Source organism: Taudactylus pleione, unplaced genomic scaffold, assembly GCF_031769625.1.
Source record: "Taudactylus pleione unplaced genomic scaffold, aTauple2 ptg000212l, whole genome shotgun sequence".
NCBI classification, from domain to species: Eukaryota; Metazoa; Chordata; class Amphibia; order Anura; family Myobatrachidae; genus Taudactylus; species Taudactylus pleione.
Genome location: NW_028284614.1, coordinates 8807140 through 9095497, shown reverse-complemented (window position 1 = coordinate 9095497; position 288358 = coordinate 8807140). Strand labels below are relative to the sequence as shown.

General features: G+C 46.5%; 1 protein-coding gene across 7 annotated transcripts; it reads left to right on the top strand.

Annotated features, from left to right (window-relative positions):
* Positions 1–119507: 119507 nt before the first annotated feature.
* PRR5 (proline rich 5) lies at positions 119508–280706 on the top strand. 7 transcript variants are annotated; one of them, XM_088478306.1, is made up of 11 exons: positions 119508–119700; positions 179901–180018; positions 197026–197068; positions 197215–197724; positions 238359–238439; positions 258060–258108; positions 258386–258443; positions 260402–260493; positions 261560–261700; positions 277020–277158; positions 280046–280706. In XM_088478306.1, exons 4-11 carry the CDS (start codon positions 197573–197575, stop codon positions 280588–280590), a joined length of 1257 nt encoding a protein of 418 aa, XP_088334432.1. In that variant the 5' UTR covers positions 119508–119700; positions 179901–180018; positions 197026–197068; positions 197215–197572; the 3' UTR covers positions 280591–280706. The 7 variants fall into 7 exon arrangements, with proteins under 7 accessions (XP_088334432.1, XP_088334435.1, XP_088334430.1 ...); XM_088478309.1 differs by lacking the exon at positions 197026–197068 and having other exon boundaries at positions 197611–197724; XM_088478304.1 differs by having other exon boundaries at positions 197026–197724.
* The last annotated feature ends 7652 nt before the right edge of the window (positions 280707–288358 follow it).

The window sequence follows — 288358 nt, the reverse complement described above, 5'->3', positions numbered from 1 at the left end:
CTCTCTGCCCGCTTCCCGCAGCCAACCATGTACATGCGGGAGCACTATAATAGTACTGGCCCGGGGGACATATGGAACCCTGCCCCCCAGCCCAACCCGCCCCTGGGAGGAGATGTACTAAGCCTTGGAGAGAGATAACGTGGAGAGAGTTAAAGTACAAACCAATCAGCTCCTAACTGTCATGTTACAGGCTGTGTTTTAAAAATGACAGGAGCTGATTGGTTGGTACTGTACTTGATTTCTCTCCACGGCTTAGTACATAGACTCCTGTATCTGTAATACACAGCGCCTGAATTCTCCATCCTTAGACAGAATTTCTAGACAGCAAGCCTGAGACTTCTGAGACCATAATAAACAGCGGAGAACTAAAGCCAACCTAGAAAACATCATATTTATGATTTCCACAGTGTCCCTGGAAGAATCTATCACTCTGTGCACATAATTATTATCTTGTAAACATAACCCTTTGCATCAGCCCTAATCTGCCTCCTTAGGCTCTCTCAGTACAGCAGTGAAATAATTCCTTGGCAAACCAGCCGACCACTCAGACACTGCCAAGGGCCTATGGCGAATCCGCACAAGCTGGAGTCAGTACTGTCTGCTCCAGTGAACCAAACGCGCTCAGCGGGTGTATGTTTGTGAGGAGGGGGGAATATTCTGCAATACAATCAACTTTCGCTGCCTGCGACTAAACCTGGGGACAGAGAGACACACAAGCCAAAAGTTTCAAAACATCCTTTAACTTTTCCTGTGCTGGCTAATACTATTCGCCTGTAGTTGATCCTTAGAATGCAGTAATAATAATAATAATAATAATAATAATAATAATAATAATAAATAAGGGTCTGTTTCACAGTGTAATCTACCGATAACAAATATTGCAGCAATTGATGAGTAAAAAAAAGTTCCATTAAATCAATCAGTAAAGGGCAGCTCATGTTACAGTGAAAGCCTTAAAATTCATATACATGACCAAAACGACTTACATGCCAGCCTATATTGGCCCATGGCACCACAAGAGTCACATGTTCATATATCCACATGCCATCATGAAAGCCACATGCTAACAAACAGTGTACAGCCCTCACTACCAGACAAACGGGGTTGAGGCTGCTGTGAGGCCCATAGGTGAGGGAGGCCCAGTTGAGTTTCCACACTCAGAGGTCAATTGGTGTCGTTACGCCAGAAAGAAGAGCAGAGTGTGTTGCTCCAGGAGGCTGAAGCCTATGGGGCCCAGCCATGCACTGCTCCACCACTCTCTTGCACTGCCATTGGTTAATACAATTTATCTGTAGCAAACTGACTGGCTGGAATTCCCTACAGGAAAGGCATCCATAGTGTTGGAACCAATAGCAGCACTAAAGTTATGTGTAAGAGCAGAGGCTTCCACTGAGCATGCCCCACTCCGGCGCAGTGATGTCACAATTATGCCTCTGTTTTGGAGGCACTGGGCCCTCGCATGCTAAGGAGAGGCCTCTGCTCTCCTAAGGCTGCATTGGCATCTCCCGGCCCTCGATGACATTTTGCTCTAGCCCCCAGTGTTTGTTAAACTCATATTGTTGACTTCCTAATGTCTGTGTGTATATCTCCTTCATGACACCCACCACCCTAAAGAATGTTGGATGGGTCCGGCCACTTCCTGACCTATGGGAAGTGCATAACCCTAACCATCCCTCCTAGAGCCTAACCCTCCAGTAAGTGCCTAACCGTACCTTCTAGTGCCTAACCCTCTGAGAAGTGCCTAACCCTAACCATCGGGTTAAGTGCCTAACCCTAGCCGCCCCTCCTAAAGCCTAACCCTAATCCTCCAGTAAGTACCTAAACATATTAAACAAACCAAAAAATCATGTGTTGACCATTTTTGAGTTGACCATTTCAATGTCAAACTTTTGACTCTGTAGAACTTTTGTACCTGTCTATCTTCATCCATGTTGGCCTTTTGTGTGTTGACTTTTTGTACCTGTCAACTTTTTGTCCCTGTACCTTTTGACTGTCTACCATATGGTGTCTATCTAGACAAGAATATTAAAGCAACCCAATTCCCACTATATTGGTTATTGCAGGGGAATATTTATGCATATTAAAAAAGCTACGATGACTCAAGATTAGGTTCTAAATTATCGTTGTGCTTTGGTTTTGATTTTGGAAAAACCACTTTCAAGTGTTTGGTTTTGAATTTCTTAAGAAATGTATAAAAACAACTAAAATCATGTAACTTGGACATGTTTTTGTTCCTATAGTATTAATAACATCAATAACATTAATTTCCAGTAAATTTTGACCACCTCACAGCACCTGAAATCACGGGGGAGAAAAATGCAATTCAAAATACCCAAGATCCGGTTTCTATACCCAAGATTCCGAACTTGGTGAAAAGACCCAAGTTCGGACTTGGTTCTACTCAGAACTCCAAGTAATCCAAACCTGGGACTCAGTTTGACTCAGAACCCCAAAGTTCAGGTATGTTAGTTTTTTTTAGCAAAACCGTTGCGCTCCTAATACCCTGTTATATAGAAAACATCTTACTAATTACAGCAATACCTAATAATCTGGAGAAAGAATGACTTTTGATTGATTTGCTTTGTAGCCCCACTCTCAGTTTCACAATTATTCAGTATAGACGTGATTGGTAAAATCCTATAAACTGAACATAGGGCCTGATTCAGAGCCGGACGCTATTTGCGCTCGCTTGTCCAGAAAAAGGGGGTGGCTATTTAAATTTACCGTTCGCTCTTTGCGGTCTGTTGACGCCTCTATGTCTGAACAAGCGAACAAAACATGCGAACGTAATTTTGAAAAAAACGCCCCCTGGCCGCACGCATCATACGTCATGTCCGCTATTTATTAGATTAATCGAGTACATCGGACGGCGTATGAACTGCTCGCTATTCTTGTGGTTGGTTTTTCCTACCACAATCATGCGAGCAGTTCTAACTATAAAACAACCAAGTGACGTGATCGATGACGCTGCTTTAGTAATTATGCACACCCTTAAAACGCCCGTTTTGACCTTTAGGCACGCCTGCGTTCTGATCTCCACTCCCCGTTTTCAAGCACCTTCCCCTGTTACCACCCACAAACGCCTCATTCTGTCACTCAAAATAGCAGGCATTCGCTTTTTAGCGAGCACACAATTTTCGGCCACACTGACTGGTTCGCGCATACGTATTAAAATCCGTATGCATGCGCAGTTGTGCGAACATCGGTCGGAACGAACGGGCGGCCGCTTACGAGCGGCTCTGAATCAGGCCCTTAGTCTGAGAAAAGCGATACAATTTGCTTCACACCATTGGGCCTAAAGATCTCTGCAGAGCAGGGAATAATGCAACAATCCTGGCATTTCAGTTCCGGGGAGACTTCAGAGTGTTCCAATTAGGGATGAGCGGGTTCGGTTCCCTGAGAACCGAACCCACCCGAACTTCGGGGATCCGGGGCGATCCGAGCCCAAGCTCGGATCTCCCTGTCTGCCACGGATCCCTCTCCCGAGGCAAAACCTCGAGATCTGCTGTCGGATCTCGAGGTTTTGCCTCGAGCGGCCATTTTTAAAAAAATGCCTTTGCCTTTAATGGGCAAAGTGCTGATTGGCTGACAGAGCCGTCTGTCACGGCTCTCAGCCAATCAGCATTATGGTGCTCATTTGCATGTAGCACGGACTCGTGAGATCCGTGCTACATGCATCTGTGTGACTGACAGTGACACAGAGCACAGATGGGTCAGTGAGACCCGTCTGTGCTGCTGTGTATTTCAATGACACAGATGCACGCACGGACCAGGAGATCCGTGCTACTTGCACCTGTGTCATTGACACAGAGCACTGACGGGTCCGTGAGACCCGTCTGTGCTGTTGTGGTAAAAAAAAAAAAAAAAACCTGTGTAAAAAAAGAAAAAAATGGCGTGCCCCCCCCCCCAAAAAAAGAGCAACCAGCCCCGGGCATTAGTGACCCAGTGCTGGGTGTGCTTAAATACAGGGGACAAACGACGTAGGGGTCCCCTGTACTTAAGCACAACCAGCACCGGGCTAGTCAGAACCAGCGCTGGTTGCCAAAATACGGGGGACAAACGACGTAGGGGTCCCCCGTATTCTGCGCAACCAGCTCTGGGCTCTGATCCAGTCCTGGTTCTGGAAATACAGGGGAAAAAAATTAGTAGGGTTCCCCTGTATGTTCCAGAACCAGCACTGGACTTTTTCTAGCGGGGGGCTGATGCCACAGCCAGGGGAGCACTTTCACCGGGCCCCCCAGCCGCAGCATCAGCCCTGACCGCTAGTCAGCCTAGGCCGGGGATCCCTGGAGAGCTGGGGACCCCCCCAATAAAGGGGTCACCCTCTCCAGGGCACCCCAGGCCCAGGCTGATAGCCCGGGGCTATCCCCGCCACCCCTGGTGGCGGTGGGTGGCGGGTTGATTGTGTGGTGTGGTGTAAATAATGAATATCAAACATTGTCTTTACAAGTAGAACTGCAAGTCCCAGCAAGCCTGCCCCGCATGCTGGTACTTGGAGAACCACAAGTACCAGCATGCAGGGCATTAAGGGCCCACTAGTACCTGTAGTTCACCTGTAAAAAAATGTTTAAAAAAAACACAGGACACACACTTACCGTGACAGTATAAGTTTATTAAACATACATACACACACACACACATGTACACATACTCACCTATGTAACCTGTAGCATCGGTCCACTTGTCCGGTAAAGTATCCATAGGGGACCTGTGAAAAAAAACATACTCACCATCTCCTATGCGAGGTTCTGTCCTCTTCGTTCCAAAGTAGGCATCCCCGGACTTGGCAAAAAAAAAAAACGAAAACGCGATCCACGAACTTAGTACCGTTCTATAGAACGGTACTTCCCGAATGAGAGCTTAGCGGCGGGGTATCACCATGGAAACCCCGCTGCTAAGCATTCATTGGCTGAGAGAGGTCATCTCCCGTCTCTCAGCCAATGAACGGCTCCCTCCATTGTAGTCAATGGTGGGAGCCGCAAGGTTATTAAAGTTTACCCTGCGGCTCCCACCATTGACTACAATGGAGGGAGCCGTTCATTGGCTGAGAGACGGGAGATGACCTCTCTCAGCCAATGAACGCTTAGCAGCGGGGTTTCCATGGTGATACCCCGCCGCTAAGCTCTCATTCGGGAAGTACCGTTCTATAGAACGGTACTAAGTTCGTGGATCGCGTTTTCGTTTTTTTTTTTGCCAAGTCCGGGGATGCCTACTTTGGAACGAAGAGGACAGAACCTCGCATAGGAGATGGTGAGTATGTTTTTTTTCACAGGTCCCCTATGGATACTTTACCGGACAAGTGGACCGATGCTACAGGTTACATAGGTGAGTATGTGTACATGTGTGTGTGTGTGTGTATGTATGTTTAATAAACTTATACTGTCACGGTAAGTGTGTGTCCTGTGTTTTTTTAAACATTTTTTTTACAGGTGAACTACAGGTACTAGTGGGCCCTTAATGCCCTGCATGCTGGTACTTGTGGTTCTCCAAGTACCAGCATGCGGGGCAGGCTAGCTGGGACTTGCAGTTCTACTTGTAAAGACAATGTTTGATATTCTTTATTTACACCACACCACACAATCAACCCGCCACCCACCGCCACCAGGGGTGGCGGGGATAGCCCCGGGCTATCAGCCTGGGCCTGGGGTGCCCTGGAGAGGGTGACCCCTTTATTGGGGGGGTCCCCAGCTCTCCAGGGATCCCCGGCCTGGGCTGACTAGCGGTCAGGGCTGATGCTGCGGCTGGGGGGCCTGGTGAAAGGGCTCCCCTGGCTGTGGCATCAGCCCCCCGCTAGAAAAAGTCCAGTGCTGTTTCTGGAACATACAGGGGAACCCTACTAATTTTTTTCCCCTGTATTTCCAGAACCAGGACCGGATCAGAGCCCAGAGCTGGTTGCGCAGAATATGGGGGACCCCTACGTCGTTTGTCCCCCGTATTTTGGCAACCAGCGCTGGTTCTGACTAGTACAGGATCTGTATCACTATAGAGTTCCCAGCGTGTTTCCTGAGGTAGTTCTGTCAGTTCAGCCAATACAGCCCTGGAAAATACAGTTGCCAATTTTGAATCCTTTATAAAGTTAATGGTAATTTATTGATTTTGCACTGACTGTCTGAGTCATCCCATTTAATTACTGTATCTCTGCAGGCAGCTACAGTTTCCTTAACCACTTTGTGCACTGTCCAGTACTACATTAATTGGCGGAAGCTGTACCCTCTCTTACGCCAGTCAGATAATACATTAACTCCTTGAGCATGTCAGGATTTAACTAGCACCCCCAATATCCTCTGCCGAGCACATTCCAAAGTTAATAGTTACAAAAGAAATTCATTAAGGGGGGTTATTTAACTACGTAACCAATAGCAACCAATCAATAATTAGCTTTCTTTTTTTTAAGCAAGTTAAACAATGAAAACAAATGTTTGATTAGTTTCTATGGGTCATTGCGCACAGGGCTGCCGACAGGTCTGCCGGGCATAGGTACAGGGAGGCCCCCTCCTTACAAAAAATAAAAAAAATTAACATGGCGCGCTGCACAGGGATTGCTGGTGTCCGAGGGATAGGGGTACAATCACCATCCCGCGCACATAACGGAGGGAGAGAGAGGACTGACTGCTGTTGCAGCAATTCATCATTGCTCCGGTGCGGGGAATGCTGCTCCGAAAAAGCAGCTGTCCCCGCAGTTACTAGCGTACTAGCGTCTTCGCATCCATGGAACGCCTTCCCATAGGAAGGAGCGGGGATCGGAGAACAGGTGCCATCTGAAGAAGTTCTCACAAGCAAACTCCGAAAAACTTTCACTTTTCGGAGTTTGCCGAATATCAGGTGGTCCATTTAGGACCACTGATGATGAATGGCCCGGTAACCTCAATATACGTTTCCGCATGGTTACCGGGCCATTTATCGTTTGATGAATAGGCACCTTAGACAATTTTTTGTTTATAATCATTCTCACTTGTAACTTCCTTTTTTTCCCCCGGCATACCTACTGGTGGCACTGCGGGTGGTCGGCCATTCAGAAACAGGGGCTGGGCTTAGCGGTATTGATTCCTACTTATCCAAACACTCTAAATGTCGCTAAATAGCGTTATGAATCGCACAAGAAATAATTTCTCTCCAGACTTTGATTGTGGTTCCAAAGCACAAAAAGATATTATTCACCAAAAAGCAGATAGTTACACGTTGTGATCTAAATACAATTAGTGCAAACAAATTATACAATCACAAGGTATAGTCGATACATATATATTACAGGGTGTGCAGTCCAGAAATCTTTCCCATATACTCCATTTAATGTGCTTTATTGCACACCTGAGGGAAAGGAGACGCTCTCAGTCTGGATTAGCACCCCTACCTTATTGGTTTAAAAGCGTGGAGTCTGGTATAGTATATGCACACTGGTATTAGGCACAATTCTAGGTAAGTCCTACAAGTTATATACTGTAGTGCAACTTCGGTTCATTTTTGGGGCGTGGGTCCCCCTGGATTGCCTTTGTTGATCTGTTTCAGGGCACCGCATTATAACACATTTTTCTTTTATAACACATTTTAACCCTTCACTGTTTGTTTATAATATATGTACTTCACTTTTTTATTTTCATTCTTTATATGCAGCTGTGGCTGCTCTTAACTATCTCTTTTACACTGCACTTTTCTTACTATGGCGGTGCCCTGGGGCGGCTTAGCTGGGCCAGTTTGGGGGTGTCCTCTGGATTTGAATCCTAGTACGTTAGGGACCTACCCTAAAGAGGTTACCTGGATGTGGTGGGTAGGCCCATAACCTTGGCCAAGATTATGCTAAAAACCTCTATTGATTGCAACATTTTATTGTATTTATATATTATCAATAATTTGGAGTTGTGCACCTGAGATTTGTCTGTTTTTGTGCCTGCAATTAGTCTCATCAGGTAGCACCTCCCATTATATATATATTACAGGGTGTGCAGTCAAGAAATCTTTCCCATATAGTCGATACATACGCAAGCGCACCGGTCCCAGTTACAGTCATCAATCCAGAGATCTGTGGTCATCCTAGAGAATGGCTACTGACTGGGACCAGGACACAGGCTATATACCCTAACAGATCATGATAACAACAATGTAGACAGACAAACATAATTCCATTGGTTCTTGCTCTTGGTCTTTGTAGTACACTGTAGTTCATAGGACAGTTCACTAGGGGTATGTCCCAATTCTCCAGATTACATTGTATTTCTTTAATTGATTTAAATTAGATAGAGACACTACATTACAGTGTATACATTCTAACCAATAATTTCCTATATTCCATAACCATCGAACGCAAGATGCGACTCCCTCGCTGATAGGTTCAGATATCTGGAAATAAAAAGTGTGTCAGTTTAGTACCAAACATGTCAGGTTTATCATGTTGTATACCATAAATATTAAATACATGCATTTTACACCATAATTAATAACTTTAATATAAACCATAATGTGCAGGAACCTTTTATGAGTGCGTGTATATTTTTGATTATATGTAAGTATGCGTTGTGTGTTTTCATACAGCGGAAAAAGGTGCGCTGTGTGTTTCTATTTATAATTGCAACTGTATATCTATGTGTGCACGCATTGTGGATAACCATGTGATCGTTTAAGTGTATATATATATTAGGGGTGAGCGGGTTCGGATTTCTGAAATCCGAACCCCCCCGAGCCCCCCCGATCCAAGTCCGATCCGAATCAGGCTCGACTTTTCCCGCCTGACTCGGATCTGAAATCGAGGCAAAACGTCATCATCCCGCCTTCCGAGTCTCGCGGGTTTTGGATCCTATATAAGGTACCCGCGTCGGCGCCATTTTCTCACTCGGCTGTGGACAGTGAAGAGGGAGGGTGGGAGTTAGGGCTGGCTGGGCTGTGTAGTGTAGTGTAGTGTAGTGCTGCTGTTGTCCACTACTTCAAAGTCCATAGGGGCTGGCTGTGTTGTGCTGTGCTGCTGTTGTTAATAGGGGCTGTGTCCACTACTTCAAAGTCCATAGGGGCTGGCTGGACTGTGTTGTGCAGTCAGTTCTCCATAGGGGCTGTGTCCACTCCAAAGTCCTGTGCAGTGTCCCAGTCCTAAAGGGGTGCTGTAGTGTTGTCCAGGGGGTGCTCTGTCCATCAGGGGTGCTCCCCCCAAGTGCTAAAAAAATTATATATTTTCTGTGTTTGTGAATTGTGTGCGCAGTAGCCGCACGTGCATCAACAAAGTAGTGCCAAGCGTGCGCCTGTGTCATAAGTAAAGGGCCGGCTGGCTTGACCGTTAAGGGTGCTGTAACCCCCGAAAGTACACTACAGTCCAAACCAAAAAAAAAAATATTTTCTGTGTTTGTGAATTGTGTGCGCAGTAGCCGCACGTGCATCAACAAAGTAGCGCCAAGCGTGCGCCTGTGTCATAAGTAAAGGGCCGGCTGGCTTGACCGTTAAAGGGTGCTGTAACCCCCAAAGTACACTCCAGTCCAAACCAAAAAAAAAATTATTTTCTGTGTTTGTGAATTGTGTGCGCAGTAGCCGCACGTGCATCAACAAAGTAGTGCCAAGCGTGCGCCTGTGTCATAAGTAAAGGGCCGGCTGGCTTGACCGTTAAGGGTGCTGTAACCCCCGAAAGTACACTCCAGTCCAAACCAAAAAAAAAATTATTTTCTGTGTTTGTGAATTGTGTGCGCAGTAGCCGCACGTGCATCAACAAAGTAGTGCCAAGCGTGCGCCTGTGTCATAAGTAAAGGGCCGGCTGGCTTGACCGTTAAGGGTGCTGTAACCCCCGAAAGTACACTCCAGTCCAAACCAAAAAAAAAATTATTTTCTGTGTTTGTGAATTGTGTGCGCAGTAGCCGCACGTGCATCAACAAAGTAGTGCCAAGCGTGCGCCTGTGTCATAAGTAAAGGGCCGGCTGGCTTGACCGTTAAAGGGTGCTGTAACCCCCAAAGTACACTCCAGTCCAAACCAAAAAAAAAATTATTTTCTGTGTTTGTGAATTGTGTGCGCAGTAGCCGCACGTGCATCAACAAAGTAGTGCCAAGCGTGCGCCTGTGTCATAAGTAAAGGGCCGGCTGGCTTGACCGTTAAAGGGTTCTGTAACCCCCAAAGTACACTCCAAACCAAAAAAATATATATTTTCTGTGTTTGTGACTTGTGTGCACTGTGGCTGCACGTGCATCAACAAAGGAGCAGCGCCAAGCGTGCGCCTGTGTCCCATAAGTAAAGAGCCGGCTGGCTCATTTCTTAAAGGGTGGTGTAACCCACAAAGTGCACTATTCTCCAGCAAAAATAAAAAAATATTTTCTGTGTTTGTGTGCGCTTTAGCCGCACGTATATATATCAATATAACATAAATGGAGGACCAAACTTTCTCCGATAAAAATAAAATAGGGAAAGATCAAGAACCACTTCCTCCTAGTGCTGTTGCTGCTGCTGGGAGTTGTTCATCATCCCAGAGAGGAAGTAGGAACATCACTACTTTTACTAAACAATTGACCCTCCAACAGTCCCTAGCGATGAGGATGAAGTACGACAGCAGTCATCCTGAAGCAAAACGTATAACTGAGGCCTTGACTGCTATGTTGGTGTTAGACGTGCGTCCGGTATCCGACATTAGTGCAGTGGGATTTAGACAATTGATGGAGGTAGTGTGTCCTCGGTTCCAAATCCCGTCTAGATTCCACCTGCATCCTCAAAGCAGCAGCGACAAGCGTGCGTCTGTCTGTTAAAGGGTGGTGACACCCTCAAAGTGTTCTACACAAACAATTAAAATATTGTTCTTTTTTTTTCGGTCTTTGTGAAATGTGTGGGCTGTAGCCGCACCTGCATCCTTAAAGCAGCAGCGACAAGCGTGCGTCTGTCTGTTAAAGGGTGGTGTAACTCTCAAAGTGCTCCAAAAAATAAAAAACTATTTTTTTAATGTGTTTGTGACTTGTGTGCGATGTAGCCGCACTTGCATCCTCAAAGCAGCAGCGACAAGCGTGCGTCTGTCTGTTAAAGGGTGGTGACACCCTCAAAGTGTGCTACACAAACAATAAAAATATTCTTCTTCTTTTTTCTGTCTTTGTGAATTGTGTGGGCTGTAGCCGCACCTGCATCCTTAATGCAGCAGCGACAAGCGTGCGTCTGTCTGTTAAAGGGTGGTGACACCCTCAAAGTGTGCTACACAAACAATTAAAATATTGTTCTTTTTTTTTTGGTCTTTGTGAAATGTGTGGGCTGTAGCCGCACCTGCATCCTTAAAGCAGCAGCGACAAGCGTGCGTCTGTCTGTTAAAGGGTGGTGTAACTCTCAAAGTGCTCCACAAAATAAAAAACTATTTTTTTAATGTGTTTGTGACTTGTGTGCGATGTAGCCGCACTTGCATCCTCAAAGCAGCAGCGACAAGCGTGCATCTGTCTGTTAAAGGGTGGTGACACCCTCAAAGTGTGCTACACAAACAATAAAAATATTCTTCTTCTTTTTTCTGTCTTTGTGAATTGTGTGGGCTGTAGCCGCACCTGCATCCTTAATGCAGCAGCGACAAGCGTGCGTCTGTCTGTTAAAGGGTGGTGACACCCTCAAAGTGTGCTACACAAACAATTAAAATATTGTTCTTTTTTTTTTGGTCTTTGTGAAATGTGTGGGCTGTAGCCGCACCTGCATCCTCAAAGCAGCAGCGACAAGCGTGCGTCTGTCTGTTAAAGGGTGGTGACACCCTCAAAGTGTGCTACACAAACAATAAAAATATTCTTCTTCTTTTTTCTGTCTTTGTGAATTGTGTGGGCTGTAGCCGCACCTGCATCCTTAAAGCAGCAGCGACAAGCGTGCGTCTGTCTGTTAAAGGGTGGTGACACCCTCAAAGTGTGCTACACAAACAATTAAAATATTGTTCTTTTTTTTTTGGTCTTTGTGAAATGTGTGGGCTGTAGCCGCACCTGCATCCTTAAAGCAGCAGCGACAAGCGTGCGTCTGTCTGTTAAAGGGTGGTGACACCCTCAAAGTGTGCTACACAAACAATAAAAATATTCTTCTTCTTTTTTCTGTCTTTGTGAATTGTGTGGGCTGTAGCCGCACTTGCATCCTCAAAGCAGCAGCGACAAGCGTGCGTCTGTCTGTTAAAGGGTGGTGTAACCCTCAAAGTGTGCTACACAAACAATAAAAATATTCTTCTTCTTTTTTCTGTCTTTGTGAATTGTGTGGGCTGTAGCCGCACTTGAATCCTCAAAGCAGCAGCGACAAGCGTGCGTCTGTCTGTTAAAGGATTACATCGGTGACAGCATCCAAGTAGGCATGTCAGACAGTCCGTACCTGTACTGGCAGGAAAAAGAAGCAATTTGGAGGTCCCTGTACAAACTGGCTCTATTTTACCTGAGTTGCCCCCCCTCCAGTGTGTACTCCGAAAGAGTGTTTAGTGCAGCCGGGAACCTTGTCAGCGAAAGGCGTAGGAGGTTGCTTCCACAAAATGTGGAGAAGATGATGTTCATAAAATGAATTATCAACTCTTCCAGGGAGACCAGCCTCCAGAACGTACAGAGGGACCTGTGGTTCCAGCAGGGACGAATTAATACTCTGTGAGGATGAGGATGTACACACTGAAGAGGGTGAGGAATCGGTGGATGAGGAGGATGAGGATGACATCTTGCCTCCGTAGAGCCAGTTTGTGCAGGGACAGATAAATTGCCAGCTTGTTTTGTGGGGGCCCAAACGAACCAATCATTTCAGCCACAGTTGTGTGGCAGACCCTGGCGCTGAAATGATTGGTTTGTTAAAGTGTGCATGTCCTGTTTATACAACATAAGGGTGGGTGGGAGGGCCCAAGGACAATTCCATCTTGCACTTCTTTTTTTTCTTTGCATTATGTACAGTTTGGGGCCTAGTTTTTCAATGCCATCCTGTCTGCCACTGCAGTTTCACGCCTAGATGGGTCACGTGTTTGTGCCGCCCACTCGTGTCGCTTAGCATAGTCATCCAGCTACCTCGGTGCAACCTTTTGGACATAAAAACACTATTGTGAGGTGTGAGGTATTCAGAATAGACTGGAAATGAGTGGAAATTAAGGTTATTGAGGTTAATAATAGCATAGGAGCAGAAAAACCTACAAATTCTGTGATTTTAGCTGTTTTTATGCTTTTTTTAAAAAAAATACAGATCCAAAACACAAAACCCAGAACCCAAAACACGGAAGGGTGGTTTTGGCAAAACCAATCCAGATCCAAAACACGAAGAAAGATCCAGATCCAAAACCAAAACACAAAACACGAAAAGTGGCCGGTGCACACCCCTAATATATATATATATGTACATACATATATATGCATACACACACACACACACATATATATATATATATATATACATATATATATATATATATACATATACAAACACACACACATTCACACATATATATCCTCAAACTGGTCATTATTTATTTTACTTCTGCTTGGACTAAAGGAATGACAGACAATGGGGTTTTGTCCTGTTCATGGATGGAGCAAGCCTTGGAAAACAATCTGATAATAAAAGGCTCCCCTAAATACATCAGCATTGGATATTTGTTAACAATAGCTACACGTCTGGCAATTGTTTATTAATCTACATTTAGGACACTTCAATTGTGCATATCAGTGTCTGGGTTATATTTCAATTGCCACAGACATACTGTGTATATATTTGAAGTAAAACTCACAGTATCTTTGTGTATTCTTGATTATTTGTCACAGACATGTCTACAAGACAAGTCTGTCATCACTGAATATATGAAGTCTTTAAATATATATATTTATATGTGTATCCATGCGTATGGGGTATGATAGGGTTTTAAACAGTATGCAGTGGTAGTGCGATCGCATGATGCTAATAATAGCATATTAGCATTACACACCATGGTTTCATGCTGACGACGCAAGATGGCGTCGTCAGAGGCAACCTAAACTGGCGTCGCTCGATATTAATTTTAAGATCTGGTCTCAGCCAATCATCTGGCTTCGACAGTGGCTACTAGGGGCGGAGCTAAGCTCCATCCCATCAACTAAAAAACAAATAAAACATCGGGTCTCACATGGCCATCAATGGCAGAGAACCACTGGATCTCTGCCGTCGATGACAAAACTGGTTGTTAACGATCGATGGTCAATCGATGGGCTGATGAGGCAAGAAGTGTTGTGACCACAGTAATAAAGATAGTTCATTGCCATGCATCCACTGTTAAACACAGTATAACTAGGAGAAACACTTAACAACGTCGGGACCCACCAGGAAGGGTGCTAGACCCCGGACAAGGTAAGCAATTTCGGTACAACGCATGATAGTCACTTGATGGCAGAGGGAGTGGGAGGAAAAGGGAGAATGTCATAGTTCAGACAGTTGTTCCAAAGCCTCTCTGCTCACTACATCATGTGACTGTGGTTGCCATAGTAGTCATTTAATTAAGGGATCATATTTCATGTCTTTTCAGTAAGGTTTTATAAAAGACAGAATTGTTTTTGTTTTATTCAGAACTGAAAAAAAAAACACAAATGTTCAGTACATACAAAAGTAATAGATAAAGAGCTGGATACCCAGTATTTAATTTGAATAACAAAATAAACTCATATTTACCTCCTGTTTGGGGCATTTTCTCCCAGCATTTTGCGAGCTGACATTAAAGGCAGTTAATATTTATCTTCCCCAAACCCCAGCAGAATATCAACCAACTTGTCCTGCGCTTCCCCTGAGTCACAAGATTCCTGGCTTGTAAACAGCCCCCGGCACATCGCCTGCCTACATCATGGGCTTTGCAGTCGCCGCTACAGATTGTTATGCAGAATTCATGTTGCTTAGTATTATGCCGCAGCAGCTTCGCTTTGGAGAAAATATGTGTTTGATCTGCGGGGATTGGATGTCTTCAAACAGTCTTATCACAAACAAAGACGTCTTTTCAAGTTCTAAGTAAACACTTTCCCTCTACTAATTAGTAACATATGTTGCGGCGAAGATATAAACAAAAGCGATCGACCCGGTCTGATTTCCTGGTGATTGCGGTAACACATTGGCAAAATCGTTTTTTTATGAATGGCACGATCACCCGCAAGTGCATTGTCTGACCCCCATGCTTGTATAGTTGAGGTGGATTCACTGGGAACCCTTTCTTCTGCACCGAGGGTGCTCCTGGAGAACGTGACCCGCCCAGAAGAACCCAACATGTAGAGGGGGCCGCACGTTTGCACACTCCCAACAATGCCATCCAATTGCCGATGTAATTCATTAGATGACATTTTTAATTTCAGGGGTTCCTCGGGCACAAAAGAAGGGGATTCCAGAGAAGGGTACCCGCTCTAGGTACAGTGGTTGGACAGTACGTTTTAAAGATGATTTCTGGCATGATCAGAGGTGAATTTCTAGTGAAAGCCAAACTACTTCAACTAGGTGGTGCTTTACAGGTCATAGACATATACCCAAGGGGCACCCAGAGTTCTGAAGGTAATGCCCTCCAAGGGGTGTGTTCAGAGCTGGATTTGTACTTGTTACTTCCCCTACCTGCTTGAATTGCACCATACACCTCTTCCCCATTGCCATAGAGGTTCATGACCATCGACGAAATGGGATTGAAATGCCGGCGGGTCAAATCCCGACAGCGTGAGCCCGTCAGCAGGAATTCCCGACAGCGGCAGGTAAGTGATCTAGCCCTCCCCTCCCCCCCCTTAACGATAACCCTCCCTTAGCGGTGTCTAATCTTAAACTCCCGGGGTAGTGCCTAACCCTAACCTCCCACCGGGGGTGCCTAACCCTAACCCCCCTTACCGCTACCTAAACCTAACCCTCCTGGAGGGTGCCTAACCCTAACCTCTTCCTAGGGGTGCCTAACCTCCCCCCCCAAACCTAACGCTTACCCCGCTAACTGCCCTAAACCTAACCCTCCCCCTCCCCCCCTGCGGCTAACAGGACGGGCGCCCTGGACTTACCTCGTTCGGGCATGCGTCGTCCTGGATTCCGTCTTCGGGATTATGATAGGCGTCAGTCACATAACTACATCCCATATAATATATATGAGAGAACACTGGATACAATTTAATAATAGTGGTGTTATTCTGCTATTTTAGAACCTAGGTGGCCTTTCCACTCATCAAGTCATACTCAGCAATTCAGATTTCTGCAGTGCAAGCCCAATTTTTTGGTTTGTGGGACATAACCAAATGTCCCAATGTTTGCCCTTGAATGTTGGGAGTCATGCAGAAGATTATTCTAACCGTGCTATGTTATGTAAATGTGAATCGCATCGCAACCGTGTTAGCAGGTGTCCCACAACACTCAAAAGTTGGGAAGCCCCAACTGGGAGATATTTATCGGGAGTGGCATAGGGCAGCATTATCGCTAAATACACACTCACATACATTAGACAAGTATGCACAGGCGTTGTAGGCTGTAATACGCGGCCACAAGCTAATTAAGAAACAGACAGACTATGTGTGTGTTTTAGTTCCTCGTCGCAGAGCATTAGTTCTGCACCGTTTAGCAATAATTGCTGCAGTTTATGTGTCCAAATATAAAGACTAAAGTTCAGTAACAAGAGCTGTGTCCTAATTGCAACCTGCTGACTTGTTCTGAACTTGCACAGGCCTAAGAATGCAGCACTAATTACCACCTGGCTGTGCGTCAGAGTCTGTGCAAAAACAGGGAACTTTTTTTTTTTATAAATGGACCCCTGATGTACTTGCCCTGTGTCGGGTATATAGCTTTCATCCCCCATTTACAAAGTGAACTGGATGTAGAGATGACCGGGTCCGGTTCTCAGAGAACCAGACCCGCCCGAACTTTGCAATCCGAGCTCTGGGCCTGATTCAGAGCCGAACGCTCTGACCAGAGCGCTCGTTCTGAATCAGGGCCCTCCTCCATGAAAATGGAGCGTCCTCCTGGACGCTCGCATAGCTGTGGGTGACCACCCACAGCATATGCGAGCGTCCATGATGATGTGACGGGCTTGCGACGGAGACCCTGCGGTAGGGTCTCGCTGCCGCAAGCCCTGGAGTGATTTTGGCTCTATCAGAGCCAAAATCACTCCCACTGACATCACTAGTGATGTCAGTGGGGCCGGCTTCAGACGGTAGGCGGTCCCATGGGAACGCCTCCGTCTGGCAGGCACGCCCCCGGCACGCCCACCAAAGGGGGCGTGCTGTCAATCAACATCGACAGCACGCCCCTTTTGGTACGAGACCCCGATCGCCGGGTCTCGCGCATGCTCAGTGGGGGAACATCGACCCGCTTGCGAGCGTCCTGCGCTCACGAGCGGGTCTGAATGACCCCCACTGATCTGAGCCCGGCTCGGGTTTACCGTGTGACTTGGATCCGAAAACGAGGCAAAACGTTATCCTCCAATCTGTTGGATTCTCGCAGGTTTTGGATTCTATAAAGGTCCATTTTCACTCCGGCTGTAGAGAGTGTGCAGAACAGACGTGCTCTGTCTATGCTGCTGTTGTTCAAGGGTGCAGTGTTGTCGGGATGGGGGTCTATGCTGCTGTTGTTCAAGGGTGCAGTGTTGTCGGGATGGGGGTCTGTGCTGCTGTTGTTCAAGGGTGCAGTGTTGTCTGGATGGGGGTCTGTGCTGCTGTTGTTCAAGGGTGCAGTGTTGTCGGGATGGGGGTCTGTGCTGCTGTTGTTCAAGGGTGCAGTGTTGTCGGGATGGGGGTCTGTGCTGCTGTTGTTCAAGGGTGCAGTGTTGTCGGGATGGGGGTCTGTGCTGCTGTTGTTCAAGGGTGCAGTGTTGTCGGGATGGGGGTCTGTGCTGCTGTTGTTCAAGGGTGCAGTGTTGTCGGGATGGGGGTCTGTGCTGCTGTTGTTCAAGGGTGCAGTGTTGTCGGGAATGGGGTCTGTGCTGCTGTTGTTCAAGGGTGCAGTGTTGTCGGGATGGGGGTCTGTGTTGCTGTTGTTCAAGGGTGCAGTGTTGTCGGGATGGGGGTCTGTGTTGCTGTTGTTCAAGGGTGCAGTGTTGTTGGGAATGGGGTCTGTGCTGCTGTTGTTCAAGGGTGCAGTGTTGTTGGGAATGGGGTCTGTGCTGCTGTTGTTCAAGGGTGCAGTGTTGTTGGGAATGGGATCTGTGCTGCTGTTGTTCAAGGGTGCAGTGTTATCGGGATGGGGGTCTGTGTTGCTGTTGTTCAAGGCTGCAGTGTTGTCGGGATGGGGGTCTGTGTTGCTGTTGTTCAAGGGTGCAGTACATAAAGGGGTGCTGCTGTGTTGTCCTGTCCATCAAGGGGCTAGGGCTGCAGTACATAAAGCGGTGCTGTGTCGTCCAGGGGTGCTCTGTCAATCCAGGGGTGCTCTTCCCCAGTGTTAAAAAAATAAAAGTTAAATAAAATGATCATTTCCACAAAAAAAAGAAAAAAGATCTGTTTTGATATATTTTTTGTGTGCGCTACTGTAGCTAGTAGCTGCGCTATAATTGTTCGGTGACACTGCCGGCCAGACCGCAGTTTATCATCCACGTATTTGTGACTCTGCAGGTGGACCGTCCGCACTCCACAGAGGTGCTTTGTTGTCCATAAAGGGGTGCTGTGTTATTCCTCAAGGGGCTGCTGCCTTGTCCAGGGGTGCCCTTCCCCAGTGTAAAAAAAAATAAAAGTTAAATAAAATTAGCATTGCAAAAAAAATAAAAAAATAATAAAATAAAAGATATTTTTTGTGTGTGCTAGCTATACCATTATTATTCAGTAACACTGCTGGTCAGATGGCAGTATAAGTTTGTTTATATGGAGGACAATCAAATGAGAGGAGAGCAGGAACCACATACTAGTGCTACCAGCAGTCATGATGACGATATAAGCCGTCAACGTCATCTACGAAGGCCAATGCCAAACCAAAGGGCTTAAGTCAGAGCATTTAAAATCAGACAAGCAATGTTTTACAGTGTTAAAGAAAAAAAAAAAAAGAAAAAACTAAGGCCCTCATTCAGAGCCACTCGCTAGCGGCAGTACGCTCGTTCCGAGCGATGTTCGCACATCTGCGCATGCGTACGGTTTTTAGTACGCATGCGCGAACCAGTCAGTGCGGCCGAAAATCGTTGGTACGCAATATAGCGAGGGCCTGCTATTTTGAGTGACAGAATGAGGCGTATGTTGGTGGTAACAGGGGAAGGTGCTTGAAAACGGGGAGTGGAGATCCGAACGCAGGCGTGCTTAAAGGTCAAAACGGGCGTTTTAAGGGAGTGCATAATTAATACAGCAGCGTCATTGACCACGTCACTTGGTTTTTTTTAACTCAGAACTGCTCGCAAAATAGCGGTTGAAAAAACCAACCACAAGAATAGCGAGCAGTTCATACACTGTACGATGTACTCGATTAATCTAATAAATAGCGGACATGACGTATGGTGCGTGCGGCCAGGGGGCGTTTTTATCAAAAAAACGAGCGTATGTTTTGCTCGCTCGTTCAGACTTAGAGGTGGGAACAGACTGCAATTTGCGAACGGATCATTTGAATAGCCACCCCTTGTTTTTGAACGAACGACCACAAATAGCGAACGGCTCTGAATCAGGCCCTAAGTTAGCTGCAAAGAATCAAAAAATGGGCAATATGCCATTCACAACACGAAGTGGCAAGGAAAGGATAAGGCCTTGGCCTTTATTTATGCATCTTATGATGATGTAATCCCTTCTCACTGTAGAAGGGTAAAAAAAATGAAAATCGTTAAGGCACATGAACCAACTGTGTGCTCTGAAAAGTCACAGATCCCCGTGGAGATTTCTACGGGGCATATTCAATTGGGCGCGAGGTTTAGCGAGGTAAAAAACCTTGTTTTGGAATACCGCGGGTATGTGCGCTCCCGATACCCGCGGTATCCAATTTTAAAAAGTGGTCGCGGGTTTTCAGCTCTGAAAACCCTGAGCCGAGTAAAAAAAAAGAATTCAGCACTTACTTGCCTGGGGGTCTCCGGTGGTCTCCCCTCTACCTTCTCACTGGAGAGGGAGCTGCTGGGAGTCCCGGGGACTGCTGGGAGGCCCCAAGGGCTGGTGGGAGGGGCAATGGCTGCTGGGAGATGTAGTTCTCCCAACGTCCATTCCGGGGGGCACACAAACCGGGGGTCACACACACACACTCCTACACACACACACTCATACACACTGACATACTCACCCTGCAGCAGAAGACCCGGCTTCCGACGCTGGATGAAGAAGACACTGCTTTGGAAGGTAAGTAATTAAGGACTAAATAAGCTAATTGGGCAGCACAGACGGTGTAATGGTTAGCATTACTGCCTCACAGCACTTAGGTTGTGGGTTCAATTCCCACCACGGCCCTAACTGTGCAGAGTTTGTTTATTCTCCGGGTGCTCTGGTTTTCTTCCACACTCCAATAATATACATGTAGGTTAATTGGCTCCCACCAAAAAATTAACCCTAGTTTGTATGTGTGTGCGTGTACATGTGGTAGGGAATATAAACTGTAAGCTTGACTGGAGCAGGGACTGATGTGAATGGGCAAATATTCTCTGTAAAGCGCTGCGGAATATGTGTGCACCATATAAATAACTGGTAATAATAATAATTGGTAACTTCAAATTGCTTAATTATTCCTCAGGTGGGGTACCGCCAGGGTGCCAGAGCAAGTCCCGGTGATTTTTCCTAAAATTACAGATTTTAGGAAAAATCACACTTGCTCTGTAGGTGCGTAAAAAAAAAACCTCCCGGCATGTAAAAAAAGAAAAAATCTGCACCTATCTTAATAGCAAAAACCTCGCACCTGCAGGAAAAATTTTTGCAGGTACAGCTTTTTTGCTATTCTCGCACCCAATTGAATATGCCCCTAAGTGTGTCTGCAGTTGCCATGCGTGAACCTGACCTTTCCAATACTGTACTTGAAGAGGATCCTCCTTTCACCACTTGCGTGCCCTCAGCAAACGTGGGGATGAGCAGCACAGGTCAACATGCTGACGTAGAAATCAAGGATGCTTCTGTGGAAGTGCACCAGGAGGATGAGGAGGATATTTCTGTAGTTGGCGCTAATAAGGATGATGAGGATGTTGATGCCATGGATGTTGTTTGAGTAAATCAGGCAACAGTTGTTGCTCATAGTATGAAAAAGCCCCTTGTTATCCCGGGGGAAAAGGCAAAAAAAATCCACCCCTCATGTGTGGAATTATTTCCACCCAAATCCGGACAACAATTGTCAAGCCTTTTGTACCCTTTGCAAAGCAAGAGTGAGTAGAGGTATGGACCATAACTATCTAGGAACCTCCTCCCTGATAAGTCACTTGCAGCGCATTCATCGTAAGTGTTTTCAAAATTCAGAAACTAAGTCTAAAAACGTAACAACCAGTCCAGCGTCACCTAGCTTCTCCCTTCTCTCTGTTAGATCCAAGCACCTGCAATCTCCACCACCGACACCTGCATCATCAATATCCTCAATCAAGATCGGAAATAGTCCTGCATCCAATTTCATAAGAATGACTGACTCCTCTCCTATACGTGATTCCTCAGAAGGATCCTTGAGTGCTACGCCTGTTGCTGGGGCTGCTGCTGTTGTGAGTTGATCTGCATCCCATAAGGGGACTAGAAGGAAGACTACTTTTATTAGTTTAACAAAACAATTGACTGTCAAACAGTCCTTTGCAAAGGGAAAGAAGTATGACAGCAGTCACCCAATTGTACAGCGAATTACTGATGCCATAACAGCTATGCTGGTATTAGATGTGTGTCCAGTATCTGCCATTAATGCAGTGGGTTTTAGACAGTTAATTGAGGTCCAGGAGATGCTCTCAGTAGCCCGAAAAATGTTGGGACATTTTAGACATTCAGCAACTGCATGTCAAAGATTGCAGCACCAGCAAGTACTGTTGAATTTGCCCTGCCATCAGCTGAAGCAAGAGGTAGTAACTAGGTGGAATTCTACCATCTATATGCTTCAGCGGATGAAGGAGCAGGAAAAGGCCATCCAAGGCTACACAACTGCCTATGACATAGGGAAAGGAGCGGGAATGCACCTTAGTCAAGTGCAGTGGAGAATAATTTCTGTGTTGTGCAAGGTTCTCAAACCCTTTGAACTTGCCACATGTGAAGTTAGTTCAGACACTGCCAGCTTGAGTCAGGTCATTCCCTTAATCAGACTATTGCAGAAGCAGCTGGAGAAACTGAAGGAGGAGCTGAAACTGAGCAATTCCGCTAAGCATGTCAGACTTGTAGATCATGCCCTTCATTTGCTTTGCCAGGATCAAAGGGTCGTCAATCTCTTGAAATCAGATCACTATATTTTGGCGACCATTCTTTCCAAAGGACACAAATCTGAAAGATGCAAAGAGCTGTTGGTGAAAAAATTGTCAGCTCAATCGGCATGTGACATGGCAGCATCTCCTCCTTCAGTTTCTGCGGTTGACAGGAAAAAACTAAGTTTTCCTAAGAGACTCACTGCTGGTCAGTCAGCAAAGCCTTATGACATCTGGTCAGTCTGAAAGAACTGCCTACAATTAGTGAAATGTCTACAATTAGTGACATGTCTACAGTGACTTCATCTGACATGGTCACCAGTCAGAGAAGAACTGCCTACAATTAGTGCGATGATGGCTGATCAGAGTTTTAGCTGAATACTCAGGTGCAGTCTGGAGTAGGTAATTGGAAACTACAGGTTCAGGAAGGAATGGGTAGGTTTGGGAACTTCAGGTTCAGGGAGGAGTGGGTAGGTAGAGGAGCAGGACTTGATCCACAGCAGGGAGCGGGGCAGGGTAGAGTGGTGCAGGTTTTCAGGGTGCCAGGGACCGGCAAGGAGCTGAGGCAACACCGGAGCTAAGGTCTGGTTCAGGAATGCAGAGAACTTTCTCATAGCTGATGCTGAAACACATTGCACTGGCAGCTACAGGGAGCTCTAAACCCCCTTAAGTACCCAGCAGCAGAGCGTGAGTGGCTGGAGAGATCACCTGACACATCAGGATAGCCCACTATGTAACATGTCCTGAGGCAAGATGGACACGCCCATGTACCTGTGGTGCTGAGACACTGCTAGACTTACCCTTGACAGGATGACCCAACGCTGGCAGACCCCTGTGCATACCCACTGCCCATCTCCATGCGCCAGCTCCCTTGCCAGAAGGACCGTGCCACAGCGCCCTCACCGGCAAGGACCGCAAACCTCCACGCCACGAAACCCTGGTCATGACACACACACAACACAGTTTATACAGGAGCTGGCCAGGTGACGCAAATTGGGTGGGGTTGGGCCTTAATCAACAAGCGGCCCCACAACCAATCGGCCCACCGGGATTATTCCTGCAGAAAATAATGCCCAATCCGCCCCCTGGATACATCTTGTTCTTCGTGCATCAATCCACAAGAGCCCATTGCCACTGTGTCATTGAGAACTTAACATCCTTAACATTTTTACAGGATAAATTGTTTCCACAATTTTTTTTTTAATTAACGCCATAAAAATATCCTTGAATCGATAGCCAGAAGTCATAAATTTGACGATATCCTTTGCTGCCCTGCTTCATTTTTAGATATTAAATGGAGACTAATTTTAAGCAATGAAGGAAGTGGTTATGAGATGAAACGTCTGCAAAGTCACCGGGAGTACAAGGAAATATGGCGGTCTACATCAGCTAGCATTATTGTTATTCATACTCTAGAATAATCTCAGCAGGATTATAAATTGGTTGCATTGTTCTGATATTAATCATTATTTTATCTGGTGTGTCTATGAAACGTGACACAATGGCTCAGGGGTTAAAGGTTGTTTTTGAGTTCATCCAGGGACGGACTGGGGCTTAAAACAGCCTCTGGCATCCTGGACATGGCCAATTGGCATGGCGGCACCTAAACATGCCAGCCGAGCAGAGCGCAAGGAGGCGAAGCTGCTCAGCCAGGCTCCAGACGGCCATTCTGGCATGGCCAGAATTGTCAGACAGCCAGTCCAATGAATTTGTATAAATCAGTCTACATTTCTCAATTATTCTGCATAAGTGAAACAGCGCTACAGGGGTGAGAGGACTCCTAGAATCCAGTCTTAGGTGTATATTTTTTAAAGTGCTGATTTTTAGTGGAGATGTTGCCCATAGCAACCAATCAGATTCTAGCTATTATCTTCTTGCAGGTGCTAGATAAATGATAAATAGAATCCGATATGTTAGCTATGGGCAACATCTCCACTACTAAAAACCCGCATATTAGTAAATATACCCCCTATAGGCATGGACACAAATTTATACACACTTTGGAAACTCACATTACCCAGCAGAAATGCACAATACAACAGGGGTCTATTTATCAATAATCACATACTCGCTGCGATCTCGGGATGCGATATTAGTACCCATGATCACATTGTACTAAGTGCCTGATTCAGACCGGCTCGCAAGCACTATGCGCTCGCAAGCGGGTCGATGGTGGGCAACTTGCTACAAACGGGGCGGCTGTCGATGTTGATCGACAGCTCGACCCATTTTGTAGGCGGGGTGGCTGGACAAACGGAGGCGTTCCTGAAGGAACGCCTGCCGTTTGTGGGCGGCCCTACTGACATCACGAGTGTTGTCAGTAGTGAGCTTCCGGCTCTATTAGAGCCGGAGCTCACTGGGGCTTGCGGCAGACGGGATCCTACCACAAGGGTCTCGTCGCAAGCCCGATGGTCGCGATCATCGCGACCATCGTGACCATCACCTGGCCGCTTGATAAAGCTGTTGGTGGTCACCCACAGCTTAGCGAGCAGCCAGGAGGCCGGGTTTTTTAAAACAAAGCGGCCGCCCTGATTCAGAGCGAGCGCTCGCTTTTTGCGAGCGGCTCTGAATCAGGGCCTAAGTGATAATTTCGCCCGAATGCAGGGGCGTAACTAGGTGTTTGAAGGCCCCATAGCAAACGTTTATAGGGGCCGTAGAGAGGAGGGGGCCCGCACGGATAGTCTGCACACAGCCTCTGAGTGGCAAAATGTATTGACCAAAGAGTGTTTCGGGTGTCTGTGAACGGGGGTCACTATGAAGCCCTATACAGCAGCACCAAGCACAGATACTATAGAAGGACAGTGGGACATATGGATTTGAGCATAACATGAGGCAAATTAGGTTTGGAGAACAAGAGAACAAAATTGAATTTTGATCACCTCGGCTTTCTTTTGTCCGCTCAGACTGCGTGTGTCAGCGAGACTGGATGTCAGCGGAAGTAAATGTAGTAATAGATTTTAATGATGCTTTGCCTGTCAGCGTTTTATTCCTCTGATAGGAATAAAGTCGGCTTTCGGCTCTGACGGCGCTATCAGCACAGGCTCACAAAGTCCGCAGTCAGCACAGTACAGGCTACAGCAGCCAGCTCAGCAGTATCGGCACAATACCTTTATCAATCAGAAGCATTTATCATATATAGCGGGCACTGGGGTGAAGGTCCCGCTCCTCTGCTGTTATAGAGCTATTAGTCGTACCCCTGGGACAAAGGGATTTTCTATATAGCCTGTTTCAAACCTATTGTTATATAGTTTTCAAGGAGTGTGCCCAGTTGTTACTCTGCCTGGCGTGGCAACTAAGAAGGGCATGACATTAATACCGCCCTTGAGCAATATGCGATCATAGCGCCCGGATGTATCATCCGGGATATACAGGGACACGGGCTCCTTAAGGAGCCAATACCTGCAATGTGCCTGGAGAGCTGCAGGCCAGTGCTCGGCCTGCTGCGCACACTGCCTGCACATGTATGGTCACCACTGCAAGGGAGGGTCCCAGAGGAACCCTCCACCGGCTAATTATGCGCAGTGTAACCCATAGGCTACAGCAGCTAACGCCATCTGTAGATGGCGTCAGCTGTGGGAGATAACTGCTGTGGTCCCTCCTTAATACATCCAGGGGATACTAAATATATGTGGTTAACCCCGTTTTCGGGGATTATACCTCAAGCATACAATGATAAATGGGCTCCCTAGACACAAATGGAGATTCGCCTGCCAGGAGCTGTATGTCTTGCGAGTGCTGGAGGGTTGCTACGACGATGGTGATGGTCATGGCTATCAGCTGCACTATCTAGCCGCTTCTGATTGGCTGACTGTGTCTTCCCGCCTCGTGCTTATAGTACTTAGAGCCCGATTCAGACCCGCTTGATAGATGCGTTCGCACGCTGTCAAAGTATGCAAATCCCGCATTAGCACGTCCACTATGTCTTGGCGTGCGATCGCAGTGTGTATTTACACGCCCACCAGCCTGTCTTAAGACGCCCACTTATACACGTCATCTCCAGGAAGTGTATGCAACAATCGGTAGCATCGAGTACCATCGGAAGCGTACGCAGCACTTGTGGTTGACCATACCCTACCGCAAGCACTACGAGTGCTTCAGTGTGTAATTCAACCATGTGACATGTACTATGATGCAGCGTCTTAATTATGCACGCCTCTGAAACGGCGTTAAGACGCTCAGACACACCTGCGCTCGCACCGCCACTCCCCTATTTCCATAGACCAACCCCTGTCACCACCCACAAACGACTCATCCTATCACTCAAGCTAACGAGGCGTCTATGCACAAGGGGCGATCGATTCGCAATCACATGGACTAGTTCGCGCACACACACTGTTACATACGCATGCGCACATTGCAAACATCGGCAGGCTTCGTGCGAACGCATCCTAACGAGCAGTGCTGAATCGGGCCCTTAAATCGTTAATCATTATTCTCCACCCTTTCCTGGGAGGTAAGGAAATGCACATACGCCTGCTGTAAGTGTTCCCATCTTGAGATACAGATGACTGAACATAAAATCACATGATAATGCTTAGATCTTTTCCTAAGTACATATAGATTGCTGATGTGTCTGACTCTACATGAGCTCCAATAGGTTTATATATGTTTATATGATCACTTCAGTTCTCACACATCACAGGGTCGAGCTCTTTACGGAGAACATTAAATACATTTGAGCTAATCTTGATTTCTTATTGCCGCTCATAGGGCCTGATTCAGACCCGGTCGCAAGCGCTGAGCACTCGCAACCGGGTCGATGTTTGCCCACTGGGAATGCGCACGATGGAGCCGATTCTGTTTGGGAGGCGTGGCCGGGGGGTGGCTTCACAAACAGAGGCGTTCCCAAGCGAACGCCTACCGTTTGTGGGCGGCCCCACTGACCCACAAGGGTCTCGTCGCAAGCCCGATGATCGCGATGGTCTTGACCATCACGACCATCATCCTGGCCGCTCTCTATAGCTGTGGGTGGTCAAAAAAAAACGCCCTGATTCAGAGCGTCCGGCTCTGAATCAGGGCCATAGTTCTAGAATGGAAATATCAGGATCCCCCAGCAGTGGTGATGTCAGGCTCCTATGAAACTGTTTGGGGGAGATTGTTTTTTTTAAAACGCACCTTTCTATAAAGCAAAGTTAATACACCCAGCTTACTGTAATACAGCTTATAAAATGAAAGAAAACTTATTCTACCACATTTTCTTTAACCTGTCGAATGTTTAATTAGTGCCTAAAAAAATGCAAAACTTATTATTGAGCACTCAAGCACATAGGGATAAAAATGACTGTAAGTGTCAGAAATATATTTAATTATTTTAAATAGTGAATAAATCACCAGTTCATCAAGCGCCCCCTTGTGGGTGGCCAAAGTACAGTAAATTGTCCTCCACACCTAAAACGTGACCACACGGGTTGCATGGACAGACAACCCTCTCTTCCATATTTGTTTCCCCTGACTCCTTTTAAATATAATAAGTTCAGTTCATTGTGCCATAACTATTATTTCTTTTACTTAACTAAACAGGACGATAATGTGTTATTGTGAATAGAGACAGTTTCCCAGGTCTGCGGCGGTGTCTATTTCCTGTACAATGGTTGCTCTGTGCCCACAATGACCACACACAATGTCCCCTTTGTCTCAGCCTGCTAAGCATGGAAGCTATTTTGTCCAATGAATAGAATTACAATCCTGATGCTCTTTGCGCACTTATTTCTTCTTTTGAGAAAGGGGAACGAAACATCTCAATTTTACATGTTCTTACAAAGTAGAACGTGCAAACCTGGGCACCGGTACTAAAGGGTTATTTATAAAGCGGTTTAAAAATTCTTACTGCCGGCGTCTAAACCCGTAAGCGGCAGAGAGATTGTGTTCCGGGACTAGGTATTTATCAACACAATTTAGAAAGACAATTAGCCGCACTAACTTGGTTAGAAATGAATCTGCTGTGTTACATTCATTATTGCATTAAATGAACTATTGCAGTAATTTGACTGGTTCCTATGTAATTACATCCCTGCAAGCCAGTAGTTAAACCAAGGGGTACAGTTTTGGGGACCTCGTTGACAAGAATGACATACTGTATGAGAAATGGAGAGGATGCAGAGGCAGGTAACCTCATTAATAAAGGGTAGGGTACAGTTATATAGGGGTGAGATGTCTCAAACCTTCTAAAGAGGACAAGTGGTGGTTTCACCTGTAGCAACCAATCAGGTGGTAGCAATCATTTATCAAGTACAGTCTATAAAATGATAGCTAGTAGTTGATTGGCTGCTATGGGGGAACTCCTCCATGTCCCCTCGCTGTGTTTGATAATGGTGCTCCAGCCAATCAGCTCCCAACTGTCATCTGTTTGAAAAATGACAGTTAATAGCTGATTGGCTGGAGCACCATTTATCATTCGCAACAAGTTTTATCACTTGTTTTGAGCGATAAAACTCATTGATAAATAAGGCCTCAAGTTTGCATACTTTGGAGAGAAGACGCCTTAGGGGTAAGGATGGTCACTGACCATAGATGATTCAAAATCATTGATGGATCTTGGCCGATTTACCATCGATGTCAAAGAGCCAATGGTTTTCAACCATTGATGGATGGGTTGGAGCCGATGGTTATTTTATTTATCTGGACCAGCCAGAGCTTAGCCCCGACCCCCGCTAAGCCACCCCCCCATTTTTGATTGGTCTGTGGCACACCGTTCTCCCAGCAGTGGTGTCCATTGAGGGGTGCAAACCATGTGCCATCAATGGTAATCACCGATGGACCCCTCAATGGTAACCATCGATGGACACCCCACTGAAGAGACTTGACTGGGCTGTAATAGGGAGTGCCCATGTAAGCATAATGTAAGATGAACAAGCAGTAACTGATATGGCTATGGGGGGGGGGGTATGGGTCTGTGTTAGACCTGATGGCGACCTAATACTATGGCGCCAAACTGTGCTCATAGACAATTTGAAACAGGTGGGTAAATTGAGATCAGAGGTCAAATGACAGCAGTTTTAAAAGGCCTGCAGTTCTGCCCACCCAGAGCAGACAAGGAAGAAGAGGAGGCTGCAGGGATGCGGGACCTGCCAGAGGAAGAGCCAAGAAGTAAGCCTGGGGCTCCGGGTCTTCTGCCTATCAGACAGAGGACACCAGGAGCCCCTGGGAGAGAAGGAAGCCAGATCCTGGACCTGGTAAGTGAGACTCGAGATCCAGGATCGACATGTGACATTTGCTTTGAAAATAACATTTAATAAGTGCAACAAGTATGTGGGCCATGGTCCTCTTGAAGCTGAGCCAAATAAAAATAATAAAAACTACTTTGCGCAGAGTTGCACTGAACAGCCAATTCCCTAATCAGTGTGGAGATGCTCTCATACTCAATAGTTTGGGCAGCATGGTTGGTGTATTGGTTAACACTGTTATCTCACAGCACTGACGTCGTGGGAACCCAGCATCTGTGTGGAGTTTGTATGTTTTCCCCATGTTAGCATGGGTTTCCTAAAACAATCCAAACACATACTGGCTTGTTAACTGGCTCCCAACAAGAATTAGCCCTTTGTGTATATGTGCGCATACCTTTGGTAGGAAATATAGAGTGTATGCTCCACTGGGGCAGGGACGTAAATATTCTCTGTAAAGCGCTGCGTAATATGTGTTCCCTATATATATATAACTGTTAATTAATCTATAATTTCTCGATTTTATTAAGGAAATAAAATTGCATATCGTTCCTATCTGACAAAATCTTAGCACATATTTCACGGAAGGATCAGATAATGCTAAAAGAAAAAAAAAGGTATTATGCATTTTTGAAAGGAAAATAACAATATCTCAATATGATTTTATTGCCACAAAGCCATTCATGCCTCTACGCTTTTTCTGGTGCGTGTTTTCCTTGGCGTGCCGTCTATTTCAAATAAGAGAAATATATCATGGAAAAACAGATGGCGATCCAGCATTTTAGCAGTAAAAAACAATTCAATGTTCGGTCTCAGGAGAACAGGGTTTTCTGTGTAGACCTCCACTGAGCGCATAAAACACTTATCCCTCTAGCTGCCTCTAATCTAGAACATTAGACAGTGAGCAGCCATGCTGAACCAGGAGCCCCTCCCTTGGCAGTGCTAGAAGACATGTCTGTAACAGTCAGGCATAGGGCGTGGGGGGGGGAGGGGAACAGCGGGTGAGCCACCGCTCTCTAATACATTAACGCACAAACCTTTATAAAACAATGTCAAAGTATTAATGAGTTTTGTACAAAGTGCAGCGGAAACAAATCAACTGACAAAAATAGTCCATGTGCTACTATTATGTTGTCCAATAGATTTTATTAACAGGTAAACTACAGCCCATTATTAATGCCCCCTTGTTCTGCGACAGCAGTACTCGCCAAATAAATGGTGGTATTCTTGTACCTAATATATATAAATTTGCTATCATGTTTAGAATGGCATTTATGGTATCGATCAAAACGTAATACCCTAATTTTATGTAAGAAAGGCACTTAAAAAAATATGAAGCATACATATTAAATAAGATATATAGCAAATCATTTGTTACGCCAATATAACTTAGAAAATGGACTTTTCAATATTATTATTATTATTTATTTATATGGTGCCACAAGTGTTCCGCAGTGCCTTACAAAGCACATAAACAAATAGGGGACCAGCAACTAACAGTACAATACAATACAATGGACCATAACACCCAAGTAAGCAACAGAACGTAAGCAACCAAGTGTTAAGTGCCCTAGTTGGGAGTAAGAACGAAGTAGATGAAAGTAAAGTAAGGAGAATCACAAGAGTGTAGAGGGCCCTGCTCGTAAGAGCTTACATTCAAAAAGGGAAGGGCAGACAAACTGGTGTGACACAGGTGGGGTAGATGGGATGCGGTGAGGATCCCGACAAGCGGGATGCCGTCTGTCGGAACCCCGGCATCGGATTCCCGAACGCAGAGATAACACCGGCGCCGAAATCTCGACATGACTCGGGATGCCGATGGAAGGGAGGTAAATAGGACGGTATGCAGTCGGGAAGCCAGCGGACCTAAACCCGACAGCCAGCTTCTCGACTGCTTAATCCCGGCGAGGGTTAAATGACAGGCGGATAGCCTCGGGGGGGGGGGGGAGTTAGGTTTAGGGTTAGGCACCCCCCGGGAGGTTAGGTTTAGGCTAGGGGAAGGGGGGGTTAGGCTTCCCGGGTGGACTTGGGGTTAGGCACCCCCTTGGGGGACTTAGGTTTAGGCGGTGGGGAAGGGGGGGTTAGGTTTAGGCACTTAGAGGGGGATTAGGGTTAGGCACTGGGGGGGAAGGTTAGGGTTAGGAACCCCTAAGGGAGGGTTAGGGTTAAGGGGTAGAATTAGGTTAGTCAATAATTACCTTAGGACGATCGGGATTTCCTCCTCTGCCAGGATGCCGCTGTCGGGATTCCAACCGCCGATCATGGGTCCAGTGGTAAAGCATACCGATTCCAAATAGGACAGGGGAACATTACTTACCGTGCCACTGTCGGGATTTGAACCATCGGGATGCCGCTGTCAGTGTACTGACAGCCGGCATCCCGTCCATCGGTATTTCATACCGATTCCGGGGTAGACAGGGAGGAAGGAGCATGTAGCAGCAAGTTAGGATGAGAACTGGAAGGCTTTGATGAAGTAGTGGGTCTTGAGAGCCCGTTTGAAGGATTGTAGAGAGGTGGAGAGTCTAATGGGTTGAGGGAGAGAGTTCCAAAGGTAGGGAGCAGCACAGGCAAGCATATATATTAAACAACATATATATCAACTCATTAGGTACTCTAATATAACTTATAAAATGGACTTATAAATAATATGAAGCAAATATAGTAAACAGACTATACAGTAAATAATGTGTTATCTGTAAACAACATCAACAGCAAACAACTCCTCCCTATATTTTTTCTATAGACATTAACAAATAATGAAAAAAATATGTATTAATAAAAAATCTGAAAGATGAGCTTGACTACTTATGTGGTGTCGAGGATTTTGACACCAGGCACGTCAAAAGGGGGGTGGGGTCAGAGGTGCGTGGTCAGAGAGGCATATCCACACCTCATGATGGCGGGACCGCACAGTGGCGTAACTATAAATTTTGCTCCCGCCTGCCAAAAAAGTTTCAGACGCCCCCCCCCCCCCCCCCATGGCTTTTTGTTAAAAATAATTACAGGGACATTTAAACGCAATATGGCTCCCAATGCAAAAGTTAAAAATGTGCCCCCACCCCCCCTAGACAGTTTACGATATTTTTCCTCCTTATAGTAATGCCCCTTACATATTATTCCACACACCGTAATGCCCCTTACATATTATTCCACACCCCCTGTGCCTTAACTACCTGCTTCTCTCACCCACCCCCTGCACCTCACACTACCTGCTTCCCTCTCCCACCCCCTGTGCCTCACACTACTTGCTTCCCCCCAGCCCCTGTGCCTCACACTACTTGCTTCCCCCCACCCCCTGTGCCTCACACTACTTGCTTCCCCCCACCCCCTGTGCCTCACACTACATGCTTCCCCCCACCCCGTGCCTCACACTACTTGCTTCCCCCCACCCCCTGCTCCTCACACTACCTGCTTCCCCCCACCCCCTGCGCTTTACACTACCTTCTTCCCTATCCTACTCCCTACACCTCACAGTGCTCACACTACTTTGTCCCAGTTACAGTACCTCTCAGTCCCCCTTTGCTGACAGAGACGGGCTGCATCTCCTCCTTCCCATCCCCAACGCTCTCCGTGGGTGGCTCGGCACCAAACAGGGCACTTCTTTGATCAGTGCTGCCTGAGACTGGGTGCTTCTCCTCCCCCTCTCAAGGCAGGCAGTGGGCTCTCTGCGGCGGCTCAGCACCCAGCAGGAACACATACACACATCTTCAGTGCTGGGATAGTGAATAAGGCAGACTACAGTGGCAGCTTAAACTATGAGCTGGCTTCTGAGGATGGTTCCCATGCGGTGTCCTCATGAGCACACGCCAGAGCTGCCTCAACGTTCCTCTCCCCGAGCGTGCATGCACACACACAGTGACAGCAGGGAGGCGGAGCTGAGGAAACTGACTGGAGGGAGGCGGAGTAGCGGACAGTTTGCCGGTAGGGAGGCTGCGCTGCGGAATCCAGTCTGTCCCTGCCTGTCTGTACCTCTCTGTCTCCTCATCACAGTACAGCGGGGAGCCACTGGGTGTCTAACAGTAACAGACGCTAGAGGTCCAGTAGGACCTCTAGTGTATGTCTCCTATGCGGCGGCCAGTTTTGTAGGGCCCGTTTTCAGCAGAATTTCATGCGGACAGCTAGTCCGCATGGAATCTGCAGCCCACAAGCCTCCGCGCCCCCACGCCGCCGCAGGGTCTGCGGGGGCTGTAGTTACGCCACTGGGACCGCATGTAAAAAGGGACCTGATATTTCCAAATACTCAAAAAGTCTCAATCTGGTGTAAAACAGAGTGCAGGTTTTGACGGGGGCAAAACTAGATCACTCACCATATCAGGATATGCCCTGGAGGTAACACTGAGGTGGACTGCGGCATGCCTGAGGTAATTCGGCAGCTTTGTCAAGTGTGTTTGTTTTTGTTTTTTGGGGTTTTTAATTACATAATTGATATAGGGTGTTGTAGTTGAATAATTGCATGCGACCGCAATTCAACTGTTATCAGACGATTTGGTCGTCCACTGTCCGATTTATGTTGGTACAACCCATGACGCACCATCGCGTGCACATGCACCCAGTGTGCGCACGTATCCACACATTCGCACAACAATAAATAGCGAATAATATACAACACTCTCACACTGACAAACACAATATTCATGCAGGGTTTAGCTAGTAATGAGAAACAGCTTCTGTATACATGTCTGAGAAAAGTAATTAAATACACCAGGATACTGTGAGTGTTTTACATATTTATTGAGAAGCCCCGCATACAGACAAGTATGGCTGTGGCAATTGAAATATAACCCAGACACTGATATGCACAATTGAATTTGTCTGAATGAGAAGTTAGGAACATTGGTAGGAGGTTTGCTTAAGAAGTACTGACAAGTGTATTCTAAATAGGCAGAGGAAAACCTTTGAATTAGCTATCAGACGAAGTGGCCACGGCAGTCAGCTGGGGGTCTCCACCCTGCTTGAAAGTGAACCTAGCTGCTTGTAACACCTAGCACTGTAGTTTTAAAATATGTTAGAAAAGGATAATATATATATATTAAATCCATCATAAATACACTGAATTGCATAACACACACACATAAACTTACATGCATAACACACACACATAGAGGTACATGCATACACACATTAAATAAAACATATAAATATATCAAAACACATAAACGCACCTCACATATTAGCGAAACTACGCAATATTCTTACACTTACACATTGCACACTTACATAAAAAGGTTCCCTAGCATTAAGGTTAATATTGAAAGTTTATTCATTATTAATTATGTAATGAAGCGACTGTATTTAAGATCTCAGGTTTAGTACATGATAAGCAGACCGTGTTTCTGCTATTCTAAACCACTGTTTATTTGCAGAATTCCGGTTCCATCGGCAAGGAGATCACAGCAGGCATTCGCAAGATATGAATTAAAGGTTAGAATGTATCTCTGTATGTAGTGTCTATTGATTAGTTAAAACGGACACAAAGAAGCTGTTGGTGGCTGAACTATTACAATACAAACTGACCTATGAACTTCATCGTAACAGGAGAACCAGGAAGAAGAACCAATGGGATTATGCCAACTTGTTCTATTGTATTGCCTATCTCTGCAAGGGTTTATATGCAAGCACCCTGAATCTGCCAGTCAGTCCTCATATTCTTTCTGTTGACGGAGGCTTCACCTTTGATACCGGAAATCTGGATCCAGAGCACCTGCATAATGTATTGTCTGTACCTTGTTTATGTATAATGTTTTGCGCTAATTGTATTTAGATCACAGCGTGTAACTGCTTTTTGGTGAATAATATCTTTTTGTGCTTCGGAACCACAATCCAAGTCTGGAAAGCAACTAAATAGCGACATTTTAGAGTGTATAGATAGGTAGGAATCAATAGATGGGGGCTCAGAGTGAAATCACGCTACCATTCACATGGTAACACACAGTTATCGATCTCTCAGCAAAAGGGTTGAGGCGCCATACGCAGGAAAGAATGCATTGTGCCTTCGAATACCTGCTACCACTTTGTTGCTGAGAGACCGCTATCCGTTATTGTGTGAGTTCAAGGAGCGCTGATTAGAATCCAGGGACAGGGAAGGAAAAAGTTTGTTTTCCTTCGTTGATAGAATTTCATGTTAAAAGGGGAAGTCGCAAAATGGCGTAATGGTAATAATAAGTTTTGTGTAGCGGTCGCATTACTGTGTATGCGACTAGTCGCGCAATAGCATATACGTATTTCCAGTATTGCTGCCGTGTGTTTAAACAAAGCCGTTGAGATTGCATTGTGATATTGATAGCGTGATAACATTGTTGTAAGTATCTTAGTCGGTGTTGCCATAGTCTGGGAAAATGTGTATTTTTCTGCACAGGAAAAAGGTGTGTAACAGTGAACATGTGTTGGTAGGGGTAACATGTTCCCTAGCAAGGGGTATCATAAGACCCTTAGGGGCTAGGCGCCTGGTGTCGGCCTAGTGGCTCGGTAGTAGATACCGAAGTCTATACACATAAGCAGGTGTAGTTGTTGTTTTGTTGTAGGTATCGGCTCTCAGTGTGATTGCAGCATTCAGTGATCAGTTAGTTATTGGGCATTATGATTGAACCGCACAGTTGTGGAATATTGTGATTGTGAACTGAGTTGTGGTGGACGAAATCACTGAAAAGGGTAAGCGTTATTGGAATGCTTACATGCTAGCAGTGCAAAGTACTCGAAAAGGGATTAGGTGCGTGGAAGCAGCCTGGTTATTCTTCCATAGGTGTGTGGGCGCATCCTGTTAATATCGTCCACAGGTACGTGAAAGTAGCCTTGACATTCTTTCACTGATTTAAATCTCTATTGAAAAGTTTAGTGTTAGTTTCCAAGATGGGAGCCAAGCAAACGGTAGAGATGTTAGATGATGTGCTGCTTTTGGAAGCGCCGATCGGGTCGGCTTGGCATATTATGCAACTAGGTACTGTGATGTATGGTTTAAAATGACGAGAAAGAGTGTGAAACCGTTTCCCAGAATTGGCAGCTTTGATAAGGAGGTATTGAACAATGTCCAAGATAGCATCTGTATGGTGCACTCTCGAAAGAAAAAGATAACGTATAACGATTGTTTAAAGTTGTGGCAGCACGAGGGGGATACGTGGCTTAGGTGTTTGCATGCGACGCAAACCAGCATCGCGTGCACGATGCAGGGGAGTGCGCACACAGCGCTAAGCAGCATTGCAAGCGCACCACGAAATAGCGCGCACTCACAGCAAGGTAGCGTTGCGGAAGGTAATGTCAGTAGTTCACGCTCACCACCTCCACCCTATGCAGATGGGGGTAAAAGTACAGTAAATCTCAAAAATCATTAAAAAAAATCGTAATAAGTAACTTACACCCTGATTTAAGTCACCCACAGGAAAATTTAATTATAGATGATGATGAATCCACCGTAAATTCAGCCATTGCCCAAGCTGTTAATCTGCAAGCAGCAGGGACAGCAGTTGAAATCAGTGAGAGTAGTGGAGAGCGTGGCAGGAGGGGGAATATTATTAGCACTTAAAGAGCAAGTCCAGCAATAAAAAAAAAAATTATATGTTTTTTTTAAGTCACCTCTAGGACATTGCACCTCTAAGGAAATGTAATAAGTGTGTGTAAGCCTCAAGTCATTGTACATGTTGGTAAAATCAAGTGTCCTTGTTTACAGCAAAAATTGAGATTAAGAACTGAAGCACATTAACCCCTGCAGTAAATCTGCAGTGAAACTATACAGGGCATGTTTTTAAAGCAATGGATTAGATATGTAGATGATTTATTGTTGTGGTCTGATTTTGTTTATGTCATGTTTAATGAAACTAAACTGCCGTGCTTCATTTCTCATAAACAGGGCACAAGATTGCAAAGGACAAACTACGGCCATGCCAGACCTGGGTCAAATACTTGGGATTTTGTCTAAACCCAGGGGCTACAACATTTCTGTTAACAGCTGTTCCAATGACAGGGCAGATGAAGCTGCAAAAAGGGGCAGCAGGTTTAAGAATAAATAAGACGGTTGATCAAAGGGTGGTTTTTGAAACTGGTGATATGCAGAAATTAATTGAGATGCAAAATTTGTGTTACATTCAGGAAAAGGCAGTCTGGAGATCAAAGGGATGTGAGCCAGAGTCCTCTGGACTCTGGAGAGATGGACAAGGTAAGCCAATGGCTCTCAAGGCATATTACCCAAGCTTGGCTGAGGCAGCGCACGGTCTGACTCTGACCTGCTTGAGGAAAAACGTTGGGAAAACAATACTGTCCGAGTCATCACACATCCCTCTGACAGATGGACCTTTTCAGGTAATACAAATTGATTTCATCCAATTTCCACCCTGCAGGAATCTTAAGTATGTATTAGTTTGTGCAGATGTGTTTTCTAATTGGATAAGAGGCATATCCAGCTGCCACTAATACTGCTGTATTCACTGACAAAAAGGCTGTACAGGAGTTTGTATGCAGATACGGTATCCATGGAATTATTGAAAGTGATAGGGGTACTCATTTCACAGGTGATGTCTTCCAGAACATGTGTAAGTTGATTGGTAATAATAGCGTCAGGACCACCCCCAGGCCGCCTCTTAATTTGTCCCCCTTTGAGATACTGTTCGGTAAGCAACCTCATTTGATTGTAAGTCCACAGGATGATTTAAAGGGTAATAATGAGGTTACTGTGAGGTATCTTATAAAAAGGAGTAAGCGTTTGAAACAACAACAGCAGAAATTGAAAAACGACATCTGTGAAAGTAGCCGAGAGAGATACCCGGGTCCATTCCATCCACTGCAGAAAGGTTAATCACCCGGAGGAGATACAAGGTGGAATCGAGGCAGATAACGTGGACCTGTCAATTGCAAGCCTGTTCTGGGAGAGTTGGTGACTGCAGTGGAACACCTGAGCTAGAGAAATATACAGACCACTATTACAACAATGGAGTGGCGGGCTGTGATTATGGGGGGTCTTTCTTCCTGGGTTTTTCTCATTTCATTGTCTTGGGATGTCTAATTTCTGTGACGGAGGACAGAGGACGGAGAGGGGAGCTGAGGGTGATATCAATGGAGTGGAGTTGGGAGAAGGAGCAATACAGTCACAAGGGCAGTACCTGACCAAACCCAGTACAGTAATTGTTAAGAGATCTGTTATTCTGGAAAGTCGGAGACAGTGTGAGAGTCTATCATCTGATGATTATTGTATGTATGAATTTTGTGGGTCCGTAGTCGGTGAGAGATGCATCCAACAGTGCCAGCCTAAGTATAACCAATATTGGGGTGGGTATCCTTTAGAGGATTATCATACTATGGTGGGCAAAGTTTTAAACTGACTGTTGGGTGTGTTCTCATGTGCTTCAGGGACAGCATAATGTAGGGTTAGAACTGCAAAGAGGGGATGCACTGGATGGAAAATTTCTTAAATCCAAACCACCTCATATTAAACTCCACCAGTACCAAGTAGTTAAATCACTGTTATGTTTGAACATCACCAACTCCAATAACCCAGGAAGTTGGGAGGTGACTGGGAATAACCAGATGATGACCTTCTCACTAAGAGCTGATTATGAGCCTATACATTTTGAACTGTTACGCAAAATTCGATTAAATGGGAGACACTTCCGATATCGATATACACTAAGTTCCACCAAAGAAATGGTTGGTAGGGTACCAGAAGGGTATTGTGCCAAGGTATTACAACCAGATACTTGTATGAGTCAAATGGGAGAACCTGAAATAGGATCACTTGCGAGAGAAATGTGTGTGACGATAATGATGTTTACTATTCCTTATGTTCTCCCCGATGATGTATATTTTATATGTGGTAGAAAAGCGTATAAGTGGCTCTCTCTGAGTTCCGAAGGTTTGTGTTACCTGGGAAGAGTACTCCCAGAGGTTATGACCCTTACACATGGTGAAATGCTTGGTATTCATAAAAACACACCATCACCATATCTTCACACACAGTATGAACATAGAGACAAAAGAAATATGATACCTGGTGATGTACATAAAGCCACATAATTGATTAGTGAAACAACTGGCTTTCAAGTTTTAGTCACATTGGATCCCACCAGGATCGCTCGGGGTACACTAAATTTCAGATATATTCAAGATCTTGCTAAACTAATAGATAATATCACCGAGATGTATGATGACACGTTTAGGTACACAGGTAGGGAGTTACAAGCTTATAAGAAAGAACTTGTGCAACATAGGCTAATGTTAAATTATTTAACAGCTGTTACTGGTGGATACTGTGTGACTCTAGTAACCCAGTTTGGTGTCAAGTGTTGTACATACATCACCAATAACACTAATGACCCCAAGGAGGTGATAGACCAGAAGATGGATAAGGTTCTGCAGCTGAAATGGGAATTTCGTAAGAACCATAATGCTTCAGTGGCTGAAGTAGAGGAAAAGGTAGAAGAGTGGTTCTCTTGGTTGAACCCCATAAAATGGTTCTCCGGTCTAGGAAAGTGGGTCCAGGAGTTGGTTGCTAGTGTAGGTAAACTCCTGATCCTCATATTGGTTGTCATCTTAGTAATTGGCTTATGTGTTAGGTGTGTTCCTACTGTGATGAAGTGTGGAAAAGTTAATTCTAAAACTAACATGAAGAATGAAATCATGATGGTGGTTAGTAGCAATAATATGGATACCAAGGTAAATGACACACTGTATTACAATCCTGAACTAGAGTGTACAATCAAGTGATTGCTTAGGATTGGTCATGTATGATAAAATATTGCAAATGTTCCTTTAAACATCCTAGTTAATGTAGTCTCCATTTCCCCCACTCCACTCTTATAGGTTCGATGAGATCCCACATCCTGCCCATGGTCCCGTATAGATACGCTGAGCGTGTATAAGGGTTGTTTTACCCCTTCCCAAGGTGCATCACTAACAGTTCAATGACCTAACTGTGTCATACCATATAGGATATTAGATAATAATTTATTATGCATGACTAACTAGGATAAAATTGTGATAGCTTCTTGCTTGCTATCAAAGGGTGGACTGTCGAAGTCGAATAATTGCATGCGACCGCAATTCAATTATTATCGGATGATTTGGTCGTCCGCTGTCTGATTTATATTGGTACAATCCATGATGCACCATCGCGTGCGCATGCACCCAGTGTGCGCATGTATCCAGACATTCGCACAACATAAATAGCGAATAATATACAACACTTTCACACTGACAAACACAATATTCATGCAGGGTTTAGTTAGTAATGAGAAACAGCTTCTGTATACAAGTCTGAGAAAAGTAATTAAAAAATATATCCACCAGGATAGTGTGAGTGTTTTACATATAAATTGAGAAGCCCCGCATACAGACAAGTATGGCTGTGGCAATTGAAATATAACCCAGACACTGATATGCACAATTGAATTTGTCTGAATGAGAAACAATGGTCGGAGGTTTGCTTAAGAAGTACTGACAAGTGTATTCTAAATAGGCAGAGGAATACCTTTGAATTAGCTATCAGACAAAGTGGCAACGGCAGTCAGCTGGAGGTCTCCACCCTGCTTGAAAGTGAACCTACCTGCTTGTAACACCGTGCACTGTAGTTTTAAAATATGTTAGAAAGGGATAATATATATATATTAAATCCATCATAAATACACTGAATTGCATAACACGCACTCATAGACTTACATGCATAAGACACACACATAGACTTACATGCATACACACATTAAATAAAACATATAAATATATCAAAGCACAAAACACATAAGCGCACCACACATATTAGCAAAACTACGCAATATTCTTACACTTAAACATTGCACACTTACATAAAAAGGTTCCCTAGCATTAAGGTTAATATTCAAGGTTTATTCATTATTAATTATGTAATGACTGTATTTAAGATCTCAGGTTTAGTACATGATAAGCAGACCGTGTTTGGTGCTATTCTAAACCACTGTTTATTTGCAGACTTACGGTTCCATCGGCAAGGAGATCGCAGCAGACATTCGCAAGATATGAATTATAGGTTAGAATGTATCTCTGTATGTAGTGTCTATTGATTAGTTAAAACAGACATAAAGAAGCTGTTGGAGGCTGAACTATTACAATACAAATACAAGCTCCCTGAACCTGCTAGTCAGTCATCATATTCTTTCTGTTGACGGAGGCTTCACCTTTGATGCCGGAAATCTGGATCCAGAGTGCATGCGTAATGTATTAACTGTACCTTGTTTATGTATAATCTTTTGCGCTAAATGTATTTAGATCACAGCGTGTAACTATCTGGTTTTTGGTGAATAACATCTTTTTGTGCTTCAGAACCACAATCCAAGTCTGGAAAGCAATTATTTCTTGTGCGACTTACAACGCTAAATAGCGACATTTTAGAGTGTATAGATAGGTACGAATCAATAAGGGGGAGAGGTATCAAATCTTCTAATGAGGATAGGTGAAGAACTAGATATCATTTTATGTACTAGCTGAAGTACCCGGCATTGCCCAGGTTTAAATATTCAAGTTATTAAGTTAGGCATCCCAGACCAATTGCCCATCCCCCTGTGAAGTTTTCCTCCAAATCCATCCAGTGGAAGGCCGAGAACAGGCTCCCCGGGTCAAAGTTCTGCCCAAAGTACACCAACGCGAGGTGCGACCGGGAACCTAACCCCCCTAAAACCTGGCCAGGATCCAAAAGGACCACCTTGCATTGGTTTCATCCCAGGGGCAGGGGTGTCCGAATGCATAACTGGACAGACAAACAAACACACCAATGAAATTTATATATACCATTTGATAAATGATAGAAGCTTATTGGTTGCTATGGGTAACTTCTCCACTCGTTCTCTTTAGGCCCTATATCCAGACATCTCCCCTAAAGTCTGGATACAGGGCCTGATTCAGAGATGGACGGAATTGCAGAGCCGCACACAAGCAGCTGTATAATTCCATCCATTTTAATACAAATGTAGAAGGAGGTGTCAGATGGCGAGATGATACCTAATAGCAAATGTGTGTTTCAAAGCAAACAAATGGGTAAGATCTGGGCATAAGTATATAGGGCATATGCCTGGTGTAAACCGTGTGCAACGGTTATTGGTGCACACATCTTGCAATAGTTGCAGCTTTGGTTATGCACGCACTCCACCCAACTCCTCCCCTGCACTCCAACCAACTCCTCCCCTACACTCCACCCAACTCCTCCCCTGCATTCCACCCAACTCACCCCTGCTTTCCACCCAACATCTCCCCTGCACTCAACCCAACTCTCCCCTGCACTCCACCCAACTCCTCCCCTGCACTCTACCCATCTCTTCTCCTGCACTCTACCCACCTCCTCTCCTGCACTCTACCCAACTCCTCCCCTGTACTCCACCCAACTCCTCCCCTGCACTCTACCCAACTCCTCCCCTCTTCCTGTGCAGACTCCTGCAAAGAACGCCAATTTATTATTCTATAAACCAAGGCACAGGGAGGCGCCTTATCTGCTCACATGGAGACACTGCTCAGCGGGTGTTTTATGTTTCGTAAAGACTTCCAGCGTGTCTTGGTGATAAAAATGTGGTGTAAATGGAGAAATGTACAGAAGAACAGCCACATGTTTTAAATATAAGGTAAATCTCTTGTCAACATACAAACTTTGGTCCTGTTTCTTATAAACATTTATAACTTTATACTAACAATTCCCATATAAACAGGAAATTACTTCTAGAAGCATGGGGAATTGTACACAGTTGTATGTCTCTTGTGGTTTATTGTACAATTGTATTATTTTACTGCTTCTAGTGTCTCTTAAATAGAAACATTCAATGACTTTGGCTTGGGACTTGTCATACAGCATGCTAGCCAGCTATAAGATAAATAGTGCATTCATAATTATTTAAGCAACATGTTCCTCTCCTCTAAGACAGTGACCGTAACACTTTCCTTTAAAATAATTAGAATAGCTGCTGGATATGTTAAATTTCCTCCATCTAATTTGTGTAATTAGGACAGGCGGCCATCAAAGTAAAGGGAAAGAGTTATATGGAAGCTGCAACGCTGCCTGATTGTGACAGTGGACCTCATTCAGAGGCGGTCGCAAGAAGCGATTGCTCTCTATGAATGAGGGCGGGCGCTTCTTTTTTTTTTGTGCGGCCTCCTAGTTACCACCCACAGCTTAGCTAGCGACCAGGGTGATGGTCGCAATGGTCAAGACCATCGCGACCATCGGGGCTTGCGACCAGACCCTAAGGTTGGGTCTGGGCACTCGCAAGCCCCAGGGAGCTTTCTGCTCTGATCGAGCAGGAAGCTCCCCACTGACATCACTGATGATGTCAGTGCGGCCACCCACAAAACGGTAGGCGTTTGGAACCCACCCCCCCGGCTCGCCTACAAAACGGGGCGAGCAGTCGATCAACATCAACAGCCACCCCTTTTGTAGAGAGCTCCAGTGCGAGAGAGTTTCTCTCTCGCTCCGGGGCTTGCGCACGCGCAGTGCGGCCGCTGCGCGTGCGCAGGGCTACCCATCGACCCGGTTGCGAGCACATCGGTGCTTGCGACTGCGTCTGAATTACCCCCTGTATGTGGCTCATAATCATGAAGATACTATCCAATGTTTCAGGATTACATCAAGAGTAAAACAAGTGTGTATATATATTTACACTGCACATTACATGTAACTAGGGATAGCAAACAGATCTGGCTTGGCCGTGTTAGATAGAAGTAGACATGACTTTTGAATTCCCCAAATTGAAAAAATAATAATAATAACAATAATGTAACGAATTACAGGACCTGACTCAGACCCGCTCGCTAGGCTGCGTTTGCTCGCAGCTGGTCGATTTTTGCTATCTGCGCATGCGTATGTATCGCAGTGCGCGTGCGCAAGCCAGTCACTGCGATCGGGAAGTGATCGCACGTAATACACAGAGGTCTCGCAAGATTGAGTGACAGGACGAGCCGTTTGTGGGTGATGACAGGGGAAGGTCAATGAAAATGGGGGTGTGGAAGTGCGAATGCAGGAGTGCCTGTTCGTTCTAACGGGGTTTCAGGGGCGTGCATAGAACATGTCAAAGGCAAACGCATGGGGGGTTTCCGTCTGCCTGGAAACCCCCCTCCCCAGCACACACCATGACCACATTAGAAATAGTAATATAATAGATTGTTACTAGTTTCTCTCAGTATCACAAATGAAATGATTAGCACCACCTGTGGATCTTTTAAAATGTGTCAGCCAGTAATAAATATACCTGTGCACCAACTAGGAGATGTGGAAAACATGCACTGTTAGGGGTGCACTGCTACAGACCATCAATGGGGTTAATAATTAATACCATATAATAATACACTATCCAGTACATAAGGAGACCAATATGTACATATATGTCCAGGGCAGTGCTAGGTTCTTTTGCTTCTACCCCAGACTCCCGGACTTGCTCCAAAGGTCAGGAATGATGCCCACATCTGAAAAAAAACATTCTGCTCAGACAGGATGGACCTTCTACCGCATCTAATGGCTTACTGTGATCGCTGGTCCTGTATATGCTGGAATTATGCAACACAATATACTTTGTATGTAACATATTAAAGCTGGATAAGTGCTAATTATGCCCTCTTCATGGACTGGCCACTCTCAGGGCCGCCATCAGGGGGGGACTGCCGGGCCTGTAGTACCGGGCACGGACACTCTGGGGGCCCGTCCACTCCTCCGAACGCATGTCCACTACTTACCCCCTGTTAAACTTACGTTCACTGACAGTCTCGGTCGGGGCCGCCAGCGCCCTTTCCTATATCCTCTCACTATCTCTGACATCTCTGACTGCCCGACGCTGCTGCCGTGTATATGGCTGGCTGTGGGAGGCAGGCAGAGTGGATGCTCCCAGCCTGCTCTGTGCTGCTTGCCTATAGCACAATCGAGGAGCCGGGAGCATCCTCTCTGCCTGCCTCCCACAAGCAGCCACAAACACCACAGCAGCGGCGGGCGGCTGGAGAGGTAGGGAGAGGATATAGTACTGGGCGCTGTTGGCCGCGCAGTGGTATAAGCGGACCACCGGCCGAGCCTGTCAGGGAGTGTAAATTTGGCAGGGGAATAGTAGTGGGTTGGTGGGCCCCGCGGGCCCCTCGTTGTGAGGGGGAGGGAGATTACTGGGGGGGGTGTTTGCTGTGTTCTGCATAATGGGGGCTGGGGGCTGGGGGGGCCCTACCTATTTGGTCCATCCCTGGCCACTCTCACTCTAAAATCAAGCATTTGGAAACCCCCCTCTAGAAATCCTGCGTCTGCCACTGCATGGAGTGTCAGTGTACACGTCACCTGGCTGTTTTTCACACTGCAGCGATTGCAGTGCTTGCGGCAGGGTATGGTCAACCACAAGTGCTGCATGCAAGACCGATGGTTCTCGATGTTACTGATAATGCATACACTTCCTGGAGATGACCTGTGCTACTAAGGGAAAGTGGGCGGCATTAGACTGGCTAGGGGCGTCTTACATCCAGCCCGCCATCACACGCTAAGACATAGTGGACGTACTAATGTCTTACCGCGCGATCGCAGCTTTTGCATATATTAGCAGCTGACGGCTGTGTGCGAACGCATCTTGCGAGCGGGTCTGTATCGTGCCCACAAAACACAAGATATTAGTTTAATGACAGTGATTTTAATAAATGCGAAACGCGCGGTTTAATTGTAAAATGTAATTAAATGCAGGCAAATATATTTAAAATACAAATTAAATTATGTTGAATTATAAGAAAATTTTATAAACCCAGCGTCCTACGGTATTAGCCTAAGAAAGACCAATGGTACGTCTCCTTTCATTGTGTGCAGGAGCTGGGCGCACTTAAAGATCTAAGCATTTACGGATGTTGGCTACTAAAGATGATTTGGAACTACAAAATGTTATATAATTAAAAGAAAATGATGCAATAATGTAAGCTCTACATTAATATAAAACCCCATATTATTAACCGCCCCCTCCCTCTAACCTCACAGCAGCCCATCGCAGGCTGCTGGATGCTGGACTACAGTGAGCAGCAGCCGCAGCAGTCTCCTATGCTTGTGGGGGGGGGAGCGATCACACTGATTGCGTCCCCTTCCCACTGCTTTGTGCCGAGCTGAGGGGCTCACAGCGCCCCCTCCCATGCGTGCAGTGCCAATATGCAGCATTGCAAAAATAATAAAAAAATTATCCTAAATGGGCGTTGCCACTTCTCCAGCGATTAGGCCACGCCCTTTCCCCTCGGGGTCGGTGCGGCTCTCAGCGCCCCTGACCGTATTCACAGACAAATGAATACTACGCTACAAAACTTATATTAATCTCTCCTCACACCCAATTTAAACACAAAGTATTAACATTAGGGTAATGATTATCCAGTACTTCACATCAGGACACTGAAAAATTATTTATTTTCTAATTTTATTTTATTTTTTTATGTATCAAAAAGCTACTACAGCACCAGGCACAACAAATAAGGGGGGGTGGGGGGAAATACATTACATCAAAATTAAGTGCCGATGGCATTTTGTCCATTGATAGATACAGTAGGTACTATTGATGTAGATACTGTTAAAGATGTTTCCTAGGCTGCAGACAATGGCGCTGACGCAGAGGGACTAGTACGCCAGTTGCTGTAGGGTAATTTGGGTAAAACTGCCCAGTGCAGACTCAGAACGTCACCGCACACATATGCGCCAGCTTGCGCTTATCTGGTACTTGTGACTCCTTATGACTGGAGAGAGAGAACGGCTGAGGGAAGGGGCGCGCATGTGCAGGCTGGATATAGTAAAGGTGTACTCGTTCACATGGGACTCATACACACCTACGGAAACACGCATATACGCCTGGTAGAAGGCAGGTGCAATTACACCTTGATAATTTATTTATGCTTGTGCTTTTTTTTTAAGAGTAATAACTAGCCATTTTGCAAACAACTCTGCACCAGCACTAGACGCTAGAGGGCTATGTGATTGGAGAAAGGAAGTCTCTGGGTAACTGGAAACCCCCCAAGTGTGTACAGCATTCCTTCTCACACATCTGTTTATATAAACATTAGTGTATAAATCACATCAGTAATTAAAATATTTGTTCAGTAAGGATCCTTTAGGGTGGTCACTGGTCAATGGTTCTAGCTTGTCTCTAGAACCATTCTCCTTTGTATTATTTATTTTATAAGGATAACATCACTATTTTTATCTAAATTGTGCTATTGCTATGCTAATAATTAATTTGTTTAGTTAATGGCAAGACTGAACTTATTAATCCACATAAACCACCTCCCTCTCTCTCACTCTCTCTCCCCCGTCTATGCCAGGTATACGGCCATCGTCAGACGGAAGGCCACGTCATCCACTGGTTTCCCATCTGCAGCCGCATCCGTCATCATTAGTATCGAAACTTTCACCATCCCCCCCAAGATCTCCGTCAAAAATAGGCATCCCATTTCCATTCACGCGCCACAAACAAGCATGGAGGTCGGCCTGCGTGCCCATGACACTCCCATGAGGCTGATCGGTTGTGTGCGATCGCATGGTCACCATCCAGTTATCTCCCCTAAACGCCTATGTCACGTAAAGATCGATCCATCAATGGATTGATTGGACCATCTGCTCTTTCAACATCTGCCGCTTACCTACATAAGATGAAACATCGGTTGCTCATCGAACACCTGGGCAAGCCTACACTGTCTCAGAATGAGCGTCTCACCTAGGACGCTGTGACCTCTCCAGCTGCGCACAATTTTCGCAGAAGCTCACTAGGGCACGCCCTGCTTTTTCGTAGGCATCCCCGTTACCTCCCCCAAGTGCTGAATACCTGTCACTGCATTCGCCATCTCTAATCAAACACCAGCCGAGGATAGTGCAGCTTTGATGCATCCGCAGTAGAGTAAAAAACGCTCCACTATGTCCGACACTGCGTCCATTTCTGAATCCAGCACATATTTGTTCCCAGAGAAAAAAATGCGCAGAGAAAACGCGTTGGTGGTACTGTGGCAAGTTTTCTTGTTGCTGCTGTTTTTTTATTCTTTTACTGGTTGGTTCTCCATACTCATTCATTTGGGGTTTCAGGAGAGAATTCTATTACTTACCTGTAATAAGGAAAGAGGACTCTATGCTTGGATTTTATCTATTTTTTATTTGTTCCTGTATTGTACCAATAAACTTTGGACTTTTATATGATTTTTGGATCATTGTATTGAAAGGATTGCTTCCAGCTTTTGGAATGAGGAGTGCTCTGTTGGACCTAAAGAAACCCTGATGGGAACATTTATACCTGGTCCCAGGTGAGTGTTTTTACGTAGGGGAGGTCCAATTGGGAATATATGAATACCTGTATTTCCACTGTAAGCTGACGCAAGACAGATACCTTTATGTGAACATATTTCTCCATTTGGAGGTGAGTCAGAGGCGGAGGATTTTGAAGCCCTAAAAGGGGTCCATGTACTTTGGATTTAATTTCTTGTGTATCTCTCCTTCCACTTCGACAGAATCAATTAATAGAAGATCGCGCTTTTGGATCACTCTATTTTTTTCTCTGTGCATTTGACTTGGAGGCGTGGTGCCCCTAAGAGTGGACTAAGCAGCGGTTTGTGGGGCGCTGGTTGCCTTTACATTTTTTTGTATACATATTTGTTCCCAAACTGTATCAGTTCTTTATATTAAAAAAAAAGTGTCTTGTCCAAAATAACTGTATGACTATAAAAATGTCGTACACACAACATAAAAAACGACTTTGTTTACTAAATTAAAATAACAGAAAATGGCGAATTTCACATACAGTAAAGTATTGTTCGATAAACATTGGTGTAGAATTGTGTAATTATTCCATCAAATATATTTTTTAGAATAATGTCAGATTCCTCCACTTTTAAAGAATCCCCCCCACACCATCCCCATAAACAGCTGTAAGGTTGTCAAAAAAAAATGAGCCTATTTTTGTGTCTGTAATTCTATTATTGTTTAATCTCCTACACGTTCCTGCTGCTCCATCATTCTCCAGCTGTAACCCAGACAAAAGATGAAATCAGAGGTATAGCATGACATACAGCTGTATATTTGTTACCTGCCTGCCATGAGGTAAGGGGAGCAGGAGTGAGGGATTGTGGGGGAGGGGATTATGGAGCTCCACTGGAGGTGTCCCTACTGTACAGCATTATTATTGCTCTTTATTTATATACTGCCACCATGCTACACAGCACTGTACAGAGAAAGCCTGATACATACTGTAACAGAGCGTGCACCTCTTTGCCGATTTTGGGCCTGATTCAGTGCTCGCAGCGCTTGTGGTAGCCTTTTCCCACCACAACATTGTGAGCAGTTCTGGCTAAAATACAACCCAGTCACGTGTGTAAGGACGCTACTTTGCTAATTATGCACGCCCATTAAACGTCGTTCTGATGGTCGGGCACGCCTGCGTTTGCACATTAACACCCGCGTTTTCAAGCACCTTCCCGTTACCACCCATAAACGGCACTATCTGTCACTCAAAATAGCGGCCCGACTGCGGGCTACTGACGAGCACTTTCCCATCGCAATGACTGGTTCGCGCACGCACATTTGCGAATCATACGCATGCGCAGATTGCGAAAAATCACTCAATGCGAGCGAGCGCAGCATAGTGTCCGGGTCTGAATCAGGCCCTTTATCTTGTGTGTGTTTCTGTATTATTACATAGGGGCATATTTACTAATTATCTGGTCCTACAATACTTTCTACCTTTGAAAAAGCATTTCACATTTCAGGGAGATTGTGAAAGCAGCACATATGAGCGCAGTGGGCGTGTACTGCTACATCTGAGGGGCGTGTCCTAAAATTGCCTTACATCCAAATCCCAAAGCAGTCAGTAAGATCTACTTGTTGTTGAAAACACACTGATACTTTTCAGAAGATGCATGTAGCCATAGGGATCATTGTGCCTGATTCATTACGGATCGCAATATTGCGTACGCACACAGCTCAACTGCAATAGCAAGCAAATCCATTGCAGCATAGCAAAACCATCGGTACAACCGAGAACCATCGTATCATCACGCACACTTGGACAAGCCCTGACCTTACTGAGATATTGCTAACAACCACGCACGCTATGAGACCTCACACTGCGTATGGCATTCCAGTGGATAATTTATGCACACCCCTGCAACGGCGAGCGAACGCACTGGCACATTTGCGTTTCCCCGAACACCAGCCCATTACCACCCAAAAAACGGTGCTTCCTGTCAATCACTCTGCGAGGAGTCTATGTAGTAACTGTGATTGCAGTCCCGATCACAATAGCTAGTTCGCGCACACGTACTGCGTTGAATACACATGCGCAGTACGCAAGAATCGGACGATTGCGTGCGTATTAACAACTGCGATCTAGGCTGTATCAGGCACATTGTGCCTTATAACCAATGCAGGGAAATTATACTAATGATCCCATTTGAATGTATATATCTCTGGGTGTTTATTTTATATAATGCCAGGCTCACAAATCATACTTGCCGACTTCTCGCTCCCTCCTTCCGGGAGGGAGCTGTCGGGCATTCTCGGCAGGGGTGGTGGGTCGTGGTAAAAAGGGGCGTGGCCTGCAAATTACGTAATTTTGGGGGCGGGGCTTGTGGCGTGACAGCGCAATCGCGTCATTGTGGCCCTGTCCCCTCTTCACAATGCCGATATTAATGGCATTGTGAAGCAGGGGGTGTGGCCACGATGACACAATCCAGCACGAATCGCGTCACCGGCCCCCAGCTGCCGGGGATTTACACTGTAATGGGGGGGAAGCGGACGGGTCGCCGGGAGGCTTGCCTGCCTTTCCGGGGGTGGCGGGAGCGACACCCGATTTTCGGGAGGCTCCCGGCCGAATCGGGAGGGTAGGCAAATATGTCACAAATGCACACGCAGATTGGGGCGGCTATAGTCAAATGTCTATTAACAGACAGGTATGATTTTGAACCATGTAAGGAAACAACAGCACCCAATGGAAACACATGCAGGCACCTGGGCACACCTCAGGCCCCAGCACGAGTGATTGAATGTAGGATCAAAGGCCTCCAAGCAAACATGTTAATCCACGCCAGCTGGGCTGTTTTGGGGGGGGAATTCCTACGTCAGCCTGACTGCACTTTCTGCTGCTGGTGCTAAATTAAAAAAAGGTTGTTGAACGTTTGGGGCGTAACTGCGTATATTCCATACGGCAAGACTATGACTATGATTAATTGTCTTATACACATACCGAGTACATAATATCTGGAGTTTATTTTCTGGATATAATTTCCCGTAAAGAACAACTATATTTTAATTCCTTTGACAGCCGCGATTCCCACAAGTCTTCATGGAGACTTTTCATGAATGTTAAGGAAATGTGCGTAAATTTGATTTATATTCTGTTGGCACTAAAATCAGCAGTAAAGATGGACAGTGTTACGGCCATGTGCACGCCAGATGTCTGCGCATAAATTGTAGCATCTTAAGTAAAAAAGGCTTCAGTACATTTATTATTACTGATCAGTGATCTAGCTGAAGATGTCAGACGCTGCAACAAGATCGAAAGGACGTTTAATCTGTAAAAAGTTACATTGATAGGGGGCTACATATATGTGGATAAAATTGTGGGGGGAGGGAATTGTTTTCTGTTTTACTGTTGCTTCCATTTCTTAGTTTCTTCGAAATGTTACTGTGCTGCAATCAATAGTGAAATACGAGAGGTATTAAATACTGTGACTTATACGTTGCATGCACGATCGTACGCCCGCTTGCGGGTGTTTTTGCACTTTGCATGCTCTGGAGCCGAGCTGGGCTGAGCCTGTAGGTGCAGGCGATAAAGAAGATGGGCACGGGATGCTGGCGCTCAGGATCCTGGCGGTCAAAATCCTGATGCTGGTATCACGGCAGGGTTAGGGAACCGACACCCGTCGGTCAATATCGTAACCCTCTCCCTAACCCACCCTCCCCAGTGCCTAAACCTAAACTCCACCCCTAGTGCCTAAACCTAATCTCCCCACACCCTAAACCTAACCCTCCCCTTTGTGCCTAACCCTAACACCTAACCCTCCCCCTAACCCCGCTACTTACCTTTGGGAAGCCAGTGCCGGGATTCTGAGAAGTGTCGGGATTTCGGCGTCGGCATTCTGACCACTGGCATCCCTTATGTCGGAACAGGGTGGGCTAGATTAGGAGCCGCGCCCTGTGCAGAGATGAACCATGGTGCCCCTTACCCTGCGACCGGCGAATAGGGGTGTGGCCTAATTACCATAGGCCACTCTCCTAAATGACACTAGTTGGGAGCGTGCCCGTATGGCACCCCTCCCATATAACGTCAGGCTGGGGGCGAGCCCAGCACTCCTTCAGGAGCTGGGCTGCCCCTTGCCCTCATCCAGCACTGAATGGATGCCACGCGCATGCACGCGGCAGCCATTCCTCCACTGCAGGGCCAGCACCGCCGCACAGCTGTGGTGGTGAGGGTGCCCAACCTCCCACCGGCGGGACACTTCGGCCCACAGGTGGAACAGCGAGGCAGTGCCCGAAAACAGGACTGTCCCGCTGAAGATCGTGATGGTTGGGAGGGGTGCGCCCTCTATGGGGTGGAGCCGGCTCTGTGTCAGGATACTGCATGTATCCGGCGATGGAGGCTGTGAATGAGAAGGCGTAACTAGGATGTAATATAGCATTCTCACAAAGGCAATGGTTAGCGAGAGCATGAAGATGCAACTGCGCGCTACGCAGAGTTGGAAGCGTAAATGCACCTGCAAGTGGCGATAATCACGAGTAGAATATTAAGCGTAGGGGTAAGAAGCCGATTTCCACAATGATGCATACAGGCATTTAGTCTTGTGCCTTCAATGCATAGAATCCAGACGACACGTAAATAGTTTTACCTTTATTTTATGTTTATTTAAGGATTCTCTCTATTAGCTAATGAGTGGGCACATGAGGGAAAGGATGAGAAGCATATATTGAGGTCTTGGGGGCATGTGGCATAGGGGCATTTTATTGCAAGTGAGGAAAATGTGTGGCAAGTGGGGTGTATGCTGTGGTATTTTGGGGTGAGTGATGGTGTACCAAGTCCGTTTTGCAGTTGTTTAATATTTCTCGAATTTAAGGATAATGTGCGACCCTATTCGACGGACGGAGGACCTTGAATTGCCTCTGGTTGCCCATCAGCGATCTATACAATAGTATACAGAATAACTCCAGATAATACACATCCTCAGTAGCTGAAACGGTTCTTTTTATTGGCATCATATTGATATGACAGTGTGATTAGTCTTGCCAATCTGCACCACGTCTAAAAATACTGCCCCTATTCTGGTGGTTTGATATGCGGTTTTGTTATCCACAACTTAGTACATAGCATAATTTGCATGCTTTCCATTTGAAATATTGAGAAGTACGATTTGGTCTTTAGTAAATCGCACAGTTTACAAATAAGCATTAAAAGCCGTGTGGTTTAGTGGCAGCGCCATCTGGTTCTCCTGCGTCTCCTCCAAACCCAATCTCTCAGTTATCCCTGGTCCGGTTGCAGGGCCCTGCTTGTTCACACTGGCAAATGTTAAACTGCGTACGAAGAACTGGCTACAGACGGGTTCTCAAACAGTCTGGCACATTGCCATGTATGTCTGCAGCCCACAGAAGCACAAATCTAAACAAACGTTTGCGACAACATAAGCAAGTGCTTATGTTATTATAACCCAGTAACAGATTATGGGGTCTATTTACTAAGCAGTGTTAGGAGACAGAGTGAAAAGTGATAAGGTGCCAGCCAATCAGCTCCCAACTGCCATCTCACAGGCTGTGTTTGAAAAATGACAGTTGGGAGCTGATTGGCTGGTACCTTATCACTTTTCACTCTGTCTCCTAACACTGCTTAGTAAATAGACCCCTATGATTCATATGGATTGCACATAGATCCAAATATCCAAACATTGGTTTAGATCAGCGGATCGATGTTACAATAGGATGTTATATACTATTGAATGACTTACCTACTTATTGATCACTTACTATTGATAGCACAAATTCTGATTTATATGTAAGGTGCCTACTCTGCTGTAATGGTTTGGAAACTAAAAACCCTTTCCCACTGCTGCAATAACCCGGGTTATTGCTGGGTGTTCCCTGGTAGCGGCTCAGTGGAAAAGGGTCCTTGAAAAATAACCCGGGTTAAGTGACCTGGGAATCCAACCCAGGTAGCTACCAGTGTTGGACCCAGGATGCACCTGGGTAATGGTGCAGTGTAAATGGCTCAACACGGGTTATCCGATCCGGGTCGTGCCAAAAATGAGCTGATTGGTGGCTGTGGAGCAGTCACCTACCACTTTTTATGACCTCACAAGTTTAGCAGGGCAGACCCAGGGTCGGTGTGAACGTGGCTGACACAGGAATAACTCGGATCGAAGTTGCTGTGTAAACTGGGTCTGACCTAGGTTGGAACCATGTCCGAAAACCCAGGTCAGACCCGGGTTTTCGGTGGAAAATTGGTATTAGAGACTACCTGAGTGGAGGCAATTATTTCTGTAATGGGGGTTGTCTGTACGCAAACGTCATCATCAACCATTATTACTCCAGAGAACTCAGATTGGGCAGAGGCATAATGCCACAATTACCAGCGTACGCATTACCCCACAGATTTGATGGTGCAAATAGCATAATCATCTTGAGTCACACCCAGCTCCAGGGCCCATACATCAATTGTCTGAATCCCCAATCTATGATTTATCGATGATTTGCAAAATCCAAGATTTTGAAAATCCTCGATTCGCCGATTCAGATACTTCTTTTCAGTGGGAATCCGCAAATCAAGGATTTTCAACATGTTGGATTATTTATTTTTTATTTTTTTTAAGTAAATCATCTGCAAAATACAGATTTGGCCAATTGATGGTGTATGGGTCCCTTTAGTGTCTACCCCCTGCATTTCCCGCAATACAGGTCATTATAATGATCTTATACACTGTGCATGAAATAAACCAGTATAAAAATAAATGGGTTGGGTACGGCATGCCAATGCTAGGATTCCGAGGCCAGAATCCCGACAGGGTTAGGATACCGACACCTGCAGGTAAGTATCCTAACACTACCCCTAAACCTAACCCTCCCTCCCTACAGCCTAAACCTAACCCTCTCCCTAGTGCCTAACTCACCCCCTAGTACCTAACCCTAACCCCTCATCCTAACCCCAATACTTACCGTCAGGATGCCGGCTGTTGGGATGCCAGCACTGGTGATGGGATTCTGGCGCTGGCATTCTGAGCACCAGCATTCCGACACCCGATATATAGACTATATCCCAAATAAACTGCTACACACATCCCAGCTGGAGTCCTGCTATTACTGGGAGCCACTTCTCTCTTTATGAAACTCATTGAAGTAGATGGTCGGGATTGTGGGGAGGCAGGAAATAGAGTTTGGTCAGAGGTGCTGTGTAAACAGAACCTTATTCCCATAGAAAATCCGGGGATGGCACAGATGGAGAAGGGATAGTAACAGGCACATCCTATCTCTATTTATCCAGCTGGTGTCGGGGGCATCGTAAAAAATGTTTCATTAAACAATGAGATACAATCATATCCCTCATCCAGAAACAGGTAAAACTCTGTATGTACAGTAAAATAGGCACAAGACTTGCATATTGGACTCCCGTGAGTCCCGATTTTCTTAGCACAGTCCCTTTTTTCCACCTAAAATCTGTAACCCACAATGCTTGCTTTCCCAACTTGCAAAGAGCAATTAAAGGCACTGTTTGATATTAATAGATGGAGAGCTGTGTCTAAGTGAAATTAGTGAAATGTGTCTGTTTAACTATATAGGTTTATATGATGCATTCTTTCATCTTCCCTGGAGCCAGAGGTTCTGAGTGGGAGGTAGTTACAAAAAGTTACAGCCACGCCCCCAATATGGTGTGACCACACCCCCTCATGCTGTCGCCATAACTCATGAGTTGGAAGAAATCATGAAGTATCTATTCGCCCTATGCTACAGATGTGCTACAGATGTGTCCACAAATCCTCATACACCTAGCATCTATACCCCATACGGCGATTGATGCCCGCTGCAACGCAAACTCGGAGCAGCGTACTGTATTTTTCTTTACATTTAGCATTTTCATCGCATAGCGGATGCAGCGAAACTCCACTCACAGTGTACTAGAGATGGTGGACGGCGACTGTACCCATACATGAAGCACAACGGAAAAGTCTTGGCCTCTCGCATCGGAGCCCTTTTTACACAGGCACAGACTCCTTCGCACACGGATGTACAAATGTCGCACAGCAAATGGATCAGTGTCATCTAGCAATGTAGTTTTGTCGCTTCCAGTTGTTTTATTTATTCGAAAAAGACGCACATTTTGAGCAAAAGATACTCAGCGCCGCTGATGCGCTCAGGACCTGGCGTGCGAGAGAGAAGCTTTTTGGTGTGACTGAAGCCACAGTGTATAAGGACACATCTGTAGCTTCTCAAAATAACAAAACCTGTGTGTATCAGGGGAAAATAGCTACCTACAGTAATTACAACAACCATCAAGCTTCCTCCTTGTCACTTGCTGTGAGCACACATTGGGCACCTTTACAGATTGTAAAATAGACTGAGGGGTCTATTTACTAAGCAGTGTTAGGAGACAGAGTGAAAGGTGATAAGGTGCCAGCCAATCAGCTGCTAACTGTCATCTCACAGGCTGTGTTTGAAAAATGACAGTTGGGAGCTCTCCTAACACTGCTTAGTACATAGGCCCTCATTCAGACCCACTCGCGAGCGGCTGTCCGCTCGCAAGTGGGTCGATGGTCCGCATGGCGCATGCGCACGTCGGAGGGAGCTCCGTCGTGCGCATGCGCGAGACGCGCCGAGCGAAGGACTTTCCTTCGCTTGGAGGGTCTCATCAAAGGGGGCGTGCTGTCGATGTTGACTGACAGCACGCCTCCTTTGGTGGGCGTGCCGGGGGCGTGCCTGCCAGACGGAGGCGTTCCCAAGGGAACGCCTACCGTCTGAAGCCGGCCCCACTGACATCACTAGTGATGTCAGTGGGAGTGATTTTGGCTCTGATAGAGCCAAAATCACTCCTGGCCTTGCGGTTGAAAAACTCAACCGCAGGCTGTTGCTCGCAATTTCGATGGTCGCGATGGTCAACACCATCGCAACCATCATCCTGCACGCTCGTATATGCTGTGGGTGGGCCCTGATTCAGAGAGAGCGCTCTGGTCAGAGCGTCTGGCTCTGAATCAGGGCCATAGACCCCTGAGGTTGTAGAGGGGTAAAGGTGATAAGTGTGTTGGGGGTAAGGGAAACGATCGGAAAGCAAAAGTTTCAACGCACTGAGGGCCTGATTCAGAGCCGGACGCTCTGACCAGAGCGCTCACTCTGAATCAGGGCCCTCCTACTTAAAAATGGAGCGGCCTCTTGGACGCTCGCATAGCTGTGGATGACCACCACAGCTAGAGCGAGCGGCCAGGAAGATGGTCACGATGGTCAAGACCATCGCGACCATCGGGCTTGCGATGAGACTCTTGTGGTAGGGTCTCGTTGCCGCAAGCCCTTGAGTGCTTTCGGCTCTATCAGAGCCGAGCGCACTCCCACTGACATCACTTGTGATGTCAGTGGGGCCGGCCCCAGACGGTAGGCGTTCCTGGTAGGCGTACTGTCACTCACCATCGACAGCACGCCCCCTTTGGTACGAGACCCGGAGCGACGGCTTGCCCGTCGCTATCAGGGTCTCGCACATGCGCACTGGGCCAACATTGACCCGCTTGCGAGCGCTCAGCGCTCGCGAGCGGGTCTGAATCAGGCCCTGAATACTGTACATGCTCAGTACACTAGAAAAGGAGCAGGCAAGAGTTTCTGTGACAAATTTGGATAAATGGGGTGACTGATAAAGCTTGATCCTGCTTAAAAAAAAAAAAACTTCTACGTCATTCACATCTATATAGATGTTGTAAAGAAATTCCCCATTTCCGATAGTAGCGTGGAATCACCAGAGATAAATAAGGGTCTCTCGTCATGAAAATTAGCACACGTTTGTCAGATTGAATCCATCTCTATGTCATGGCTGTTACTTCTGCTCCACCTGTAACATCATTTTCTATCTGTGTTCCATCCTCATCAATGATCAGTTCTTAACGCCCATCATCAATACTAACCTGACCAACAGCACCCTCATCTTCATCATCATCGTTTTCAGGTTCACCACATCTTCATCATTGGTTGGGAGAAGGCTGCAGTTGGTCGCAGTGACTTAAAATGTCCTACATTGCCTCGGGACTGTCTGTCATTCACCCCACCTGCAAGACGGCAGTGATATTTGGGCACTTGTGACCTGTAACATTTTCAAAGTAGAACAACCTGTGACAATGTCTCACAATATTATAGACACGTTGCAGGCATGTGACGTTTCTAGATCCGGGCTGATTAGATTATTTTATGTTCCATGCTCTTAGATAGGTTTGATTTTCCAAATCTATCGTTAATCTGATTAAATTAGGTGGAAAGTCTTCGGATTGAAAGCAATTGAAGTGTGTATTGTAATTGTATGGTTAATGTCTAATTTATTTTACAACGGTCTTACATTACTAATGTTTTATTTGTATACTTATTTGTTTTACCTAGGTGCTAAGTGACACTGGGCAAGATGAATGAAGCCCGAGACACTGGTGAAATGCGTTAAACGCATCCAAACACAAGTGATTACCTGTCTCTCTCATTACATACCTAGTACTTTTTTTTTACATTGAAATATATTTATTGTTACCCGATTTTTATCTTTAACTACATTTTTTATTTCATCTTTTCATGGAATTAATTTCTTTGAAAGCACTCACCAAATAGCACAAAGAGTATCACCAGACAATATAGTGTTCCATGAGCAAAGTGTAATCACATTGATATTAGACTTACTTTTGAGGTCTTCTGCATACTGTACTTTATATGTATACTGTTTTATGCTTCAATAAAAGCAAAAATATAAAACAACGTACTTTTGAGTAGCCATTGCATGGAACTAGGCCTCCTTCAGGCTGCTGATCAAGATGGGCCCATAGACGGTCATTTAGAGTTCTTTAGGTCTATGGCAAACAGTATTACCGACAGTGGTAGTAGCAATCTGTTGCATGCTTTCCAATACTCTCAATTTGACTACAATGCAATAGTTAATTAGACTGTATTGAAATAAATGACACTATCAGTGCACTGAGCACTTCTCCAGATGCTGTGATCTCTCCAGAAGTTCAAACCTGAACTACTACTGCTGTTTAATATTGCTAGCTGTCATTTTGCCTTATCCTCCTTCTTACGGACCTCACACATTGGCCTAATTCAGAGCCGAACGCTCTGACCAGAGCGCTCGCTCTGAATCAGTGCCCTCCTCCATGAAAATGGAGCGGCCTCTTGGCCGCTCGCATAGCTGTGGGTGACCACCTACAGCATATGCGAGCGTCCATGATGATGGTCGCGATGGTCTTGACCATCGCGACCATCGGGCTTGCGATGGAGACCCTGCGGTAGGGTCTCGCTGCCGCAAGCCCTGGAGTGATTTTGGCTCTATCAGAGCCAAAATCACTCCCACTGACATCACTAGTGATGTCAGTGGGGCCGGCTTCAGACGGTAGGCGTTCCCATGGGAACGCCTCCATCTGACAGGCACGCCCCCAGCACGGCCACCAAAGGGGGCGTGCTGTCAATCAACATCGACAGCACGCCCCCTTTGGTGCGAGACCCGGAGCGATGGAGTCGCTCACCGGGTCTCGCGCATGCGCACGACGGAGCTCCCTCCATCATGCGCATGCGCAGTGGGGAAACATCGACCCGCTTGCGAGCGTCCTGCGCTCGCGAGCGGGTCTGAATGACCCCCATAGGCCATCCTTATCCTGTAGTTGCTCAAGTCAAAAGAAAGGTGGCGGCTCAGCTTGGTTTATTTCATCTCATGCTGATGCAATATATAGGGAGAGATTTATCCAAGCTTGGAGAGAGATAAAGTAGAGAGATCAAGGGGTCTATTTACTAAGCTGTGTTAGAAAAAGTGAAAAGTAAAGAGTGAAAAGTGATAAGGTACCAGCCAATCAGCTCCTAACTGCCATCTCACAGGCTGTGTTTGAAAAATGACAGTTGGGAGCTGATTGGCTGGCACCTTATCACTTTTCACTCTTCACTTCTCCTAACACTGCTTAGTAAATAGACCCCATAAAGTACAAACCATCAGTTTTTAAATGTCACTTTACAGGCATAGGGGTCTATTTACTAAGCCTGGGAGAGAGATAATGTGGACGAAGATAAATTACCAACCAATCAGCTTCTGTCACTTTACAGGATGTGTTTGAAAGAAATGACTGTCAGGAGCTGATTGGTTGGGACTTTATCTCTCTCTAAGCTTTGATAAAATTCCTAGCCACCAATTAAGGCGTGGTGCCTCATGTCCTCAGAGGCTGTCCAGTGATATGCCTTATTAGACATCCCTGGAAGAAGTTCACCAATACAGGGGCATTTGGGGTAATATGGGCAAGGTTTGGATGAATCAGGGAAGGGTCACATAGGGAGGAGCTTATTTTCTCCAGCTTCTGTATGTCACAGTGTTGGGAGGTATGCATTCAGGCTGCCAGACACAATTCCCTCTATGGAGCCCATTTATCAAAATGTATTTGAGGTAAAATCGGGGGTTTACCTCAAATACTAAGTATCAACCAGATGTATTAAGGAGGGACCACAGCAGGTATCTCCGATACCGATACCTGCTGTGATCCCTCCATTGCCGCTGGCAGCCGCCTTCCTCATAGGTTTCTTTGGGGGAAGCGATGCGGCCAAATGTATCAATATGCGGACTGCGATGCATTCCCGATATTGGCCCCGGCAGCTAACGTCATCTGAACTTGGCATTAGCCACTGTAGCCTATGGGCTACACCGCACACTATTAGCTGGTGGAGGGATCCGCTGGAACCCTCCCCAGCTATGGACGCAGGGCTGCCAGGAGCCAAGGCGGGCCCGGGTAATAGGGGGCGTGGCCTAATCTCGGGAGGCGTGGCCACGCCCCGTTGGCAAAAAAAAAAAATTACAAAGATTTGCAGTGCCGCGAAGCGGCGCTGCGCACCGGGGAGGGGGGCGCTCTAAGCCTCCTCAGCCCGGCGCAAAGCCAGGGGGGGGAGCGATCAGTGTGATCGCTCCCCCGCACAGGCATAGGAGACTGCTGTGGCTGCTCCTCAGCAGCCACGAGCAGTCTCCAACTGCAGCTCAGCACAGGCTGTGTGCTGGGCTGCTGTGAGGGAGGGGGGGGCAGTGTCGGACCTTTGCCCCCGGCGGGCCCCTCAGGAAGCCCGGGCCCGGGTAATCTGTACCCGCTCCCCCCCCCCCCCTCTCGGCGCCCCTGTATGGACGCACCACCCCTTGCAGTGGCCGGCAGCTCTCCAGAGACTTCGCAGGGACGGCCTCCTTCCGGAGCCTGTGTCCCGGATGATACATCCGGCCGAAGAGATCGCTTTTTGCAATGCGATCAGGGGCGTTACTGTCCTGTCCTGTTCGCATTGCAAAAGCGATCAATGATAAATGGGCCCCTATGAAGTTTTTTGTGAAAAGTCGTATGGGCTGTTGTTTTACTCAGTGATGCTTCTCAAGCCAAGCGAGGCCACTACCTTAAAAATAATACCTGTTCTTTGGAAAGTCTGTTATCTTGTTGATCTGTTTGCAGAGACTCGGCGTTCCTGCCTATTGATAAAACAGCCATGAGACAAAACAATATCGTTGCTGCAGGAAATTAAAACATGCATGATATACAGTAGCAGCGCGGTGTTCCAAGGACAGAGGGACATTGGATTGAATTGATAAATATATTGGGCTGAATGATATATTGGGGACAAGCTGCACAGGGTACGCTTAATCTTGCAATGTTACATACTGCGTCACGGCTGCTTGGGGGTTACTCAAGTTTCTGTGCTCTTAAAGTGACCGGGCAAAATGCAAGGCTTCTAGGGACCCATGCTGAGTGGGCGCCTGCCCGTCTGCTTAGCGTAACATGTACACAGCTAGGTCCGTATGCAGAGCTGACATTTGCACCTCATTAACTTGAGCGGGAAAGGGCTGCGATGCGCAGACCAAATACAGTAAGGGCATGTTAGCGGCCATATTACTTCTGAGGACTGATGCAAATACATACTGGTGACAATGACCATTGCCAGCACTAGCTAGCTGCTTCTGATTGGTTGGTCTTCAATTTGACCAATACATTATGATTTTGTGGGTGTGTTTAGAATGTAATTTTTGATTTTGTTTTTTCTACCAAAGCCATTGGTAAAAAAAACTTTCTTGCCCTAGTTGAATTTAAATGTAACTGGTGCAAAATATATAAAAGTTGGATAAATTCTGATGTGCTTCTGACTTAAAATTGGATGCAAATATCATGCAAATGCTTCCACATTTGCAAAAATATGTATGTATTGCTCAGTAGCCAATCATATGCTGCTTCCTCCTTGCTGCTTGGTTACCAGTTACACTTCAGAGCTGTTGGTAGTTTAATGTGCAGTCACATGCTTCTTTCACTGTCCGTGAAATTGCTGCTGCTGTGAGACTACACAGACTGTCTTTTGGTTCTGGTTCGGTTCTGAGCCTTGACTGTCTCAGTTCATTCTCTGGAATGCCGCCTACCTTGACCTTTCTCTTTGAAATTGTCTATTTTCTGGATTGCTGCCTGCCTTGACCTTTCTCTTTGAAATTGTCTATTTTCTGGATTGCTGCCTGCCTTGACCTTTCTCTTTGAAATTGTCTATTTTCTGGATTGCTGCCTGCCTTGACCTTTCTCTTTGAAATTGTCTATTTTCTGGATTGCTACCTGCCTTGACCTTTCTCTTTGAAATTGTCTGTTTTCTGGATTGCTGCCTGCCTTGACCTTTCTCTTTGAAATTGTCTGTTTTCTGGATTGCTGCCTGCCTTGACCTTTCTCTTTGAAATTGTCTATTTTCTGGATTGCTGCCTGCCTTGATCTTTCTCTTTGAATAGAGTCGCAGACGGGTGATCACAGGTTCCGCGTTACTGATAAATTAACTTTGTATGTGTGTGTGTAAAAGATAGGAATGATCCTGTACCCCTGAGGAAGTCATACTGACACAAAATAGTTGTTAGAGACCTAAGTTTATGGGTTTCTATCAAGAACATTTTCAGATAACCTGTTCATTATTTTATTTCATGTATGTTTGCTACCTATGCTTTTAGTGAACAAACAAATGTGTTTGTTTTATACTGTTCATGGTGTGCTATTATGTCTGAAACTTTGAGCTGCTGCTGTGGGAAGACACGTACTTGCTACAAATTCAGGAACTTACTGGGACATTGAACTCAGATAAGCCTGTGTATTATTGTAGTACGGGGCCACTTTGTTGTGCTGCTTTAAAGATACCTGTACTAGGAGACCCCTTATTTTATTGTTTATGTACTTTTTGGTTCTTATATAGAACGATATATATTATTATTAGTATCTAAAGACTACTAAAAATGATTGCACCAGTTTAAGATAGAAATGTGGTATAGCACTCCAAATAGATTGCAGTAACACACTAGCTATACGACTTGTAACGGGCTGGGTACGGGATGCCGACGCTCGGGATCCCAGCAGTCAGAATCCCGACGCTGGCATCCCAACAGGGTTAGGATACCGACACCTGTCCGTCGGTAATCCACTCCCTGCCCCTAACCCTCCCTACCCGGTGCTTGAACCTAACCTACCCCCCTAATGCCTAAATCTAAACTCCCCCTCCCCGCACCCTAAATCTAATCCTCCCCTTTAGTGCCTCACCTTAACCCTCCCCCTAGTGCCTAACCCCTAACCCTCCCCTAACCCCATTACTTACCTTCGGAATGCTGGCGTCAGGATTCCGGCGTCGGCATTCTGTCTGTTGGCATCCCATTTGTCGGAACATATCCCCTTATAACATTTTCAATGAAACCCATAAAATAATATTTTGTTTATCAATTCTTCTACTAATAATGTACTTATTAAATCTAGTAGCAATAGTTAGTCCCTACCTGCAGAACGTGTTTCTGTAGAAAAACAAGTTACCTTTCAAGGTCAATCTTCAAAGACTTCGAGACTGGAAAGTTTTGTCAAGTCAGGTTTTGCTAGTTTTCTTGCAGACCTCTCCCAGAACCTTATCAGATCTCCCCCAGTGGGTGACAGGAATCATTAAACAAACTCTGTCAAAGTGGATTTTACTTTTATAACTTTAGATTGTATCAGAAAACAGTATGTCCCGCATTGTTACGAGCAGTTATGTTTGTCTTTAACCAGAGAGTACATATTGTATAACTTTTTGTTTAACACCCCACAATATGTTATAAATGCTCAACTTTGCACGGGAAAAGCATAAAGGCTATGTGCAGTTATTACTCTTATCTGATGTGACCTTATTAAATGGCTGTAGTGATCTCATGAACGAGTTAAGATATTAAATATTTTGTGCCACTGAATGAACCAAAAATGTGTCATTTATTTTTTTTTTATTTTTTTTAAATATGTAAATTTTTTGCAGGCCTGTATTTCCTCTGTAAATTAACCACACGGAAAATTAGGGCACAACCTACAAACCTCATTAAGACTGAAGTAAATGGACTGCTTATAAGCTGTGGGGATCAGTTTTATTTCATAATTATATATTGTGTGCTGAATCTATTGAAATGACTATTTTTATTTGACATATGTCCACATTCTGGAGTAAGTGTCTCCTTACCAGACGAAGTCAGTCCCTCCAACAAAAGTCCCGAGATAGGAAGTCCTTCCTTAGAGACCGCAAATAATGTCCAGATCGTCCGTCCCTGGGACTCTCGTCACCCCCACTGACGCGTTTCAAAGTCTGAAGGCTTCTTTTTAAAGGACATCTTTTTTTTAATTCAACTTTTTGAAGGTAATGCACTTGATATATTTTTGATTAATTACGTTTCCAATTTCTTCTGAGACTTTGTGGAAATAAAGAAGAGTAGTTTACAAAATTGGAGATACGCCTATTAATCTGCTATATTTGGTGAGTGCAACCAGTATAGTGTGCGAGTTTCTATTACACATAAAAGAATTCACTATATTATTATTTTTTTCATATGCTTCCTGAGATATCATCTGTGTAAGTTCCATCACATACGTGTGGAAGGTTTTGTGGTCCTACCCTACACATGCAGAGTGTGATTTGGGGATCTGCATGAAGTCTCTGGTGATACTTTTTTTCTCCCTTTTTTATTAAATGTTGTCTGAGTCTTTTTTTTTATTATAATTTTGTTATTATATTTTTGTTACACTGTTATATTGTAATTTGAGCGCTATCTATCAAGAACCATTTTGTATTCTTTATGATCTATTTCAGTTGTTATGAGACACTTGGGTTGTTTATTAACATATATATAGTACCAGCATATCCTGTTGCAGTTTACAATTGGAAACAAAACAGTAATATATCGAGCCTGGGGAATAACAGACAGACAGAGAGGAAAGAGGGCCCTGCTCTTACAATCTATAGGGAAATAGGAAATGATGCTTATTTTAATGTTGCACACTTTGTTGTATTATCTCTGTTTCATTTAGTAACTTGTACGGCCTATTTGTACATTTTATATTGAACTGGCTGTGCTTCAAGGTAATTTATTTCCCTTTGGGGCGCTACGGACACTTCGTGGCCGTATTAAAAACACAATAATAATAATATCATAATAATAATTATATTAAGAACTAGCAGCCTTCATTACAGTTTAATATATTTTATACACTTGTGATTATCGTCCTACACAACTTAGTGGAAAGAAAATATGGGCTTTGCCTTGAGCCCAGAGCAACAGTATTCTAGGAACGACACATTGTACTATAACTTGCTTCAGCATTTACCACTTTTTTGTTACTTTTTTTAAAAAAAAATATTAAATTTTTCATTGTTATTTTTTATTTTACTACTTCTTTTATGTGGATTTCTGGTTGTTCTGACAGCGGAGGAGTGAATGTTTTGCAACATGTGTATCTGCATATGAAATTAATTCATGATTGGAAGAATATCTCTATATAGGATTTGCAATCAGAAAAAACAAACGCAAAAGTGGCGTATTTTGCCGGGATCGTTATGAAATCATGACGCCGGAAGACCGGCAACTGAAGATCCCGACAGGTAAGTATTTCTACTATTACTAACCTAACCCTCCTTTAGGGGTGCCTAACCCTAACCACCACCCCAAGTGCCTAACCCTAACCCCCCCTATTAAGTGCCTAAACCTAACCCCCCCTTCCCCGCAGCCTAAATCAAAGTCTCCCGGGGGGGTGCCTAACCCTATCCTCCCCCCAAGTGCCTAACCTTAACCCCCCCTATTAAGTGCCTAAACCTAATCCCCCCTTCCCCGCAGCCTAAACCTAAGTCTCCCGGGGGGGTGCCTAACCCTATCCTCCCCCCCGGGGGTGTCTAACCCTAACCCCCCGTTCGCCTGGCCTAACCCTCCCGGGGGGTTGCCTAACCCTAAGTACCCCCTGGGAGCCTCTAAACTAAAAGCGCCCGCCGCCAGGCTTACCTTTCTTCGGTATGCCGGGCATCGGTCTCCCGGCGTAGGTAAAATGACAGGCGTCAGGATTTCGACGCCTGTCATTAGACCCCTGCTGCGATTAGACAGTCGGGAAGCTGGCGGTCGGCATTCCGACCGTCGGCTTCCTGACTGCATCCTATTTTCCCACATTTCAGGAGCGGAGCACAGATCCGACATACGGCCTACTCTGACTGGGCATCATGCGTATTACAATTACATCCATTAATTACTGCTGCAATATTTTTAGTTAGGGGTTTGCACTTTGCAGCAATGTTTTTGGGAGGGTGTTGGTGTTGGTGGAGTGTTTGTGGGCGGTGGTATGTGCACCCACAGTAATAGCAACCTGCGGGGAGACAAAACATTTAATCGAGTCTGATTTTAGTGCCAATATAGCTGTTAAAATTCTATGTTTAAGATGCATGTAATGTATGTGAAAATAATAGTCACTATAGCAAATCAGACAAAGCATACAGTATTTGCATTTTTAACTTAAATTGCACTATGATGCGTTTTTTTAATCAACACGTCTTGTACCATGTCAGTACATATGATCCGCATCTACACACTTTGTGCCTGATTCAGAGCTGAACGCTCTGACCAGAGCGCTCGCTCTGAATCAGGGCCCTCCTCCATGAAAATGGAGCTGCCCCCTGGCCGCTCGTATAGCTGTGGGTGACCACCCACAGCATATGCGAGCGGCCAAAAAGATGGTCGCGATGGTCTTGACCATCGCGACCATCGGACTTGCGACGGAGAGGGTCCGTCCTGCGGTAGGGTCTCCCTGCCACAAGCCCTGGAGTGATTTTGGCTCTATCAGAGCCAAAATCACTCCCACTGACATCACTAGTGATGTCAGTGGGGCCGGCTTCAGACGGTAGGCGTTCCCATGGGAACTCCTCCGTCTGGCAGGCACGCCCCCGGCACGCCCACCAAAGGGGGCGTGCTGTCAATCAACATCGACAGCACGCCCCCTTTGGTGCGATGGAGAGCGATGGAGAGCCCGTCGCTCGCCGAGTCTCGCGCATGCGCACGATGGAGCTCCCTCCATCGTGCGCATACGCAGTGGGGGAACATCGACCCGCTTGCGAGCGTCCTGCGCTCGCGAGCGGGTCTGAATGACCCCCATAGGCCATCCTTATCCTGTAGTTGCTCAAGTCAAAAGAAAGATGGCGGCTCAGCTTGGTTTATTTCATCTCATGCTGATGCAAAATATATGATGCAACATCGACAGCACGCCCCCTTTGGTGCGAGACCCGGTAGCGATGGAAAGCCCGTCGCTCCCCGGGTCTCGCGCATGCGCACGACGGAGCTCCCTCCGTCGTGCGCATGCGCAGTGGGGAACATCGACCCGCTTGCGAGCGTACTGCCGCTCGCGAGCGGGTTTGAATGACCCCCTTTATTCACATGAAAGGGCACATTGTAAACGCAGTGAGATCAACTGTTGATGCATTCATGCAATTACATAGCGCACGTCCTTTCTCCCTCTTTTGTCATAAACGTATTTTTTTAAATTCTAATTGAACAGCTTTGTAAATGCATAGGGAAGGAATTGTAATTCCACTATAATGTACCGAGATGTAGCACTTTCCCACTTACTAATTCTACCCCAAATTACTAACTGAAGCAGGTTCTTGCCCTGAAGGGGGTCAGAGGTGAAATTACCGGCGCAGTTTGTAAGCTGAGTTCTTTCTACGCTCACATGCTCAGTATTCTGGCTGATAAAGTATTCTGGCTGGTAACAGTTGTTATGACAGTTACTAAAGGTCAGTTACAAACCGCAATACATGCAGGCCTGCAGTGCTTTTCATATTAAATAAATACCTATAACTTTACCTCTCACACACACGAGGAGAGTGCCAGGTTACTCCCATAAAATCACTCTGTGCAATGTTGGTTGTGTTCATGCATGTAGCCTGTCCTCAGCAAAGAATATGCCGGTCAGCCCCAGAGTTAAACATTACTCTCCATAGGCGCCATCCTCTTGTTACACAAACCCAACGGGCCATATATGCGGGCCATATATCTACAGGCCAATTCCTCATTCTGCCGACGCCAATCCAAAATTGCCAATTGGCGGACATCGATGATCAGCAATCCATCAGGGAATTGAGAAAATCACCCAGACTCGCCGATTCCAACCATTTTTGGGTCGGAATCGGGGAATCGAAATTGTCCAACATGTTGGATTTCTCTGATCCCTGACCCTGGCATCAGCAGAAGGGGGAATTACCCTGATACAGGCTGGACGTATGAGCCCCGTTAGTCACAGAGATGTCCGACTTACAAAACTCAAGGGGTTCAATTTACTAAAGCTAGAATGTACCAGATAAATAATAACCAGAATCCGATTGGTTGCTATGGGCAACGCTTTCACTTCTGTAAACTCGCACTTTAGTGAATTTACCCCAAAGTTGCTTAATTAGTTAAACAGTTGCTAGTTAGAGTTGAGGATGCCCCCTCCTCTAAATGTGCCCACACATTTGAAATGACCAATCACCCCCCTCCCCCCTGATGTGCAATATTTACCAATACTGCCCCTCCTAACTAGGTTTACGCTCAACTCTAACGCGGTATATTATATTTACTAAAGTGAGAGTTTTTAGAATTGTAGTTGTTGCCCAGAGCATTCAGATTCTATTTAACATTTAACTAACACCTTCTAGAAGATAATAGCTAGAATCTGATTGATTGCTATGGGCAACATCTCCACTTCTAAAAACTCTCACTTTAGTAAATTTACCCCTAAATGTTGTCCCTAAGGGTCTGATTCAGAGTAGCACGCAAGAGATTTTAAAATGTCTCATTCATTATAGTCAAATTTCCTTTACAATAAAGATGTCTCACCATTTAATTGGACCACAAAATTGACACCTATTGAATGTAAATGTTAACACTAGGTACATAATTAAGAGTTTAAAACTGCACTGATTTAGAAAGTTGGCAAATAACCTGCAAAACCAAATTTAGAAGAACTTGTTCTCAAATGCCCCCAAAAAAAGGAAAAACATGTTGCTATTGCCCAAGAATCAATGTGTGATGGAGGCGCCGTCCGGCAGCTCGGAATGTGTCCACCATACGCAGTAGCTGTTGGTGAGCTTTAGCTCAAGAAGCTGCAAAATCAAACTTATTGAAAGTGTGTTTCCATTTGGTGGAGAGCGAGGACCTCCAGCCTATACTTCTTCCTACCACCGTGGAGTGCAAGGAGCATGTTCCAGCGAGGGCTGTGTCTCACAATCTTCAAGACAATGACTGTGGGGAGCAAATATGAAACTATCCAGATCGATTATGACATCGTCTCCGCACCCAAAAAGTAATTAATCCCGAGAAATCTTTGCACTCTATGGGACTAAATCAGAGTTACAGTTGAGTCCGGATCTTGCAAATCTATGCACTGCTTGAGTCCAAGTTAATCATACGCAATTGTGAGCAATGGACAATTCTGGGTTTTACGCATTTGGGCCATAACTCTACTTGCAGGTGAACGGGCGCACCTGGGCATTCGCATGTTGGATAAGTGTTTTCCAAAGCCATATCATGGGAATGTAGACACAATTGCAGGCTAAGCAACGTTCTAGGTACACAGAGATCTGTCTGTCTTTGGCTGGGTCTCTTCCACCAGGTACAGGGCTGGTGCACATGGTGCGGGACTTGCATGCAACCCTGAATCAGGGGGATGTCGTTTATATCCTGGCTGTTGGGATGTCAGTGCTTAGAATGCCGGCACTGGAATCCCAACAACAGTCAGAATCCCAGCACCAGCATACCAACCGTCGGCATCCCAACAGTATTGGGGTTAGGGGAAGGGTTTAGGGTTAGGCGCTATTATTATTATCCTTTATTTATATGGTGCCACAAGGGTTCCGCAGTGCCTCAGTACATAAACAAATGAGTAAACTCGTAAAGCAGCGACTTACAGTACAGGACAATACAGTATAAGAACACGGTTTATAAACATTGCTACAGCGATCATAACACTCAAAGAAGCAGCAGGGCGTCAGCTACCAAGTGTTAAGTGCCCTTGTGGACAGTTTTGAGTAGATGATCATATGAGTGAGGGAAGGAAAAGCACATAAGGGAAGAGGGCCCTGCTCGTGAGAGCTTACATTCTATAGGGGGGGGGAGACACACAGGGGTGACACAGATAGGGTAGACAGCCAGGAAGAAGCATGTAAGCAGCAGGTTAGGATGAGAGCTGGAAGGCTTTGAAGTAGTGAGTCTTGAGAGCCCGTTTGAAGATTTGTAGAGAGGTGGAGAGTCTGATAGGGAGAAGGAGAGAGTTCCAGAGGAAGGGAGCAGCACGGGCGAGATCTTGGAGGCAGGAGTGGAAGGAAGTGATCAATAGGCAAGAGAGGTGGGATGCATTTGTAGGAGAGGGAGGGATATTAGTGTGATGTAGATGAAGGTGTGGTGAAGTGATAGGGAGAGGAGGGTGGGTGCTGAGCTTAGCGGTTGGGTAGTAGGACCATTGTGGGGGAGAAAAGAATGAAAGAGGAGTAACAGGAGAGGAGAAGGAGGGAAGCAGAGGGGAGGAATACAGACAGAGGAGGGGAGAGAAGTGGAGGAGTCTAGGCGGAAAGGATAGTGGTGGGAACAGGGGGCAGAATAAAGTATTATGTAGGCACTGAGTAAAGTGAGAATATGAAGAAAACATGGTCACGGTGTGGATGAGGTAAGAATAGTGTATGTGTGAGAATGACAGTGTTGAAGGTTTTTCAAAAATGCTGGTGAAAGAACCCTGTTGTTGAATGCGTATGCTTGATGAACAAAGTTGTGTTTATTTGTTCTTTTTTATTGTTTTTTTTTTATTGAGGGGAATATATGTGATTTAAAGGGTTTTGAAAATGAGTAATAAAAAAAGAAGTTCAAAGTGGTGAGGCTAGGCAAAAGCAATGGTAAATCAGACCGTATATGCAAGGTTTAGAGGTTACTTTGCATTGGTACAAATAAGAATTTAGTTTTTAGTGAAAAGAGAGGCAGCACAAATAGTAGCAACCAATGATCAAACAAGGAGTTCAGTGTTGCATGTCCTGGTTATGCTGGCAGCAGGTGTTTGTTGTGAAGAGGTAGTGAACTCACACTTGATGCTCCATAGGTGTCCATATGCAGTATTGATAGCAGTTTAGTTGTGTTTGATGAAATGTTCTCTTTCTGTTTAACGCTGATCTAACGCTGATATTTTCCCTAAAATCTATTTTGCACGTATGATTCTGCACTTAGGCGTCTGCTAACTTGAGCCAAGGCTAACTAGCCTAGTGAATGATGTTTAAGTAGAGATGTAGCCAAGTGTGCATCCTAATTAATGACAACCCCCCACTGGCCAGCCAATACAGACCCAGCAATAAAACGGCTTAAACAAACAGGTAGCACATACAGGGGCATATCTATAATGGGTACAGGGTGTGTGGGGCACACGGGCCCTTGGGTCCAGGGGGGGCCCACACTGCACAGCCTGCACCCATAGTTACTTACCTTTCCAGAGTCCCACGTCGGCGCGGGGGTCCGGCACTGTAAAAACAACTGGAAAAAGGACGCCGCGCCCATTTTTACATCTTTTGCGCATGCGCAGTACAGGGAAAAGGTCACCACGGCCATTTTCTTGGTGACCTGCGCATAGTCTATAGACTCTGGGCGCACTCTAGTGCCCAGAGCCTATAACTCCAGCGCTGGCCGCGCACAGCTCAGTGCACTGCCGGCCACTGGACAGAGAGGAGGGGGCATGTGTCGGAGACTGCACACGGGCCCCCTCCTCTCTAGAAACGCCCCTGAGCACATACCAAACATTTAGGACTTAAGATCAATCATGCCTACACGCAATCTAAAGACTGGAGATAGTACTAATGAATTTCTATACAATAAAATATTAAAAGACTGCAGCAGACTTGAGATAATAATTGCTGATTACCTAAATATATAATTCAAATAAAGCAGCACATCAGGAGTAATGTTCTGCAGCAGAATTGAGATAATTATAAGAAAGGCACTAGGGAAAGGGTTAGGCTGTTGGGGGGGGGTTGGTTTAGGAGTAGGGTTAGGATACTTACCGACAGGTCATTATCCTAACCCAGGTTGGGTACGGGATGCCAGCGCTCGGGTTCCCGGCGGTCATAATCCCAACGCCGGCATCCCGTATCCTACCTGAATCAGGCCTTATGTATGTATTACATATAATGCAGCTCTGCCACATGTTGGGGTGAAGTGCGTGGCAATGATTATTCTCATTAAGGGCTCTATTTATCAACATTATTTTTACTAAAATAAAGTGAAAAGGGTGTTTTCACACCCTTTTCACATTATTTTAGTATCCCTAGTTATTACAGGGCAATTGGAGTAGAATTCGTAAAATTCTACTCCAAGCCCTAATTATCACTTATTTTTAGTAAGCAGATCGCATTTCCCATAATTGTAATGGGAAATGTGATCTGGCCAAAGTTACTAAAAATAAATAGAGAAAAAATACCAGGGGAAGCCCTGTGATAATAACGCCACCTGGAGGTGGCGCTATCCAGGGTCTCCCCGGTTACCGGACTCCTGCTCCGCTCTAACAGGCAGAGCAGAGCCTGGAGCCTGCCCCAGTGATCAGCTGTGTGGTCTAAACAGACCACACGCTGATCTCTACTAAAGAGACCACACGCTGATCTCTACTAAAGAGACCACACGCTGATCTCTACTAAACAGACCACACGCTGATCTCTACTAAACAGGCCACACGCTGATCTCTACTAAAAAAAGTTAAAAAGTTTAAAAAAAAAAAAACGTACCTGAGTCCAGGTTCGGGGCTCCGGTGATGTCCTCCCTCCGGTCAGCTGATCTCCCATACTGCACTGCGGTCCGGTCGTCACCTGACAGGGCCCCAGTGCTTTATGGGATGTCAGCTGACAGGAGGACATGGAGGACATCACCAGAGCCCGGATCATGCAGGTAAGTGTTATTAAGGGAGAGGGGGTGTCACGGGGGAGGGGGTGTCGCGGGGGGTTCACCAATCATGGGGGCGGGGCTTGGTGACGGGGGCGGGGCTTAGCGCAGGAGGGGGTAGCAGCGGCGGCCTGCCGGCGCATGCGCGGGGCACTTGTCACGGTATTTTTTGCAAAAATACCGTGATAAGTGTGCAGAGGGGATTCGCAGGGACAGAGCTTTATCGCAAGCTCTGTCCCTGCAAGGGATTTGTAGTAAATCCCTGTGATATTGCCTGAATTGGCAATGCGAATTCACTCGGTAATATCACACTACAATCTGCATTACCAATGCGGATTATAGTAAACAGAGCCCTATAACACTTACGTGCCCAGTTCTGACACTTCTTCCGTGTATGGACCCCGCGGACGGCTGTGCAATGAGACCATATGGAGGCAGATATGCAGGGAAGAGTGGAAATTCCTGTATATTTGCCTTTGTATTATTTTTGTCACTGACAGATGGAGAATTTTGATTTGTGGTAGAAATTCCCCAAAGGCCTTAATGATAAATTCACAATGCGCTTAAATTGTGAATTTGTGCCAGTTATAGCGTAAAAAGGCCAGAAAGTCCCATGATCTGATTCCAACCTGCCCATGACACCTATATGAGGTGACATCACAACATATGCTGCTTAAATAGAAAACTTTACCATTGCTTTTTATTTGGACGTAATTTTTTTTTTAATTTCTGAAACACAAACTTTAATTTAAATTTCTTTTTTTTTCATCTCATTTCCGTAACATTCACTTCAGAAGTGGCAACAACAACACAACTTTGTCCCTGCTGATTACATCCCATCCTCCCTATCGCTATCAGTCCCCGTGTCATTAATCATCACTTTTGCATGACTCAACTGAGTCTGACTTATCATCATCACCAGAAAAACAATGGGCAGTATTAAGGCGAGCTGATTCATCACTGTCATCATTACTAGGGGTACCGTGCAGGCAATGCAACAGCAGTAATATTATCATGGTCAACATCGCCACGCCAAGCAAAACTGTATGGGATGGTGGGGGGAAGCACTGCATGCTGGGAGAATGGGGAAGTGTCTCAGCCTGGGGGATACTGACTGTGTATGGGGGAGGGGATTGCAGAACAATTTATCTCCACGACGCCCATCTTATCCATGTGTTAGTGAACTCTGGGTCTGATTCAGACCCGCTCGCAAGCGCTTGAGCGCTTGCAAGCGGGTCGATGGTGGGCTCTGCGCATGCGCAGCGGCCGCATTGCACGTGCGCAAGCCCCGGAGCGAGAAAGAAATTCTCTAGCTCCGTGGCTCACTACAAAAGGGGCGGCTGTCGATGTTGATCGACAGCTCGCCCGTTTTGTAGGCGTGGCGGGGGGTGGCTTCACAAACGGAGGCGTTCCCAAGCAAACGCCTGCCATTTGTGGGCGGCCCCACTGACATCACCAGTGATGTCAGTGGGAGAGCTTCCGGCTCTATTGGAGTCGGAAGCACTCTGGGGCTTGCGGCCACGAGATCCTACACAAGGGTCTCGTCGCAAGCCCCGATGGTCGCGATGGTCTTGACCATCGCTACCTTCATCCTGGCCGCTCGCAATAGCTGTGGGTGGTCACCGCACAAAAAAAACCGCCCTGATTCAGAGCGAGCGCTCTTTCAGAGCGTCCGTCTCTGGATCAGGCCCTCTATTTGCAGCCTCTGTCTCCACTTATCATTATAGTTGTCTTCAAAATCAGGACATTGTTGTCGAAGTCGAATAATTGCATGCGACCGCAATTCAACTGTTTTCAGACGATTTGGTCGTCCGCTGTCCGATACGTGTGCGCACGTATCCACACATTCGCACGGCACTAAATAGCGAATAATATACAACACTGTCACACTGACAAACACAATATTCATGCAGGGTTTAGTTAGTAATGAGAAACAGCTTCCGTATACATGTCTGAGAAAAGTAATAAAAAAAAAATACACCAGGATACTGTGAGTGTTTTACATATAAATTGAGAAGCCCTGCATACAGACAAGTATGGCTGTGGCAATTGAAATATAACCCAGACACTGATATGCACAATTGAATTTGTCTGAATGAAGAGTTAGAAACAATGGTCAGAGGTTTGCTTAAGAAGTACTGACAAGTGTATTCTAAATAGGCAGAGGAAAACCTTTGAATTAGCTATCAGATGAAGTGGCAACGGCAGTCAGCTGGGGTCTCCACCCTGCTTGAAAGTGAACCTCGCTGCTTGTAACACCTTGTACTGTAGTTTTAAAATATGTTAGAAAGGGATAATATATATATATTAAATCCATCATAAATACACTGAATTGCATAACACACACACATAGACTTACATGCATAACACACACACATAGACTTACATGCATAAACACCGCACATTACGCACAGTTGCGCTGTTTATCATAAGCACTCTACACATAAACGCACCATGTATATTAGCAACTTTATGCAATATTCTCTTACACTTACACAAATTTCCTAAAAGGTTCCTTAGTATAAAGTCTAATATTAGAAGGTTTATTCGTTGTTGTATAATGTTATAAAACGCATGTATTTGATATCTAAGGTTTAGTATGTAGTAGCCACATCGTGTTTGGTACTATTCTAAACCACATTTTATTTGCAGATCTCTGGTTCCATCAGCAAGGAGATCGCAACATGCGTCTGCAAGTTATGGATTATAGAGAATTATGTGTTAGAATGTACTTTGTATGTAGTGTCTATTGATTAGTTAAAACACACACAAAGAGCCAATGGAGGGCTGAACTACCATTGTACCAACTAACCTATGACAGAAGAACCAAGAAGAAGAACCAATAGCATTATGCCAACTCGTTTCTATTCTATTGCCTACTCTCTGTAAGGGTATATATTCAGGCGCTCTATATTCAGTAGGGAGTCATCATATTCTTTCTGTTTACGGAGGCTTCACCTTTGATGCCGGAAATCTGGATCCAGAGCGCCTGCTTAATGTATTGACTGTACCTTGTTTATGTATAATCTTTTGCGCCAATTGTATTTTAGATCAAGGCTTGTAACTATCTGCTTTTTGGTGAATAATATCTTTTTGTGCTTTGGAACCACAATTGAAGTCTGGAAAGCAATTATTTCTTGTGCGACTTATAGCGCTAAATAGCGACATTTATGGTGTATAGATAAGTAGGAATTAATATTGTATTCACAGTCAATTTAGGGGGAAGCACAGAGGTCATATGTCCCGGGCCCCCCTCTCTCTGGGGGCCCCTAGGCCATTCATTACCTCTGCAGTGCAGAGCAGGAGTCAGGCCGCCACTGCAAGGCTTCTAACTGTAGAAGAGGAAACTGAAAGAGAGGTGGAGTCAAAGCAGGTGGTGGGACTACGCGGCATTGTCCTATCAGTGCCAGAGCAGCATGGGATAGAGGTGGGGAGGAGCTGCTGCAGACAATGTGGGATGAGGATGAGCCTGTAAAGTGAGAGGGGGCACTATATTGTTTGTATGTGTGTGCAATGCCATAACAGAGCCTTATGGTGCCCTATGCTGGCCCCGTCCCCTTTGCGCATGACATGATGACACCGCGCCTAGTGGCGAGACCGCCAGCATTGCCCGGACCATCTCAAAGACACTCCAAGCAGCTGTGCACACAGCTAGGTGCCTGCTTGCAGCGTCCAAAGGATGCTACAGGCGGCACTGCCACAGCAATCCTGGCTGCAGGGTGCCATTCCAGGCACACTGGTAGCCAGAAGCAAAGGCCATGGGGTGACGAAGGTGCCGCACAGGACCCTGTGCTTTGTACGGCAGCACTGGACAAACCCCCACCCCCTAGTTACAGCCCTGCTTATGTGACTATGTGTGCGTATAAGTGTGTGATTTTATATGTGTTTGCACCATGCGTCAGAACCTGCGTACGCCACTATGTTCAACTACGGGCAAATTAGAGCAGTGCACATTTTGCCGCATCTCCACTTGCGGCTGAGCAACTGTAACTGGGTGTCTATTATGCATATAGCATAGGTGTGCCATGGGCCTGCAGGCTATTCAAAGGTGAGGGTACACAGAGATTTGACTGATTTCAGACAGATGTCTTGCACCAAGTATATATTCACCAAGCAATGTCTACTTTTGCAAGTGGATGGATAGGGGCTGCTGCATTAATGAGGCCAACTATAAGAGCTACATCTGCTTAAAGGGTATTCCGGAAAAAGACAATGAAACAGAGAACAATTAATGTTTAATACTGCATAACTACTATTTCAGAACAATTTTAATTCTGAAAAGAACGAGGACACAGGCGTTCTCACTGTGATAAAAAAAAAAATGAATAGCCAGCATAGTAATTCCCTTTCGGTACATCAAAATAAGGTTACATTGTATGAGTTTCATCTGGTGCACAGCAGAGCTACAGAGTTGTACCAAGTAATGTAGTTATACGCTGTCCTGCGCTCTCAGGGCCTAATTCACTACCGATCGCAACTGCGAATGTAATAGTGATTACGCACACAGTGCCTGATTCAGAGCCGGACGCTCTGACCAGAGCGCTCGCTCTGAATCAGGGCCCTCCTACCTCAACTTGGAGCGGCCTCTTGGACGCTCGCATAGCTGTGGGTTACCACCCACAGCTATAGCAAGCGTCCTTGATGATGGTCGCGATGGTCAAGACCATCGCGACCATCGGGCTTGCGACGAGACCCTGCGGTAGGGTCTCGCTGCCGCAAGTCCAGGAGTGATTTTGGCTCTTTGGAGTGAGACCCCGAGCGACGGCTACCCCGCCGCTCGCCGGGTCTCGCACATGCACACGACGGAGCTCCCTCCGTCGTGCGCATGCGCATTTGGGTACCATCGACCCGCTTGCGAGCGTCCTGCGCTCACGAGCGGGTCTGAATGAGACCCACAGTTCAACAACCAAAATATGCTAATCCATTGCAATCGCTGTGCCGCCGCAGCATTAACTTAAGGGCGCCCACTTTACCTTACACACATCCGTAATGTTAGCAATACTGCAAAACCATCGGTAACATGGAGTACCATCGCAGCCTCACGCACACTTGCACAAGCTCTGACCTTACTCAGGAATTGCTAACTTCATCGCACGCTAAGAGGCCTCAGGCTGCGTAGGGCATCGCAGTGGATAATTTATGCACGGCCATGCAACGGCGTTCAAACGCAATGGCACACCTGCGTATCGCCGAGCACCCCCCACGGTACCTCCCACAAACGGCACTTCCTATCAATCACTCTGCGATGGGTCTGCGTGGTCACTGCGATCGCAGTGGCCCGCTCGCGCACGTGCACTGCGATGCATACACATGCGCAGAACGCAACAATCGGCCGATGGCGTGCGAATTAGCAACTGCGATCCAAGCTGAATCAGGGTCTCAATGCTAACTTGCATACATGCACAGAATCTGAGCGTGAGACGGTGATAAATGACCAGGAACAGGCAACCAAAATAGAACACAGGTTCCCATTTACAGTATACGTTTCTGACCATGCAACCATGACAGAGCAAATGAAGCACAGAGACCACTCACTGTGGCACATCCACCAAAAAATGCATTTATAGGGATTTTGCTGGGTGGCAGCTGTACCTAGTATGCTGCCCGGAACTGGTGCAGTAATATATTGCAGAACGCTGCAATTTGCACTGCACACACAGTTGGGCTGACGCAGAGTTCAGACTTGCAGACGTATCATGTGTACTGTCGCACCGTACATTTACTGGAACAGAGCCTACACCAGTACCGGCCATGCTGAGGCATTTGTAACTCAGCCGCATTTCCTCTTGCAACTGAGGGGACGTAACTGGGTGGCAGCATGGTGACCACGTAAAGGCAAAGGTTTGCAAGATCGTATCGGAAGCATGTCGACGGAACCGAGGCTGTGCAGAGTTGTGTGCACACATACAGTAATTACAGTACGTCTGAGTTCAGGTACAGGGAATGCGGGTGAGAGCGCCCTGATAGTGATGATGGATAAGAAACCAAAAGTACAGATAGTGGAGGTCCAGCTGCAGAGCGTCGTACAACTCTAAACTAGGGATGCGCAGGCTCGGATTAGTTCGGATTTTCCCGCCAAAAATCGGCTCTCGAAAACAAAACATCATCTTTCATGGACAAACATCATCATTCCTGGACAAAAGTCCATGAAAGATGATGTTTGTCCATGAAAGATTAAGTTTTGCCTCGTTCTGAGACCCGATTTTTGGCGGGAAAAATCAGAATTCGGGGGGAAAATCTGAACTAATCTGAGCCTGCACATCCCTACTCTAAACACATTTAGGGCCTAATTTAGCACGGATCGCAATTGCATCTGAGTACGCAGACTGAGAGATTGTTAGCCATTGCGCATGCACTGCGATTACGGATGCACACAAGAATCCAACGCAAAGTGAGTGACAGGCTGTTAGCGTTTGTGGGTGGTGACGGGGGAGTGGTTGCAGAAACGCAGGCGTGCCTGTTTCGAACGCCGTTGCATGGGCGTGCATAAATTAGCCACTGTTGTGATGGCATGTAATGGGCATGAGGTGGGTTGTGATGGCATGTAAAGGGCATGAGGTGGGTTGTGATGGCATGTAAAGAGCATGAGGTGGGTTGTGATGGCATGTAAGGAGCATGAGGTGGGTTGTGATGACATGTAATACAAGGGGCATGAGGTGGGTTGTGATGGCATGTAACGGGCATGAGGTGGGTTGTGATGGCATGTAAGGAGCATGAGTTTGGTAGTGATGGCATGTAAGGGCAGGTTGTGAAGGGGTCTGAGCGCATATATGGGGCATACTTCCAATGGGTAGCCTCTGTTAGGGGCATGAGGCGGGTTGTGATGGCATGTAAGAAGCATGAGGTGGGTTGTGATGGCATGTAAGGGGCATGAGGTGGGTTGTGATGGCATGTAAGGGGCATGAGGTGGGTTGCGATGGCATGTAACGGGCATGAGGTGGGTTGTGATGGCATGTAAGGAGCATGAGATGGGTTGTGATGGCATGTAAAGGGCATGAGGTGGGTTGTGATGCATGTAAGGGGCATGAGGTGGGTTGTGATGGCATGTAAGGGGCATGAGGTGGGTTGTGATGCATGTAAGGGGCATGAGGTGGGTTGTGATGGCATGTAAGGAGCATGAGTTTGGTATTGATGGCATGTAAGGGGCAGGTTGTGAAGGGGTCTGAGCGCATATATGGGGCATACTTCCAATGGGAAGCCTCTGTCAGCCTCTAAGGACCTTTACAATGGGAAAGCAGTTTACTAGGCACAATCAAACCAATGTATTATAGTACATTCATATTTGCTGACTTTTTTCCTGCCACCAGGAGATGCCAGGGGGGTGGGCCCAGATGGGAGGTGCGGGGGGAGGGGAGGGACTTTGTGCTGTGAATCTCATCATTGCGACCCGGCCCTCCCGCTGTACCATGCAACAATGTGCGTCACTGTGTCATGTCTCTTGAAATGTGTCATTGAGCTCTCAGACTAATAGTTGATTACAAAATACTTTTGTCCGTTCATTTGTTCTTAAACATTTCATGTATTTATGTGTTTACACTACCAGACTAATGTGGTTTGTGAAACCATTTGTCAGAAGCCTCACGGTTCCCCAGGAATTAGTGTTCTGCTCATTACGCTCCGCGCTGTGCTCTCACTGTACGGATGATGGAGTGTGTTTGCTATGCAGGAGATTACTCTTGTTGTGTAGAGGAATATTAATTGGCCCATTTTCCCATTTTTTTACTGTCTCATTACAATCAGATAGTGGGTTATGAATTGTGGTTATAATATATTCGTACACAAACTGTATGAAAAAACCTCAGGCGGATTAAGGAGTAGATGTACTAAGCCTTGGAGGGAGATAAAGGGCGTGATGTACTAAGCATGTACACCGCGCCTCTCTTCGTGTACATATGCGGTGTACCCCCGGATAGAGGTTTAACACCCAGAAGTCCCTCTGGTGTCCTCCGGTGCATGCGCAGGAGGAAGCGGGGCGCCGGGGGTGATGGATCACTCATCATCGACAGCACGCCCCCTTTGGTGCGAGACCCATAGCGACAGCTTGACTGTCGCTATGCGGGTCTTGCGCATGCGCATGACGGAGCTCCCTCCGTTGTGCGCATGCGCATTAGGGCACCATCGACCCGCTTGCGAGCATCCTGCGCTCGCGAGCTGGTCTGAATTAGGCCCTGAGATCGCAGTGGATTGGCTTGCTATCGCAGTTGAATTGCGTGCGTATGCAATATTGCGATCCTTAGTGAATCAGGCCCTGTGGTAACTGATGAAATGCTGCATGGAGCCGGTGACAAAGATTCTAGAGTATTTAAATACAGAAATTTACGGGGATCATACTTATTAAGGCATTTGTGAACCAATCAGCATTTAGCACTTACTGGTCTATTGCAAGTTAAATAGTGAAAGTGCCTGCACCTAAATTCAGTATTAGCAAAGGGGCCACAGTGAATGCTGCGCTCGATTGGTGGGCTAAAGTAATATTCAGCCTATCAATTCACTAGAACAGGGGTTCCCAACCACGGTCCTCAAGGCACACTAAAGCTGGCCACACACATGGCGATCTGCACACGATCAGCCGATGTGTACGATTTCCCTTGAAACTCTCCCCAGCAGCTCAGCACACGATCGCCAAACAATCTGCACACGATTTGGTGTCCAATCTTCATACGATCTCTCCTGCAGTCAGACTTTCACAGTGCATCCCCTCCTAGATTGTCAGATCTGCCCTACTGCACGGCAGATCTGACGATGCGATGTGCGACCAGCGGGGACAGGCATCGCATCATCATCGTGAGTGGGGACTCACGATTTACTCAGGATTTTTCCATATTTTGTATGATCTGTCGTTCCAATGTGTCGGAATCGGCCAGATCTGGTAAAATATCACTATGTGTGTGGCCAGCATAACAGTCCAGGTTTTAGGGATAGCCATACTTGAGCACAAGTGACTTAATTACTACCTCAGTTATTTTGATTTAACCATCTGTGTACAATCATGGATATCACTAAAACCAGGACTGTTAGTGTGCCTCGAGGACCGAGGTTGGGAATCACTGCACTAGAATATGCCCAGTGATGTCATTAGATCCTGGTGAATTGATAGGCTGCTTTCTGAAATATGTTGGTTTAGCCTACAAAATGGCTGCCTCCGCTCTCATTTTCCTGGCACAGATTACATTCCCAGTGCTTACATCTGTAACTCAAACATCCTCAGGGGAACCTAAGATCATCTTTTCAAAACAGTGATGTTTGTCACAGAGCACATCAATATATTGACCTGCTTCCAAGTACTGTCTACTTTACTATAGGGCGATTTATGGCTTTTACCGTACATTCCGCGCTGGGTGAATCTAAACACAGCAGCGACATGACTCCTTTGTCATTTTTTTTCAGCTCATATTGACAATTGTAATCATGTGTAATGACGCATTAAACCACAAACATTTTTCTTCAGCGATACGAGCCTCTAAACCAGGCCACGATATATACGTTTGCTCTGGGAGAGAAAATATATGAATAGACAGTACTCAAAGTTCTAGGATTTCGTTTTGGACAGGAGAAACCGTGGATGTAAAAGACAACTGATTGGTCTACCTAGACTGCCTATTATCATTTAGCTGCTTGTTTTCTTGTTTATTTTATTAATAGATTGTTTCAAATATGTATTGTTTTTCTTATGCCTTATTGCTTTTCTTATGCTTTATGTTTATTTGTATATTATGCATTTTACATTATGTACATTCTGATAATTGTGGTTTGAACAATAGTATTTGTATACACTTTTGGTCACAGAAGTGATTGGCCAAATGGGATAGAACTGGCCATCTGGCCCCAAAAATGTACATTCCTTATCGATTTACAATATTTGTTCAGGGATATTTGTGAAGGGCCAGACGAAGGACACAGACTCCCATATGAACCTGTCCCAGTAATGTATAAAAAGTAATATTACTTACTTCTGGGTTCGGACATGTCACTGCGGCCCAGCTTCCCCCAGTCAGGGGTGGTATTTGATAACAGAGACAAACTCCAAAAAGCAGAGCTCTCGCCAGGTCTAGTGATCAGGTAAGTGAATGTATAGCATACTGTTGTGTTGTTTTCTTTTATTTTATTTTATTCGGTTTACTTGTCTTAGAATTGTCTTTTTTTTATTATTTAACATTTGTCCTATTCTGGATATTTAAAGAATAGTACAAACTATTTAGCAAGTAGCCCAAGCTACTTTGGCACATTTGTGGTGTGGCCGCACCTTGGGCCTGATTCAGAGCCGCTCGTAAGCGGCCGCTCGTTCGCTCCGAGCGATGTTTGCCCAACTGTGCATGCGTACGTTATACGCATGCGCGAACCAGTCAGTGCGGTCGAAATTCATGTGCTCGCAAAATAGCGAATGCCTGATAATTTGAGTGACAGAATGAGGCGTATGTGGGTGGTAACAGGGGAAGGTGCTTGAAAACGGGGAGTGGAGATCCGAACGCAGGCGTGCTTAAAGGTCAAAACGGGCGTTTTATGGGTGTGCATAATTAAAACAGCAGCGTCATTGACCACGTCACTGGGTTATTTTATAGCCAGAACTGCTCGCAAAATTGTGGTAGCAAAAACCAACCACAAGAATAGCGAGCAGCTCATACCCTGGTCGATGTACTCGATTAATCTAATAAACAGCGGACATGACGTAGGATGCGAGCGGCCAGGGGGCGTAGTTTTCCAAAAAACGATCGCAAGTTTTGTTCGCTCGTTCAGACCTAGAGGCGTGAACAGACCGCAAACAGCGAACGGTTCATTTGAATATCCACCCCTATTTTCTGGACGAGCTAGCGCTAATTGCGTCTGGCTCTGAATCAGGCCCCTTGTTTTGCAATTGTTATAGTGACGGTTTGGCATGTAAAGATGTCCATTTGTTAATATTGAAACATGGCGACAGGGTTAAAGTGGTCCCTGTGTTTCTTCATCACCATCTTCCTGTGTTCACCTGCATCATCTTAAAATATCTCACTAGCATCATCCCCTCTTGCATCTCTCCAGCACCAACTTCACTTGAGTTTCTTCAGCACCTTCTTTCTCACCAGCGTCCACCTCGCGTCTCTCAAGCACCAACCACCCCCTGCATCTCTTCAGAACCCTCTAAGTGTGTCTAACCAGCATTATCCCCTCTGTGTCTCTCCAACACCAACCCTCACGAGCGTCGTCATCCCCTGCGTCTCTCCAACACCACCCCCCCTCTGTATCTTCAGCACCGTCTAAGTGTGTGTGTTTTGGATCTGGATTCATCTTCATGTTTTGGTTTCAGATAAAAATCAATAAAAAAACTATTAAAATCAATAAAAACCGATAAAAATCAATAAAAACAACTATAATGTCTGAATCCAAAACCCGTTTTTTAAATCCGAGTTCCGAACCAGCAACAGATCCAAACCGGGTTACAAAAGTGAATCCGAAACTTAACCCGGTTATGTCTGGAATTCAGAAATCCAGACCCGCACTAACACTCACTGCTACAGTAGTAGTGGTGGAATAGATCACTGGGACAGCTGAATTTCGGATCAGCTGTCCCCGCACTGGAGCAATGTTGAATTGCACCAGTGTTGTTAATTATCCACCGTTGCTACTTGCAGCGAGTTACATACTTAATTATTAGGGGCCATCCGCACCCTAATAATGAATAAGTCCCCAAGGCTTGATACATTCTGCCCAAGATGAGTTGACTGAAATGCTGACATTTTTCAAAACTATGTGTCTGATTCAGTACGGATTGTTTTTGCGATCGCAGCTTCGTAATCGCACGGAGGTCTGCTGCAAAAATATGCTAATGAATGCAAACGCAATGCCAGTATAGAGACGCCCACTGCCTCCCACTACCGCTATCTCACATCCGTAATACCTCGCAATCTTCCACTAACATTGGTAACATCGAGTACAATCAGCCCCTCACGCAGAATTACAGCAGCCCTGACATTACTTAGAAATTGCTAACCTCGTAGCACGCAGTAAGTACTCAGGCTGCGTATGCAATCGCACTGGCTAATTTATGCACGCCAATGCAACGGTTGTCAAACGTACAGGCACGCCTGCGTGTCGCTGACCGCCACCGTCACAATCCCCAAATGCTCACTGTCTGGCTCTGTGTGATCTGCTCGATTGCAGTGCGATCGCAGAGCTGCCTTCACGCTCTCGCACTGCGATGCATACGCACGACGCAACAATCGGCCTGATCCTTGCTGAATCAGGCCCTATAAGCGCTCTGGATTTTCACCAAAAATGCAAATGAAATGTGTAAAACTGCGTATTAAGTGGAAAGCTGTAGCGCAGTACATGGAAATAAAAAACTCTGGATGCACAGATTTGCACGCAGGAAAGATATGTTACTAGAGGGAAAGTAGACTTTAGGAAAAATCCTGCCAACCTTAACGCCACTATTAGTTGATGCTTGGTGCCACCACCATCCGGTCACACTGTTATCTGCCAGAGTGGGAAGAGGAGGGGCCGGTGCTAGCATGAGATAAACTAAGGTAGGCACCTAAGCTGACAACAATTTGTGGGGGCACCTACAGTAAATGCTGAATAAGTAACATAATGTCACTGCGATATCCACTTGCCCTGGGGTTTAAATTAAACAAACAACAGGGGAGTAGCAGTCTCTTACCCTATGAACTCTGGGCCTGATTCAGACCCGCTCGCGAGCGCTGAGCGCTCGCAAGCGGGTCGATGTTGCCCAAGTGCGCATGCGCACAACGGAGGCAGCTCCGTCGTGCGCATGCGCGAGACCCGAATAACGATGGGCAAGCCGTCGTTATGGGTCTCGCACCAAAGGGGGCGTGCTGTCGATGGTGATTGACAGCACGCCCCCTTTGGTGGGCGTGCCAGGGGCGTGGCTGCCCAGACGGAGGCGTTCCCATGGGAACGCCTACCGTCTGGGGCTGGCCCCACTGACATCACTAGTGATGTCAGTGGGAGTGCTTTTGGCTCTGATAGAGCCAAAAGCACTCCAGGGCTTGCGGCAGCGAGACCCAACCGCAGGGGTTTTGTCGCAAGCCCGATGGTCGCGATGGTCAAGACCATCGTGACCATCATTTTGGCCGCTCGCTATAGCTGTGGGTGGTCACCCACAGCTATGCAAGCGGCCAGGAGGCCGCTCCAAAAAGGAGCATGGACGGTCCTGATTCAGAGCGAGCGCTCTGTCAGAGCGTCCGGCTCTGAATCAGGGACTCTGATTCCTCTTTTATTCAGATAAGCTGATACCCTCTTTTTTTATCCATTTGATTGCTATCTAGTCTTTTTATATATTTTGCATTGTGTCCCTCATGTATTAGCATTTCTTCCATTTTTTTATCTTTGTGAATTTATGTGTTTTATCCATTCTTAGAATAAATTACATATATTGTTAACTTATTTCACTGTTGCACCTTTATATATTTCTATGCTTACTAGGCTTTATTAATTATTTATTTATGCATTAGCACTTTTATAGCACACTGGTCGCCTATCAGTCAATCACATTATTTCTACACAATTTTCTTGGTTATTTAACACCAATAATTTATGGTTTATTGACATAAGGCTGACGCCCGTTACTTTAGGCCAAGGGTTGCTTAAATTGGATTGTTGATGGTTGATTTTATCTCAATATCTTGATTGGTCAACTACTGTGTGTTTTGGCGCCGTATCCACTCAGTGCTTTCAATTAAACACACAACACATTTGATGTAGATTGTGTGTTTAATAAATCTTCTATTGGATGAGGTGTGTTACTTAATTAACACAAATATAATAATAATAATAATAATAATAATAATAATAATAATAAAAATAATAAATACACAGAGACATAAATTTGGCAAAAAAACTGTTAGCCATTTATTTAAATAAACTGTATATTTAAGGGAAAGTATGGTGGCAATGAAAGGACGGCCAGAATCAGCACAATCCACAATATCAACCAACAGCATGCATTGTAGGCAGATACCGCCCAAGGTGCACAACTCAACCATAACACAGCTATAACACAACAAGGGGTATCCATTTATCTTTCTAACTTGACTACCCACAGAATCCGAACAGCTCAGCTCTACTTTAAACGACCTTATTCTTATAGCAATCATTCATTTTCTCTATTGTAAATCAGAGATGAGCGGTTTGGATACTGTTCCGAACACCGGCGATCCAAGTCCACCCGAGCCGCATCTTGGGTGTTCCCATCTGACTCGGATCCCACTTCGGGGCCGAACGTCATCGGACGTCGGATTCTCGCAAGAGTTAGTTTCTATATAAGGCGCCGTGATCGGGACTCGGCACCATTTCAGTCGCACACTGCGCACTGCTCTACTCATTAAAGTTGCTGTGTCCAGACTCACAAGTGGCTGTGCTGGTATAATGTATGTAGGGGGCACACTGACACGCTGATGTATACTGCGCTATGCTCTGCTGATTAAAGTCCAGACTCACAAGTGGCTGTGTGTACAAGACATGCTGATGTATGCTGCACTGTACTCATGCCCATCTGCTCCAGTGTAAAAAAATAAAGTTAAATAATATATTTTTTTTAAAGTTTAAAAAGTAAAAACAAAATCTGTTTTTTTTTTTTTTTAGCTGTACCCCACTGTGTATACAAACACCATCTCATTGGTCCGTATCCCACTGTGTATACAATTACTGTGACTCTGTTGGCCGTACCATACTGTGTATACAAGTACTATGACTCCTTGGGTCATAGCCCACTGTGTATGCAAGTACTGTGACTCCTTGGGCCGTAACCCACTGTGTATACAAGCACTGTGATTCCTTGGGCCATAGCCCACTGTGTATACAAGCACTGTGGCTCCCTGGGCTGTAGCCCACTGTGTAAATAAGTACTGTGACTCTGATGGCTGTAGCCCACTGTCTATACAATTACTGTGACTCTGTTGGCCGTATCACACTGTGTAATCAAGTACTGTGACTCCTTGGACCGTAGCCCACTGTGTATACAAGTACTGTGACTCCTTGAGCCGTATCCCACTGTGTATACAAGCACTGTGACTCCTTGGGCCGTAGCCCACTGTGTATACAAGTACTGTGACTCCTTGGGCCGTAACCCACTGTGTATACAAGCACTGTGATTCCTTGGGCCGTAGCCCACTGTGTATACAAGCACTGTGGCTCCCTGGGCTGTAGCCCACTGTGTAAATAAGTACTGTGACTCTGATGGCCGTAGCCCACTGTCTATGCAATTACTGTGACTCTGTTGGCCATATCACACTGTGTAATCAAGTACTGTGACTCCTTGGACCATAACCCACTGTGTTTACAAGTACTGTGACTCCTTGAGCCGTAGCCCACTGTGTATACAAGCACTGTGACTCCCTGGGCTGTAGCCCACTGTGTAAATAAGTACTGTGACTCTGATGGCTGTAGCCCACTGTCTATACAATTACTGTGACTCTGTTGGCCGTATCACACTGTGTAATCAAGTACTGTGACTCCTTGGACCGTAGCCCACTGTGTATACAAGTACTGTGACTCCTTGAGCCGTATCCCACTGTGTATACAAGCACTGTGACTCCTTGGGCCATAGCCCACTGTGTATACAAGCACTGTGACTACTTGGGCCGTAGCCCACTGTGTATACAACTACTGTGAATCCTTGGGCCATAGCCCACTGTGTATACAAGCACTGTGACTCCTTGGGCCGTAGCCCACTGTGTATACAACTACTGTGACTCCTTGGGCCGTAGCCCACTGTGTATGCAAGCACTGTGACTCCTTGGGCCATAGCCCACTGTATATACAAGTACTGTGACTACTTGGGCCTTAGCCCACTGAGTATTCAAGTACTGTGACTCCTTGGGCCGTAGCCCACTGTGTATACAAGCACTGTGACTCCTTGGGCCATAGCCCACTGTGTATTCAAATACTGTGACTTTGCTGGCCGAACCTCACTGGGTGAGTGGGAGGGCCCAAGGACAATTCCATCTTGCACTACCTTTCATTTCTGCCACTGTTGTGTGGCAATGTTTCATAGATGTGCTTTATACTGTGGTGTCTGTGCTGCTGCTCTGTCACTTAGTAACCAGCCAGCTAACTGCAGCTTTTGGCCAATAATGGTGAAAGCAATTTTGTGAGCTGTGAGGTGGTCTGAATTGACTGTAAATTAATGTTATTGAGGTTAATAATACTCCAGGAACAAAAAAAAGCCCAAATTATGTGATTTTAGCTTTTTTTGTAAATTTTTGTAAAAAATCCAAATCCAAAACGGCGCTTTGGCAAATCCAAAGCCGGATGACAAATCTGAGCCAAATCCAAATACAGCAAAAATGGTCCGGCGCACATCCCTAATGTAAATGTTTTCTGTCTGTACTTCTCTTGGCGGTGGAGGAGGTAGTCAGCATCCTGGCATGCGGACGGCCAAAATATCGGCACCGGAATCCTGACAGCAGTCAAGATCCAGGCTCCAGAATCCCGACCGCCGACATCCCGAAGGTAAGTATCGGGAGTTAGGGGGAGGGTTAGTTTTAGGGTTAGGCACCAGGGGGATGGTTAGGCACTAAGGGGGGAGGGTTAGGTTCTAAGGGGGGAGGGTTAGGTTTATGGTGCAGGGAGGGTGAAGTTAGGTTTAGGCACTAGGAGGGGAGGTTAGGTTCAGGCACCGGGCAGGGACGGCTTAGGGGTAAGGGTTAGCATTGGGGTACTTACATAATGGTGTCAGGATTCCGGCTGTAGGGATGACACTGTCGGTATTCTGACTGCAGGGATTCCATACCCAACCTGGCGGCGGATGTCTGTAGTCACATGATTATACCTATCGCCTGTTACATACTGCTCTTCCATGCCTGTGATAGGCTGGTAACATGGGAGTCACCATGCAGGACTTGTCACTGACAATGTGTTACGTGACCGCAGAGTCTGATAACCCACCGCAGAGTCTGACAACCCACCCCTTTGCTCAACTGGTCTACACAAAGAGGCCTATACATTTAGCTGCGAAATGCCGTACATCGTGTTCTGGAACGCCACCTTGTGAGACCCATTCGCCATGAGGTGCGCAGGAAAATCAGCAATGTAGTGGCTACCATAATGGGCAAATATGTGGGCATCGGTACATCACGGCGGTGTATAGCGACACATCTAACTCTGCGCAGTCACCATTCTATGTAAGAAATATCAGGGATGGAGAGCAGATGAAGAAATTGCAGGGTGAGTGGGGAAGGTGGTTTGGGGGAGAATAAGGGAAGAAATTTCAGGGGGGGGGGGAATTTATCAAAGCTGGGAGAGAGAGAAAATTTTAAAAAATAAATGACCAACCAATCAGCTTCTAACTATCAAATTATAAACACAGCCTGCAAAATGTAAACTGGAAGCTGATTGGTTAGTATTTGATCTCTTTCAATATTATCTCTCTATCAGCTTTGATAAATACCCCCAAGGAGAGATGAGGGGGGAGAGCAGAGAAGGGTGGAGTAATGAATAACAGTGGAGCCTGTATAAGGATGAATGTAGGGGAAAAACGAATAACAAGAAGGGGACAGTGGCGGAAGAAAGAATTAGGAGTGAGGATGGTTTGCGAGTATTTTGTTATGGGGGGACGAATGACAAGGGTGAGGGGTGGACACAACCGGGAACACAAACATACTATACGTACGTATGTACATGCAACCGACCATACAAATATTTATATCACTATATAACTCCCAACCATCTTGAATAGGAGAGATTGGCCCTCATTCAGAGCCACTCGCAAACAGCAGTACGCTCGTTGCGTTCCGATGTTGAATAACCGCGCATGCGTCGGTGTAACACTGCGCATGTGCGTACGGCAGATTGCGAGCTTTTTTGGTCCCGTACAGGAAGTGACATGTCAAATGTGATTGACAGAACAGGGCATTTTTGGGTGTTGACGGGGTGGAGATGGAAAAACGCAGGCGTGGCGAGGCGTTTTTGGGGCGTACATACATTAGCAGATGCGAGCGTAAAATGTGTTCGGACCGACTCATACGTCACTGGATGATCCTCTTTCCCTTCAAAATGCTCGCACAGCTTAGGGTCTGGATTACTCGACCACATTGGCGATGACCTTCTCCTCCGTCCCGGGACTCCACGATGTTGTTGCGATTAATCGCGGGAGGGCTGAAAAGCTTGGTATGTGTTTTGAAATCAGTTTTTTGGGATAGCACAAAACCGTACGCAGGTGGAAATCTGAGCTGCTAATGTCAGGATGACACAATCAATTTGCGTACATTTGTGGGGGTTTATTTTGCCCTCAATTTGGTGGTTAGGGCCTATTGTAACAATAATGTCATCATGTTTTAATTTTCTCACCATTTTATTTTTGCCTCTTGAATTTGCCTCGTTATATGAAGTTTTAAACGTTCCTTAAAGAGCCCTTTTTTTTATTAATTTTTTTTTTTTTTGGCAATTTTTTGCCTTTTGGTCCAGGATTAAATGTAACCCATTTGTACAATAATTTCACAATCCAATGTCAGATTTTTGGTGTCAATTTATTGGTCAAACAAAAATGAAATTAATAAAAAATTTGGGGACATCTTTTTTTGCCAAAGATCTGTCCCAAAATCCAACAAATTGGCCCAACATAACTGTTGACATAAACATACAACAAAAAATTAAAAACATTTCACAAGAAAGGAGAGGGAAGTTTTGACCAGAAAGGAATATGAGCCAAGCACAGAAGGATTGTGGGAAAAGTCGCCATTGCTGTCACCGTTTTTTCACCCGTTTGGATGGGGGAGGGAGGGTGCCAGACCGGGTCCGGGATGTCATCGGGCTGGCCTGTCCAGAGGCAGATGTTGTGGCCTCTGCACTAGGCACAGGGCTAGGCACATTTGGAGGATTGGCTGATGTTGTGCCAGAGGTGGAGGATCCTGATGTTCCGGCAGGAAGGGAGGTCGGCTCCACCATGTGCTGGCGAACGAGCTGCTCCAGGGCATTGGCGATGCGGATGTTGGCCCTGGTATTTTCCGCCAGGGCCTGACCAATGGTCACGTTGGCCGCAGCATTTTGCTCCAGGGCCTCAGCCACCCGTACCAGACTGGCGTCCATCCTCTGCAGAATCTCCGTATGGAAATCCGATTTGAAATTGAGTTCTGTGAGGAGGGACACTGCCTGCGAGGGGGATTGCCCTGGACTGGCTTCTGCAGGGTCCTCAGCCGGATGTACTGGTTCCTCCCCTGCCGAGCCAGCAGAAATTCGGCGGCCAAGGCTCCCCTCTGGAGCAGACTCATCCGCCTGTGTCTCTGTTGGAAAAAAGAGAAAAGACTCACATTAGAATCTACATATTGGCACAATAACATTTCAGAGTTGGTGACATCAAAAGATTTACCTGGGACAACATGAGGAGCCGCAAAGTCTGGCATGTCCGTATCCATGTTGGACACGCCAAACACCTCCACAGGCTGCACACACCCCTGTGCCAGCTCTTCTAAATCCGTCAACTCCAATGACACAGGGGTGGGACCCCCACCTGTCCCCCTTGCATGCCTAGCCCTGTCCGCGAGTTTTTGCTTTAGGCGATATTTGAAGTCGTCCCATCTGTGGGAAAAAATGGAAGCCATTATCCTTTTGTTTAAAATGGTGTTTGTTTTTTGGGGGGGCAAGTGTTTACTTACCGCCGTTTGACATCCCGGGCTAGACGGACATAATCACCCACCCTATTGACAGCAACGGCTACCTCTTCCCACATTCTCCCCTTCTGGCTTAGACTCATATTCCTGTCTGCCTGTGGCAGGATGTCCACACACTTCTGAATCAAAACCTCCATCTCCTTTCTTGTGAAATGTGGCTGCCTTTTTTTTTTGGCAGCTTTGGCCGGAATACTTGGCCCAGCAGCCTCTTCCATGTCATCCTCCTCACCTATTTGTGTAAATATTCAGATTTCACAAATTCACAACTTGCCCAATCTTATGTTTCTAATTAATCATTGATACAAAATGCATGAAAGACTTACCGCCTGACTCTTGGGCATTGTTTCCCTGGTCTGTCGCCATGTCTGAGGTCCAAACAAGAAATACACCAGAATTTTAATGTGTTTTCGTGACGTATACTATTTATACATGCGTCCTTATTTTGCGGCCGCATCATTGATTGTGCGTTCCTATGATCCCTCCTTAATTTGTGCGGGAAACGAAACACTATTTATGGCTTGGTGTGTCTCGAGTCGAGGTGGCGTTTTTGGATTGTTGGAGGTTACCTTGGCTGGAGTTTCTTGTTTGCGGATAAAGGAGTTGGCGTTTGGAGTTTATTTTGTTTGCTAGATTTGCGTTTTTATTTTCCCTTCTCTTTTTTGGTTTTTATTTTTTTGGCCTCGTTTCTTGATTTGGTAAGTTTTGTGAAGTCTAACTTTTGATCAATTGTTGTCTCATTGTGTTTCTTATTGTTTTTAATTTTTGGATCCATAATTTCATATATTTTAGATTTTTATTAATTTCGGACCCAAAGACCTTTTGATTTGGACTCTTATATATTTGCTCTTGGTAAGTCCATTTTTTTTCTTGTATTTGTGAACTAATTAGCGCATTTTTCTCAGTTTGTATAGTGACTTGTATTTGCGAACTAATTAGCGCATTTTTACTACTTACTATTGTGACTTGTATTTGCGAACTAATTAGCGCATTTTTACTACTTACTATTGTGACTTGTATTTGCGAACTAATTAGCGCATTTTTACTACTTACTATTGTGACTTGTATTTGCGAACTAATTAGCGCATTTTTACTACTTACTATTGTGACTTGTATTTGTGAACTAATTAGCGCATTTTTAAATGCTTATTAATCCTGTAAAATTATTTGTGGTTGCCCTTTCGCTTTTTTGGCAAACATTTCAACCCATTTTGATGTACTGTGTGCAATGTCGTTTTGCTCTTTTGCCAAATGTGTGTTTCGCATATTTTAAGTTTTGTCTAGCACAAAATTTAGAAACAAAAATGCAGAGTGAAATTTGTCAAATTATTTTTGTGATTAATTTCAGTTTGGACGTATCATGACAATACCCCGGCATGTAAGCAGCAATGGATGGTATCATCAAGCTAAGTTGTTTTTAATTTTCTTTTGTGGTGGGTCCAAAGCCTTACATTCCAATCTTGCCATTTCAGGTTGATCTTGGGCGGATTGTTCTGGCCATGCTCCCGGAAGCCGACCAACCTCAATCTCGTCCCAGGCATAGGCATCATAGGCGTGCAAGGCCCCAGATATTTCGAACACGTGTCACCCTTTTTGGAATGCCCGATGATGAGGTTTTAAGATGCTACCGTCTTCCTCCCAAAATCATCATAGACACTCTCTCATTAATAGAGAGTGATCTTGAGCGGCAAATTGACAGTCCAACAGCAATACCACCACTTACGCAATTTATGGCGGTGTTACATTTCTGTGCCTCAGGATCGTTTCAAACAACGGTGGGAATAGTGGCGAGCATCTCACAATCCTCCTTTTCCCGGATCCTGAGGGCAGTGATGGAGGCACTTTTCAAGCACCTCCATCATTTTATTCAAATGCCTTTGGATATGGGTGCCCTTAGTGTGGCCAAGGCCAATTTTTACCAAATAGCTGGCTTCCCACACATCATAGGGGTTGTGGATGGTACTCACATACCACTTCAGCCTCCAGCACGGCTGGAGGCGATATTTCGAAACAGGAAACACTATCACTCCCTGAATGTAATGGTGGTATGTGATGCCTCCCTCCAGATCCTGTCCCTGAATGCAAAATTACCAGGAAGTGCACATGACTCCTTCGTCATCCAGCAATCAGGGATATGGCACAAATTAACCAACCTACAAGCTGGTGATGCGTGGCTTCTGGGTAAGTGGAGACCTTTAGTACATAACAATGTTAAGCTTGATACACAGTGATCCTGATGTTGTCTATTCTTTTTCACAGGAGACAGTGGATAGCCTTGCATGCCCTGGCTGCTCACTCCTTATTTGGCTCCCACACCAGGTCCACAAAGTGAGTTTAATACTGCACTTACAGCCACCAGGCAAGTGGTGGAGCGCTGTATCGGCCTTTTAAAAGGCCGATTCAGATGCCTCCACCGCTCTGGTGGCGAGCTCATGTATTTGCCGGATATGGTTTCGAAAATTGTGGTCCTGTGTGGGATCTTTCACAACATCGCCATAAGGAGTGGTGTTCCAATGCAGCCAGAGGATGCCTTACCTGAGGATGGCCCCCCCGAGGTTGGTCGGAGGTCAGTATGTGGGGGGGCCATACGCGATGATGTGGTGGCCCGATATTTTAGGTAATTATTGATCAAACAACAGTGTGTATACCCAATGTGTTACGGTTTTTTAACGTTCATCTTTTTTGATATTAATTCTTGCACCATCTTCTGTTTGTTTGCATAATCTTTGGCACTCCCACGATGACTACTTCCTGCTACCCTTCAAAAACCTTTCTGTTGAAACTTCGGGAATATATTCTGACACCAATATTGCAACGCCATATTTTTGACATCATGTGGGCATGGACCTTCGTCAACCAGTTCTTGATTTGTTGTGTGTTTGTTTAGTGTTTTTGGTATGTGGTGTATTTCTGATTATCACTGTGTGTTTTGTTTGTGAGTGACCACTTTGTATTTTGATTTGTGTTGTGAATAAATATTTGGAGAGTGTAATTTGTTTCCTTTTTGGGCACCTTAGAAGCAAGTGTAAACAAACTCCCAAACGTTAATTTTACCTAAGGGGTAACCCAGTAATGAAGCAAGTGGAGCTAAAATGTAATATGTTTTCGGGGTACTAACCAACACAACAAGGAATCGTGTACAATCAGTTGCCTTCGTAAGATTGTCCTAAGCAGTTTGGCCACCAAATAGGAACCTGAAAAATGGTGTAAACTATCATGTTGACCACCACAAAAAAGTAAAATTACATTGGTACTGGGAGGTGTTTCTTGTGCCTGTTTGCATTCAAAATACAACACACAATCTGTAGTGAGATTCTGTGGCAAACCTTGCTTGAAGAGTCTACTTATGTCAGTGTAAAGAATCTTGGATTTACTCCAAACGCATGAGACAGAGCTTGATTTAAAACTGATTTATTAAGAAACAATTTGTAAAAAAATAAAAAAAAAACCTAATTCCTAAGGAGGACCAACAGATGGTCAAGGGCCTGCATCAGCCCGGTGACCTGCTCCCGCATACGGCCCACACAATTAACGATCTCTTCCCGACGCCTCTGTTCCTCTGTGGGTGACAAAAGTTTGGGGATTAATAAATCGATAATGAAGCAACATTGTAAAAAAACACAAAACAAGCAAACCAAAACTTACAAGCTTGTGGGCCAAAAAAACATTACACGGATAAAAGCCAGCACCCCAAAATGTCTAAGGGCAAAAATACAAGGGCCCTAAAAAAAGGCACACAGGTGTGATATGTGTATGGTGACATCAGCAGGAACAGGTAAAGACAACCCCCAAAAATACCCTAAGGCGACAAAAAGTCTAAAAAAATGGGGACGACACATGATTACATACAAACAGTTTGTGGTGTCCAAAATAAACTTTAAAAACATACCGTTCTCCAAAACGACAGAGCCAGAAGCCACTCCCTGGACCACCTCGGAGGTGGCTACATTCCCCAACCCAAGGGGCAAGGTGTTTTCAGGATCCTGGGAGGGGGTATTTGGAGGAGGGACGGATGGAGGAGAGGGGGAATTGGGCTGGAGGGGAAGTAGGCCGGAAATTTCGGCCACAGGGTCTGGGGAGGAGGGGGTAATAGAGGAATTGGGGGTTGGAGAGAGGGGCCGGGACCGGCGTCTTGTGTGGCGATGCCGCCGTAGTGTTTGCTGTGCCCCTAAAAAATGACAAAAATATTGTGGTTAGTTTCAACAGGAAACCCAAAAAAAAAAAACGCAATAGGACAGGCATGAAAACATGCACATGCAGATATGACTACAATGACTCAATAGGACAGACATGAAAACATGCACATGCAGTTAGGGCCCACAAGATAAACTTGAAAACCACAGTCCAGAACACTTACTTTCCGCAATCTGCATGCGAAAGCATGCCAGCAAGCGGGGCGTCCGCCGGTGCAGGTCCGACCACCTGCGCTCCAGCTGGCCAATATGTCGGCGTGAGCCGAAGGAGCGCAGGCGTCGACGTACCTCCGCATATGCGGAACGCTTGCGCCTATTGGAGATGGGTGGAGGCTGACTGGTGATCCTCCTGTCCATCACCTCCGTCAGCACCAGCAGTTCGCGCCTGGTGAATGCGGCGGATCTCATGATGGCAATGGTGTTTTTTGGACAAAATATTTTTAATAAAGCACCACAAAACAATTTGATTGGCTAATGTATTTGGGAAATTAACAGGACAAATTCTATTGGTTAGTGTATGAGTCATGTGTTCGACAGGGCCACAAATCTCTTGAGAGTTATGATAGGCTTGATGCAGTGACATGCGTAAGCTAATTTAAATAAAGAAATGAACCACATAAAAATTGTGGGGAGACAAACAAATAGAACAATTGTTTAATTGGGGCTAACATGTCTTTTGAACAATATAAGCGAAGGTTTCAGCCGTACGTATTCTGCGAGCAAATACAAACACGGACAAGATTAAAGTTTATTGCATTGTGTTGAAAAAAAAAATACAATTAAGCTAATTGATACATTGATTGGCATGATACGATTGAGGGAGGTAGGCCGAAAAAACGAGCAGGTAATCGGAATCTGACAGTCCCACTTCCGGTTTGTACTTGTGCGTGCGTTCCCTTCAAGCCATTTCGGGGATGTACGCTCGCTATTTGGCACGCTCGTTAGTCAGAGGAGGGGTCGCCTGAGTTTGGGGCGGATTTTTAGCTGCGTACGAAAATACGAGCGAGTGCTTGAATTTAAATATTTTTTAACGTACGCCGAACGTGCGTATGCCCACTTGCGAGTGGGTCTGAATCAGGGCCATTGTCCGGTACAGTGAGGGCAAAAGGGGAATATCTATCCAATTATCATATTTACCAGTTGTCGCCTTTAAAATCACTTTGCCATATACATCAACGGTTTGGGCCACTTTCTGCTGCTCTGAAATGTTGGGTATTACGTTGCATAACATATATATCACTGCATGCAGCATTCTGCTTCTGGGGGCAGGGCCGGATTGAGGGCCACATGGGCCTGGAGCTGAAAATGACCAAGGGCCTATTATGAGAAGCAGAGGAGGTGTGACCAGTGCTGTGTGGGTGTGGCCAGTGCCATGTGGGCGTGTACACCCCTATACTCTCACGGCCTGATTCAGAGCTGAACGCTCTGACCAGAGCGCTCGCTCTGAATCAGGGCCCTCCTACCTGTTTTTGGAGCGTCCTCATGGACGCTCGCATAGCTGTGGGTTACCACCCACAGCTTATGCGACTGTCCATGATGATGAAAGACCATCGCGACCATCGGGCTTGCGCCGAGACCCTGTGGTAGGGTCTCGTTGCCGCAAGCCCAGGAGTGAATTTGGCTCTATCAGAGCCAAAGTCACTCCCACTGACATCATTACTGATGTCAGTGGGGCCGGACTCAGACGGTAGGCGTTCCCATGGGAACGCCTCCGTCTGGCCGCCATGCCCACCGAAGGGGGCGTGGTGTCAGTCACCTTCGACAGCACGCCCCCTTTGGTGCGAGACCCCGAGCGGCGTAGTTCTCGTCACTCGCCGGGTCTTGCGCATGCGCACGACGGAGCTCCCTCCGTTGTGCGCATTCGCCAAACATCGACCCGCTTGCGAGCGAACTTCCCTCACGAGCAGGTCTGAATGACCCCCTCAGCTCTAATGTCTCCCTAAATATGTAAAAGAAAAAAAATGCTTAATTTTGTGAGGCAAATAGAAATACAATTTTACTACTTATGATTTATGGCTGACTGTGTGTAGAGCAGATGGCCAGTCAACATCATGTTGTCATGACAATGGGCCTATTTTTATGTGGAGGCCTGGAGCTGTAGCTCCATCAGCCCCATTGTTAATCTGGCCCTGCCTGGGGGGACTTTGAATTGCAGGGGATCATTTTGTGGCCAGCAAGGGCAGTTATGTAAGGTCCCCTGGGAATGAGTCACCCATTAATATAGTGACTTTCCCATGTCCAGAGGCTGCTCTGTACTGCAGGGCACCCTGCCTCACCAGTGATAAATAAATAAATAAATAAATAAATAAATAAATATATATATATATATATATATATATATATATATACACCAGAGATCCGGCCATGCATTTTAATACCAATTTAAACTGCACAAATTTAAATCAATACTGAGCATTAGAATAAATCAGCAGCACTTGAGGTTTTTATTTGAGAACAAAAATGCTGATTACAAAACTAAGCTCCGGAGATCTCCTGAGCTGTAAATCAGGCCCGGTTCCAGGGCCAGCGTGTTATTCCACAGGTGTAAGGCGATCAGGCGTTTACATTTCTTGCACAATAAATTTTCTGCTGTGAAACCTAATAGTCTCTCCCGGAGTCGGCGTGATTTGATGCGCCTGTAAAATGTGTCAGGAACGGTTTTACACGTTGGGGATACTGGTATCTGGCAAACGGGATCATATAAATTGGCTTGTTAGTGATCGGAATCAATAACTGCTCATTATTACTACGGGTATATCATCGTAATCTTTATTATTCCACAGGACATACACTATTATTCAGCACTGCGCACGGAGGTAGATGGTTATGAAAACTGATTTGTGTTAAAAGCTGCGGTAACCAGCCAGATTCCATCATTTGTCCTAGACGGGATGCAATCTGGAAACTGGCTGACGTGATCCCGACAGCCGGCTTCCCGACTGCTTTCCCGGCGAGGGTGAAATGCCGGGCGTCTATATCTAGACGCCTGTCATTTTCCCGACGCTGGGAGACAGGCGCCCGGCATCCCGATCGAAGGGATGCTGGGCGCCGCGAGCGGACAGCCGCACGGGGAGGAGGATTAGGTTTAGCACACCCGTGGGGGACTTAGGGTTAGGCACCCCCCTGGGAGGGTTAGGGTTAGGCACTTGGGGGGAGGTTAGGGTTAGGCACCCCTAAGGAGGGTTAGGGTTAGGGGGGTTAGGTTAGTTATTACTTACCTGAGAACGATCGGGATTTCCAGCGCTGTTGGGCTGCTGCTGCCGGGATCTGTTCATCTGTCGGGCTGCCGCGAATCAAACCGGCCGCCGGTATTTCATACCGATTCCTTGTCAGTGGGCCTGATTGAAATTTGCAGTCAAATGTCATTGCAGCTGCAATTTCTCACGGAATGCAAAATATGCTACAGACCCACTCGCCGTCCAGGGCCAAGAGACGCCCACTGAATGCATATCACATCTGCTGCTCACGCAGAAAACCGGAAAAATTTAACGCAGATCAGGCGGCCATCAGCCTTCTGAGCATACTTGCCTACCCTCCCGATTTGGTCGGGAGCCTCCCGAAAATCGTGTGCCGCTCCCGACCTCCCGGGATGACAGGCAAGTCTCCCGGCTGCCGCCGACCCCTCCTGTCCCACTGCAAGTCTCCCGGCAGTGAAGGGAGGCGGTGAAGCGATTTGCGTCATTTTGGCACCGCCCCCCACTTCACACTGCCTGTAATATCGGCAGTGTGTAGCGGGGACGGGACAAAATGACGCCCCCGCCCCGCCCACAAAACCTTCTCATCTTGCCGGCCCCGCCCCCGTCTGCTGCCCCCCCCCCCAGTAATGACGATCTGGCTGCTCCCTCCCGGAAGGGGCAGTCAGATAGTCGGCATGTATGCTTCTGAGTAAGTCTAAGCTATCACAGACACAGCGGGTATCCAGACATGCAGAGGGCACTCCTGCTGCGAGCAAGTACACAGTGGCTGATTTCAGTGGTGTTACTAGGGGGGTGCGGAGGGCGCGGGACACACCGGGTGACACCATATGAAGGAATGACACACAAACAGTAGAGCTGCTCTTTTTGGATGTCACCTCACCGGATGATGTCACCGAGCGGCTTGCAGCATGATGGATGATGAGCACATTCATTACACCCTTTGGCAGGAGAGGCTGGAGGCATCATTGAAGCCAGGATGGGGAACTGAAACCCCCCAATTTCCCCCCATTCTCCGAACTTCTTCTGTCTGGTGATTCAGGGCTTGATTCACTACCGTACGCAACTGCGAATGCAATAGCGATTACGTGCGCAGTTCAACTGCGATAGTATGCTAATTCATTGTGATCGCTATTCCCTCGCAGCACTATACAAGGACGTCCACTTTACTTACTACACATATGTAACGTTTAGCAAAACTGCGAAAGCATCGGTACATTCGAGTACCATCGCAGCCTCGCGCACACTTACACAAGCCCCGAACCTTACTCAGATATTGCTAACAACCACGCACGCTATGAGGCCTGAGGCTGCGTAGGCCATCACAGTGGATAATATATGCACGCCCATTCAACGGCATTCAAACGCACTGGCACGCCTGTCTTCGCCTGACCACCCCCCCATCACCGCCCACAAACGGCACTTACTGTCATTCACTCTGCGATAGGTCTGCGTAGTCACTGCGATCGCAGTCCCGATCTTAAAAGCATGCGCAGAATGCAACAATCGGCCGGTTGCATGCGTAATCGCAGTTACGTAAAGGTAGTGAACCAGGAATAAAAGGTTCTCAAATGAATTCAACATAATAACATCAATATTTTGGTGAACCATGCAGTATTCATTTCCAACAAGAGGAAACATTATTGCATAGGTAAAGCTTTTATTAACCTACGAGTCACCTGCCTGGGGCACGGGTTATCAAGGGCAACAAAAAAATGGTTTAATGTACATTTATTTTTTCCCTTTTAATTACTTATTTATTGATTTATTACTTGACCCTTATCTGACACTCATAGTATTTGTCCCAGTACAAATAACAGAAGATTGGGTGTTGGAATGAGAGAACCATCGACAGTGGGGGATACAAAAATTGTCATTTACAGTACAGAACAATCCCTGTAATGCCTATAGCAATGCCAGCTGTACACAGAGCTCTGGTCATAGGTAGCTGGCTGTTGTGTCGCCTGCGTTTAATAACATTCTACTGTGTAATTATTGTCTTTTTAAAAGGTCATACCAACCTTTAGTAAATGCTGTAATTTTAGCTTAGAAGAACCCTCCGTCAATACATGGCGGGTCTAAACCTCCAGCAATCCCACCGCTTATTAAATCTTAACAATTCCCTTCTGCCAGTACATTAGACTGGAAACACAATATGGCAGCCGCCTTCCTGAGTAATGATCACTGAAGCAGAGTGTGCCTAGTAAGCAGACGGTATGCAGTCGGGAAGCCGGCGGACCTAATCCCGACAGCCGGCTTCCCGACTGTCATATCCCGGCAAGGGTCTAAACACAGGCGTCGATATGCCGACGCCTGTCACTAGACATACGTCGGGAGCCGATCGAAGGGATGCCGGGCGTGGATAGCCGCGTGGGGGGGTGGGTTAGGTTTAGAGTTCCCGGGGGGGACTTAGGGTTAGGCACCCCTCCCCGGGAGGTTAGGTTTAGGCTAGGGGAAGGGGGATTTAGCGTTAGGCACCCCCGGGGTGGGACTTAGGGTTAGGCACCCCCCCCGGGGAACTTAGGTTTAGGCGGTGGGGAAGGGGGGGTTAGGTTTAGGCACTTAGAAGGGGGATTAGGGTTAGGCACTGGGGGGAAGGTTAGGGTTAGGAACCCCTAAGGGAGAGTTAGGGGGTAGAAATAGGTTAGTATATACTTACCTTTGACGATCAGGATCTCCTCCTCTGCAGGGAGGCCGCTGTCGGGATTCCAACCGCCGGGCATGGGTCCGGCGGTAAATCAAGCCGATGACATACAGCCAGCCATGTGTGACTGCGGTATCCAATCATCTACTAACCCTCAGAGACCGTAGACATGATCTGTTTGGTTCGTGCCTATCTATCAGTGAAGCCTAGAGGCCCGGCTCCCTGTACAGCATAAGTTGTGCGGTTTAGGCACTTTCATAGTCAATGGGCCATCCAGGGCTGTATTTACCACACCTGAGTCATCACTATTCACAGGGCAGCATAAACATGCCATTATGTGAGTTTCATGCACTCCTTCCTTTAATGTTCACTTTGTGCTACTCTACCAGAAACATATGTAACTTCAGTAGCAGTGTTAGGGGACGTGGGGACATCTGCTTTTCGGAGCAATACTGAATTGCACTGGTACTATATGGTGCGTACACACTACACGATATGCTCCCTGAGCGATATCGTGTAGTGTTGTCCCCGGCAGGCTGTGCTCAATGTCGTTCATGACATTGAGCACAGCCGCTGAACGATATCATTAACGATATCGTTCAGCGCCGGGCTCTCTCCCCCATTCCCTGACATGCAGCAACCTGACGAGGTCGTCAGGTTGTGCTGCATGTCAGCCCGATGAACGATAATGACGAACGACCCGCGGGAACGCGCGTCGTCGTTATCGTTCATCTTTTTGGGCTTAAAAATGGACGATAAAGTGGACGACTGAACGATAACGATATCGTTATCGTTCAGTCGTCCACTTTATCGCCCAGTGTGTACGCACCTTAAGTATCCACCACCGCAATTTGCAACGAGTTGGATAGCCAGAAATCCAACTCACCAGAAAGGGATGTTCCTCTAACTGAGTGCTCTGACAGATCTGTGGACAAGATGTATAAAACCTTTGAGAGTGATAAAGTGGAGACGTTACCATTTGTGAACCAATCAGCTACTGTCATTTCATAGACTGCTAGATAAATGATCGCTAGTAACTGATTGGTTGCTATGGGCAACTTCTCTAAATTATCTCTCTTGAAGGTTTGATGGTATTTTCATCGATGGTAATTGTGTATACACCATCCATATTTTTGTTCCGGTGGTAAATGTCCCACTTTCTCCTAGGAGCACTTGGGAAGTGAGGCATACAGGAAATTTATACTGTACCACTATCTGCATGTGAGAATGTTCTACTGTTACTGCATCCGGTCCCAGAGCTGCACGAGCTCACACATACTCACTCCCTATGTCCCATCCCTACTAAAGCATGATAGGTCAGAACATATTTGTAACACGCAGTGGCATACATTGTGATCACACCCTCTCCAATGATGTAGAACGTAGTCAGAAAGTGGGCAGAGAATCGGAGCCAGGGTTCAGGCCTTGAGGGCATCACCACAGGAGGTATGGTCGAGTGGCAGGGCACAAAAGCACCCTATGCTTCTCTATTGCAGGTCAAACTGGTACCCGAGTCTTAAGAGTGGCGACCATCATTAGCCAGGGACATTAGTGTGATGGCGCCTCCTGAAATGTATTCCAGTACAAGGTTTATCCGCTCCCTAGGCAAAGCTTCACCATGCCATTCCTCCTCCCCCCAAGATCAACTTACTGCGCAAATTTGAGTATTGGTGAGAACTGTGGAACAGTTACATAGCAATCTTGGTGCGCCCTAGGCAGCTGCCTAATGGTAGCGTCGGCTCTACTGCCGTACTAAGGGTAGCTTGTGCCTATGCGAGAAGAGCCCAGCAGAGACAGGGGCGTATCTATAATGGGTGCAGGGTGTGTGGTGCACACGGGCCCCTGGGTCCTGCACCCATATTATCTAATACTTACCTTTCCGAGGTCCCGCGTCGAAACGCCAGAAAATGGTATTTTCCCAGAGTTTTACGCATGCGCAGTGAGAAAATTGGCGGGAAAATCGCAGCTGCGCCATTTCCCCCTGCAATCTGCACATGCACAGTAGACTGAGTCTACTGATGCTGGGGTCGACGTTCAGACGCGTCAGTCTGCTGGCGGCCGCTGGGGAGAGAGGAGGGGGCCCCGGGCGGGGAGTGAACATGGGCCCATTCCTCTCTCAATACGCCCCTGAGCAGAGAAAGGGTCAATGTCTGTAGGAAGCACCAACAAGTTCAAAAGAGAAGGACGTAGGGGCATACTATATGAGTCACTGGATATAGCAATGGGTGCAGTGCCTGCCTGGGAGGAAGCATGTGGTGGGGTGTATAGAGAAGGGGGTTCCTGTTGTGAGGTGATGGTTCCATAGGTTACATAATCTCGCAGTGCAAGAGACGATGAGGTTTCTCGTTCCTGAGCCCTCTGTATGTAATTCTGTGGGATCATTGCACCCAGCACCACGTGCTACGTGGCCTCAGTGCTGTGCTGTGCTGTGCTATGTATGATTAATACTGCAGCTGTTGAAATGTTTGGAAATTTGTAACTCAATAGGGAGGATGCATTAAACTTTCTAAACAGGAGAAGTGGAGAAGTTACCCATAGCAACCAATCAGCTCCCAGCTATCATTTACCAAGCACATTCTATAAAATGATAGACAGGTTTTGATTGGTTGCTATGGGTAACTTCTCCACTTGTCCTCTTTTAAAGGTTTGATACACCAAGGGCCTGATTCAGAGGCAGACGCTATTGCAGAGGCAACTGCGCCTTTTGCTGCAGCGGGACTCATCTTTATGGTAATGCCGCAGCCAATGACATTCGGTAATCTGCCATTGCGCCTATTAAGACACAATATGGTAAAGCATCGTTTGCGCCACCAGAGATTGCACCAGCCCTAAGGAGGAACAGAATCTCCGCCTGAACATGGCTGGCAGTGCCAGCGCAACTAAGGAAAAGGCCGCAGTCTCTGAACGCGACATGTCAATGATGCGCCCACATCTGGCCATCCACACATGTCCACTGAATTGTCTCTCTCTCTGCTTCCAAATTCATTCTGCGGCTTTCGGTGGTAACCATCGGGGCACAGGCACAGTGCTACTACGACCAGAGCGGCTCTAGGGGTGTTCGACCAGTGCGGTCGAACAGGGGCGCCACCCCATAGAGGGTGCACCCCTCCCCAACATCCCGATTTCAGTGGGACAGTACTGTCCCACTATTCCACCCATAGGCCGAGGGTGGTCCAATCGGGAGGATGGGGACCCCAACTGCCGCAGCTGTGCGGCGGTGCAGATCCCGGAGTAGCTGAATGGATGCTAGCAAATAACGTCACTTGGGGGCATGGCCTATGGTAATTAGTATTGGGTGCTGTTAACTGAGCAGGCACAGGGTGCTCTGACCCCTGGAACCGGCCCTGACTCCGACACAGGGCAAACTGAAAACATTGGCTGTGCCAGTAGGGTTCACATTTGTCCCACTGAAACATGGACGTATTGTATGCCATTATGCCATAGTAACTGTACTGTGTATGACAAAATCACCAAAGGCAGCAGCAGCCATGACTTACATTTATTCCTTTCTAGCAGCCTTAGGGGTCTAGTTACTAAGCAGTGTTAGGAGACAGAGTGAAAAGTGATAAGGTGCCAGCCAATCAGCTCCCATATTTCATTTTTCAAACACAGCCTGTGAGATGACAGTTGGGAGCTGATTGGCTGGCACCTTATCACTTTTCACTCTGTCTCCTAACACTGCTTAGTAACTAGACCCCTCAGTATCTTCGTCTCCATCCCAGCTCTCACAATGTGTCCTGCACACTGCAGCTATATTAATGCGAATGAGGAGAACGCAAGCGCTGCCAGGGAACACTGCGAGACAGGAAATCTGCTGGGCCCTGAACAGCTGCCATTTGGCTGCCATCTTGCACTCGTAGCAAAAATTCTCTGCATGACAAGCCCAAAACCTGAACTTCCCAATGTGTCAGCCAGGAATCTGCTCTGCTCTGACCTGCCTACAGGACTTCCACATGTTCCTAAACAGCACACATCTACTGCAGCTCTCATTGTAATCTGCAGCGTAGAACTGAATATATAATACCACAATTAAGTGTATACTTGCATAAAACACACATAGGGGCATATTCTAATAGCAGCGGGATTTCACCCACGGCTAATTGACAGGTTAAAGTCCCGCGACGCGGGGTTTAGCTGTTCAATTAAATAGCTATTTCCCCGCGTCATTAGACCGGGACTCTCGCGCGAGAACACACTGATTCCGCGAGAACTGCGGAATCAGGGTCTCAATCAGACCCGCTCGCGAGCGCAGGAGACGCTCGCAAGCGGGTCGATGGTACCCAAATGCGCATGCGCACGATGGAGGGAGCTCCGTCGTGCGCATGCGCTAGACCCGGCTAGCGACGGGGTAGCCGTCGCTCCGGGTCTCGCACCAAAGGGGGCGTGCTGTTGATGTTGATTGACAGCACGCCCCCTTTGGTGGGCGTGCCGGGGGCGTGGCTGCCCAGACGGAGGCGTTCCCATGGGAACGCCTACCGTCTGGGTCCGGCCCCACTGACATCACTAGTGATGTCAGTGGGAGTGATTTTGGCTCTGATAGAGCCAAAATCACTCCAGGGCTTGCAGCAGCGAGACCCTACCGCAGGGTCTCTGTCGCAAGCCCGATGACCATCGCCCGAAGACCATCGCGACCATAATCATGGATGCTCGCTATAGCTGTGGGTGGTAACCCACAGCTATGCGAGCGTCCATAAGGCCACTCCAAGTTGAGGTAGGAGGGCCCTGATTCAGAGCGAGCGCTCTGGTCAGAGTGTCCGGCTCTGAATCAGGCCCTCAGGGGGTCATTCAGACCCGGTCGTTAGCGCTGATGCGCTCGGACCGGGTCGATGGCCCCCCACAGAGCATACGCACGACGGCGACGGCGCCGTCGTGCGCATGCGTGAGACCCGCTACGACCAACAGCGCCGGTCGTAGCGGGTCTCGATCCAAAGGGGGCGAGCTGTCGATGTTGAGTGAAAGCTCGCCCCGTTTGGAAGGTGGGCCGGGGGGGTGGCAGCCCAAACGGGGGCGTTCCCATGGGAACGCCTACCGTTTGGGGGCGGCCCCACTGACCTCACTAGTGATGTCAGTGGAGAGCTTCCGGCTCAGACAGAGCCGAAAGCTCTCCGGGGCTTACGAAAAGGGAGACCCTACCCTAGGGTCTCGTCATAAGCCCCGATGGTCGCGATGGTCAAGACCATCGCGACCATCACCTTAGGCGGTCGTAAGGCTGTGGGTGTTAACCCACAGCCTTACCACCGCAAAGGAGGACGTCTTGAAAATTCAAGAGGTCCTCCCCTCATTCAGACCGACCGCACGCTCTGTGCGACCGGCTCTGAATGAGGTCCTCAGTGTGTAATAACCTCTCGCGCGAGGCCGAATAGGGCGGCCTCACGCTGGCTTTACCTCGCACCTACATGAGGTGCGAGGTAAAGTCAAACAGCGGGGACTCGCGCGCGGGGTCTCAGGGACACCCGCGCGTGGAATCCCCGCTAATTGAATCCCATCCAGCGCCACAATTAGCCGTGGGGTAGACCCCGCGGCTATTTGAATATGCTCCATAGGGTCTGATTTAGTGGTGGGCGCAGTTGCGTCTGATTCTTTTGATGCAGCCGCGACTACATCGGGCCTCTTCCTGCTGGGACGCCCACCGTCTGCGGCACTAATCCGCCACTGTGCGTATTAAGACTCGCCATCGGGGATTGCATGCTATGGAGGCACACAATCTCCATCTGAACATGACAGTCTGTGTAAGGCCTGGTATCTGTATTTGTATTTAATTCTTAATCAGCCCCATAGGCAACATTAATGCTATATATATAAATTATATATAAATTATCATTGGCATTCACACACTGCAATCACCAGTCTTCCAATTGTCCTGGAATATTCTGCAACTATATTAAGCTACTAATTACCCTGACTGCATAATGCTGAACTAATTATTGTCATAATTATACTAATTATAGTTATACTGTCTTATCATTAATGACTTAACCATTAATGCTTCTTCAAACCTGGTAGGAGGATTTATTAATACATTTGAAAAAGAAAAACCTTCTGAAATCATAACTGGTTGCTAATTACCGAGTCTGGAAAGTAGAATGTTTCCAGTGCGTATGAAAGGGATTGTCCATTTCCTAGTTCTTTTTACCCCTCCCCCTTACATATAGTAAATAGGGGGGAGCTTGAATTAACAGCAGCGCGTTCATACCGATAAAATTAATGGGCCAAGATCGTAGTAGCCATTTTGTTGGAGAAGTGGGCAGGTCTGAGAGGCAGGCCGACTCTCTGGAGCCCGGGAGAGCTTCCCAAAATCCGGGAGTTTACCAGGCATTCCGGTAGTGTTGGCAGGTATGATATGTGGAGGGATTGAAATGCCGACGGCTGTTTAGCCGCCGGTTCAAATCCCGACAGCGGATGCCCGGCGGGATCAAGATCCCGACAGGGGCAGGTAAGTACCCTAACCTTCCCCTTTAGTGCCTAACCCTAACCTACCCCCAGGGGTGCCTAAACCTAACCCCCCCTCCCCGCACCCTAAACCTAACCCTCCCAAGGGGGGGTGCCTAACCCTAACCACCCCCGGTTTTGCCTAATCCTCCCTCCTAGGGGTGCCTAACCCTAATCTCCCTCCCCCAAACCTAACCCCGCTAAGGGCCCTAATACTAACCCCCCCCAGCGGCTAATGCTAAGAGTGCCCCAGACTTACCTTCATTCGGGCAGGCGTCCTCGGCGTTCCAGCATCGAGATTAACATAGGCATCGGTATTTCGACGCCTATGTTACCTCCCTTGCCAGGACTGTGCTGTTGGGATTGAGACCGGCAGGCGCATAACTACATCCGTGATATGTATGGTCCTTCCTTCTTTCTGGGCTCTGTACAGGTATAAGTAGGTAAGAGTAGGGATCATTGGGCCTGATTCAGACCCACTCGCAAGCGGCTGTCCGCTCGCAAGTGGGTCGATGGTCCGCACTGCGCATGCACACAACGGAGGGAGCTCCGTCGTGCGCATGCGCCAGACGCGACGAGCTAAGGACTTTCCTTCGCTCATTGTGTCTGATCAAAGGCTTCTGGTCGCACTGGCGATGGTCGCGATGGTCAAGACCATCGCGACCATCATCCTGCACGCTCATATGAGCTGTGGGTGGTGACCCACAGCTATACGAGCGTCCAGGAGGACGCTCCATTTTTATGGAGGACGGCCCTCATTCAGAGCGAGCGCTCTGCTCAGAGCGTCCGGCTCTGAATGAGGGCCTTTGTTCTTTGCTCCTATGGCCCATAAGAATACTACTATGCTCCGCGTCAGGCTCACATGTACTTTGCCAGTGTTGTGCAGACTAGCACAATGTAGCACTTACTATATCAATGCTGGGGAGTGGGCCTTCAAGTTGTGGTCCTTGTAACATCGTCTCTGCAGATGTTGGGCAAAATTTACTAAGCGGTGGTTTGGTGATGGGGTCTGTTCTAAACCCCGGGGGTTTGGTGGCGGTTTTGCATCGGTTTCTAAATGACAGCCCTGTTCTATTATATTCTAAAATGTATATTGTTGGCAGTTTTGCAGCGGTTTTGGCCTTAGTAAATCTGCAGATAGCAAAACCGCCGCCAAACCCCCGGAGTTTAGAATAGAATAGAAACTGCCATCAAACCACCGCTTAGTAAATTTTGCCCGTAGTCTCTGTAGCTGCAGTCTCTGTAGTGTTATCTCTGCAGTTGTAGGGTCAGGGGCAGAACTATGGGAGACAATGGTGGCGTCTGCCGCCGGGCTCCAGCCCTGAGGGGGCACCTCCTCCATTGTCCACAACATATTCACCCCACTTAGGGCTGTAACTATGTACCAGAGTGTACCGTCACAGCCGCCCAATACATGGCACCACTTCCCGGCACCTGAGAAGCCACCATACACTATGGAGAGCTCCATATCAGACCATCAGCTGCTGCCTACGTCTATCTATAGCCTGTCTGCATGCGAATTGCTACATTATAGTGTCAGCGGCTGTGACAGGGGGGCACCAAAATATAACTTGCCTCCGGGCGTCTGGGATGAACTTACACCACTGTGTAGGGTGGGATGTACCAGAGTGAAAAATACAGAACCCGCCAAATGCAATTTTCGGGGCTTTTACAGCATTTTCCATTTGCACAAATCACCGGAATGCAGCTTCTTTCTGGTGGGTAACGCCATCTTCAGAAGTACGCCAGAGGGACTTCTGGGTCTTAAGCCCGGAAGTCTCTCTATGCTAGGGCATCGCAGAGGACAGCTCTTATCGGGAGATACCGCATTGTGGATGCGAAGCTTAGTACATCCTGCCCGTAGTGTCTGTAGCTTTGTCTTTGCAGCTGTAGCTTCTGGAGAGAGGAGACCACTACTGCTCAGCGGCAGCAACCTCTGGGCCTGATTCTGACCCGCTCGCGAGCGCTGAGCGCTCGCAAGTGGGTCGATGGTGCCCAAGTGCGCATGCGCATGACGGAGGCGGCTCCGTCGTGCACATGCGCAAGACCTGAATAAAGACGGCCAAGCCGTCGTTAAGGGTCTCACACCAAAGGGGGCGTGCTGTCGATGGTGAGTGACAGCACGCCCCTTTTGGTGGGCGTGCTGGGGGCGTGGCTGCCCAGACGGAGGCGTTCCCATGGGAATGCCTACCGTCTGGGTCCGGCCCCACTGACATCACTTGTGATGTCAGTGGGAGTGCTTTTGGCTCTGATAGAGCCAAAAGCACTCCTGGGCTTGCGGCAGCGAGACCCTACCGCAGGGTCTCGTCGCAAGCCCGATGGTCGCAATGGTCTTGACCATCTCGACCATCATTTTGGCCGCTCGCTATAGCTGTGGGTGGTCACCCACAGGTATGCGAGCAGCCAGGAGGCCGCTCCAAAAAGGAGCAGGAGGGCACTGATTCAGAGCGAGCGTTCTGTCAGAGCGTCCGGCTCTGAATCAGGGCCTCTGGGCCTGATTCAGAGCCGGATGCTCTGACCAGAGCGCTCGCTCTGAATCAGGGCCCTCCTACCTAAAATTGGAGCGGCCTCCTGGCTGCTCGCATAGCTGTGGGTGACCACCCACAGCTTATGCGAGTGGCCAAAAAGATGGTCGCGATGGTCAAGACCATCGCGACCATCGGGCTTGCGACGAGACCCTGCGGTAGGGTCTCGCTGCCGCAAGCCCAGGAGTGCTTTTGGCTCTATCAGAGCCAAAAGCACTCCCACTGACATCACAAGTGATGTCAGTGGGGCCGGACCCAGACGGTAGGCGGTCCCATGGGAACGCCTCCATCTGGGCAGCAACGCCCCCGGCACGCCCACCAAAGGGGGCGTGCTGTCACTCACCATCGACAGCACGCCCCCTTTGGTGCGAGACCCATAGTGACAGCTTGGCTGTCGCTATGCGGGTCTCGCGCATGTGCACGACGAAGCTCCCTCCGTCGTGCGCATGCGCACTAGGGCACCATCGACCCGCTTGCGAGCGCTCAGCGCTCGCGAGCGGGTCTGAATCAGGCCCTCTGTCCCCAGCCCCCACTCAACACACTCTGTGGGCTGGGAGGGTCCAGGGAGGCTGCTGCTGATGATGTGCTTGTCGTCGCTGCGCTGCTACACAGCTCCCAGCGATAGTGGGCAGGTAAAAAGTGTTACAGAGAGTGGGGGAGGAGAGATCTCACTGATTGTTTGCACCCCCTCTGAATCTGGAGAATGCAAGTAAAGAATTTTTTCGGATTTGTTTTTGGAAAGAGGCGTGGCCGCCCCTCCCCCCTGATTTGGCTGTGTTCCCCAGTAACAGAGCCCGCCCTCGCTCTCGATGGCTATGGGTACTGGCCTGACTCTCCCAAGGGGTCAGTGTCAGCTCCACACCGCTCCCTGCACCTCCCATGCACCTACTGTTCCTTATTCCAGCCCGCTCACCAGCTGCTACAGGTATCAACAGGGGCGTTTCTAGAGAGGAGGGGGCCCGTGTGCAGTCTCGGACACTGGCCCCCCCCTCTCTGTCTGGCGCCCGGCAGCGCACTAAGCTGTGCACGGCCAGCGCCGGAGTAGAGTGTGCCCAGAGTCTATAATGAATGCACAGGTCACCGGGAACCCTGTACTGCGCATGTGCAAACGATGGGAAAATGGCTGCCATGGCCATGTTCCAGTCGTTTTACAGCGCTGGACCCTCGCGCCGATGTGGGACTCCGGAGAGGTAAGTAGGTGCAGGGTGTTCGGTGCGGGGCCTCTGTGGACCCAGGGGCCCGTGTTCCCCGCATCCATTATAGATACGCCCCTGGGTATCAACTGCCCTGTCTCCAGTCCCAGCTCCTCAGTGGTAGTGCTCCGGCAGCCACATGCACAGGGAACAGTCCGCCTCCTGGCTCCGTTCTCTCTCAAGAACATTTTTAGGTGCCTAACCAGACCCTTTCTGTTATAGGCTCTTCTCCTCAGTTTGCCGCCAGATCTGACTGTAATCTCTCCACTCCTGATTGCCTTACTCAGCTGCAAGTCTTTCCCAGATGGAGCTGATGGCCCAGTCTGGTTGCTAAGCGACAGCCATCTTGGTAAAATCTCCACACAGTAAATCTCCATTTTGGGGGGGGCTTGCGTATAGCTCCTGTGACCCCCTGTCCCAACAGGAGGACAAGGGTGCTACAGTTATATAGTCACCTTTTTTTTAAAGATTGGATTGGTAAACTATTAATGATTTTTATTAGTTGTTTTTTTAAATGTGGGTGCTATTAGAGTAATGTGGTGCCCAATGTTTAAAGGATAACTCCATCTTTCGCCATAGAGAAGTGTGCCTTTACACAAAATGTGTATGTCTTGGGCAAATCATGGATGTAGCCTAAGCTGTCTCACTTTACAAATTGGCAATATCATGGCAGCCATGACCACACATCTTCATTTTCTGCCTCAAATGTGAACCAATGGGTTTTGTTAACCCCTTGGATAACTTTTTTTCCAAATTGTGTGTGGCTTCTCTACACCCTAAGTCAGGGGTGGGGAACCTTTTTTCTGCCGAGGGCCATTTTTATATACATAACATTATTTGAGGGCCGGTGCAGGCCACGCCACCTCCGCATGACGTCACACGGGGGCGGGGGCACAATCGCCAGATTACAGCAATGCTCCAAGGCGCTGTAAGGGCAGCGGTGTGACCGTCTGAAGGACGCTCCAGGCTGCACTGCTGCATAGATTCTGGCTGCAGTGTGACATTCTAGGCACCCAGCTAGCCAGATGAGGCTAGCAGAAAAAAGCTCAGAGGGCCAGACCGAATGATTCTGCGGGCCTTATACGGCCTTCGGGCCTGAGGTTCCCCATCCCTGCCCTAAGTGAACCACGCTTAATTTAGCTCACTCATTTTGGCCTTCAGTTTATTGGAGATCAATATGTCTGAACTGACCTGTTTTTTGGTTCTCCTCTATGAACCGAGGAAACCTGTGTAGTTTGTATAAAGCATATTAGTTGGTATAATGTAAAGCTGCACCTTTGTTGCCATCTCTCTGAGTCACGTGACCACTTCCGTGACGACCTCCTGAGAGTCGCTGAAAGAGGAAGTGTAATGGCGTCATCACCACAGGGTTTTTACCACACGATAGTTACTAGGTCAAATCACACGTTCAAGTGTCAGCGGAAAAGTTTGCAGGACACTGCTGATATCGGTTAACTTTATCATATACTGGGGTCTATGGGCCAGATTCAGCATGGATCGCAACTGCTAAAGCGTACGCAGTCGGTCGATTGTTGCGTACTGCGCATGCGTATACATTGCAGTGCGCAAATGCCTCACTGCGATCGGGACTGCGATTGCAGTGAGTACGCAAACCCATCGCAGAGTGATCAACAGGAAGCCGAAGGAGATCTTGGCCTCTTTGCTCCCCCCCCCCCAACGGCGGCGACACGCCTCAGTTTCAGGAAAGAGAGGCCATCGCCGCTCCCTTCCCGCCCACAAATGGCAGCAGACTGTCAATCACTGAGAGGGGGATCGCATACCCTCTCTGCACATCTGCAGAACAGGTCATGCGTCTGCGCAGATTCCTGAACATCGGGAATCTGCGTTCAACAGTGCGCTAGCTGAATCAGGCCCTGTGGCCCTCAATCTGAAATACAGCTAACTTGTAATTTGCTCTTTTCAGGAGATGTATCCAAACTTGGAGAGCAATAAAGTGGAGAGAGTTAAAATGCCAACCAATTAGCTTCTGTCATTTATCAAACACATAACAGCCTATAAAATGGCAGGTAGAAGCTGATTGGTGGGTATTTTATCTCTCTCCAAAGTTTGATACATTTCTCTCTCTTTCTTTCACAACACAAGTTACAATGTTACCATTTAACTCTGGATGGTAACAATACAGTAACAATTAACAAATATTAAGAGTATCAGTAAATTATTGACAGCGGCTCCAGCTGTTTGCTTGACAAATATAAAATCCTGTTGTCTTCCTAACTTCATATAATTACGTTGTTGGTAAACCAGTGTACTGTAGACACTTTTGAATGGGCTCAACTTGAAAATCAGGACACATGAGGTCATATCTTTGACCCTAGCAAACCACAGCCTGATCTACACACAGAGGGCCTGATTCAGACCCAGTCGCAAGCGCTGTGTGCTAGCAACCCGGGACGATGGTGGGCCAGTGCGCACGCCACGCGTGCGCGAGCTCCGGAGCGAGCTACAAAAGGGGCGGCTGTCGATGTTGATTGACAGCTCAACCCCTTTTGCGGGCGTGGCTGGGGGGTAGCTTCACAAACGGAGGCGTTCCCAAGCGAACGCCTGCCGTTTGTGGGCGGCCTCACTGACATCACCAGTGATGTCAGTGAGAGAGCTTCTGGCTCTGTTAGAGCCGTAAGCTCTCTGGGTCTTGCGGCCACGAGACCCTACCACAAGGGTCTCGTCGCAAGCCCGGTGGTCGCGATGGTCTTGACCATCGCGACCATCATCATGGCCACTAGCATAAGCTGTGGGTGGTAACCCACAGCTATGCGAGCGGCCAAGAGGCCGCAACTTAAAAGCCAAGCGCCCGCCCGGATTCAGAGCGAGCGCTCGCTTTTTGCGAGCGCCTCTGAATCAGGCCCACAGTCTGATTCCCAGATTTACGCTAATGTCATCGCAGCGGCGATCTCTTACGGACCGCAATAGCAAAATATGCTAATGTCTTCCAAAAGCTTACCCGAGCATAGGAACACCCACTGCTGCCTTCTCATATCTGTCCGACGATGGGTAACAGCATGAACATCGGTAACATCGATGCAGATCGGGCAGTCCTGCAGCTTCTGAGTGAAGTCTGACCAGCCCCAAACACTGCGTCTCTCCTGACACGCAGCGAGCTCTAATTTATACACGCCCATGTAAACATTCCAAAACGCCTGTGTTTTCCCAAACGCCGACAACCTGTCACTCACTTTGCGAGTGAATCCTATGTGCGAGCTTAATCGGAATACAATCGCTGGTCCGTGCGCAGTGCAGAATTCGCGCATGCGCAATGGCTAACAATCGCTCAATCCGTGTAAATATCAGCATTGCGTACATCTTGGAATCAGGCCTATACACAATCATTTCTGACTATCTGCAATGGGGGTATAGTGTGGAAGGTCATATTAGGTTGCATCGAAAACCATGAGATGAGAACCAAGGACATTATTGGTTAATATCTGACTATTAAGCATTCCTGGGATAGAGAAAGAAGCAAGGAAAACATGATATCCTTACAAACTGGGTTTTGATCAGGAAAGCTTTTCATGTTATTATCTCTGACATCAGACACTTTATACAATTGTCTGTGCCTATAATATACTGCTGAAATTCTAACCTATGTAACTAGCACGGTACATTATGTTAAATAGCATGCTGCCAATGAGTGAATGGTATTGTCAATAAAACCCTTTCTCTGAAGTAGTATCGCATAGCCATACTTGCCGACTTTTAGTTGCTCCTAAAGGAGATGCAGCTGACCATTTGAGGGGCGGGACAGGGCTCTTCGCGCCATTAGGCCCCGCCCCCACAGCAGCAAAAGGCAGTGGCTAACATTATGCAAATGTCATCATTCTAGTCCCATCCACTCCTCATTCCTGGTATTATCTCCATCAACCAAACTTGCCGACATTCTGGCTGTCCCCTCCGGGGGTCGTGGTGCCTCATAAGGGGGGCGTGGCAGGAAATTGACATGGCATTGAGGGCAGATTTTTTTTGCCTTGTGCCAGTCCCGCCACCTCGAACATGTGATGCCACGTCAAGGGAGTGGGGCCCTAGCAGCAGGATGAAGAGCACTGCATGGAACATTTTAAGAACGCTCTGAGCAGCTCTACAAGCTGCATGGTGCTGTTCTAGGCTGCAAGCCAGATGCAGGTGCTGTGGGGCAATGATGGAGTTTCTAGAGAGAGGGGGGCCGTGTGCAGTCTCCGACATGGGCCTCCTCCTCTCTGTCCGGCGGCTGGCAGCGCAATGAGCTGTGTGTGCGGCCAGCGCCGGCGGCCATTTTCCAGTCGTCTTTACAGCGCCGGACACCCGCTCCGACTTGGGACTCCGGGGAGGTAAGTAATACTATGGGTGCAGGGTGTGTGCCCCGCACACCCCGCACCCATTATAGATACGCCCCTGGTACCGCTCTCCAATGGCAAGGCCTAGTCACGGCCTTGCCATTGGAAGGGCAGAATCGAATTGCTGGAGCCTTTACTCCATCTGATAACGCCTTTTGATCACATGTGACTATTGTTATCTAAACTAATCCATGGTTTAAACCATCGATGGCACAGGGCAAAGTAAGCTTGTGCATGCGTAAGAGAACTGACGCCAAGTCAGTGTTTCACCCTGTCGCGTTTTACATAACGGGAGAATGCCCAACAACAAAAAAAATAATGCAATGGTGGCAACCATCACAATCCTGGCATCACAAGGCTAAAGCTCCACCATCGGATTGGAAACATCAACGGTTGTGAACCATCGGTTTCTGATGACCATCCGTAATAAAATCTAAGAAAGTATGACTAGTACCCGTTCAGGGTACTAGTCATACATAGTAAAAGGTTAACGGCAAAGTGCCTTACCATCTGATGCCCAGCATTTTGCAACTCCTCGGGCACCCCTAGGAAAAGCTAAATTAAAGAAGAAATTGGAGCCTAGTTGTTAGTGCAGATTTAAATGATTATGATTTTATGTACAGTGTATACTAACCAGAGCTGTAACTAGACTTTTTGGTGCCCTGTGCCAGAAAGAGCTTTGGCGCAACCCTCATTTTTCAAAGGGACATAATGCACCCAAAAAAGGGCCATGGCCTCATGGGGAAGGGCCAGGGAAGAGATAGGGGAGGCCAGGAGATGAAATAAGAGGAAGCTACAAGCAAGAATGATAATAAACAGAAATTTTACAGGCCCAAACAGCGCCACATTACCTGTGGTGCCCTGTGCCATGGCACCGGCCGCACTACCCTAGCTACGGCCCTGATACTAACTCTGCAGAAAAGTATAATCAGATAATTTACACAGGCATACCAGGTCCTGCCCCTGGAAAGCTTAGGGGTAAATTTACTAAAGTGAGCGGGTTTAGAAGTGAGTTTTAGAAATGGAGATGTTGCCCATAGCAACCAATCAGATTCTACTTAACATTTAACTAGCACCTTCTAGAAGATAATAGCTAGAATCTGATTGGTTGCTATGGGCAACATCACTTCTAAATCTCACTTCTAAAAACTCTCACTTTAGTAAATTTACCCCTTACAATCTAATTTAAGGATCACAAACCAGGTCAAATTTATTCTCGAAATATCAATCGCTTATGAATATATTTTTGGGGGGCTGCGGTAGGAAGCTGGGGCACCTGGAGGAAACCACAGGAGCAAGGTCCATGCAAAGAGGACTGTATGCAGGAAGCCTCTTCGTTGCAAGACAGGCATACCATAAGGCACAGACAAGACTGCATCAGTATGCCAGCCCTTGTTCTATAGCAACAAATACATGTACTGTATGCATTACACTGAAGTTTTAATGCATGTTGATGATGCAAATATTATAGTTTGCAAAACATAAATATCCTGCAGCTCCTGTCCTGGTGACTGCAAGACACTGTATCATGCATGAGGAACATAAGATGCAGCAAGCCACCACTGTGAGGCAGAATTCCCAGATCACTGTATTATTATGATGTGTTGTTTATTTAACAAGTGCCCCAGATGCTGCTGTCCCAGTGCCCATAGGCTGAGCCGATCTCGCCTGTGTGCTGTGCTGAGTGGTACTGTCTGAGCATATCACAAGGAGGGAGGGGAGTCAACCACTGGCCTGGGAGGAGGCAGGGGGAAGGGAGTAACCCACTCACAGCTATAGAGGAGGATGGCAGCGGCGATGCCGATCTGAGTGAGACAGCTCTCCACCAGCACAGGGGCTGACTGTCCTGCCTGACACACGTGGGTCTCTATGTGTGCCTACCCCCATCTCCCAGTGGATCCTTCTGACAGATCCCAGAGATCTCCAGCTCCTCTAGCCTGGGATAAACTGCCCGTCTGTGCATGCCAGAGACGAGCCTGCTGAGACAGGTGAGTGCCCCTCATCCCATGTCACTTGCTGGGGATCCCTCCTGTTAAAATCACCTGTCATTCTGCAAAGGCTGCTGCATCCTTGTCTCCCTCCAGCACTGAAGAGGTTAATTGCAATCTAGTCCCCAAGGCTGGGTGTCTTCCATAGATACAGGGGTTTTCCTGTGCCCCCCACCCTTGGCTTGTGCACAGGGCTGTTATTTACAGCCAATTTCACTACACACCATCCCTGACATCGCCTAAGGAGAGTCTGGAGCAGGGAATGAGGAGGTGTTTGTAATTCCTGTCATTGCTGTGTGTTACACATACATCACCAGCCCAAATATTGCTTAATGCAGATTATTCCTGTCTACATAAATAAGAGGGGTTGTCATGTACACTCTGTGGCATCTGTGTTTTTTTTTTGCCTGCTGTTATCTGGATGGTATCCTGGTATAAATGTTATAGATATCACTTAGGTTACTATACTGTACAAATGCCACAGTTTATATCCTAATAAGTAACAAATCAATTTTTGGCAAATCCCTATGTCATTATTGTCATTAAAGCCATTCCCTGCATTTACAGCAGACAAACAAATGAGTGATGTACCCTATAGACCCTCCCACACACACACCGTCCCCCCAAAACAGCACATTTTGGAGTCTGTTCCACCGGTCTGTCTGGCTATTCCCAGGTAGCCGAAACTGCTGCAGAACTGCTTGGAAAAGCACTTCATACTCTGTCTGGAGATCTAGGTTCTAAATTATACAAGGCCAGACTTCAAAGGAGTTCTGCAGCAGCCATATATTTTGGGTGGGGGCGCAGGTGTCATTGATGGACAGGTGAGCCCGCTTTACAGAGCTCATTGCACCTTACCACCCCCAGGGCACCACTTACGTTATATGTTCTGGAAAAGACAAGAGCTGAAAGTTTATTCTAACAGGGGCTGCATGAAGAATCTGCTGTTTAGTGCAACCGTGCACAGTGTATTTTTTCTCTCTCGCTACCAGGCGGGGTAAAATGGTGTAAAATTAGATGCTGCGTCGTATTGTGGTGAAAATATGAGGCAGTTTGGTTTTGCAATTTGTCACCATCCTGTCATTATGTGAGGAAGCACTCAGCTGGTGTCTTTGCAGATATTAGAGGATTTATGAGATCCGATGGTATATTTGTAGTGTTCTAGCTATTGTTGTGGAGCTTCCTGCTGCTCTTTTAGGAAATGTCGGGCAATATTTACTAAGCAGCGGTTTGATGGCGGGTTCTAAACCCCGGGGGTTTGGTGGCGGTTTTTGCGGCAGTTTCTAAAGGACAGCCCTGTTCTATTCTATTCTAAAATGTGTTTTAACGGCGGTTTTCCAGCGGTTTTGGCCTTAGTAAATCTGCGGGTAGCAAAACCGTCGCCAAACCGCCACCAAACTGCTTGGGTTTAGAAGCTGCTGCTTAGTAAATTTTGCCCGTCCTATTAATTTATGGTGACTTCCGCTAAAATGCTCTGTCAAAGTGGTACTCTCAGAACTTTCCGTATATCACTATAGCCTGTCATGTAGATTACATGGTGGAAATTGAACACCAAATTTACATTGGGATTCCTTTTCTTAGGAGTGACCCTGTCTGTTAACATTTAAGTTAACTTTTGTTCAAATGAGCTCCTCAAAAACATTTTGTGTTTCCATAAATTTGTAAAAAGACACAACCACTCAAATAGCCTGGGAGTTGCCGGGCAGCGACGAGATTTTGACCATGTAGCCTTAGGATTTAAATTATTTTTATTATTTTAATAAAAGGCAAAAACTACCTTAAAAAATATTGGGCCTGATTCAGAGCCACTCGTAAGCGGCAGCTCGTTCGCTCCGAGCGATGTTTGCCCAACTGCGCATGCGTATGGATCGTTATACGCATGCGCGAACCAGTCAGTGTGGTCTAAATTCATGTGCTCGCAAAATAGCGAATGCCTGCTAATTTGAGTGACAGAATGAGGCGTATGTGGGTGGTAACAGGGGAAGGTGCTTGAAAACGGGGAGTGGAGATCCGATCGCAGGCGTGCTTAAAGGTCAAAACGGGCGTTTTATTGGTGTGCATATTTAAAACAGCAGCGTCATTGACCACATCACTGGGTTTTTTTTAAGCCAGAACTGCTCGCAAAATTGTGGTAGCAAAAACCAAACACAAGAATAGCGAGCAGTTCATACCCTGTTCGATGTACTCGATTAATCTAATAAATAGCGGACATGACGTAGGATGCGAGTGGCCAGGGGGCGTAGTTTCCCAAAAAACGACCGCAAGTTTTGTACGCTCATTCAGACCTAGGGGCGTGAACAGACCGCAAACAGCGAACGGTTCATTTGAATAGCCACCCCTATTTTCAGGACGAGCGAGCGCTAATTGCGTCCGGCTCTGAATCAGGCCCATTGTTTTTATTGCTACATCACCAAAATCTTGCAGCTGCCTGCAAGTCGTGATTGAGTCGTGAAGCTGTCGATCTGTGTGCTGAACCAACATTCAGCCTTTCTATTCACTAGGAACTGAGTGAGGCATGAGGCACAAGGCTAACAATGCTAATAAGTTGGGGGTTAAACCAGTCTTCAGCCTACTCACTAAAACTTGTAACATGACTGAGGCATGAGGTACAAAGTGCTTTATGCCTTACTGGCAACATCGGTTTTGAGCAAATGTATTTAGCATGAAGATTGGTACAATGAATAAAATACTTGAATACTTCAAAGAGCAATGTGGGGTAAGATGTGAAGAACGATCAACCGATATAACGATTTAGGAAACAATGTGCACCAACAATATCCTGGCATATACACTTACCAATCGGCCGCACGATATGTCTGTTTAGAAGTACCCATTTAAATATGCCCGCCCTGTTGGGATGACGTTTTTAAAGGTTCCTGCGTTCAACATATTGTGCGGCCGTTTAGTCGTCCGTACACACAACAATATTGCACGTCATGTCTGTGGGACATATCGCACCTGTAGTGCAGCATGGCCGATGCGCAATATCGGTGAAGGGCGTCATTCAAATATGTATTGGGTTTACACACTTGCAGATGTCCGGCCCGATATATCGTTCATCAGCTGTACGGCCGATATATCGTCTAGTGTGTACCCAGCATAAGACTGCGGCTATGTCCTAAACATCGTGGACAACTACACTGCACTGATAAATACTGCTTATTGCCAAATGAACGTCAATAGCAGACATCTACTACAAATAGATTGTAAGCTCTTTGTGGCATGGAATGCATTTGGGGCTTATTCCTTGTAAAGATAAAAGGATTTTTTGTAAAATTAATGTACATTTGTCAACAAAACGCACAGAAAAATTATTCACAGTAATCCGGGCATCCCAGTGCCCATTGGGCCCTAGGCAGGAGCTTGCCTAGTGGGTAAGTGGGCTCTGGGCTGCCGCAAGATTCCATTGTACTTTGCCATAGAAAAAAAAAGATTATTCATCTTAGAAAAATCTGGGGCCCCCCATGCTAGGCCCCATGTTCCCTCAGATTGCATCACCTTTCCCTAATTTTATGTGGGAGTAAAATAAACTAAAAACTAGACATTTTTCTCTAACTATCCCATTAATCATCAACGTACTGGAACCAGTTTATTTTTTCAAGAGACAATAAATGGTTTCGAGTCATTGCAGAATTGTTTTTACATTGTTGAATAAACATCACGTTGTGCATTTAGTAATGTATGTAGCAGCACGTGGAGTTTTTCTGTAAAACTCATGTATAAAACGTCTCACATGGTGACCCATAACTAGCAATTATAACCGCAACAAGTCAGGGACTATGACAAGTATTTTAGTAATGGTAGAAAAAAAAAAGTTGATAGGCCTATATGAAATTAAAATAATTTTCATGAGTGCCAAATGAAGTTCTATGAGAATCGCGGCTGTCCATGTGTTACGTGTGAGTCTTATCGGTGCAACAGTCTATGTGAGTACTATTATCCATGTGTTACGTGTGAGTCTTATCGGTGCAACAGTCTATGTGAGTACTATTATCCATGTGTTACGTGTGAGTCTTATCGGTGCAACAGTCCATGTGAGTACTATTATCCATGTGTTACGTGTGAGTCTTATCGGTGCAACAGTCTATGTCAGTACTATTATCCATGTGCTACGTGTGAGTCTTATCGGTGCAACAGTCTATGTGAATAACACCGTGCGCATGTAGAGTTAAGCAAAGTACAGATCATCCAATAAGAGTCTTCCTTAGCGGTGTGGGGATTTTCGGGTTTAAGAGTCCTGCGCATGCGCAAGCTTTCTGGGGTTTGGTGCATATGGGAAATGCAGCCAAACATCCGAAAACAGCATTTTTGGCGTTGATGCATCCTGCACTTGGAGAGAGATAAAATGCACGGAGATAAAGTACTAACCAATCTGCTCCTGCTATTTTTCAAAAGCTGCCTGTAAAGTGACAGGTGCACTCACTAAAGGGGTTATGTCATCCTTTCAGTATTAACAATGTGCACCCAGCACGATCTCGTTAGTGACGGGACCAGCAGGGGTCCCCGCATCGGCAAGGGCATACACGCTGCTGTCAGGAGCGACGCCGCGACGGCGGTGGTCTGCCGCATTCGGCATCATGGCCCCCCCGCCAACGATGTCGCCCGTCAGACCTTCATACAGGGAGCGCGCATCATCAGTGTCATTGAGGGTACACACCAGACGATGTTGCCGACGTGTCGTCCGATCCGGCCAAACATATCGTCAAGTCAGTGTGTACCGCCCATTATTTCCACCAGAAGGCAGCATCAAATATGTAAAGGAAAGAAAAAACGATTGTTACTAACTTGATACTATGGGCCTGATTCAGAGCCGTTCGCTATTTGTGGTCGTTCGTTCAAAAACAAGGGGTGGCTATTCAAATGATCCGTTCGCAAATTGCAGTCTGTTCCCACCTCTAAGTCTGAACGAGCGAGCAAAACATACGCTCGTTTATTTGATAAAAACGCCCCCTGGCCGCACGCACCATACGTCATGTCCGCTATTTATTAGATTAATCGAGTACATCGTACAGCGTATGAACTGCTCGCTATTCTTGTGGTTGGTGTTTTCAACCGCTATTTTGCGAGCAGTTCTGAGTTAAAAAAAACCAAGTGACGTGGTCAATGACGCTGCTGTATTAATTATGCACTCCCTTAAAACGCCCGTTTTGACCTTTAAGCACGCCTGCGTTCGGATCTCCACTCCCCGTTTTCAAGCACCTTCCCCTGTTACCACCCACATACGCCTCATTCTGTCACTCAAAATAGCAGGCCCTCGCTATATTGCGTACCACCGATTTTCGGCCGCACTGACTGGTTCGCGCATGCGTACTAAAAACCGTACGCATGCGCAGATGTGCGAACATCGCTCGGAACGAGCGTACTGCCGCTAGCGAGTGGCTCTGAATGAGGGCCTATGTGAAGAAGAAACAAACCAAACCGATAACATAGGGCCTGATTCAGAGCCGGACGCAATTAGCGCTCGCTCGTCCAGAAAATAGGGGTGGCTATTCAAATCAACCGTTCGCTCTTTGCGGTCTGTTCACGCCTCTAGGTCTGAACGAGCGAACCAAACTTGCGGTCGTTTTTTGAAAAAATACGCCCCCTGGCCGCTCGCATCCTACGTCATGTCCGCTATTTATTAGATTAATCGAGTACATCGACCAGGGTATGAACTGCTCGCTATTCTTGGGGTTGGTTTTTGCTACCACAATTTTGCGAGCAGTTCTGACTATAAAATAACCCAGTGACGTGGTCAATGACGCTGCTGTTTTAATTATGCACACCCATAAAACGCCCGTTTTGACCTTTAAGCACGCCTGCGTTCGGATCTCCACCGTTTTCAAGCACCTTCCCCCGTTACCACCCACATACGCCTCTTTCTGTCACTCAAATTATCAGGCATTCGCTATTTTGCGAGCACATGAATTTAGACCACACTGACTGGTTCGCGCATGCGTATAATGATCCCTACGCATGCGCAGTTGGGCAAACATCGCTCTGAGCGAACGAGCGGCCGCTTACAAGCGGCTCTGAATCAGGCCCATAGTTCCCTTTTTATAGTGAGAAAAATTGCCTGGCTTGCAAAAGAAAGAAACATTGAAAAGGAGCATTAAAACAGAACCGATTTGTACTACGCTGCTCACAAACCAGAGCACAGAGATGAAGTGAAAAGCTGAGAGTCACAAAGACGGGCCTTTGCTTCCACGCTCAGGCTGCCTGTTGGAATTTAGAGATAGAAAACCTGTTGTGATGTAAGGAGCCAATCCGATAGGCGCCCTGGGTCTCATTCAGACCCGCTCGCGAGCGCAGGACGCTTGCAAGCGGGTCGATGGTCCCCGAATGCGCATGTGCACGAAGGAGGCTGCTCCGTCGTGCGCATGCGCGAGACCCGGCGAGCGACGGGGTAGCCGTCGCTCGGGATCTCGCACCAAAGGGGGCGTGCTGTCGATGGTGAGTGACAGCACGCCCCCTTTGGTGGGCGTGCCGGGGGCGTGGCTGCCAGACGGAGGCGTTCCCATGGGAATGCCTACCGTCTGGGTCCGGCCCCACTGATAGAGCCAAAATCACTCCAGGGCTTGCGGCAGCGAGACCCTACTGCAGGGTCTCGTCGCAAGCCCGATGGTCGCGATGGTCTTGACCATCACGCCATCATCATGGATGCTCGCATAAGCTGTGGATGGTAACCCACAGCTATGCGAGCGTCCAAGAGGCCGCTCCATTTTTAGGTAGGAGGGCCCTGATTCAGAGCGAGCGCTCTGGTCAGAGCGTCCGGCTCTGAATCAGGCCCTGAGTCAGCTCAGGTAATCTATAGCAACAGTTTTATTAGCACTAGACAAATTAGAACTCACATACTCTGAGTCATCAGTTAATGACTGTGTTATATATCATTCTGTGCATCTGGTATTTGATCAGGTAAAGAAAAAAAAACCTTAGGGCCTGATTCAGAGCCGCTCGCACTGTGCGTTCGCAAGCGGCCCAATGTTCTGCATACGCGCATGCGCACGCTTCGTTCTGCGCGTGCGCAAACTGCACACTGCGATCGCAACCCTCTCGCTTGCCCAGCAAAGGCAGCCCAAGGTAATGAGTGACAGGAGAGGCCGTTTGTGGGTGATAACAGGGGCAGGACACTATTAACGGGGGTTGGAGATGCGAACGCAGGCGTGCCTGAGTGTTTCAACGTTGTTTTATATATATATATGTAATGAAGGGCCTGATTTAGATCTGCATGCAATGTCGATATTTACGCAGATTGAGCGATTGTTGCGTGAATGCCACACCGTGCACGCGCCGCCATTGTATTCCAATCATGAACACAAAGAGGAATCACTCGCAAAGTGAGTGACAGGTAGTCAGCTTTTGGGGGAGGTAACGGGGGGGTTAGAAAAACGCAGGCACGTCGGGCCATTTAAACACTGCTTTCTGGAAGTGCATATATTAGCCTCTGCGTTCTTGCTCGCAGCTGGAGACCCGCTGTGTCTGCGACAGCTTAGACTGCGTTTCATGTTTCCGGTTTTGCGCATGAGCGGCGGATGTGAGATGCTTTCAGTGGGTGTCTCTAAGCCCTGGACGGCAGGAGAGTCATTAGCATATTTTCGCAATTGCGATTCTGATTAATCGCAGCTGAGATGGCAATTGCGTGTGGATCTGAATCAGGCCCACGGTGTATATTTGCTGTTCTAATTGTATAAATCATGACAAAATTGCCCAAGCCCCTAATTTGCCTACTACATCCCAGGTCAGACTGCTGCCAGCCATTTACCAATAGCCACACATGTGCGTAAATACACAACCGGACTGTTGGAGCGGATGGCGGGGAGGGAGTCGGTATAAGATACAGTGTCACAGCTAAGAAATCAGGCAGATTATTTGGGGCTGATGCTCGGTGACTGGTGAGCAATGTGCCGGTTTGCATGGCGTATCTTGCTCCAGTTTGATCTGCAAATGTGAGGGGAATGGAGCAGTGTAATGTAGGGCAAGTACCGCAGCGGCACATGCAGACCTGCAGAAACACGTATATATGCGCCTGTTACAAGTCATATCCTGTGCACCTGCTATAGGGTCGGTGTAAATACACACTGATGATGATGGTGTAAAACAGGCGCATATGCTGTCGGCTCTATATGTGTGCGCAATTACGCTATTTTTGCAATTTTTGACTGTAGGCCTGTTTGCAGAGTCTTTTTGCGCAGTGCATGCTCCGGAGCTGTGCATACACATTTCGATCGCATTTTCACGTATGACCAAAAATGCATAACTGGCCATTCCCAAAGTTCAGTGATCACGCGAGAATCTTATGCACCGAATCCTCACCTATTTACATCTCTGTCCTTATCTCCCTTCACCCTCCCACTTGCCCACTGCGCTCTACTGCTTACCGCCTCTCCTCCCAACTGATTACTTCCTCCCACCAGGGGCGTATCTACCCAATGGCCAGGATGGCACTCGCAGGGGGTGCCAGCCAAAGGGGGGCGCCGTTCGGCAGTGCCACCAGCAGCCAATGGGTGGACTACCCCTAAGTGTTGGGCAGATCGCAGTGAGATCGGTCTGCGCTACACAGTTTACAAACACACAGCCGCCAGCCAGTGAGAGTCAGACTCGGATCCCTAGATACACCCCTGCCTCCTACTCCCTCCTCCAAAATTTCGCCCGTGCTGCTCCTTTTCTCTGGAACTCTCTCCCTCCCCCAGTCAGACTCTCCACCTCTCTATAAAGCTTCAAATGAGTTCTCAAGACGCACTACTTCATCAAAGCCTCCCAGCTCTCATCCTAACCCACTGCTCTATGCTCCTTGCTCACTGTCTCTCCCCTCTGTGCCTGTCCACCCCTCCCCTTTAGAGTGTAAGCTTTCACGAGCAAGGTCATATGCTTTTCCTTCCCTTACTCAACAGAACCAAATCTTTAGAGAGCATTCTAGTACCTTCTATACAATGTAAAGAGAATTCTTGAGGCCACTGGGTCTCATTCAGACCCGCTCGCGAACGCTGTACGCTCGCAAGAGGGTCGATGTTACCCAAATGCGCATGCGCATGACGGAGACTGCTCCGTCGTGCGCATGCGCGAGACCCAGCGAGCGACGGGGAAGCCATCGCTCGGGTCTCGCACCAAAGGGGGCGTGCTGTCGATGGTGATTGACAGCACGCCCCCTTTGGTGGGCGTGGCGGGGGCGTGGCTGCCCAGACGGAGGCGTTCCCATGGGAACGCCTACTGTCTGGGTCCGGCCCCACTGACATCACTAGTGATGTCAGTGGGAGTGATTTTGGCTCTGATAGAGCCAAAAGCACTCCGGGCTTGCGGCAGACGAGACCCTACCGCAAGGGTCTCTGTCGCAAGCCTGATGGTCGCGATGGTCTTGACCATCGCGACCATCTTTTTGGCCGCTCGCATAAGCTGTGGGTGGTCACCCACAGCTATGCGTGCGGCCAGAAGGCCGCACCAATTTTAGGTAGGATGGGCCAGATTCAGATTGCGTCCGGCTCTGAATCAGGCCCACTGTGCAATGCATAGAGCATTCTAGTGTCTGCTATATAATCCATAGTATATTTTAGTGCTTCTACAATGCAAAGAACATTATAGTGACCGTTGTTCAATGCAGAGAGCATTCTAGTAAAAATAGAGGGCCCGATTAATTACGGATTGCAACCGTGTACGCAGAACTGCCGATGGTGCGCAGGTGCACGTGTGCGAGTTAGCTTTGCGATCACACTGCGATCACCTGCGCAGATAAGAATCCATCGCAGAGTGAGTGACAGGCTGTGCGCGTTTGCGGGTGGTCACGAGGAGGGGGGTTACCCTTCTGAACGTCGTTGCATGGGCGTGCATAAATTAGCCACTGCGACGGCCTACGCAGCTTGAGTAGTCACTGCGTGCGACAAGGTTAGCAATATCTGAGTAAGGTCTGACCTGTTGTAGTTGTGCGTGAGAGGCCGATATTACTCGATGTTCCCGATGTATACACAGGACTGCGAGGTATTGCGGATGTGAGATAGCGTTAGTGGGCGGCAGTCTCTATGCTGGCTGTGCGAGTACATTGTAATAGCATTCATTAGCATATTTTCGCAGCGGGTCTGAGTGCGTAATCGCATCTGCGATCGCAATAACGATCCTTACTGAATCAAGCCCTGAGTGCAGTGGGGAAATTTGGAAGCTGCCCCAAAATTTTGCCACGTTCCTTCCCTATGTTTACAGTTTTATCTTGTATATGTTAGTTAGATCTAATCCAAATAAAACATATATATCCAAAGCTTGTATCTATTTACTGCATGTACATAAGTTTATAGACAGTGTATATTTTTCTTGTAGCTGTTGCCTTCCAGTCATATCGTTGCTTTTGTTTAGATAAACCCATCATTTAGCGGTTATGTGACATTATGCTAAACCAGACGCTTGGAGTTTCTGACCGCTGGAGACTGAATGAAACTAAAGGCATGGTCAGAGGGGGTCAGGCTGCTGGGAATCCTCAGACCTCATTACAGCTGCTGGCCTCGTGCCATAGGGTGCTCTGTTTTAAAAATGACTTGAATCAAAAATGGAAGGGCGCAGCTAGTTTTATCCTGCTCACGGTATCAAGTCTCATCCGCTCAATCCGACTCTATGCCAAGCTGCAGTCACAAGTGACGGATTATTATACAGGTGCTAGGAGAGGACGGGGTATGTGAGCGTGATTTCTCCCTATCTACATTTATGTGCTCCTTTATATCAAAGCTCTCCTGGTATAATCAGTGCTTAGAGGGGATTTTCCACGTCAACTTAATTGATTCTTAAAACCGCCCCTCCCCTACAGGAGTAGTTCGGTGGGGGCTCATCTCATGTGACTCCTATTTGGGGAAAAAGCATGACTATGGCATCCCCACAAGCTGCCGTGAGTAACACTACAGCGCTTGGCTGTAGTGATCAATCTATCACGTTTTTGACAGCCTGTGAGGCTGCTTTTGCCTCCTGAGGGCTCTGTCGCAGGTGACGTACAAAGGTACTTGAGTAGCTAATGTACCCTTACTCCGCAACAACAGCAGGGAAGAGCCTGTTATGAACATTGGAGCTCAGTCAGACCCGGTCGCAAGCGGCTGCTCGCTCGTACGCGGACGATGTTAAGCGACCGCGCATGCGTACGCTTCGTACTGCGCGTGCGTGAACTACTCAGAGCGATTGGAATGCGTTCGCTCGCCAAGCAAAGACAGCCCAGTGTAATGAGTGACAGGAGAGGCCGTTTGTGGGTGGTAACAGGGGCAGGACACTAATAACGGGGGAGTGGAGGTGTGAACGCAGGCGTGCCTGAGTGTTGCAATGCCGTTTCTAAGGCGTGCATAATTAACAGACAGCGTCATTGTAGAAGTCACCAGCCTTTTTTTTTACACAGAAATCCTCGCAGTGCTTGCGGTAAGGCAAGGCAACCACAAGCGCCTCAATGTACCAATGTTTTAATAAACTTCCTTCAGATGACGTGCGCCAATGGGCGTCTGCATACCCAAAGTGATCGCTCGCACATAGTGGGCGTGCTTATGCCTTTCCGAGCGAGCGCCTGCCATTCCGTTACTTTGCCAAATTTACATACGCTGGGTGCGAGCGATCGCATCTAGCGAGCGGCTCTGAATCAGGTCCATTGTGTGTGAATAAACCCGAAGCTTGGAGAGAGATAATAATATAAGAGATAAAGTACCAATCAAGCAGCTACTAATGTTCATTTTTCAAACACAAGCCTTGGAGAGCGATAAAGTACCAACCAATCAACTAACTGTCACTTTACAGGATGTATTTGAAAACTGACAGGAGCTAATTGGTCGGTACTTTATCTCTCTCAAAGAGGTATATTTACTAAAGTGCTGGTTTTTAGAAGTGGAGATGTTGCCAGTAACAACCAATCAGATTCTACTTAACATTTATCTAGCACCTTGTAGAAGATAATAGCTAGAATATGATTGGTTGCTATTGGCAACATCTCCACTTCTAAAAACCTGCACTTTAGTAAATATACCCCTAAGGCTTAGTACATATACCCCACAGCCTGTAAAATGAAAGTTAGAAGCTGATTGGTTAGTACTTTATCTCTCACAATTTTATCTCTCTCCAAGCTTTGATAAATCCCCCCCCTAAATTAGTAATTATATAGCCCAAATGCTCATGTCTATATTTCCACTGATCTCACTGATAATAACCACATAAAGGAAAACAAAAAAAAAAGAGAAGCAAATTAACTTAGAAGAAGAATTACCCATCGTGCTTTGTGTTATTGACAGAACTGCCTGTTGCCTGCTCACAGAGAAGGCAGTCATTTTGTGGGCTGTACCTATATTCATAAGGCAATTAATATTCATGAGATCTAATAAATATGCATGAGGCACTCTTCCTGGTAATTTCGCAGATGGCATTCCTAGGAATACCGATAAGCCCAGCAGAATGTCTGTAAGTGACAGGTGCACTTTTAAGTGAAATTCAGTAAAAAAAAAAAGTGAATGTTTTACGTCTCATTTGTGCATCTATTTGTGGTTCTACAGCAACTAAGTTAAGTTATTTCAACAAATTAAAAATGAATAAAAAAAACATAAGAACTGAAAAAAGTTAGTTGAGATGATCTGCAGAATCTGGTGTGGGGTGTGAATTATTACTCCCCAAAGCGAGATGCTTGTAGTCCTTCCCGTGTGAGCGCGGCGATGAGCTGTCTGGTTTTCAAGTGGAAACTTTTTAAACCACGGCGTTAAGGTTCAGCAGGTTTTTTATTCACTGCTGTAGTTTAATGTTCAGTAGGGAACGGACGCCCACGTGCTGAAAACCAGGCCTGCTGTGACGAATCGGCCTAAGGTAGCACAGTGGCACCTCAATGTCATGAAATTCTCTCTCTCGCCTTATAAACCACTATTTATTTGGTCTATTTACGGGCTGTGCACCAGTGATGTTATTGCAGATATTGGATGGAATATTTTAACCACATGCCACAACCAGGTGCATGGAAAATAGAATACTGTACGTGTTACGTTTTATTTAAGTGAATTTTATGGGATTTTTAGTTGTTTATAGTAGAGGGTCATCGCTTATTAAAAAATAAAGTAAAACAACTAAACAAAAATAGACCATATTTAGTTCTACACCTAGGACTCCTGTTTCCCTTAGAAGATCCGAAAAGTGACTGCAACCTTTTCAACTGGGTACACACTAGACGTTATCTCGGACGATATGCCATTATTGGACTGACACATCATCCGGATCATCTAGTGCGTCTGGACTGACTATGCGCGCTCCCGAGCGCCGACACCGTTCCTTCGGCCGGGCATGTTTGGTCGATGGAATGACACAGCTGTCGATGCCAGGAAGGTGAATGGTGCAGGTGGGGCGGTCGTTTACCAGCTCGTGCAGTGTGTACTGGCCACCCGATATAACGCGGCGTCGTACCATCAGGCGTCGCAGTGGCGGGTCGCCTAGTATGTGCCCAGCCTAAGCGCGTTAGGCCATACGTTCCTACATGTCAACTCTTATGACGACAATGCAGACCATTGTGGAGTGCTATGGGTGGTGACCTCCAGGACCGTGCTGGGACTGTAGAGACAAAGGACCTCATTCAGAGTCGGTCGTTGTGGCCGCACGGTCGTAAGGTAAAAGGGGCCGGATATGCAAATGAAGCGCTCGCAAGTTGCGTCGTTAAGATGGGATCGTTAGCTGGACGAGCAAGGGGAGGATGCGGCCGTAAGACTAAAAATACGCCCCCTTCTCGTTCCCATTACACGTCATCTCCGGGCATATAAGGATTAATCGAGACCATCGGGAACCATCGGAGCTGGTCGTAGACCTTAAGGTTGACCATACCCTCTCTTAAGCACTACGATCAAGTCAGTGTCAAAACCTCCCATGTCACATGTGCCATGACACTACTTTGGTAATTATGCACTCCCATAAAACGCCGTTTGCATAGTCAGGCATGCCTGCGTTCGGATCTCCACTCCCCCGTTCACAAGCACCTTCCCCTGTTACCACACACAAACGCCTCATCTTGTCACTCAAATTAACGACCTGGCCAAGTTGAAGGAGAGAGCAATTTCTGATCGTAATAGCTAGTTTGCGCACGCGTATTGCGAATTTTACGCATGCGCAGTTTAGCGAACATCGGTGGCGTACGACCGTGCGGCCGCAACAACCGACTCTGAGGTCCAAAGCTCCATCTGGCAATGACTACAAAGTGAAGAGCATATCCTAGCCCATGGATGGCCAACATGTGGCTTTAACTTATGGCCCCTAGATCTTTCTTTGTGTTCTTTTGTCAAATTTGTTTGTTCTAGCTCGTAACGCTTCTGTTTAAAATGCATTGCTGATATGTTATTACACATACTTTAGGTGTCTCTTTCATTGGTTAAATGTATTGTTTTAACGTATTACTGAGCACAGGCACTTTTGAAAGTTATAGGGCCACCCAATTGCGCCACAAACCAACGTGCTCTGGCGGAAATCTAGGCGCGCCTACTTCAAAAATTGTGGCTCAACATAATCTTTTTAAGCAGGTCTCCGAAGAATCGCACAATGAGACAGACTTGCTGTATAACTCACTGTATCGTGGCCAAGAGACACTGACGTGTTCAGGGACTCCCAGAGACGTTGCTGCTCACATCTCTTCATAATTCATAACATTCCGCACAGCAAATGCCAAAGCTGAAAGCCTGACAGAGAATAGAGGATCGCACAGCAGCGAATACCACGTAATGAGCGGCTCATGGGGCATATATATATATCAAAGCTTGATGTGAGATAAAATTGTGAAATATATATCACCAACCAATCAGCTCCAAACTATCATTTCTTATACACAGCCTGCAAAATGTAAGTTAGAAGCTGATTGGTTGGTGATATATATCTCACATCAAGCTTTGATACATAAGCTCCCATGTCTCTTACCTTCCTGATGGATGTAGAGAGCAGAGGTTACATGTGTAAACAGTGAAATGGAATATATTTCTTTTGGTGCACATTGGCAGCGTGAGATTGCAGATTGTCCGCATTTCCTGCGCATTTCTGCAAATCGGACGCCATTAGGTCACTTTCAAGGGTGTAGTCTGGCACCTTTTATTTACCTAAGTAATGAGGAGGAGAGGAAAGAAGCTAAGGGAGGTATTCAGTTTCGTGGGAATCAGCAGTGGCAGCCCCACACTGGAACAGATCCCAGCAGCGGTAGCCCGACAGCGCTGGAAATCCCAATCGTCCCTAGGTAAGTATTAACTAACCTAACCTACCCCCCTAACCCTCCCTTAGGGGTGCCTAACCCTAACCTCCCCCCCAAGTGCCTAACCCTAATCCGCCCTGTAAGTGCCTAAACCTAACCCCCCCCTTCCCCGCTGCCTAAACCTAAGTCCCCGGGGGGGTGCCTTACCCTAACCTCCCCCCTGGGGTGCCTAACCCTAACCCTCCCTCCCCCTAGCCTAACCTTAACCTCCCGGGGGGTGCCTAACCCTAAGTCCCCCCCTGGAGCGATAAACCTAACCCCCCCGCGGCTGTCTGCTCGCGGCGCCCGGTATCCCTTCGATCGGTATGCCGGGCGCCAGTCTCAAGGGCGTCAGTGAAATGAGCAGCGTCTACATCTAGACGCCGGGCATTTCACCCTCACCGGGATATGACAGTCGGGAAGCCGGCTGTCGGTATAATGTCAGCCGGCTTCCCGATTGCATCCCGTTTCGTGTGACTCTGGAACTATAAGCACTTTGTGGAAGAATAAAACCTGGAGACTAGAAAGCTGAAAGCAAAAAAAACCTATAAATTGTGGATGTCTAACCGATGGGGCGCAGATGGGGCAGAATGTATTACAGCACGTTCCTCGCCGGATACGTCGCTCTCACAGCGTTTTACAGCAAACTGGATTTTTGTAGCTTTTGAAGAGACGTGTCCTGAGCTCAGCTCCATCAGTACATCAGGACCAGCTACAGAGTAAAGGGCACAGTCATGAAGGAGATGCGATGCCTCTACTGTCCTGAGAGATTTCAGTGCTGTTTTGTAAGTGCACAACAGACACTCGACCCTGCATCAATGCCCCTCTTATCTTTACTGTCACTAATAACAACACTCTGCTTTACAGCCACTTCAGGTTTATCTGATCTCTTGCAGAGAAAGCAGGTTGTACAGTACAGAGGAGATGATCCTCTTATCCAAATTTGTTTTGCCTTCTCGGATGGTTTTATATTGTATTGTTGAAGATTTTTAAACTGGTTTGGCCAGTAGCGTACTAAAAACACCGTGATGGTGGTCAGGCCGCGCCCCGTAACGCTGTACGCTATTTTTCTGTGACTGTAGCCTTGTCTAGTTTTTTTTCTCTGTTCCAATTTTGAGTTAATAAACTAAACAATTTAGTTTTATTTTGTAATTTTTCACTGGGGCACCGATAAGTTTGTAAGAGAACACTCAGGCCTCGTATAGAGTGAGATTTAAACATAATTTACGACTTTTTGGCCCCCAACTTCCAATTTTTATTCTAATGCATAAGCATGACCTGGGTCTGCATATCACTAAAGCTGGGTACGCACTTAGCAATGTTTACAAAGCGTGATGTCGTAAGCGGCGGGACCTTGCGGGGGTGCTGGCATCGGCAGGTGCATATACGCATGCAGATGCAGGCAGCGACGGCGGGGGCCATACTGCATGTGGCATGCAGGTCCCCGCTGACGATATGCATGCAGGTCTGATGGGCAATATTGCTGGCGATGCGCGGGAACGTGCATCGTCAGTGGCATAGCGGGTACACACTGGCCAATGCACCCTAATCTAAATGTTGGTCCTTGTAGTGCCAATTTCTTTCAACATTATATATATATATGTATAATAATTCACATGATCCAAGCTCCTCCAGTATTTATTATCTCCACTATACACTATAACTATTAGCTGTAATGCAGTCGCAATCTATAGTACATGTTTTTCCATTATGTCCTTTTTGCTCATATATGTAGTAGATCCGGAACCAGATTTCGTGGGGACTTGTTTGTTATTAAAAAATGCTTAAACATAGTTATGACATAATCCAAAATCCCCGACAGTCCTCCCCGATAATGGCATTTTAGTGAGTTCATTCTGTTCTATACAATACATTTCCTCGGCATGGTATAGAGGCTGAAGCAGTGTTGCCTATAGATTGCAGATGAAAGCACAGTATGCTATGACTGAGCAAAGGAAATTGTCTACTGATTAGTAAATCTGATAATGTACAACTGAAGCAATGAGCCTGGATCTGGTAAGTCATCAGGCAAATAATGAAACCCTTCCAGGAAGCGGGGACGGAGGTCACAAACAAAGGCTGAAATGAGAGTCTGCACTGGCTGTTTATTAACCTTAGGGTGCAGCGTTAATGTCCTTAAGGACTGTACACCTCATTTTTAGGGTTTTTCTTTTACCCTAACTTGGAGAACAAGGGATATATTTACTAAAGTGAAAGTTTTTAGAAGTGATGCTGCCCATAGCAACCAATCAGATTCTATTTAACATTTAACTAGCACCTTCTAGAACCGGCCTGGCCAACCTGTGGCTCTCCAGCTGTTGTGAAACTACAAGTCCCAGCATGCCCTGCAACAGTTTCAGCATTCCCTAATAGCAAAACTGTAGCAGGGCATGCTGGGACTTGTAGTTTCACAACAGCTGGAGGGCCATAGGTTGGCCAGGCCTGTTCTAGAAGATAATAGCTAGAATCTGATGGTTGCTATGGGCAACATCTCCACTTCTAAAAACTCTCACTTTAGTAAATTTACCCCCTCAAAATGTTCTCTTAATACATTTGCAATAAGCACGTGAGTGTCCGCGGCAGCTCATCAGAGGCGCACTCAGCTCTGACAGTTGCTGCTGCCATGTTGGATTCTGTTCACATATGAATTCTCCATATATCATACTTGCGGACTATCTGGCTGCTCCTTCCGGGAGGGAGCAGCCAGATCGGCAGAACAGGGGGCGTGGCCGGGCGGGCTGAAGACAGTTTGCGGGTGTGACAGGGGGCGGGGCCACGCGATCGCGTCATTTAGGCCCCCGCCTCCGCTACACAATGCCGAAAAAACAGGCATTGTGAAGCAGGGGGCGGCGCCAAAATGACGCGAATCGTGTCAACGGCCCCCCCGCTGCGGGGGTTTAACAGGTACTCGCGGGGTGGAGACGTGGGATCAGCGGCAGGCGGGAGGCTTGCCTGCCTTTCCGGGGGTGCGGGAGCTGCACCCGTTTATCGGGAGGCTCCCGCCCGAATCGGGAGGGTAGGCAACCCTGCCATATATTAAAGAGAGGAAAATAATCAATTTTTAAAGCAATGGAGTTGAGCTGCAGGCTGTCTATTGGGGGTCAATGTATTATATCAACTTTCGTCATGTTGACATATTCGTGATGTCATTCAGCATGTCGACACTGATGAAACGTAACCATGGTCAGAATGTCGGCACTGTGTTTACAGTGTGAGTCTAACCATAGCCCAAACGGTCACCCTAATAGAAATGTCGGCATTTTGACAATGTTGACATTTCATATGTCGACATTTTGTCCATGCTGACATTTTTTTGTTGACATTTATTTTTATGACATTTTAATCGTGTCGACATTATGACTGTCAACATTCTGATGTCGACATTACGTATTGTATGCTGACATTAATGCCCTGAACAATAATCACTCCTTCCTTATGTAAAACAAGCTGCAGACATGTTCTTTATACTGTTACATTGCTAACAAGATTCCCATAAGACAGTACACTGTAACAACAAAGAGAAGCTACAACAGTGACAAGTTAGGACACAGCGCCATCTACTGACCTTCCTGTACCGCTTCTCAAGCAATAAGCCCTGCAGCTGTTGCCATATTCACCACTAATCTGAATACAATATCTGGACATACAATACAAACAAATAAAAAGTTGTACTATAGCAGTACTTAGAGACTAAAGGGAAGATGTATGAAACCTTGGAGAGAGATAAAGTGGAGAGAGTTATGCTGGGCACACACTAGACAATTCTCAGACAGTATGGCGAATTGGACCGACATATCGTCCAGATTGTCTAGTGTGTATGCACCATAGGCGTCCCCGCACGGCGACATCTGAGTCGTTCTGTTGGCCTTGCGTGCACAGCAGATGGAACGACCCAGCTACTGACGCCATGAGGGTGAATGGTGCAGGTGAACGATGTATAGGCCAGTTGGACACTGGATCGTGCAGTATGCACCGCCCGCCAGATATACATCTCCATTCTCCAATAAGTTCTTGCATTTGTGAGTCGGGTAATGTGTACCCGGCTTTAAAGTACCAACCAATCAGCTTCAAACTCATGTCACAGGCTGTGTTTGAAAAATAACAGAAGCTGATTGGCACTTTGGAGCTCATTCAGACCCGCTCGCTATGCTGCACTCTCTCGCAGCCGTCAGGGGGCGGATATGCCAATTCCGCGATCGCACGGCCTGACTTAAGGACGCCCTCAATGTCTTAGCGTGCGGCGGCAAAGCGATAGCAAGCTGGTCTAATGCCGCCCCCTTTACCTTCGCAGCACATGTCATCTCCAGGAAGTATATTAAACCATCGGTAACATCGAGAACCATCGGAGATATACGCAGTGCTTGAGGTGGACGCCACCCTACCGCAAACACTGTGAGTGCTGCAGTCAAAAAAAGAGCCAGGTGACGTGTACACTGACGCTCCACTTTAATTATGCATGCCCTGTTTACGCCGTTTTGACGCTCAGACACGCCTGCATTTGCAGCACCACTCCCCCGTTTACAATCACCTTCCCCCGTCACCACCCACAAACGGCACATTCTGTCACTCACAGCAGCGGGCCGTCTGTGTACTCCGGGCGATCGCTTCTCGATCGCAAAGACTGGCTCGCGCATGCGCATACTGATGCATGCGCAGATGGGCGACAGTCGGCCATGGCGTGCGATCACTGCATTGCAGATCTGAATCAGGCCCTTTATCTGTCTCCAAAGATTGATACATCTCCCCCATAATGTTTTGTTTTTCGCTGTGTACTTTGTACTTTTAGAACTTGTAATTCTGTTTGGATTCTGAGTTAATATATGTAGAAATATTATTTAGTGTCAGCAAACGTCTGGGTCTCTTCTTGAATTATAGCTGTCAGTAATGTGCAGAATCTTCTGAGCTTCTGGAAACCCTGCAACTCAGCAACCAGCTTCCATTATAACTAGGGGTGTGCACCGGCCACTTTTCGTGTTTTGGTTTTGGATCTGGATCTTTCTTCGTGTTTTGGATCTGGATTGGTTTTGCCAAAACCACCCTTCCGTGTTTTGGGTTCTGGGTTTTGTGTTTTGGATCTGTATTTTTTTGAAAAAAAGCATAAAAACAGCTAAAATCACAGAATTTGTAGGTTTTTCTGCTCCTATGCTATTATTAACCTCAATAACCTTAATTTCCACTCATTTCCAGTCTATTCTGAACACCTCACACCTCACAATAGTGTTTTTATGTCCAAAAGGTTGCACCGAGGTAGCTGGATGACTATGCTAAGCGACACGAGTGGGCGGCACAAACACGTGACCCATCTAGGAGTGACACTGCAGTGGCAGACAGGATGGCAGTTAGAAAAACTAGGCCCCAAACTGTACATAATGCAAAGAAAAAAAAGAGGTGCAAGATGGAATTGTCCTTGGGCCCTCCCACCCACCCTTATGTTGTATAAACAGGACATGCACACTTTAACAAATCAATCATTTCAGCGCCAGGGTCTGCCACACAACTGTGGCTGAAATGATTGGTTCGTTTGGGCCCCCACAAAACAAGCTGGCAATTAATCTGTCCCTGCACAAACTGGCTCTACGGAGGCAAGATGTCATCCTCATCCTCCTCATCCACCGATTCCTCACCCTCTTCAGTGTGTACATCCTCATCCTCACAAAGTATTAACTCGTCCCCACTTGAATCCACCACCACAGGTCCCTCTGTACCTTCTGGAGGCTGGTCTCCCTGGAAGAGCTGATAATTCATTTTGATGAACATCATCTTCTCCACATTCTGTGGAAGCAACCTCCTACGCCTTTCGCTGACAAGGTTCCCGGCTGCACTAAACACTCTTTCGGAGTACACACTGGAGGGGGGGCAACTCAGGTAAAATAGAGCCAGTTTGTACAGGGGCCTCCAAATTGCCTCTTTTTCCTGCCAGTACAGGTATGGACTGTCTGACATGCCTACTTGGATGCTGTCACCGATGTAATCCTCCACCATTCTGTCAATGGTGACAGTATCATATGCAGTGACAGTAGACATGTCAGAAATTGTTGCCAGGTCCTTCAGTCCGGACCAGATGTCCAAACTTGGTCCTGCCTGCCCTGCATCACCGCCAGCGGGTTGCTTAGGATACCTAAGTTTTTTCCTGGCAGCCCCAGTTGCGGGAGAAAATGAAGAAGGAGCCGTTGACGTGTCACGTTCCGCTTCAGCTGACAGTGTGTTCACCAGCAGGTCTTTGCACCTCTGCAGGCTTGTGTCGGCCGGAAAGAGAGACACTACATAGGCTTTAAACCTAGGATCGAGCACGGTGGCCAAAACGTAGTGGTCTGATTTCAACAGATTGACCACCCTGGAATCCTGGCAAAGCGAATGAAGGGCTTCATCCACAAGTCCCACATGCCGAGCGGAATCGCTCCGTCTTAGCTCCTCCTTCACTTTCTCCAGCTGCTTCTGCAAAAGCCTGATGAGGGGAATGACCTGACTCAAGCTGGCAGTGTCTGAACTGACTTCACGTGTGGCAAGTTCGAAGGGCTGGAGAACCTTGCACAACACGGAAATCATTCTCCACTGCGCTTGAGTCAGGTGCATACCCCCTCCTTTGCCTATGTCATAGGTGGATGTATAGGCTTGTATGGCCTTTTGCTGCTCCTCCATCCTCTGAAGCATATAGAGGGTTGAGTTCCACCGCGTCACAACCTCTTGCTTCAGGTGATGGCGGGGCAGGTTCAAGAGTGTTTGCTGGCGCTCCAGTCTTCGGCACGCAGTCGCTGAATGGCGAAAGTGGCCAGAAATTTTTCGGGCCACCCAAAGCGTCTCCTGCACGCCCCTGTCGCTTTTCAGAAAATTCTGCACCACCAAGTTTATTGTGTGAGCAAAACATGGGACGTGCTGGAATTTGCCCAGATGTAATGCCCGCACAATATTGGTGGCGTTGTCAGATATCACAAATCCCCAGGAGAGTCTAAGTGGGGTAAGCCACTGGGCGATGATTTCCCTCAGTTTCTCTAAGAGGTTGTCGGCGGTGTGCCTCTTACTGAAACCGGTGATACACAGCGTAGCCTGCCTTGTAACGAGCTGGCATTTCTGAGATGCTGCTACTGGTGACGCTGCTGCTGTTGCTGCGTAAGGTGATACATCTACCCAGTGGGCTGTCACAGTCATATAGTCCTTAGTCTGCCCTGTTCCACTTGTCCACATGTCCGTGGTTAAGTGGACATTGTGTACAACGGCATTTTTCAGGACACTGAGGACACTTTTTCTGACGTTTCTGTACAGTCTCGGTATCGCCTGCCTAGTGAAGTGGAATCTAGACGGGATTTGGAACCGGGGACACACTACCTCCATCAATTGTCTAAATCCCACTGCACTAATGGCGGATACCGGACGCACGTCTAACACCAACATAGCAGTCAAGGCCTCAGTTATACGTTTTGCTTCAGGATGACTGCTGTCGTACTTCATCCTCCTCGCTAAGGACTGTTGGAGGGTCAATTGTTTAGTAAAAGTAGTGGTGTTCCTACTTCCTCTCTGGGATGATGAACGACTCCCAGCAGCAGCAACAGCAGCAGCAGCAGCAGTAGGCGTAGCAATGCAGGATCCTCCAGAGGAATCCCGGATAGGAGAGTCAGTCATGCCAGTGACATGGCCTGCAGGACTACTTCCGATCCTGACTAAGGAGGAAATTGACGAGGAGGGAGTTGACGGTGTGGTTTGCAGGCGCTTGGATACAACAGGACAACGGGATTTAGGTGTCCCTGGACTGCTTACGGTCTTAGCCAAAGTTTCTGAACTTGACAGTAACTTTTTATGAACGCGCTGCAGGTGCCGTATAAGGGAGGATGTTCCTAGGTGGTTGACGTCCCTACCCCTACTTATTTAACCTTTACATATGGTACATATGGCAAGACAGTTGTTGTCCGGATTTGGATAGAAATATTGCCAGACCAAAGAGGTGGAATGTTTGGTCTTCTGCCCAGGCATGACCGTGATGGGCTTTTTCATCCCACGGACAACAACTGTCTCCCCCGGAGCCTGATTTAAACAAACCACATCACCATCAGAATCCTCCTCGCCAACTTCCTCCTCAGCGCCAGCTACACCAGTATCCTCATCCTGTTGTACTTCAACAGTGACATCTTCAATTTGCATATCAGCAAGTGGACTGTGGGTGCTCCTTTCAGCACTTGCAGGGGGCGTGCAAATGGTGGAAAGAGCCACCACTTCCCGTCCAGTGCTGGGAAGGTCAGGCATCGCAACCACCACCACACTTGGACTCTCCTTGGGGATTTGTGATATCTTCTTAGAAAGCACAGTTCTTCGCTGTGCTTTTGCCAGCTTAACTCTTTTGATTTTTTTAGTGGGAGGAGGGCTTCCATCGTCATGTGAAGCTGAACCACTAGTCATGAACATACTAGGGATCGACCTTAGCCGTTCCTTGCCACTCCGTGTCGTAAATGGCATATTGGCAAGTTTACGTTTCTCTTCAGCTGATTTAAATGTCTTTTTCAAGGTCATTTTCCTGAACTTTGCCATTTGGGATTGTATGTGCCCTCTACTATGACATTGGGCATCGGCCTTGGCAGACGACGTTGATGGCATGTTATCGTCTATGTCATGACTAGTGGCAGCAGCTTCAGCACTAGGAGGAAGTGGTTCTTGATCTTTCTCTATTTTATTTTTATCGGAGAAAGTTTGGTCCTCCATTTATGTTATATCGATTTGATATATACGTGCGGCTAAACACAGAAAATAATTTTTTTTTGGGTTTGGACTGGAGTGTACTTTGTGGGTTACAGCACCCTTTAACGGTCAAGCCAGCCGGCCCTTTACTTATGACACAGGCGCACGCTTGGCACTACTTTGTTGATGCACGTGCGGCTACTGCGCACACAATTCACAAACACAGAAAATAATTTTTTTTTGGTTTGGACTGGAGTGTACTTTGGGGGGTTACAGCACCCTTTAACGGTCAAGCCAGCCGGCCCTTTACTTATGACACAGGCGCACGCTTGGCACTACTTTGTTGATGCACGTGCGGCTACTGCGCACACAATTCACAAACACAGAAAATAATTTTTTTTTGGTTTGGACTGGAGTGTACTTTCGGGGGTTACAGCACCCTTAACGGTCAAGCCAGCCGGCCCTTTACTTATGACACAGGCGCACGCTTGGCACTACTTTGTTGATGCACGTGCGGCTACTGCGCACACAATTCACAAACACAGAAAATAATTTTTTTTTTGGTTTGGACTGGAGTGTACTTTCGGGGGTTACAGCACCCTTAACGGTCAAGCCAGCCGGCCCTTTACTTATGACACAGGCGCACGCTTGGCACTACTTTGTTGATGCACGTGCGGCTACTGCGCACACAATTCACAAACACAGAAAATAATTTTTTTTTTGGTTTGGACTGGAGTGTACTTTCGGGGGTTACAGCACCCTTAACGGTCAAGCCAGCCGGCCCTTTACTTATGACACAGGCGCACGCTTGGCACTACTTTGTTGATGCACGTGCGGCTACTGCGCACACAATTCACAAACACAGAAAATATTTTTTTTTTTGGTTTGGACTGGAGTGTACTTTCGGGGGTTACAGCACCCTTAACGGTCAAGCCAGCCGGCCCTTTACTTATGACACAGGCGCACGCTTGGCACTACTTTGTTGATGCACGTGCGGCTACTGCGCACACAATTCACAAACACAGAAAATAATTTTTTTTTTGGTTTGGACTGGAGTGTACTTTCGGGGGTTACAGCACCCTTAACGGTCAAGCCAGCCGGCCCTTTACTTATGACACAGGCGCACGCTTGGCACTACTTTGTTGATGCACGTGCGGCTACTGCGCACACAATTCACAAACACAGAAAATATATTATTTTTTTAGCACTTGGGGGGAGCACCCCTGATGGACAGAGCACCCCTTGGACAACACTGCAGCACTCCTTTAGGACTGGGACACTGCACAGGACTTTGGAGTGGACACAGCCCCTATGGAGAACTGACTGCACAACACAGTCCAGCCAGCCCCTATGGACTTTGAAGTAGTGGACACAGCCCCTATTAACAACAGCAGCACAGCACAACACAGCCAGCCCCTATGGACTTTGAAGTAGTGGACAACAGCAGCACTACACTACACTACACTACACGCACTAACTCCCACCCTCCCTCTTCACTGTCCACAGCCGAGTGAGAAAATGGCGCCGACGTGGGTACCTTATATAGGATCCAAAACCCGCGAGACTCGGAAGGCGGGATGATGACGTTTTGCCTCGATTTCAGATCCGAGTCAGGCGGGAAAAGTCGAGCCTGATTCGGATCGGACTCGGATCGGGGGGGCTCGGGGGGGTTCGGATTTCAGAAATCCGAACCCGCTCACCCCTAATTATAACCTGGACCCACCTTTTGACAACACCCTGCTTCAGCATTGCAAGCACCTACCTGCTTACTGAACATTTAATACTTGTATGTTTGCGTCTCTTCTCTACATTGTTTAAATCATTCCAATACCACTGTCAATTTATCTTTATACCACTGTAGTATCTACCATTGTTTCACACCTATACCTTTTTTTTTTTTTTTTTTTTTATATATATATATATTCATACTTTAGACTAATTCTCAAGTCTTGCTACTTTAACAGCTCTACACTCCTTTTTTGGTTATAATTTACTATTGTAGTTGTGCCTTTACATCTTCCAGCACTGTTCTTTCTTTTATCTGATTTTGACCTTTGACCTGTACTGCTCCCTCATCTCAAACTCATTACTACTACTGACTTTTTCACCCCCAATCGCCTCATCTACACGATGTCTCTTTTATTCTACTCCACCCTCACTCAGCCGCTACATTATTTTCTCCTCTACCACCAGTTTTCACCTCTTTTCTCCATCCATAGTCCCCTCTACGTTCTCCCCCTCCTCTGTCTCTCTTCATCACATATAAGTCTCTCAACTGCATCTCCCACAACTCCAGTATTATTCACTTCTCTTCCACCATGGTCCTGCTGCACCACCACTAAACCCTGCACCCTCTCTTTTCTCCAAGTTACCTATCCTCTCCCCCCCCCCACACCACACTAAACCTCCACCTGACCCACCACCTGCTGTCACCCTTCCTCATTCAGAAGCCAGCCACATAACCCCACACTCCTTATTCCCCTTCTCTAGATCAGTATCACCTCCACACTGCATCAACCCTAATAATCTCATTCTCCTCTCACCTCTTAACTCTGTCCCTCTCTCCTGTTCCCTCTGGAAAGCCAGTTTTGTCTATAATAAACTGGTCTCCATTCATGAGCACTTCATCTGCAATGCCTTGATTCTCCTAGCCATCACCAAACCCTGGATTTACCCCTCTGACACCACTGCTCCTGCAAAATTCCTCCATCACTTGGCTTCCTGGCTCTTAATCTTCAAATGGGCCATCAAGACCCATTTCTTCCTCAATGCTTTCCAGCGCTCATCCTAACCCACTACTCTATGCTCCTTCCTCACTATCTAGCCCATCTGTGTCACCCCTGTTTGTCTGACCCTCCCCTCAGAATGTAAGCTCTGGCGAGCAGGGCCCTCTTTCCTCACGTGCTTCTTCTTGCCATACTTTTACTTTCATTCACAATGGCACCTAACACTGCTTACTGACACCCTGCTGCTTATTTAGGTGTTATGCAGCATTGTTTATAAATCATGTACTTGCACTGCATTGTCTGTACTGTTAATAGCTGTTGTCTTGTGTGCTCATTTGTTTCTGTACTTTGTAAGGCGCTGCGGAACCCTTGTGGCGCCATATAAATAAAGGATAATAATAATAATCAGGATTTTCAGCAATAGTCCACCTTGACAGAGGCACCAGAGGACAAAATAAAAAAAAACAATTTAAAGAGTGAAAACTGTTTAATGAAAATATTATTTTACTTAATCCATGCGTACGTACATGTACACCTGACCTATAAAAACATCCAGTATTATATCTGGCATAGTAGAGGCAGCCATTTTGTGGGCTGAACCATATTTATAACAATGATTCTTAGCAAATTCCTTGAGTCTTGTGCCGTCTAGTTATAAAGACCCCTCAGAAAAGAAGGTTTTCTGTTTCTGCTCGTTGTAACAATGTAAAATCTTATTGGTTATTTTTCTAGAAGTACTCGGCACAGGCCAACCCAGTTAGATGCCTGCGTCAGCCGGTTTATTGGATGCCCACAGAAAGTGAAAGCCCGGGCTGAAAGCTCCAGTTCCAGATTCAGCAGAAATAAAATAAAAACTAAAATGTGTTTGAAATAAAATAAGTAAAAAAAAATTAGAAAAAAATAAAAGGACAAAATGATTTGTGGTACAATTTGCAGCACGTGTGCCGCAACTGTCCATGAATGCGCCCAATGAAGGCTGTCGCTCTTGATAGCCAACGGTAGGCTTTACCAACAGGGGCATTTGTTAAATAGATAAATAGACCACTATAATTTCTTCAGTAAGGCGCAAATCTCCGGTGCATACGTGACGCCATCGCTAATTTACTTTAATATAACCCGCCTTTCGTAGGATAAAGGGAATGTAAAGTTTCCTATTCAGCAGATTATAACAAAATAATAATTCTGTAAACCAGGTTTCACCCAATGTTATTAAAGGTGTTTTTCACCTTAAACATATAGGGGCTGATTCTCAGTAGGACGCAGTCACGGACGCCTTTTGCTGCAGTTCCACCTGTGACTTTATGCTAATGCCGCTACAAAGCCCTTCCCTGCTGTACATCTCTGCATCTGAATGTGCAAGGACTGAGACGCCCTCTCACTGCGTCTGTAGAGACTGCATTAGCAGCGTCTGATGCCCAAGGGCAGGTGCAGTTTATACCTCTGAATATGGCTTCCTATGTGAGCAGTTCAGCATCTTTGTATGCAACCGCTTTCAGCAACACGCTACCGACGCTCCCATAGCACGCATAATCTACTTCGCGCGCCACACCCCCAGTCACCGTCAAGTAATGCTCCCTTACATTTCTGATACCGTGCGCCCAAATCTATCTATACCGTGAATCTGTACGTGCAAAATGGGGGCACATGCGCAGTGCCACTCGGGCACATGGGCAGAAGAAAAACATCGCCCCACTGCGCCAGACTTCGCCGTTGCGTCCGGCTCAGAATCAGAACTGTAAAGTGCTAAAGCCACAACCTCAGTGTCATGACTGAGAATTTAGTTATGTTGGGGGGTAAGTTATTTGGAAAGGAGAATGTCATTTTTAAAATTGAAACCCCCCCCCCCCGCCCCTTAAATGTACAATAATACCATACATGGACATTATTAAAATGATTGAGACATGCGATACTGCAATGCAAATGATCACAGGCTTAGAGTTGACGAGGTCAGAATAGGTTTAGCTGTTTCTCTCTCTCTGATATATTAAATATACCAAGATTAAGGGCAGCCCAGCACTATACTGGATGATCCCTAGTAATGGGGCTGGCTGGGCTAGAGGGGGCCTAGTGTACAACATATAACAGATGGTAATCACTCAGGGCCTGACCACTAATAACAGTGAGCGGGAGATGATAAAAGGCCGGTCCAGATGTTCTCATCAGATAGACGACGCTGTCCAGCAAAAAGGGTCAATCAGCGAAAATAGCATTACACTGAGCAATTGATTTATTTCACTGTATAAACATAGTGGGGCTGATGCAGAGGGAGTAGTGCAGCAGTTTACGGAGCAGCGCATTGTTCGTGATTTTGCGCAGCTCAGAAATTGAACGCACTTATTTTACCTATGATGTCATGCAGGTGAGTATGTGCAGGTACCGCACAACATAGCTATCTATGTGACGAGGGGAGGGGGTTAGGAATGAGCTGGAGTTTCAGAGACCCTAGGCACGCCCCCGTTGCTATCACCATGCCCACATAGTGTATCACCATGCCCCCTTTCATGCATGCAAAACTATGGGGTCTATTTACTAAGCCTTGGCTGGAGATAAAGTGAACAGAAATAAATTTCAGGGCAGATGTATTAAGCTCTGGAAAGTGATACATTGAAGAGTGATAAACTACCAACCAATCAGCTCCTAACTGTCATTTTTTTCAAACACAGGCTGTAGCGACTGAGTGGCTGGTAGTTTATCACTCTCCAATGTATCTCTTTCCAAAGCTTAATACATCTACCCCTTTAAAGTACCAACCAACCAGCTCTTAACTGTCATTTTTCAAACAGCCTGTGATATGGCAGTTAGGAGCTGATTGGTTGGTACTTTATTTCAAATAGTGCGCGTTTTGGGCAGGGGTTTATTCTGTCCCGATTTTCCATGTATAAATGTTGGGAGGTACGGATTGGCAGGAGTGTGCTGACTTTAATTTTCTCATCACACTAATGCCAATAGGTTCACGGGGGAGGATGAGGATAGCTGACACCACTACCTCGATGACCCCAAATCACATAGCCAAGTCTCGCTACCCTCGCTTTTTCGGCCAATCCTGGTCTTGCAATGGGAAAAGTAGAAAAGTTCCGCCACTGGGTTTGCCCCTGTTGTAATTAAAATGTTTCTAGTCTTCTGGGGACCATACACATTCCCACTGTTGATTATATAAACTACTGTATACATATTATTGCCATTTAAAAAAAAACAATTACAAAATTTGTAGTCTAACCAAAGGAAACACGCAAAGTCAATAAAATATATTGATTGTTTTTACATAAGATTGGTTCAGGTCATCTATGGTCAAACCCATCACTGCTCCATCAGCGTCCCCCCATTAACTCCTTATGACTAGGAGGGTGGGTATAAGCTATAAACAGCTGATAAACTTTCACTGTCCTGTGCTGAGCCCCAACCGACTGCCTAAAACTGTTTATAGTAAATCCTTTCCTGTATACTCAACACAGTATTGAGTCACGGGCGTAGGAGGGAAAAACAAAATGCACTTAATTATTTTGTTTTATTGCCAGGTTTTCTAGTGATCAGGCGTCAGTATCACGCAGCAATTCGCCTCCTCACAGGCCCGTCCGGCCATCTTCACTGGGGAAGGGGACGGGATCTGTGAGAGTGGTCTGCTCGCCCGATACTGCAGGAGAATTTCACAGACACTGTGGGGTATATTTAGCGGGTTTTTAGACGTGGAGATGTTGCCCATAGCAACCAATCTAATTCTACTTATTCATCTAGTACCTTCTAGAACAGGGGTCAGGGAACTTTTTTACCTTTTACCCCAAAATATATTTAGATACGCCGACGTTACCCCCTTGATTTGAAAGGAAGGAAATCATATAGTAGTGCCTCCATAGTTATGCCCCTGTAGTAGTGCCCCCATATAATGACCCTGTAGTAGTGCCCCCATATAATGCCCCTGTAGTAGTACCCCATATAATGCCCCTGTAGTAGTGCCACCATATAATGCCTCTGTAGTATTGCCCCCATATAGTGCCCCCATATAGTGCCCCTGTAGTAGTGCCCCCATATAATGCCCCTGTAGTAGTGCCCCTGTAGTAGTGCCCCCATATAATGCCCCTGTAGTAGTACCCCATATAATGCCCCTGTAGTAGTGCCCCCATATAATGCCTCTGTAGTATTGCCCCCATATAGTGCCCCTGTAGTAGTGCCCCCATATAATGCCCCTGTAGTAGTGCCCCTGTAGTAGTGCCCCCATATAATGCCCCTGTAGTAGTGCCCCTGTAGTAGTGCCCCTGTAGTAGTGCCCCCATATAATGCCCCTGTAGTAGTGCCCCCATATAGTGCCCCTGTAGTGCCGCTTGTACAAAAAAAACACTTACCTTAATCCCCGCTCCTGCATTCGCCGCCGTCCTGACCGCCCGGCTGCTCCTCGGAACTATGGGAGAGACGTCATGATGTCTCTCCCATAGTGCGCATGGAGAGAGGCGGAAGCTGGAGTTCAGAAGAGAACTCCAGCCTCCGGCTAACGCGGCGCTGCAGGGAAGGAGCCGGGCGCCCGCTGGTAATAACATCTCAGCGGGCGTCCGGCTTAGAGCCTCCCTGAAGCACGGCTGGGCATGTATATGAATATATTATAGAATGATTCATATGCATGCCCGGCTGTCCGTCCATTACCCCCAGGAATTTCATTTTTACCCCATGTGGGGAAATTTACCGCTGTTCCCTGACCACTTTTCTAGAAGATAATAGCAAGAATCTGATTTTTTGTTATGGGCAACATCTACACTTCTAAAAATCCGCACTTTAGTAAATATACCCCTTTGAGTCTCCCAGCACTCCGGGAGAGGGGGCAAGTGCGAATTGAACTCTTGCCTGACACATATACCAGGCGATCTATATAAATATCATGTATGGTCTGTCGCGAGTCAGACACACGCAGTGGGAGTCGATGCTCGCACCCCCTTTAACAGCTTCCAATGCAGGGAAGAGAGAAGGGACTTTCAAGTGCGGCCGAGTTGAGTGTAGGATGGGAAGGTAGAAAAGAGTCCAATATTATAATAGTAAGTAATGTTGTTTTTTTATTATTTTAATTATTATTATTATTGTGAATGTGACCATTTCCTTAAGCCTTTCACTAATATCTTGCTGAGTGAAGCCAATATTTGGGATAAGGGACAGGAGGGTTTCGGTTAGCAGCGCCCGCTCACCACTTGATAACTAGTGGGCGGAGACCTTATTCTCCAATATAATCACAACGTACCCACTTATGTTACCTTCTTCTCTTTAAATTTTAATTTGAAACTAATCTTTTTTAAAATAGCGTATTATTTGATATTATAGAATATTTAGCGTCGTTCAGCGGTAAGTATTCCGGAATAAATGTGTTTTGATTCTGTAGGGAAAATAAGATGCGAATAACGCTGAAGCAGTGAATATATATTTTTTGTAGCCACGGTAATGTATGGAAATATTTCTTTTGAGTGTGCTGATTGCTGCCCCACAGAGATATACGTTGTCTATGGGAGGGGCAGCGTATTGTTTGTGCGTGGGCCCTGAGAATGGTAATATCTTAGACTCGACTAGAAGCCAGGCCAAGTCTGTGATTGCTATTTATGACGTGCAATGTTAAAATCAGATTCTCGCCGCCCCTGTATTATATGATTTTGTGGGTGGAGTTTAGAAGGACTTTCTTGCCTCATCCATTCATACACTAGAAGGAAAACTATTCCTGCTGTATTATAGAAAGTGTTTCAAGTAATAAAGGGCATGATTCCGAGACTGACGCTAATGCAGTCGCAACTGTGATCTCTCACGGTTCGCAATAGCGAAAATTATGCTAATTCCTTCCAAAGATTACCAGATTAGGGACGCCCACTGCTGCCTTCTCATATCCGTACAGCGTAAGTACAGCCCAGCATATCTATGCCCACTGCTGCCTTCTCATATCCGTACTGCGTAAGCACAGCCCAGCATAGCTACGCCCACTGCTGCCTTCTCATATCCGTACAGCGTAAGTACAGCCCAGCATAGCTATGCCCACTGCTGCCTTCTCATATCCGTACGGCGTAAGTACAGCCCAGCATAGCTACGCCCACTGCTGCCTTCTCATATCCGTACAGCGTAAATACAGCCCAGCATAGCTATGCCCACTGCTGCCTTCTCATATCCGTACGGCGTAAGTACAGCCCAGCATAGCTATGCCCACTGCTGCCTTCTCATATCCGTACTGCGTAAGCACAGCCCAGCATAGCTACGCACACTGCTGCCTTCTCATATCCGTACGGCGTAAGCACAGCCCAGCATAGCTACGCACACTGCTGCCTTCTCATATCCGTACGGCGTAAGCACAGACCAGCATAGCTACGCCCACTGCTGCCTTCTCATATCCGTACAATGTAAGTACAGCCCAGCATAGCTACGCCCACTGCTGCCTTCTCATATCCGTACAGCGTAAGTACAGCCCAGCATAGCTACGCCCACTGCTGCCTTCTCATATCCGTACGGCGTAAGTACAGCCCAGCATAGCTACGTCCACTGATGCCTTCTCATATCCGTACTGCGTAAGTACAGCCCAGCATAGCTACGCACACTGCTGCCTTCTCATATCCGTACGGCGTAAGTACAGCCCAGCATAGCTACGCCCACTGCTGCCTTCTCATATCCGTACAGCGTAAGTACAGCCCATCATAGCTATGCCCACTGCTGCCTTCTCATAGCCGTACAGCGTAAGTACAGCCCAGCATAGCTATGCCCACTGCTGCCTTCTCATATCCGTACTCGTAAGTACAGCCCAGCATAGCTACGCCCACTGCTGCCTTCTCATATCCGTACTCGTAAGTACAGCCCAGCATAGCTACGCCCACTGCTGCCTTCTCATATCCGTACAGCGTAAGTACAGCCCAGCATAGCTACGCCCACTGCTGCCCTCTCATATCCGTACTCGTAAGTACAGCCCAGCATAGCTACGCCCACTGCTGCCTTCTCATATCCGTACAGCGTAAGTACAGACCAGCATAGCTACACCCACTGCTGCCTTCTCATATCCGTACAGCGTAAGTACAGACCAGCATAGCTACGCCCACTGCTGCCTTCTCATATCCGTACAGCGTAAGTACAGCCCAGCATAGCTATGCCCACTGCTGCCTTCTCATATCCGTACTCGTAAGTACAGCCCAGCATAGCTATGCCCACTGCTGCCTTCTCATATCCGTACTGCGTAAGCACAGCCCAGCATAGCTATGCCCACTGCTGCCTTCTCATATCTGTACAGCGTAAGCACAGCCCAGCATAGCTACACCCACTGCTGCCTTCTCATATCCGTACTGCGTAAGTACAGACCAGCATAGCTACACCCACTGCTGCCTTCTCATATCCGTACAGCGTAAGTACAGCCCAGCATATCTATGCCCACTACTGCCTTCTCACATCCGTACAGCGTAAGCACAGCCCAGCATAGCTACACCCACTGCTGCCTTCTCATATCCGTACAGCGTAAGTACAGCCCAGCATAGCTACGCCCACTGCTGCCTTCTCATATCCGTACTGCGTAAGTACAGACCAGCATAGCTACACCCACTGCTGCCTTCTCATATCCGTACAGCGTAAGTACAGCCCAGCATAGCTACGCCCACTGCTGCCTTCTCATATCCGTACAGCGTAAGCACAGCCCAGCATAGCTACGCCCACTGCTGCCTTCTCATATCAGTACAGCATAAGTACAGCCCAGCATAGCTACGCCCACTGCTCCCTTCTCATATCCGTACTGCGTAAGTAGAGACCAGCATAGCTACACCCACTGCTGCCTTCTCATATCCGTACAGCGTAAGTACAGCCCAGCATAGCTATGCCCACTGCTGCCTTCTCATATCCGTACTGCGTAAGCACAGCCCAGCATAGCTACGCCCACTGCTGCCTTCTCATATTCGTATGGCGTAAGTACAGCCCAGCATAGCTATGCCCACTGCTGCCTTCTCATATCCGTACTGCGTAAGCACAGTCCAGCATAGCTATGCCCACTGCTGCCTTCTCATATCTGTACTGCGTAAGCACAGCCCAGCATAGCTATGCCCACTGCTGCCTTCTCATATCTGTACAGCATAAGTACAGACCAGCATAGCTACACCCACTGCTGCCTTCTCATATCCGTACAGCGTAAGTACAGCCCAGCATATCTATGCCCACTGCTGCCTTCTCATATCCGTACAGCGTATGTACAGCCCAGCATAGCTACGCCCACTGCTGCCTTCTCATATCCGTACAGCGTAAGTACAGCCCAGCATAGCTATGCCCACTGCTGCCTTCTCATATCCGTACGGCGTAAGTACAGCCCAGCATAGCTACGCCCACTGCTGCCTTCTCATATCCGTACAGCGTAAGTACAGCCCAGCATAGGTATGCCCACTGCTGCCTTCTCATATCCGTACAGCGTAAGTACAGCCCAGCATAGCTATGCCCACTGCTGCCTTCTCATATCCGTACGGCGTAAGTACAGCCCAGCATAGCTACGCCCACTGCTGCCTTCTCATATCCGTACAGCGTAAGTACAGCCCAGCATAGGTATGCCCACTGCTGCCTTCTCATATCCGTACTGCGTAAGCACAGCCCAGCATAGCTATGCCCACTGCTGCCTTCTCATATCTGTACAGCGTAAGCACAGCCCAGCATAGCTACACCCACTGCTGCCTTCTCATATCCGTACTGCGTAAGTACAGACCAGCATAGCTACACCCACTGCTGCCTTCTCATATCCGTACAGCGTAAGTACAGCCCAGCATATCTATGCCCACTGCTGCCTTCTCACATCCGTACAGCGTAAGCACAGCCCAGCATAGCTACACCCACTGCTGCCTTCTCATATCCGTACAGCGTAAGTACAGCCCAGCATAGCTACGCCCACTGCTGCCTTCTCATATCCGTACTGCGTAAGTACAGACCAGCATAGCTACACCCACTGCTGCCTTCTCATATCCGTACAGCGTAAGTACAGCCCAGCATAGCTACGCCCACTGCTGCCTTCCCATATCCGTACAGCGTAAGCACAGCCCAGCATAGCTACGCCCACTGCTGCCTTCTCATATCCGTACAGCATAAGTACAGCCCAGCATAGCTACGCCCACTGCTGCCTTCTCATATCCGTACTGCGTAAGTACAGACCAGCATAGCTACACCCACTGCTGCCTTCTCATATCCGTACAGCGTAAGTACAGCCCAGCATATCTACGCCCACTGCTGCCTTCTCATATCCGTACAGCGTATGTACAGCCCAGCATAGCTACGCCCACTGCTGCCTTCTCATATCCGTACAGCGTAAGTACAGCCCAGCATAGCTATGCCCACTGCTGCCTTCTCATATCCGTACTGCGTAAGCACAGCCCAGCATAGCTACGCCCACTGCTGCCTTCTCATATCCGTACGGCGTAAGTACAGCCCAGCATAGCTATGCCCACTGCTGCCTTCTCATATCCGTACTGCGTAAGCACAGCCCAGCATAGCTATGCCCACTGCTGCCTTCTCATATCTGTACAGCGTAAGTACAGACCAGCATAGCTACACCCACTGCTGCCTTCTCATATCTGTACAGCGTAAGTACAGCCCAGCATATCTATGCCCACTGCTGCCTTCTCATATCCGTACAGCGTATGTACAGCCCAGCATAGCTACGCCCACTGCTGCCTTCTCATATCCGTACAGCGTAAGTACAGCCCAGCATAGCTATGCCCACTGCTGCCTTCTCATATCCGTACTGCGTAAGCACAGCCCAGCATAGCTACGCACACTGCTGCCTTCTCATATCCGTACGGCGTAAGCACATCCCAGCATAGCTACGCACACTGCTGCCTTCTCATATCCGTGCGGCGTAAGCACAGACCAGCATAGCTACGTCCACTGCTGCCTTCTCATATCCGTACAATGTAAGTACAGCCCAGCATAGCTACGCCCACTGCTGCCTTCTCATATCCGTACAGGGTAAGTACAGCCCAGCATAGCTTCGCCCACTGCTGCCTTCTCATATCCGTACGGCGTAAGTACAGCCCAGCATAGCTACGTCCACTGCTGCCTTCTCATATCCGTACAATGTAAGTACAGCCCAGCATAGCTACGCCCACTGCTGCCTTCTCATATCCGTACGGCGTAAGTACAGCCCTGCATATCTATGCCCACTGCTGCCTTCTCATATCCGTACTGCGTAAGCACAGCCCACCATAGCTACGCCCACTGCTGCCTTCTCATATCCGTACAATGTAAGTACAGCCCAGCATAGCTACGCACACTGCTGCCTTCTCATATCCGTACAGCGTAAGTACAGCCCAGCATAGCTACGCCCACTGCTGCCTTCTCATATCCGTACAGCGTAAGTACAGCCCAGCATAGCTATGCCCACTGCTGCCTTCTCATATCCGTACTCGTAAGTACAGCCCAGCATAGCTACGCCCACTGCTGCCTTCTCATATCCGTACTCGTAAGTACAGCCCAGCATAGCTACGCCCACTGCTGCCTTCTCATATCCGTACAGCGTAAGTACAGCCCAGCATAGCTACGCCCACTCCTGCCTTCTCATATCCGTACTCGTAAGTACAGCCCAGCATAGCTACGCCCACTGCTGCCTTCTCATATCCGTACAGCGTAAGTACAGACCAGCATAGCTACACCCACTGCTGCCTTCTCATATCCGTACAGCGTAAGTACAGACCAGCATAGCTATGCCCACTGCTGCCTTCTCATATCCGTACAGCGTAAGTACAGCCCAGCATAGCTATGCCCACTGCTGCCTTCTCATATCCGTACTCGTAAGTACAGCCCAGCATAGCTATGCCCACTGCTGCCTTCTCATATCCGTACTGCGTAAGCACAGCCCAGCATAGCTGTGCCCACTGCTGCCTTCTCATATCTGTACAGCGTAAGCACAGCCCAGCATAGCTACACCCACTGCAGCCTTCTCATATCCGTACTGTGTAAGTACAGACCAGCATAGCTACACCCTCTGCTGCCTTCTCATATCCGTACAGCATAAGTACAGCCCAGCATAGCTACACCCACTGCTGCCTTCTCATATCCGTACAGCGTAAGTACAGCCCAGCATAGCTACGCCCACTGCTGCCTTCTCATATCCGTACAGCGTAAGCACAGCCCAGCATAGCTACGCCCACTGCTGACTTCTCATATCCGTACAGCATAAGTACAGCCCAGCATAGCTACGCCCACTGCTGCCTTCTCGTATCCGTACAGCGTAAGTACAGCCCAGCATATCTATGCCCACTGCTGCCTTCTCATATCCGTACAGCGTATGTACAGCCCAGCATAGCTACGCCCACTGCTGCCTTCTCATATCCGTACGGCGTAAGTACAGCCCAGCATAGCTACGCCCACTGCTGCCTTCTCATATCCGTACAGCATAAGTACAGCCCAGCATAGCTATGCCCACTGCTGCCTTCTCATATCCGTACGGCGTAAGTACAGCCCAGCATAGCTATGCCCACTGCTGCCTTCTCATATCGGTACTGCGTAAGCACAGCCCAGCATAGCTACGCACACTGCTGCCTTCTCATATCCGTACGGCGTAAGCACAGACCAGCATAGCTACGCCCACTGCTGCCTTCTCATATCCGTACAATGTAAGTACAGCCCAGCATAGCTATGCCCACTGCTGCCTTCTCATATCCGTACGGCGTAAGTACAGCCCAGCATAGCTATGCCCACTGCTGCCTTCTCATATCGGTACTGCGTAAGCACAGCCCAGCATAGCTACGCACACTGCTGCCTTCTCATATCCGTACGGCGTAAGCACAGACCAGCATAGCTACGCCCACTGCTGCCTTCTCATATCCGTTCAGCGTAAGTACAGCCCAGCATAGCTACGCCCACTGCTGCCTTCTCATATCCGTACGGCGTAAGTACAGTCCAGCATAGCTACGTCCACTGCTGCCTTCTCATATCCGTACAATGTAAGTACAGCCCAGCATAGCTACGCCCACTGCTGCCTTCTCATATCCGTACGGCGTAAGTACAGCCCAGCATATCTATGCCCACTGCTGCCTTCTCATATCCGTACTGCGTAAGCACAGCCCAGCATAGCTACGCCCACTGCTGCCTTCTCATATCCGTACAATTTAAGTACAGCCCAGCATAGCTACGCACACTGCTGCCTTCTCATATCCGTACGGCGTAAGTACAGCCCAGCATAGCTACGCCCACTGCTGCCTTCTCATATCCGTACAGCGTAAGTACAGCCCAGCATAGCTATGCCCACTGCTGCCTTCTCATATCCGTACAGCGTAAGTACAGCCCAGCATAGCTACGGCCACTGCTGCCTTCTCATATCCGTACTCGTAAGTACAGCCCAGCATAGCTACGCCCACTGCTGCCTTCTCATATCCGTACTCGTAAGTACAGCCCAGCATAGCTACGCCCACTGCTGCCTTCTCATATCCGTACAGCGTAAGTACAGCCCAGCATAGCTACGCCCACTGCTGCCTTCTCATATCCGTACTCGTAAGTACAGCCCAGCATAGCTACGCCCACTGCTGCCTTCTCATATCCGTACAGCTTAAGTACAGACCAGCATAGCTACTCCCACTGCTGCCTTCTCATATCCGTACAGCGTAAGTACAGACCAGCATAGCTACGCCCACTGCTGCCTTCTCATATCCGTACAGCGTAAGTACAGCCCAGCATAGCTATGCCCACTGCTGCCTTCTCATATCCGTACTCGTAAGTACAGCCCAGCATAGCTATGCCCACTGCTGCCTTCTCATATCCGTACTGCGTAAGCACAGCCCAGCATAGCTATGCCCACTGCTGCCTTCTCATATCTGTACAGCGTAAGCACAGCCCAGCATAGCTACACCCACTGCTGCCTTCTCATATCCGTACTGCGTAAGTACAGACCAGCATAGCTACACCCACTGCTGCCTTCTCATATCCGTACTGCGTAAGTACAGCCCAGCATATCTATGCCCACTGCTACCTTCTCACATCCGTACAGCGTAAGCACAGCCCAGCATCGCTACACCCACTGCTGCCTTCTCATATCCGTACAGCGTAAGTACAGCCCAGCATAGCTACGCCCACTGCTGCCTTCTCATATCCGTACTGCGTAAGTACAGACCAGCATAGCTACACCCACTGCTGCCTTCTCATATCCGTACAGCGTAAGTACAGCCCAGCATATCTGCGCCCACTGCTGCCTTCTCATATCCGTACAGCGTATGTACAGCCCAGCATAGCTACGCCCACTGCTGCCTTCTCATATCCGTACAGCGTAAGTACAGCCCAGCATAGCTATGCCCACTGCTGCCTTCTCTTATCCGTACGGCGTAAGTACAGCCCAGCATAGCTACGCCCACTGCTGCCTTCTCATATCCGTACAGCGTAAGTACAGCCCAGCATAGCTATGCCCACTGCTGCCTTCTCATATCCGTACTGCGTAAGTACAGCCCAGCATAGCTATGCCCACTGCTGCCTTCTCATATCCGTACTGCGTAAGCACAGCCCAGCATAGCTTCGCCCACTGCTGCCTTCTCATATCCGTACGGCGTAAGTACAGCCCAGCATAGCTATGCCCACTGCTGCCTTCTCATATCCGTACTGCGTAAGCACAGCCCAGCTTAGCTATGCCCACTGCTGCCTTCTCATATCCGTACTGCGTAAGCACAGCCCAGCATAGCTACACCCACTGCTGCCTTCTCATATCCGTACAGCGTAAGTACAGCCCAGCATATCTACGCCCACTGCTGCCTTCTCATATCCGTACAGCGTAAGTACAGCCCAGCATAGCTATGCCCACTGCTGCCTTCTCATATCCGTACGGCGTAAGTACAGCCCAGCATAGCTACGTCCACTGCTGCCTTCTCATATCCGTACAATGTAAGTACAGCCCAGCATAGCTACGCCCACTGCTGCCTTCTCATATCCGTACAGCGTAAGTACAGCCCAGCATAGCTATGCCCACTGCTGCCTTCTCATATCCGTACTCATAAGTACAGCCCAGCATATCTATGCCCACTGCTGCCTTCTCATATCCGTACAGCGTAAGCACAGCCCAGCATAGCTACGCCCACTGCTGCCTTCTCATATCCGTACAATGTAAGTACAGCCCAGCATAGCTACGCACACTGCTGCCTTCTCATATCCGTACGGCGTAAGCACAGCCCAGCATAGCTATGCCCACTGCTGCCTTCTCATATCCGTACAGCGTAAGTACAGCCCAGCATAGCTATGCCCACTGCTGCCTTCTCATATCCGTACTCGTAAGTACAGCCCAGCATAGCTATGCCCACTGCTGCCTTCTCATATCCGTACTCGTAAGTACAGCCCAGCATAGCTACGCCCACTGCTGCCTTCTCATATCCGTACAGCGTAAGTACAGCCCAGCATAGCTACGCCCACTCCTGCCTTCTCATATCCGTACTCGTAAGTACAGCCCAGCATAGCTACGCCCACTGCTGCCTTCTCATATCCGTACAGCGTAAGTACAGATCAGCATAGCTACACCCACTGCTGCCTTCTCATATCCGTACAGCGTAAGTACAGACCAGCATAGCTACGCCCACTGCTGCCTTCTCATATCCGTACAGCGTAAGTACAGCCCAGCATAGCTACACCCACTGCTGCGTTCTCATATCCGTACAGCGTAAGCACAGTCCAGCATAGCTACGCCCTCTGCTGCCTTCTCATATCCATACAGCGTAAGCACAGCCCAGCATAGCTATGCCCACTGCTGCCTTCTCATATCCATACAGCGTAAGCACAGCCCAGCATAGCTACGCCCACTGCTGCCTTCTCATATCCGTCTTCCTGATGACGTGCAACAGTATAAACATCGGTAACATCAATGCAGATCGAGCAGTCACGCAGCCTCTAAGTGAAGTCTGACCTGACTTAAACACTACGTCTCTCCTGACACACTGAGAGCTCTCATGCTGCGAAGGAGACCACAAAAGATAATTTATGCACGCCCATGAAACAACGTGTAAACGGTCTGACACGCCTGCGTTTCCTTAACCACACCCCCCGTTACCTCCCCCAAACGCTGACTACATGTCACTCACTTTGCGAGTGAATCCTTTGTGCGAGCATAATTGCAAACCAATCGCTGCATGTGCACAGTATGGCTTTCACGAATGTGAAATGGCTAAAAATCGCACATACTGCATAAATTTCTCGGAATCAGGCCCAAAGTATGCTACTGTTGCAGAGCTGCACTCATTTCTAGGCATGTTTGACTCAGCATACGAGAAGACGTTTTCCAGTAATACGGGACAATACACTGATCTGTGGATTCCTCTTTATAGAAAAAGAAAGGATACAGGAACGTTATTTTAAAATATTTGCAGGATAACCCTTGAAATCACCTATTTTTTCAATATTTGCAAATATCAAGGATGTCTGCAATTTAAGAAGGAGGGACCACAGTCCTTCCGTTTCCTACCTCAAAACAGCCCCCATAGGTTTCTATATTACTGATTTTACCGGAGAGGGATCTTTAGGATCCCCCTCCATTGGCCCCCAGTGACACATGCACCAGCCGAACCTGGGAGTAGAGTGATAGTGTAAGCTATCAACCTGCACCCAGCTCTTCGCCGGGATGGGCTCTTACAGAGCCTGTGTGAGCTTCTTGCTAAAGTCTATAGAAAACGTTAATTTTCGCTTTGCGAATTTAGGTGAAAATTATTTATTACATCCGCATTCGAAAAGGCAGATTGTGATAAATAGAGCACATATTGAAAACGAGGGTAAGCACAAATGATAACGAGGGTAAGTGCAAAGGATAATGATGGTAAGTACAAAGGATAACTAGGGTAAGTACAAAGGATAATGAGGGTAAGTACAAAGGATAACTAGGGTAAGTACAAAGGATAATGAGGGTAAGTACAAAGGATAACTAGGGTAAGCACAAAGGATAACTAGGGTAAGCACAAAGGATAATGAGGGTAAGCACAAAGGATAACTAGGGTAAGCACAAAGGATAACTAGGGTAAGCACAAAGGATATTGAGGGTAAGCACAAAGGAAGACAAAGGTAATCATAAAGGATAACGAGGGTTAAGCACAAAGGATGATGAGGGTAATCACAAAGGATAACGAGGGTAAGTACAAAGGATGATGAGGGTAAGCACAAAGGATGATGAGGAGAAGCACAAAGGATGATGAGGGTAAGCACAAGGGATAACGAGGGTAAGCACAAAGGATAACAAGGGTAAGTACAAAGGATAATGAGGGTAAGCACAAAGGAAGACAAAGGTAATCATAAAGGATAACGAGGGTTAAGCACAAAGGATGATGAGGGTAAGCACAAAGGATGATGAGGGTAAGCACAAAGGATGATGAGGAGAAGCACAAAGGATGATGAGGGTAAGCACAAGGGATAACGAGGGTAAGCACAAAGGATAACAAGGGTAAGTACAAAGGATAACGAGGGTAAGCACAAAGGATAACGAGGGTAAGTACAAAGGATAACGAGGGTAAGCACAAAGGATAATGAGGGTAAGCACAAAGGAAGACAAAGGTAATCATAAAGGATAACGAGGGTTAAGCACAAAGGATGATGAGGGTAAGCACAAAGGATAACGAGGGTAAGCACAAAGGATAACGAGGGTAAGCACAAAGGATGATGAGGGTAAGCACAAAGGATGATGAGGGGAAGCACAAAGGATGATGAGGGTAAGCACAAGGGATAACGAGGGTAAGCACAAAGGATAACGAGGGTAAGTACAAAGGATAACGAGGGTAAGCACAAAGGATAACGAGGGTAAGTACAAAGGATAACGAGGGTAAGCACAAAGGATAATGAGGGTAAGCACAAAGGAAGACAAAGGTAATCACAAAGGATAACGAGGGTTAAGCACAAAGGATGATGAGGGTAATCACAAAGGATGATGAGGGTAAGCACAAAGGATGATGAGGAGAAGCACAAAGGATGATGAGGGTAAGCACAAGGGATAACGAGGGTAAGCACAAAGGATAACGAGGGTAAGCACAAAGGATAACAAGGGTAAGCACAAAGGATAACAAGGGTAAGCACAAAGGATAACGAGGGTAAGCACAAAGGATGATGAGGAGAAGCACAAAGGATGATGAGGGTAAGCACAAAAAATTGATGAGGAGAAGCACAAAGGATGATGAGGGTAAACACAAGGGATAACGAGGGTAAGCACAAAGGATAACGAGGGTAAGCACAAAGGATGATGAGGGTAAGCACAAAGGATAACAAGGGTAAGCACAAAGGATAACAAGGGTAAGCACAAAGGATAACGAGGGTAAGCACAAAGGAGGATGAGGATAAGCATTCCATGAGAAATTGGTAGTTGTACCTTTTCACTTAAGGATAATAAATAAATGAGTCTATGTAATTTTTCCTTCCATGTCTATTGTCGAATTGAACTCGGGTCTTTTTGTTGGTCGATTGATTGGTCCTTTCTGCACTTAGGTTTTATTTAAGTCTCCAAAAAAAGCTACCTCCAGTTCAATAAAATGTGGTCACTAGGTGGCACTGCTGTATTTATCTTCCTTTGGAAAGGTATTTAATTATATCACCATAGAGCAGTGAATACAACAGATTTCACCCTACAATACAGTGTGCAAACAAAAAGAGAAAGTTCAATGTACTGTACAGCCTTGTTATAAATAAATGACCTCTAATCAGCCCCTACCTTTACACAGAGTACATGTCCTCTTCAACAGCTGGAGTGATAGTCACCTGCTTTATGGAGATGGATGATTCATTATTTATGTTTACCTGGTGAATATTCCCCGTCTGTTCCACCCCATGACATCACCTCTGTGGTATTTAATTGCTTACCTGTAATGATTTTGTTTCCCTTTATTATAATTGTAAAGGTTCTAGGAGTCAGGATGTCGTGTTATCACTGTTTTTAGAGAGAATCTTTTCTTAGCAACAGATGGTGGCATCTAGCTGTGCTCTTTATCCCTTTATAATGATGCCATGTCTGAGCCAATTTTGGTAGAAAAGGTGCCAGGCAAGGTTTCTACAATGTGCCATAAGTAGCTTGGTCACTAGTCCTACACGGAGCGATCCTAAGACTACTCTAAAACTTTATTCTTATATGTTTCTCTGTTGGGAGCGATACAGCTCCCCCGCCCCCCAGCACCCAATCACGTTGTTAGTGTGATATAGTCGGGGTAGGGGGCCCCTCTCCTGGGGTAGATGGACACCTCCTTACACACAGCAGCCAGGAAACAGCACACCAGTCCAGGGTTTTCGTGCAAGCCGGTCGGAACCAGTTTTATTGTGTAATATAAACAACTAAATAAACAAAACATAAAAATAAATCCTAGCCCGTCTGGGCACTAACTAGACAGGTTATACCCTCTCTACAAGTGGCAGGGCCTACTGCCTTACTACAAACACAAACACAGCATATCACAGTGTCTCTGAACAAACCTCAGTGTCTGTTCTCCCCAGGGTATGTGAGACACTCAACCAAAACCTTAACACAGCTATATGAACCACTTGCAGGTGCAACTACTAATCAGCCTGCCCTCAGACTGAAAGGCCCAACACCTGGAATGGCCTGTGGATGGAGCCCTCCCTTCTCACATCCACACCCCTAGGACCCATTATCCGGCTTTTACCAAAAGCAGACACTTCTGGTCTGTTTGGCATAACAGACTTTTCCTGGGGTTTTTAAAACACATATGATAGGAATCTGGGACACACATATATGCCATCCCAGACTTCTCCAGTGCTTCTATCACATTAGGTAAAGTTTCGGCCTAGTTCCTTGTATTGTGTCTATACTGCCAGTCTGTGCCCTGCAGAGACCCCATCGACATCCCAGGAAATGTCCTATGTAATACATATATTTTCCAGGCTTATTCTGTGCGCCTGAGGCTCACTCATTATCACTCTGTTAAATACATCAAGTATTACTATACAGCTGTTAAAAATGTCAGCGTTGGAATAAAAATCTCCAGAGCGTGACACGGTATTATTAATACTAGCGGGGGAACGTGGCTCTTTCTGTTAACACTTTCTCCAGAAACTAGGTGATCTCGGATTTGTGCCTCTAGAACACCCAAAAGGCTTTCTAAGGAGGTTCAATGTAGTTTTTGCAGAAATTTACTTGCAGATTATTATATGTTTAATAAGTGGCATAGTAAGGGTCCTTTTTTAAGGCACCTCTTTGTGCTCGGACCCACGCGTTTTGGCATTTGTGGGGTACATATATTGTATCTTCTGACAACGGAACTAATGCTGCCCATCCACTAGCCGACGGAGAAACGAGAGCACGATTACGACATTGTAATCGTGCAGTCATTTCTCCGTCTTTGATGAGCCTGCACTGAACGAGCAGTCATTCAGTGCAGGCTCATCAATCATCTGGAAACATGCTGAACCTGACGTTATCGTCAGGTTGTCCAGCATGTTTGCCCGATGATAGATGTCGGAAACGACCAGCGCGCGCGCGCATCGCTGGTCATTTCCGACTTTAAAGTGCCCGATTTGCGGACGATTTGCAAATGATTGTACGATAACGACCTGTCAAAATCGTCAAGTGGATGGGCAACCTAAGATGATCCATATCCTAGCATGCAAAATTTAGGATTTGTTGTCTGGTATATGTTTATTTCAGTGAGATTTAGGACACATTTACACCTATCTTCTGTTTATGAGCTTTTAATCACTAAGGGGTCTATTTACTAAGCAGTGTTAGGAGACAGAGGCCCTGATTCAGAGCCGGACGCTCTGACAGAGCGCTCGCTCTGAATCAGGGCGTTTTTTTTTTTTTTAGAACGGCCTCCTGGCCGCTCGCATAGCTGTGGGTGACCACCCACAGCTATAGCGAGCGGCCATGATGATGGTCACGATGGTCAAGGCCATCGCACTTGCGACGAGACCCTTGTGGTAGGGTCTCGTGGCCGCAAGCCCCAGAGAGCTTTCGGCTCTAACAGAGCCGGAAGCTCTCCACTGACATCACTTGTGATGTCAGTGGGGCCGCCCCCAAACAACAGGCGTTTCTCATGGGAGCGCCTCTGGTTTGGGCAGCCACCCCCCTGGACCGCCCACCAAAGGTGGCGAGCTGTCACTCAACATCGACAGCTCGCCCCCTTTGGTGCGAGACGCAGAGCGACGGAGTGCCCGACGCTATCTTGGTCTCGCGCATGCGCACTGGCCTACCATCGACCCGGTTGTGAGCGCACAGCGCTTGCGACCGGGTCTGAATCAGGCCCAGAGTGAAAAGTGATAAGGTGCCAGCCAATCAGCTCCTAACTGTCATTTTTCAAATACAGCCTGTGAGATGACAATTGGGAGTGATTGGCTGGCACCTTATCTCATTTCACTCTGTCTCCTAACACTGCTTAGTAAATAGACCCCTAAGGGGGAGAGTTAATAAAGCTTGGAGAGAGCTAAAATTGGAGATAAATAGCACCAACCAATCAGCTCCTGTCATGTTTCAAACACAGCCTGTAAAGTGACAGTTAGGACCTGATTGATTGGTACTATTTATCTCCCATTTGATCTCTCTCCAAGCTTTATGAAATCTCCCCCTCAGTGCCACCTGAAAGATAGGGTGAATGGCGTCTTATCGGCTAACCTGCCATTTTGATTCCGCAGCGAAGTTTTTGAGGGCAGAATGAAGGCGTATTGACTAGAATCACCAGCCTTTGCCCACATTTTACTGTGAAGTACAGCAATGCATTGTTTCGCTCCTTCATGTAATCCTAGGAATATAAATGATCACTGGCCAGTTACTATGTCAATCAAAGGTTTACATTCCCTGATTGGCTGGTTTTGCTTTAAATAATATAGTATAAAGCACCTCTTTCTAGGGATGGCCATCGGTGGTTCAACCGTCGATGGTGCCATCACTTGTTAACATAGATGGCATGAAACTATCGACAGGAAACCATCAATGGTTTGCATCCATTGATGGACATTCCTGCTGTTGGCAGGCTGCGGGCCGCAGGTGGGCAGGGCTATCCACCATGCTTCCTGTGCAGAGGAATAAATGGAAGAGGTAGAACCATCGGCCATCAGTTGATAGCCATCGATGATCAGTGGCCATCCCTATTGTGAAGCCATGATGAAAATGTGCTGCGTACCGAGGTCGTATCGAACATCAGAGTTCGGTGATGTATGGCATTGAGCATTTGCTGCTGGTACAATACAGTAGCGTAATAACCTAGTCCATTTACTAATCCTTGGATGGAGTCAAAGTGAACAGAAATAAAGTACCAGTAAATCAGCTCCTAACTGTCATGTCACAGGCTGTGTTTGAAATATGACAGTTAGGAGCTGGTTGGCTGGTACTTTATCTCCATCCAAGGCTTAGTAAATAGACCCCTGAGTACCATACTCCCCAGTCCGCCTGCTGTACTGGATGAGAATAAATGAGGAAGATACTATGGGCCTGATGTGTTTGCTGAGCGTGTCTTGAGTGTATTTGCACCACACATGCTCCGTAATTGCAAGTATGGGCGATTCCAACCCAATGTATACTTGTGACCGTAAAGGCCTAACTGGGCTGTAACAGCGTTTTTGACATTGCCGCCGATGAGATAGTGTGTAACGACATATGTTCTGGCCAAGCATAGGCTGGCACAAGAGTGCACTGATAATGATGACTATTTGCAGAACATGGGTGCAGATGGGAAGCAGGCGCACTGCAAGTTCCGCACAGCTTTGCAGACAATGCGGGAGCGCACATGGACGATAACCGCCCGGCTGCATCAGGGCCTATAGATAAACGTGTAGCGAGCCTAGATTAGAGGGGTACATCGGGAATCAGGATATGAGAAGATATTATCAGAGAGTTAACAACTTGCAGTTGCCATGGGAACCAGACACCGCAGCAAAACATTAATTTAACAAAATATACATAATCGCAATCATGGGGAGGAGCAAGACTGATTTATGTTAGCATGTTTACCTGGGATGAATTAAATCTGGGGTTCAGAAATTGCGTATCTTGATCTCAGAGGAATATATGAATAAGGAGAGTATATAGGCCCTCATTCAGAGGCGGTCGCAAGAAGCGAGCGCTCTCTCTGAATGAGGGCGGCCACTTCACGTTTCAAGTGCGGCCTCCTGGTCGCTAGCTAAGCTGTGGGTTACCACCCACAGCTTTGGCGACCGACCAGGTTGATGGTCGCGATGGTCAAGACCATCGCGTCCATCAGGGCTTGCGACGAGACCCTAAAGTTGGGTCTCGGCAACCGCAAGCCCCAGGGAGCTTCCTGCTCTGATCGAGCAGGAAGCTCCCCACTGACATCACTGCTGATGTCAGTGCGGCCGCCCACAAAACGGCAGGCGTTCCGTTAGGAACGCCTCCATTTGTGTAGCCACACCCCCCCCACACCCGCCTACAAAACGGGGCGAGTTGTCGATCAACATCGACAGCCGCCCCTTTTGTAGTGAGCTCCGGTGCGAGAGAATTTCTCTCTCGCTCCGGGGCTTGCGCAAGCGCAGCGCGCGCAGGGCCTTAACATCGACCCGGTTGCGAGCGCTCAGCGCTTGCGACCGGGTCTGAATGAGGGCCATAGACTTTAGTGACTGGGAGGCGGTCTATATACACTCCCAATATAATTTAGTTTGAGAAGTAATAGAAAGGTAAGTCCCATAATATGCAGAGTTAGTGCTAGAAATTTTTTCAATATAAAGAGACTTTTTATTTTATGCGATTGCAGGATTATTGCACATGCTGTGAATCTTAAAGCATTTTGCTATATTATAAGCACGTTACAGGGTGTTAGAAGGTTATTGATTCCACAGGCTGGGCTGTTATTACAGGAGGGAAAGATAAATAACTGGATACTGACATTTTGGTCCTGATTCTGCGACGCTAGTTATGTGGTCGAAGTTTTTACCCGCTTCCAGCAATCGGAAGTCCTATGCGAACATCCGCTGAGTCGTAACACATATACGCGACCGCACCGCCACCGTCCCCAGCTCGTGAGTGCAGCCGTCAACTCTAGTAGCAGCACTTACACCTGCTGAGGATGCAACTGAAAGTGTCGTGTAGTCTGCATACGCTTAGCTCAGAACAGGACGCATCTCTGCCCAGTTGCCTCCCAGTAGCGTCCGTTCAGCCGTCGGTGACAAGCGACTGAGATGCCTCCCATTCAGAATCGCTCGCAACTCCTCCAAGTTGGGTATATAGGCCATATAAGTTGCATATATATATAGGCCATGACGTATCTGCAGTTTGCTACAAATCGAAAGACGTGGCTGTACTCAGAAGTGCGTCTAAAGGCCCCCATACATCAGAGATTGATTGCAGCAATGGTGCAATTTGCAATCGATTGTATATAAAAATCTTTCCCTTTTTTCAATCGATTGCAGATTGCCACAATCGATTGAAAAAGGGAAAGATTTTTATACACAATCGCTTGCAAATTGCACGATTGCTGCAATCAATCTCTGATGTATGGGGGCCATGACTAAAGGTGCCCACACACATAGAGATTTTTTTTCCCGATCTGGCCGATTCCAACACATTGGAACGACAGATCGGGTAAAAAATCTTGAGTCCCCACTTACGATCACGATGCAAAGCGCGCCCCCGCAGGTCGCACATCACATCTTCAGATCTGCCTTGCAGTACGCCAGATCTGACAATCTAGGACACAATGCACTATATAAAAGTCTGGTTGCAGGAGATCGTATGAAGATTGGACAGCATATCGTGTACATATCGTGTGCTGATCGTGTGCTGATCGTATGCTGAGCTGCCGGGGAGAATTTCAAGGGAAATGGGGCACATCGTCGGATCGTAAGTATATCGTTATGTGTGTGGGCACCCTCAGGGTCAGGCCACTATGTACAGTATATAGGTGTCGTTCACAGATAAGGGATCCTTTTAATTTGAGCAATATTATTTTTGTTTCAACTTTTTTTTACCGCTACGATTTGCACAAGTGCTGGTCACTTTCACATGTTTTTACGTTTCATAAGGGCACTTTAATTGAGGAAAAATTAAGACAAGTCCGCGGCGCTCTTAGCGTTAGCTGCGGGTTTGAAGGTTAGGATTAGGGAGTCTAGCGGGGTTAGGGTTAGGTTTGGGGGGTAGATTAGGTTTAGGCAACCCTGGGGGGGAGAGTTACGGTTAGGCACCCCCCGGGAGGGTTAGGGAGCGGTAAGAGGGGGTTAGGGTTAGGCACCCCCGTGGGAAGGTTAGGGAGCGGTAAGAGGGGGTTAGGGTTAGGCACTAGGAGGGAGGTTAGGGTTAGGCACCCCCCCCCGGGAGGGTTAGGCTTAGGGAGCGGTAAGAGGGAGTTAGGGTTAGGCACTAGGAGGGAGGTTAGGGTTAGGCACCCCCCCGGGAGGGTTAGGCTTAGGAAGCGGTAAGAGGGGGTTAGGGATAGGCACCCCCGTGGGGAGGTTAGGGTTAGGCACTAGGAGGGAGGTTAGGGTTAGGCACCCCCGTGGGGAGGTTAGGGTTAGGTACTAGGGGGGAGGTTAGGGTTAGGCACCCCCGGAGGACGGTTAGGCACTAGGGGGGAGGTTAGGGTTAGGCACCCCCGGAGGACGGTTAGGCACTAGGAGGGAGGTTAGGGTTAGGCACCCCCGGAGGATGGTTAGGCACTAGGGGGGAGGTTAGGGTTAGGCAGCACTAAGGGAGGGTTAGGGGGGGGGGACAGTGGAGGGTTAGGGTACTTACCTGCCCCAGTCGGGATCTTCATCCTCTCGGGCATCCGCTGTCTGTATTTCAATCCCATTCCAACCACTCCAGTCCCCTCGCCCCCTCTGTCCCGCTCACTCCATCCGGATCTCCCCGCAGCTCTGTGACGTCTGCCCTAGCTCAGTCCTGCATCCCCTTTACCACCGTTTGCCAGGCCCTCTCTCTGTGGTACGTGCATGTTGGAGACAGGACAGAACTTACACAATTATTATGTAAATTTCCCTTTGCGGTAATTCCTAAGAGCTATGGATCCAGTATCAGATTAATGCAAGTTTACAATGTTCAGCATTCTCCTAGTTCCACGTAGTGTTATTCCGGAACGCCCCTAAAAAATCTCACCCTTCTGTGAAAACTAGGTGTATTAATACTTTATGACTTCATGTGCTATCTGCACCATACTATGCAAACCCCTTCCCCCCTGTAAACGCCCCATGGTACTCTGTTGCAGATACCCAGACCCGCATGCTGTATAAATCATTTCCTTGGTGAGAAAAATGTGGTCATAAAAAACTTTTAAATACTGAAATCACACCATACAAATTGCAGTAATCTGTACAAATTGAGGGGCCTATTCATTAAACGTAAAACTTCTCTGGAGATAATTAGCTTTAGAACTCTCATGGAGTTCTAGCTAATTATAGGTGGAATTCATCATTCCACCTCTCCATAAGTATCTATTCCGAAAAGCTGTCATTTTTGCGATGACAGCTTTTCGGGAAATAGATACTTTTCCCTGCCTACACTACCTTATCGCATCTGGAAACAGTGCTGCGCATGCGCTGTTACATCTGTAAAACCAGCGCATGCGCAGCACTGCCTACAGATGCGTTAAGTTTCGTACCCCCCCCCCCCCGATCCCCCCCCCACCTGTGCTAAGTGGCTACATGAATACCAAAATAAAGTTATTTAAGGAAAATGTCCTTAAAAACGTTATTTTAGTGTTGATGAATAGGCCCCTGAATGCTGTATTCTCAACGGCACCACCTATTGGTCAAAATGTTGGGGTGTTTTTTTTGACTGTTGCACCATTTTAAAGTTGCCTAATTTTGGTGCTTAACATGAGTTTTATATACATTTAATTTTGCTGAAAAAATAAAAACCAAGGACGCTGCTGTTTCCAAGAGATGCTTTCCAAAGTACTGACAGATATTTATTTATTTTCTGTGATGTCCTGGGAATGGTCCTTGGCTGGAATTTTTTGGGCTACCTTGCTTCTCGGACGTGAACCCCTTAATGTTAGGGACGCCGCTATATAGAGGAGCCTTGACGATTGGCCTGGCGCTTATTCATATATTTGCAAATGTGTGTAACTAATACCTCTGAATCTCTATTATCATGTAGGATTTAAGTATTTTTGTTGATTTTGCTACAGTGTGCTGGAGGGCAAATCCCTTTTTTCTGTGTTCAGTGTAAACCCTGCCCTTTACAAGCACCTTTGCTAAGTCATTAAGCTGATATGAGCAACCACCATATTTTTTGTTTGCAGATATTTATTAATGTTGAGTTTAAATAGAAATATGCAGAGAATTATCTTTAAACAAATCTCTACCAAGGGGTGTATTTTGAATAAATTTTCATAGTCCCTTCAGTTTTCTTCTGTATATTCATCTTTTAGTGGGTCTGTCGGTCCTCTGTCTGTGTTCAGCATGCAACTATGGTTATTTTTCCTATAATTGTGGTTTGTAAATTCTGCGCGAAATTTAATCTTACAAGATAAACGTCTGGCTGAACTAGAACGTCTAGTCTATCGCCCTCTGTGCAGCTGCTGTAACTTGTTCCTGAGCTATTATTAGTCTATATTACTTTCTTTCATTTACAAACCCGACTTGCATCCTTCCGGTTATTTCTGTAAATGTAATATCAAAACCCTTTGGTGGGACAGCTGTGGAGATGTTTGACTCATCTTGGTATTCAGGTGAAGCTCGTCTGAATCTAGTCTATAAATACTGTACATCGGCGTTTGTATACAATTGCTTAGGGAGGGCCACCCAAAGGTTTTTATATGAAATTAGTCATCCAGAGTTTTCCCAATCTTCAGGATATGACAAAGAAAGCCACTATGCTCTGTATTCAGCAAATATACTGTACATGCAGACTTTAGGGGATGTCTACTGATAGGTGACTTTAATTCATTAGCTTTACAGCAACCTCTATTTGCATGCATGGATTTGTCTGCACGTTTCAGCAAAACATTTACATAATCAGGCAAGAGAGCTTTATTGAATGCAGCAATTCAGCAAAGCGTATATTAGAACACAGGTTCTCAAACTCGGTCCTCAGGACCCCAAACAGTGCATGTTTTCCAGGTCTCCTCATAGAATCGCAAGTGAAATAAATAGCTCCACCTGTGGATCTTTTAAAATGTGTCAGTGAGTAATGAATACACCTGTGCACCTGCAGGGTGACCTGGAAAATGTGACCTGTGTGGGGTCCTGAGGACCGAATTTGAAAACCCGTGTACTAGAAATACAGGCTGAAAATGTACACTAGTAGTTCCCATTTTTGTCAGGACTGCTCTGATTATTGGACACAGAAAGGGACCTGACTTACAGTTTGGGGGGCTCAAGAGAATGGTTTAACTTGTAATTGTTTTAAATTTTAAAATGTTGGTGGGGGTGGAACACAAAACTTTTTGTAAAGGCTGCTTGTGTCAGTCTCCTGGGGACCTGGAGAGAAATAAAGAGAAGTTTCCCTTAGCAACCAATCAGATGTCATTTTATAGACTGTGCTAGATACATGACAGTTATGGCTGGTACACACTAGACCACAGGTTCTCAAACTCAGTCCTCAGGACCCCAAACAGTGCATATTTTCCAGGTCTCCTCACAGAATCACAAGTAAATAATTAGCTCCACCAGTGGATCTTTTAATATGTGTCAGTGAGTAATGACTACACCTGTGCACCTGCTGGGTGACCTATGAAATGTAACCTGTGTGGGGTCCTGAGGACAGAGGGCCTGATTCAGAGCCGCTCGTAAGCAGCCGCTCGCTTGCTCCGAGCGATGTTCGCACATCTGCGCATGCGTATGGGTCGTAATGCGCATGCGCCAACCAGTCATTGTGGTCGGAAATCGTGCGCTCGCAAAACAGCGAGGGGCTGCTAATTTGAGGGACAGAATGAGGCGTTTGTGGGTGGTAACAGGGGAAGGTGCTTGAAAATGGGGAGTGGAGATCCGAACGCAGGCGTGCCTAACGGTCAAAATGGGCGTTTAATGGGTGTGCATAATTAACAAAGCAGCGTCATCGACCACGTCACTTGGTTGTCTTTTAGCCTGAACTGCTCGCAGTGATTGCAGGAAGTAAAACCTACCACAAGCACTGCGAGCAGTTCAGACGCCTTTCGATGTACTTGATTAATCTAATAAATATAATAAGCAGAGTGGTCCGCGCTCCAGGTACTAGTGGGTGAGTGTGATGGATGTGCGGGGGAGGGGAGGGGGGGGTTTGGCCAGGGGCAAAAAATGAGGGATACAGTGGTGCTGCACGTGGAACAGGAGTACCGGATCCTGTTGAATATGCTGAGGGAAGGAGGTACACGTGCGCTCCTAGGTGTGTATGTGTGTGGAGGGGGAATATGGAGTGGGGGGGGGAAAGGGGGAGCGATTGGGGAGGGGGGGTTGGGGGGGTTTGTGGGGGTGAGGTGTGTCAGTGTGTGACTGCAGTGTAGGTTGGTATAAGGTGTGCAAATGATGAGCCAGACACTGCAAAATGAATCCAACCTGTTTATTGGTGAGGCACAATGCTCCCCAGGTGGTTCCGTGAGTGGGGTTGGGGATGGATAGGTGGTTCCATTTGATCCTGGTCAGGGAGTTGGTGGACCCTTTTAGGGGGCTCCTTGCCGTGCGGCCCTTACTTCTGCACGTCCCCTTTGCTGGACCTATGGTCTCAGTCTTAGTGGACCAGGATGTGTGTGTTGCCAAGGAAGTCCCGTACAGTGACAGTGGCAGCGTCCCGCACTGGTCGTAATGTTACCTACCGGTAGGTGTGCTGTCCCTGGTAGGTGCACAGTTGGTATGTTCTCCGGTGTAAGTCCGGTGGTTGATGGCACCCTGCGAGCCCGCAGGGTGTTAACCGGATGGGCGCCCGTCACTGCTCCGAGGGTTGGGATGATGCGGCGGCCCGCGTTGTAGTTCTGTCCCACCTGATCGTGATGATCTCCAATGGTGTGGTGATGCAGCAATAGTGTGCGGGGGGTATGTATTCTCCAACGCGTTTCGGCCTGAAGCCTTCATCAAGGAGTGCAATCTAATAAATAGCGGAGATGACGTATGATGCGAACGGCCAGGGGGCGTCTTTACAAAATAGCGAGCGCATGTTTCGTTCACTCGCTCAGACATAGAGGCATCAGCAGACCGCAAAGAGCGAGCGCTCAATTTAAATAGCCGGCCCCTTTTTCTGAACGACCATTCGCAAATAGCGTCCAGCTCTGAATCAGGCCCCGAGTTTGAGAACCACTGCTGTAGACTATAGAATCACTTTAGAGAGAATATTTCATGAATAATTTGATGAATATTTTATGAACGGAGTATATAAATAGATATTAGATATATATCACAGGTTCTCAAACTCGGTCCTCAGGACCCCAAACACTGCATGTTCTCCCATCTCCTCACAGAATCACAAGATTAATAATTAGCTCCACCTGTGAATCTTTTAAAATGTGTCAGTGAGTAATGACTACACCTGTGCAACTGCTGGGTGACCTGCAAAACGCGACCTGTGTGGGGTCCTGAGGACCGAGTTTGAGAACCACTGCACTAGACACGGGTGTAGCATGTGGCCATGGTGCCCGGAGCATGTGTGGTCTCCCTCGCAACCCCCTCCCCCCGTGTGCCAGGTGCTAGGTAGAGGGCATATCCAGCATGTACCTCCTCACACATATCCGTCCCACATACACAGCTCTTCTCTCTTACTCAGCTCACCTCATCTTACACAGCCCCCCCTCACATACACAGTGCTCCCCCTCACTCAGATCATCTCCCCCTCACTCGAAAACACCCCCACAGCTCTCCCCCTCCCTCAGCTCTCCTCCCTCACACAGCTTTCCACACTCACTCAGCCAGCCCCTCACACACACAGCTTTCCACACTCACTCAGCCAGCCTCTCACATACACAGCTTTCCACACTCACTCAGCCAGCCCCTCACACACACAGCTTTCCACACTCACTCAGCCAGCCCCTCACACACACAGCTTTCCACACTCACTCAGCCAGCCCCTCACACACACAGCTTTCCCCACTCACTCAGCCAGCCCCTCACACACAGCTTTCCACACTCACTCAGCCAGCCCCTCACACACACAGCTTTCCACACTCACTCAGCCAGCCCCTCACACACACAGCTTTCCCCACTTACTCAGCCAGCCCCTCACACACACAGTTTTCCACACTCACTCAGCCAGCCCCTCACACACACAGCTTTCCCCACTCACTCAGCCAGCCCCTCACACACACAGCTTTCCACACTCACTCAGCCAGCCCCTCACACACACAGCTTTCCACACTCACTCAGCCAGCCCCTCACACACACAGCTTTCCACACTCACTCAGCCAGCCCCTCACACACACAGCTTTCCCCACTCAGTCAGCCAGCCCCTCACACACACAGCTTTCCCCACTTACTCAGCCAGCCCCTCACACACACAGCTTTCCACACTCACTCAGCCAGCCCCTCACACACACAGCTTTCCCCACTCACTCAGCCAGCCCCTCACACACACAGCTTTCCACACTCACTCAGCCAGCCCCTCACACACACAGCTTTCCACACTCACTCAGCCAGCCCCTCACACACACAGCTTTCCACACTCACTCAGCCAGCCCCTCACACACACAGCTTTCCACATTTACTCAGCCAGCCCCTCACACACACACAGCTTTCCATATTTACTGAGATCCCTCCACACAGCTCTCTCCCTCCTTATTCAGATCCCCTCCCTTCATACACACACAGATCCCCACCCCCTCACAAAGATCTCTCCTCCTCACACACTCATACAGCTCTTCCCCTTAACATTGCTTCCGTTCCCTCCCTTCACGCACACAGTAGCCCACCTTACTCAGATCTCCTCCCCCCTCTTACTTTTGCAGGGCGCTGGGGATCAGGCATCAGACGGGGGGTGGATCACCTGCCACTAAGCAGAGCCTGAAACACATAAAAGATCAATGCCTCCATACTAGGGGTGTGGTGATCTCCGGCACCATGGATGGAGCAGGCGTCTGGAGCAGGAGCCCCACTGGAACCACCCTTGCTACTCCCCTGACTAGACAATGTCTAGTGTATACCAACCTCGTTAGTGACGGGACGGCGGGGGCCATGCTGCATGCGGCAGCATGGCCCCCTATAACGATGCCGCCTGTAGGACCCGCATGCAGGTCTGACCGGCGATGTTGCTGACGGAGCGCGGGAGCACGCATCGTCAGCGACATAGCTGGTACACACTGGCCGATGTGCCCGATATGTCGCTCTGATCGGCTGTGTACCCGGCTTTAGACGCTGATTTTTTGTTTTGGGCAACTTCTCCACTTTATCACTCTCCAAGACTTGATACATCTCCTCCAGAGAGCTTTATCCAGTGGCTAAAGGCCCGTATACACTGGACGATGTGTGCACGGGGCGATGTTGCTAGCGGCAGGCCTGGCAGGGGTGCCAGCATTGTTAAGTGCATCCACACTTCGCTAACGATATCCCCAGATTGAGCTGCATGAACAGCCGACTGGGGATATCGTCAACAACCAGCGGGATCACGCATCGTTCGTCGGTGAGTGCACACACACTGGACGATATGAACGATATATCGTTCAACGTTATCGCTCATGGGGAATGGGATTGAAATACCGGCAGCTGTTCAGCAATGTGATCTGGGCATGACAGTAACGCACATGATCGCATTGCGAAATGTGATCATATCACATGCATTGAGAGGGGCTCTGAAAGGAAACTATCCCTGCGATGTGCCCGGAGTGCTCCCGGTGCTCCTGCGCATGCGCGGTCCCACTGACTGCACATGCACGGGCACCATTGACGTGGAAGGGTTCCGGAGGAACCCTCTCCCGGCTAATTGCGTGAAGTGTAGCCATAGGCTACACTGGCTAACGCCATCTTCAGATGGCGTTATCTGCTTGGGCCAATATCCGAAATGCACCGCATTCTGGATGTTGGTAAATCTGGCAGCATCGCACCCCCCATAGAAACCTATGGGGGATGTGGTTACCTGCGGGAATGGATAGATCACAGCAGCTATCGGAGGTTCCTGCTACATTCTCTTCTTCATACATCTAGGGGAAACCTAATATTTGCGGCGTCTCAGTGATGTCATTAATTGCTTTTGAACTTATAGGCTGCACTTGTATAAATATGGCTGATCCCACAAAATGGTTGCCTCCACTGTGTGAGTAGACATCTATGAAGGGGGAAAGGTAATGGTAATGAATACTTGTATCTAGTACTGTGACAAATTGGTTGTACCTACTGGCTTTCATTACTATCTACTTCATGACTGTGGGGGAGATTTACCAAATTGCGAAAAGAGATAAAATATCAACCAATCAACTTCTGTCATTTTACAGGCTGTGTTAGAGAAATGACAGAAGTTGATTGGTTGTACTTTATCTTTCTCCGAAGTTTGATAAATCTCCCCCAATGCGTCTTAAGAGCTCAGCTACGTCCTGAAAAATGTGGCACCGTCCTGCAGGTGGAGCTCTTACCATTAAAACAAGTTTAGGAGCCTATTTATTAAGCCTCTCCCCCATGTAAATTCAATTACAGTTTCTGCATGATTTAATATCACTGGTATTTGATAAAAAAAACCACAACGCAGGAGATGTCGCCTGCGCTCAGCTAAGTAACGGAGGTCACTACAGTTCACTTAGGTTTTTTTTTCTTTATGGGAACTGCAGTCTTCTCCAGTTTTTCAATCTGTAGAAAGCAAACTTTTCGGAGCTTGTTGCCCCCAATTGCTGCCATTGTAGCCTAAAGAGAGAGATACAGAGAAATGCTCTGATCTCTTTCTGGTAGATTACACTTGCACATCCGATCTGCTTCTAATGGTCCTGTAAATGGGTTGGGTACGGGTTGCCGGTCCTTGGGATACTGGTGGTCAGAATCCTACACGTGACGGAAGGTATCCTAACCCTAAACCTAACCCTCCTCGCTGCAGCCTAAACCTAACCCTCCACCCCTCAGCCTAAACCTAACTCCCCACCCCTCAGCCTAAACCTAACCCCCCTCCACCCCACAGCCTAAACCTAATTCCTCTCCCCCCCCACAGCCTAAACCTAACCCCCCCTTTAGTGCCTAGCCCACACCTTAGCCCCACAATATACTGTCGGGAGGCTTGCTCCGGGATTCTGAGTGGTGTTGGGATTCCGACGCTGGCATTCTGATCACCGGCATCCTGATAGCTGGGATTTAAACTACATCCCGCATATATGGCTAGCGCAATTAATAGCAGTAATACATTATATTTATAGAGAAGGGGTCCCAGAGGAAAAAAACTAAAGAACATAATAAGAAATTGTGTGACCAGTCTCCATTAAGATATGGAAAGGAATGACCCCATCATAATGTGACCACGCCCTGAGCATACTGTGACCACGCCCAGGGCATACAGAGACCACGCCCCCCCAAACATAATGTGACCACACCCCATTTCAGAGGCTGTCCTGAATGGCAGCATTGAAATTGGATGTGTATATGTCTAAGCTCTATGCGTCCAGTTGTTTTTCCTTATTAGTTTTGTGATAGACCAATACCAGTTCAGTGACCCCTCTCTGAATTTTTCCAATGAATCTGTTTTTGGAGACAGGACCTCCAGATCTGTACAGAGTGCTTGACGTGAGGCCGTTCTAGTAACCTATAAAAAGGCAACATAAACCCTCTCTTCTTGCTGCTAAAATAGGGACATGTTGTGTAGGCACACGTGTGCTGTGACTGTATATACTTATACATGCTATATAATGCTGAAAAACTGTAGCCGTATATATTAAGATAAAAAGTGGGTAATGCAACTGAAATCCGCTCAGTAATTAATATTTTTAATTTGCCTTTTGCAGATTTTTCCTACAGATCAGATGCGAGTCCTCTGTTCTGTGGGACCCAGCTGTCCTGGCGTTTACGGAGGCGCTGACCTACTGTAAATCCCCTGATTTGCCATCCTGCTGACCTCAGAAGGTAGGTTCATTTCCATGTAGCACATATATAAATTAGAATTTCAAACAACAACAATATTTTTATTATTTTTTTTTTTTAATGAAATTGTGTTTGATTACTCACCATCAATTCCAATTGTCAGGGGTCCAGGGCTATAGATTAGGCTCAAGATGCAGCTGTGTTGTGATCAGTGTTTCATAACTTTGTGCTGGTTCATAACATGCATACAGCTGTGTCCTCATACTTCTGTCCTTTTGCGATGCATCGCATGCAAAATGCAATGTCTGATGCATCCTGCCCAATATCTCCATCCACTTTATCTTCCTCCAAGGCTTAGTACATAGACCCGCTGACCTATCTGACAATTGGTAAGTGTATACACTATCCAATCATCTGCCCGATGTTCTGGGCTTGACCGCTCAACTGGGCGGGCAGTTAACTTTGCCCGCCCAGTTAAGCTGTCTCTCACCGTCGGGTCCCTGCAGCTTGTGTATGGGCGATCGGCGGGTCGCCCGTACACACCAGCAGATGCACCGATATATCTTTCCAATATATTGGCCATCGGCTGTGCTGCACAGTCTGTGAACGACGTCTTTCACAGACATATCTGCACTACATACCCGACGATGCATTATAGATATATCGCCCGTTCAGTGGAATCTATCAGTGTGTAACCAAGGTGCGCATCCACTACCCGACAATGAAGGACTGCACGATTACGATATCATTATTGTGCATTCATTCATTGTATTGTGCAGTGCCCACACTGAACGAAATGTCGTTCAGTGCAGGCACCCTCCCACCTCCCCGAACATGCCAAATCTGTCGTTATCGGCAGATTGACCAGTATGTTCGGACGATGATTGATGTCGGAAACTAATCAACATTTTCATGCCCGACTCATGCTCGATTAATGAGCAATTGAATGATATCGATGTCTTTATCATTCAATCGCTCATTTTAAGCCGCAAGTGGATATGCGGCTTAAGACTGAACATAAATAGCTTAAATCCCTGGTGTGGTACAAACAATTAAAACACATGCAAACAATAGAGGCACATACAAACAATAGAGACAACATACAAACAATAGAGGGATACACAAACAATAGAGGCACATACAAACAATAGAGGCACATGCAAACAATAGAGACACATACAAACAATAGAGGCACATGCAAACAATAGAGGCACATACAAACAATAGAGACACATACAAACAATAGAGGCACATACAAACAATAGAGACACATACAAACAATAGAGGCACATGCAAACAATAGAGGCACATACAAACAATAGAGACACATACAAACAATAGAGGCACATACAAACAATAGAGGCACATGCAAACAATAGAGACACATACAAACAATAGAGACAACATACAAACAATAGAGGGATACACAAACAATAGAGGCACACGCAAACAATAGAGGGACATACAAACAATAGAGGCACATACACACAATAGAGACACATACAAACAATAGAGGCACATACAAACAATAGAGACACATACAAACAATAGAGGCACATACAAACAATAGAGACACATACAAACAATAGAGGCACATACAAACAATAGAGGCACATGCAAACAATAGAGACACATACAAACAATAGAGACAACATACAAACAATAGAGGGATACACAAACAATAGAGGCACACGCAAACAATAGAGGCACATACAAACAATAGAGGCACATACAAACAATAGAGACACATACAAACAATAGAGACAATATACAAACAATAGAGGCACATACAAACAATAGAGACACATACAAACAATAGAGGCACATAAAAACAATAGAGGCACATACAAACAATAGAGACACATACAAACAATAGAGACAACATACAAACAATAGAGACACATGCAAACAATAGAGACACATACAAACAATAGAGACACATACAAACAATAGAGGCACATACAAACAATAGAGGCACATGCAAACAATAGAGACACATGCAAACAATAGAGGCACATACAAACAATAGAGACACATACAAACAATAGAGGCACATACAAACAATAGAGGCACATACAAACCATAGAGACACATACAAACCATAGAGACACATACAAACAATAGAGACAACATACAAACAATAGAGGCACATACAAACAATAGAGACAACATACAAACAATAGAGACACATGCAAACAATAGAGACACATGCAAACGATAGAGACACATACAAACAATAGAGACAACATACAAACAACAGAGACACATACAAACCATAGAGACACATACTAACCATAGAGACACATAAAACAATAGAGACAACATACAAACAATAGAGGCACATACAAACAATAGAGACAACATACAAACAATAGAGACACATGCAAACAATAGAGACACATGCAAACAATAGAGGCACATGCAAACAATAGAGACACATACAAACAATAGAGACAACATACAAACAATAGAGACAACATACAAACAATAGAGGCACATACAAACCATAGAGACACATACAAACCATAGAGACACATACAAACAATAGAGACAACATACAAACAATAGAGGCATATACAAACAATAGAGACAACATACAAACAGTAGAGACACATACAAACAATAGAGACACATGCAAACAATAGAGACACATACAAACAATAGAGACAACATGCAAACAATAGAGACACATACAAACCATAGAGACACATACAAACAATAGAGACACATACAAACAATAGAGGCACATGCAAACAATAGAGACACATACAAACAATAGAGACACATACAAACAATAGAGACACATACAAACAATAGAGGCACATACAAACAATAGAGACACATACAAACAATAGAGACACATACAAATCATAGAGACACATACAAACCATTCAGACACATACAAACAATAGAGACACAAACAATAGAGTCATATACAAACAATTGAGGCACATGCAAACAATAGAGGCACATACAAACAATAGAGTCATATACATACAATAGAGGCACATGCAAACAATAGAGGCACATACAAACAATAGAGGCACATACAAACAATAGAGACACATACAAACAATATAGGCACATACAAACAATAGAGTCATATACAAACAATAGAGACAACATACAAACAATAGAGACACATACAAACAATAGAGACAACATACAAACAATAGAGACACATACAAACAATACAGACAACATACAAACAATAGAGACACATACAAACAATAGAGACAACATACAAACAATAGAGACACATACAAACAATAGAGACAACATACAAACAATAGAGACAACATGCAAACAATAGAGACACATGCAAACAATAGAGACACATACAAACAATAGAGGCAACATACAAACAATAGAGACACATACAAACAATAGAGACAACATACAAACAATAGAGACACATACAAACAATAGAGACAACATACAAACAATAGAGACACATACAAACAATAGAGACAACATACAAACAATAGAGACAACATACAAACAATAGAGACAACATGCAAACAATAGAGACACATGCAAATAATAGAGGCACATGCAAACAATAGAGACACATACAAACAATAGAGACACATACAAACAATAGAGACAACATACAAACAATAGAGACACATACAAACAATAGAGACACATACAAACAATAGAAACAACATACAAACAATAGAGACAACATACAAACAATAGAGACAGCATACAAACAATAGAGACAACATACAAGCAATAGAGACACATACAAACAATAGAGACAACATACAAACAATAGAGACACATACAAACAATAGAGACAACATACAAACAATAGAGACAACATACAAACAATAGAGACACATACAAACAATAGAGACAACATACAAACAATAGAGACAACATACAAACAATAGAGACAACATACAAATAATAGAGACAACATACAAACAACAGAGATACATACAAACAATAATAATAAATAAATAATAATAATAAAAAAGCTTGCTAGTTCACTCATATCTTTAGCATTACTGCTTTTCACAGTTCATTGTCACCAACTTGCACAGACCTTTACAAGTGGTACCACTCCTTTAAAAAAGGGAACGGGAAGCCCATGATGTAACAGGCTGACTAATGCAGCTACAGCTGGACTTTGCGGTGGTTCTTGGATTAGCTATTGCTCTCTCTCACAATTGTAGGGTACAAGAGAAAACGTTTTTGCGCCCGCTTTATAGACAGTAATGACCACAGAGAACACAGACCACTTGGTTATCGTTGTGTGCCGTGTAATTGTGAAATCATTTCCCAGATGAATATTACTTCCACAGCACTAAGGCCCTCATTCAGAGCCGGACGCTCTGAGCAGAGCACTCGCTCTGAATGAGGGCCGTCCTCCATAAAAATGGAGCGTCCTCCTGGACGCTCGTATAGCTGTGGGTCACCACCCACAGCCTATACGAGCGTGCAGGTTGATGGTCGCGATGGTCTTGACCATCGCGACCATCGCCACTGCGAGCCGGAGCCTGCGGTTGAGTTTCTCAACCGCAAGGCCCGGAGTGATTTTGGCTTTATCAGAGCCAAAATCACTCCCACTGACGTCACTAGTGATGTCAGTGGGCCGGCTTATGACGGTAGGCGTTCCCTTGGGAACGCCCCCGTCTGGGAGGCACGCCCCCGGCACGCCCACCAAAGGGGGCGTGCTGTCACTCAACATCGACAGCACGCCCCCTTTGATCAGACACTCCGAGCGAAGGATAGTCCTTCGCTCGTAGGGTCTAGCGCATGCGCACGACGGAGCTCCCTCCGTCGTGCGCATGCGCAGTGCGGACCATCGACCCACTTGCGAGCGGACAGCCGCTCGCGAGTGGGTCTGAATGAGGGCCTAAGTCATTAAGTGAAAAAACAGTACATGAAGTGTTACCGTTGTGCCTGAATAACATCCATTATAAACATCTTATATAATAGATCCTAGTGGAAAAAGATTAGAAAAAAAATCTAAATAGTTGTAGTTTATGAGGAATAAACACTCAGAAAAATCATATTTGATATATACTATATCTGCGATGGGCAGCAGGTGGCCCGGGGGCCACGTCCGAGCCTGCGCAGATTTATTGTCAGATCTATTTGTTGATGGGTTGTAACATTTATTTAAAATACTGATATCTTATTATAGATAGGTGTCTCTTTCTTTGATTAAATGTAATTTTTTAGCTTATCACTGCGATTAAGGATAATGGGGCTAATTCTGTTACATGCAATGCTGAACACAGATTCCCGATTATCGGTAATCTGCGCATGTGCAGGACCCGGGTCCTGCGTGATCGCAGGCAGCCCCTGATATGCCTCTGCCTGATTAACAGACGCATTTAAGGGGCAGGGGCGGGGACAGCCAGCGTTTTCCGGGAGTGGCAAAGCCATTGGCTACGTACAGTTTCCTGGCCTCGCAAGCCAGCCAGCCTGAGTAAGCTGAGGTATACTCAGCTGGCCGGTGCCGTCCACGATTGCTAACGATGGTCGCAATGGTTATCCTAGCCTGCGACCTCAGTCGCAGTGCTAGGATCGCAGATGCAGCAGGGGGTGTCAGACACCTATTGCTGCACTTACATATTTGCATATTTGCAAGGACGGAATTGCAAAGCTGCTTGCGTGCAGCTTTGCAATTCCGTCCACTACTGAATCTCCCCCAATGTGCAGCCCTTTGATGCTTAGGGTTCCTGTGAAGAGTATCAGTGGGTATAGTGCTGAGAATTTAGTGGGCTGATAGACCCAGGAATTCCCCATATTTTTAAGTCTGAAAGGGGTATTAGTGACTTCTCCTGACTTGCCCCATCTTCCCCCGTCTCCTGAGCGCATTGCCATATACAGTCAGGTGCATAAATATTGGGACATTGACAGAATTTTCATATTTTGGCCTCTATTCACCACCACAATGGCTTTGAAATGAAACAAACAAGATGTGCTTTAACTGCAGACTTTCAGATTTAATTTGAGGGTAATTACATCCAAATCAGGTGAACGGTGTAGGAATTACAACGGTTTCTATATGTGCCTCCCACTTTTTAAGGGGCCTAAAGTAATGGGACAAACTAAACAATTCTAAATCTAACTTTCACTTTTTAATACTTTGTTGCAAATCCTTTGCAGGCAATTACAGCCTGAAGTCTGGAACGCATAGACATCACCAGACGCTGGGTTTCATCCCTGGTGATGCTCTGCCAGGCCTCTACTGCAAATGTCTTCAGTTCCTGCTTGTTCTTGGGGCAGTTTCCCTTCAGTTTTGTCTTCATCAAGTGAAATGCATGCTTGTTCTTGGGGCAGTTTCCCTTCAGTTTTGTCTTCATCAAGTGAAATGATTCAGGTCAGGGGATTGACTTGGCCATTGCATAACATTCCACTTTTTAGCCTTAAAAAACTCTTTGGTTGCTTTTGCAGTATGCTTCGGGTCATTGTCCATCTGCACTGTGAAGCGCCGTCCAATGAGTTCTGAAGCATTTGACTGACTATGAGCATATAATATTGCCCGAAACACTTCAGAATTCATTCTGCTGCTTTTCTCAGCAGTCACATCATCAATAAATACAAGGGAACCAGTTCCATTGGCAGCCATACATGCCCACGCCATGACACTACCACCACCATGCTTCACTGATGAGGTGGTATGTTTTGGATCATGAGCAGTTCCTTTCCTTCTCCATACTCTTCTCTTCCCATCACTCTGGTACAAGTTGATCTTTGTCTCATCTGTCCATAGGATGTTGTTCCAGAACTGTAATGGCTTTTTTAGATTTTTTGGCAAACTCTAATCTGGTCTTCCTGTTTTTGAGGCTCACCAATGATTTACATCTTGTGGTGAACCCTCTATATTCACTCTTGTGAAGTCTTCTCTTGATTGTTGACTTTGACACATATACACCTACCTCCTGGAGAGTGTTCTTGATTTGGCCAACTGTTGGGGGGTTTTCTTCACCATGGAAATAATTCTTCTGTCATCCACCATAGTTGTTTTCCGTGGTCTTCCGGGTCTTTTGGTGTTGCTGAGCTCTCCTGTGTGTTCTTTTTAAGAATGTTCCAAACAGTTGATTTGGCCACACCTAATGTTTTCGCTATCTCTCTGATGGGTTTGTTTTGATTTTTCAGCCTAATGATGGCTTGCTTCACTGATAGTGACAGCTCTTTGGATCTCATATTGAGAGTCGACAGCAACTGATTCCAAATGCAAATGTCACACCTAGAATCCACTTTAGATCTTTTACCTGCTTAATTGATAATGAAATAATGAGGGAATAGCCCACACCTGTCCATGAAATAGCTTTTGAGTAGATAGTCCCATTACTTTTGGCCCCTTAAAAAGTGGGAGGCACATATAGAAACTGTTGTAATTCCTACACCGTTCACCTGATTTCAGTGGCGTAACTAGGGCAGGGCGAGCGGGGTTCGTGCCCTGGGCGTCATTGGACTGGCGGCCACGGTACCGGCCCGCCCGCCCTAGTTAGACAGTGTAGCGCCGACCGCAATGAGTGCGGTCAGCGCTACACATTTGCACAGGACCGGCGCTAGGCTTCCAGCGCCGGTCCAGTGCTGCACGCCTGAGCCCGTTCCCTCCCCCTGAGCGCTTGCCCAATAGCGCTAGGAGGCGGGCTCAGGCTGTGCATAACACACGCATCGCCGCCAGCGCTGGCGGCGATGCGTGTGTTAAACAGCAGCCAATGAGAGTCAGATAGACTCTCATTGACTGCTGCAGCACCCACTGCAAGAGCCGGACTTCCGTCCGGCTCCTGCAGTGGGTAATGGGACTGACGTCATGACGTCTGTCCCATAATGCTGAGCGCGCCAGCCCGGGCGGACTGGCGGGCGGGAGCGGCATCGCGGACAGGAGCAGGAGCAGCGTGGAATCAGGTAAGTATATTTTTATATATATTTATTTATTTTTTAACCTATCTGCACAACGGGGGAGGGGGGTGGCTACTACTGGGGGGGACCTCTACTGGGGGAGCTGTGGCTACTACTGGGGGCGCCATTTGGGAGGACCTCTATTGGGGGGGGCTACTCTACTGGGGACTACTACTTGGGGGGGGGACTACCACTGGGGGCATTCTAAAAGGGGCCTATTACTAGAGGCACTGCTCTCGGGGGACCACTACTGGGGGCAATAATAGGAAGGGCCACTACAGGGACCACTGGATAGGGGGGGTCACTACTGGGAGCCTGCATCAGGGGGACCACTACTGGGGGCACTGCATGGGAGGGGGGGGCACTATATAAGGGGCTTACTGCTAGGGGCACTGCGGGGACCACTACAGGGGGCACTAGATAGGGGGGATCACTACAGGGTGCCTGCATAAGGGGACCAATACTGGGAAAACTGCATGGGGGGGACTACTGCTGGGGACACTATATAAAAGGGCACTGCATATGGGGGGGACTACTACTGGGGGCACCATATAAAGGGCACTGCATAAGGGGATACCGCTACTGGGCGCACTGCATTGTGGGGACTGCTACTGGGGGCACTGCATAAGGGGGAACACTACGTGGGGCACTGCATTTGGGGGGGCCACTACTGGGGGTACTGAGTAAGGGGAACTAATTGGGGGCTGTATAAGAGGGACCATTACTGGGGATACTGTATAAGGGGCACTACTATGGGCCTGCATGAGAGGGACCACAACTGCATACTGGGGGTACTGTATAAGGGGTACTACTGGGGTTAAGGTGCATATGGATAGGAATGTTCAGTTTGAAAATAAAGGGGTGTGTCATGTTGACACGCCCCATTTCTAAGTGACCACGCCCATTTTTTTGCCGCGCACGCACATCGGGGGGGGGGCTCCCTTTTCAAATTTGCCCTGGGCTCCAAATACCCTAGTTGCACCACTGCCTGATTTGGATGTAATTACCCTCAAATTAAATCTAAAAGTCTGCAGTTAAAGCACATCTTGTTTGTTTCATTTCAAAGCCATTGTGGTGGTGAATAGAGGCCAAAATATGAAAATTCTGTCAATGTCCCAATATTTATGCACCTGACTGTAGCTACATCATTGGGCAGAGATGACCGTGCCGTGTCCTAGGGCGGGCACAACACCAAGCTGCTCTCCGGATACAAATCGGCAAATGCAATAATTAACCCTGCTTGATCATGTACGCACATGGCTGAAAGCGCCACAAGGAAGCTATAATGATTTAGCAATATAGTATATTAATAAAAATCATAGGGAAGGTCATTTGAAGACAACTAAGCATATCTGAAGCTGGACATCTACTTTGAAGAGCACACATCTTTATTATACTCCATCTAATACATGCAAGGAGAAGAATGATTGTTGTTCCCTAGATCAACATCCCAAATGTAAAAAATATAATCTACTTATAGCTTATAATGTCATAGTATTGTTTATACACAACTGCGCATGTGCCGATCACTGACTGCTACAGCGCCCCCTAAACGGCAGCATGATTGACATACTGCAGCTGTGTGGGGGCGGAGCTGCTTGCATTTTCTGGGATTTTCAAGGCCAGTGTCTGCGTCTTCTGATGCAGATTTATCAGCCATTAAGCTTTGGCTTAATTAGGTGGCTGATGTGTCGGTTGCGATGTTGATCCGATGCTGCCTCTTTGGACGCCGGCATCGGATATGAGATGCCGGCAGGAGGCATGTTTTTCCTTCGGATGTCTCCTGCAGGCATTAGCCTATTTTTGCACAGCAGCTGCCATTAACGTGCAACTCTGAATGGAGGCCATCGTTGGTTGGATCCTCACGGTTCTGAAAACTCCGACCGCGGGACTTTAAAGCAGCACACCTAAGAGTCATAGTGCCTGATTCTGAGTGCGACGCTGTGCTGGTATTCGCACAAATGGTCGAAGCTGAAAAAGTCGCACAGTGCATGCGCCCCACCGTGTCCGTGTACAAAGCTGCAGGACCGATTGAGACCTACGGTCTCAGAAATGTGCCGGGTGGTGATTGGGATGATCCTATTCAGATGCATGGAGATGCACTGGTTTATGGGCGTGTCGCTAAAGGAGGTAGCAAACTCAGACGCATAATCGCTCACATTGGAAGCCATACTCATGGGGTAGGTGCAAGTTTCCATGGCGCAAGCGATGGTTGCGTCTATAGCTGGGACGAGCAGTCAGGGTAGGCAGGGGAGGTCATACTCCTGAGATTTTATATAAAAATGATTAGAATAATCATTTTTATAGTTAACACTTACCAGCTTTATGGAGCTCCCTGGGACTGCAGGGAGATGAGAGATGAGGAAGCAACAGCTTAGCGTCGCTTCTGTATAGTCAGATACTGCTTGTAGAGCTGGGGGTGGGGCCACACCATGAGCAGTAAGCTGCACAGAAAGAGAGCTAATAGAGGCATGCCTCTGAGTATGGGTGGGTGCCTGGAGCACTGATGGACACCTTGGATGTGTCATGTGACAAGGAAGTGCACTGCAGTGTTTAGAGATTGAAGCTCACTCAGCTCGGTCAGCAGCAGCAAGAGAAGACACAGTGATGCAGGTAGGAGAATGAATGGACACTGAAGCTTAGTGTAGTGAGGGGAGGGTTACAGTGAGTAGGTGGTGAGACAGGCTCCCAGCACTCAGACCCATCTCAATGTGTGCCTCCCTAGCCATTGACCTCACCGCATGTCACTGGTCTAAAGTTGCACCAAGCGGTTGTCTCAGCCCTTGCACAGTCAGACACACGGTTGTACACCAGGGAAGGGCTTGTAGCTGTATTAGCATAAAGCTGCAGACTGTGACAAAGACATAAACGAATTAGTATTAGCCCCATAGTCCCGATCAGCCGACTCTGCATACGTGGCCTACGAGAAAGTAAATGTGGCTTCCCCCGTGATGTGGATTGATGCCGTTAGATGGATCTTTGGTGGAGCATGGGTCTGCTTGATCCTGATTCTGCTTTATTAAGAATGTTGGGATGTATGAAACAGTGATCTTTCCATCGGAATCAGGGAGATACTGTGGCTCTTCCCGGCCTCCTGCAGGTAGTTGTGGTCTAACAAGAAAGCTGCAGCACAGTAAGTTATGCGAGCTGTCAGCAGAATGGCTGCCTCTAGTAGTCCCGCTTCAGCGCCTTCACTGATTACATGGCAGAAAACTTTCCAATCCAAGAACAATAGTGTCAGGAAAGAAGGGATTTGTTTTTAAATAAAACCTAATAAACTGTTCCTAGCAATTGACCATACACTGTAAATATACTGCAGGGCAATGCAATGCAGCTTGTTAAATTCACCACTGCAGCAATGGCCTGTGTGCATGTACTGTACCTGGTGACTGGTAATCTAATCACCCATAGTCATTTATAGATGTGTGCATGTACTGTACCTGGTGACTGGTAATCTAATCACCCCTAGTCATTTATAGATGTGTGCATGTACTGTACCTGGTGACTGGTAATCTAATCACCCCTAGTCATTTATAGATGTGTGCATGTACTGTACCTGGTGACAGGTATACTAATCACCCCTAGTCATTTATAGATGTGTGCATGTACTGTACCTGGTGACAGGTATACTAATCACCCCTAGTCATTTATAGATGTGTGGATGTACTGTACATGGTGACAGGTATACTAATCACCCCTATTCATTTATAGATGTGTGCATGTACTGTACCTGGTGACAGGTATACTAATCACCCCTAGTCATTTATAGATGTGTGCATGTACTGTACCTGGTGACAGGTATACTAATCACTCCTAGTCATTTATAGATGTGTGGATGTACTGTACATGGTGACAAATGTTCCTACTAAACTGAGTCATTTATAGATGTGTACATGTACTGTACCTGGTGACAGGTAATCTAATCACCCCTAGTCATTTATTAATGTGTGCATGTACTGTACCTGGTGATAGGCATTCTAACAACCCATAGTCATTTATAGATGTGTGCATGTACTGTACCTGGTGACAGGTAATCTAATCACCCCTAGTCATTTATAGATGTGTGCATGTACTGTACCTGGTGACAGGTATACTAATCACCCCTATTCATTTATAGATGTGTGCATGTACTGTACCTGGTGACAGGTAATCTAATCACCCCTAGTCATTTATTAATGTGTGCATGTACTGTACCTGGTGACAGGTAATCTAATCACCCCTAGTCATTTATTAATGTGTGCATGTACTGTACCTGGTGACAGGTAATCTAATCACCCATAGTCATTTATAGATGTGTGCATGTACTGTACCAGGTGACAGGTATACTAATCACCCCTATTCATTTATAGATGTGTGCATGTACTGTACCTGGTGACAGGTATACTAATCACCCCTAGTCATTTATAGATGTGTGGATGTACTGTACATGGTGACAGGTATTCTAGCCACCCATAGTCATTTATAGATGTGTGCATGTACTGTACCTGGTGACAGGTATACTAATCACCCATAGTCATTTATAGATGTGTACATGTACTGTACCTGGTGACAGGTAATCTAATCACCCCTAGTCATTTATTAATGTGTGCATGTACTGTACCTGGTGACAGGTAATCTAATCACCCCTAGTCATTTATTAATGTGTGCATGTACTGTACCTGGTGACAGGTAATCTAATCACCCATAGTCATTTATAGATGTGTGCATGTACTGTACCAGGTGACAGGTATACTAATCACCCCTATTCATTTATAGATGTGTGCATGTACTGTACCTGGTGACAGGTATACTAATCACCCCTAGTCATTTATAGATGTGTGGATGTACTGTACATGGTGACAGGTATTCTAGCCACCCATAGTCATTTATAGATGTGTGCATGTACTGTACCTGGTGACAGGTATACTAATCACCCATAGTCATTTATAGATGTGTACATGTACTGTACCTGGTGACAGGTAATCTAATCACCCCTAGTCATTTATTAATGTGTGCATGTACTGTACCTGGTGATAGGCATTCTAACAACCCTTAGTCATTTATAGATGTGTGCATGTACTGTACCTGGTGACTGGTAATCTAATCACCCCTAGTCATTTATTAATGTGTGCATGTACTGTACCTGGTGACAGGTATACTAATTACCCCTAGTCATTTATAGATGTGTGCATGTACTGTACCTGGTGACAGGCAATCTAATCACCCCTAGTCATTTATTAATGTGTGCATGTACTGTACCTGGTGACAGGTAATCTAATCACCCATAGTCATTTATAGATGTGTGCATGTACTGTACCAGGTGACAGGTATACTAATCACCCCTATTCATTTATAGATGTGTGCATGTACTGTACCTGGTGACAGGTATACTAATCACCCCTAGTCATTTATAGATGTGTGGATGTACTGTACATGGTGACAGGTATTCTAGCCACCCATAGTCATTTATAGATGTGTGCATGTACTGTACCTGGTGACAGGTATACTAATCACCCATAGTCATTTATAGATGTGTACATGTACTGTACCTGGTGACAGGTAATCTAATCACCCCTAGTCATTTATTAATGTGTGCATGTACTGTACCTGGTGACAGGTAATCTAATCACCCCTAGTCATTTATTAATGTGTGCATGTACTGTACCTGGTGACAGGTAATCTAATCACCCATAGTCATTTATAGATGTGTGCATGTACTGTACCAGGTGACAGGTATACTAATCACCCCTATTCATTTATAGATGTGTGCATGTACTGTACCTGGTGACAGGTATACTAATCACCCCTAGTCATTTATAGATGTGTGGATGTACTGTACATGGTGACAGGTATTCTAGCCACCCATAGTCATTTATAGATGTGTGCATGTACTGTACCTGGTGACAGGTATACTAATCACCCATAGTCATTTATAGATGTGTACATGTACTGTACCTGGTGACAGGTAATCTAATCACCCCTAGTCATTTATTAATGTGTGCATGTACTGTACCTGGTGATAGGCATTCTAACAACCCTTAGTCATTTATAGATGTGTGCATGTACTGTACCTGGTGACTGGTAATCTAATCACCCCTAGTCATTTATTAATGTGTGCATGTACTGTACTTGGTGACAGGTATACTAATTACCCCTAGTCATTTATAGATGTGTGCATGTACTGTACCTGGTGACAGGCAATCTAATCACCCCTAGTCATTTATTAATGTGTGCATGTACTGTACCTGGTGACAGGTATACTAATCACCCCTAGTCATTTATAAATGTGTGCATGTACTGTACCTGGTGATAGGTATTCTAACAACCCATAGTCATTTATAGATGTGTGCATGTACTGTACCTGGTGACTGGTAATCTAATCACCCCTAGTCATTTATAGATGTGTGCATGTACTGTACCTGGTGACAGGTATACTAATCACCCATAGTCATTTATAGATGTGTGCATGTACTGTACTTGGTGACAGGTATACTTATCACCCCATGTCATTTATAGATGTGTGGATGTACTGTACCTGGTGACAGGCATACTAATCACCCATAGTCATTTATAGATGTGTGCATGTACTGTACCTAGTGACAGGCATACTAATCACCCCATGTCATTTATAGATGTGTGGATGTACTGTACCTGGTGACAGGTATACTAGTCACCCATAGCCAATTATAGATGTGTGCATGTACTGTACCTAGTGACAGGTATACTAATCACCCCTAGTCATTTATAGATGAGTGCATGTACTCTACCTGGTGACAAGTATACTAATCACCCCTAGTCATTTATAGATGTGTGCATGTACTGTACCTGGTGACAGGTATACTAATCACCCCATGTCATTTATAGATGTGTGCATGTACTGTACCTGGTGACAAGTATACTAATCACCCCATGTCATTTATAGATGTGTGGATGTACTGTACGTGGTGACAGGTATACTAATCACCCCTAGTCATTTATAGATGTGTGCATGTACTGTACGTGGTGACAGGTATACTAATCACCCCTAGTCATTTATAGATGTGTGCATGTACTGTACCTAGTGACAGGTATACTAATCACCCCTAGTCATTTATAGATGTGTGCATGTACTGTACCTGGTGACAGGTATACTAATCACCCCTAGTCATTTATAGATGAGTGCATGCACTGTACCTTGTGAGTAGTATTCCAACCACGCAAAGTTATTTATAGGTGTATGCATGTAATGTACTTGGTGACAGGTAGTCATTTATAGAACACATGGATGTGTTAATACGATACAGTGCCTTGTGCTGGCCAAGATTAATGGCCACATGGGCCTGGCGCATACTTACCTACATTCCTGGGCAGCTTTCCGGGAGCAGCAAGAGAGAACCTGCTGTTCTCATCTTTGGGGGGCGGGCCAGATGATAGATGGCATTAGGCCCCACCCTCTTTACAGAAAACCCCCATGATTCGCGGGTCCGTGAGGAGGGGGCAGGATTAAATGACGCAATTTGCCCCATTTAGCCCTGCCCCTTCCCTACGGACCCAATAATTTCAGGTAAAATCTCCCCATCCTGCCCACTTCACTAGGAAGTGGTCAGGATGCGGGAGATATGCCTACTCTTCCGGGATAGTCGGGGGTTACCCAAAACATCTGGAGCCTCCAGCGATTCCCGGGAGAGTAGGCAATGTATGGCCTGGGACTGAAATTGTTCAAGGGCCAATACTGAGAACAGGAGGAGCTGTGTGGATGTGGCCAGAGCCACGTGGGCGTGTACACCCGTACACTATCATTTATATTGTCTCTCTAAATACTTAAACAGATATAAAAACAAATGCAGAATTTTGTGAGAAAACTAGCAGAACTAATTTAACACTTATGATTTATGACCGACTGTGTGGCCAGATACTGTAGGCAGCTGGTCACCATCAGCCTACCATGATGATGGGCCTATTTTAATGCGGAGTCCTGGAGTTGTAGTAGCTCCATCCACCCTATTGCTAATCTGGCCCTGTTTTATGGGCAGGTAAGGAGGGCTTTCTCTGTGGCCATTCAGTTTTAGTGGAGTGGGAACCCCTTTGATAGGATATATATGTATAATATCCTATGTGTATGACAGCTGATCAGTATTAGGGTATAATTTATCAGTACTTCAGTCTGTGTTTTTGCAACCCCCCCCCCCCCCCCCCCCCCCCCCCCCCCTCCCTCTTCCCTTTGCATTGTCTTTAGTTATGGCTGTGAAACCAGAGTCAGGACATCTGCACTGGCAAGTGCCAGAGTTGTGACTATAGAGTAGGCGAGTTAACCCTTCATGCCCCGTTTAGTACTGAGCTATATTCTATCCGGGGGCAGCAAAAATAATAAACTTGTGCAACTCTGAAATTCCACAACTAAAAAGTGCATTATGACACCGAACCGTAAAAATTGCAGGAGGGTGTGTACAAGTCAAGACCTAAAAGCCATGTAAAAGGTGAAAAACTCCTAGCACTAGAATATACATTTTATGCCTTTATGCCGATGTTATTTTATATACGTTGTCACTTTTATGGGTTACTGTACTGTTGTTGTTTTTTTTATTTTTTCTCATAGTTTATTAGTGTTATTATTCCTGTGTTATTATTTGCTTGTTTGTAAAATATAGGTTTCGCTTTTTCAAGTCCTGTAGGTCACTACTGTATGTTCCCCTCCCCTATAGGAAAACCTCTAGCTGTAGTATGTGCCTTCTCTACAGATAGAAGTTGACAGGCTGACACCTATAGGCAGCATGACGTTACTGCACTCTATTCAGAAAAATCATGCAGACCAGCACCAAAGTAAATATAATCAAAACAACTAATTAAGTTCTAATTAACTCAATTGCAAAGAGGAATTGTATTTAATTGTCTACAACACCTAAAACAATCCTAGCTTGATAATAGCAGCTTTTTTAGAGTTTACTTTGAGGGAAATGACTGACTCTTGAAATAAAAGAGGTTAAACAAGTTCAGCCTGCTGTGTGATTTCCCACCGTACCCCCCACCCCCAGCCCATTCACCATAGAGATGCAAATTGCAGGGTGAGATGAGCTTGTCTTGGACATGGGGTGACTTAATGCATTGTAGCCAATCCAGTGCTATTTCTCCCCAGACTCCCCCTGCTGTCTTTGTCCTGACGCCTTGTTTCTTCTCTCTCCTTCTTTCTTTCTCGTTTTCATGCTCGTCTGACGGCAGCTGATTTTGATTCCGCATGAAGAAGCTGAGATTTGTGCACTTTGTAAGTGTTGCGACATCTGGGCTCCATCCCCTGTGAAACTATTTTTTTCTTTTTCTGGTTCTTCCTCTTCGTTTTTTTTTTTTGCTTTACAACTGAGCTTCCGCTGTCTCTTTAAAAAAAAAAAATAATAATTTTTTTTTAAAAAGTCAGGAACTCCACTGTGACAGAAGACTGAAACTTTACTGGAAACTTGAGAAGAGTTCAGATCAGCTAGAACGACCGAACTATAGCTAAAAAATAAATAAAAAATATAAAAAGAATTAAAAAAATACCACCCTGGGTTGGAAGCAGTCGCATGTGCTAATACGGCGAGGAAAATGCAGCTTTGCTTCCGCAGGATGCTCTGGGACTGAAGGTACGCTGCAGTTTTATGACGGCTGGGTGGTGCTTTGCTCAGAGTAAAGGTCCTGCCTCAGTTGGGCTGTGTTAAGACGACTTGGCTTGCCTCTTTTTTTTTTTTCAATGCAAGGCGTGGGAGCTTCCAGGATAATCTGTCATTAGCCAATGCTCAGACTCACTTTGACCATGAGGACTCTCCGCAGGTCGAAATTCATGAGTTCGCCTAGCCTCAGTGACCTGGGTAAGAGAGAACAGGCATCCTCAGATGAACGGGGGACGCAACATAAGCAGGCGGGGTCCAACGCCACCTGGAACAGGTAAGACTCTTCTCTCTGTATGTTACGCTGTCCATAAGCCTGCCTGCAATTTTCTATATAATGTAAGAACGAAAATAAAAAAAAGACTCATTTGTGGAAAAATAACGTAGTCGGCAGACAAAATGAAGTCTAAAGATTTCTAAGTGTTGTACGTAAAAGTTGCTGCAATGGTGATAAAAATGCATTTATTTATTTTTTTAAACGTACCTTCGTTGTTTCTGCTTTAAATGTGTGGCGCGCGCCGGCATGCCTCTCGTTTTAGAAATTCCCTGCTACCAGGTTACATATGTATGGTGTCATTTGAAAACTGTTGAGCAAGTTGTATTAAAAATATTTCAGCAAGTACCATATATGCTGAAAATGCGCCATTTCACACTGTCAGGCTGCTTTCCCATAAATCACATTCAGCTATTAATGGGATCTTAGATACCAGACACTATCTGCCCCAGCACAGTGCAGGGTAACTTTCACTACCTGGCACTTTTTTGTTGTGCCAATCTGCCCATCCACGTTTCAAATATGTTTTGCTGGAAATTGAACCGTATGTGTCACTGCGCTGATACTGACATGTGTCTACTAATTTGCAATATTGTTTTTGCTTAAAAAATGAAAATAGATGTCATGCCTATATTTATGTAATACAGATGAACTTATACCGTAAACAGCAGGCTTGCAAACGCTCATCTCAGCATGCCCTGCCATAGTTTTGCTATTAGGGTTTGCTAAAGCTGTGTCAGGGCATGCTGGGATGTGTAGTTCCACAGTAGCTGGAGGGCAGCATGTTAAATAACCCTGATGTAGGCTAACCAGACAAGTGCCCAGGGCTGCCCTGTTTAAGGGGCGACGTACAGATGTGTCCACATACAGCTTTGCTCAAGTCGTGCCAAATAGTCCAGTTTAGCGCTCCACAAACTTTGCAACAGTCACGCCAAGCGCTCCGGCAGCGACTGCTTCTCAAAATAGGCTTCTTATTCGTATCACTAATGTGACAAAAGTACAATACAAAGGTACACTGAATACTGACGCTGGCATTACATGTACTGCTGCTACTTTGAGCGATCGCGCCCTTGCCTCGCGCCTCGCATCATTATGCTTAATCTGCGACATCATACCAAACTTTTGTGACAAAAGTACTAATTTAGTGTGCCTGGTACACTGCAGGTGACTTTGTATAGGACTACAGTGCAAAAAAGACTTAAAATATTGGAAAAAATGCAGCGGATCGTCTAACGTGTTGCAAGCATTTTGCATCATATGGCGCAGAAAATCTAGGTGAATGTTGACGCATCTGAACAAATATTTTCATGATTTTAGTACACCTTTTTCATTTTCTCTCTGCCTCTGTGACTGTATAATACATACATTTTCCCAGTAAATGTTATAGATTGGGTGTCGTTAGATAGGCTAGGTGAGTGTGAGCTTTTGGGGTGCATGATTAAGGTGTGTGTGTATATATATATATATATATATATATATATACAGAGAGAGAGAGAGAGAGAGAGAGAGAGAGTATTAATGCACAAAGCATAGTACAGCATTATCAAAGGAGCAGCCAAGATCATTCCTGAGGTCAAAGTTCAGACACACAAGCTGAACTTGCCAATGACTAATGCGTCCATAAATATCTTTACAATGAGTTCACACACTCTCCGCACAGCTACGTATTTGGTAGGGGCAAAGTGCGCACGTGTTTGCTTTATTTTGTTTTTCTCCAAACTTTTTTTTTTCTTAATATACAAAACTTTGCATATTGTTCTGGGGTTTTTTCCCCATAGTTCTAAATCATTAGCAAATATGCATTTTATTTAGCATCCAAATTCGCAGTTTCCAGAGACAATTTGCTGGTGTTCATGTGGGCAGAGATTAAATCTAGAATTTGTATACAATACACAGGTAAAGGTGCCTTTCCCTGCTCCCCCCTCCTGTCATTGTATGCACTGTGTGATATAGTATTTACCAACATCAGCAATTAGTGGGTGAATGAGCCCCCCAGCCTGGGAGACGGCACAGCTTTGTGAATCCTAGGATGGGCAGTTTCTGCAGGAGAGTTCTTACCTCAGGATATAGAGATACAGGCGTCCCAGACAACTGCAGAGAGAGAGAGAGAGAATGAGTAAAGGCCCCCATACATCAGAGATTGATTGCAGCAATCGTGCAATTTGCAATCGATTGTGTATAAAAATCTTTCCCTTTTTCAATCGATTGCAGAATTGCCACAATCGGTTGAAAAAGGGAAAGATTTTTATACACAATCGATTGCAAATTTGCACGATTGCTGCAATCAATCTCTGATGTATGGGGGCCTTAACACATGACCTATTGCTTGTATATACACAAGCATTGTATGCATATAAGCAATACAGCACGTAATGTTGTCGGGTGAGTTATTTAAAACCACGTGTGGGCTAAACATTCTACATGGCTGGAAGCCTTCTGTATGACCTCTTCTTACCTGTGGGTCTGATTCCTGAGAAAGAGTCAAAAAGCACCGCACTGTAGGGGAGATGTTTCAAGCCGTGGAGAGAGATATAGTGGAGAAGTTACCCAAAAGCAACCAATCAGTTTGTAACTGTCATTTATCTTTGACGTGACAGCTAGAAGCTGATTGGTTGATTTGGGCAACTGCTCCACTTTCTCTCTCTCCAAAGCTTGATACATCTCCCATTGTGTCTTTGTACCTAGCGGCTGTGATAACTTATGCAAAAGCCGCAGGAGGCGTCTTGTGTAAAAAGACACCCACTGCTGGCTTCTGTGATCCGCTGCAGCATCCGAGGACGCAGCCGGGGGCCCATTTAGCTTGTGTAAAAAGACACCCACTGCTGGCTTCTGTGATCCGCTGCAGCATCCGAGGACGCAGCCGGGGGCCCATTTAGCTGCATTGGCTTTGGCATGCAAGTGGGGCTGACACTACCATTTCTATAACGCTACCGGTCGCCGGCCCCAAGCGCCAGCAGCACGCCAGTCACGCTGCAACTGCGTCCACCTCTTGAAGCAGGCTCCTTAACTCCACAGAGATAGCGCCTTGGTCAGCAATCAAACTCATGACTGTGAAACATCAATGCTAACCACTGTGCCACTGTGCCGCTGCACAGAATGATATTTGCCACAGCTCCTCCAAGCCCGATTCCATGTGTGCCATTTTCTTGCATATGTTTAATATCACTATGGGATAGATGTACTAAGCCTTGGGGGTGTATTTACTAATGGTCGATTTTGGTAGATGTTGGGTTGATTTTTGGTTGATTTTGTGTTGCAGGGTCTAAATCACACGTTTACTTACAGATGATTTTTTTTTTTTTTTTTTTACATTGTTTAAAAAAAAAAATAACACCTGTTAGTAAATGTGTGATTTAGACCCTGCAACACAAAATCGACTTTTAGTAAATAAACCCTTTGGAATGAGATATAGTGGAGGGAGATAAAAGACCAACCAATCAGGTCCTAACTGTCACTTTTGCAGGCTGTGGCATACCTTCCAACATTTAAACTTATTAAGGAGGGACAGGTCGCACGCCGGAGGCACGCGCGTGGTTGAAAAGGGGGCGTGGCTTGAGTAAAAAGGGGCATCTATGGAAAATGGGGCGGAGCCTTGCAGCTTCCCCCGTTTTCATCACTTTGGGGCTGTACACAAGAGAACAGATGCCGTGCGCATGCGCACGGCATCTGTTCTCCTCCACACCCGCTGCTCTGCTATGTAGAGCAGCGGTTTGTGCTCTCCCCAACTGCCCCCCCACCGCGGGACGCTGCGGCCGGCGGGTGGGACAGCGGGACAGTCCCAGGAAAACGGGGAGGTATGCTGTGGGGTCTATTCATAAAGAATACTTCTTTGTCATCGATACTTGTCATATAACTTCGCATCATATTGTTGCAATATTTTACCATTTTACCACGTAATTCACAAACACTCACCCCCCTCTGTGAAGAGAAACAAAATCACTGTCCTCCTGCGAAGCGCTGTTACTGTTTGTTTAGAGCAGGGGTGGGGAACCTTTTTTCTGCCGAGGGCCATTTTGATATATATAACATTATTCACGGGTCCGGTGCAGGCCACGCCCCTAACCCGTGTGACGTTGCACGGGGTGGGGGCCACAATCGCCGGTGATTACAGCAATGCCCGGAGCATCCTGAGGATGCTTCAGGGAGCTGTAAGGGCAGCGGTGTGACCGTCTGAAGCGTCCTGTGGATGCTCCAGGCGGCACTGCTGCATAGATTCTGGCTGCAGAGCGTTATTCTGGGCACCCTGATATCCAGATGAGGCTAGCAGAAAAAAACTCAGAGGGCCAGACCAAATGATTCCACGGGCCTTATACGGCCCTCGGGCCTGAGGTTCCGCATCCCTGGTTTAGATGTATGCAATGTTAACGCACAAACGGCACAATTATGTCGCCTTGACTGGAGGCAGCCATATTATTGGTGGGAGCCGAGACTTGACTCTAATGCCCAGACTTACAAAAGTGCCGTGGTCAACGATTGCTCTTTTCCTCTGCAGCAACAGCCCCTCCCACAGTGTGACTACCACATGCCCCCACTAGCCAAACACTGAAGGGAAGAGAGCCTGATCACAGATGACAGGGCTGAATGTGCGAGACTTTTGAGGATCCAGTACATCCTTCCACAAGCGACGGGCCATGTGTAGGGAAGGGGCAGGAGGAGGCAGTGTGAGGACGCCTGGGTACAGCAGCAGCAGCAGAGGGTCGGAGCTCAGTCCCCGGCTCTAGATAAGACAGCTGCCGGGTGGGATGACAACAGGGACATCCCCAATGTATGTGGATCTGGTTCAGATGCAGAGAAGGGAGGAAGCAGGAAGATGTTGCATATGCCGGGACTACCATAGGCAGGGCTGCGGTTGCAGAGTGGGTGACAGCAGTGGGGATGAGAGGTGGCTGGGGAGGAGCAGGGGTGATAACATGATTCCCTGTCACACAGGGAGCAGGCAGTGCTGTTATTTTTGACTGCCACTCTCCCTGGGGGCTCCCCTGATTGGCCAGCATTACAGAAGGAGTGCGGAGAGTACAAAGGGATTGCTGCCTTCCCTGCTTTTTTCCTCTCAGGAGTCTGTCACCGCCGTCCTGAGATGGCCAAAAAAATGTTTAGAAGGAAAGCGTAAAGCTGGGCTTCCGTGCTTCTATGAATCTCTCTCCCCATACATTAGTAAGCGATGTGTATACTAATCGGGGGCACCGCTGGAGAAATCTCCACGGTAACCCCTTCTATGGATTGGAGAAAGCAGTGAAAAGTCCTGTTATCACTGATAAAGGGCTTTGCACTGCTACATGAATAGCCCCCTGTGTTTGAAAAACGACAGGAGCTGATTGGTTGGTACTTTATCTCTCTCCACTTTATCTTTCTCCAAGGCTTAGTATATCTACCCCTAAGAGTTCTGATTTTAGACCCCGTAGAGAGAGACCAGTCTTTCTGATATTGCTTTTAAAGGCTTTGGGGACTATTTACTAAGCTTTGTTAGGAGATAAAGTGAACGGTGATAAGGTACCAGCCAATCAGCTCCTAACTGCCATGTCACAGGCTGTGTTTGAAAAATGGCAATTAGGAGCTGATTGGCTGGTACCTTATCACAGTTCACTTTATCTCCTAACAAAGCTTAGTAAATAGACCCCTTTATGTAGTGAGGGTCAGCTTGCTGGTGCTGTAACACAAGTCGCCGTGTCAGCCACCGAGGTAGCAGTGACAGTTCCCATACTGTATACTGCTGTGTGTTGTGGGGAGCAGGACATAGATTATTTAGTAGAACCTGAACATTTGTAACCCAAATGTTGCCTTTTTAGAACTTCCTGGTACGTCTTTTACAGAGAGGCTTATTTAGTCTCTGTAGGGCCCGGTGGTTGCGTCTCCCGCTAGGAGAGCCCAGCGCTGTAAAGCTGCTGTAGATATGGTGGTAACAGAAAAGCTGGTGTCCCCATTACACCAGTGGCAGTGCTCAGTGGCATAGCCAGCTTTTGACATCAGGGGGAGCGAATATGGAAAAATAGGCTCCCCAGGCCCAGGTCGGCATGCATTATGCTCTGAATGGCCTTCAAGACAGCTCTGTGCAAAACCTGGCCAGGCCAATCAAACCCCCTAAATGCCCTCCTCACATACTTGCCAACACTCCCAGACCCTCCAACATGACCCCTTCCAGCTGGTACAAAAAGCTCTGCTCCTGGATTTCTCTCTTAATTGATGATTGCATCCATCTGTGGTGAAACACCTGTCTCACCTATAAGGCGTCCATAACTTTATTGCAATTAAAGACAATATAACAACTTACAACTAACTTATACTAAAATAAAGACACGGACACAGACTGCTTTGGTTAAATGGTCATAACTTGCATTTATTGCAGGTATGAGCGTGAGATTTTAATTAACTTTTGGGAGGAAAAGAAGGATGCTACAAACACTCAGCTCCAGCCATATGTTACTTAGCGAATATATTTGGGAGCGACTGATACGCCCCACCTGTGGCCATTGTAAGCTGAGCTGTGAAGACTCACAACCCCCTATAATACTGCATAGTATGAGCTTGTCCGCAGAGATGGACACCCAAAGTCCTCCCGCAGAGATACTATGACCCTTCAAAGGAAATGTGCTCCACAGCGTTTTTTTCTAACACCTTACGTGGCCGCTGGTTTGTAGTAGCACCTTCTCGCCCAACATGATAATATAACATAGTGTTAGTAAGAACACAACACAATAAAGAGCATAGGGGAGGGAGGGACGGACAAACAGCATCCAGAAAGGAAGTTGCTGGGCATACACCAGCCTTATAAAGCCTTATAAAGCCCACATATCGCCACTCCCATGAGCTCACACATGGTCAGAAACCAACCAACCAAATAAAGCCCCCAAACTACTCTGCCTAGCAACAATTGACCAAATTCCAACTAATTTAAAAAACTAAGGACTCTTATATATCCTTAAGTTTATGCAGCTCTCGTCTCATCTTAATTAGCTCAACACAGGTGTATGTAATCATTTTGTAGCGGGTGGAAGGGGTCAAGCTGGAGGCAAGGCACTCCCTGATTGTCAGGGAGACTCCCTGAAATAGAAGCAATCTCCCAGACTCCCTGAAGAGTCCAGTAATCTCCTTGTTTGCACCTTACACCCATTATGAAGCTGTTACATAAAAGAAGAGCAAGTTATATACATTCACATGGGATCATTAGTATAATTTCCCTGCATTGGCTATAAGGCACAATGGGGCAAAAGTATTAAGCTCTGGAAAGTGATAAAGTGGAGAGTGATAAACGGCCAACCAATCAGCTCCTAACTGTCATTTTTCATACACAGCCTGTAAAGTGACAGTTAGGAGCTGATTGGTTGGTACTTTATCACTCTCCACTTTATCACTTCCCAGAGCTTCATACATCCCTATGGCTACATGCATGGTCTGAGAAGTATCAGTGTGTTTTCATCAACATGTAGATCTTACTAACTGCTTTGGGGCTCGTTTTACATTTGGATGTAAGTCAGGTATAAGACACGCCCCTCAGATGTAGCAGTACACGCCCCTCAGATGTAGCAGTACACGTCCCTCAGATGTAGCAGTACACGCCCACTTTACGGCTACGCTCATAGGTGCTGCTGTCACTTACTCCCTTAAATGCTTTTTCAAAAGTAGGCAATATTCCTCCCCATCTGTATTCCCTGTTTTGTGCATATCCCCCATTTGAATATCCCCCCGATCTGTGTATTGCTGCCCCTTTTCAAAAAAACTGTTATATGCTGCATTGCGCCCTTCCCCCCTTCTATCGTGTACATCCCCCAGTTACTTTATTTTTGTATTGTGCTCTCACACCCCTTGAGCATGTTTTCTATTGTCCCTGTCTCTGCCACAGTGTATGAGAACACATCTGTATCAATCCGTGGAGAAGTTACCCATACCAACCAATCAGCTTTTAGTAGCAGTTATCAAGTAAATTCCTTTAAATAGTACCTATAATCTGATTGGTTGCTATGGGTAACTTCTCCAACTGTCTTCTATAGAAGGTGTGATACATCTCCCCCTTAGACTGCATTTAGCTATAAGCCCCCGATCTGTCCGTCTCCTTCCACTCGTAGATGCTAGATTTTGCACCCTGCAGGCACCGCCATCTTGGGTCACAGATCCAGTGGGTTTCCACGTATAAACGGGTACGTTTAAGTGATCAAAGTTAAGCGTAAAATGTCTCAAAATGTCATTTGCACCACTGGCCTATGATTTTGGCACTTTCGTAATTGGCCCTCTGTGTATTTTTCTATGCGGGTGTCAGATCCCTTTTAACCTGAACTCATGTTATCGTCGTTGGCTTTTGTGGCAAGCAAGAGACATCTGCACGCCATATGGACGACAGTTGTGTGAGTGATAAGTATCTTACAAACATTCTTGCTTTAGTCAGCAAGTGGTATTCATTAAAATGAGGAACCTTAGTGACCTGGCTCAGCTGTGTGAGAGCGTCAGACTTTCCCTGGAATCCGTTTATCAACTTATAAAGCGCCGAATGCTCTGCGCAAGTGTCAGTCGCAGGGCTCGGGCGAGGCAGCTTGATAAACCGAGGACCAGTGATGTGTTCAGACAGACTGGAACGGACATTGGGCCTGATTCAGACCCACTCGCGAGCGGCTGTCCGCTCGCAAGTGGGTCGATGTTCTGGACTGAGCATGCGCACGACGGAGGGAGCTCCGTCGTGCGCATGCGCCAGACGCGATGAGCGAAGGAAAGTCCTTCGCTCGTTGTGTCTGATCAAAGGGGGCGTGCTGTCGATGTTGATTGACAGCACGCCCCCTTTGGTAGGCGTGCCGGGGGCGTGCCTCCCTGACGGGGGCGTTCCCACGGGAACGCCTCCCATCAGAAGCCGGCCCACTGACATCACTAGTGATGTCAGTGGGAGTGATTTTGGCTCTGATAGAGTCTCAACCGCAGGCTCCGGCTCGCAGTTTCGATGGTCGCGATGGTCACGACCATCGCGGCCATCAAAATGCACGCTCGTATAGCCTGCCCACAGCTATACGAGCATCCAGGAGGACGCTCCATTTTCATGGAGACCGGCCCTCATTCAGAGCGTGCGCTCTGCTCAGAGCGTACGGCTCTGAATGAGGGCCATTGTCCCGATGTGGGGATTTTTGTCCAACTATTTGTCACCCACAGCTGATTAGGGGTCAAATCAGGACTCTTCCACCTAAACTGGAAAAACTAAGGGAATGCGTTGCTGTGTGTTGACAGATAAATAAAATAAAATGATAGATTTGATTAAACACTACCACAGTACTTTGACTGTTTTATCATTTCGGTCTTCTCAACTTCATAAATACATAAATATTTAATATAACATTGTCATATTTAGTAGTAGAGTACTAACACCTTGTAATCTAATCATGGAGAGCAAATATACATATCAGGCCTGAGCAGAGAGGGACTAAGGGGTCTATTTACTAAGCAGTGTTAGGAGACAGAGTGAAAAGTGATAAGAAAGTGATAAGGTGCCAGCCAATCAGCTCCCAACTGTCATTTTTCAAACATTGAGATGACAGTTGGGAGCTGATTGGCTGGCACGTTATCACTTTATTATCACTTTTCACTCTGTCTCCTAACACTGCTTAGTAAATAGACCCCTTACCCTGTTTGCGTAGCGCACAATCGGCAAATTTGCCCTTGTGCATGCCCACAAAAAGAATACTCGCTTTTGCATGAATGTAGATTTATTAACATCTGACACTTGTACGCTCTTTATAAGAGTGGAGAGGCGGAACAGGGGAGGGAAGAGGCGGAGGCCTGGTGATGTAATCCAAGGCCCCTTCCCTCATGATTCAATGCCATAAATTGTGTATTACATTGCAAGGGGCTGGCCTCCATGATGCATTTTATAGTGCCACGCCCCTGCCCCTCCCACCAGGACCTGACACTCCTCTTGTATGAAAATATATATTATTATATTTTAAACAGAAGGAGCAAACCTCCTATGCTGTAATCTCTGCGTAAGAATGGATAAATGCCCATTTGCAGTTACACTGCCCACAATTGCACCTCTGTACGGGCTTTGGAGAACCCAGTGAAAGACACAGTTTTCGCCACACTGGGGATTTGGCTGAGGAGATCTGGATCTGGGGTTTTAATCTTAGATCCAATGTAACCTGGATATACAATACAACACATGCTATATGCACACGAGGGCACTGAGATTTACAGTTTCACATACACACGTGGTCGTTCCAGATCTTGAGCCCTATACATTTGTCGCAGCTGTGTTGTGTCTGAAATGTGATTTTAGTACAGACACCAGCACTGGCTGCAATGTAGGATGATAGTTCAGTGACAGCTGAGTATTTGTCTTGAGTATTCCAATTTACACATACAAAGCCAAAAGGGAACAGCTTGTACCACCCAAAACTGAGAACTTAGGCCCTCATTCAGAGCCGGACGCTCTGAGCAGAGCGCTCACTCTGAATGAGGGCCGTCCTCCATAAAAATGGAGCGTCCTCCTGGACGCTCGTATAGCTGTGGGTCACCACCCACAGCACATACGAGCGTGCAGGATGATGGTCACCAGTGCGACCAGAAGCCTGTGGTCGGGTTTTTCGACCACAAGCCCTGGAGTGATTTTGGCTCTATCAGAGCCAAAATCACTCCCACTGACATCACTAGTGATGTCAGTGGGCCGGCTTCTGACGGTAGGCGTTCCCTTGGGAACGCCCCCGTCTGGTAGGCACGCCCACCAAAGGGGGCGTGCTGTCAATCAACATCGACAGCACCCCCCCTTTGATCAGACACAACGAGCGAAGGAAAGTCCTTCGCTCGTCGCGTCTCGCGCATGCGCACGATGGAGCTCCCTCCGTCGTGCGCATGCTCAGTGCACACCATCGACCCACTTGCGAGCGGACAGCCGCTCGCGAGTGGGTCTGAATCAGGCCCTTAGTTTTGGGTGACACTTGGGGATATATTTACTAAAAGATCAATTTTAATCAATATTCATCGATTTTTAAATCGATAAAAATCCATCAACATCGATGTTGTGTTTCTGGAGCTAAATCACACATTTACTCATACCTCTTTCAGACCGTTTTCCCCCAAAGCCCAGCTTTGAGTGCCGGGTCCCAGCCTGAACCCCCTTTCAGACAGAGAAGCAAATTACCGGGTCAAGCATTTCTAACCGGTAATTTTGCTGATCAAAACAAGTATTTTTTCTGTCTGAAAGTGTCATCCCGGGTCGAAAATGCCAGGTCTTCGACCCTGGAAAAAACCAGGGTCGAAGCCCCGGGAAAAATTGACCTGGGTTGACTGTTTCAGACAGAAAAAGAACCCGTGATGATCAGCAAATTACCAGGTAAAAGTGCTTAACCTGGTAATTTGCATTTCTGTCTGAAAAGGGTATAATTGTAGACAATTTTTGATTTGGTTTTTTAAGTATTAGTAAATGTGTGATTTAGCTTCAGAAGCACAACATTGATGTTGATCGATTTTTATTGAATTTAAATTGATCAAAGTCAACCTTTAGTAAAGATGTGATGTGTTTCTTACCAGCCTTCTGTCAGTCCTGTGGTCCATCGTTTTATTTAATGGTCCCATGTAGGAGATCCTCCCTCTCCATGGTGGATCTTGTTATTTGTTTTTAATACCGTCCCCAGGGAACTTCTCTTTCACATAAATGAGAAATTCACATGGGGTGGGGCAGGGTGTGCTGGGCACACGGATTCCTGGGTCCAGAGGGGCCCCGCACCGCACACCCTGCACCCATAATATTACTTACCTCTCCGGAGTCCCACGTCGGCGCGGGCGTCCGGCGCTGTAAAACGACTGGAAAATGGCCGCCACGGCCATTTTCCTGTTGTTTGCGCATGCACAGTACAGGGAAAATGGCCGGGGCGGCCATTTTCCCGGTGACCTTTGCAGACACTATAGATTCTGGGCACACTCTAGTGCCCAGAGTCTATAACTACGACGCTGGGCGCGCATGCTCACTGCGCTGCCGGCCTCGGGCGGAGAGGAGGGGGCCTGTGTTGGAGACTACACACGGGCCCCTTCCTCTCTAGAAACGCCCTTAGGGTGGGGCATTGACAACCTCAGGGTTATTGTGAACAGAACCAGCCAAAGCAAGTGAGACGATCCCCTGCTTGGGACTGTTGTATCAGTGGGTTTCAGTTTGGAGCAAGACATGTTAGAGGAGGAGCAGAAGATTGCATCGGCCTATGGGAAGAGTTGGGAGGGGTGCTGGCGTTCCTTACTATGGGGCACTAATGTGTCTAGTTTTGCTAGCAAAGACGAAACTTCACTTTTCCAAGTGAGATTATTTAAATCAGATAAAACAGTGGAAGGGCTGAATTTTTAGGGCTACTCCTTTTTGTGGTCCTGATTCAGAGATGTACGCAATTCGATGTTCGCGCAGTTGAACGTTAATCAGCAATCTGCGATTGATTAAGTCGCACGACGCCTGCATCAAAGTCTATTAACGTAGTCACTTGCAGTCGAGCACCATTTGAGGGAGGCAGGAGCGTCACGGGTTACGGCCTGAGTCTGTGATCGAATACGCAAAAAACATGGCTTCGGCATCTCAGTACAGGCAGCCATTTTGTGTGACCATAGTGCGACTCAGTGAAAGGAGGGGTTGTAGAGTGAAAGGAGGGACAGACAGTAATGTGGCGTTACACGTTTGTACGGGGCAAACTCAGGGTTGTGCCTTTTTTACATGTTTTCCTCCAAGAGCAAACATTAGGCGTGCAGTATGCTCTGAATGGACAACAAGACAGCCCTGTGCAAAACCCGCGCATTGCGTATTCCTTGTGCTTAGTAAATAAGGCCCACTGGAACGTGGTAAAAACAAAATACATTTCTTTATGCTTTCTGTGTAAAAAGTTGCTTGAAATAAACACAGCACCACACACGGCTGCTTATGGCTTACTATGGCTCATTCTCATGTAATGTAATGACCAGCATTTTCCTGTATGCTATTTCTAATCCTTTGTGCATATATTTATAAACGTTACTGTATCCTCTTAATAGTGTTTGAACATGTAATATAATCATAATTGCTCTGTAAACTCACTTATCCAATTCCACAACTCGCACTCCAACCAGACCTCATAGTGTTCCTTTAATTCCACTAAGGATTTGTCACTGTGATGCTGTCAAGCAGTTGAAACAGAGGCCCTGATTCAGAGCCGGACGCTCTGACAGAGCGCTCGCCCTGAATCAGGGCCGGTCTTTTTTCTCTTTAGAACGGCCTCCTGGCCGCTCGCATAGCTGTGGGTGACCACCCACAGCTATAGCGAGCGGCCAGGAAGATGGTCACGATGGTCAAGACCATCGCGACCATTGGGCTTGCGACGAAACTCTTGTGGTAGGGTCTCGTTGCCGCAAGCCCCAGAGAGATTTCGGCTCTAACAGAGCTGAAATATCTCTCACTGACATCACTCATGATGTCATTGAGGCCGCCACCAAACGGAGGCGTTCACATGGGAACGTCTCCGTTTGTGCAGCCACTCCCCCGACCCGCCCACCAAAGGGGGCGAGCTGTCACTCAACATCGACAGCTCGCCCCCTTTGTTGCGAGACCCGGAGTGACGGAGTGCCAGTCGCTATCCGGGTCTCGCGCATGCGCACGACAGAGCCGGCTCCGTCGTGCGCATGCGCACTAGCCCACCATCGACCCGGTTGCAAGCGGTTGCTTGCGACCTGGTCTGAATCAGGCCCAGAGTTCTGAGGAATCCAACAGATTAGTCCTGTGAAACAATATCATTTATGTGTTCCTAGGTTCAGCGCTACAAGGGAGGTTCGTGACTTTTCCAACTGGTCTGGAGATTTTTATTAGGGAAATACAGGGCTACAGCTGTGTAAAGACAGTAACAATTAGCGGCGAAAGTCGGAATCCGCGAAAAAGTATCACCGATTGCGACTTTTCGCCAGGCGGAAACTTATCTTCTTGTTCAACTGCATTCACTTTTCGCGTACGCGAAAACAAAATGCAATGTAATAGTCGATAAAGATTCACCTACGAATAGGTGTCAAAAAAAAGTGCAAAATCGCTATTTAGGGGTGCAAAGATGGGGAAACCACACAGCACCCTTGGGACAGCCCCCCAAAGGATAACTGCGTCAACAAAAACCTTAAAAAAAGAGAGGAACAACCCAAAAAAATTACTTAGAAAATGGGGCTGAAAAAGTGCAAAGTGAGGGTACAAACTTACAAACTAGACTTTTGGGGGGTCTGCAAGTAGGGGTGAGGTGTTTTTTTGATTGCAGGTCTTGCTTCAGGTGCGTTTAGTACGTTTTTTTTAAACTTAACTTTAGCGACTTTAAACCATGCCTGCACCCATCTTCAAGTACCCCAAATTTGACAGGACTAGTTATTTTCTAAAAAAAAATAAAACTGCTTAATGCTATTCTTCACCACTTGTGCAAAGACGCTAATTAGAAGATATGGACACACCTTAAATACCCAAAATAGCTTTATTAGCACTATTCGGGGGCATGTACATTGATCCCCAATGTTAGTGCATCTTTTAGGGCGAGTCAGGCTGATTTCCCCAATTCTGACAGCACTTTTCACCTGTTTTGCATTCGCCGGGTTGCGTTCTCGCTTGTTTTGGAATTGAATATGGCGAATTGCGGGGATGCGCGCAAAAAAATACGCAAAGTAGGCGAAGAGTCCAGCATGCGAAAAAGTATCGCGGGTGCAAAAATGATTGAATACGGCCCATCGCCGGATCATCCGTTAGCCAACCTAGGTTCCCGCCTAGGGCTCAATAGGCACTGAGAGTCCCAAAGTACCGTTATTATTATTATTATTATTTACAAAAGGAGGTGGAAGAGGGCCCAAACCATAGTGGCTTAATCCGGCTCTTACTTCAGTGTTACATATATGAGGCACTTTGTGCCTCATGCTTTGATTATGTCACTATATCCTAATGAACAACATATGCTTATGTCTCCAATGATGTCACTAGTTCCTAGGGAATGGGCGGACTGCATTCGCCTTAATATTGGATCTTTTAGTCAACAAAATGGCTGCTCCTGCTGTGTGTCGGTGATTGGTACATTTTAAGGCCAGGAGATATAAACTATAACTTGATTTACTCAGAGAGGATATAAAATAACATTTCAATAAAGTGTCGATAAAAGGGCGCCCCCCCCCACCCGGGAGGGTTACTGTTAGGCTAGGGAAAGGGGGTTAGTGTTAGGCACCCCCGGGGGGGAGGTTAGGGTTGTGCACCCCCCCCCCCGGGAGACTTAGGTTTAGGCTGCGGGGAAGGGGGTGGGGAGGTTTAGGCACTTACAGGGGGGGTTAGGGTTAGGCACTTGGGGGGGAGGTTAGGCTTAGGCACCCTAAGGGAGAGTTAGGGTTAGGGGGGAGAGGATTAGGTTTAGTTAGAATACTTACCGATCAGGATTTTCACTCCTGTCTGTGTTGCATCAGGGGCATTTGAATCGCCGGGCATAGGTCCTGCGGTCATTCATACCGATCCCCAGTATTAAATGAAATACACTCCTGGTTTTGTATTTAATAGAATTGTTTTTTTAAATTCAGCTGCGTAAACCCCCGAAGACACAGCGGCTTTGAAAATCGCCACTTAGTAAATTTGTGTCCCATTCCAAAATACGGAATATTCCGATATCCAAAATACCCCCGGTCCCAAACATTTTGGATATGGGAGACTCTGTATTCTACTACTACTGTAATTCAATTCAAGTGCTAAAACATGATGAAGGTCTTGTTATATTTACCAAAGTTACTGCACAAAATGACAACCTGATTCACTTACTGTTATCAAACTCCCCAGAGAAACCAGGCCCTCACTTGTATTGCGTTATAGCACTGTTGTTTTTCAATATCCAATTTTTGTCTCATTTGAAATCAGTGGTGAAACGCGTTACAGCTTGTACGGGGGGAGCTGATGCCCACAGAACGAGCAACGTCTAATGCATTGATTCTTAAGCTTATTTTTGCTTTGGCTGTAGTTGGCTGCGAGGAATGTTGGACTCAGCTTTCTACACTTAATTAAAGAGCTGAACTTAGAGGCTTTAGGAATTAATCTTGTGTAGGGAGTCTGTTTTCTTAAGATTGCAGCCAAGCCTGATGCTGGAGGTTGGGGCTTCCAATTCCTTTACTCGCAAGATTCTCAGTCCCGTTAACGAACCAGATTCAGCATTGAAACTGGACTGTTCAATATACGCACAATAGATGCAGCACATAATAGTTAGCTCTGTACACGAGAGACATTTCTGAAAACAGCTGCATAGAAACGGCGATTCCACTTCTCATTTTTCTCTGTAAAACATCCAATTCCTTGCTATGCACCAGTTTTCATCAGTGCTCCCCCCCCCTGTACCCCCACGTGAATTCAGAAAGATCCATCTGACTGTATCACCTCTCCCACTGCCTGGCTGCTTGCGCTGTGTACACAATGAACTCTCAGGCGTGCGCTGCCAGGTGCGATGAGTGGTTTATCACTGTATAACTATGATATCCTAATCTATGCAGTTCTCATTGGATTGCTGGTACATTAAACTGGCTGCTCATACCACACGTTGCAGTCCATTGATCTGAAGTTGCGTGCCTGCTTGCCTTGCGCTTAGAAACAATGATTATGATGCTGGAGTATGCGCATATACTCATTAATGATGACGAGTTCCCCTTGGGGCTCCATACTGACATTGTTGCTCATTAAAAATTATCAGGTTCAGCTGCTTTGGTCACTGCAGCTCCTTCCGTACCAGCCCCAACTATCACCCCTCTTTCAGAGTGCATGGGGTCTCAGAGCCTGATTAAAAAGCCCTCTGGGGACCCTAGACTAGATTCTGGGTTGGGCCCCCTTTCCCCTATGTTGGTAAAAAAAAAAACAGGGTGCCTAGCCCTAAGTCCCCCCCCTGGTGACCTAAACCTGACCCTCCCCCCCCGCGGCTGTCCGCTCGCGGCGCCCGGCATCCCTTCGATCGGGATGCCGGGCGCCGGTCTCTCGGCGTCTGGGAAATGTCAGGCATCTACATCTAGACGCCCGGCATTTCACCCTCGCTGGGATATGACAGTCGGGAAGCCGGCTGCCGGTATTATGGCAGCCGGCTTCCCGATTGTATACCGATAGATAGATAGATAGATAGATAGATAGATAGATAGATATGAGATAGATCATAGATAGATAGATAGATATGAGATAGATAGATATGAGATATATAGGAGATAGATATGAGACAGATAGATATGAGATAGATAGAGATAGATAGATATGAGATAGATCATAGATAGATATGAGATAGATAGATAGATAGATAGATAGATATGAGATAGATAGATAGATATGAGATAGATAGATAGATAGATAGATATGAGATAGATAGATAGATATGAGATAGATCATAGATAGATAGATAGATAGATAGATAGGAGATAGATAGATAGGAGATAGATAGATAGGAGATAGATAGATAGGAGATAGATAGATAGGAGATAGATAGATAGGAGATAGATAGATAGGAGATAGATAGATATGAGATAGATAGATATGAGATAGTTAGAGAGATAGATAGATAGATAGATAGATATGAGAGATAGAAAGATAGATAGATAGATCATAGATAGATATGAGATAGATCATAGATAGATAGATAGATATGAGATAGATCATAGATAGATAGATAGATAGATATGAGATAGATTATAGATAGATATGAGATAGATCATAGATAGATAGATAGATAGATCATAGATAGATAGATAGATAGATAGATATGAGATAGATCATAGCTAGATAGATAGATAGATAGATAGATAGATCATAGATAAATAGATATGAGATAGATCATAGATAGATATGAGATAGATCATAGATAGATAGATAGATAGATATGAGATTGAGAGAGAGATATGAGATAGATAGATATGAGAGATATATAGATAGATATGAGAGAGATATGAGATAGATATGAGATAGATATGAGATATATATGAGAGATAGATGAGATATGAGAGATAGATATGAGATAGATGGATAGATAGATAGATATGAGATAGATCATAGATAGATAGATAGATAGATAGATAGATAGATATGAGATAGATCATAGATAGATATGAGATAGATCATAGATAGATGATAGATAGATAGATATGAGATAGATCATAGATAGATAGATATGAGATAGATCATAGATAGATAGATAGATATGAGATAGATCATAGATAAATAGATAGATAGATATGAGAGATCATAGATAGATAGATGAGATACAGAGAGATATGAGAGATGGATATGAGATAGATAGATATGAGAGACCGATAGATAGATAGATAGATAGATAGATATGAGATAGATCATAGATAGATAGATATAAGATAGATCATATATAGATAGATATGAGATTGAGAGAGAGATATGAGAGATATATAGATAGATATGAGAGAGAGAGAGATATGAGATATATATGAGAGATAGATGAGATATGAGAGATAGATATGAGATAGATGGATAGATAGATAGATAGATAGATATGAGATAGATCATAGATAGATATGAGATAGATGGATAGATAGATAGATATGAGATAGATCATAGATAGATAGATATGAGATAGATCATAGATAGATAGATAGATAGATAGATATGAGATTGAGAGAGAGAGGTATGAGATAGATAGATATGAGAGAGAGAGAGAGATATGAGATAGATAGATGTGAGATATATATGAGATAGATGATACAGAGAGATATGAGAGATAGATAGATAGATAGATAGATAGATAGATAGATATGAGAGACCGATAGATAGATAGATATGAGATAGATACTGTAGATAGATATGAGATAGATAGACAGATAGATATGAGATAGATAGATAGATCATAGATAGATAGATATGAGATAGATCATAGATAGATAGATATGAGATAGATCATAAATAGATATGAGATAGATAGATACTGTAGATAGATATGAGATAGATAGATAGATACTGTAGATAGATATGAGATAGATAGATAGATAGATAGATATGAGATAGATAGATAGATAGATAGATAGACAGACATTTTGTCCGCTGCCTTTGTATCATCTTTGTCATTCTGTGGCATGGATGTGGAATGTCTTCACAGGGCCACCATAGTAAAACGTATATTTGAAAGACTAGTGACATCAGAGACTGTCAAAGATAAGGATATATTTCAGTTTCACAGCTACTGCCTACATGTATTCCCACCATTGATGTATTAGAAATACAAATTATTTGGCAACAATAAAATCGTGCATCAACTTAATAAAAAAACAACTTTATATGTTATAAAAACATTCACAATGAATGAAATTATGCATAAAAAAAAAAACATTTTTCTTTCATTATATTGTAAAACGCAAGTTATTCACATGAATTGAATTCATGCATCAAATGAATAAGAAGCTTAACACATCAGAATATAGCTAATAAAATGAAGGCCCTATTTTTTATACTTATTGGCGTGCACTTTTAACCTCCTGCCTGGCGGAATGATTTCCCCCTTAAAGCTTTCATCTATTATATAGGTTTTGTATTTTATTCATGTTGCTTACAGTATCTCCAGCCTGCACTAAATAACCTGCGTTCTCTGAGGAGAAGCGGGAGTTAATTTGCCTTTTCTCTTGGACGTCAGTGGTTTGTACATTTGGAGATGAGGAGATCCAGCTGCTGAGGTTTAGTATTCCCTACGTTACAATGTCTGCCAGGTTTTGCAATAGTTTGATCCACTAATACCGCAGCTCACTGCCCTGTTAGAACTGATGGTTTCAATTATGCGAGTGCGTAGTAGGAAAATGATTCATTTATGTGGTGGAAGAAAAATAATAATCTGAAAACAGATACGTTTTTACTAAACTATGGCACGCAATATCCACAGCCATTCAGGGACCTGACAGATTAAATGGATCCGCTGGTTTTTATACCTGCTATTAATGTGGTATTCACACTCCTACATGTGTGGCCTCCTCTCATGGTCAATAACAGTAGTATGAGCGCAACAGTGATTGAGGCCCTTTGACCCATAGGGGAGTGTACATTATGGGTCTTATTCAGAGATGGACGCAGTGGCGATGTTGGACGTAAGCAGTGTTTTCAGTCTGCGCATGCGACCGATGGTTACCGCGCAAAGACGTATACCGAAATTGCACGCAGTTCCATGCAGTTTTGGTGGGCATTCCTGGGAGGTAACGGTGGTGGCTACGTAGATACGGGCGTTTCGCAATCAAGCGACTGCTTCGAAAGATGCATTTACACTGACCCTGGCGACCATGTTCCAACGTAGAAATTGCACCTGCCACAGGATAGGTGAAATCTCTGATGTTGCTTCCGATGGCGCGTCTTAATTAGCACATCGGCGGATTAGCGCCGCAGCCGGTGTGTGAATCAGTAGGAAGCTCATCCTCGGCAGTATTAGCATAAAGGGAAGTCTTTTTACGTAGCTGTGGCTGCAATAGCCCCTACCTCTAAATCAGGCCCAATGTGTCAGTTTCCATGACAACGGTAGCGGTCGTACAGAATTTTTATGATCACCTAAAATAATACACTGGTTACCTTGACCTTAGACATTCGTCATATTCCTGTGTTTGCTTTTTAATTATGAATTTTGAGTACATTTATAGACTTCTTAATCGGTGGGCAGGTTACCCCATTAACTCAACAGGTTTTACACACTCCGTGGCCCGGTCGAGCCGCTTTCACCATATGCGTCATTCCAGAGCTTGTAACTTACAGTGATAGAAAGCTTTTTGCAAATGAAGTCTACACAGCCCGTGTCATTTATTTTATATTCAGACAAATAAGTTATCAGTAAATATTGCACCACTGTAACAGTGTTTGGCCTGACGGTGGTATGATGAAATATGCAGGGAGCAGGTTAAAATCAAACTGAATTGGAAAATTACTTCCTAGTATTCTGTCCTCGGCTGGAGCCTTTATCTTCACCTCATAACTTACTTTACCGCGGGGCCAAACACTTCTCCCAGTCTCTCCATAGAAAGCTGCGGCCAATGGAACAATTATACCTCATGCTCAAGCCATCACCTTAGTTCAGGCCTGGCCAACCTGTGGCTCTCTAGTTGTTGTGAAACTACAAGTCCCAGCATGCCCTGCTACAGTTTTGCTATTAGGGAATGCCAAAACTGTTGCAAGGCATGCTGAGACTTGTAGTTTCACAACAGCTGTGAAGAAACAAAATAGGGTAAAATGGACAGTACTATATGCTTTTTACTACAAAAAAACCTACTTTTGAGGGCCTACAAACATGAAATACAGGCTAATTCCATCAGAAAATGAATTTATACATTTAGAATACCCCATGACAAAGTTGTATATTTGCCTGTCATCTTCAACACAGCGTAGGCAGCCATTTTGTGCCTGATGCTTCAGTGATGTCATGAGATACTGAATCAGCTGACTGCATTTTCTTTATCGGTGTTTATTACACTTCATACAGCTCCACAGTGCCAGGTTTTAACGAGCAAGAAGAGTCCAAACCAACACTGTGAGTCAATACACCAGTGGGTATGGGGTCATTGGAAACAATTGGTTCCATTTTCTGACTCGTTATGCTCTGGGTCAGTGCCAGAGCCGTAGCTAGAGATTTTGGTGCCCTGTGCAAGAAAGAGCATTGGTGCCCGGGTGCCCCCCCCCCCCAACTGCCGGAGTTTGCAAGTATAGAGGCAGCTCTGTGCGGTGGCACCGAACGCACCACCCTAGTTACAGCCCTGACTCTTGGCTTTTTGTAATATATATGTGTGTATATATATATATATCACTATATAGCACTATAAAAATCATATCGATAGCGATATTATGGATGAACTGGGTATGATTTTTATAGTGCCCGTATTTGAGCTCAATTAGATTGGTGAGAGCTGCAGCTCCATATTATGTGATATCTATTTATTATTGTTGTTCTGGTAATCTATGAATAGAATTCTTATTAAATACTTTTGAATATATTTCACAAGAAGCCTGTACACACACACACATATATATATATATAGATCCAGCCGGTCCGGCCCTCTTATTATCCCAAAGATACAAACAAATGCCCCCGTGCCTTCCTGATATATATATAATGCTGTAAAGTATGTAGGCGGCACTGAGGGTCTTTAGATGAACATTGCTTTTAATTCCAACGTTTCAGGGTTAGACACCCTTTTAGGAAGGTTACATAAAATGTAACCATGATAAAAGGGTGTCTAACCCTGAAACGTTGGAATTAAAAGCAATGTTCATCTAAAGACCCTCAGTGCCGCCTACATACTTTGCAGCATTATATATATATATATGTATATATATATACATACATACAGTATATATGTATACAGTATAGATAAATATGTATATATCTATACATGCGCACACACACACACATAGATACATACATACATGTAATATCTCTCTCTCTCTCTCTATATATATATAAAAATATATATAAAATTAAATATATAGATATGCATAATCAGCAAAACCCAGGGACCGGCCTCTGATCACAGCTCTTGGATACCACCCGCCTGTCTCTAAAACACAGGACCGGACCTCACCTGGCATGTCCTGTCATCCAGTGTCCGACTCCCCACACAGCGCCGCACGCTCCCTGCCAGCCTGACCCGCCCGGCCGCACGGCGCACAGCAGCAGGCAGCTCCTCAGTGAACTCTGAGAGCCTTGGGCAGGGAGACATCACGTAATGATGTCTATCCCATCCCAATAGGTTCCCGGGACTCGGGAGGCGGAGACTCAGATTGAGTCACGCTTTGACAGAAGGAGGGTGGGAGGCTGCGGCTCCCTGTAAACAAACAGTACTGGGCGCCGGGGCCATGCAGCAGCGGCTGTCCAGTTCTAACAGATGAGGTGGTGGGTGGCCAGTGTTCCGCCCTCAGCGATGTTACGCTCTGTGCGGTGGCACCGACCGCACCACCTTAGCTACAGCCCTAGTCAGTGCTACCACTAGGTGGACCTAGGCAGTCATCTACGGGATACGTTTAGGAAGCTGGCGTCTGCAATCCCGACCGCCGGCTTCCCGAATCCTCTATCCCGCCTAGGGTTAAATGACAGGCGTCTAAAATGTAGACGCCTGTCATTTTCCCGACGCCTGGAGACAGACGCCCGGCATCCTGAACAAAGGGATGCCGGGCGCCGCAAGCGAACAGCTGCGGAGGGGGAGGGTTAGGTTTAGGGCACCCCGGGGGGAATTAGGGTTAGGCACCCTTGGGGTTAGACACTTAGAGGGGGGAGGTTAGGGTTAGGCATTTGGGGGGGGGGTTAGGGTTAGGCACCCCTAAGGAGGGTTAGGGGGGTTGGTTAGGTTAGTAAGTATTTACCTTAGGGACGATCGGGATTTCCAGCGCTGTCGGGCTTCCGCTGCCGGGTTCTGCTCTTTTGTCGGGCTACCGCAGCCGGGAATCGAACTGCCGATCATGCGGCAGCCGGCTTTTCATAACGAATGCGTCATCTGCTACTACTCCATGTTAGTTGCTATGATATCACAGCCATAAGCCACACTCCCAAATGTAGAAGAGGCGGGGCTAAGTTCCGTCCTGAGAAAGGGGGAAAAAAAACACATTGGCTACCTTTCATCCATCGATGGCGGAGGACCATTGGTTCTCTGCCATCGATGTCAATACTCATTAACATCGGTTGACCACCATCTATATTTTGAAAACATTGATGGTCGATGGCCATCTCTAATACCGCCCACTACTCTTCCATTGGTAAGAATGGAGGGAGAGATGGTGCCCAGGCCCCACGCATCGGTTATGGCAATACCAGTGTTACCAGTGTTAACAATGCTAATACAGTGCACAAATGTAATGCCAGTGGAAGCCTAACAAAGCTGTGTTGTTAATTAGTACATCATTATTATATTTAAATTAAAGACTGCAATAAACGAAGTGTGTTAAATAACTACACTGGTTTTCATTTACAGTCTCTGAGTGCATCAGGTTTGTACAGCAGTTAGGGATGCACTTTATTAAGCACTTTTGTGATGTTGGTGTAATGGATCTATTTACATAGAGTGATTTATTTTGATCTCAACCATTAAAACTAATCTGGTTCAAACTGCAAAAATTAGAATTAGAATTTCACTTCCTTATTGATACTAAGAACAGTGCTAGCACTAAGGACTCATAACAAACACGTTGGCCATGTTTAATTAACCCTTCAGAATATCTTTGTCAGTAATTACCACGTGTTTTCTTCATCCTGTGAATTAGTATGAGATGACACATACACAAAACAGTTGGGTACGGGGTGCCGGCATTCGGGATCCCGGTGGTCAAAATCCCAATGTTGGCATCTTGACAGGGTTAGGATACTGACACGTGTCGGTCAGTATCCCAACCCTCCCCCTCTACCTACCCCTAACCCTCCCTCCCCAGTGCCTAAACCTAACCATCCCACCTAGTGTCTAAACCTAACCTCTACATCATCGCATCGTAAACCTAACCATCCCCCCCAGTGTCTAACTCTAACCCTCCCCCTAGTACCTAACTCTAACCTCACCCTCCCCGCACCGTAAACCTAACCATCCCCCCCAGTGTCTAACTCTAACCCTCCCCCTATTACCTAACCCTAACCTCCCCCTCCCTGCACCATAAACCTAACCATCCCCCCAGTGTCTAACTCCAACCCTCCCCCTAGTGCCTAACCCTAACCTCCCCCTCCATGCACCGTAAACCTAACCATCCCCCCAGTGTCTAACTCCAATTCTCCCCCTAGTGCCTAAACCTAACCTCCCCCTCCCTGCACCATAAACCTAACCATCCCCCCAGTGTCTAACTCCAACCCTCCCCCTAGTGCCTAAACCTAACCTCCCCCTCCCTGAACCATAAACCTAACCATCCCCCCAGTGTCTAACTCTAACCCTGCCCCTAGTGCCTAAACCTAACCTCTCCCTCCCTGAACCATAAACCTAACCATCCCCCCAGTGTCTAACTCTAACCCTCCCCCTATTACCTAACCCTAACCTCCCCCTCCATGCACCGTAAACCTAACCATCCCCCAGTGTCTAACTCCAACCCTCCCCCTAGTGCCTAAACCTAACCTCCCCCTCCCTGAACCATAAACCTAACCATCCCCCCAGTGTCTAACTCTAACCCTCCCCCTATTACCTAACCCTAACCTCCCCCTCCATGCACCGTAAACCTAACCATCCCCCCAGTGTCTAACTCCAACCCTCCCCCTAGTGCCTAACCCTAACCTCCCCCTCCCTGCACCATAAACCTAACCATCCCCCCCAGTGTCTAACTCTAACCGTCCCCCTAGTACCTAACCCTAACCTCCCCCTCCCTGCACCATAAACCTAACCATCCCCCCCAGTGTCTAACTCTAACCCTCCCCCTAGTGCCTAACCCTAACCTCCCCCTCCCTGCACCATAAACCTAACCATCTCCCCAGTGTCTAACTCCAACCCTCCCCCTAGTGCCTAATCCTAACCTCCCCCTCCCCGCACCGTAAACGTAACCATCCCCCCCAGTGTCTAACGGTGCGTACACACTGGGCGATATTACTGAGCGACTGCACGATTACGACATCGTAATTGTGCAGTCGCTCAGTAATCGTGCACAAATCATGCACTTTTATGTCACAAACGACCAGCGATGCGCACTCCCGCTAGTCGTTTCCGACATTGTCCAGCGCCTGAACATGCAGCACAATCTGCCGATAACGACAGATTGGCATGTTCAGGAATGATGGACAGTGCCTGCACTGAACGACTGATCGTTCAGTGCAGACACTACAGGGGATCAGGAACGACGGTACGATTACGATGTCGTAATCGTACTGTCTTTCCTGATCGCCTAGTGTGTACGCACCTTAACTCTAACCCTCCCCCTAGTGCCTAACCCTAACCTCCCCCTCCCTGCACCGTAAACCTAACCATCCCCCCCAGTGTATAACTCTAACCCTCCCCCTAGTACCTAACCCTAACCTCCCCCTCCCTGCACCATAAACCTAACCATCCCCCCAGTGTCTAACTCCAACCCTCCCCCTAGTGCCTAACCCTAACCTCCCCCTCCCCGCACCGTAAACCTAACCATCCCCCCCAGTGTCTAACTCCAACCCTCCCCCTAGTGCCTAACCCTAACCTCCCCCTCCCCGCACCGTAAACCTAACCATCCCCCCCAGTGTCTAACTCTAACCCTCCCCCTAGTGCCTAAACCTAACCTCCCCCTCCATGCACCGTAAACCTAACCATCCCCCCCAGTGTCTAACTCTAATCCTCCCCCTAGTGCCTAACCATAACCTCCCCCTCCCTGCACCGTAAACCTAACCATCCCCCCCAGTGTCTAACCCTCCCCCTAGTGCCTAACCCTAACCTCCCCCTCCCTGCATCATAAACCTAACCATCCCCCCCAGTGTCTAACTCTAACCCTCCCCCTAGTACCTAACCCTAACCTCCCCCTCCCTGCACCATAAACCAAACCATCCCCCCCAGTGTCTAACTCCAACCCTCCCCCTAGTGCCTAACCCTAACCTCCCCCTCCCCGCACCGTAAACCTAGCCATCCCCCCCAGTGTCTAACTCTAACCCTCCCCCTAGTGCCTAACCCTAAGCCCTATCCCCGCTACTTACCTTCGGTGTCTATTTCTCTCCTGTCATTTTACCTACGCCGGGAGCCCAACGCCCGGCATACCTAACGAAGGTAAGCCGGGCGCAGACATCCGCGCGGGGAGGGGAGGGTTAGGTTAGGTGCTTCCGGTGGGGACTTAGGATTAGGCACCCCGGGAGACTTAGGTTTAGGCTGCGAGGAAGGGGGGCTTAGGTGTAGGCACTTACAGGGGGTTTAGGCACCTCTAAGGGAGGGTTAGGGTTAGGGGGGCTAAGGTTAGTTATAGTTAAAATACTTATCTGTCGGGATTTTCAGTTGCCGGTCTTCCGTCCGGCTGTATTTTATACCGATCCCACACAAAATAATTCATCAAAGTAAACCTGGGTACACACTACACGATGTGTGTACCCAGCAACGGCACGATGCAATGACACGATACATCGTTCCATCCATACACACTGCACGATGTGTGTACCCAGCAACGACGCGATGCAATGACTCGATACATCGCTCCATCCATACACACTACACGATGTGTGTACCCAGCAACGGTGCGATGCAATGACACGATACATCGCTCCATCCATACACACTGCACGATGTGTGTACCCAGCAATGACGCGATGCAATGACTCGATACATCGCTCCATCCATACACACTACACGATGTGTGTACCCAGCAACGGTGCGATGCAATGACACGATACATCGCTCCATCCATACACACTGCACGATGCAGTGGACGGCAGCGCGATGTGTAGTCCCATAATGCATTTAGCAGCATAGCGTCATTCATCACATTGTCCCAACAGCTGTGCTGCACAGCAGCTGGGACAATGCGATGAGCGACCTGCGGGCACGCGATTGGACGTACTTACTATGCAAGTCCAAGCATATGCGTAAAATGTCACAGTATCTGAGCACAAAGACGCTATCGCAGTCCTGAGTAAGTGGAACGCCGCCATCAGTGGAACTGCATACAAAGACACAGCCGCTGAATCTATCACGTCTATGAAACGATTGCGAATTTCCCACGTTTCACACCAGTTACCACCCAAAAAGGGTCCCTAATTGTCAATCACTCTGCATCTAAATTCTGACTGCGAGCAACATTGCAGAGGCCTCGGGACGCATGCGCTGTATTAAAAAACATCGGCCAACTGCGTAAAGATCGGTATGGCGCATAACTCTGAATCAGGCCAATAGTGCACAGTAGTTCCTAATTTACACAGTCCCAGGCCTTAGTGATATGTCCCAGGAGATTTGTGTCTCTGGAAAAGTCCTTAGGTTCCAATATTGAGCAATTAGATCAGGGATGGGGAACCTCAGGCCCGGGGGCCGTATAAGACATTTGGGATCATTTGGTCTGGTCCTCTGAGCTTTTTAGAATGCAAGCCAGAATCTATGCAGCAGTGCCGCCTGGAGCTCCCTCAGGACGCGTCAGTTGGTCACACCGCTGCCATCACAGCCCCCCGGAGCATCATCAGGATGCTCCAGGCATTGCTATAATCATCGGCGATTGTGCCCCCGCCCCTGTGTGATGTCACACAGAGGGTGTGTGGCCTGCACCGGGCCCGCAAATAATGTTATATATAACAAAGTATGTTATAATAGAATACAATAAAATTGCTGGGGATTATAGTGCTCCAAGGTCCGCTGAGACAGCATCATGAGTGACGTGCGCAGATACACTGCCAAAGCAGCTAAGTGCCCCTGGAAACCATTTTAGAATGTTGGCAATTGTACTGTTACCCATGGCAGCCAATCAGATTCTGTCCAGTGCAAGTTAAAAACATCTGATTGGCTGAAGTGATTTATAGAATCGTTCCTAAAAGTCAGAATTATGGCCCTCATTCAGAGCCGCTCGCTATTTGCGGTCGTTCGTTCTAAAACAAGGGGTGGCTATTCAAATGAACCGTTCGCTAATTGCGGTCTGTTCACGCCTCTAAGTCGAGCGAGCAAAACTTGCGGTTGTAATTTTGAAAAATACACCCCCTTGCCGCTCACACCATACGTCATGTCCACTATTTATTAGATTAATCGAGTACATCGAACAGCGTATGAACTGCTCGCTATTCTTGTGGTTGGTTTTTTCAACCGCTATTTTGCGAGCAGTTCTGAGTAAAAAAAAAACAAGTGACGTGGTCAATGACGCTGCTGTATTAATTATGCACACCCTTAAAACGCCTGCGTTCGAATTCCACACCCCCGTTTTCAAGCACCTTCCCCTGTTACCACCCACATACGCCTCCTTCTGTCACTCAAAATAGCAGGCATTCGCTATATAGCGAACAAACGATTTTCGGCCGCACTGACTGGTTCGCGCATGCGTATTAAAATCCGTACGCATGCGCAGATGTGCGAACATCGGTCAGAACGAACGAGCGGCCGCTTACGAGCGGCTCTGAATCAGGGCCTATATCTTGCTAGGGAAGGTTACGTGAGATGTGTATCTGCCACAATGTGTCCTGCACAGAATGTAACCTGATAAATGAATCACTCAGTTGTGACCTTTGAAATATAACGCCTTCCCTTCCCTTTCCAGGATCCGATTCATTTATATAACATCCAATAATCACTGCTGGCTCTATTCAGACAGAAATATATAGTAATAATAATAATAATAAGCTTTACATGTAAAGTTTTTTTTTGTTTTTGTTTGAGGAAAACTGAATCAGATCATGAACCAAGGAGATTTGGGGCACGCAATTCGTACGCAGTGCTGATGTTTACATAGTTAATCGATTATTTGCCACTGCACATAAGCAAAAAGTACTGAAAACCCCAATGGAGCATGCGTTACGCAGAGTGTACGCTCGACGAATCTTTTGCGATCGGGACAGATGGTATCAGAAATGGGGCAGCAGAGTGATGGGCAGTGACTGGGAGGAAGTCTGAAGTGGACGCCAAAAAATACGTCCCGTGGGCGTGTTCTGGGAGCGCCGTAGGCGTGGGAGTGAAAGCGGCTGTGGATTCAGACGCCGAGCCGCAGCCATAGAGGCCATGTTCAGATGGGGACACTGCACCTGCCACAGGGCTGGTGCAAGTGTTGATGGCACGTGCGTTAGTGCGCCGATGGGGGCGTGTCAGGAATCACTGGCGGCGATACAGTGTGCAGAGACGCAGAAAGTGGGCGTGTCAGTGCTTACTCGTTCAGGCACTACAGAAGGAAACGGCTGTAACTAGCATTTGCATATTATCGCACCCGAGACTCCGCAAACAGATGCACCAGCGAACGCAGCAGCCGACACTTCTGAATCAGGCCCTTGGGCTCTTATAAACTATTATTCTAGGTCCCCATCATCCACATAAAATATTTCACTGAAGGTGTGTACTTTTGGTGCTTTCTTTTGACACTTTTTTTGTACCTTTCCCCTACGAAGCAAGATCAGCGCTAGGTGAAGTTCTCCTCCAATATTTGTGATGCCCAAGCACCTGTCTGCTTAATATCCGTACATCTGCACACTCAGGGCCTGATTCAGACTCGCGAGCGCTGAGCGCTCGCAAGCGGGTCGATTGTGCCCAAGTGCGCATGTGCACGACGGAGGTGGCTCCATTGTGCGCATGCGCGAGACCCGAATAACGACGGCCAAGCCGTCGTTATGGGTCTCGCACCAAAGGGGGCGTGCTGTCGATGTTGATTGACAGCACATCCCCTTTGGTGGGCGTGCCGGGGGCGCGGCTGCCCAGACGGAGGCGTTCCCATGGGAATGCCTACCGTCTGGGTCCGGCCCCACTGACATCACTAGTGATGTCAGTGGGAGTGATTTTGGCTCTGATAGACCCAAAAGCACTCCTGGGCTTGCAGCAACGAGACCCTACCGCAGGCTCTCGTCGCAAGCCCGATGGTCGCGATGGTCTTGACCATCGCGACCATCATTTTGGCCGCTCGCTATAGCTGTGGGTGGTCACCCACAGCTATGTGAGCGGCCAGGAGGCCGCTCCAAAAAGGAGTAGGGACGGCCCTGATTCAGAGCGAATGCTCTGTCAGAGCCTCCAGCTCTGAATCAGGGCCTCAGTTCTCTCTGTACTGCGGTTATAGATGGAAAATGGCTGATGCTCACAGGCTGAATCACTGAATCACAGGCTGATTATGCTCCGGAGACGCTACATGCAGCATCTTCTGAACATAATCGCCGGAGTGACAAGCGGAGCGCTCCGCATTCGCTTCAGTGTGTCAGCACCAGAGCTATGGAGCTCTGTGGACACCAGCTGGAAAGGAAAGGGTGTACCCAACAGGAATGAGAAATATAATCCTTTGTAAAGCCCACCATGAAATCAGGGGTTAATAATTATACCCCGGCTCCTGGATGGTGGTAGTGCTACAGGGGGACGTGGCTGGAACAGGTATGAAATGAAGGAGTGATAGATTGCTTGGTAGGTGATCATAGGAGTGTGTGTGTGTGTGTTAGTGTGTGTGTTAGTGTGTGTGTTAGTGTGTGTGTGTGTGTGGCACGGGACAGCATGTTATGTGACATGCAGTTTAAAAACGCAGCTTATGTTAGGAATGCATTCAAACAAAATGCAGATTTCACTAAATATTGTCCCATACGGCTATTGGGAATCCTAAAGCAAAATTACCTATAATAACCATGAATGACATCTAACAGGTCTGTATGGATATAGATATTGTCTCAAAAATAGTATCAAAATTGCATTTGACAGTGATTGGCAAAAGTAACTAAATATCGGGATATATTTACTAAAGTGAGAGTTTTTCAGATATTGAGATGGCAACCAATCAGATTGTAGCTATTATCTACTAGAAGGTAGATAATAGCTAGTTCTGTGTAATGTTGAATCTGGTTGCTATGGGCAACCTCTCCACTTCAAAAAACTCTCACTTTAGTAAATAGACCCCCAGCTGTGTAGCTCTTATAATCTAAATGCAGATTGCTAAAGCTGCTAAAGAGCTACTGCAGTTATAGTGCTTCAGAGATGATCAGTAATCAGTCATTTGATAAGTAGTGCAATCCTGTAATCTGTACCACGCTGCAGACCCCTTGTGGCCCTAGTTTGTAGGCGGTGTAGCCGGCTGGTCGGACTTGAATATGCTCCCACCCTCCTCCCGCATTTCATTTTGGATGCTTTTCTTGTACCACAGAAACCTGTGTAAAAACTAATGAGTGTCATGCAAGTAGCACATAAGGGCTTGTAACACCAACTGGAATAAATCTGGAAACGTTCCTTAGAGACTCCGGTCCCAGGTAAAAGGACGGCATCGCGCAGTTGTGGCATTCTTTGTCGGCTGCGAATCTGCCCTTTCACCAAATCCCCACGGTGCTGTATTGTACTGAGGTCAGGTGACTCTGGCGGCCATTGTATTGCACTGATCTCACTGTCATGTTCGTGGGACCAGCCTGAGCCGACCTGTGCTTTGTGAAATGGCTCATTGTCTTGGAAGTAGTCATTTGAAGATGGATAGACTGCAGCCGTAATGGGGTGCACATGGTCAGCAATACTCAGGCTGTGGCATATAAAGGATGCTCAGTTTGTATTAAGAGGCCTAATTTGTGACACGAATACACTCCCCACACCATAACATCACCAGTCTGAACCATTGACACAAGTCAGGATGGATCCATGAATTCTTGTTGGTTACGCCAAATTCTGATATTGCCATCTGCATGTCACAGCAACAATCAAGATTCATCAGACCATCTTCATCTGTGCTGTGTTAGTGACCTTTGTCCACTGTAGCCTCAGTTCCTGGTCTTAGCTGGCAGGAGTGGAACCTGGTGTGGTCTCCTGACGCTGTAGTCCATCCATGTTAAGGTTGGTCATGCTGTGTGTTCAGGGATGCTCTTGTGCATACGACTGTTGTATTGCAAGGTTATTTGAGTTACTGTCACCTTCCTGTCAGCTTGAACCCCTCTAGCCAATCTCCACTGGTCTCTCTCATGACCAAGGCATTTGCTCCCAGAGAACTGACGCTCACTGTATGTTTATTGTGTCATGCACCATTCTCTGTAATCTCTACTGACAGCAGTGCTTGAAAATGCCAGGAGATCAGACGTTTCTGAGATACTCTAAGCCCCCTATCCCTATCTGGAATCAACAATCATTCCATAGTTAAAGGCACTTAAATCACATCCCCCCCCACACACACTGATGTTTGGTCAGAACAACAACTGAACCTCTTTGCCATCCCTGCATTTGCATTAATGAGCAGGTGTAACATTGAAAGTAATAAAGTGGCCACTGAGGGCATGTGATGCATACAGAGTGTATGGCTCAGTCACTATCCTTTCAACAGTGATGGGGGCCCCACACGCCCCATCCCTGCCCACATCTTGCCTCACATTTAGGGCAGTGACGGGTCACTTAATATTAAAGTTGGCAGCTGTTAGGAGTTGAATGAAAGGAGATTACAAATCTTAATCTGTTTTTCAAAGGCTAATTCTGATTTAATCATTTAAAGACACTGTTGTTTTTGTATGTGGAGATCAGAGAATACAGTTAATAAAAGAAAGTTCACAAGTTCACTAGCTACAAATTCACAATGGCTACAAGTAACATTCACAAATATGTGTGTGAGAGATTGTGTATCCCAGCAGAACTAAAAATATGGAGTGGGGGTAATTTCTTCCTATGCACACCAGCCTTTTTGCCTATAGAAAGCAGTGCAGGAAGCAGGGATACTTGCAAGCAACATAAATAACTGTGCAGATACCTAACAACCTAGTATATAAAGTATCCAAATGCCAATTATCCGAACACGATTTATAGGAACAAAAAAAAAAAATTCCGTTATATGTGAAGAAATTATTTTTTAAGTATTGCAGTTTTATTTTCTAATGTCTTATTTGTTTCACAGATTCAATTATTTATTTGATGGTACATTATTAGCTCATAGCAACTAAATTGCATTGTAAAATTCAGTAAAAAAAAACAACAACATACATAGTTTAATACATATCTAAGTATCTGAACAAACAGATTAAACAAACTATCCTCACTCCCAGTTATACTGTTTTTATACCTAAATTCCAAACTGGTTCAGAACCGGAATTTGCCGGCACCGACCCGGGATATTTCCGAGTCAGCGCCATTCACACCAGAGCCAGGTCTGCAGTGACACGGCTTTTCCGGCGTTGAAGTGGACGCTTCCAAGCGCCACTGAAGCCGGCCAATCGGCAGGCATGCGGCACGATCCAGGTCATCGTGACCCGGATCGCGCCATTTACACTGCATTGTTTCACGGTTTATTCCCGTGTATAACCCTGCAAGTTACCTGGGTTGGATTGCCGGGTCACTCCACCCGGGAATCCAACCCAGTCCCCTTTTACACCATTGAGCTGCCCGGGTTAACCCTGCAATAACCCGGGTTTTAGCTCTGGTATAAAAGGGGTATTAGTTAGTTAGTTAGTTAGGCCCTGATTCAGAGCCGGACGCTCTGACCAGAGCGCTCGCTCTGAATCAGGGCCCTCCTCCATTAAACTGGAACGTCCTCCTGGACGCTCATATAGCTGTGGGTCACCACCCACAGCATATACGAGCGTGCAAAAAGATGGTCGCGATGGTCTTGACCATCGTGACCATCGGACTTGCGAGGGAAACCCTGCAGTCGGGTTTCCCAGCCGCAAGCCCAGGAGTGATTTTGGCTCTATCAGAGCCAAAATCACTCCCACTGACATCACTAGTGATGTCAGTGGGGCCGGCTTTAGACGGTAGGCGTTCCCATGGGAATGCCTCCGTCTGGCAGGCACGCCCACCAAAGGGGGCGTGCTGTCAATCAACATCGACAGCACGCCCCCTTTGGTGCGAGACCCCGAGCGATGGAAAGCCCGTCGCTCGCCGGGTCTCGCGCTTGCGCATGACGGAGCTCCCTCCGTCGTGCGCATGCACAGTGGGGAACATCGACCCACTTGCGAGCGTACTGCCGCTCGCGAGTGGGTCTGAATGACCCCCTTAGTTAGAACTTAAAATGCAACTGCTTATTAGAATTGGCAAATCTATTCCATTCAGTAAGAGATGGTGGTGTAATACGGGTGTGAACAGGAAGAATGTGCGGCATTGGATTGGATGGATTGGAGACATGGCCAGCCAATCAGGTGTTGCATTGAGTACACATCAACGTCCATCCCAGGTGTGCATGTACAAACCCACTAAGTGCTCCTGCAGAGAAACCTCTTTTTGACTTAAGCTGGGTACATACTGAGCGCTGTGTACCGACGGGTCGACATATCGGGTCCTGGGTACACATTGGAACAATATAATGAATGAAGGAACGATCATTCGTTCCGTCCTTTATTACGATGCATGGTGCCGCATTCAATATCGTCAAGTGCAGCACATCAAACCTGACAATGTCGCATGCGACCCCGAGAGAGCGCATATAGAGCCTAATTCATTACCGATCGCAACTGCGATTACGCACGCAATCACCTGATTGTTGCACTTGCGTATGCATCGCAGAGCTCGAGCCGGCTACTGCGTTTGGGACTGTGATCTCCGTGACTATGCAGACCCATCGCAGAGTGACTGACAGGAAGTGCCGTTTGTGGGTGGTGACGGCGGGGTGGTCGGGGAAATGAAGGCGTGCCAGTGCGTTTGAACAAGGTTATAGGGGCGTGCATAAATTATCCACTGCGATGCCTTAGGTACCCTGAGGACTCATAGCGTGCGATGGAGTTAGCAAAAAGGTCGGAGCTTGTGCAAGTGTGCGTGAGGCTGCGATGGAACTTGATAGTACCGATGGTTTCGCAGTCTTGCTAGACATTACGGATGTGTGTAAGGTAAAGTAGGCGTGCTTATGTAGTGCGGCGGCATAGCGATCGCAATGGATTAGCATACCTTTGCAGTTGAACTGCGTGCGTAATCGCAGTTGCGATCGGTAGTGAATCAGGCACATAGTGCATATGCACTGCACGATATGCATGATTAGTAGTTCCAATTAAATCGGAACGACATCGCTCTAGTGTGTACCCAGCTTTAGACCTGCAAACTCACAATGATCTGGCTCCAGGAGATGATCTCTGGGCCTGATTCAGAGCCGGTCGTAAGCGGCCGCTCGTTCGCCCTGAGCAATGTTCGCACAACTGCACATGCGTATGGGTCATATTGCGTATGCGCAAACCAGTCATTGCGGTCGGAAATCGTGCGCTCGCAAAACAGCGAGGGGCTGCTAATTTGATTGACAGAATGTACTGTTTGTGGGTGGTAACGGGAAGGTGCTTGAAAACGGGGGAGTGGAGATCCGAACGCAGGCGTGCCTAACAGTGAAAAGGCGTTTAATGGCAGTGCATAATTAGTAAAGGAGCGTCATCGACCACGTCACTTGGTTGTCTTTTAGCCTGAACAGCTCGCTGTGATTGCGGTAGGAAAAACCTACCACAAGCACTGCGAGCAGTTCAGATGCCTTTCGATGTACCCGATTAATCTAATAAATACCGGAGATGACGTGTGATGCGAACGGCAAAGGGGCGTCTTTACAAAATAGCGAGCGCATTTTTCGTTCGCTCGCTCAGACATAGAGGCGTCAACAAACCGCAATGAGCGAACGCTCAATTTAAATAGCCGGCCCCTTTTTTGGAACGACCGTCCGCAAATAGCGTCCGGCTCTGAATCAGGCCCTCTGTCGGCCAATTAGAGAGTACTATTAAAAAGAAGGGATAGACACAAAACACATGTTATCTGTTTTTTTATGGATAACATTTTGCATAGAAGTTTACAATTTCTGTTTGTTTTGGGAGGGGGGGGGTTTGCCTATCGCTGACAGAAGACCAGAAGTAATAACAAGTGCAAAAGCAGATATAATTTAAAATAATAAAAAGCTGCAGCATTCTTTCAGTATTTACCTGGTCTCAGCCAGGTCTGAAACAATATACGTGAGAATGCAGCCTATCAGGTCACTCGTAATTTAGACATCAGCGGTGATGCAGCCTACCAGGGACAGTGACTCATTTCTCAGCAATTAGCCATTGGTACCTCATGTCACAGCCAATTAGATACCGCCCAACATTAACAAAAAACAAAAAAAAGGCACAAATAAGCCTTCCCACAACCGGCAGAAGTCCGGGAATCGGGAACTGTTGGGGGGTATGCATTAGTATTAGCTTAGGGCACAAAATGGCTGCTTCCACTGTGTGTAGGCAATGGGCACAGTATAAAATATGTCATCATAAGCTGTAAAAGTGTGTTCCTCCGCCTGCGTGTTCAATATCAGTAACAGAGATGATGTTGGAATAAATGAAATGTCATGTCTCATATCTCTATCACGCGCGTGCAGTAGTTTCTGTAGCTGTCATGGCTGGCTCTGTTTTGTCATTGTCATGCAGGCGTACATTGTGTGGCGTTATTAAAGCAGACATCTTTGGCTCAGGCAGAAAGCCTCAGTTTATATTTATCACAGCTTTTCCCTGAGACTGTGCTCTTATCTGTCTGGGGAGGTTGTGTGAAGAGACGTTTAATTTCCGCTACCACATAACATTCTCCTCCTGAGAGTCTTACTCACACCGGTGTCGGGGAAACCACACTGCCATTAACACAGCAGTTATGGCCGAAGGGGGCTGACTGGACTGATGTGTGTTAATAGGTTTGGCTCTGATCATTAACATATTGTACATTGCATTCAGATGACGTGGCCGATGTACACTGGTTATTAGATGCATGTATTGTGTGGTTGTCCTTATCTCTGTGGCCAGACTTAGGTGTGTGAAGAGGAGGAGGCAAGGCGTACTGATCACCTGGGCCGGGACTTGTTGGAGGGGCCCGGCGTGGGCCCAGGTCAGCTGCTGAGGGGGATATTGTCCCCATTTACAGAGCTGCTCAGAGGGACAAATTGGTTTCAGAGCATTCAGCAGCATCACTGTGCAGTTGCACCAGCCATATCCGTGGTGCAAAAGATGCGTCTGACAGCAGGCATATAATTAAGTCTGCGCACTACTCTGTGTAGCACGCGGTTCCTCTGACACGCCCTCTCAGCGTACGTGAAAACGTCCCATTACAGCCTAGTTGCAAGTACTAAAGGCCCCCATACATCAGCAATCTGAAAACCACAATTGAACAATTTGAAGATTTATTGCCCAATCTTAGGATTTCCCAATCGAGCAATCTGCGCCCATATACTACAGATCTTTTTCAGTGATTTGCAGATCGATTGCAGAAAACACAGATCTGGCAATCTTGAAAGGCCCATCATTTTACTGGTAACGGTCTGCAAATCTGCTGATCATGGCCATACACTAGCAATCTACAGCCACAATCGATCTGTGAAATCCAACATGTTGGACAATCAGATTTAACAATTCCAATCACTTTTTGGTTGCAATCTGAGATCTGTGAAGCCCATACATTGCAGATTTTTATACACAATCAATTGCAAATTGCACGATTGCTGCAATCCATCTCTGATTCACAGATCGCAGATTGCAACCAAAAAGTGATTGGAATTGTTTAATCAGAATGTCCAACATGTTGGATTTCACAGATGGATTGGGGCTGTAGATTGTTAGTGTATGGATGATCAGCAGATTTGCAGACCGTTTCTAGCAAAATGATGGGCCTTTCAAAATTGCCAGATCTGTGTTTGCTGCAATCGATCTGCAAATCACTGAAAAAGATCTGTAGTGTATGGGCGCAGATTGCTCGATTGGGAAATCCTAAGATCGGGCAATAAATCTTCAAATTGTTCAATTGTGGTTTTCAGATTGCTGATGTATGGGGGCCTTAAGTCGCAATTCTAGACAGGGTTTCATAAGATTGGATTTGAAAAAAAAAAATGGATTTATTTGATTTAAATCAGATTTTTTTTTGGATTTAAATAGGATTTGAAAAAAAAAATGTATGTTAACGTTTTAAATGTTTAAACGTTTATTTAAAAAAAATATGTAATAAAAAAATCAAATTTAAATCAAATCTGTTTGTTTTTGTTGTTTTTTTAAGTCCAATTTTCTGCAACCCTGATTATAGATGCGTCTTTAGATGCGTATGACTCTGCTTCGCACCAACATGCAGAATATGCGCCACGAACGGACTTGAGGTTCAACTCCCCGTCATTCTCTATGTTTATCTGAATACGTGATGTTATCTTCTTTTTTTTTTTTTTTAAAGAACTTTTTTATTATTTCATGTATGCTAGAAATGTGACCCCACAATTACCTAAAGAGCCTCTAAACTTAAAGGAAAGATGTTTGAGGTAAAAGCGCTGGGCAGCCATTGTGCTTATGTGTGCTGGAGACATAGAAGGGGGGCTGGCTGGTGACATTAAAGGGGGGCTGGCTGTAGACACAGAAGTGGGGCTGGCTGGAGACACAGAAGTGGCTGGCTGGGGACATAAAGGCGGGCTGGCTGGGGACATAAAGTGGGGGCTGGCCGGGGAGACAGAAGAGGGGCTGGCTGTAGACACAGAAGTGGGGCTGGCTGTAGTCACAGAAGTGGGGCTGGCTGGAGACACAGAAGTGGGGCTGGCTGGAGACACAGAAGTGGGGCTGGCTGGAGACACAGAAGTGGCTGGCTGGGGACATAAAGGCGGGCTGGCTGGGGACATAAAGGGGGGGCTGGCCGGGGAGACAGAAGAGGGGCTGGCTGGAGACACATAAGGGGTGCCGGCTGGGAAGATATGAAGGGGGTGCTGGCTGGGGTGATATGATGGGGTGCTGGCTGGGGTGACAGAATGGGACTGGCTGGAGCTGGAGAGACACTGCAGGGCTGGAGTTGCAGAAGCATGAACCAAGGGTTTTGTCAGTCCCGGGCCCCACATTTTTTGTCAGAAGCCAATCAACCTACCAGTATGCTTTTGAAGTGTGGGAGAATACCGGAGTACAGTACCTGGCGGAATCCTGCACAAACCTGGGGAAAAATACAAACTCCACACAGGTAGGGGCTTGGTCAGGAATTCAGCGCATGACCTCAGTGCTGTGTGGCAGTAATGCTAACCACTATGCCAAACGGGTTGCCCATTTAGGTTCTTAACTAAGTATATTTGCTAAAATATCAATATTTGAAAACATAAATTGACTAATATATTTTATACTAGTAAAGTGCCACCGCTGTCCGCCCAGACCCCCCTGCGCTGTCTGGCCCCACCCTCTATTTCTGACGCTCTGCAGCCCACACTGACTACTGCTCGGACTCCCTCGGCGCACTCATTCAGACCTTATAAAATTATTATATAGTTAAACCAAAACCAGCGGTGACCTCTGCAGTATAACAGGGCAGCACAGACGGTGTAATGGTTAGCATTACTGCCTCACAGCACTGAGGTCGTGGGTTTGATTCCCACCATGGCTCTAACTGTGTGGAGTTTGTATATTCTCCCTGTGCTTGCGTGGGTTTCCTCTGGGTACTCCGGTTTCTTCCCACATTCCAAAAATATACTGGTAAGTTAATTGGCTCCCTACAAAATTAACACCAGTGCGTATGTGTGTGCATGTGATAGGGAATATAGATTGTAAGCTCTTCTGGGGCAGGGACTGATGTGAATGGCCAAATATTCTCTGTAAAGTGCTGCGGAATATGTGTGTGCTATATAAATAACTGGTAATAAATAAGTATAACAGGGCACCAGTAAGTAATATAACACAGTAAATCGATCTGTTGTTTTGGGTTTTTTGGTGCGGGTTATTTTTTCAGATGAGTCATTAGTTTAAATACAATTATAAGAAGACCAGTGATGCTAATTAATGCAATAGGTGACCTTGGCTACAGGTCTGCAGGTTAGCGCCATCTTTAAAGCACTGTTTTTAAATAGCCATCCGTCATGTTCCTTTACCTGAATGAATTGAGGAATCGCCCCTGGGTCCCCTTTTCACAGCACTAATGCAGTCATGTCTCCACACAGGAGGGACCATTTTTCAAGTAGGCCACAGGGAGGCGCTATGGTCAAAACCAATTTTGATGCTTTTATTATGTTTAAATTAAGTTGAGAATAATTTTTATCTGATCTGTAATGATATTTAAGGTGATCGTTATATTGTGCTATTTTTTCTTTGATATTATTATTATTTTAGTTATTTTTATTATTATTTTGTTAATGATTTAAATGTAATGGTTTGGAAGAGTGCAGAGAGGTAATATATGGGGGGATGATGTGTGGGACATGGATGTTATTATGTTTGGGTCTAGTATCTCTTGTCACAGCTAGAATCTCTGTGTAATCAGTACTAATGGTTTGTCTTTTATTTCAGTATCCAGAATGGAGTCATTTCTGTGTTTCAGAAGAAAGGGCTTCATGATCATGAACTCTACCATCTAAATGAAGGAGTCAGGTGAGTGGGGATCAGTGTACTGGATAATGCATCTCCTAGTGACAGTCCTGTATAATGCAACCCTTGTGAGTCCTGTCTAAGGCACCCAGTAGCGATAGTCCTGTATAATGCAACCCTTGTGAGTCCTGCCTAAGGCACCCAGTAGTGACAGTCCTGTATAATGCAACCCTTGTGAGTCCTGTATAAGGCACCCAGTTGTGACAGTCCTGTATAATGCACCCAGTAGTGACACTTCTGTATAATACATCCCCTAGTGACAGTCCTGTATAATGCATCCCCTAGTGACAGTACTGTATAATGCAACCCTTGTGACAGTCCTGTGTAAGGCACCAAGTAGTGGCAGTCCTGTATAATGCATCACCTAGTGACAGTCCTGTATAATGCATCACCTAGTGACAGTCCTGTATAATGCACCCAGTAGTGAGAGTCCACTATAATGTACCCATTAGTTACAATCCTGGACAATGCACTCCCTAGTGACAGTCCTGTATAATGCACTCCCTAGTGACATTCCTGTATAATGCATCCCCTAGTGACAGTCCTGTATAATGCACCCAGTAGTGACAGCCCTATATATTAATGCATCCCCTAGTGACAGTCCTGTATAATGCACCCAGCAGTGACAGTCCTGTATAATGCACCCAGTAGTTACAATACTGGACAATGCACCCCCTAGTGACAGCCCTGTATAATGCACCCAGTAGTGACTCCTGTATAATGCACCCAGTAGTTACAATAGTGGACAATTATTATTATTATCCTTTATTTATATGGCGCCACAAGGGTTCCACAGCGCCTAACAAAGTACATAAGCATAAGCATGACCACCGGGACAGCGGGTAAGTTCTCGCTGGGCCGGTCCCATTCCCCCCTCTGCTGAGCCGGCTTAACCAGCCTGAGAGGCCGGCCCACCCTGCATACCGGTACGGGCTGATTCATGCTTCTGCCCAGGGTTAGGTCTAGACTATACAGGGCTGATGGACCTGTGATGTCACACTCACGTGACTCGGCCTGAAAGGGGGCGGGGATGCTAACGGGGGACTAAAAGTGTCCCCTCGCGGGCTCGCTACGCTCGCCACGCTTCGGGCACGGTGGCTCGCTGCGCTCGCCACAGATATTTATTCCCCCTCTATGCCCTAGTGGATGGTAACGCAGGAGCGGTCCAGCCTCCTGCAGCGGTCACGTGGTGTCTACGTCACAGAGGTCCTTTCTCCAACTTGGAAATAGTAGCAACCTTCTGCCCAGCCGATTGCAGCACTTCCGGGATTTGCCTGTCACATGTGACCGCAAACCGGAAGTTGTCATCGGCTCCCGACTAGCAGGCACTTCCGGATGCCGTTAGCCGGGGGCAGCAGCATAGCGTCGGCGCTGCTGCTCTCTTGTTTAAGTATTAGCCACTGCCAGTGTGCGGGGGGAGGAGGAGTGTTAAACACTAATCACCCTCCCCTCGCCCCATGACGTACACTCACCCACCTGGCCCTAGACATAGTGCCCCCCCCCAGGGACAGTCACAAACTATAACCTCTATATACCCCCCCCTCTGTCCCAAGGACATACCCTGCATGCCTTAGCCCACTGGCTCCTGGGACATAACCTGCTCTACACCACTTCAGCCCCCCACCCCATCACCGGAGACATACACTACACAGACTCACCACCCCACTAACATCCCCACCCTACCTCCTGGCACCCTATAAGGAGTGTCCCTCAGCCCCAAGGACATATACTGTACACCCTACCCCACCAGCCATGGGGACATACACTGCCCGCTATATACCCCCTGCCCCTCAGCCCCGAGAACATACATTACCTGCACTACCCCTCCTAAAGTCCACAGATTCATACACTCCCCAACTTACCTGCTGACCCCCTAGACACAGTATCCCCCCAACCCAGGCACATACACTATACACCCTACCACAACTATGACCCCCCCCCTCCGCGGTCCCAGGGACATACACTTCATGCCCCAGCCGACCGACCCCAGGGACACACACTGCCCACCCTACCCTCCTTGGCCCCAGGGACATACACTACCCGCCCTACACCCTCCTATGCCAGGAACATACACTGCCTGCTCAACCTCTGCCAGCCCAGCCTCAGGGACATACACCACCTGCCCTACCCCCACCTCTGCCCCAGTTACATAAATAAACCACCCTACTCCCTGGCCCCAAAACATAGTTTTCCACCCGACCTGTGGACATACACTAACCCAAGCCCACCTGTCTCTGGAACATACACTACCCCCACCCCAAGGGGCATACACTAGCTGCCCCCCCAGTCCATAGGACATAAATCACCCGCACACCCCCGGATGTGGTTTGCAAGGCAGTTGGGTCCGGCCAATTCTTCCTGCAGTACTGTTGCCAGCCTGTGCACCTCAGTGATCTCAGCAAACTATAGCCGCCGGGAACTAAACAATCAAATACCCATCGCTTTTGGGGGCGGAGCCAAGCATGTCAGCCAGCAGAAAGGACGGTCCTCTGTGAGGGACTGGGGACTGTATGTGTTTTTTATCTCCTGTGGGGGCCAATGTATTTAAAAAATTTTATGCAGGGGCCAATATATTTTAGTTTTTTTATTGTGGGGTCCAATGTGTTTTAGTTTTTTCCTGTGGGGGCCATTTTTTTATTTCTTCTGTTGGGGGCCATCGTGTTTTGGGCAATGTATTGAGGCCAGTGTGTTTTATTTTTTTCCTGTGGGTGGCCAATGTGTTTTATTCTTTTCTAGTGCTATGTTTTTCGTCTGCACTTGCCTGAGTTGCACCATGCATGCATTCCCAATGGTGTTCATACAGAGTTGCAGTACAGATTCAGATGCACTCACCAAGAAGTGTGTCAGAAATGTTGTGTTGGGTGGTCAAAGGGGCTTTGGTGGACCATAAATGTCAGCCTAAATGCTGATGCTTAGATGAACTTATTGGATACCAAACACAGTTGATACATTGAGCGGTGAGCTATTGAAACAAATTGTATCTATACAGATACATGTACTCCAGTTATCAAAAGTTGTCACAGTAATTGCAACAATTTTGTTGAATTTTATGTATGTCAGTTTGTCAATTTTATTATTATGTGTATATTAAATGTTTTGTGATTTAGAGAAGTTTGTGATGTGGATCAATTAAGTATAGTAACTTATTGACTATCAGCAGCAGTGCAACCTTGTCTTTCCTTCTAGTCCTGTATAATGCACTGCCAATTGACAATCCTGTATAATGCACCCCCTAGTGACAGACCTGTATAATGCACCACATAGTAACAGTCCTGTATAATGCACCCCCTAGTGACAGTCCTGTATAATGCACCCCCTAGTAACAGTCCTGTATAATGCACCCCCTAGTGACAGACCTGTATAATGCACCCCCTAGTGACAGACCTGTATAATGCACCACATAGTAACAGTCCTGTATAATGCACCCCCTAGTGACAGACCTGTATAATGCACCTCATAGTGACAGTTCTGGATAATGCACCCAGTAGTGACAGTCCTTTATAATGATTTATGTAAAGAGATACTAACACCATTCTCATACTCTACATATGTAGAATAACAGGAGACTGTTGAATTGAAGATATAAATTGTGACCATGAGGAAAGAAGGGTAGATATGTTCCTACACACAGCACAATTCCTGTCCGTATTCCAATTGTAGGAGATTCAAAAGGGCTAATAACAGTGAACATTAGCAATCACATCTCAGATCTTAGGTGTGTCAAAGTGTGGAAACTTTCTACAACATTATACTTATTTATCATTACATCACAATGATTATATATATATATATTGTTAGTGCTTTGCAAATGGTGATGCTATCACACCATGACTTGTAGAAACATTTAGTAGATGATATTTCTCTGTATGACATCAGCAAATCCCTGGCAGGAAATGAAACCGTCAATAGCCAGGAATTCAGTCAGCTGTTACTCTTTCTGTCGGTGACATCGTTGACGATCACACAATCACATGACTCTAAAAAACAATGATTAATACGTCTTCTGTCTCTGTTTCATAATTTTTCATTGTTTTGCTTTTTCTGCTTTCTAATACCCACGTACTGACCTACATACATGATACATGATCTCCTACAATATAAACATGCGATAGATTGTACTTTGGGGTATGTATTGCTCTGTATGTACTTGGGGACACGTATCGCTTTATAACATCTGAGCTGTCAGCGACTGATTCAGGTAATAAATCCATTGGACTAGATAAATTCATGTGATGCGCGTCCTCTTTTCACTCTGCGATATCTTGCTGACTACACAGCTAGGAATGTCGCTGATGATGTCAGCAAATCAGACCACAATCGCTACGACATTGGACTCAAAACAAGAACGGTGCTCGGTCATTTTCTGTTTGAACTCGATGGGTCATTACTGAGAACGCTGGAAGATGTCATAGGACAACCGCTAGCAGTAACCGACCCTCACGTGGTCTTATTATACATGTTTGAAAGTCATTCTGTTGGCCGATCTTTGGGCCAGGTGGCCGTTCTGTGGCCACAATAGTCCTGGTCATTTTCACCAGTGTGCACATTTGGATTGCTACTATGGTCACCTTAGGCCAAAAAATAAACTGTAAATTTAAATTGCACATATTAGTATAGATAGTAAATTCAAATAAATTTCTAAAAATGTATTGTAAAAAAAAAAAAAACTTTAAAAAATTTTTCCTATATTTTTTTTTTTCTATAAATCCTGCTTTAAGATTAAGCAAATCTGTTATGTATAATTTAGATAAGTTTGTGGCAGTTTTTTATAATTGATCCGTAACCAAAATTACAAGCACGTGAAACCGTTAATCCATATACTGCCCGTTTTCGGTAGCTCAATATAAAAGTTTCTCCCTGTTCCGAGGGTACTCCATTAGCCTTTAGACATGAATGATCATTTTCAACAATGACATAGGGCCATATTCAATTAGGCTGCGAAAACCCACAGCCTTGATAAAGCTTAAGCGAAACGCGCGTTGGCGTTTCACTGTGTTCCACTCGTATGAAGCATTAAGCAATGTATAAAGTCCTACACTAAGGGTTTAACTCTGGCAATAAATGTTAGGATCTTGACGTGAAATGGGCAGGTGACATAAGAGGAAAAGAGTCTAAGATCACTAATAAAAGTATTGGAGTGGATATATTGGAGGTTTTGCGGCGAGCACCTATAGTGGGAATGTGAGAGCTTCATTTTCCAGAACTGCATTAACTGAATACTTTATCTAATAACTTACTATTACACAGTTCTATGTATAATCACAGCTCTGGAAGTCAGAGGGTATATGTGAAAATTGTTTAATAATCTAGTATACATTTACCAGCGTGAATAGGATCAATTGCGGTCCGGCGCTGAAAGATATTAAACTGATGAAGTGATTGCAGTCCAGCACTGTGAAATACTAAGCCGGCTGGAACTTCACTATTGTAATTAGCACTGACTGCACTCGATCATTGCACAACTTTGGTAATGATTGTTTTGACAGTCTAGACAGATCTCACTTACTAAGCTCAGCACTATACAGCTTTGCGCAAAACTAATCCTGAGAGATCGGAAGGCATGGGCGAACAATTATTAATAAACTAAGATTCACAAATGAATGGTGATCGAATTAAACCATCATCTGGTATCAAACGATTATTGAGCTGATAGCCATATATGTAATCTATTCAAGAGAATTTAGATTTTGATCACACTGTGATCTGATCATAGCCTGACATTAGAAATCTCTTGAGTCGGTAATTAAAGAATTAATACAGCATAGGGTAAAGTGATAATCTGAACAGGTTACTCTAAACCATGATAATATAACTATGATCAGAACCACAGCCTGACATCAGAAACTATATAATGTGGATGAACTAACAATAAATATTACTCAATCGAGTGACAGAAAATTGTATTCTAGTCACCATACTGTGATAAAAGTACATCCACATATAGCAGGAGTTCTGCTCTTGCTGGTTAATATAATAAATGAATATCTGACACACAATAAGATAAGTTATAAGCCATATACAAGCAGGAATCAGGCAATATATCAGGTTCTATACCCATTCATGAATATCGATATTATTATATAGTTTGCCACTATATTAATTTGTATATAAACAATCATCAAAATCTGTACATTAGATTGTAACTGGTACAATTTTCACATACGATCCAATACATTATCACTCCATTAGATTGATCTTATCCAGAGATATCATTAGGTATTTATTTTCATACTCTTGCAGCTAATTATACTCACTACTAGAATTATCTGATAAATTCTACAGTGGAACACAGTGATTTTAAAGTGTATTAAAACATAACATTCACATAGTCACTTTTCACTTATTTAATTTCACTTTGAAGTTTTTATCATTCTAAATGATATTTTAATATTTCATATTGAGCTTTGGTTTCAGTTAGTTAAATGTGTTTTTTTAATATATATCAATAAAAGTTATATTTTACCTATATCAGTCCTAGTGCACTGCCTTATAGACTTCTTTTTTCTGTTTTTGTATCTACCACCTAAAAAGTGGTTTCATTTTGGGGGCGAAAAAAAAAAAATTGGGAGACAAACTTAAAAACTAGCGAAATTGACTCAGGGGGGGATCCCCAAGTATGCGGCTGGTGTTTTCTAGAATGCGGGTGGTTGCGGCAGGTGGATTTTTGAATGCTTTTTAAAGTTAACTTTAGGGACTTCAAAATATGCTAGTACCGATTTTCATGTACCCCAAATTTGATGGAACTAGTTGTTTTAAAAAAAAAAAATGTTGCTAAATGATATACTTCTTTAAATACGTATAAAAGCACTTGCTGACACATTTTAAAAACCACAAATACCTTCAGCAGGCCAAATCGGGGGTACCCATAGTGATCCCCCATGTCAGACCATTTTTTGGGGGGTGACAGGCTGATTTACCCAAAAGTGACAGGACTTTTCGCTACTTACCTTTCCGCCGGGTCCTGTTTTCACCGATTCCTAATTGAATGCGGGGATACGCGGGCACGCGCCCGATACTTTATCCCCAGGAAAAACGGCGATGATGGCGAAAAGTCCGACCTCCGACTTTTCGACTCAAATTGAATATGGCCCTTAGTGGTTAAAGGTCATATATGCTATAAAGAGAAACAATATACAAAAACCTCCACAACTACTGTAAAACATATACTTGATACAGCTTTACTGGTATTTCTTTAGAGGCAGTACAGGGTTTTCCGTTGGGGGTGGATTTAAAAAATTCTTATTCAAATATTTTTTTTTGTTATGAATCAAAATGTAAAAAAAAAAACCAGTCCTTTGTGTATTTATAAATATCTCATTATGGGTCAGTAATTTCCCACAGGGACGCAGATCTTTATGCATAGGGGCTATCTGATATAAGAGGAATTTTGGCATGTCCAGGGGAAATCATAAATCATTTGCCCTTGTTAAATATCAGCAAAGGGGAATCGTATTCAAGATGTTGTTTACTTGTCTGAGAATACAGGAAGAAATTGAATGAAAAGTTTATGTCAGGGGTGATCCGGATTTCCAGGCAAAGTCTATTTGTAGATATTTACCCGACGAGCGGCAGATTCCTAGAGCCTAAGAAAACTGCAAATAATAGTGAATATTATAGTAGTGTGGAATCTTGTTACTGGTTTGGGATTGGTTGCATTGCTAGAACATGTAAAGTCCCCCATACATCTGCGACGTATTGGGGCAATTCCCCCTTCTTTGGACGGCGATGTCGGGAAAACAGGAATATTCAAAATGTTGAAAGATCTCAATTCCCCGATACCGACCCGAAAATAGTCAGAATCCGCAAATCAGGGATTTTTAACATGCAGTATTTCCCCAATTCCCCAATGGATCACCAGTCATCGTTGGTCCCCAATCTGCGTTTCCAATCTGCGCATCAGATCGGGGTAATGCGCCTCAGATGTATGGCTCCCTTAAGAATTGCTAGTTCTTTTTAAGAAACTGGTATTGCTCTGAACTGATATTTGTAACCCTAGTAAGTGAACTCTTGTGGATTGCCTCTTTTTACAGGGTCAAAGAAACAAATGCTTTGGGGGGTAATTAAATTCCGCAAGACAGATTATCGGTCATCACTGCGATGTCCGGCCGCGCACATTACCATCTATTATGGTAGACAGTCTTCACTAATTTTCCTGCTCACCAGTCTGTCCAGTGCATACACATTACCCAGGAGACTACAATCGCTGTTGCTGACCACAAATATCGCACATCTGTCGGCACATCAGTCGGCCTGTGCGTTCACCTTCAGGCCTCAGTGATCGTCTGTTACAAATTTATCTATAAATTTATAATTTGGTATGGTTGTTTATGTCTGAGAACACGATGCTCGTTTGTGCTTGCGTCGTCGGTATATCATATCGATTCTGTTGTATTATATTCCAGAATCCTCTGTCTTAGCCATTATATGCATTTCATGTCATTACCCAGAACCCTCTGCTTCTGTAGCAACTCAGTATAACCTTGTGATTACCCAGAACCCTCTGCTTCTGTAGCATCTCAGTATAACCTTGTGATTACCCAGAGCCCTCTGCTTCTGTAGCAACTCAGTATAACCTTGTGATTACCCAGAACCCTCTGCCTCCGAAGCAACTCAGTATAACCTTGTGATTACCCAGAATCCTCTGCTTCTGTAGCAACTCAGTATAACCTTGTGATTACCCAGAACCCACTGCTTCTGTAGCAACTCAGTATAACCTTGAGATTACCCAGAACCCTCTGCTTCTGTAGCAACTCATTACCATGTCATTACCAAGAATCCTCTGCTTCTGTAGCAACTCAGTATAACCTTGTGATTACCCAGAACCCTCTGCTTCTGTAGCAACTCAGTAGAACCATGTCATGTAATTTCCCAGAATCCTCTGCTGAGCCGCAGTCCCATCCATATTTTTTTTTTCACCCTCATCCGTCTATATTTCCCTTGGAGGAATTAGCTGACCCTTGTTAGCTCAGCAGTGACACAAAATGCAATAATTGCTGCTCCCAAGTGTAATTATTCCTTAATTGAAGCTGTTTCATTTAATGGAGCAAATGTTCATTTTCCTCTGAGTTTTATTAAGCAGGCAGAATTGACTATAAATCTATAATACTTTTCATTCCAAGGGCCATTGACTATACGACGATTTCACAGGTTAATGATACGTGGGACGTAAACACTTAAAGCTTTTGAGGCCTGTTTTGCAAATATTGTCACAGTTGAATTCACTGTGTACCCTCACCTGGCCAATAAACCTTGTGCAGACAGGAGGCTCAATATAAATGCAACATTTTTGTTAAAATAGACATATATATATATATATACAGTAAATGGATATATATATATATATATATATATATATATATAAACAGTATATATGTGAAAAAATCCTAAGCACCTAATAGTGAAATAAATATTAAATAAATAGTGAAAATGCGTGATATTTTGTGAATTCAATCGGAAAATCAACTTATCTTTAACAGAAAATTTTCAGTCCTCTGACCATCCATAATTCATACATAAAAAATAGAAAATAGGCAAAACATAGTGTGTAATGTTTTTACACTGCATCAAACAACTATCACTGTATAGTGTAGGAGTTTATGGAACTACAGCGAGTCCCCTATGTACATACTAATACTCCAATAGCTTTAAAGCATAAAAAACTGTTTTATTCACAAAGAGATATCCACAAAAATGCAGGTAAACAACATACAAGAAATAATATTATAAAAGCTTATCTGTCCATAGTATGAGGGTCCAGGATAGTGGGGTCCCAACGCGTTTAATCTGTTAGAATAAGACTGTATAGTGATATATGAGGGGGAATAACACAGCTCTCAGCTCACTATGATATGTGGTGCTATTATTATCTCGGGGAGAAGGGACCGGCATGTGGCTGGACTGGAGGAGGGGACCATACAGTTATATATGAGAGAATAACACAGCTCTCAGCACACACTGATATGTGGTATTATTATATAGGGGAGAGGGGACTGTACAGTGATATATGAGGGGAATAACACAGCTCCCAGCACACACTGATATGTGGTATTATTATAATATAGGAGAGGGGACCATACAGTGATATATGAGGGAATAACACAGCTCCCAGCACACACTGATATGTGGTATTATTATTATATAGGAGAGGGGACCATACAGTGATATATGAGGGGAATAACACAGCTCCCAGCACACACTGATATGTGGTATTATTATTATATAGGAGAGGGGACCATACAGTGATATATGAGGGAATAACACAGCTCCCAGCACACATTGATATGTGGTATTATTATAATATAGGAGAGGGGACCATACAGTGATATATGAGGGGAATAACACAGCTCCCAGCACACACTGATATGTGGTATTATTATAATATAGGAGAGGGGACCATACAGTGATATATGAGGGGAATAACACAGCTCCCAGCACACACTAATATGTGGTATTATTATAATATAGGAGAGGGGACCATACAGTGATATATGAGGGGAATAACACAGCTCCCAGCACACACTGATATGTGGTATTATTATAATATAGGAGAGGGGACCATACAGTGATAGATGAGGGGAATAACACAGCTCTCAGCACACACTGATATGTGGTATTATTATTATATAGGAGAGGGGACCATACAGTGATATATGAGGGAATAACACAGCTCTCAGCACACACTGATATGTGGTATTATTATAATATAGGAGAGGGGACCATACAGTGATATATGAGGGGAATAACACAGCTCTCAGCACACACTGATATGTGGTATAATTATTATGTAGGAGAGGGGACCATACAATGATATATGAGGGGAATAACACAGCTCTCAGTACACACTGATATGTGGTATTATTATTATGTAGGAGAGGGGACCATACAGTGATATATGAGGGAATAACACAGCTCTCAGCACACACTGATATGTGGTATTATTATGTAGGAGAGGGGACCATACAGTGATATATAAGGGGAATAACACAGCTCTCAGCACACACTGATATGTGGTATAATTATTATGTAGGAGAGGGGACCATACAGTGATATATGAGGGAATAACACAGCTCTCAGCACACACTGATATGTGGTATTATTATTATATAGGAGAGGGGACCATACAGTGATATATGAGGGAATAACACAGCTCTCAGCACACACTGATATGTGGTATTATTATAATATAGGAGAGGGGACCATACAGTGATATATGAGGGGAATAACACAGCTCTCAGCACACACTGATATGTGGTATAATTATTATGTAGGAGAGGGGACCATACAGTGATATATGAGGGAATAACACAGCTCTCAGCACACACTGATATGTGCTATTATTATTATATAGGGAGAGGGGACTGTATAGTGATATATGAGGGGAATAACACAGCTCTCAGCACACACTGATATGTGGTATTATTATATAGGGGAGAGGGGACTGTATAGTGATATATGAGGGGAATAACACAGCTCCCAGCACACACTGATATTTGGTATTATTATAATATAGGAGAGGGGACCATACAGTGATATATGAGGGGATAAAACAGCGCCCAGCACACACTGATATGTGGTATTATTATTATATAGGAGAGGGGACCATACAGTGATATATGAGGGAATAACACAGCTCCCAGCACACACTGATATGTGGTATTATTATAATATAGGAGAGGGGACCATACAGTGATATATGAGGGGAATAACACAGCTCCCAGCACACACTGATATGTGGTATTATTATAATATAGGAGAGGGGACCATACAGTGATATATGAGGGGAATAACACAGCTCCCAGCACACACTGATATGTGGTATTATTATAATATAGGAGAGGGGACCATACAGTGATATATGAGGGGAATAACACAGCTCCCAGCACACACTGATATGTGGTATTATTATAATATAGGAGAGGGGACCATACAGTGATAGATGAGGGGAATAACACAGCTCCCAGCACACACTGATATGTGGTATTATTATTATATAGGAGAGGCAAACCATACAGTGATATATGAGGGGAATAACACAGCTCCCAGCACACACTGATATGTGGTATTATTATGTAGGAGAGGGGACCATACAGTGATAGATGAGGGGAATAACACAGCTCCCAGCACACACTGATATGTGGTATTATTATTATATAGGAGAGGGGACCATACAGTGATATATGAGGGAATAACACAGCTCTCAGCACACACTGATATGTGGTATTATTATAATATAGGAGAGGGGACCATACAGTGATATATGAGGGGAATAACACAGCTCTCAGCACACACTGATATGTGGTATAATTATTATGTAGGAGAGGGGACCATACAGTGATATATGAGGGGAATAACACAGCTCTCAGCACACACTGATATGTGGTATTATTATTATGTAGGAGAGGGGACCATACAGTGATATATGAGGGAATAACACAGCTCTCAGCACACACTGATATGTGGTATTATTATGTAGGAGAGGGGACCATACAGTGATATATGAGGGGAATAACACAGCTCTCAGCACACACTGATATGTGGTATAATTATTATAAAATTGCATATAAGACTTTTTTTTTGCTTGCGGCCCACAGACTCTTATACCTTGAATATTTGGCCCGTTTGGGATTTTGAGTTTGACATGCCTGATATATATATACACACATATACACTCTGCCTCTTTCTCACCCAAAAGTGGGCCTGATTCAGAGCTGGACGCTCTGACCAGAGCGCTCGCTCTGAATCAGGGCCCTCCTACCTGAAAATGGAGCGGCCTCATGGACGCTCGCATAGCTGTGGGTTACCACCCACAGCTATAGCGAGCGTCCATGATGATGGTGAAGACCATCGCGACCATAGGGCTTGCGACGAGACCCTGCGGTAGGGTCTCGCTGTCGAAAGCCCTGGAGTGATTTGGCTCTATTAGAGCCAAAATCACTCCCATTGACATCACTACTGATGTCAGTGGGGCCAGACTCAGACGGTAGGCGTTCCCATGGGTACGCCTCCGTCTGGCAGCCACGCCCCCGGCACGCCCACCAAAGGGGGCATGCTGTCACCAACCGTCGTTATTCGGGTCTCGCGCATGCGCACGACGGAGCTCCCTCCGTCATGCGCATGCGCACTTCGGCACCATCGACCCGCGAGCGGGTCCGAATCAGGCCCAGAGTCTTTAGGGGGATATTAAATTCCCCACGATGTCCGACTGCGCACAATTGCCTGTGTGGGCCATTTAGGGTGGTATGTATCTCATCATCTCAGCTACAACTTGTGGCTGTAACTGGGTGTCAACTTCCTGCATGCCGGATAAGTGTGCGGCGGGCATATAATTGGAATTGCGGGTTGTCCAGAGGTGAATGTATGCAGAGATCTTTCCGATATCAGTCTGATATCTGGCACAAGATATAGGTTGGTGGAATCATTGGGAGTGACGACAGCAACTTTCACATGAATGTGGGCTTTGCGGCCAATTGTGAATACGGACGTAGATCCGCATTTATTTATGAGCAGGCAACTGCGCGTGACCCTGAATCAGTCCCATTATTGTCCCCTGCAGTACACGGGTTCCGGACTATAGATAGACAGTAAAAAGGTCGACAATGTCTAGAAAGACACCAGATGTTAGACAGTCAATAGGTCAACTGGGACAAAAGGTCATCATGTAAGAAGATCGACGGGTGCAAATGGTCGACAGGGTCAAAGGTTGACACACAAAAAAATGGTCGACATGTTGTGTTTTTTTGTTGTTTAGGGTCAGGCACTTACCGGAGGGTTAGGCACTTACCCCGACGGTTAGGGTTAGGCACTTACCCCGACGGTTAGGATTAGGCACCAGGAGGGAGGGTTAGAGTTAGGCACTAGGAGCATACTTGCCTACCCTCCTGATTTGGTCGGGAGCCTCCCGAAAATCGGGTGCCGCTCCCGACCTCCCGGGAAAGCAGGCAAGCCTCCTGCGATCAGCGACACGTCCACCCCCCCTATTCTTACTATAAAAATACCAGGAGCGGAGGGGCCAGTGACGCGATTCGCGCTGAATCGCGTCATCACGGCCCCGCCCCCTGCCTCACAATGCCTTTAAAAACAGCATTGTAAAGAGGGGGCAGAGCCGCGATGACACGATCGTGATGACACGCCCCCATGCTCTGCCCCAAAATACATGTCATCGCCGGCCACGCCCCCTTTTCGCCACGACCCGCCCCCCACCGAGAAAGCCCGACAGCTCCCTCCCGGAAGGTGGGAGTGAAACGTTGGCATGTATGACTAGGAGGGACGGTTAGGGTCAGGCAACTACCCCGACTGTTAGGGTTAGGCACCAGGATTGTGGGTTAGTGTTAGGCACTTACCGGAGGGTTAGGGTCAGGCACCTACCCTGATGGTTAGGCACCAGGAGGGAGGGTTAGGGTTAGGCACCAGGAGGGAGGGTTAGGGTCAGGCAACTACCCCGACTGTTAGGGTTAGGCACCAGGATTGTGGGTTAGTGTTAGGCACTTACTGGAGGGTTAGGGTCAGGCACCTACCCTGATGGTTAGGCACCAGGAGGGAGGGTTAGGGTTAGGCACCAGGAGGGAGGGTTAGGGTGAAAATTAAGGCTAGAAAACAAAAAAAAATCATGCGGTGACTATCTTTGTGCCGACCATTTTTGTGTTATTGGTTGCGAGTGATTCACCGGCGGTTCCAGAGGTAGTCCACGCACATAGCTGAGTTGCATTGCTCTGATATAGTCTCATGCAGTCCTTTGGACATGTATTTTTAGGTATAATATCTGTGACCCTTCAGACTTACTGATTCCTAGTTCAGTAGTGAAAAAGCAAAAACCAGTCCCTACTTGATTTGTATAAAGAAATATATCCACATGCACTAAGCTCTCTGGGAAAAGGTCACAGGGAGTATATTTATGCCTCTGAAAGCTGGTTGGAGTTGGTGCCACAATTAGAGCCTATAGTTGACTGTGGCGGAGATGTACTAAGCCTGGAGAGTGATAAAGTACCAATGAACCACTCTCCACTTTATCACTTTTCAAGGCTAAGGGATCTATTTACTAAGCCTTGGATGGAGATAAAGTACCAACCAATCAGCTCCAGTCAATTTTTCAAACACAGCCTGTGACATGGCAGTTAGGATCTGATTGGCTGGTACTTTATTCCCGTTCACTTTATCTCCATTCAAGGCTGAGTAAATAGACCCCTTAGTACATTATGGATCTTGCTACTGCTCAGGTTGCAGTTGGGCAGAATAGGAAAGGTTCCTAACTGAGGAAAGTACAGTACACTTGGCGGGGAGTTGTTTAAGGAAATGGGCTATTTAGCAATATAGGCCCTCATTCAGAGCCGTACGCTCTGAGCAGAGCGCACGCTCTGCATGAGGGCCGGGCTCCATTTTCATGGAGCGTCCTCCTGGACGCTCGTATAGCTGTGGGTCACCACCCACAGGCTATACGAGCGTGCATTTTGATGGCCGCGATGGTCGTGACCATCGCGACCATCGAAATTGCGAGCCGGAGCCTGCGGTTGAGGTTTTCAACCGCAAGCTCCGGAGTGATTTTGGCTCTATCAGAGCCAAAATCACTCCCACTGACATCACTAGTGATGTCAGTGGGCCGGCTTCTGACGGGAGGCGTTCCCGTGGGAACGCCCCCGTCAGGGAGGCACGCCCCCGGCACGCCCACCAAAGGGGGCGTGCTGTCAATCAACATTGACAGCACGCCCCCTTTGATCGGACACAACGAGCGAAGGAAAGTCCTTCGCTCGTCGTGTCTGGCGCATGCGCACGACGGAGCTCCCTCCGTCGTGCGCATGCTCAGTGCAGACCATCGACCCACTTGCGAGCGGACAGCCGCTCGCGAGTGGGTCTGAATCAGGCCCATAGTTCTATATGCACAAGATGTCACCTAATGAGACATTTCCTGTCATCTTGTAAAGTGTGCTGCGATTTTGACATTTGTGCATGTTGCATCTTTATCCTGGAGCGACTGGTCCAAAGAGCTGACAACAGCAACTAGAGTGGGGATGTTGTTTGTTCCTAGACCATTGATAGACTGCTTCCTGATAAATATTATCTAAGCCCACAAAATGGCAGCACCTCTGCTCTCCTTAATCATCGGGTCATTGCCCCAGCTGGCGTATACCCTGGCAGGAAAGACATTAGCTTTTAAGAGCCTCTAAAGTAAACTAAAGCATGAAAAACCTGGGTTATATTTCTTTCTTGGAAGTCCCTGGTTTCACCTTTCCAGTAAATATGACCTTTAGAAAGTGCTTAATTAAGTAATAAAACATTTATTGGTTTATTTTATTTATCCATTTGAAGGGCTCCCAGGAGCCATTGCAGAGTTTACTGCGTGACGGAATCGCTGTATACCGCTGTTTATCACTACATAAATGTGCTGTTATTTTACAATGGCAGGTTTTTATTATTGTTTAAAGGCGTTGTTATTTGCAGCATTATTTAATGTTCTCCGCCTCCAGATGATTTGATTTTATTGGCTTGTACATGCCCTAAGGCAACTTTTACGCAGTTTTTTTTTTTTCCCATCAGTTTGGTTTTCTCCTGTGCAGTCGTCCATGCATTTCTATCATCAGGCATAGTTACGTCAGACACAATAGTATCCAGAGATCAGCTTTATGATGGTGCCCCAGAGGCAACTGGGTAACTACGAGATAATATAAAAACTTGGTGAAGGAGACAGAAGGGAGTTATCAGTAAATTGAAGATGCAAAACTATAAGCAGAATATTTGGTGCAAGCAGGCCGGGCGCAACCTCGTTAGCACAGTAAAGTGTCACACTAATGCGCAAGAAGATGTGCTGGGTGCAGTAGTCCTCCAGACAGGTTGATATACCGGGGTACAGTATATCTGGCCACAATTATATACTGTATGTGACGTAGTTGCTGGTGGTGGTTAGTCCACACGTGGTACAGCTTAACCAGTTCTTAGATTTATCTGATCAGGTAGAACAACAAGTAGCATAAGATACAGGGATGTCATAGGTGTAAAGCTGCATACACACGTAAAGATTTTCTGTCCAACCATCCAACTAGCTGATTGGTTGGAATGAAAATCTGGTAACGTATGGGAGTAACTGATGATCAGCAATTTGCTCCTAAATGCCAGAAAACAGATGAAAATGGTCGGTCAGACAAGTTTGTTAAATGTTTGATCTGAACAAATTGTTCAAACAACAGTTTTTGTCCATTTTCCGGCGTTTGGGAGCAAATTGCTGATTGTCATTTGCTTTCATACCTTACCAGATTTTCATTCCAACCAATCAACTAGTTTGATGGTTGTACAGAAAATCTTTACGTGTGTATGCAGCTTTACACAGCGGTATGCAGCATATGTAGACGAGTGCAGCCTGAAGCAGTGGCGTAACTAAGGTTTTTGGAGCCCAGGGCAAATAAAAAAATGGAGCCCCTCCTCCCCCTATGTGCGCGCGCCGAAGGTCGAAAAATGGGTGTGGTCACAAGGGACGTGTCAACATTACACACACCCCTTTCTCGTCATTCTGAACATTCCTTTCCATTCCATATGCACATTAATGCAGTGCCCCTTATACAGTCCCCCCCTATGCAGTGCCCCCAGTAGTGGTCCCCCTTATGCAGTGCCCCCAGTAGTGCCCCTTATACAGTACCCCCAGTTGTGGTCCCCCTTATGCAGTGCCCCATGCAGTGTTCCCCCCTGTGCAGTGGCTCCCCTTATGCAGAGCCCCAGTTGTGATCCCCCCTATCCAGTGCCACTTATGAAGTGCCCCCATTAGTGGTCCCCCCAGTGCAGTGTCCCTTGTGCCCCCAGTAGAAAGCCCCTTATATAGTGCCCCCAGTAGTAGTCCCCCCAGTAATGCCCCCAGTAGTGCCCCAAGTAGTGGTCCCTCCCTCGATGCAGTTTCCCCAGTAGTAGTCCCCAGTAGAGGTCCCCCCCCTGATGCAGTGGCCCCAGTAGTAGTGCTCCCCCAGTAGAGGTCCCCCCCATGATGCAGTGCCCCCAGTAGTAGTCCCCCCCAGTAGAGGCCCCCCCCTGATGCAGTGCCCCCAGTAGTAGTCCCCACCAGTAGAGGTCCCCCCCTGATGCAGTGCCCCCAGTAGTAGTCCCCCCCAGTAGAGGTCCACCAGTAGTAGTAGAAGCCTGACGAGTAAAAAGATTTAAAAAAAAAACCTACTTACCTGAATCCCTGCTCTTGCAGTGGGCGCAGCAGAAGACAATGAGAGTCTGTCTGACTCTCATTGGCTGCTGAAACACACTGGCAGCACTAGGCGTGGGCTAGCAGGGCCATCGCCCGGAGCGCAGCCCTACTCCCTGCCCTAGCTTACCTTTGCTGGCTGCACTGAAAAAGCCCACCTCCCACCCTTCGTCTGGCGCTATTGGGTAAGCGCTCAGGGGGAGGGAAGGGGCTTGGCTGTGCGCAGGGAAACCTATCGCCGGTCCTGAGTAAATGTGCAGTGCTGATTGCACTCACTGCAGTCTGCACTACACACTGGCTAAGTAGGGCAGGCCAGTACTGTGGCCGACGCCCCTTCACTCCCCCCCCCCCCTCGGCGCCGCTGGTCCCACAGCGCCAAGGGCACAAGCCCCGGCGGCCCTGCACTAGTTACGCCAATGGCCTGGAGCGTAGGCTATTGCTGGGCATTATAGTGCGCTAGGCTCCAGTTTAGTAGCTGCACCGGTGAGTGGTAGCGCCATGCTCCCTTAATATATATCGGTAGTGGTACAGTGTGAATGTGGCACTCTATAATGACTTTGGAGCTTGTTATAATTGCGAGTCTCTGAGGTGCTTCCATCCTCGCTCAAACATGACATGCATTACTGAGTAATATATTTGCAAACGAAAAATATGGTGGTTGCTCACATCAGTTTAATGACATTGCACAGGTGCTTGTAAAGGGCGGGGTTTACACTGAACTACAGAAAAAAGGAAGACTCCCACTAGCACACTGCAGCAATATCAACAAAAATACTTGAATCCTACACTATCACCTTTTTCCCCTTTTCCGTGTGATGCCCTGGGGATGGTCCTTGGCTGGAATTTTTTGGGGGTTCCCTGCGCCTCGGACGTGAACCCCATAATGTTAGGGACGCCGGTATAGAGGAGCCTTGACACTGGCCCGGCGCTTATTCATATATTTGCAAATGTATGTAACTAATACCTCTGAATCTCTATTATCATGTAGGATTCAAGTATTTTTGTTGATATTGCTGCAGTGTGCTGGAGGGAAAATCCCTTTTTTTTCTGTGGTCGAGTAATATATTTGTCCAGATACACAAAATGACTTTATTGGCCCCAGCCCTGTCCATACTGCTTATATCTTTCGCAGCAATTGGTTACTGTGGTGGCGCCATCTGGAGATGGCTTAAACCCCAACCGAATAGGGGATTGAGGAATGCAATTTGCATATGACTTTACCCAGAATTCCCGGAGCTTCTAAGTCCATGACTCTGGTTATGTGAAATAATAACGGGTTTCAGGAATTCAGGAGTTTCATTGGCGGATCTGTTGCTGATTTATTTATACTGGGGAGTTGGATAATATACTGTACATACAAATGAGAGTAGAAGTATTCTGGCACTATAAGACACTCCTGCTTTGTAAAATCTTAGTCTGTGGCCATTGGTAATTCTCTCATTGTTTTCCTGCCATAGACAGCTGTTGAAAACTGAACTGGGCTCATTTTTTACAGAATACCTTCAGGTATGTACATTTACAGTCACCTCTCTGTGTGGTTTAAATAATACACATTTAAATCTCTTTGTGGTCTGAATAATAGATGGGCCCATGAGAGCACAGTTCTTGGGGGTTAGACTGCTGGCCCCAATGCAGCTTTTTCCAGTGTTTATGGGATTACGGAGACTTACAACGTCCTTTTCTGGTCTCTACGATGCGGTTATCGTATCTCCTGGCAGATCTGCCCTGTGGGTTAGACATTCCGGCATAGTACTTACTGACTTATGTGCCTCTCACTTTTCAGAACCAGCTTCTCACTAAGGGGATGGTGATCCTCCGTGACAAAATCCGCTTTTATGAAGGTAAGACAGTTCTGCTAATGCGCTATTACTTTCCAGAAAGGACTTTATTGCCGGAGTCTGTATTGCAGCATGAACTGAATATTAGAGACGTGTCAGATTTTGGCCTTTTTTTTGTTTGCGCATTTTCGTTTTTGTTACTGGACTTATAATAAATATATAAAAGCATAAAGCAATAATGTGAAGGGGAGCCTCCTGTAGTGTTGACTGTGATGCATATGAACTCTCTGTGATCCATCTTAAGTTGCCAACACAATGATACCAGTACTAGTATTCTGGGTCCGTTATTTCTATGGGGCACTAGCTGTTGTTCTCGTCACTGGCGTGAACGCTTATTTTCCTTTCTGTAACCCCAATATCCCATCTTTCTTCCTGTCTTCTTTTTTTTTGTCTCTTCTGTCTCTCTCCCCCCATGTTTCTCTTTCTCCCTCCATCCATGTTCCTCTGTCTCCCCCCCATGTTACTCTTTCTCCCTCCCCCATGTTTTTCTATCCCTCTCCCCCCATGTTTCTCTGTCTCTCTTCCCCCATGTTTCTCTGTCTCTCTTCCCCCATGTTTCTCTGTCTCCCTCCGCCATGTTTCTCTGTCTCTCTCCCCCCATGTTTCTCTGTCTCTCTCCCCCCATGTTTCTCTGTCTCTCTTCCCCCATGTTTCTCTGTTTCTCTTCCCCCATGTTTCTCTGTCTCCCTCCGCCATGTTTCTCTGTCTCTCTCCCCCCATGTTTCTCTGTCTCTCTCCCCCCATGTTTCTCTGTCTCTCTTCCCCCATGTTTCTCTGTTTCTCTTCCCCCATGTTTCTCTGTCTCCCTCCGCCATGTTTCTCTGTCTCCCCCCCATGTTTCTCTGTCTCTCTCCACCCATGTTTCTCTGTCTCTCTCCCCCCATGTTTCTCTGTCTCCCCCAATGTTTCTCTGTCCCTCTCCCCCCATGTTTCTCTGTCTCCTTCCGCCATGTTTCTCTGTCTCCCCCCCATGTTTCTCTGTCTCCCTCCCCCCATGTTTCTCTGTCTCCCTTTCTCTATTTATCCCCCTCTTTTTTCCCAATTTTTTTTTCTCCTAATTTTACCCCAATCTCCCTCATCTTTTGTGAGGGAGAATTATCTGGATTTATCTCATTGCTGGCCTTTATCAGCAGGTCATCTCCATTCTCACCCTACTGGAACACCCCTATGTTCCTTTGGGAGCTCCTGGGGGAACAATAGGGAAGATGTACTAAGCTCTGGAAAGTGATATAGTGGATAGTGATGAACTACCAACCAATCAGCTCCTAGCTGCCATGCCACAGGCTGTGTTTGAAAAATTACAGTTAGGAGCTGATTGGTAGGCAGTTTATCACTCCCCACTTTATCACTATCCAGAGCTTAGTACATCTGCCCTAATGTTCCCAAGGGAAGTAGCTGCAGCACTCCTCAGTGTTGGTGGGGCAGTAAAGGCACTGAGTTATTTCAGTGCTGAGTACCATGCATGCTATGGTCATTGCTCGGAACATCTGTGGCCGGAAGAAGGCCATGGCAGCTCCAAATGTAGGCGGTCAGTGAGAGCGGGGGATGGGAGGAGGCAGGAGATGCATGCACACCTCCATTCAGCGCTCACTGTTGACATTCAGCAACTGTGAGTGAGGGGAGGTGGATCGGGGTGCACTGTATATCAGTCCTACCAGCCACTAAAAGTGCTGAGGGGCGGGGCTTAGCTTCATCTCCATTGCGCAACTGATAGACTGACATTAGGCGCATTATAATATTGAAATTGTTATCTGCGTATTTTTAGCCTGGGAACGGTTATTACTACTCACGCCCAAAAAATGGACAGATTGGTGTTGGCGCATGTTTGCTGTCATTGGCTGCTCCCGCTGAGACTTGGCACTCGGGCATTAGGGTAGATCAGACAGGTCAGGAGAGTTTTGTTTGTGCATGTAGCATGAATTATTATTATACCGTTAACACTTTATTTTTGGGTATTTCAGGGCAAAAACTCCTTGATTCCTTAGCGGAAACCTGGGATTTCTTCTTCAGCGATGTTCTACCAATGCTGCAGGCCATTTTCTACCCTGTCCAGGTAAATATACTGTGTCCTGTACAGTGGGATTAAATGCTCCTGATTCACTTTGTAACATTTATTTATTAACAGTATTTTTTTATATAGCCCCTACATATTACGCAGCATTGAACAGAGAGGATATTTAATCATTTACACCAGTTTCTGCCCCAGCGGAGCTTACAATCTAGTTTCCTCAGAAGCCAATTATCCTACCAGCATGTGGCATTTGGAGAACGTATGGAAACCATAGCATAATTTAGAATTTCTGGAGTCATTTGTTATCGCCAGTGATACCATTGCCAGTATAAAGGAGATCTCCAGTGAAAATGAATGTCTGCGGAAAAGCCGGCCTATCTGATAGGGAAAGCCTCTGCGTAGCGCCTGCAGTTAGTGTTTTGAGTTCGGGCAGGGAGCAACCCACAGAGCCTTGAACAGTTTTCAGGTAACCTCAGTCAACACGGTGGCTCATCAGAGTCAACATTTTCCAAACCGTTAGGTCTGAACTATACCAGAAGGCTGAGTCTTTTTGATAGATGAGCTTTGCGGCAAAACTGGATTTTGCCCGGTGACCCTCTTTTATGGGGTGTTAAACCACTGAGAGTCTTTTACACAACCCTGCACACTTCTCCCAGACTAGAACCATGGGACACCCACTGTCATCACAATGCAGCTGTTCACCTAAACATATACCGGATACCTCTGCTGTGTATCTTCACTGTAGGAGACCTTTCATGACCAATGAATGGTCAAATGCTTTCATTCTTCTAATGAGGAGCCACATGCCATCACTTGCCTGCATGTTGGATCACTCATCTTCTGCCACCTTCCTACAATGATTGTAAAGGTCTTCGGTGGAAGAGCAGGACACAATTACAGGGGGATTTTTTGCATTGCGCCAATCTTTGCGGGCTCCACCGGAGGTACCATAAATGATATTTTAGTATGGGTGAGTGACAGAGTTTTTGGATATGGTCACCCTAAAAGTTAATGAACTTTAAAAATGAACTAATTGAATATAAGGTTGACTTACTACTTGTCCCGATAATGTGCTTGATGTTTATATGCTCCATGCTTGTCTTCGAAGGGGAAGGAACCTTCTATCCGCCAGTTGGCTCTGCTGCATTTCAGAAATATAATTACCCTAAATCTCAAACTGGATGATGCCTTATCTCGACCACGAGCTCGTGTACCTCCCTCCATCATTCAGATGCTGCTAATACTTCAGGTATGAGAATTGTTGTAGGAGCATTTCTTCTCTTTCACAATATTTATTTATTACCATTTATAGTGAATACATATCTTCCACCGCGCTCTACAGAGGATATTTAGCCAGTCACATCACTCCCTGCTCCAGTAGAGTTTACAGTCTATGGGGCTAATTCAGCATTGCACGTATTCCCGATTATTGGGAATCTGCACGTGTGCAGGAGCCGTTCTGTGAGTGTAGTGTGCAGAATGGGTCCTGCGTGATCGCACGCAGACACTTATTGACAGGTAGAGGCATTTAAGGGGCAAAACGGGGGCAGGGATGCGTTGGCCCTACTTTCCGGGAGTGGCAAGGTCAGGAACTGAGTCTTCCTGGCCTTGCAAGCCAGCTAGCCTGGCGCCGTCCACCATCGCGAATATGGATCTCAGCCTGCGACCTCAGTCGCAGTGCTGGCATCACAAAAGCTGAATCACCCCCTATATTCCCTACCACATGGACACACACATTAGGGTTAATTTTTTTGTCTGAATCCAGTTAACCCACCAGTATGTTTTTGGAGTGTGGGAGGAATCTGGAGTATCTGGAGTGAACGCGCGCAAACACAGAAAGAACATACAAACTCCACATGTTTAGGGCATTGGTGAGAATCGAACCCAAAACCTCAGTGCTGTGAGGTACTAATGCTAACTACTACGCCATCCTTGATGCCCAGGACACCTTCTTCCTGGCCACACAGGTTACTGCACTACTGGGAACTGGTGCACAGGTAGCTGTGCAAAAAATGTAAGATGTTGTTACTGTTAGAAAGATAAACTGTCTAAAAGTGCATACACACGAGACGATATCTTTGAACGATAACGATATCGTTCAATGATTTATCGTTCCGTGTGTATGCAATGAACAACCAACGATGTGCGCTCCCGCTGGATGATAACGTTATCGTCCATACATGCAGGCCAACCTAGACGATATTGTTCATTTTCCATATGGGAGAACGGTCGCTGGTCGTTGGTGATATCTTTGGTGTGTGGATGAACAATATCGCTCATCCAGCACCCCAGGAATTTCACGGGAGATCGTTCAGCGATATAATTAGCTGAACAGATCGTCCCCTGTGTACCCAGATTTAAATTGGGAACCTGTCAGGTAAATGAATGTTTTCTTTTCCTGTTGAGGTAAAGCACATGAAGTACTAGCACATTATGTCTTAAAGAGGAAATTCATTTTTTAATTTTGTAGAACTCCCCATATTTATGATCTTGCTCCCTCTCTGTCGCCCAGAACCCAAATCTCCCCACCGCCCTCTGCTCCAGTCTCCAAATGTACCAAAGCTTCTAAAAGTGAAGAAGTTGCCCATAGCAACAGGCAGGGATGGACTGGGGCTGTAGTACAGCCCCAGCAGTCCGCCCTGTGTGCGCGCATTAGGCGCGGGCGCTCTTGTAACTGGCGTACCGCAAGTCAAGGGGGCCTGGCCTCACGACACGCCCCGTTTTTTTCCCAGCCCATCACTGCCTCTACCCCTGATAACGTGTATCCGGCGACATGGAGTGGAGGGCGGGGGCCCTCCTTGAGCCGGCCTGAGGCCATTGCCCCTTCTGGCATTTGGGTGTCAGAGCTGCTCAGAACACCGGAAAATGCCGCCGCTGCCATTTTTCCGGTGTTCTGTGCATGCGCAGTATACTCCGGGCACACTCTAGTGCCCGGAGTCTACTAATGCTCAGGTGGCTGGCCAGCCACATCAGTCGGCTGCCAGCCACCAGGGAGAGAGGAGTGGGCTCCGTACGGGGAGTGCACACGGGCCTCCTCCTCTCTTAAGACGCCCCTTGTGCTGGGTGTGCCCCCTTGGACCCAGATGCCAGTGTGTACCACACACCTTGCACCCATTATATATGCCCATGTTTAGTAACCAGTCAGCTTTTACCTGTCATTTGTATAAGATGTACTTGATAAATTGTGACACAATTTTAGGGGGTACATAATCATTTATGTTATTACCAGTTATCAATATAGTGTACAAATATTCCACAGCGCTTTACAGAGAATATTTGCCCATTCACATCAGTCCCTGCCCCAGTGGAGCTTACAATCTATGGGCCTGATTCAGAGCTGCTCGTAAGCGGCCGCTCGTTCCCTGTGTGCGATGTTCGCACAACTGCGCATGCGTATGGGTCGAAATGCGCATGCGTAAACCAGTCATTGCGGTCGGAAATCGAGCACTAGCAAAACAGCGAGGGGCTGCTAATTTGAGTGACAGGATGAGGCGTTTGTGGGTGGTAAGAGGGGAAGGTGCTTGAAAACGGGGGAGTGGAGATCCGAACGCAGGCGTGCCTAACGGTAAAAAGGGCGTTTAATGGGAGTGCATAATTAGTAAAGCAGCGTCATCGACCACGTCACTTGGTTGTCTTTTAGCCTGAACTGCTTGCAGTGATTGCGGTAGGAAAAACCTACCACAAGCACTGCGAGCAGTTCAGATGCCTTTCGATGTACCCGATTAATCAAATAAATACCGGAGATAACGCGTGATGCGAACGGCAAAGGGGCGTCTTTACAAAATAGCGAGTGCATTTTTCGTTCGCTCGCTCAGACATAGAGGCGTCAACAAACCGCAATGAGCGAGCGTTCAATTTAAATAGCCGACCCCTTTTTAGGAACGACCGTCCGCAAATAGCGTCCGTCTCTGAATCAGGCCCTATATTGCCTATCACATGCGCACATACATACACACTAGGGTTAATTTTTTGGGGGGGAGCCAATGAACCTACCAGTATATTTTTGGAGCGTGGGAGGAAACCGGAGTACATGGAGGAATCCCACGCAAGCACAGGGAGAATATACAAACTCCACACAGTTAAGGCCGATGTGGGATTCAAACCCAAGAAATCAGTGCTGTGAGGCAGTAAAGCTAACCACTACACGAACCGTGCTGGCCAAATGAAACCTAACCATATTAAATTCTCAGCGATGGACGAGCATCACATTACAGTATGTGAGTTATATAATTATTAGCTTAGTGCAGTGTATTTGTTCTTCTGTATAGTTACGCTGTAAAAGTCAGCGCTGACGAGTAACAGGAAAATGATGGGCAGAGAGAATAGCTCTTTATTAAAGTCATTTTCCCGGCTGTAAACTGCCCTTTACATCTGACCTTTACTAACGCTGTCATGTCACCGCGGCAGCCTGTAATGTTATTATTAATGCACGTTAAACACTTCATGTACTTGTGATTAAATTGATCGCTGTTACTTTCAAGAGGATATGAGTCAGTGTAAGGTAACGTTTGTTTTCCTTGCGGTGACTCAATGTGGACACTTGTGAGGAATTAAGGGCACGTTTAGGTCACCTTACAGGGATCACATTTCCAGGGACAGAAAACATAAGTAACACTGGTACCGAAATGCTAATAAATCATGGAATTATTATTTTTTTTTTGCATAGTACCACTTCTATTGTTTTGTATGACTGTCTCATATTAGGTATTGGGTGTCTTTTTAGCTATTTGTTTTTGTTCTATATTTATTTATTGACCACTTTACAGTATGGCTTTTCTCCTGATGTATGATGTCTACACTTCTCTGAGGCCCTGATTCCCTACGGATCGCTATTGCGATCGCAGCTCCATAATCGCACGCAGTTCTGCTTGTGAAAACATGCTAATGAACGAATGCAATCGCAATGTTGTTGCACTGCCAGCATAGAGACCCCTGCTGCCTCCCAAAACTGCTATCTCACATCCGGAATACTTTGCAGTCCTGCGTATACATCAGTAGCATCGAGTACATCGGCCCCTCACGCAGAATTACATCAGCCTGACCTTACAAGCTGCATATGCCTTGCTATGGCTAATTTAGGCACACCCATGTAACAGCGTTGAAACGGACAGGCATTCCTGTGCTTCTCCAACCAATCCTCCGTCACCACCTCCAAATGATGACTACCTGTCACCAGTGGCGTCCCTCACCGCGGTGATATTCCGGTGCGCTGAAAAGGGAGTGGCCTCACGAACAGGGGGCGTGGCAGTGCCAACAGGGGGCGTGGTTATCATCACTGGGGTGGAGGGGGGGTGCCGGAGGTGCGGAGTGCCGGCTCCCTCACTGTGTCAGGAGCTGAGTGCTGTACTTCATGCTACAGTGCAGCACCCGGCTTCTGTCACTGAGGGGGAGCCGGCACCTTGGTGTCACCCCTCGGTGGGTGACACCCAGGTGCGGTCCGCACCCCCCTGGTGATGTCACTGCCTGTCACTCACTCTGCGATGGCTTACTGTGCTCTGCGTAATCACTGCATAGTATTCGCGCACGTTCACTGTGATGTATATGCATGCGCGGTACGGAACAATCGGCCAGCTACGTGCGCTGTAGCAGTTGCTATCCTCACTGAATCAGGCCCTGTGTTTCTTCTATGTTACCTCGGATATTTCAGAATTATTCTGTATTTATTATAAATGAAAATCAGATTTCCCAGTCTGTGTTTTTCACTATATATCTCCTGTTCCCAATAGAGAATACAAATCATTAACTCCCAGTAAGTAAGTGAGAAATATGTACGGAGATGCCATGTTATATAAATTACACCCCCCCCCCCCCCCTCCAGTCACGTGCGTACAGTATACTGCAGACTGTAATGAATTACATCTGTGAGGACTGAGATCTGTTACAGAGGTTTAGTGGCTGGATTCTGAGCTTCAGAAAGAATGTTTGATAATTCTATTACGCTCTGCCTCCTGTATATCATCCCCATATAAATATATTCATATATATATATACAGAAAGCTCCCATGTACTCAAACCCTTAACCAGGCTGTGTGCTTCAGAAGTAAAGTTGCTGGAGGGTGTGGGGTACTCTGGGTCTCATTCAGACCCGCTCGCGAGCGCAGGACACTCGCAAGCGGGTCGATGGTACCCAAATGCGCATGCGCACGACGGAGGCTGCTCCGTCGTGCGCATGCGCGAGACCCGGCGAGCGACGGGGAAGCTGTCGCTCGGGATCTCACACCAAAGGGGGCATGCTGTCGATGGTGAGTGACAGCACGCCCCCTTTGGTGGGTGTGCCGGGGGCGTGCCTGCCAGACGGAGGCGTTCCCATGGGAACGCCTACCGTCTGGGTCCGGCCCCATTGACATCACTAGTGATGTCAGTGGGAGTGATTTTGGCTCTGATAGAGGCAAAATCACTCCAGGGCTTGCGGCAGCGAGACCCTACCGCAGGGTCTCTTCGCAAGCCCGATGGTCGCGATGGTCTTGACCATCGCGACCATCATCATGGACGCTCGCATAACATGTGGGTGGTAACCCACAGCTATGCGAGCGTCCAGGAGGACTCACCAAAAAAAAAAAAAAAACGCCCTGATTCAGAGCGGCCGCTCGTTCAGAGCGTCCTGCTCTGAATCAGGCCCTCTGTCCCTGTTTCCATAATGTCAGTGACAGTAGGGAGAGGAATAGAACAACGACAAATATCAAATGCTAAATTGTGTGTGCGTGCGCTTTGGGCAAGTATATGGGATTGTGTTTACTTTTGGCAAATGCCCGTATAACTGCATTGTGCATTGCCAGATTGCGGATGTCCTTTCAGCTGGATTGGACGGAGCTATTACTACAGCGGATGAGGTCTCCTGACTTCCTGCGCTGTCAGTCCTGCACGAGCCATTTAATTACGGTTGTCATGGCGACAGTCACCTGCCGTGTGTCAGGGTTCTTCTATATGAAGACAACACTTCAGACAAGTGCAGGATGTAAATGATGGCGGGGGGCTATGAATAGAAGGCCTTTCATTCCCAGCGGGAGTTGCTGGTAAACAATCCAGGAAGTCCCATGTAAGCGAAGCTGCGATTCACACCAGCGTACTGGTCCCTCGTGATACGCAGAAATAGTACCCGAGATGCCTTTGTCATATGTGCCCCTTGGACTATCTTTATCCTATAGGTCTCTGCAAACGTTGGGTCTGATACAGATATATTCGCAATGCCGCTATTTACGCAGGTGAGGGAATATCGCCCGAATGCGCATGCCTAGCTGCAATGTACATGTACCGCGATTGAATTGCGATCATATGTGACTACGGTTGTAGTGAGGATTTATTCGCAGGTGACTGACAGACTGAGGCTGTATTTTTGGGAAGTAACAGGGTGTGGCGGCAAAAATGCAGAGGCGTTGTGACTGTGTCCAGGGCGTGTATCTGCCTACATCTGCCATCCCGTATGCAGACAATATGGCGCCAAGGTCTCAGTTCCCACGGCGATTCAGCGTGACCATAGGATTGCTCAATTGGTAGATTATCGAAGACTCTGTGATCACTGCATGTTACAGTAAGGCTCATATGTAAAAGCCTGCACGTTGCAGCAATCGGCGTAATCCTGTCAATTTAGCTCAAAGATTTAAAGCTGCAATAATGTACAAGGCATGTAGGTTTTGCCTTTTAAATTATCGCTGCTTTAAATTTTCGTGGCTAAATCGCTGTAATTGCATTGCTTACTGCAACTTGCAGGCTATTATATTTATATTTATATATATATATATATATATATACATTATATATTGTGACACAGTCAGATTAGGGGTCCCTCTCCAGGGTAGAGGACTCCTTCCTTACACACACAGCAGCTGGGAAACAGTACGCCAGTCTGGATTCGAGTACAAGCTGGTCGGCGCCAGTCTTTATTGTGCAAAACAGAAACAACATAAAGAAACCATAAACATAAATCCTAGCCCTGGCTGGGCTCTAACTTTACAGGTGGTTCCCTCACTACAAGAACCTGGCAGGGCCTAATGCCCTCACCAGCAACAAAGGCACAGCACAGCACTTACAGATGGGTTTTTCAAGTGTCTCTGAGCAAACTCCCTGCCTGCTCTCCCAGGTGAGACACTCAGCCCTAAACACACTAGGCTTATATTGGCCACTCTCAGGTGGAAACCCTAACAAGCCTGTTACCAGGCTGCAAGACCCAAAACCGTGGGTGGAGCCCTCCCTCTCCTCTCACCCACAACCCCCAGGTCCCAATCCGGCTTTTCAAAAAGCCGAGACTCAAGCCTGCTACACTGCAGACTTTCTCCTGGGGGTTTAAAACACATAAGACAGGAATCTGGGACAAATGTACCTGCCACAGGCCACTTTACCAGTGATCCTATCACAATATATATATATATATATATATATATATATATATATATATATACAAATATGCCTAAACCTGACATATAGGTGTAATAATAAGTAATATATAAATATAGCATCGCAACTGTATTTGCCCTCTATACGTATAAGTGGATATCACACAAGCACAGATATTTGACAAAGTGAAGTAGTGAAGGATGTTTTCTGTATATATAAATATTGTATAGTGACACTAATTATATAGCGACACTGCTTTAAACTGATGCCTTTTCCAAATAAATTATCTGTCCTATGACAGGATTCTCAAAAGGTTGAAGTAAACTTTAAGACTTCAGAGGAAAATATATATATTATTTATAGCAGATGAAAATGTCTGCCTGGAAGACAGCGGCTTCCCCATGTCGCTGATGTCATTGGCGCCATTTACAAACACAAACTGCAAGGCTACTTAGGTAGCGGCTTATCGGGGCCCACTCTGGGGCTCCCTAGTACTGTTTCATGGCATCGGTAAGAAATACTGCCCGACGCTGGAAGACCGGCAGTGAAGATCCCGACAGGTAAGTATTTTTAGTATTTACTAATCTAACCCCCCCCCAACCCTAATCCCCCCCTAACCCTAACCCACCCTTAGGGGTGCCGTACCCTAACCTCCCCCCCAAGTGCCTAACCATAGCCCCCCCTGTGGGTGCCTAAACCTAACCCCACCTTCCCCGCAGCCTAATCCTCCCAGGGGGCGGTGCCTGACCCCAAGTGCCCATCGCAGCTGTCCACGTCGCCGCCCAGCTTACCTTCGATCGCTATGCCGGGCATCATGCTCCCGGCGTAGGCAAAATGACAGGCGTCAGGATTTCGATGCCTGTCATTAGACCCCTGCCGGGATTAGACAGTTGGGAAGCCGGCGGTCGGCATTTCGACCCGTCGGCTTCCTGACTGCATCCCCTGTTTCAGGCTGAATAAAACTCCCAGGAACCTCACTGTGAAAGAGAAAAAGGCAGATAATTACAATGTAAGCACAGGAAAGAATTACCATAAAAAGAGATTTTTTTTTTATTAGCTGGGGATATAATTAAAGTCAACGCAGTATTTGGAAATTGAAAAATCAGATGTATTTGAACAGGTCATGTATATTTAGAAGAAAAAATGAGTGGTCCAGAGAGCGCGGTCCTTGTATGTGGTGTGGTGGTCTTCTCTGTATCTCAGGTATAGCAAAATACATCCCTCTCAGAAAAAAAGAGAAACTACATAAGCCCCTATTTAACAACGAAACGAAGTACCAGCAGAATTTTACGTTTAGTGTCACTGTAATACTAACGAAAAATCCACTGGTATTTACCAATACTTACCCTTTCGGTGAGGTCGCACGCTGGTATGCTGACAGTCTAACGCTGCCAGTAACGGGGCTCCGGTGTTATGCGCATGCATGCCAGTCCGTCTGCACATGTGCATGACACGGGTACACCGGCAGTGCCTGTAAGGCTTCGCTGAAGCCAGAAAGACACCGCCGGGTCTCCATTGCCGGCAATGGGGCCTGCATGGCGATCGATGCTTGACAAACAGCGGTAATCTTAGATTACTGCTGTTTGTTAAATCCAGAAAGGGTGGCATAATCCCTCTAGCGAGCGCGAAAGGGGTTATGCTTTGTTGTTAAGTAGGGGCCGTAGTCTGTGGATTAATGAAACGTATATGCAAAATATTGTTGTACAGGACCAAGAGACCTACTATATATTGGGAATTAGTATGATTTACCGCCGGACCCATGCCCAGTGGTTCAAGTCCTGACAGCGGCAGCCCGACAAGGATTAAAATCCCAATCGTCCCCAGGTATTCACTAACCTATTCTACCCCCTTACCCTAACCCTCCTTAGGGGTGCCTAACCCTAACCTTCCCCCCCCAGTGCCTAACCCTAATCCCCCCTCTAAGTACCTAAACCTAACACCCCCTTCCTCGCCGCCTGAGGAAGGAAGGGGTGGTTAGGTTAAGTCCCCCCCGGGGGTGCCTAACCGTCCCTCCCCCTAGCCTAACCCTAACCTCCCAGGGGGCTGCCTAACCCTAAGTCCCCCCCGGGATCCCTAAACCTAACCCTCCCCTCCCCGCTACTATCCGCGCTCGGCATCCCTTCGATCGGGATGCGGGGCGCCGGTCTCCCGGCGTCAGTAAAATGACAGGCATCTAGATTTAGACGCCTATCATTTAACCCTCACCGGGATTAAGCAGTCGGGAAGCCGGCTGATGGGATTAGGTCCGCCGGCTTCCCGACTGCATACCGTATAATTAACTCACCTAATTAAGATGAGATACATTCATCAAAAGGTATCTTTGCTTTTCTTGATCTTCATGTGTGTGTGCAGCAAGTAAGTAATATACACATGTATCACCCTTAAGTATGTCAAATTTACTATTTTCATTCTGTTGAGACATCTGGTCATATTATGAATTGTTGTATTATCTGTTATTGGTTTTAGAATATATTATTTTATGGGATATATTTTATGTTATGTGATTATGATCCAGGTTTTCTGGGTATCGATGTCCAGCCCCTCCCTATGTTTGTTAATTGAGTAGGTGGTAGGTATATAAGATGATATATGGATGGTCCCTATACACCCTGAGGAAGGACCTGACTGGTCAGAAACGCGTTGGTGGCGTTTCATCTGACAGGACTTTCTGATTCCAGCTCATTCCGGGTGAGAAGGATAAGGTTAGACCCTCGTGTCCATACTTTTTTGGAGGACCCAATCCGGGGATTACTATTACCATTTCATTCAATTTCTGTAACATTGTTTTTGTTTTAATGGAATAAAATACCTTAATTTTTATGAACATTTACCTAATCCTTTGGAATCTATGTTACATTACCTATATCTTGTGAGGATATCCTGGTTTTGTAAGGATTTTTCTTCTTTGTGGAATAAAAGGATTTATTTTTGGAACTTATTGGGATCTTTGGACTCATTCAGAGGCGGTCGCAAGAAGCGACCGCTCGCTCTGAATGAGGGCGGCCGCTTGAATTTTCTAGTGCGGGCTCCTGGTCGCTAGCTAAGCTGTGGGTTACCACCCACAGCTTTAGCGACCGACCAGGTTGATGGTCGCGATGGTCAAGACCATCGCGACCATCGGGGCTTGCGACGAGACCCTAAGGTTGGGTCTCGGCAACCGCAAGCCCCATGGAGCTTCCTGCTCTGATCGAGCAGGAAGCTCCCCACTGACATCACTGCTGATGTCAGTGCGGCCGCCCACAAAACGGCAGGCGTTCCTTAAGGAACGTCTCCGTTTGTGAAGTCACCCCCCCCCCCCCGCCACGCCTACAAAACAGGGCGAGCTGTCGATCAACATGGACAGCCGCCCCTTTTGTAGAGCGCTTCGGAGCGAGAGAATTTCTCTCTCACTCAGGGGCTTGCGCACGCGCAGTGCGGCCGCTGCCCGTGCACAGGGCCTAAACATCGACCCAATTGCGAGCGCTCTGCGCTTGCGACCGGGTCTGAATGAGGGCCTTAATGATGTGCATTTAAAGCATATGAAGCTCTCAAGGTTGCAATTGTGCCCTTGGCATATACAAAGAAACCTTTTTGGTGGAATGCCTATACCTGTACCCAGGTGAGTTCGTCTCCTCAAAGGTGATACATGTGTATATTACTTACCTGCTGCACACACAAATGAATATCAAGAAAATCAAAGATACCTTTTGATGAATGCATCTCACCTTAATTAGGTGACTTAACTATAAGTCTCTTGAGCCTGCACTACAATATTTCACATATACGTTTGATTAATCCACAATGTTCTCTTTTCTCTGAGGGGGATGTATTTTGCTATATCTGGGATATAGAGAAGACCACCACGCTACATACAAGGACAGCGCCCTCTGGACCACAATATATATATATATATATTATATATATATATATAGGCTAGCAACAATGGACCGGCACTTCAATATATAGACAGCGGCTACTTGGTTGCCTTCAGCAGTATAAAGGACAGTAGAACAAAAGAGCTGCGGCACTCCAAGATTGGTGGAATCAATAAAGCTGTATTTAAGCCGACGTTTCAAAGCCTTCAGGCCTTTTTATCAAGGCACATACAGTGTGTCATAAAATGACACACTGTATGTGCCTTGATAAAAAGGCCTGAAGGCTTTGAAACGTCGGCTTAAATACAGCTTTATTGATTCCACCAATCTTGGAGTGCCGCAGCTCTTTTGTTCTACTATATATATATATATATATATATATATATATATATCTCAAGGGGTGGTGCACCTGAGTGTGGACTGGGCTGTTGTCCTAGAGCGCAGGCTGTTTCGATTATTGTTGAGGCAGCACAATATTGAGTGAATTCTATGTATACCTTAAATCATAATTTTCCCAGTACACTACTGAGTCCTCACAGCACTATTATGTACTAAGCCTTGGAAAAAGAGATAAAGCGGACGGACATATGCCGTGTATCCACTAGACGATATAATGAACGATATCGTTAATTATATCGCTCAGTGGATGTGCAGTTGACGACGTTGCTCATCGCCCAAACCCGCTGTCCAACCTAACGATATCATCAGGTTGTGCAGGTTGGGGATGAGGGAGGGTGCCGGCACTGAACGTTATCGTGAATTATATCGTTCAGTGTGTGCGCTCAATGTCGTTAAGGACATTGAGCGCACCACTGCCGGGGACACATTACACGATAATCGCTCATGGAGCGAATCGTGAAGTGGATATGCACCTATAAAGTACAAACCAATCAGCTCCCAACTGTCACTTTACAGGCTCTGTTTGAAAGATCAAAAGTTATGTACAATGTAAATGCTCAAACAGCAAATACATATGTACATGAATACAAAGAGGGCAGCGCTTGTAGTAAACACCACAAGGGTACTAATTATAAATTTATTACCATAAAAATCACAACAATGTCAAAATCAACTTTCACATATATAAACTCCCGGGAGTGGGGATCATAAAAAGTTGACAAAACACATTACCATAAAATAAAATAAATATATAATAAAACATTCCGCACATAGGCGCCTTTACAATGGGTGCAAGGTGTGCGGTGCACACAGGACCCTGGGTCCAGGGGGGCCCACACCGCACGCCCTGCACCCATAGGTCATCATACTTACCTCTCCGCCGATTCCCGAAGTGCTGCTCCGCTAGCTCATATCCCATTTAATACTGGTGTACATGGGATACAGAAGCCACCTATCCCCTTACCTTAACTGAGTGGTACCTTTACTGTGTAATTTCTATGTATAATTAATCTGTCATAGATACTGGATTTACCATTCATATAGTTGTGGACCACTACCTGTTACAGGATGATTAGATATATGTACTGCATATAAGGTTAAGTATGTCCACATTGCATATGTTGTGTATACTGGTACACATGAGATTATATATATTTCTCTTTTGCATCTACAGTGAGAGATACCAGACTGTTCAATTTTGATACCTGTCATAATTTTCTGTGTTATGAGGCTCTATTTACTACAATCCACATATTGAATGCAGATTGTAGTGTGATATTAACGACTGAATTTGCATTGCCAATTCTGGCAATATCACAGGGATTTACTACAAATCCCTTGCAGGGACAGAGCTTGCGATAAAGCTCTGACCCCGCGAATCCCCTTCGGAGCCTTATCACGGTATTTTCGCAAAAAATACCGTTACTAAGTGCCCGCGGTGATAAGCCCCGCCCCTGGTGCTAAGCCCCACCCCCCGCGATCGCGGACCCCCCGCGAACCCCCCCTCTCCCTTAATTACACTTACCTGCATGATCCGGGCCTCAGGTGATGTTCTCCATGTCTCCGGTCAGGGGATATCCCATTCTGCACTGGGACCCGGTCACCTGATGACCGGGCAGCACTGCACTATGGGAGACCAGCTGACCGGAGGGGAGTCATCACCGGAGGCCCGATCACCGGTCCCTGGAGTCAGGTAAGTACATTTTATTTTTACAATTTTTTTTTCTTTTTTTTACAGGCTGTTTAGACCACACAGCTGATTACTGGGACCGACTCCCGACTCTGCTCTCCCCGTTAGAGCAGGGCTGGAGGCCGGTAACCGGGGGAGACCCTGGATAACGCCACCTCCAGGTGGCGTTATTATCACAGGGCTTTTCCTGATATTTTTTTTTATTTATTTATTTTTTATTTATTTTATTTTCTATTTATTTATTTTTAGTAACTCTGGTCGGATCACATTTCCCATTACAATTATAGGAAATGCGATCTGATTACTAAAAATAAATGATACTTAGGGGTTGGAGTAGAATTTTACGAATTCTACTCTAATTGCCCTGTAATAACTACAGGTGATACTAAAATAATGTGAAAAGGGTGTGAACACACCATTTTTCACTTTATTTTAGTAAAAATAATGTTAATAAATAGAGTCCTTAGTGTGTTGACACCAATATATGGTGACCCATATATGCTCACCTACATAAAGTGAATAATTATAGATATTTACATAGTGCCTTGAATTTACCCGGCACCTTGTTTTTTGTCATCATGTATTGATACTGCGGATTAATGTTCCAGTCCTTATTTCAGAGCTTATCTGTTCAATTATTACGCATTGTTTTATATATGTTCACCTATCAAATTGATCATATACTCTTGCTATAATAGCACATATCATTGGTTACTAGGCATAGTTTGATCATTGTCACTTATATGCTGCTATGCCTTCAAGTACTACTTTTATCTGAGACATGACGGTCACTGATACCTTCTATGTATGGATTGGATATTTAGCTTATCTTTGTTATTTCCTGTCTAGTCTTGTTAGTCCCTGTCTTACACCATTTATTTATTAAAAGTTAAGTTTTATACTATATAGGCGGATACTGGGCCTGATTCAGAGCCAGTCGCTCTGAATCAGGGCCGGGCTTTTTCTTTTTTGGAGCAGCCTCCTGGCCGCTCGCATAGCTGTGGGTGACCACCCACAGCTCTAGCGAGTGGCCATGATGATGGTCGCGATGGTCAAGACCATCGCGACCATCGGGCTTGCGACGAGACCCATGTGGTAGGGTCTCGTTCATCGCAAGCCCCAGAGAGCTTTCGGCTCTAACAGAGCCGGAATCTCTCCTGACATCACTCGTGATGTCGATGGGGCCGCCCCCAAACGGCAGGTGTTCTCATGGGAACGCCTCCGTTTGGGCAGCCACCCCCCGGACCTGCCCACCAAACGGAGCGAGCTGTTACTCAACATTGACAGCACGCCCCCTTTGGTGCGAGACCCGGAGTGACGGAGTGCCCGTCGCTAGCCGGGTCTCGCGCATGCGCACGACAGAGCCGGCTCCGTCGTGCACATGCGCTGTGGGCCACCATCGACCCGGTTGCGAGCGCTCAGCGCTTGCGACCGGGTCTGAATCAGGCCCTCTGTGCCCCAACTAAAGAGAGTACTTCTCTTTCTTTCTCCCATTATTGTAATCTTTTGTGATGAGGGGTTGTCCCATTTGAAGTGCACGCCCATTTCCTCCAACCAAAACCCCCTTGCACGGCCGCACACCCCAGTGTCAGAGTGCAGCAGCGGTGAATGGGACATACCTGACTATGGGCCCAATTCAGACCCGTCCGCTAGGCTGCGCTCGCACGCAGCCTGTCGATGTTTTGCAATGTGCGAATGCCTATTAGACGCAGTGCGTGTGCGCGAACCAGTCAATGCGATCGCCCCTTGTACTTAGACGCCCCGCTAGAATGAGTGACAGAACAAGGCGTTTGTGGGCGGTGACAGGGGATGGTCGATGGAAACGGGGGAGTGGTGGTGCGAACGCAGGCGTGTCTGAGCGTCTTAACGCCGTTTCAGAGGCGTGCATAATCAAAACGCAGCGTCATAGTACACGTCACATGGCTGAATTACACACAGCAGCATTCCCGGTGCTTGCGGTAGGGTACGGTCAGCCACAAGTGCTGCGTACGGGTCCGATGTTACTCGATGTTACCGATTGTTGCATACACTTCGTGGAGATGACGTGTGTTACTAAGGGAAGGTGGGCGTCTTAAGACAGGCTGGTGGGTGTCTAATTACACACCGCTATCGCACGCCAAGACATAGTGGGCGTGCTAATGCACTAACATGCACATATTCAGGAAAGCAACTAGTTTTTATCACATTTATCATTATACTATATACAGTGTGTCTGCTCTTTCAGTTCTCTTGTGTCGTGGATATACCCAAGTGTCATGTGTTATGTAAATAATGGCTTTCACGCTGTATTGCAGGGTGTCCATGAATCCAAAGGCGTAACAGAAGAATATCTGAACTTGGAGGGGCTCATTCAGAAGGTGGTCTCCCCGTATCTAGGTACATATGGACTGTACTCTAGCGACGCTCCCTTCACACACGCCTCCTGCATCTTGGGTAAGAAGCAGAGATAAAATAAAGCTGGCACTGTAATCACAGGTGGAAATCCAATTCTTAGTAATGTCTGGAAAATGGCGCTGGAACACGGGCAACTCTCGGCCACCGACATTGCCAATTGCCCCTCACGCCCCATAGAGATATGTAGGAAAGTTAGTGATGATGTTCTACTATAGTTCGCAGAGACGCGCGCAGCCAAACAGCGCAGCGGCACATTGCCGAGAACTAAAATCTCGCCATAATGTACCTAAGTACTTAGAGCAATATATTAGCTGCTGGTGTCCCGACGAGCATATTAGGCAATAAGAACTCAGGGCTCGATTCAGACCCGCTCGCTAGATGCGTTCGCACGCAGCCAAAGTATGCAAATCCCTCGATCGCACGGCAAGGCATTAGCACGCCCACTATGTATTGCCGTGTGATTGCGGTGTGTATTTATACGCCCACCAGTCTGTCTTAAGACGCCCACTCCAGGAAGTGTATTCAACAATCGGTAACATCGGATCCATACGCAGCACTTGTGACTGACCATACCTTACCGCAAGCACTGCGAGTGCTTCAGTTTATAATTCAGCCATGTGATGTGTATTGTGACGCTGTGTCTTAATTATGCACGCCTCTAAAACGGAGTTCGCACCACCAGACCCCGTTTTCATCGACCATCCCGTCCCCAGCCACAAACGGCTCATCCTGTCACTCATTCCAGCCAGGTGGCTATGTGCAGCGTGCAAACGCTTCCCGATCGCATGGACTAGTTTGCGCACACGCACTGTGTCTTATACGCAAGCGCACATTGCAAACATCAGTAGGCTACGTGCGAACGCAGCCTAGCGAGCGGGTTTGAATTGGGCCCTAAGTACGGTACAGAATAAATGGTTGTGCAAACTGCGATTGATGTACTTTTACTGGCAAATGAATGGGGATAGATTAGCTTAGGACATCTTGCAAATGATGCCTGTTAGCTGATCCTATAACCAAGGGTGAACTAAAATGCATCTCTGTGGAAAAGAGAGATGTATTTGATTATATAAACTCTAAGCAATTCAATTATAGAAGTACAGATGTGTCCTCAGTACGCCACGCCTGGTTTGAGTGAGCCGCCAGGTCCCGAGCTGCTCTGCTAGCATCGATGAGACTAGGACGCACCAGCAGACTGAGCTGATTAATGGGACACTTGTATGTCTGTGTGCACCTGAGTCTGTATATGAAACACAACGGAACTTGGAATGTATAAAGCTGCGGCCGCTACATTGTATCACTTCATATACAGATTCAGAGACTTGGGGTCGATGGTCCCCCACTGCGCATGCTCGAGACCCAGCCAGCAACGGGCGCTCCGTCGCTATGGGTCTCGCATCAAAACGGGGCGGCTGTCGATTATGATTGACAGCTCGCCCTGTTTTGGAGGCAGGCAGGGGGGTGGCCGGCCAAATGGAGGCGTTCCCGACGGAACGCTTGCCATTTGGAGGCGGCCTCAGTAGTGAGCTTCCGGCTCTATTACTGGGGCTTGCGATGGACGAGACCCTACCACAAGGGTCTCGTTGCAAGCCCCGATGGTCGCAATGGTCTTGACCATCGCAACCATCAGCTGGCCACTCGCTAAAGCTGTGGATGGTCACCCACAGCTTAGTGAGCGGCCAGGAGGCCGCAGCAAAAAAAAAAAAAGGCCAGAGCCTCAGTCACACTCAGATATACATGTGTCACATATCATATTAATCAGCACAGTCTGCTTGTGCGTCCTAGTCACATCGCTTTTCCACTTAGACGCACTGTTACTCAAAAAATACAATAAGGACGCCCAGCTCCAACAGAGTCTCACGTGACCTGGCGCCACGAGGGGGTCTTTTTGGCGTGACTGTAGCAAAGCTGTGTAAGGACACGTCTGTAGTTTCAACTATACTACTTTTATATTTACTGATCATCAGAGAAATATAATTATAAATGTTTGCGGCCTTTGTATAAATGTAGACATCTTATTAATGTGGGAATTCCTTGGTGGACAATTATATTCATTATATCATTTTATATATGTGATCGGTGTCATTGTAAGTTTAGGGATTCAGGGCCTTATTCAGATATGGATGCTAATGCAATCGCGGCGGCGATCCCGTACGCCGCAGTTGTGCGTAAATACGCTAATGCTACAGCCGCCTGCAAATGTACTGAGACGCACACTGGCAGCATCGCAGAGCCAAGCAACTGCGCAGATCCTTCCCTAATCGCCATCTGAGTAATCCTATGATGGCGCAAAATGGCAGCTGGTGGAACTGTGACACGGGCGCCAGGTTTTCTGCGTACGAGATTGCAGTAGTCTGCTGAGACATGCCCACAGAATGGCTGCAATGCGTCTGTGTTTTTGCTGCCACTCCCGTAAGCGGCCCCAAACGATCCCTGAATGTCCGTCGCTTTGCAAAGCAAATAAATCTTCACTGCCAGCAGCATAACTATGGTATCTTGGCGCATGCGCAGTGCGACCACGACACATATGCATTTGCCAGATAATCGCTCAACTGTAGAAATATCGGCAATGTATCCACATATGAATCAGATTTTGTTATAATGGATTTGGTGCCACCTAGTGGACAATAAGGGTACAAATACAATTAACATCTCTCAATTTCATAATATTATTTTTTATTCACTTTATATACTCCTCAAGTATTGAGGTGCAATATGTGGTATACATGTTTAGGTATTTCTATTTTAAATATATATATATTTAGATTTATTTATTTTTATTAGTGATTTTGCTGTATTGACGTTATGCTGTACCCTATTTACCAAACTGTCTTGTAAAGATATGGTAGTTCTGGAACTTCAAAATGGATATCTTCTATGAATTAGCTCTTTCGTAGCTCCTGATTTGATTATTTTGTGTCCCCTACAGAGAAACGCATGTTCAGGCGCTGCCCGAAGTCCGGCGAGATCATCACTAAGAACCCTGTGGTCCGATCCAAGAGCTACAACAATCCCCTGCTGACTCCGGTAGCCGAGTACGAAATGGAAAACCTTGCAGCCAACGGGTCTGGCATCCGAAGGCACTCAGTGTCAGAGATGACCTCTCTCCTAGAGATGCAAGGATACTCCAACCTGACCACCATCCTGGACTCCAGCTCCAAACTCTCCATGTCCGCCGCCAAAACACAACCATCGGGTGAGCTGGAGCGGCCGGCCTTGGGCAATGGACAGTTCCCACCGATACACAATAACAGTGAACCTCAACAAGGACTAGTACACAGCCAGCGTTCAGGGGAGGACCTGCCCAGAGACCCCCCCAGGCTTCCTGCTCCCTCCTCCAGCCCAGAGACAATTGTCGACCAGATCCTAGAATCCATAGACTCGGACTCTGAAGGGATTTTCATAGATTTTGGAAGGGGCTGCTCTAAATCTTCAGGATACACCGTGGACGTTGGCAGACAGAGCCTTGTATAAAACTCTTCTTATGTTTCTTACATTTCTTTTTATACGTTGCCCTTACCGCGGGTGAGGTTGGGTGCGAGTTGTAGGTTCCTGCTCAATTAAAGAAGAACTACACTTAAAATAGAGTCATGACTCCACTTTTGTGTTACAGGATCGGTGCAGCCTAATACAGAATTAATGTCCGCAGACCTTGGGCTATACAGTATAAATGCAGGGTTTTGATGGGCATACTTTGTATAACATTGCATTGTTGGTGTATATAGGGGCCATATGCAAGAGATATCGGCACCGTATATATGCAGGCTATATCAGCATCGTCTATATGCAGGCTATATAGTCAGTGCCTATATAAAGGCTATATGGACAGCGTTTATATGCAGGATATATCGGCAGCTTCCAAATAAAGGTTATAAATGTAGAGTACATATGCAGACTATATGGATGGCATCTATATGCAGGCTATATGGATGGCGTCTATATGCAGAATACATGCAGGTTATATGGATGGCGTCTATATGCAGGCTATATGGGTGGCATGTATATGCAGGCTATATGGATGGCGTGTATATGCAGGCTATATGGATGGCGTCTATATGCAGGCTATGTGGATGGCGTCTATATGCAGGCTATATGGATGGCGTCTATATGCAGACTATATGGGCGGCGTCTATATGCAGGCTATATGGATGGCGTGTATATGCAGACTATATGGGCGGCGTCTATATGCACGCTATGTGGATGGTGTCTATATGCAGGCTATATGGGTAGTGTCTAGATGGGCGGCGTCTATATGCAGGCTATATGGATGGCGTGTATATGCAGGCCATATGGATGGCGTCTATATGCAGGCTATATGGATGGTGTCTATATGCAGGCTATGTGGATGGTGTCTATATGCAGGCTATGTGGATGGTGTCTATATGCAGGCTATGTGGATGGCGTCTATATGCAGGCTATATGGAGGGCGTCTATATGTAGGCTATATGGGTAGCGTCTATATGCAGGCTACATGGATGGCGTCTATATGCAGGCTACATGGATGGCGTCTATATGCAGGCTACATGGAGGGCGTCTATATGCAGGCTTCATGGATGGCGTCTATATGCAGGCTTCATGGATGGCGTCTATATGCAGGCTATATGGATGGCGTCTATATGCAGGCTACATGGAGGGCGTCTATATGCAGGCTACATGGAGGGCGTCTATATGCAGGCTATCTGGATGGCGTCTATATGCAGGCTATACGGGCGGCGTCTATATGCAGGCTATATGGTTAGCGTCTATATGCAGGCTATATGGTTAGCGTCTATATGCAGGCTATATGGATGGCGTCTATATGCAGGTTGCATGGATGGCGTCTATATGCAGGTTACATGGAGGGCGTGTATATGCAGGCTACATCGGCAGTGTCCATATAATGCCTATATAGACAGTGTCAACATAAAGGCTATATGGGTAGAGTGTATATGCAAGCTATAACGGCAGCGTCTATATAAATGCTATATGGATGGCGTCTATATGCAGGCTATATGGAGGGCGTCTATATGCAGGTTACATGGAGGGCGTGTATATGCAGGCTATATGGAGGGCGTCTATATGCAGGTTACATGGATGGCGTCTATATGCAGGCTATATGGATGGCGTCTATATGCAGGCTATATGGATGGTGTCTATATGCAGGCTATATGGATGGTGTCTATATGCAGGCTATATGGAGGGCGTCTATATGCAGGTTACATGGAGGGCGTGTATATGCAGGCTGCATCTGCAGCGTCTATATAATGCCTATATGGACAGCGTCTATATGCAAGCCATATGGGTAGCATCTATATAAATGCTTTACTTAGTTTTAGTACCGTGCAGGTATTTTGCTGTCAGCATTACGCTGTCCACAAAGTAATTGTCAACTTTGTAACCGTCCACAAATGACTTCCTTTGCTGTCTGGAAGGGAGAATTAGATTGCTAGCTCCACTGGGGCAGGCAGAGCCGGATCAGGACTCTATGCTGCCCCCGCACCCTTAACTTGTGATGTCATGTTGTCACACCTGTGGGGGTGCCAGCTATAGGGAAGTAGAGCACTGGAGGTCATCCCCAGGGCCGTGCGTCCTTAGCAACGGCACAGATCTCACGCCCCTAGTTACGGCCCTGGGGGCAGGGACTGATGTGAATGATGAACACTGTATAACGCTGTGTAAATGTCAGCCCTTTATAAGTAAAATTGGTATTTTTAATTTGAAAAATAAAACCTTTAGAGTCCACATTTTCCACATGAAGGGCCAGGGCCATCTCATAATTCATTGTTATGCTTTGTGTCCTATAAGGAATAGTCTGGGGTCTATTTACTAAGCAGTGTTAGGAGACAGAGTGAAAAGTGATAAGGTACCAGCCAATCAGCTCCTAACTGCCATCTCACAGGCTATGTTTGAAAAATGACAGTTGGGAGCTGATTGGCTGGTACCTTATCACTTTTCACTCAGCATCGGGCATCTTGCCCCACCCCTGATCCCACCTATTACCGCCCCCAGTGCTGTCCCGCTCCCAATTTCGTCCCCCACTATTGTTCATGCAAAAATCAAATGAGTCGGTTTTTTTAATCTAATACTTTTGATGCAATGGTTACTTACCATCGCATCGAAAGTTTTGATGGTGGAAGCCCAGCCATCATTTGATGGTGGGCTTCCGATGTCCATCCCTAGATTCCACTCGATTTTGTAATCATTCGCTTACCTGTTTCAAACACACTGGTGGGTGTCAGTGCCCCTCCCCTTTCATTTTTACATTTGAATGTAAAATTTATGGGGGAGGGGTGTAGACACCTGCTCGGCCCGTTCAGTAGTTAGACCACAGGACAGGTTAGTGGCACGGGACAGTAGCAGGCATTGAGGACCAATCTGGCAGCCATTTTATTATTCTTTCTCAAACATCACCCACAATTATTTTGTTGTTGTTGTTTGTGTGGTAGAGCTTCTTCATGAAGAGACACAAAGAGAAACACCCACAATCTTTATTGCATACAGACACAGAGCAAGAGGTGCAAATGCATTTCATCTTCCCCCAGCTGCAAACGCCACAGCTCACAAGCACACATCGAGGGGGGGGGGGAGGGGGGCTCGTGGCAGATGAGCTAGCTGCCGTCTCTGACTATATAATACTCCTAAAGAGACCTAAGAGATGAAGACTTAATTGAAATCTGATGACATGCAGCTATTGAATTCAACGCACTGTTTGCCTGGTCGGGAAGCAGGTAAGTCTGAGAATGCTGGTTCTCGCGACTTAACCTGGGTATTGAGGCCCGATAACCGGCATTCTCAAACGAAAGTGCCGGGGGCACGGTTGTTAGCGCCGAGCTAAGCCGGCAAGCACCTGCGTGTCCGCCACTTTTGTCGTATTTCTCCTCGCATCCCCAGGGGGGTGCGAGAAGAAATCCTTTAGCCGCCCAAACAGCGCGGTGTATTGAATAGCTGCCAGAGCTCCCTCCCGCGGCTATTCACCATCGCACTGAATTGAATTCAGCCCACTGAGTCCCCTCATCAGCACCATAGGCTAGATCGTGTCATGTGACGCTGATGAGGGGACTTGGAAGCCGCTCTGCGCTGTATACACTGTGACCATACATGCAGAACACAGAGCAGCGGCAGCCCCCGTCCAGGAACAGGTGTTGCTGGGCACCTGTACTCACCAATTGCACTGACCCTATGTGGGTGCTCTGGAGCAACTGCCCCCATCTCCTTAATTCGGCCCTACTGTCCGGGATTTTCATCATACTGAAGACGCAGCAAACAGGATTGTTGTGTACACCAGGGAAGGACCTACACTAGCATTAGCAGATACAACTATAGCAAAGGAGAAAAAAAATAAAATATATATATATATATACTGTACACACACACACTCCTATGTAAGTGGAAGATAGTTTGTGTAGCAGCAGGTTGTAATTCTTGTAGACATTTGCAGGAGGTACCAGCTTAGTAATCTTCCCGGCCAGATAAGTGCGCATCCACCTGATTTAAGGACAGCGCAGTGCGCCTCTCTCTGCCAGCACTTGATACGCAGCAGAGGGCCTCATTAAACATGCCGCCGCGTGGAGATGTACATAGCACAGGTCAGACACAACAGCGGCGGGGATGCTTTAATGGGCTGAGAATGAGCAGTCTGTAATGCAAATGTCTAACCACAAGGTCAAACGGTAGCTGTTCTAGGAGGCCAAAATAATGAGGTGCTGATGGGGAAATATGTTTGTTTTTTCCTGAGGTATTGAAAAGACCTTGTAGCCGTGGTTACTACAGACAAATGAAGAACTGTATATAAAACAAGTTTGATGCAAGAATTTGATTTCATTTTGAGGCAACATTACAATCTCTAAGTACCAGTGTGACAGGAGCATAACATTATCACTCTCGGGTGGGATGAGGGAGGGGCTCAGTCAACAGCTACTTTGCCTACACAAGACAGTAGGAGCTGGATGAACTGAAATACTCTGTGCTTCTGTTTAACATTTTTCTGCCCTGTCGTTCCAGTCCATTACACGGCTTCTCCAGTACGTTCGTGTGAATGAAAGCGATATGTTAACAAATCTAAACAAATAAGGAGCTGATTCAGGGCTGATTCAGGGCCGCTCGCAAGCGGCCCGATGTTTGCGCACTGCGCATGCGCCAGATCTGGTGTGCGCAAGCCCCACTGAGCGACGGGGCTCGCAACAAGACAGGGCGGCTGTCGATGATGATTGACACCTCGCCGTGTTTTGTGGGCGGGTAGGGAGGGTGGCTACACAAACGCAGGTGTTCCCTTAGGAACGCCTGGCGTTTGTTGGGCGGTCCAACTGACATCACTATTGATGTCAGTAGTGGACTTTCTGCTCTATTAGAGAAGGAGGTCCACTCGGCCTTGCGGCAGCTAGATCCTACCCCAGGGTCTCGTCGCAAGGCCGATGGTCGCGATTATCGCGACGGTCTTCAGCCCGCTCGAACAAGCTGTGGGTGGTCACCCACAGCTTTGCGAGTGGCCGGAGACTAAAAAGAAAAAAAACACGCCCACATTCAGAACGAGCGGTCGCCAGCAGCGAGCGCCTCTGAATGAGCTCCTAAGTGTTCTGGTCCTATTCACAATAAAGGTAGGATTAACACATCAGTTACAGTTATATGTAATGCACCTCGGTCAGCACGTTCCCAGTCAGTCAGTGCACTGCATATTAAAGAGCCCATGTGTTTTTGATGCGTTTAGCCAGGCTAAATTCTACTGCACAGTGCACCGATAAATCTGTACAAATATCATGAAGCTTTATGTATGTAGTATAGTGCCAACATATGTTGTACATTCAAAGATTTTTATTCAGGTAAATCCATTCCTGTGCCAGAGAGGCTTAGGGGTAAATTTACTAAAGTGAGAGTTTTTAGAAGTGAGTTTTAGAAGTGGAGATGTTGCCCATAGCAACCAATCAGATTCTACATTTAACTAGCACCTTCTAGAAGATAATAGCTAGAATCTGATTGGTTGCCTTGGGCTACGTCTCTTCTAAAACTCACTTCTAAAAACTCTCACTTTAGTAAATCCCTTACAATCTAATTTCCCTGAACTCAGACACACAAACATACACCAAGGTGAATTATCGTGTTGGATACGGGAATGCCGGAGCTTGGGATCCCGGTGGGCAGAATCCCGACTCCGGCATCCTGACAGGGTTAGGATACCGACACCTGTTGGTAAGTAACCTAACCCTCCTTCCCCGCAGCCTAAACCTAATCCACCCCCCAGTGCCTAAACCTAACCTAATCACCTCCCCAAAGTTTAAATCTAACCCACCCTCCCTAGTGCCTAACCCTCCAACTAGTGTCTAGCTCTCCACCTAACCCCACTACTTACCGTCGGGATGCCGGCGGTTGGCATGCCAGCACTGGGATTCTGACTGCTATCGGACCATGAAATCACACACAATATGGGAAGCACATACAAACTCAGCACAGAGAGGACCAAGGGTCAGGATTGAATTCAAGGCCCAAGTGTTAAAAAACAACACTAACATTATAGCTGTCCATACACCTTAAGATCATCTGTCCAACCAGCCAACTAGTTGGCTGGTTGGAACGGAAATCTGGTAATGAATGGGTGCAAATGTCAATCAAACATTTGCTCACGAACACTGGGAAAACCGACAAAACGGTCGTTCAGACAAATTAGTTAAATCCATTTCATGTTGGCTCTGTTAGCGTTCCCAATTCCGTCACACGCTCCTCCTTTGGCGTAAAGCAAAGGATGAGAGAAGCGTTGACAGAATTTTAAATAAATCAACAGAAAGGGTGACTCTCGGGCACTACAGTCTTCCCGTTACACACTGCACTGTCTCTTACGCATTCTGCAGATTGTGGGGCCTATTTATCAACAAGTTTGATCATACGTAACGAGTTTTAAAACTTGTTGCGTTTGATAAAACTCATTGATAAATGGTCCCCTTTATCGTCTATAAACAGAGTTGGGATAGTGACATCTGCTCTGTGGTGTAATTGTACATGGCTGCACGGAGCTAAAATTATCGGGAGAATTCCATGCGGAACACCTAAGGACGAATCCACCCAGAGAAACGTGTCCCATGGCGGAATGAGGTAAATATTCCACAATACATACATGTGTGAAGCTTCCACTCATCTCTCTCTAGTGAAAACTTTCTTGGTATTCCCACGTGACTCAGAGAGAATACCAGCCCAAATTAATATTTAACTGTAAAGTTAATAAGTTTTACATCCAGACACACTAGCACTGTGATGTTTACACCGAATCACGTTATGTTTTATAGACCAATGTCTAGTTTCAGGAAAAATAAGACAAAGTGCCTGCCAACATATAGATTACATATTAGTGCTTCTCACACTTGCTCCTCAAGGCACACTTACAGTCCAGGTTTTAAGGCTATCCATGCTTGAGCACAGATAGATAAATCAAAATGACTGAGGTACTAAATAGGGGCCTGATTCAGAGCCGCTCGTAAGCGGCCGCTCGTTCGTTCCGAGCAATGTTCGCACATCTGCGCATGCGTACGGATCGTAATACGCATGCGCGAACCAGTCAGAGCGGCCGAAAATCGTTTGTTCGCTAAATAGCGAATGCCTGCTAATATGAGTGACAGGAGGAGGCGTATGTGGGTGGTAACAGGGGAAGGTGCTTGAAAATGGTGAGTGGAGATCAGAATGCAGGCGTGCTTAAAGGTCAAAACGGGCGTTTTATGGGTGTGCATAATTAATACAGCAGCGTCACTGACCACGTCACTAGGTTATTTTATAGTCAGAAGTGCTCGCAAATTTGTGGTAGGAAAAACCAACCACAAGAATAGCGAGCAGTTCATACACTGGTCGATGTACTCGATTAATCTAATAAATAGCGGATATGACGTAGGATGCGAGCGGCCAGGGGGCGTAGTTATCCAAAAAACGACCGCAAGTTTTGTTCGCTCGTTCAGACATAGAGGCGTGAACAGAGCGAACAGTTCATTTGAATAGCCACCCCTTTTTTTGGAACGAACGACCGCAAATAGCGACCGGCTCTGAATAAGGGCCTAAGTTACCTGTGCTCAAGCGTGAGTATCCGTAAAACTTGTACTAAGCGTGAGTATCCGTAAAACTTGTACTAAGCGTGAGTATCCGTAAAACTTGTACTAAGAGTGAGTATCCGTAAAACTTGTACTAAGCGTGAGTATCCGTAAAACTTGTACTAAGCGTGAGTATCCGTAAAACTTGTACTAAACGTGAGTATCCGTAAAACTTGTACTGTTAAGCTGGGTACACAATAGAC

What these genes read in the sequence shown, in the direction of transcription:
- PRR5 (XM_088478306.1), top strand. Translation starts at nt 197,573, where the DNA reads ATGCTCAGACTCACTTTGACCATGAGGACTCTCCGCAGGTCGAAATTC. An exon ending in TCCAACGCCACCTGGAACAG is followed by an intron (nt 197,725 to 238,358) that starts GTAAGACTCTTC and finishes CTTTTATTTCAG; the next exon opens with TATCCAGAATGGAGTCATTT. An exon ending in CAAAATCCGCTTTTATGAAG is followed by an intron (nt 258,444 to 260,401) that starts GTAAGACAGTTC and finishes TGGGTATTTCAG; the next exon opens with GGCAAAAACTCCTTGATTCC.